At 48.0% G+C, this 272,088-nt stretch overlaps 2 protein-coding genes, 1 long non-coding RNA gene and 1 other non-coding gene across 4 annotated transcripts; 3 read left to right on the forward strand and 1 right to left on the reverse strand.

The window, feature by feature from the left end:
• The first annotated feature begins 11,779 nt into the window (after positions 1-11,779).
• LOC142362677 (uncharacterized) lies at positions 11,780-232,243 on the forward strand. Its single transcript, XM_075432444.1, has 11 exons — positions 11,780-11,863; positions 13,155-13,283; positions 13,594-13,694; positions 13,855-14,047; positions 14,212-14,385; positions 48,226-48,281; positions 184,562-184,764; positions 229,107-229,459; positions 230,144-230,213; positions 231,306-231,629; positions 232,159-232,243. The coding sequence occupies exons 1-8, from the start codon at positions 11,780-11,782 to the stop codon at positions 229,226-229,228; spliced, it is 1,062 nt and encodes a 353-aa protein (XP_075288559.1). The 3' UTR covers positions 229,229-229,459; positions 230,144-230,213; positions 231,306-231,629; positions 232,159-232,243.
• On the reverse strand, positions 100,646-120,723 carry LRRN1 (leucine rich repeat neuronal 1). Its single transcript, XM_075432935.1, has 2 exons — positions 120,555-120,723; positions 100,646-104,243 (listed from the first exon to the last, which is right to left on the reverse strand). Exon 2 carries the CDS (start codon positions 104,009-104,011, stop codon positions 101,861-101,863), a length of 2,151 nt encoding a protein of 716 aa, XP_075289050.1. The 5' UTR covers positions 104,012-104,243; positions 120,555-120,723; the 3' UTR covers positions 100,646-101,860.
• On the forward strand, positions 156,324-156,389 carry LOC142362770 (U7 small nuclear RNA). Its single transcript, XR_012765282.1, has one exon. It is a non-coding gene; the product is annotated as a U7 small nuclear RNA (small nuclear RNA).
• An 8,188-nt stretch (positions 232,244-240,431) lies between the features above and the next one.
• Positions 240,432-243,292, forward strand: LOC142362714 (uncharacterized). The gene is made up of 3 exons (XR_012765243.1): positions 240,432-240,604; positions 241,909-242,065; positions 243,191-243,292. It is a non-coding gene; the product is annotated as an uncharacterized LOC142362714 (long non-coding RNA).
• The last annotated feature ends 28,796 nt before the right edge of the window (positions 243,293-272,088 follow it).

Genomic DNA, 272,088 nt, shown 5'->3' on the forward strand with positions numbered 1-272,088 from the left:
TTTTTGGAGGCTGAGTCCATTAGTGAATATTAAACAAAATCACCTCAGTGCAAGTCTCTGGCTCAGAAGCTCCCCAGCCTGAGGATGATGCCATCTTTGTCGTAGAAGTCTACAGCTGGCTGTTGTCAGACAGGGTGCTCTGCTTGGGCGGCCTTGTCCCTTACCTGCTGTCTCAGTTCTTAGGCGTTCATTTTAAGACTTGGTAATGATACTTGGAAAATGTCTTTGGGCAAGATGATGTTAATTTTGAAGCGTATTTTCTATCAGAATGAGTTGGCAACTTAAAGCTATTTTAAAATTATTTTGATGTTTGTGGGCAGAGGGGAGGGTAAACTGCTTCCCCCCATTTTCAGGGAATGAGCATCTCTGAGTTTCTTGTGTGACTGCTCTTGTCCTGCACTCCTCAGATGTGTGTATTTGTGCCGTAGGCAGACGCGGTCAATGCTGACTGTGGTATCTTTGACCTATGGATATATCTCTGGAAGAGTTTTCTTATTTGAGCAGAGAGTATTTGAAGCAGCCAAACCACTCCAGGTATTTTCACCTGGGCTGGAAGAACCACAAAATGCGAGGTTTGCTTCCGTTACAAGAAATTGTGCACTTTGCATCAGCGAGGCACCTCGCAGCTTCTCCCTGTTCCTCACAGCTTTCTCCTTCGCCGTGAAGTGACACGTCACACGTTGCGCAAGGGGCTCGCTCCTCAGCTCCGTGCCACGCTTCCGCCATCAGGGAAATACCTGGTGGTTCTGGCTGTGCTGAGCACCTCCTGTTCCAGTCCGTGTGCAGGGAGAGGGGGCCGGGCGGCTCCGAGCAGCGCTGGGTGCTGCGGGTCTCCGGGCTGGTGCGCTGCGCCTGCCTGCTGACGGCCTGCTGGTAGCCATGGGTATAAGCTGGCCGCAGCTGAGATCTGAGCACTAAACTTGTTTGCTGGTCCCTCCAAAACGTCGCACAGAAAAGAGACATTTTTATTTGACCTCTGCACGTACAGTGCTGGTGGGATGTAAGCGTAGCAGAGCTTGGCAGTGAAATATGGGAAGTAAAATATGTAAGAGTAGCAGAGCTTGGCAGTAAAATATGGGAAATAGTGCAAAACAGCAGTGCAGGCCTCGTTACAACTCATTAGGCTGGTTTGCTGTCACTAATGACTGGACTGCATAACCATTGCAAAATCAGCAGCGTTGCTGCCTGCTGTAACCTCCTGGCACTAGAAATGGAAATATTGATGACGGACTGTGTGTTAACGTGTGAAAAATGTGGTTTTAGCTTTCCTAGTTAACTCTAGTGGGTTAAATGTTTTCTGACACAGTAATTAACAGCCTTGTTGACAGAAGGATTGCACAGCTACTAACAGCTCTGTGTCTCTGTTTCAGTAAATTTTAGCCACCTTTGTTCTGAGCTGTGGGAATTCATAACGTAGCTGATGTAAGTCATGTGAATGAGGATTGCTGAGATAAGCAACTCATCCTTTCTCACATACGGTTGTATATGCTAGTTTAGATGTTGAAAAGAAACTGTAACCATCGAGACAGAAAATTATGTGAGGGAATCAAAATAGCAAAAGAACAGTTGCTATGTTTTAACAAAAAGACTTTTTCCTTTGACGTTACAAAAACGAGTGGTTGATACCTCTTAGTGATAGCTCTCCTATCTCTCGGGGCTTTAGTCCTCAGCTCCAGGTCGCTAACAGTAACACCACGTCACACTGATGTCTAGGTGCATCTGTCACATGGAAAAAGTGATTTCTCCCTCCTGCCCATGCCCTTCCTTCACCTATAAGTTGTAAGAGCTGAAGAAGTGGACAGCACATCTGACAACTCTGAAGAGATCTCAGAGCTTCGTTTAATTCACGCTGGGTTAAGTTGGCGTGCAGCACTGAAACCCGGGCCTAGCATGCAAAGAGGGAGGCAGATGCGCCGGGCTCTGGGCCCGAGCCGGTGCTGCTGAGCAAGCAGGGGTGCCGCCGGGCTTCGTTCTCGTGACAAGACTCTGCACAAAGCAATTAAGCAGTGTCAGTGTCAGCACCACGCACCGGAGGAGGGTGCAACTACTGCTTCACCATGGGGCTGGCAGGGCACAGTGTACGTGGGGGTATAAAAACCACCACGGTTTCCTTTAAGTAACTCTTGCCCAACTACTGAAGTGTGTCTAAGGTTTATACTTGAAAGTTTAACACTCTTCCCAGAGAAAGGCTTCATTTTAATACACAGGGAAATATTTTCTGCCTTTCAGCGTTTGTCATTGGGTTTTCAACACCAGAGCACAGGAGTGTAAAAGGTCGTGGTTATCAGCGATGTCCATTGGTCCTTATGTCTTCTTTGTATAGTTCTTTCTTCCGACTTTTAACTACCAAAGTACGCTTTGGTTTAGGATGTTTTTTCTTTAAACCTGTTAGCCTTCTTTCCTGACCACTTCAGCTATTGAATCCTTAGAATCCAGTTCTAGTTTATTGCTATAATTTATTTCCATTTCTTTTCTTTTTCACTTTTTTTACACTTAAAATAAATTAGAAAATGGAAAGGATTTATTTTTTAGGTGAAGGCACACGTCCAGTCTTTGAAAGTTATCCAGTCTAGTAGATGCCCAGGAAAAGAAATCCTGAGAATAGGAGAATCTGCTGTGTTGAATTCTGCATAATGTGGCTGCATCGTACTGGAGAATGTGTCCGGTTTCAGTGACAGTGAAATTCTGCAGGACTTTCTCAGGAGAGCAAGAAGTCCCTCTGTGACTCCCTGTTTGCTTGCCAAACTCATCTCGGTTGCTTTTCCTTTTGATCAGCTGGCTGCTTCATTCCATCCTTCTCGTCACGAGGGAGAAGCTAATGAGAGGGAAAATAAACCAGACACAAGGGGTTTCCTGCCTGAAGATGTTTTGGCACATAACTTACATAAAACTACCTTTGAATCTTGATAGTCTGAACCTGCAAGTAGATAACCGACCTTGAAGGGCGATTCATGGTAATGCTCTTGTGGAAATTATTCTCTGTGTTCCAACCCACTTAATTTTTTTTATATTAAAAAAATAGTTGATAGTTAATCTTGTAATATTTTCTGTTTTAATGAACACCTGCTCTGAAGCAGTGTAGCTGTGTACATACATATAATTAAATTTGGAATTGGGGAAACTTGATGTCAGGTGAAGGAGACTTCAATGGTTTAAAAACAAAGAAGGTGTTCTCTGGAGTGACGTATCTTGTATACAATTTCTGTGGATAAGCTGTCTGTCGCATTATGTATTCTAGTTCCTTATTAAAATTGTCTTTCCTGCTTGCTTTTAGGGCTAAATTTGAATATCACTTCTTCATGGTAACACGCTTCCAATACAATCTAAGCAGGAAAGAAAAAAAGGATGGTACATGCTAAAAATTTGATGTTTAATCACGTGACTAATTTTAGTTTTAGAATATTCTTTTTTTTCTTTTGTGCCGTAGGAGGCTTATATTTTACCTGACTTCAGACTTCCCACAGAAAGCTAAGTGAGATTTACCTAGCAGTGTGAAACAGCTTATTTTAAGGTGGAAAAAGTCATTAGCTGTCTCCTGCTGAGACCTTGTATTGAGAAAGCTAAATTATAAGCCACTGAAGTTTAGCATGAAGAAGAGGTAAATTATTGTTTATTATTTTACTGGTTCCTGCTTGGAGTTCTCAGGCTTGTTAGTAGAGCATGTTACATGACCTTTTGGAGGTGGTTGAGGATGGGGCAGCAATTGAACTGAAAGAAGAAACTTGTTAGAACACAAAATAAAACACTGTTTTCTCGTTGCGCAGATGGATAGGGAAACTGTGCACCCCCATCTATTGCATCCTCTTGCTGCCGCTGCCTGCTGCACTGTCTGTAGGAGGAGGCAAAAGCAAAATGTTGGCTTTGCTGCTTTATCTGTGGAAGTTTTTCAGTGATTTCTTTTTTTTTTTTTTTTTAAATTTCCTTGCAGAAACTGAATATCCTAAGCAGAAATATCTTGTAGGCAATTTTAGACTGAGCAATATAAAATGCAAAGTATTTTCGGGTTTCTGAGAGGATCCCGTGCCTGCCTGAGCAAACAAGATGTTCCATGGGACCTGAGGAAATAGATCGGTATTGAGTTTCAAGGATGATATCCCACTGCAATTAGTGGTTCTTTATTGGTTTTTGCAAACCATATCTAGTTAGGAATGTTTCAGGGCTTTTGGGAATATTTAATGGGAGTAGTTTCTGCAGATTTTATTAGGTTAAACATGTCCAGTGCAACAGAAGTAGATGTATAGAAAAGGACGTTTAAAAAAAGGACTCAAGACGCTTGAAAAGTTTTAATCTAAGAAGGAGGATTTTTATTCATAGGAACTGGGGAGCTTGTTGATATTAAGTAGAGTGTATCTTGACAGTTTTGAAAACTTCACATTATTTTTTTTTGTCTTGCAGAGGGCTGTAGGGTGGGTGAGGGCCTGCCGCTCATGTCATGTCCCTTTGCGAGGAGTAGGAGGAATACGGCTGCACTGTTCCATGTGCTTCATCTGTCCTACAAAACCTTTGGTTTACTTCCAAGCCAGCCTCTGGCCTGGGTAAAGATACAGAGCGAGATATAGCCCATTTAAAAAAAATGAAAAGGTGGTAGCTGTGTGCCCTCCGGGATTCAGCACTGTGTGGGGCTTTGAGACTGTAAAGGTTGAGAGAAGAAAATAACTGAAACACTTTTCAGAAGTTAAAAAGACATAGAAGTTCAGTCTCTGTTGGTACGCTGATCGTTTCAAGGTCAGGCTAGCAATCATGAATTGTTCTGCTGTCACTCATTACATTAATAATTCTGTCTTTAAGGGTTCCTCACTCCTTGCATAGCAGAATTCTAAACTCAGTTATTTAACCTCCAGTGCCTGCGCATTTGGTCTCCTGAGGCTTCAAGGGGAGTGTGCAAGTCCTGCACTGCCTTTACAGACACCTCTGTCCGTACTGATGCAAAGGAAGGCGATATGCTTCCCATATAGGACTGGAAAGAGATGGTTAGGAGGGCAGATCTACGGAGAGAAAATGAGACTAAATTTGGGAACCTGTTTCCTGTTGGCAGCTATTGGAAACCAAGGTACAGATACAGATAGACATGTAATTGAAAATCTATTTTTGAAATTATTTTAACTCAACTCAGCGTATGTACTGCTAGGAGAATAGCGCAGAAGTGCTGTTGGTATTCCGTATATGAAGGTAAGACATAGGCATATCAAGTTAGAAAACCAGCACAGCATTAATTTATGTAGAATTACCACTATTTATGTATTAGGAAAACACTAGCTTGTATTCAAAAGGGTTTTTTGCCAAGACTTTGAGCCTTGTACAGTAGTAAGAGACTATAATAAGGAAATCGTAATACACAATAAATGTATTTTCATAAACTAAATTCTTGGCTTAACTGTAACCTTAATATGTACAATATATAATTACAATGCTTTATAAGCATTTCGTAACAAAACATTTTTTTAAGCAGTCACAAAAAGCCATAATCAGTAATAAAAATGAGGGCATTAGCACTCAGACCTCAGTAAAAGCATCATTAAAATGTAAGTTCTAAGGTACACTACTTTAAATTTGCCTCATTACTTGTGCAATTAGGGAGTAAACAATAGAATGACCATAATTTTTCTACAATTTTTTATCCTAATTGCCTTTTTTAAAGTTTAATTAATGTTTAAAAAAATAAGCGGTGGGTTAAGCCAAAGTTTATCAAGCCACACCATCCTTTAGCATGATCGATGATCCCTGCCTGCTCGTGGTCCTGCAGGCTGCTGTTTGCTATGGCAGTGAAAAATGTGTTGCTGCATTCAGATGCTGCGTGTGGTTTCTCCCCCTCTCTTGGAGAAGGAACACGCTTGTGGAGTAACGAGGGAGCGATCCTGCCCTCGCCGAAGTCAGCAGCAGCGTTCTCGCTCCAGCAGCAGCGTTCTCGCTCCTCCGGGAAACGGGAGCAGACCTGCAGAGTTAACTCTGCACATTTTGTTCTACTAAGATAAGATGTTAATTAAGATAGCAGTCACTGAAGGTCTGATTTTAATACATATATCCTGCGATTTGTGTGTAAATTTTGTAATCCATCATTTTGGTTTCATGTTGACAGATACATTAGCTGTGGGTGTGACACTAACAAAAATCGGGAAGAAAATGGGTTATGGAGCCAGAGCTGTGCTAGCAAGAATAGATGGTGAAAGTATCTTTCCTTTCTTTCCTATCTGCTAAACCTCTTCAATATTCATTTGGAGCACCATTGTAGATGTTCCACTGTAGAGATTTTGGTGGTGTTTATTGCTGGTAACTAATGTTTGAAGAGATACTAGGTAGTAAGTAACTTTCTGGCTTGCAGAGCTTGTCTTCCCAAATGAAAGAATTGACCTGTCATCTGACTGGTGAGAGAGCTAGAAGGGGCCTCTTTGGGGAATAGGAGACAAGTCTCCACAAATCTTGACCATCCTTTTGTGTAATAGATGCACTGAGGTTTGATTTCCCGCAGACGCAGTAATTGCAGACTTCAGTGTGATTCCCCACACTGAGTGGAGAGGTCGGTCTCTCTGAATGCTCAGCGATTACAGATTAACCCCACTTCTGGGGTGTCGATTGTGTTCCTGGGGTGCAGACATCTCACTGCTTCATCTACTTTCCTAAGTTTGCTTTGTGCATGAAGATGATGGAGATACCTCATCTGTGAGGTTAAAACAGCCTGTAGCTCGCTTGTGCCCAGACTGTCCAGCACGACGTGGCTGAGGATGGATGACCTGGGGTGATTGCCACTGCAGATGCTCTTTCTGCCTGTGTCCTGCTGTGCTGTGGCTGGGAGTAGCTGAGGAAATCGTATGAACCTGTGCTGAGGTTTGGGGCAGGAAGCAAACAGCACTGTGTTAATTGGAACCACAAAAGTGAATTTAAAGTGGAGAACACAATTGCCAAAGCTAAAATTGGGCCGTAAAATGGTTAACGCTGCTGATAGAAAAGGCCAATGGAAGACTGTATAGTTGGAAATACTGGGAGAAATGTTCTCTGTATAATTAAACAGATGTCCTAGGTACATTATTTTGAAGTGATGGAGAAACTTAGGTGATTTCTTTGCAGATAATGGGGTAAATTTATTTTTCCAGCTAGTCATGTTTCCATGAGATTTTTATCTAGTAATTGTGTTTGTCTGCAGCGTACAGATTGATGGCAAACTGATCCTGCTTAGCTTGTGGTATCTGTCAGGATCCGGGTATTAGAAGGTATGACTGACATGCTGATTTTTCAGATATTAACTTCAGGAATCCCAGCACCCTGAAACAAGGAAGGAAGAGATATTAAACAGATGTGCGAGTTTGCAAATACAGCATAAATGCCAGCTTGGGAGTATCAGGCAGCCATGCAGTGAGGATATCATGAGATATTTTTCTGTAGCTTGGTTAAGTATCCAGATATATCTAAAACTTCACAAACTAATGTATTAAGCCTTCTTTCTTACCTCTAAAGTACAGGATGAGGACAGTGAAGAAGAAACGATTAAAGTAGAGACAAAAATACCTACTTGTCACAGGAAGGGTTCAATAATTTTGTTTCTTTGCTAAAGGGGAGGAAAAAGGGGGATGCAAGCTCAGGTACTAACTTTAAATTAGCTTAACTTGCCAATGCCTTAAGACTGGGGATTAGTGAATTCAATTATGGGAGCCAGGAAGCACATTAAGATAACATTGGGCCTTAAAGTAAAACCCACAAAGCAATGAAATTAAAGTTTGTGGTTTGTGTTCCATCTTTATAAAATGCTATTCTTACTGCACTGCGTCACAGGAGGCCCTTTCTGCTCCGCTTGCCTCTGGGCGTATGATTTCAGGTACTTTGGGGTTTTTTTTTTCCTTATGTTTTTTTCAATGAGTGAGTGACCTTTATGAGCTTTTCATGATGAGGGGAACGGTCTGCTTGATTGTCACAGCTGTACATGGACTAAAACCTGTTTTACCCGGTAATGAGGCAGCTGGCATGGTCCAGTAGGCCAGGTTGTCTTGTTCCACGTCACACTTTTACAGCCCAAGTCACACTTCAGCTTCTCGGGTGTGTTTGCAGAGCACCGACTCGAGTCAGATTGCAAGGGCTCCAGCAAAGAATATTTGGCTTTCTGGTGAAGACAGGTGGTTGTTAGTATAATGCTGACACCGGGTGTGAGGAAAATCTGATTTTATTCCAGCTTTGCTTTTACCTTCCTGTTCAACCTCGTCTGCTGTTAATTATTGGGTTTTGTATCTGGACTTTGTATTTGCTTTTTATTTTTTGAGAGAGACTCAAGATTAAACCCTTTTAAGACCACTTTTATGAAGAGTCCTCATTGTTCATCATTCGTGAATTATGTCATATTGACCTTTCTCCTGCCTACACAGGATGATGATTTTTATCTTTCAGTTGCTGGTATGGAAGTTGCACACCCCTTACCATGCATTTCCAGCTTGAAAATGATACGGGTTTTGGTAGAACGTAAGAGCCTTGAAAAAGGAAACCATTTTTACTTGTCTTGGGTAATGTAATCCTTTCCTGGGCTTTCTGTGTGGTTAGTGTGGTTTTCTGGGGGTATTTACTATTTGTCTTTATCTGGTGAAAATGCAGTAGCTTTTAAAAAAATCTGTTTAGAAGTACTGTGCTCTCCTGCTTCAACCTGAAGGAGCTGGGAACGTTACGTCTGTGAATCTGGAAAGGTTTTGAGGAAAAGAAAAGGTTTGGGTCCCCTTGAAAGACTTAAATCAAAGAGCTTGAGTGTCAGAGACTGCATTTGTCAAGAAGGTAAATGCTTGAGACACATACTAAACAAAAAAGCATGCACAGCCCTGTTAAGCATTGGCACATTACTGAGGAAAGGAGCAAATCTCAGGACTGCTTGTCTGGTTCATTACTGGTTATTAGTCCTTAAGCACTTCCATGAAGCTTTCACAATTCCCATAATTTCACAGTTTCCCAGTATTCTGCAAGAAGTGAGAGATCAAAGAAACCACTGCTCGAATTAGAACCATTGTATTTGAATCATATGGCCCAAACCACGGGGGGGGGGGGGGGGGAGTAAAACTACTCTTTACAGTAATCGGTGCGTTATGGTCATCTGAATTTTTGTAGGGAAGAAGTGTATGGAACTAAGCAAGTGACAAATACAGCTACTTATATCATTACTGAGTCAGCAGTATCAGGAATATAACTTTGAGTTCATTGTGTTAAATAATACTAAAAATGCAGGAAATAACAGACAAACTCAGAAAATATTGCTGCCTCTTGCTGCAGACTTCGTCTGGTTTTGTGGCTCTGCTTAATGAATTTAGCAGCCCTCTTACCCACAGTGTAGTCTCATCTTTATGTCAGTTTATGTATTCTTTGTTTGATGGACCATTGGAAGAGAATTCTGTTATTTTCTATTGAACCATTCGTAAATAAAATGTCAGGATTTTTCTGGTACTGTTAAGTCCAGGATCCGTCTGGTGTATCAGCTTCTGTCAAGTGCCTTGGCCTCTTATTCTTTGATCCAGTGATTGTTTGTTTCCATGTTGGTTGGGTTCATTAGTCCTGACCCTATTTTTCACAAAGTAAAAATAATTGTTTAAAATGTGTACTTAATAGTGTTTTTTCTCAAGTCTTCCATACCCCTTCTTAAAGTGAGATTTAGGAAGAAAACAGACCGACCTCTTGCAGGTGCTCTGAGCTCCGTTTATGTAGTGCGTTTTCTTCAAACCCGTGCAAGCATTTCGAGCCTGGCGTGACAGAACAGCCACGTACTGCAGACACCCAGCAGGCCTTTTCTGGAGAGACAGCTGGATGTTCAGACCCTCTTCCCGTGTTTGACAAATGTGATCTAGCTTGTGGTAACAGATCTTTAGACTGACTTGGGAATTCAAGAGATTTTACCTTTGTTATGTACTGTCCTTCAGTTTTCGGGATCCCACAGCGGTATCTGTACACCTGTTTGTAGCAAGGTGTCTGTTCGCCAGCAGAAGGAAAGAACTTGCTTGTTCCCCAATGAAGTAAACTGACGTATGGCAGTTAGAGGCCTGCAAGTCTTACAAGCCTTCTGGTTGAGTTCTGACTTTCAAAATTAGGGAGTGAAATTGAAACTTGGATCAGTCTCACCTTCTGGTAAGGTGGGAAACGTTACATTATCTTGACATCCGACTGCTGAGTTCTTACGGGAGCTTGCAAAGAGATTCAGAGCCAATGTTGGTCCCCTCAGTCTTCCGAAGATACATTATTTTGGAACCTTCTTTCCCTATGTTGTTTGCTAAAGTATTTTTTGTTCTTTGCTTAGCACCCATCTGTTCTTATATCTGTCTGTTTTTTAAAGAACTTCTTATTCCAGTAAACACTTTATTCGCTTTCTGGTTGGTGTGTTCTTAAGGACCTCGTGGTCACTACATGGTTCGCAACTTTATTCTCTTGGTATGCAAATTTATCCTCTATTTTATCTGGGTATTTCAGGGTCATTCTCTTGGTTTTTGTTTTATTTTGTTCCAGATAATTAAAAAGTGTGGAATAGCTTAGTAGTTAAGGTTGTTGTGACAAAAATGCTTGGGTCATTCAAAAAACTAATTAGGCAGCCTGGCAGGGAGTATGGTATAGTGAATGGGTTGTCCCATGCTGGGCCAAATGGCTTTCATTCTTCCTAGAAGCGCTCCTGATTTTCACTCTGAGTATTAAACAATGCAGTTAGAGACCGAGGTTTCTGTGTTTCAAGCTTGTTTGGAGATGCTGGTATTTCAGGGACAGTGCAATTTGAGAACGAGTAGGTACTTAACACAGTAAAAGTAACTTTTCCTGAAAATAGTGTATACAGCATCTAACCTTATGAAAATATTTCACTCCCTAGTCAAAAATACGATTAAAAAATTAAAAATAAAAATGATCATTCAAAGCTTAATATAGTATGTTCTAAATCACTATATTTTTAACATTCAAACATCTTAGCCACACAGCGAATGACTAATAGAGCAGTTCTGGTGTACCAGGCAGATACCTGGTCTCCATCAACAGTCGCTCGTGCTCTTCCTCACCGTTACATTCATCTCCGGTTGTCTGAGCTGCTGTCAGGATCTTTTTGAGTCTTGAGTGTTGCCATTTCAATGTCTGGATGAGTTGGTGTCTCATTTTGACGCGATAGATATTCCCTTGTCACTGCCGTGATGGCCAGTTCAGGACTTTATAGTTAGCTCTAAGTCTTGGAAGTCTGCTAGTTGAAAGCCTGGAAAAGGAAGTCTATTTTCATGTCATGTAATTGCAGAGAAAATGGAAAACCATTGGAGATTCTTTTTATTCAGCACTTCCTTCAAAAGGAGGCTTGTTGATTGTTCTGGAAATACCAATTCTGATTAATAACAGGAGTTTACTTACTGAATGTGCAACAACATACGTTGCATGTGATCATCCATCCCGTTCCTCTTTCATTGTGAGGCAGCCTGCAATGTCAGGCACATTTTCTCCTGCTTTCTTGTAACTGGAGGTGCAGTGTCACATACAGCAGAGACGTGCCGTCGGTCCAGAGTAGCTCTCAGTGGTGCTGGCTCCTGTTCCTGCCTCCCTGCCCCAGCCAGCCGGTCACTGGTGTCCCCCTGCCCCGAAGCCGTCGGCTCAGGCGAACGCTGAGAGACGTGGATGATCCTGGGCCTGAAGCCGTGCTCCTGACTGCAGCGTCTGGCTGGCAGTGCTGGAAACCGGTGGCTTAGAGGTCTGAACGCTCTCTGGGTGCAGGTGGTAGAGCACCCTGCTTCTGAGTCCAGCATTAAATACTGACTGACCTTGCCAAGCCTGCTGGCTCATTTGTCTGCCTTCATACGGAGTTTGCATGCATACCAAGTACTTTCTTTATGAAAAATCCTTGAATTCCAAAGATACTGCTCACAGTAATTACACTTTAAGAAGAAAAAAGGTATTGCAATTTTTTTTATTTACAGTGCGCTCTGCACAGCGTCTTCTGTAACAAATAAACAAAGCTCAATCACTTGTGTTAATCCTTAGCAATGCTTTTTCCTGTTACTGTTTTTTTTTTAAGATGTTACTGTTGGTCCTTAGTCTCCACAGACTTTTAAATCTGTGAAAAGTTCTGTATAAAGCGATTAAAGGCAAGGATGATGAAAGATAGAAAAAGGTGACATTTTTAACAAGAGGCTTTTTAATCTGAAAAAAAACCCACCCCTGTATAGTAAAACTTTTGAGTAGAGGAGAAGAAAACCACTAATCAATAAATTACTTGTTTCTCTAGCACTTCTCTGTGGGTGAGATGAATTGCCCAACTCTTTCCTGTCCTATTTATTTGAGATCATTGACCTAATGCCTGTTAGACTTTTACGTGATACTATTTTTAAAATAACTGAGGGATGAGCAGTTTCTCTTTTGGGGTCATAAATTGCTGGAAAGAGCAAGTCGCAGAGTGAGGTGAAGCTTTGGCAACAAACAGCGAGACAGCAGACAGCAGAACAGCAAGCAGCGGCTGTTTGGTGTTATAAATAACTTCTGTACTTGACCTTCTATTTATTGTAAAATAATTTAGAAAAACCTGGCTAAATAAAAGAGAACAGTATCGATGATGGAACAGTGCAACAGATAATACAGTCAAGCAAGAGACAAGCTGAAGCTATTTGAAGTGCAGGAAACCTTTTATAGGTTTTTGAGTGGAAAGATTTCTATGGAACAAGTCACAATTTTGTGGTGGTCTTTTGAGCAGGTATGAAAAGTAATGTGGCAGTGATTTAGCCACATGTGTGCCAGCTGTCATATAATTGATTTGCAGTACTTGTTTCATTTATTAAAAATTTACTTACAGTTTATTAAAATAGTACTGCTAGGTGTTTTTTAAAATTCACTATGAATAGCCAAAAATCTGTCGCCATCGGTTGTGGTTAGCAGTTGGTCCTGCATTACTCTTTTGTTTTCACTTTCTCATTTGACTAATCTTGCTTATTAAAAATCCGGTAACGTGTGACTGGTTTGTGAAACCATCTGCAGTAGTTCTTGGCTGTATTTAGTGCTCCAGCCAAACATACCTCCTACTATTTATTCTATAGATATTGAGGAGCCCAGTGTTATAGTCCTCAATATTTTATTGGGGCAAGATAGTAAATATGCCAGAAATACTCTTCATTCTGCGGTGGTTGTAAGTTCTGGTTGTAAGTTTTTCAGCTGTGGAAAAGGTGAAGTGGTAATGTCTTTCCCTTTTCCAGCAGGCTAGAGGCTGTATCGTTTATCCATCATGTGGGCGCTGGGCTCGACCTTTTGCTGTGGCAGAGCGGGTCGGAGCAGTGGGTGCTCGCAGCAGTGAGACCACTGTGCCGCTGGAATTGCTGTACGCGGTGTGTTTTATAAAGCAGTGCAGATGCAAGAGCAGAAGACTTCCCAGTTCTGGTGAAAAGCAGTGGTTCTAGCAGCAGAGGAATATTTTTTTCATACTTCAGATGAATGTCTTGACCATTGGGCTGTTGAATAAGAGACTGATGGTACCATTTACTGTGTATCAAGCTGGATCTCTTCATTCCCTTTCCTTATTTAAAGCAAAACCCAAAAAAACAACTACTCAAAGAAACCTTACCCCACCACTGGGCTCCTCTTTTGTGCTGGCAAGTGGAAAATGGCTTTGAATGCCCCTTGTCTGGTGGTATCCAGACAGCTGTCCTTAACAGTTCCCAGCAGTCCCACTTGGCACTTTCACCTACCCACGCTCAGGGTATTTCCCTGAACTTTTCTCTGGATATTGAAATGCCTGAGTTAGCCAACATTGATAACTGATAGCTAATTTGAAATTACATTGAGAGCAAATTTTAGCTTTTCAATAAAATACAAAGCTTGAAAGAAAGAGTCTAATTGTGACAAGGTAGTGGGTTAAGATGTATTCGACTGGGGCACTCGTACTGTCTCCCATCGCAGATTTCAAGTGAAAGTTCTCTCTTGTGGCAGCAAATTTGGCAGCTTAACCTGGAGTGTGTTTGGTGGATTTGTTAGGGATCATCCTGTGCACCAGAAATCTTTAAAAAACTGCTTCCTTAAATTAGACTTACCATACGTGGCTCTTCTAATATGGCCTGTTCTAGAGCACATCTTCCAACTTTCATTTTTTCCTGTATAAATTCTGTGCTTTCAGGCAGAGGAAGCCGTTGCCATTTTTGCCTCGTAGGTAAGGCTTAAGGTTGACTTCTAACAATTTTTATCCTGTCCTGCTAAATGCACTTCCATGATTTCCTTACTGTTGCAGTGCTCGCTGTCTAATCGTGATGCGGGTGGGAGATCCCCTCTGCCGATGTCAAACCGCAGGATCTCTCCCGCAGTGGTCGGCAGTGGACGCCGAAGGAGTTCGGAACAGGGCAGGCACCTCGGGCTGTTGCCTTGAAGCACCCTCCCAGCCTTCAGCAGCTTGTAGCTTCCCGTCTTCCTGCGACAGGCGCGCTCCCAGGAGGCAAGGTGGGTAGCTGCTTGTCATCTCCACTGGTAGCAAAAGAAACTGCTTACACCCATGTAGAGAAAACCTAGGTTTTGCCACTGCAACAACATCTGCATCGCACACTGTACCTCCCGTGTCCTCTCCTGGATGGCGGGTTACTGATAATACGTTGCTAAGCCTTTTTTCTTTAGTTTAAGATCGTTATTTATTGATCTGCTTTTGGCAGTTGGTAAAATGCCAACTTTTAGTATTAGCTACTGGCCTCGTTTTATTTAAACCTTATAAAATTTTATTGTTTCTCTGCAATGCTGAGAATGTGTGAACGTTTCTCCTAGAATGGTTTAGAACAAGGCTTTTGATATTTTCTGCCTTAAACCTTAAAACTCTCATTGTGCAGATTTCAGAAAGGGCACATGAAAGATTCCCTCACTCATCCTCCTTCCAGCATTTGAAAAGGAAGCCTTTTAAAGCCAGTGACCTGTCTGTAACAGCGCTGGGAAGGGGGGAGGCGGGGGAGAAGAGGCAAGATGACATTCAGAATTCCTGCAGGTATAAATTAATAATGAAGAAGTAACAGCCCAAACAAAATTCTTAGCCAACTCTTGTTTTTTAAAGTATGGCAACAAAACATAATATTGTACCTCCATAGAAAGTAGAACATAAAGGTTTTTTTCTTGTGAATATCTGGATGCTAATTGATCTTCTAGCGAGGAAAAAGATGCAGGAGAACATCTGGTCTGGGGATTGTGCTCCTGACACAGAAGTGTTGGAGAGCACTTCAGGGTTTCTTGTACCAACAGGAGAAAGGGAGACAGATGTGGCGAGGATCCCAGAACCTATTAACAGTCAATCTTCCTGTGTTACTAATACGCACTTGCTACATGCAGGTGTCTGTGTATTGAGAAAGGGAGCATGTGCAGAATGTTTTAATAAATTATGCTGACCCTTATTTCTATAAACACATTTGTTTATAAGGAGTCTCTTGGAAGAATTTCAGGAGTGTCACTTTTCGGGGCTGATACATGACTCCACACTTCTTATAGATCAGAACTTTGAGAATATTTTGCAGTTAGGTCAATACGTTGTCATTTTAAGTTGTCTGGCTATTCTGTATCAGTTTTCCTGGTATCTAGTCCGCTTTATCTTTATCATGAAATTGTCATTTAAATTTTTGTTGTCTCCTTGTTATCCAGTTAGGTTGATTAATCCCTATTCTTGTGTGAGCATTCCTAGCAGGGCTATGTAGAATTTATCCTGTTGTAGCCTAGTCAAATTGCTGCAAAATTCTCCATATTTAGCCTGACCTATTCCTTGAAGAAACAAAACACGTATAATTTTAAGACCAGAGGGAGCAGTCATGATAATGGTATCTGACCTCTTGTGTCACACAATCCACCACCTTTTACAGGGAGAAATAATTGCTTTGCGTGTGTCCTGTTAGAAAGCTGCCATATTGTATGGAGCAAAAATTATTAGTGAGGAAATGGAAAATAAATGGCTTGAAAAAAGTTATTTTGATAATGAAAGCTGTTATTTATTATTTAAACTTTGGTTTTGAGTTTTCTGTAATTACATATGGAATAGTTGACTTTCATAATCCCAGATTGGGTAATAAAAGATTAATCAGTTGGCAGGAACATAAACTATGGGAAACAAAAGTAGGTTGCACGGTGTTGAGAGGAAACAGCATACTCAAATTTCCTGGTATTTCTGGTAGTGATTGATAGTTTTTCATATTCAGTTGCAAGTTTATGGTGTCAGTTTAACTTACAGAGAGGTGGTTTTGTTTAGCTCCATGTAGATAACTGAGGAAGACGTGGCTGCAATATCCAGTGGGTTCAGATATTTAACATAATGTGGGTCCTCCTGAAGAGTTAAAGGAACTCATGGAATGCACTCATCCATATCCTTTCTGCGCTTGTAATAGACATAATATTGATGACTTACATTTTAATAAATTGTCTAGGTAGTATTTGCAGTGAGTTACTTTTGCAATTAAAAGTCCAGTCTAATTCAACTTCTGTGTGTGCAAGATCGTAGTAAACCAGCAGACTCTGTGCCCGTTCCTCTGTCTTGTGATGCTTCATATTTCTTTTGGTGAAGTGTAGACTGCAGTTGGGTTTTACTGCTGAAGAGTGCCGCTGCCTTGATAGCGTGTAACAGCCTTAGACACGGGTTGTGCGAGCAGGGTTTTTTCTGCTTTATTTTTCTTTTAATTTTGCTAGGCATTTCATTGTCTCTAAACCCTGCAGTACTGCAAAACTGGCACTGAAATTCTTTGTGTAGAAAATTCCGGCACCAGATGTAACGTTAGGCTTTTCAGTACTCACCTTTTACAGTAGTAATCAGAGACCTGGAGAAGAGGGGTTGTATAATGGACAGTAGCAGATTTCAACTGGCTCTAAACAGATGTAAGCAGGAAACAAGAAATAGTGACAAACATTACATGCCTTGTCTTCTTTGTAATAAATTCATCTGAATGCAGAGTTGCTGTGTGTATGTGCAAAATCAGTCCTCATCTAATTTTAGGAGCACGATTTGTTTTATGTTTGGCATCTATGTAGCCTTTGGCTTGTCCCCTGTGGCAGCAGGCATATAATATATTTTTTATAGAGCTCTGTTTACTTTTGTGTATTTCTGTGCAGCAATTAAATGTTTTAATTTCTTACTGCCTAAGCATTTGTTTCTGGTTTTAGTTATCTCTTGTCTAATCCATGCTGCTTTGCTGCAAATGTTATCACTGCTATTCATAGGCAAGAGAGGAGTTTCACTGGCACCACGATGGGAAGGGTGAAAGATCAAACTACATCATTCAGTCATGCGCCTTGTCACACCAGCATCAGGTAAAACACAAGTATTATGACCAGTTCTGCAGGGTGTCTAGGAGCCACAGACCTAAAGTTTGGTTTGATTCCCAAGGCTGTAACACAAGGACCCACAAAATCCTTGTGGCTTCCAGAACTACTTGTTAGAAATAAATCAATTGAAATTCAGTAATGCTGATCAAGGTCAAGAGTAAACTACTCTCATGCTGTGTATTACAAGCAGCAAAGTACTAGAATTGGAAAGAAAAGTCATGTCCAAAGAAGAAAACCCAAAATAATATGAATTAAAGGTAGTGGCTGTTGCCAGCTATGCATAATTACTCAAAAGCGGTATTTGTCCAAATAAATCTAATTGGACGAAGCAGCCTGTCTGAGTTACAGCCCACCAGAAGTGGCATGGGTTGTTATTTTAGGCAAATTAAGGAAGTCTGACAAACAGACAGTAAAACCACACAGATCTGAGTGGGATGAAGACAATTCTTGAAAGAAGTTGTGTTAGCTGAGTTTTCTAATGTAGTCCTGAAGGATTTTCACACAAGGCATTTTTCACTCAGTCATCACAGAATCACAGAATGGTTTGGGTTGGGAGGGACCTTAGAGGTGGAACTTGTCCAGTTCCAACCCCCCTGCCATGGGCAGGGACCCCTTCCACCAGCCCAGGCTGCTCCAAGCCCCGTCCAGCCTGGCCTTGAGCACTGCCAGGGAGGGGGCAGCCACAGCTTCTCTGGGAAGCCTGGACCAGGGCCTCACCACCCTCAGCGTAACGAATTTCTTTCTTGTATCTAATCTAAATCTCCCCTCTTTCAGTGTGAAGCCGAGACCCCTTGTCCTATCACTGCAGGCTCTTGTCAAATATTCCTCTCTAGCTTTCTTGTAGGCCCCTCCAGGCACTGGCAGGCTGCTGTAAGGTCTCCCCGCAGCCTTCTCTTCCCCAGGCTGCCCAGCCCCAGCTCTCCCAGCCTTTCCTCCCAGCAGAGGGGTTCCAGCCCTGGGATCATTGCTGGGGCCTCCTCTGGCCCCGCTCCGGCAGCTCCGGGTCTGTCCCGTACTGAGTGCTCCGGAGCTGGATGCAGGACTCCCGGGGGGGTCTCAGCAGAGCAATTATCATTAGTGAGGAACTCCAGCAAACAAGGAGGTCTGGAGACACCGGCCTGCAGGGCTGCTGGTGGAATTGCCCACATGGAGCTTCTCAGCTGCTGCCTCAGCTAAGCAGCTCCAGTAAAGGATGGTGCATACAGTTGGTAGAAGAAAAAGAAATGGCCAAGGCGTACACATGGTATCCCACTGTAATCCCAGGGTGCTTGTACTGCTGGGGCATCTCGACAAATGTACGTTCTCTAACTTCTTTAAAAGACCTCAGGTGAAGTTGGAAAGCCACAAATCTAAACCATGAGTTGAGGCACGTTCAGTGTTCTGGTTCAGGCCTCGCCTTGTGAAGAAGTCAGTGATCTGACGTGACAAAGTCGCTGAGGTATCTCGCATGTCAGAGTGGGTATGCTCTGCTATCTGCAGAGTGCAAGGGTATGGTGTAGCAGGAAATATACGTGATAAAACAGCACAATTTGTTCAGAATCAAGTAATTCTACATTTTGTTGGTACAAAGTGAAGAATATTGAAGAACGGGACGATGTATTCATACAAATAAGACACTAAATTATTTTTCTCCTCATGCCACCTGTTCTAGCAGCTAAAAATAATACAGAATTTTATGTTGTATTAGTACTTGAAAATGGAAACAAATGAAACAAAGCTGCGTAGCAGTCATTTTCATTCTGTGCTATCCGTTCCCATGTCAGGTCTCTATTAGTCGTGATCAGTGGCAGCGCGGGCAGGACTGCTGCTTCTTATGCTTGTGGGCAAACATTTGCATTGTAGCTCATTGATTCTGGGAAATCGTAATAGAAACGAGACTGTGCTTACTCCTCTGACTATTTGCTTACCTTAAGTTTGCAGAGACCGACTGAATCTGAAGATAAACAGCATAGTATTTCCAGTAGAAGTATTGGATTCATAAATCTCCGGTTCATCCCTCTCTTAAAATTTCATGTTCTGTAACCAAAAAAAGATTGTAGATGGGATAACCAGAATGTGGAACAACTTGTTCAGTCATCACAAAACCAGGAGGAGTGGTGGACACACCGGCAGGCTGTGCTGCCATTCAGCGAGACCTGGACAGGCTGGAGAGTTGGGCAGAGAGGAACCTGATGAGGTTCAACAAGGGCAAGGGCAGGGTCCTACACCTGGGGAGGAACAGCCCCAGGCACCAGTACAGGCTGGGGCGGACCTGCTGGAGAGCAGCTCTGCGGAGAGGGACTGGGAGTGCTGGTGGACGACAAGTTGACCATGAGCCAGCAGTGTGCCCTGGCTGCAGGAAGACCAGTGGTATCCTGGGGTGCATCAAGAGGAGTGTGGGCAGCAGGTCTAGGGAGGTTCTCCTTCCCCTCTACTCTGCCCTAGTGATGCCGCATCTGGAGTACTGTGTCCAGTGCTGGGCTCCCCAGTTCAAGAAAGATGAGGAGCTACTGAAGAGACTCCAGTGGAGGGCTACGAGGATGGTGAGGGGACTGGAGCATCTCTCCTATGAGGAAAGGCTGAGGGAGCTGGGCTTGTTCAGCCTGGAGAAGAGAAGGCTGAGAGGGGACCTCAGAAATGCTTATAAGTATCTGCAGGGTGGGTGTCAGGAGGACAGGGCCAGACTCTTTCCAGTGGTGCCCAGCGACAGGACAAGGGGCAACGGGCACAAACTGAAGCAGAGGAAGCTCCAGCTGAAGATGAGGAAGAACTTCTTCCCTCTGAGGGTGACGGAGCCCTGGCCCAGGCTGCCCAGGGAGGTTGTGGAGTCTCCTTCTCTGGAGATATTCAAGACCCGCCTGGATGAGATCCTGTGGAATCTGCTCTGGGTGACCCTTCTTCGGCAGGGGGTTGGACTACATGATCCCCAGAGGGCCCTTCCAACCCCGAACATTCTTTGGTTCTGTGATCCCTTCCATTGATTTTTCTTAGCACTGAATTATCCTTTCTTACAGTAGTGCACATACCTCCATTGTACGTGACTCTCACTTACTAAGTTGGGGATATTAGTGTTAAGGTGCAGAACTACTGTCAGAATAATTTTTGACAGAAATAAGCATATTGGCAGTTGATGCCTGTTTTACTGGGTGCACAGTTATACAAAGGTTTTTAAAGGTGGACGTTAGCATATTGGAAAAAAACCCCAGACTCTGTATAATTGGTGAGTACTGAAGCAGAACGTTTTACAAACCTGTGTGACTGTCTTGTCTGTTAATAGTAGTTGGGTACAACCTTACAAGAAGCTGGATCTTTAGGTGTGAACTTGCCTTACAGGTGGGACTGATGATTGTAAAAGTTAGCAATTAATTCAGGTAGAGTAGAGAACTGCGAGAAGAGAAAGATTAGGAAACAGTTTTGTCTGAGATGCTGAAGTCAGGTCATGCTTTCAGGCAGATGGCTTCTGGTGGAACTCGTAAGAACAGCCAGGCTGGTCTAGGAATCCCAGACTGGTACAGAGGGGGGTTGAATCGCTGTGCTGGGTTTTATGTATAGGAAGAACAAAAAACCTGAAAGATTTAGAGAAGAGTGTGACAAGAAGCTTTATCATTTCGCCTGCTGAAAGGGAACTAGACCAACAGCCTTCAAAAATGCCGACTTTAATAATATATTTAGTTTTGTAGTTACTAATGCTATAATTACCCATGGTGTGAATTATTTTCGTCTAGGTGGGTGCAGGAAGAAGGATGAACTGTGTGTGAATGTTTTGAAATTAGTGCAGTGAGAGTATGTACTGTAACTGAAGATAGGAATGCTTCTTCATTCATCTGACATTCTTCAGTTAATACAACGCAGTGCTAGGGGTGAACCATGCCATTCCTCTATGAAAAATGCGATGTGCTGAGCATCATTTTTGTACCTTCTTAAATCATTGCAATATCTTGGCAGTGTTTGTACTGGATCTGTGTAAAACTAGAGATTTATCAATGCTTTGTGAATACTTAATACTCCTTCTTGTACCTACTTGGTATCTTGGTCTGAGAAGTTCCCTTGCTAAAGACGACAAGTCCAAGCCTAATCTTTCTTAGAAATACTCATGTGTTTGTTCTTTTAGGCTGCGCTTTTATTGCCCCTTGTTAATATGATAAAATGGAAATTTTCTGTTGTCTATTTTGGAGACAAAATCTTGTTCAGAAGACCCGTAGCTGAGAAGTCTTGTGGGTAATTAATAAAGGAACAGATTTGTCTGATGTTCCTCTCAAAGACCATGTGCCTACAAGAGACAGGAGTTTGGAAGGATGAAAATTAAGAGGACTTCTAATCCTCTAAAATTCCTAAAGAAATTGTAGAGCAAAGTTTTAGGTGCAGTGATACAAGCAGCAAAAGGAGCTGAATCAATAGGCAGACTGACATGAGCAGGAGTTGTCTTAGCTTTCCAAGCTCACCAACTTTGAATTAGTACTTGGACATCTCTGACTTGTAGGCCCTTTGCTGCAGCCAGCCCTAGATCTTGTAGTCCTTACTGCTGCAGGTGGGTGGCACGCATCGGTTTCATGTAGTCGTGTAGATAAGGATATTCCATTTACTGTGCCCAATGTGGGACTCGAGCGCTTGACGAACCTTGGCCTGTAGCTCAAGCGAGTAATGAGCGCTGTGTTTCTGCGAGCTGTGGCTCAGGCATGCAAGGGCAAGCTCTCCTCTCTTGGCCGGCTGCCTCCTGCTCCGGATCGGGCTCGGGTGCTGTGCATATTCTGGCAGGACCTGTGGGTCCGTGGCCTGGCAGATGCTCGTTGGCACGTTAGGTTACCCCGTCCTGCAGCCCTTGCTATGACGTGGCCTTGTCATGGGAGGGAGAGGGGTCTCAGGAGATTGTTAATGGTGTAAGGTTTTCCGTCTCACGGTCTGTCCTTCAAATCTAACACCTGTTCTGGTGATTGAGAAGCTGGCAACATTGTGGTGACCTTTTGTACTGCCTGCTCTAGTGCTGCCCGAGCCAGCCGAATGGAAACTTGCTTTGTAGCAGTTCACTAGAGAACAGCAGAGCACACCTCACGCTTTTTTGTCCGCTAAGAAAAATGCAACCCAATAATCCCCTTCATACGATGTTGAAAATGTGGGTCTCTTTCTGTAGTAACATTCTGTGTAGAAACCACATTAAAAACAACGTATTGCTTTAAAATACAGTCCTTCACATCTCTTAGAAGGTATTCAGCACTGCAGCCTTAGTTTATCTCTCATCAGATGATGTTAGATTTTGTGGCATCTGTTGCCTGAGCGTTCAGAGTAATGAATCACTTTCATCTTGTGCTGGGCACACAGCGTGCACATACGTGCTGCCGCTACCTCCTGCATGGCAAATGAGGAAGAAGAAGGTCAGTTTAGGATGTGGAGTTTTTCAGAAGTAAGTGCACGCTTCTGTTGAAAATACTCGACTTAGGTGGAAATACTATTTATTTTTTTCTTTCTTTCTTTTTCCCCTTGTTGAAAAAAGATAGCTCGTCAAAATCCCATGTATGCTATAGGAAGTATCTGGCAAAGTTAATTTCTTAAATCAAAGGCTGATGCATATAAAAATTCTTGAATGTCTTATTTTCACCTGTTTTAACTTTTCAGGTCTGAAAGGGATCTTTTGTTCAAGTTTTAAGCTATCTGTAATATAGCTGTTTTGGAAGTGTATCATGGGAATGAACTGCTTTGACTCTTCTTATCCGTTCTTCTTTGGTTTTAACGTGCTTTTCATTTTGGCTGCTAGTTTGTTAAAAATGAGAAAACGTCTTTCTCAGTTTTCCATTTTTCTGACAGGGATTCCTGTGAATAGTCCTATAAATGACTTAGTAAAGAAAGTCATGTCACTACAAAGAAGTGAAATCTTCCCGTAAGTTCACTGAGTAAAGGTCAGGCTTTGGTGTTGATGTTAATGGAAAAGAGAAGAGAATCATAAACTCCCTTCTGATACTTGTGGCCAGTCTCCAAAAGGAAAGGTTTAAAACACATATCATTTCTAAGAATCTGAAGTGCTGCTTTCCTTCATTTGTCTGCCTCTAGTTCTGTTCTTTTTCTATTTCTTTATCTGCAGTTGAGCATCCACCAAAATAAGGTTTTCATGCCTGGTGTTGAGGGAGGGACAGACTTCCCCCTAACAAAGCTACGATGGCGTGAAAGCCCAGGACAAGAAGGATAGCAATGGAAATAGAGTAACTCTCTGAGACTAAATGGCACACCAAAAATAACTTTTCTCAGTTCGGAGAAAGAAGGCCATGTCAGCACGTCTGTGTGGCACGTGTTAGAGATGACAGTGCAGAAAATGAGAGCAGGACTCTGCATCGTACTTCTGCGCCAGTTCTTCCAGCTACATAGGAGGCAAACGCTAATGCTGCTGCAGTCCTTCTGCCGAGCCAGTGCATCCCGGCAAGCCCGAAATCGGACATTTCGCACTAGGAGCAGAGCTGTGTCAATCACGGCTTGTCGATTGTTAAACGTCCGTGAGCCCTCAGACTCCTGCGAGGTGAGTACTGTGTATCTTGGCAAAAGGACACGCGTTATCTCAGATGCCATCTGTAATAGCTCACAGACCTTTTTATAATGTGCCCAGTTTTTATCTGTCAAAGAAAGCTAAAGGAACAATATTTTTTTAAGTGATAACTGGAAAAATTTGAATTTCAGTAGGCACAGCAGAGCAATCTTGCAAAGAGCATTATGTTCAGAGATGTCCGAGGTCTGGCCTGAAGTCAGCAGGAGTTGATGGGAAGATTCAGATGTCAGTGAGCTACAGAAGAGGCCCTTGGACAGGGGCCGCAGTTGAGAAACTGTCTTAAATCTACTTTCCAGCTGCCCCAAATTTGTAATTTTTTTTCCAAGAGCCTTCCTGCGGTCTGACGTGTTTGTTTGACCATTGGCAGGCTTGATGAAGAAACCTGGCCGCAGAGAGCCGGGAAGGTCTGTGTATTTACAGGTACCAGGGCTGTGCCTGCTCCCGCGTTGAGGCAGCACTGGTGCTGCAGAGCAGCACGTGTTTGCACAGCTTTGCTCCGTGTCTTCTGTTCTAGCACAGTGCTTTAGCCCAAACCCTGGAGGTCATCAGCGTTTGCTAGGTGGTGTTGTAGTATGGAAGCGTAAGGGCAGCGTCTACGCTGTGTCGGCCTCTTCTCCCTTGCTTTAACAATCACATTCACACTGGTTTTAAAAGTTGTGAGTCATGAGCACCTTAGACTGTAGATTCAAACTTGAATTGTAAACATTCCAAATAAAAAAACCAAATTAATCGCATTTAATAAAGTACAAAATATTTTTGTTTTGACCTAAATAACATCTTTCATTTGTTTGGAATCGATTTCCCTCTGTAGTTCACTGCGGGGGAAAAGGTGCTTATTTTTAGGTGTGACACCAGTATTTTTTCTCCTTTCATTCGTTGGCCATGCAGCTGAAAAAATATTCTTTAATTGTTACAGCAAAACTTGTGCAGCCCTTCCTTGCGTCAGTAGTCACAAAGACAGCAGTGGAACCAATTCTGTGTTTGAGCAGAAGTGTAAATCAGAAGCAAATCCTTGATGACTAAATGATTATTCTAGCAGGAATTTAATGTTTATTAAAGACTGAGCACATGGAACTATCAATATCAATTAAATTGGTAGCTAAGACAGAAGTGGATTTTATTTCAGTTCCAAGATAATTTAAAATAAAAATATTGATTTTATTCAGTGGCCAAGACCTGCCAGTTGTGCTCAGAACATTTTTTCCTACTTTGCTGAAATCCTTCACCTTAGCTGGTATTTCCCAGCTACTTTATTTTCAGTATGGGTTTATAGTGCATGTCAAAACGTCGGATGAACTGTTTACATAGAACATCATGATGACATAAAATTTAGTGCTTACTGTCCTGATTATTTCATGATGAATGCTGCATTGAGAAAAATAGGGTAGGAACTAAGCAGAAAAACAGTGGTACGTTCGGTAGTGAGCAGTAAAGTACTACTGCCAGTTGTATTTTAATATGAAAAATGATTAATTTCTAAGAGTAATTTCTTAATGATCTTTGAGAAGAGATACTGGATGGTTACAGTTGATTATTTTTACTGAACAGTAACTGCAAGGTATAAAATCACAGGAATACTGATACCGTTCTACCTGTTCATCAGTCTAAGCAATTTGTTATGCACCAAGTTCAGTATTAGGAGGAGAGAGAAAAAAATTTAGGGTGTGTTTAAGGTATTTTGGGCACTGCATGTTTAATATGAAGAATATACCCAAGGAAATCCTTCAGTTATTAATTTAAACTTTAAAATCCAAGCTAGTAATCCAGCAGAACTACAAATACTGGACTTAGAACTAACGGTTTGCTTAATTAATATTATTGATCGACCTTTTTCTGAGAAAGTAGTCTAATTTTAAGAAAAAACAGACAGTGTCTCATTTCGTTGCCAGTTTTCTTTTGCTGCCTCACTCATAGTCTGCTGTTGCTTTAAAACAGATAATTGTTTTGACAGTGTCAAATACCAGGGTTGGTACTGAAGTTAAATTGGATTTTAATTCTTCGCTCTGCCGAAAGTTAGCAGATCGGTTTGTTCACCAGCCACTTAGCATATGACCTTGTGCAAGACAGCAGCAAGGGCTACATTTTTTTGAAAAGTGGTCTCTAATTAGAAGAATTTCTATTCTCTGCTGTGTGCCTTGCGGGTACTTGAATCAGGATGCTGGAAAAACACCTTTGTTGGGCCTTGCTTCTCCGAGAAGGAAAGCCAAAATCTCATGAATAAAGAAACTCCCTGACCTTGGGCACTCGAAGCACAAGTACAGTTTTCAGCAGGTGCACTTGTGTTTCCCGATTACATCCCAGAGTTTCCATGGAGCTCGCAGAGTGGAGGTGACGTCTGCAGCCGAACTGTGGGGCTGACGGGAAGCTCTCGGCTGAAGCACCAAGGCAGAGGGCTGTAGTGTGCTGGTTTCTGAGTTTTATTAGTGCTTAGCAGCTGCTGGTTTTCTCTTTCCCCACCCAATGCACCTTACAAGTGGTGATCCTGCTCCCGTAGGAACTCAGTAGCACACGTGAGCTAAGGAGGTGGCGTGATTCCCGGTTTAACCAAAGCAGAAGTTGGTGGTAATCGCCAACACTGTCTGTAGCACGTTGGCCAGGCAGTTCTGAGGAAACACTGACGCGAACGAGACGTCGAGCTGAACTCGCCGGTGTTTAATTGCTTTGCGAGGAAAGCTGCACGCTGCAGCCTTGCCTGTGTCGGAACACGCAGGGTCGGTGAAGCGCGCAGGACCTGGCTCTAGGTACCCAGCGTGTCTAACCCATCCAGCATATCTGCACAGAAGCATTTCTTTCTTTCTTTCATCAAGCTAAAGCTTAAGAAACTTGCTGGAGTTTGAAGGAGTGCGGCGGGGTGTGACTTTGCTCACCTCAGGAATAGTTTGAGCTGTGCTGTGCCAGGCCATGGCAGAGATTTGGAGTCCAGGGGTAGGTACTCGCTTCGTGCAGCGGGAGATGCAGGGCGCAGCCCGGTCATCTGTCCTCAATGCAGTTAGCTAGTCTGGATTTATTTACTTCCTTTGCTGGATCAAGGCCAGTATATGCTACTCTCTGGTAAATAAACTCCCCACATTTGTATTCCCCAGAAATACAGTCCCTTCCCAGTAAGGACATGTGCCTGGTTGTTTTACCGTCGCTGGCTACTATAACATTTCCTGCCTGTTCTCTTAAGCACTTGATATGAAAATATAGACCAAAAAATGCTGAAATGTGGAAGAATCCTTGTCTGTTCTTAATTTACATTAACGTGTGTCTCAGTTTGTACGCTTTATAAACAAAGGGCTTTGCCAGCAACTTGCTGGATCCTCTGCAGGCACAAAGCTGAAAGGTGGTTTTATGCAAATTTGTCACACTTTCTGAAAACCAAAGCATAACAGTGGCAAATCCTGATGTGGCAAGAAAACTGTCAGCAAAATAAAACCAAGAAAATACCCCAAATGTTTTTGACTTTTGCCATGACTATGAAAAATTTTTAAAAATAAGACTTGCGTGCATGTTCTGCGGGATGACCTGCGTCTCTAGTATTTAAAGCTTGTAACCAGTGTTTTTGCTGAAGAATGAAAGGAGTTCTCTTCTATTATTGGGGTTTTTTTGCTTGCAGGTTTCTCAAATGTACCAATTCATTCTGGTTCATAATTGCTCAAATAATCTCACCTCATTGGTTTCCAACAAAGCCACCTAGATTGACACTTCACCAAATTGAAAGTTCAGTGTAGAACAGCAGCTGCTGACCAAACGTGACTGCTTTCCACCGAGGAGCGAGATTCATGGTTAAAATTATTCAGCTGCCACGCGCTGCCTCTGTGAAAACCACAGCACAGTGTAATACCGATCTGAGTTTATTTTGCCCCCTCTCACCCCACTTTTAAGTAGTTTTAGTTCATTCTCTTTCTCTTCACTTTCTCTGGCTGTAATTTGCCCCCGCGATGGTGTGTTTGGAGACCCTGTGCCTGAAGCACGCCAATCCCCAGCACCGGGAGCGCGGCCGGCCGGGCTGTCTGGGGTGGACATGGTCTGCTGCTCTCCCGGGCGTGCCGGTTGCGGTAGAGATGTTTCCAGAAGGTGGTTCAGAACAGTGAAACCCTCGGGGCCCACTGATGTGTGCAGCGCGTTGTCTCGGGAGGCATGGTGGGAACGTAGGATTTACTGGTGCAAGGAGACTCTCCTTACAGGCTGTCACTGAATAAAACCACTGCCCTTTTGTCTAGGGTCCTGGATTTACCTGTGGTGATGTTTGTAAGGCTTTAAAGTAGTTCCATGCTGAACTGCAAAAACGTACGTTAATGGAAAAACCACTCACAGAGCTATCTGGCCTGTATAGAGACCTGTCCGCAAGCCTCTGGACGTGGATTCTTCATAACTGCTTTTGTCCTTAAATCCTGAGACTGACAGAGTGACCCCGGATCCTCTCTGCTGTGTCTCTGGGCATCCAGCAGCCTTCCTCCACGGGTGCGTGACCTGCCGATCGCTCAGCTGCCGTTATTTCCCATTGCTCAGGCTTAAAAAACTCTGGTACACGCGCTGATTGCTGCTGTGAACCTGCTGTCTGGTGGGTCTGCTCCTTTTTATGCATGTGGAAGTGGCTATTTCTGAATAACCTTTTGAAAAAGTCTTAGAGAGTTAAATGTGGCTGAAAAATCTATAGCAGGCTATTGTAGGGACATAATGGAATATGGCACAAAAGTAAGACCTTCCTCCAGGGCTTTCTAACCTAATTATGTAGCAAATATGTAACTGTATCAGGGAGTGGTGTTGAGCTTTTAAAAATTCTATAGAAAAGTTAACATTTTCCATTCCATTAATAGCAGATTGGGGTTTGTGTGGGGTTGCCAGTTTTATTGCAGTTTTATTAACTTCCTTGCTACCATAGTTATGGCTTAGAAGTAGACCTCTTTTTCCTCTTTAGAGTGTTTTTTGTTGTTGGAGTTTGTTTTTTTTTTTTTTTAACCAGTTTTACTTGTTTACTTGCAACTGTAATGTCTCCGAATCCCAATCAGGGCCAGCACCCTGTTGCACTAAGTGCTGTATACTAAAGGAATGATCTGTAATGTAGTAAATAAAATTGCTTGAGGCATTGATAAAACTGAAACTTTTTTTTTATTCAGTCTGTTGCATATCTATTCTGAAGTCTCTCTAGTGAAGAAACATTAGAGCTGGTTCATCAAGGTAGTTACAGACAAGCTTTATTCTAAGTTGGTGAAAAATCCCACTGATTTCCTCAGGCTACTTGTTTGTTAGAGATGGACAAATGCTAATATACAATAATGATAAATTGAGTTCATAATGTATACATCTTGCATATGCTGTTTTTTGGGCAAATTTGAAGACTGTCATACACTTATGATAAATAATCTGGAAAAATTCTTAGCTTAATCCCATGAGTTATCCATGCCTCTCCAGACACATTACCAGCAAAATGCCCACTTACCCAGTGATGCCAGCAGCGTGGTTTGGGATTTTCAGTGTACAGTCCAAGAGGTTTCAAGAGTGGGTATACTGTCAGGGGGAAAGCTGACCAGCGATGGGCAAAATAGTTACTTAATTATTAAGGGGAAAAAAAAAAATTACCTGAAATTAAAGGCTGTTGTAGTAGCTAGTACGGAGGTGTTCACAGCGTTATTTGGTACATCTAAAAGCTTAATAATAAAGATGTTACCAGTAGAGCCATTGTGTTCTGAGGAATTGGTTGTGGTTTCACTTAATAGAAGTTTTACCCATTATTAGGTGGTTAAAACAGGTTCAATGCCCCTAAAGTAAGAGAAGAAGAAAGCAGGAGCTGCAAGTCAGGCTTTGTGTCTTCCAGAAAGCTTATAGATAGTTTGCACGGAAGTGCAAAGTGCGTTTTGTGGAGCAGGAGCAGAGGCCTTGCAGTGGGCAGGAGATGAAGGGTAAATGCCAAGAAACAGTTTTCTGCTGCATCTTCCCTGCCAGACCGTGGTGATAATCAGCACTGTGAGAAGCTGTCATCTGCCCGCACTGGAAAGAGGAGCAGAGTAAGTTCGAGGGAATGGTAACAAAGAATTAGTTCCCGTTACCAAGGGAGTGATGCCAAAACCCTCTGAGGTCGTTTCCCTCCTGTAGTTACTCCGACAGCTGGAGATTCAAGGCTTGTTATGCAGGCCCACAACTTGTGACAAATTTCGGACTGTTTTACCAGTGGTGCAGGTTGGAGAAATATTCCCCTCGCCTTGTTCTTGTACACGTGTGGAAGCACGTACACACGCATGTGCTCACATGTGCATTTATGCACACACAGAAAATAGAAATCAGTGGGATTCTGCACCTGCGTCTGAAGTTAATTGACTTGAACTTAATGAATTTCCCATCCTTCCAGAATGAGCTTGCTAAACATTGTGTCTGTAACAGTAAGGAGGGTCAGTTCTCTGTCTCTCTTTTGTCCCTCTCTTTCTAGATCCATAGCCTGTGGACAAAGCGATGTTTGTTACGTTCGGCCAGAGCCCAGCGCCCTTGTTCTGTACCCATCCTGTGGACTGGAAAGGTAGCCAGAGCGGCTTGAAATGTCTGGAGGGCTCATTAGGGCGAGCACTGTAGACCTTGTCGTCACCTGCTGGGAAGAGCTGAGACCAGCTCTCTGTAGCTGGTTGATGACCTGAAAGATGTGTAGGAGTCTGGGGAGGCTTTCTTTGTCTGATTCGGTTTTACTGTATTTTTGGATGAAGAGATAAAGTCTAGGTTAAAAACAGAACCTAGCAGCAGCTGGATTTAATGTCTCTGGTCTGAAAATAAAAGATACTTGGATTGAAAAAACATTGCACAGAGGTTTTTACAAAATTAAGAGAAATTCTTAGTTTAGGTATCCATTTCCATAACACTGAGATGCCAAGGGCGCAGCGTACTGGACCTACGTTCCCTTTCATACCAGGCTGTGTCGTGTTAATCCTCTTGTCAGTGTAATTACTAATTGTGGCCAGGACACAGGATGGTGGTGCAGCATTTTTCTTCCAGCTGTCCTGAAGAGGTGATTATCTCACATGCTTGCCACACTTAAAGGAAATGGAGCATGCAGAAATAATGGAAAGGTGCTGTATTAATTGCTGTGACCATCACATAAATGCTTGATTGAGAAATAATTATCCTGATATTTAGAATAAGGTATTCAAAATGTCCAGATAACCCAAAATGCTGGGGTGACTTCTGCATTCACATTAGTAGGTAAACTTGTGATGACCATTTGCTAGTCACAGCAGCATCGATTGCTGTAAATAAGAACAGTCAAAGAAAATGAAAGCTGACGCTCACAAATGTAAGCACTCAGAGCAGCCACAAGAAAAACCCATCAGCAAGCTTAGGGTAGCTGTTTCTAGTGCCACCTCAGAAATGCTTGGAAACCTAAGTCTTAATGAATAGTAGTGGCCGATAACTTAGAGTTTTCAAAAGATGCTACTTTATGCCTTGTTGCCTTAGAGGCCTTGAATAATGATACGACATTAGTTTAAGTGTTTCTGCAAACTGTTGTTTGTTCCCTGTGTCACGTTGTTGTACCGACAAAGAAGTTCCTTAGGATGGTAAAGGATCTGCTCTTGGGCAGACTATATATGAATCTAATTTTCTTTAGCATCCGGTTCTGAAATGAATAATAATATTGGATACTACGTTCATATTTTTCTGTATTACAATTTACTAATATAAAAATATGGCAAAGGTGTAGATACTAAAAATAGTTATCACGCAGGGTGAGCCATCTCTCTAAAGCTCCTGCTTATCTTAAATCTGCAACGTCTGCCTTGCCAGGTGAGTGCTGTGATGTGCTGCGGCTTACGGTGACCGCGTGATGCAGAACAGGGACGCTGGGATGGAGACCCTGGCTCTGTGACCTTCACTCAGGAGAAGCTCGCTGTGCTTTTTATACCCAGTATCTGCACAAGAGCCACACCACATACCCAATGGGAGAAATTTTTACTTATGTAGACTTCTGCCTTCCACAGGAGTGAGGGTGGTTTTTCTTTTCCCCTTTTGTTCCTTTTAGCTTCTGTAAGAACCTTTGTTCTCCTCTATAGAAAGAGGAGAAAGGGAGCGGCTGTGCAGCAGGAACAGAGAGGAGAGATTCCTGCCTGATGATAAGCAGGACAGTGGGCATTCACAGGGATGCAGCCAGCCAGAATGCCTGCCTGCTGCTTCCCAGCATTTCGAAGCAGAGGGACTATTTGTGTATGCAAGTAGTGCTCAAGTTAGTAATGATTTCTGGGATTAGTAACCACTGGAGTCAGTAGTAACTAATTCTTTCCTCCTCAGAAGCATGTATAAGCTTTTGTTACCAGTATTACGTGATTGGAGCATGGAAATTCATCTTCTGACAAGCATGGCAGAGTTTGTGAATATTGCTTGTATGAGTGTTTGTATTTGTTTTGCATTATTATTACATAGGCTGTTTTCAACAGCTTTTAGTGAATTACTGAGTTTTGGCAACAGTAATCATATTTGCTTGGTATATCTGTCTTTTTAAAAAAAATCCTGCTGTGTCCTTCGGAGTTTTTTGAGTTGTCATCTCTCTTTCAGTGTTGTTATATTTGTGGCTGCTTCTTAAAAATGCTGTTGAGGTATGAACTTCATTCTCTAAATGTAGAGAACAATAGCAAAAGGGTTGTGGGTTGTTTTTTTTTCTGAACTCAAGACAGACTAACAGTGAAATAATTTACGTGCCCTCTAAACTATGTACAGGTGTTAATCTGTACCACATTGCTTGTTAATCTGGCTGCTGGCAAGCATAGGGATTGTCTGGCAGGGATGGAGTCGGTCTCTTGTGCTTCCTCCCTTGGATTGCCCTGTTCCTGCTAACTCTGCTGTTTCCCTCGTGAAACAAAAGGAGACAATTTCAAAGTGATTAATGATCATCTCCTTTTTTTTCTTTCATTAACTGCTAAGTACCGCAGAAAGCAGGCTCCCTGCTGTAACACCTGACCACAGATGGTCAGATGAAATGAAATAGATAAGGAGAGCTGGAGTCCATCAAACCAATTTACCCAGTGGATTGTAAAGAGGAACAAATCGGATGCTTCAAGCAGTAATACTGGGCAGTCAGAGAGTGGTGGTTTTGGTCATTTAGTAATTTATAAGCCAATTGCCTGAACTCTTGTTGGAGTGTACTGAATTGTTATCAAGGATGTAGCTGAAGCTCCTGGACACTGTCGTCAGGGTTCCCATAAAATACTTTGATTAATCTGCAAAACCTAAAGTGTGCTTCTATTGATTGCTTGCTCTCTAACGTCTGGTCAAGAAGTTTTCACCAGTTCATCTCTTATGTGTGCAGCATTGCTTGTGTATCATCCTGCCAAGAAGGATTTGCATTGCACGGGTGGGTGTCTCCACCTCCTGTCTGCGTGTAAGGTGAGACTTTGAAACAGTGGGCTTCATCAGTCTGGGGGATACTCTCATCTCCAGACAGCAATCGGGTCTGTGTGATCAACAAAAAGAAACGCTCCTCTGTAGAGAACAGCTCAGCAGCAACGTGGGCACCTCCAGCTGTGGTCTGAAAGGGGCTACCTCTCCCGGTGCAGTGTTGGGGGACCACCAAAGAACCAGCCTCGTCACTTGAGCACCTAAAAATGCCTCCCCAAAAGTCTGTAGCTAGCGAAGTGATCTTTCAGTAGATCTACGTAGAGATGTTGTCATACTCTGCTGGAAACCCAAAAGACAACTTGCGTTTCACAAGGATGTATCAGGAGCAGGCTGACCTCCTTGATCTTCTGTCTTTGCCTAAATATGGTTTGAGTTTTTGAAACTCCAGAATTCTTTGAAAGAGAATTTCCAGGCTAGGATCTGTTTTCAGATCATCTAGAAAGAAAAAACTTGTAGAGATGTTGTTTCTGTCCAACCAAATCTTATTTACTGTAGTGGCAAAGTAGTAGGGGAGAGTTTAGTGCTGGCCAACTTGAGCGCCTGCCTTCTTTCATCTGGGTAATTAATCTCTTTCTGCTCCTTCACCTTCACAGCTGAAACTTTCCTGTCTCATATGGAAATATCTTTCTAGGGAGCCCAATTACAGGACAGAGTGGGCCACTTTTGCTGCATTTAAGGAACCTTTTCCTTTGGGCCTTCTGTGGAGAGCGCTCTAGGGCCCTGCGTGTGCCGTCCTGCCATCCAAACCTCGTTAACGATTCCACCGGTCTTGCTGATCAATGAGCACATTCTTTATGCGCCTCGTTATCTCCCTCCGGGATGCAATGGAGAGTGGGAAGGGGGAGGGGTGTTAGATAAGCCTTCCCAGAGGGTTCCTAGGAAGATGAGGATAAATGTACTCGTAAAATGAGTCGTTTCATTTTCTCACAATAACTCAAAATTCATACTAAATAAATGATCTGTGCCTTTAGAATGATTTTAATGATAACACATGGCCTAATCAAGACCATCAATAATTAGGCTTTTTGCATAAAGGCAAGATATTTCAAACCTGCCGATGGCTAGGATCGGTCCTGGCAGAATCAGGCCGTGCCTGCCTCGGCTGTTCCTCGCTGCCCCGAGCCCCAGGGCCACGCGCTGGGCTCGCAAGCCCCGTCTGCCTTTCTCAGGGCACTGGCTAAGCTGCAGGGAGCGTGAAGGCTTCCCTTCGCTTCCCCCCCCTTCCCTTGGTGGTGCGGAGCGGCTGAAAGCCGAGTGAATGTCTGAATGTGTCGGAGGGAGCATCCCTGAGCCCGGCGAGGCAGCTGGGCACAGAGGGCTGATTCACGGCAGCGCCAGTCCCGGCGCCGCTTTGTTGAAGTGTCCCTGGCGCCGACGGGGAGGGAGGACAGAGTATTTTCTGTGAGGCAGGAGGGGCTGGCTCGGGCTCCTTCCATTCTCCAGCTGCACCATGTAAAACTTGTTAGCACACTCATAGAGATAGTCTAGCCACATGGCAGAAAAATGGGGGGAAATCCACTTTTAAATATCACTTACAGGCACACCTTGCAGCTTTTTGCAACTTCCCTGCATCTTTCTTTCTTCCCAAGCTCTCCTGTCTCTGTCTAAAGTGTCAGCTTTCCAGCCAGGATTCCTCCTGACCCACCACACAAAAGGCTATGAAGGGAAGCTGGTGGGAGCAGCGCAGTGAGCTCCAGGCGGGCACCGGGGCCTGGTAGCCATCGTTGGAAATGAGTAGAGTCTGTGGGGCTGCAGGTCCACTCGCATGGGCCCGGTGCGGTGTCCATCCCTGCTCTCACTTGTTCTCCCAAATTCCAGCCACCGACAACTGGAGAATGTTACGGATCAGTTCTGGCTCCCCAGTGTTGTTCATATTGCAGGGGTGTGTCGAGGGCTGTTTTATTCCTCGTCTGCCTTGTCCTTGGCGTAAATCTGTGCCTTGCTGCTGCAGCTGCCTCTTCCTGCACGTGGGTCTGGAGATGACTTGCTTTTCTTACCATTACTCGGCGGTGGGGACTGCAGGACGTGTTACCATACAGGTCAGTTATGCCCTGTTGAAGGGAAGGGAAGGTCACTGGTGGTTAGAGGAAATGCTTTTGTATGCTTTTCTGATGCATTTCAATTTTTTTTCTTTTAAGTCTGAAGAAGTCATTGACTTCAAATATCTTGCAGTTTGGAGACTTCCTTTTGGCTGGTTTTGGAAAGTTGTGATAACTTGGTTCCTGCCAAAGCAACGGGATTCTCTTGGCTTCATGGGTCTAATAAGTGCTGAGGTAGTTGACAGATTTCTCCCACTTAGGAGAATTGAAATCCCGTAAGCAAATCAATCTCATTCTGGCCCTCTCTTCAGGGAACTGTTTATTAATTCAGGCAAACCAATTCAGGCAAAATCCTCAAGTAAAACAAAGCAAAGCTCTTCCCTTGCCCAGCCAAAGCCACAAGTGCCTTTTTCTCTGCCTCTCTCTGCCCCAGACACAGGACCCTCTGCTCTGCTCGGCGTGGTGTTCCCCGGCCCGGCTCAGCTCCTGTTTCAGAAAATGTCTGATTCTTTTTTAAAGATCCACTAACTGAACAAGGCTGCTTGGACATCCACTTCAGCCATACCCACGCAAAGCAAAGCTTGTTGCGCTCACGCCTGCTGCACTGGCTTTGCCAGTGGAAGCTTTGATCCTTTCCGTTAGCGTGTATCTTGCGGTAGCTGCAGTGGTTTCTTTACTTGCAAATCTCAGACTTTGGTCCTGGCCAGTTAGATACGTTGTTCACTGTGTTTGTGGAAGAGGTATGACATCGTGTGAGGTGAAATATCCACTGACAGGGAAGTACTTGGAAAGCTTTCACATTTGGGAGGGGGAAAGAACAGCTGCTAATCTGCTGCCGTAAGAAATGGGATGATGATCAAACAAGTATTATTGTGAAAGTTAGGTTCTTTGTTTTTGTGAATTTGTCCTGCAAAGCTTTGCCTTCTGCTTTGTAACTGAGCACAAGCCATTCGCGCTCACTTTCCATAATGAAAGTGCAAAAAACCCCACTCTAAATTGCACTGATAATGGCAGTACGATATAAATTCATGGTTTTCTGGGTGGACATAGATGTGGTCGCAATATCATTACGGATGAGTGTTTTTTGACCTCTGGCCATTATCATCAGGGCCCTTGGACAAAAGTCACTTTAAAAGTATATCTGGAAGTTTTGTTCTTGTATTTTTGTTTCTGTTTTGTTTTGACAGTTGGTAAACATCACAGAAGAAGATCCAGTAAAGAGACAGATGCTGACTTCGTGGGTACACAGTTTGAATGACAAACCAAGATCAACAGATCATTATTTTTCACAGCAAGCAGAGAAGAGCTGAGAGAAATGGCTGATTTTAGTGCCAGCCTGTGCTGACAGTAGCTCTGGTGTTCCAGAATGCTGCGCAACAGGGGAAGCTCTCTCTTGCACTATTTTGAGGTCTTGCTCTGTTTGATTGCAATTGCTTTTTTTCCTTTCAGGCCACTACCAGTTTACTCAAAGTACTGCAATTACAAAAAGGAGACCGATAACCTCATCTGCTCTAACTCAAATCAGAAATAATAAGTTGTTGCACGTTGTCAAATATTTATTTTAATTTTCTGCATTTTTACCAACTGTGGGGCTTTATTCCCAGCTTCATTGAGTTGATGCTTAAAGCAGGTCAGTTAGGCGACGGCAACATGGTCTTCTCTCTCGACATCCCTTATCACTGAACTATCTTAACTCTAGGCTAAATCTTGATGCAAGTCAAAGTACTCTGCTGCAGTTGCACATCACGTCAGCTGATGTCTGCAGAAATCCCACTGTGTCCTCAGCTTCTTAAAGAAAAAAGTGATTCAGGACCAACTCATTCAGTGCTTACGGAGAGCAGCTTTGGGGACTTTTCCCACCGTTCCACCACCATTCCACCATACATGTTCAGGGGTGTAGCAGATGTTTTCTATTTACCATCGTGATATGTATACAGATGCAGTGGTAATATAGTTCAAAATTCTTTGTGCTTGTTTGTTGAACTAAATCAATAGCATGTGGAAATGCTAGATAATATTTATTTTCCATTTCTGTGTTCGACTTCTGAAGTGTGAGTGGTAGTTGGCTGGAGGGAAATACTTATTTCTAAAAATGCAGTTCACTGGTTGTTATCTTTCACATTAATCGTATGTTCATCATCATCAAATGTTCATACGAGTGTTTTTCACTTCTCTTAGTCTGTTTTTCGCTTTGCCTATACCGAGCTGTACAGCTGACAAAATGCACATATTGTCTCACTTTTAAAACCAGTTTTTGACTTAATTCTTCCAGATAGGAGCTGAAGGGTTTGCTCTGATTGCTGCTGCGGAGCAGCTGGTGAGGTGAAAGCTCTTTGAAACCATAGTCACAACCCGCCAGTAACTCACAGCTCCAAGCTTGGTTCTGCCTGTAAATATTTGTAGCTCAGGAACTGCTTTATTGCTCTCTTGGATAGCAAATGGCTTTCCTGTAAATTCTTTTTACCCAGTAAGGGCTGTTTTACCTGACCACACTGGTGTTCTGCTCATAAATACTCCAGCCACTCGGGACTGCTAAAGTTTGGGACATCCTACTAAAGCAAGACTGTGCCATGGACTTCATAAACTCAGCACGTTTTTCTGGAACTGCTGCACATCTACACAGCTGCTGTTGATCCGCCCAGCACCTTCACTGTCCTTATCCTTGCATGTCTGTGAGCGGTGTGACCACGTAACTAAACAGTAGTGTTGTCCATGTCACTGGAGCCAAGCTGGACTGCAGAGACCGTTGGGAATGCAGCACCACACATGCTCACACACTACGAACGGAGCAATCGCTGAAGTCGTTTGCTTATGGTAAGCAAAAGGCTTGAGATTGACGTGTTATTTAGGAGAAAATGTGCAGAGGCCTGGTTTTCAAATACAGGTGATAAATTGTATTGGCAGGTGAGGGATTTGAGCCTGCAGTTTGCCCTGTTGGTCCATCAGGTGATAATTTGGTCACTTAAATGGCAAGGCGGACATCTGAACATTAGCGTGTGAAGGCTCTGTCTCTGCTGAACAGTGCTCCTGCCACCTGTGCAATAAGGCATCTCGCACAGACGTGGCCGCGTCCTGGTGGAGGCTGCATCCATGCGAAGCCAAGTGATGCTTCAAAAGGTCACAGTTTTTCCGCAATCTCTTCTTGCTTTTATTCTTTGTAAGTAAATGACATTTAATTTAAACATCCTTAATATTTGGAAATTAACCAGTAATTACACAGGCTATTTAGGTGTGAATATTTAGCACCAATCCCTTCTGAAGTGCATGAGCAGTCACTCACCCGCTGTCTTCTGACCTTGTGCCATTGGTCCCAGAAGATAATTTCTTCTAATAAATGGCTTTGAGGCAGAAAAATGTGTTTACTGTGGTCTTAATACTGGAAGTGGCCAGGAACGTGCAAGAGGGTGGCCAACCAAGATGATCTCAAATCATTGCTGCTGAATCCCTGCAGTCATTTTCAGAAAGGTCAGTTAAAATCCAGGGAAATGAATTCAAAAGTTAATTTCTTGTTGTAGTTTAGACAACGGGTTGTTGAAGATGTTTTAAAGAAGCCGTAAATCTGGTACTGGTACTTGAATCTTTGAACTGGATGGTTGGCTTACATCAATATAAATCAATGGCCAGCTGGATAAATCATAAGCATCAGAAGCCTCGGAACTGAGTGCCAAAACGTCTGAGCAGTTCAGGAACTGGGTGTGCTTACATCAAAGAACTTCCAGAGTTAGAGACACGAGGTTACAGGCCAGCATGCCGTGCTGTGACTCTAGCAGATGCATGGTTCTCTTTCAGTATTAAAAAAAGTGACTCCCTGCTGCTGCCCTTCCTCCTTCACTGGGATCAGCCATCCCCAGGCTGAGCACTGGGCCACCTCCCTTTGCTCTAGATCTGCTGGTTTTCTCTGTGGTAGCACCTCTGAGCAGAACTGCATTTGCTGAAAATAAGGAATAAACCAGCGTCTTGGATACCGTGGCTCCAGGCAACGACAGGAGAAGGGCGTAAGGAAGGCTGGTTTCCTGGTGCATGTGAGAGGAGAGAAACTCCTGTCTGGTTGGACCTGCTTGTGAACCTCGACGGGGAATTTTCATGATAGATTGACAAGCTGTGAAACCATGACGTTAGTATCAAATCATCCTTGTGACCTTTGTACAGCTTTCCCGCTGCCTGCTGCTCAGATTTCAACATGGACATAGCGAGCAGCATTTCTGTAGGTTGCTAGGGTTGAAAATGACTTTCTGCAAGTAATCACAGTTCAAAAACTGCCTGATGTTTAGAGAGAGCACAGATTTTTTTCAAATAATGAATATTTGTAAGACAATGTAGCATTTAAAAAGAAAAGTTGTTTTGTCACACCTGAAATACTGTAAAAATGATGAAGAAAACTGGCCCTGGCTTTTGGAAGGATTTTTTTTTAATTAAATATTGTAGGTTTCAAGATCAGAGGGGAGTCATAATGCAAAATGAAGAGATGTCTTCAAAATGGTGTAGTAGAAAGGAGGTGTTTTCTAGGCTTTTGATTATGGTGCTGATCTGAATAGAAACACCCAAATGTATTTTGATGTGATGATTGGAAACAAAGCTAACACAGTTTACAGAAATGTCAGTCATACTCAATGAGAATTTATTTCCCTCTGTCAGAAAATTGTACCACCCACTGAAATTGAAACCTTTTTTCCTTTGGTTTGCTGCTAGATCAGATAGAAGCACACATTTAGCTGAATTTCAAGCAATCTTTGTCTCTTTCAGTATTCAGTTTGAATTTCTTTAGTATTAAGATGCGCTGACAGTTTCGCAGTAAATCCTCGTTATAAATATGCATGCTAAAGAGTCTCAGCATGCACAGCTAGAGTCGTTACTCACGTAGCATATTTGTTTTCTGGGTTTTTAACCTACTCGGATTCAAACGTAGCTCTGTTCTTCTCGCTGTTTAACTTGATTTCAAACAGTTTGAACAGTGTAGCCGAAGGCGCTTGTTGTAACGCAGACTTGAAACCATGTCTGGAATTTGTTAGAGGGAAACCCAGCTCAGTGCCGGTCCTTTAGAGGTAAAAAGTAGAGTGCTTTTAGAAAGTTTGCAAAAGTTTGCCGTAATCTTAAGTAGAAGACGAGTAATTGTGAGGGAAGCTGGCAGCCCTAGTGAAGGGTTCTCCTCTGGTAAGGTGATGTACCTGTTGGCGTTCCTCAGCCTTCGAACTCCTGTGGCACTTCGGGCCACGCTGAGCGGCGCTGGTGTGGGAAACGCGGGTAGCGGTGCATTTACACATAGCCGGGTTCTGATTGAAACCGTGGAGCAAAAATAAATGGGGCTTGAGAAGGGCTTTTGTTGAGGAGACGTGATTCTGGTGAAAAGATACAAAATAAAGAGGGCTGGATCTGGTACTGTGCGCCGAAGAGAGGGTTGTGTTGAGGAAACATAGAATCATAGAATGGTTTGGGTTGGAAGGGACCTTAATGATCATCTGGTTCCAACCCCCCTGCCATCAGCAGGGACATCTTCCACCAGCCCAGGGTGCTCAGAGCTCCATCCAGCCTGGCCTTGAACACTGCCAGGGAGGGGGCAGCCACAGCTGCTCTGGGCAACCTGGGCCAGGGCCTCATCACCCTCATGGTGAAGAATTTCTTCCTAATATCTAATCTAGATCTGCCCTCTTTTAGGTTAGAGCCGTTCCCCCTTGGGAAAACAACGCTGATGGCAGAAGGGCAGTCCTGCCTGCCAGAGTATTGCTGAGGAGGTAATGGTAATCTTGGAAGGGTTTCCTGACATTAGCAGCTAGGAAAAGAGTTTTTATGAGAACTGGGACCTCCTGCCATTCCTTAGGAATGATGGAAAAAGTTCCTCATGTGTGAGTAGCACCATGTACAAATCTGTGGTTAGAAATGCTCTGTTTTTGCTGCCAACAAGCTGCACACCTTCTACGTCAATATTCTGCTTTGCTAGATTCGTGCTGGTGGTGGACGCCATGAAATGCATTTTCCTCGTTCCCCAGTAAGAGATTTCTTTCCCTGAGTAGCTTGTGGTTTTCTTTCACCTTTACTGAAGCTACTCTTCAGGTGTTTTGGATTTGTTTATTCCTTAGCATGCATGTCCTCCTCTCAGGACAAGACACATGGCTGGCAGGGACCAGGCAGGTTACTCAATCTGTTTTGCTATAACCAGTGAGGGAAGAGAGAAACCAAAAGAAATCATTCTCCAAGTTTTCTCCATCTTGTGCTGTGAGAGGAGCTCAGGTTTTTTTTCTGTGTAGGAGGGTGATCATAAATATTTTCAGTACTTAAGACTTGAGTAACAATAATAGAAAGCACTGTTTTTCTACCAATTAATTTCCTCATATAGTGCTTATTTGAAAAAGGAAAAAAGTTCTTTTCTCGAGGCAGGATCAAACTATAAACGTAGTAGCTGTGCTTTTGCAGGGGTCAGGTGGATGTCAGATAAGATGGCAATGAAATAACGAAGAGCTTTAAAAGAAATGAGTGCGGCTCCCAGTGAGACAGAGCACGGTGAGGAGGAGAAGTTGTTTCAGGAGCACCTAGAAGAATCTGAACGTACAAAAAATGGGACGCAGTAATGATCCTGAAGAATTGCTTACCAGCTTGGTGAGGTCTGATGTTTTGTTCAGACAAGTTGTAAGTTGGAGAGGGAAATTGGGACATTAGGGAGAAGTAAATGGCCAGTTCCTGTGACTGTCAGGGTAATAGTGGGACAGATGCCCAAACTAATCTCTGAAGTGCTTGAATAGACCCTCTACTGGCCCCGTCTTGGCTCAGAAAAAGCTCGGAGGGGTTCTCTGCTCAGTGTGGGGCAAGAGAAACACAGGTGGGGTTTTTAACGGCACTGATAGAAGACTCCCACTTTGTAATTTCTCATGGCCCTTTATGGCTTTTTGTCCCAGATCAAAATTGCAAGAAAATAAGTCTGATGTCATGAGCCAGATCATGAGTAGCTGCGAGTCAGCAGGGCTTGGCTGAATTCAAGGACTGCAGCAGCTTTTCTGCCAGTTGTGGAGGCAGAGAAACATTGACAAGTTGCCTTTGTCCCCCACGGCGTTTCAAGGGTTAATTATTTTAAAAGTACTACAGTGTTTAATGTTTGCTGACATTCAGTTGAAATAAAGACTATGAAATTAGAATGAAGCAACAGAAGATTTCCTAAACTGGAATGAGCCTAGGCTGGGGAGAACTGAGTTTCTTTGTTGGAAATTGCAGCTTTGACCCTAGAGCTGAGTTAAGGTTTGCTTCTTATTTCTGGTAGAATGAATCAGTTTCTAGTTCTGTGGATTTTATGTCCGATACTTTTCAGGTGAAAGGAGTTTTTTGTTTTTTGTTGTGTGTGTGTGTTTGTTTTGTGGTTTTTAAAGAACAAGGAATTATGGGGGAAATAGCCCACTATAATTTTTTCATGACTTAATTTTGCTTCCCTAATGTTACTTTAAATGTAGTTTCTATGCATTTGTAAATAAACACATTTTCTCCTGCAAGTTGTTCCTATTACTGCTCAAATATTTCAATATAAATTTTGATACATGCTGCACTCAAGTCAAAGCATTGCAAATACTTTTTTCTGCCAGCAATTACCAAAGGTTACTCAAAGAGCAAAGGCATTATTTAATTTAATCTTTTAGAACCATTCAAGAGAAAGTGCACTTGTTGCCATTGAAATTGTCTGATGCTACCTTTGCCTCCAGCTAGAGAAGAAAGGATTTCGTCTTCCTTGCAGAACGGTGCTCTCATCAGCTGTTACCACCTTATTGCTGACATTGTACCTTTGTATTACGCTTAGTTCAGGGATCATAAACTTCGTCAGGTTGATTACTCACCAGTTAATTTCAAATGGATTTCACTGTCTAATCTAGTTACTTGTATTTCTGTTGCACGCTGTTGTATACCTCTCGTAAGACTTCCAGCAGTGCTGGCACTGGCGATGTAAGCCCTTGGCTCCGAGGGAGCTATGCGTGGCATTTTTAAATGTCAGAAATGACACGCGGTTGTTGCAGCTGGGCTGGCTTTGTCTGGTGGCTGGCCCAGTTACGGGCTAGTGCTGGGCTAGGTGGTGGCTCCTCTGAGTTGTTACCTGGTGCTCACACACATTATGGGGCAATAACATGCTGTGCTATCAGTCACTGACTTCGGTTGTTACCAAAAAAAGGAAGGGGTGGAAAAAAAAGCAACCTCTTATCCTAATTAACAGGCTCATGAAATTCTGAAGCATGCCGGGTTGCCTCAGTGGAAGATCCAGGAACTTCTTCCCTCTGAGGGTGATGGAGCCCTGGCCCAGGCTGCCCAGGGAGGCTGTGGAGTCTCCTTCTCTGGAGATATTCAAGACCCGCCTGGACAAGGTCCTGTGCAGCCTGCTGTAGGTGACTCTGCTTTGGCAGGGGGGTTGGACTAGACGACCCACAGAGGTCCCTTCCAACCCCTACTATTCTGTGATTCTGTGATTCTGTGAACTGCAAATATTTATTACTGTGAAGGACAAGAATATTTTCAGTAGAAGTTCAGAGCGAATAGGTGGACAACTGGTATTAGAGTTCAGCAGAAATTAGCCTGGTTTACAGGGTTCTCTGGTTACTGGTACTTCATGCAAGTGGCTCTGGGAAGTTCACTACAGTGGGAGATCAAGGAGAGTTATCCTTTCTGCTTTTTTAATGAAAAATACATTAACTTGTGGTTCCATTTTTGTTTAAGTTCTGCTTCTGCTTGCTAGAGAAAATCTGTAGCTAAGCCATTGGTCAATATTCCTTCAATTAATATCCTTAATTACATTGTAATTTCATCCTTGTCAGTCAGAAGCCTGTCATTAGAGTTGAAGTCTCTTTAACAACCAGTATGTGAAGATTGTTTTTTCTTCGTATGTGACAAGACACTTATACTGGGGGGGGAAAAACCCAACTTACAAAATTGTAACTACCTTCCTGTGTAGGTGTTTAAGCGCAGCGCGGTGGCCGCGTAGGCTGCTGTGCCCGTGCAGTGCCGCGGTTTGCGGGTGAAGTATGAATGGGCCCCTCTTGTTCGACACTTCGCGAAGTCCAGCTGCGCGGTGCAGTTATCTGAGGGTGGATGGGAATACCATGCAGTCATTATTTTCCTTAGGACAAAACCCCTTTGACTGTTTTAAATCAAAGCTTTCTGTAGCTGATAGCTTGCCAGTCTCGTAGGCCAGCGCATGTTGTGGATGGAGTTGCTCCACCGCTGAGCTGAGGTTCGGCACCCTGCTGCGTGCCGGCTGTGTGCCCCCCGTCCCCTCGGACCCTGCCCGCAGCTCCCCGTGCTGACGGCCCTCCGGTTCCCCGCGCCAGCTGGCCCTTTCTGCCGGGCTGTCCGAGGGATCGACAGGGCCAAGGGGAACTTGGGGCCACTGTTGGCGACGGGCTGCTCCACAGAATCACAGAATCACAGAATAGTAGGGGTTGGAAGAGACCTCTGTGGGTCATCTAGTCCAACCCTCCTGCCCAAGCAGGGTCACCTACAGCAGGCTGCACGGGACCTTGTCCAGGCGGGTCTTGAATATCTCCAGAGAAGGAGACTCCACAGCCTCCCTGGGCAGCCTGTTCCAGTGCTCCGTCACCCTCAGAGGGAAGAAGTTCTTCCTCATGTTCAGCTGGAACTTCCTGTGCCTCAGTTTGTGCCCATTGCCCCTTGTCCTGTCACTGGACACCACTGAAAAGAGCTTGGCCCCATCCTCCTGACCCCCACCCTGCAGATATTTGTCGGCATTTATAAGGTCCCCTCGCAGCCTTCTCTTCTTCAGGCTGAACAAGCCCAGCTCCCTCAACCTCTCCTCGTAGGGGAGATGCTCCAGTCCCCTCACCATCCTTGTAGCCCTCCGCTGGACTCTCTCCAGTAGCTCTTCATCTTTCTTGAACTGGGGAGCCCAGAACTGGACACCTTTGGGTGTGAGCGAGGTCGTCGGAGCTCCCGCACTCCTGGCTTTGCCGCCGCAGCGGTGAGCCAGCGGAGGGGACGGGGCTGTCCCGGCCAGCCCGCGGAGCCTCCGGAACCTGCGCTGAGCTGCTTGGAGTCTGATCCCGAGCCTGGCTGGCTGCGGTGGCGAAACGTGCTCTGGCGAGGCTTGCAAGCGGTGAGATCTCAGCTTTTGCGAATCATGTAAAAGGCAGCTCATCTGTTTGTTTAGAGACCCCTCCTACTAGGTTCAGACTTGCTCGTCTCCTTGCTACAGTACTGTTTGGGTGGCTTAATGAATTATTCATGTCACTTTGTGTAGGGTCTTGATTTTCTTTTGAAGGTTATCAATACAAATAGCAGTGCCAAGTGATGCTGCTTAGCTTAGAAGCTGTGATGAGGCAAAAGCCTGAAATACACCTAGAAATTACAAAATCAGATTTTTACATGCTATTGTCATAAAAATACATTCAGAAATAAGTTAAAAAAGAGCATGCTGAGATAGTGATATATTACATAGCAACACATGGTTTCGGAAAGAATTCCAGGAATGACATTATGCAAGTGTGTCACCGCTGTGAGCAGCTGCGTTTCAGCAGTGCATTTATTCTTGTCCCTGAAGACATCAGGCCCTCAGTAAAAACCAAATAAAGCAAAAAGTGCCGTGTGAGTTTTTCCCACCCGCATCTCATGTTATGTGTGCTCCTTTCGTAACCGTTTGGAGTTTTATTTAATATTCAGTGACAGCTAGAGGGTCTAGGGGTGCTGCTCGGGGCAGCTGACGGGAGATGTTCATCTCGGTAGCTGGTGTGGTGGGTCCTGGCAGAGGAGGCCAAGCGCTGGCCGTCAGCCGTGCGGCTGCGCGTGAGGGAGGACTGCCGCCGGCTCCCCGAGGCGCGGAGCCGTGGGAGATACCAGCCGGCTTAGCGCGTCTGCTGCTGCGTGTGGAAGGGAAGGTGGCAGAAAAATAACTGCGTTCTCTTTACTAATAAAAAAGCATTTCGAGTCGGCGATAGTTTTACTGGCTTAATTACTTTGCAATGGCAGCATTCCGTGGCTTTGATTCGAGTTTTGTAACAGCAGTTACAAGGACTTATTAGTTCCTGGGTGAACAAGGCTATTTTTTATTCAATTACATTTCAAATGTATTTAAGTGCGTAAGGAAAAGGACAGAAAGAAGAGGGAGGTGAAGTAATTAGTGAGCGGGATGGGTGTGCTGGGGAGGTCCCAGAGGAGGCCAGAGCTGGGTTTTCAGTTCTGCTTGTTCTTCTCGTGGGTTCAGTCCCGTGGTGGCTTCAGCACCTTCAGGGCTTCTGAAAACATTTTATGCTTATTTATTTAGCATTAAATTTATTTAGCATTAAATATTGTGTAGAAATAAAATCACACTTGGGTTAATGGAAGAAAATCAAAGAAAAAAAAGATAATTTAGCAACACTTTTAAACTTTATTGTTTGGAACCCCTTCTGTATAGGTCGTAAAACGTGGCCATGAAACTCCTGTTCTTGTTTTTGGCTGAATTCTCTGAATTCAAAGCTAAAAACAAAGGTGTATTTTCAGCTTAACAATTAGCTTTGCCTTTGCTAGTTTTACAGTCATAGGTAGGAAAATGAGCTTCAATGAAGAACAAGACTTTACAAAGGCTGTGTATAGTCTCAGTGGTCAGAAGTTTGTTCCAGTGGGCTCAGTGTTGCTGCCTCTCGTTGTCCTTCGGACGTTGTCCCTGCCGCTGGGGAAGAGCGTCGCGAGGAAGACAGCTGTCTTCTCCCCTCGTGGTGCTGCAGACAGCCGCAGTGGAGAAACCTGCTCCTGCGCTGGGGCGGCCTTGGGTTCGCCTGCCTGCGTGGGTCCCGCCAGCGTACAGCTCGGGACAGCCGTGTGGCGGGGCCTGTCACACGTCCCGCACGCCCGGCAGAGGCACGGCTCCCGTCTGCAGAAATGTCGCTCCTCTGGCAGCTTACCGCGGGAAGGAGCGTCTGTCAGGCTCCGCGTTAATGGGCTTTAATCATATTCTGAGTTTGGCTTGATACCACTTGCAATACGAAAGGCGTTTCAGACGTTTGAAGCCATATAAATCTGTGTGTGTGTACATAACACATCTGAAGCTATCAGCTAGGTGATGACATACGCTCTGCCCACAGGGCTGCAGAGCATTAGCTGACATCTTTTTAACTTCATAGTAACGTGAATTTGGATTAACCACTAATTCTGAGGTGACTGAAATACTCCCTTTCTGGTGACAGCACTTTTATTCTTCTTGGAGTGAAACATTTACTCCAGGCAGAAGATGCCGTGACAGACAGCACAGGAAGGAAGGTGCAAGAGTCTGAGCAGTAACGTTGCAGTAAAGCTGTTTTCATGGCTGGTTTTTATTATCATAGCTATGATGGCATATTACTGGCCAGGTACATTATCTGACTTGCATGAAGTATGTATCTATATATGGCTGCATGTAGGTTAGTACAGTATGTGTTCTGTGTTAATGTTTTTCTGGGTTCAGCTATTTGCAAAACGTGAACCATTTTTAGATCTAGCAGGCAATGAAGTGTATAACCCAGAGAGAAGTACGCCAGTGCAATGAAAATATTTGGGCTAGCAAATTTATGGTAAGGACCTGTAGGGTAGACAAAGATTGATGGATGAATTAACCAGCTCACATTTTTGCACGGAAAATGAGCAGAATGTCCTAGGAGACTCTTTCGAAGGCGACAAAAGCATTGTCGTGTTTGTTTTATGGGGAAAGTCAATGTTTTCATGTTGCTGGATTCACCCTCGAGCGTTCTGCGTTGTTTAGAGAGAGAACAGCCATGCTGCATCGTGTGTAAACACATGACTTCAGAAGTAATTGTCATGTGACACTTAAAATTTGTGAAAAAAGGCTAAATTCAAAATTCCCTTAGATTAGTACTTGTTTGTTGAGTCAGGCCCTGTGTTTTTCCCTGATTGTTTCAAAGGCTGGAGTCAATAGAAAAAGAATCCACATTTTGGAGTTCACATATTATTAAGGGCAAGTAGTCATAAATGGCTGTCTGAACAAGAGTGCTGTTGGCACTAAACTTTTGAATACTTAAAATTTGAATGCATCTTCTGTGGCAATGTAAAAGACCACTGCTTTTCAGACGAGTTACTCGCTGACCCGAGATCTTGGTGGAGCGTAGAATTCTGATTTGAAATGTAAGTTGTTTTTTTTTTTCCCCTCCCTTTCAGAGCTGCAAGACGGCGTGGTGCAGAGCAGCTGGGAATGTTGGGGTACCTGCCACGGGGTAAGTCTGTCTGCAGAGAACTGAAATGGTTTGTCTTGTCTGTCTGTCCCGTCGCTCACTGCTGCGCGTGTAGCGGCGCTGGCAGCTGGGGGTGCCGAGGTGGGGGCTCTCGTTGCGGCGGGGTGTGCTGGTGTCTGTCCTGCACACCAGCCACAGCAGCTGGGATGTTCTATGCAGGGCAAAGCCTGGTACTATTTTATTATTGCAAGGTCATGGGTTGCATAGTGTGTCTTACCAGGCTATACCCTTCCGTCTTGTCTGGCTTGTAGTTGCGTACTTGCTCCGACACTGCTTCCCCATAAAGCAGGAAGGCTTTTCTTCAGCTGCGTTTGGTTAAACTGTGTGTAGAACCCAGCTACAACCAGCGTCTGTGCATTTTCTGATGCTTCTCATTTCTTTGAGTGAGTCTCAAGGCCTGTTTGAGAGAACTGTGGTGTGGGATGGTATCGTGCCAGTAATGAAATGCTGGGTTCAAAATGGAAGGCAGTCATTCCAAAACATTTTTATTTTTAGATTCTCCTTTTCTTAGTCTTGGATGCTGTTTCCCTCTGCCCTCCTTCAGCGTGCTTGCTTGCCAAGCTGTGTGAGGCAACTTAAAACTGACATCCAACCACAGCTTGAAATGTGCCTTGAAATCTGTTTTAATTAGATGTGAGCCATAATAATTTAATTACAGATCCACCCACTAAATTGTCTGTTTTGAATTGTAGCAGCCGCATTGTGTACAGAAACAAAAATTGTTTGGAGTAGATACCTCTCTGATTTCTATCAAGGGCATTCAGGCTGGGAATAAAGTACCAGAGTATTGTGATTGTTTAACCTCTGGCTTGCTAATTACCCACATTACTTGTAAAATCTGCCAGCTTCATCTAGATGTAAGTCAGCTCTGGCGTAACTGCTTGTCCTTGGAGGATGGGATGCCTGGTGCATCTTGCAGGGAGTGAGCACCTGAGTGCAGGATCGTGCCTGTGCTGCTGGCAAGGAGCGAGCGGCCAGCAGTGCATGACTGGAGCTTGAGAAATGTCTCCTTGCTTTGTGGACAGACCTTTCAAATAATTAGTTCCCATGAATTTGAATTAAAGAAGTATCGTACATTGCAGGTGGAATTCCGTCCTTCGATGTAGATACGTAAAAGCTGTTGTCCGAGAGGAGTCACGGCTGGGGAATGGTGTCTAGGTAGCTGTGCAGTCACCTGGTAATGAATATGAGTTATTGCTGGTTAGATTTGCAATTGACAGTAAGACTGATAGAGTAATTATTACATCCTCGTCCATATTTAATATGTAGAGTAGGCTAAATCAGTTGGTGTCCTGGGATCACTGAATAATGTCTGTAGTAATACAGCAGGAGGGAGCTCAGGGGGCGAGGGCCCTAATGGAAGAGGAGAGACTGTGCCTGAAGAACCAGCAGCTGCAGAGGTAGGAGGAGACAGGTCAGTCAGTGGAAGCTTCTTGTGCGATTCTGTCGCAAAACACCACTTGCAACCCTCAGATTGATTGAATCAGTCAGTCAGTCAATCTGTCTGTCTGTCTGTCACGGCTACAAACAGTGGTTGTTGGAGTTAGTGTGAGAGCAGGGGAATTGCCATAGGGGAAAACACCTGCAAATACGCCAAAGCTGCTACGTGAACAGGCCTAAAATAAGCACTGCTGGTCGAGCAGGAGATACTAATTTCGTTCATTCTGCCTTAGCTAAAAGAAGTCTTTAAGTACATTCTTGAAGGGCTTTGTATGTTTTAATTAGAATGTCTGAAGAAACACATCTGTAGAAAATATTGTGGTTGATAGCACAAGTTTTCTCAGGTTATTGTGGCTCTTCTCATCAGCATTATGTAGTAGTGTATCACTTTGGGAACGTGCAGATTAAAGGTAATCTTTAGATTTGGAATGCTGCTTTGTATCTTCATATTCACAGATGAATAATGTTCAGTTTGATGATTTCTACTTATGTCTAAATCCTTGAGATGTTTGATGGATATTGTTTCCAAAATTGTTGGACAGTTACTCTGATGAAATCCCGCTAACGGAATTTCTGAGTGGTTAGCAGTTAAAGATGGAAAGCTGTAAAATCTGAATTAATTCTGCTCACGTAAGTGGTATAAATTCACATTTAAATCAGCAAAATGGCATTATGAAACCTGAGGGATGGGAGTATACCTACATGTCGGCGGGTTATTGGACGGCAGCTGGTGTGCTGTGACACAAGCCAGGGTGTGAATGAGAACTTAGTTGTGTGTTCAGAGAATTTAAAAGCAAAACACTGTTGAAGTGAGACTTCTCCGTAGGAGAGGGGCTGTGGGACTTGGAGAGAGCGCCCATCGGTGGGAAATCCATGAGGCTGGGAGGGCCCTTTGCTCTGTGGGGACAGCCGATGCCGGTCCTAGCTCGTTGCCCTCCTCAGGAAGGTTTCTGGTGCGCTTGGGGATAAAAGGCTGCTTTCTGCTGTCCCGGCTCTGCTGGAGACCGCTCCTAAGGAAGGTGGTTTCCATTGTTTCAAATGGTAGCTATCAAGAAGTAATTTGGCATTTTTGTCATTGTTTTTATGAACAGTTCTTCTTACGTTGCCAGTCAGCAGGCACCGTTGTCAGTGAAAGCCTAATGTTGTAAGAATTAATCTGGCCATCACCTGTTGCAGGGTTGGACTGAACTGCTCATAGCGGCTGCTCTGAAGGAGAACGCTGAGGGATGATACTTGTCAGGTCCTTCTCTGTTTCCTTGGCTACGCGATAATTTAAATGCCATCTATTTTATTGGTATTAATGAAAATCTTCTGGGATACACATCTTTGCCTGACGTGCAGTGATTTCATTTGAATCATGGGCTGTGTTAAAACGCTGGCTGGAGGGGTGTAGTGTTTTGGGTGCCGATCTAATCACATGTCCAGAAGGGTGAAAATGGTTTAGGAAGACAGAAATACTAATAATGTGTACTTGTCTCTATGTAATATCCTCAAATGGCATATTTTATTGTCTGCATCTTTGCTTCCATGACACTAATATGGCACCAAGAAATTTTTTTCCTGAAAACTCAAGTATGTGTTTCTTAGCAAGCACCTATAATTAGGTCAGAATTTTAGAGAAGTCTTTCGATTTGCATAAAGCAGCATTAATTTTGCATTCTTCTATCAAGTGAAACACAGAGAAGGAACAAATAATTTATTCATGCAAAACCAACCCGCATGAATCATTTATTTACCTCTTCTGGTAATTTCACAAGCTCACTTTTTATAAGTCAAGCTGCAAATTAATAGAAAATTTCTAGGGATTGATTCTCTCCAGAAAAAAGTAATTATGACAGAAATAGCTTTCCCTGTATGGAAAATCAACATGTGAACTTGGGCAAAAAGTCCATGCAGGGTTTTGGGTTTTTTTTAATTAAGTAACAGTTTGAAAGAGCAGCTATGAGAAAAACAGATTTCACTGTCTTTAGCCTTCAGAAAATGTTATTAACAACGGGTTGAACCCAAAATTCTTCTGTCAAGTTAATCCATGAATTCAGAGCAACTCCCTTGAGTTTGTTAGTTTACATCAGTGTATGTAAAACTAAACCTGATGTAAGGGCTTTAATCTGCAAACGCATGTAGAAGTCAATGAGCAGTGGACTGACTTTCTGAACCGCGGTCCGTTTCCAGCATCAAAATGTGATGGAACAAAGTCTGCTCCCGCTGAGCCCAGTGACAGATGACCTGTGGAGTTCTACAAGTGCAGTGTTTGGTACCATTTAATAGATGCTCTTCTGGGTCAGCATGGTTCTGAATTAGATGCTGTTTACTGAAGCACCTTTGGAGTTCAGGGTTGCTTTTTGTATTTTGCTGCTGACACTGATGTTTTGGTCAGAGCTGAAAGAGGCTGTGGCAGAGCAGGGAGCAAGAGCCGCTTGACACTGTATGATAGCCTGCGTACTCCCTGGCTACCCCGATTCCGATGTTTAGGTAAGAACCACATTTTGACAAATGCTTTACAGAATTTTACATAGTGTCTGATGGCATGTTGAGCTGTGAAATGTTTAAAAACCACAGAATTAAAGAAGTGGTGTACAGCTGACATGCTTTATTAAGGAAATTTGCCATCATTGATTCCCAGCGTGCTTAGAGAGACAAGTATTCTTCGGAAATGTCTTTGGTATAGTGGCAGTTCTTTAAAATCAGCTAAAAACAACTCTGTTACCTTTGCAATTTCCAAAATCATTAAGAGTGCCAGAAAAGCAAGTTATGATTAGGGTTTGGGGGTTTAAAGGATTGCTAACGACCGCTGTACTGGCCGTCTTCTCATTCTCTTGTTTTTTCCTGCATGGCGAGATGGGCAGTTCGATTACGTTGAAGTGTCAATCAGAAACATTACTTTTCCTAATTCAAGAAATAATTTTTGCATGTCAGTGATTGGTTTGCTTTGTAATTACGTGTTAGCTAAAATTCCTCACAGCGTTACTGGTACATGAGAGCAGGCAACCTGCTGCAGAGGTCGCAGGGTGCCAGCCCGGCCGCTTGTCTGGAACAGTCCCTGCCTGAAAGTCTGCGTTTGAAACACAGCACGAGGAGGAGGCACTGTGGAATTCAGGACACTTGGTCTTACATCTGCTCGTTGTTTTGTAAAGCATTTGCTATGAATTAAAGAACATAAGTAGGCAATTAATGAGCTGGCCTTAAAATTCGGCAAATTTGGGTTCAGTTCTAAGCTGTGGCAGGCTTCCTGTGTGAGCAGGGTGGTTCCTGTGGCCCGAGTACCAGATCACGGTTTGTGAAGGCAGGTTTGGAGCTTCTCAGTCTGCTCTCTTCTCTTTAAAGCATAAAGAGAGCTGCTCTTCCAGCGAGGAAGACTTCATCGTGGTGAGAGCCTCCATGTCTGCCAATAATAAACTCAAAACCTGACCGGACGCGATACCGAGCAGCCTCCTGCAGCTGACCCTACTCTGAGCAGGAGAGCTGGGTGAGATGATCTCCAGAAGTCACCCCCCCTCCCCGGCTCAGTGAGTCAGTGATGCTGCAAGTAATGGAGTGGAAGTGCCCGGTGAAACGACAGAAAGATGCTAGGCTGTGTTGTAATTGAGAATTACTCAAGGCTGTCATTTTAGCCTGTGCTAAAAGCTTCACAATTGCAGGAAGATTATCTTAACAAAGATGAAAAGTAATTACTGTGCTGCCTTTTTTTTGCCACTGTAGTCAAGGGCCTGTCAGGATCTCCATTACAACAAACATTGTTATAGAGGCTCATCTAACCTTACGTGACAGATACTCGCTTGGAATTAAAATCTGGCAGAGCAGTACAAAGCTGTTGTGGTTTTGTATTCTGGTTAATTTTTTTATTTTATTCTAGTGAATGGGTAAGATCTGGAGCCTTTCATTGATATTTTTTATATAAACTTAGTTCAGGCCACTTAAGCAAAAGCAACCGCGAATGGTGGAAATCACAGGAGTCAGCGTTGGATGGTGCTGCGGGGTGTTTGGGGAGGGAGCAGCCCTGGTTCTGCTGGAGTGGTGGGACGGCTCCCTGGGTCGGGGACGGGGCCACAGGGTCACAGGCTGGAGGTCAGAGAAATGGGTTCCTGTCTTGGCTTGATGTCTTACCTCGCCGTGGGGCCTGTGGCGAATAACTTCACTGCTTTCTGGTGTGGTTCCACAAGTGGAAAACTGCAGTTGTATGCTTTTGGTGGGATCTGGAGAAACTTGCAGTGTTTTCAGGACTTTTTGCGTTCTGAAATGAGGCGAGTGGGTTGGCATACAGCTCCCTCCTGACATGAGAGCTTCGGAGTTCCAGTGAACGTGGGCATTTTCTCCAAAAAACCTGGGGTGTTTTGGGAACGGCTCTTCCTTCCCTGTGTCGGAGCAGCATGGTCGTGGTCAGCAGGCTGAGCAGAGACGGGGCCGTGGTGTGCTGGGTGCTGCCGGGCCCGCGGGGGACGGTGTCCTCGCTGAAGGGCTTCGCTTTGGGCAGGTGGGGGACGGGGGGAAGGAGCGGAACCGGAAGGTTCTTGAACGTTCTCCACTGGGTTAATCCAAGCTCTCTTCCTTGCTCTGGTGTCTCGACTGTTAGACCCTTGTATGTGGGTAATGCAAACAGTCTGATATTCTTTATGATGGTTAATTTGATTGGTAACAAAAGCACTTTAAAGTTTATTGGATCTTCACAAGGCCTAGTTTCAAGGGTAATTAAACATCTCATTATATCTGGTAATGCTAATTGCATTTTTAATTTTATTTGTACACTGACATTTGCTCTGGCTAAAAATAGTCTTTATAAGTGGGACTGAAAGGGGGAACTAGAGATAGATATGTACAGACTGTGAGTTATAGGTAGGGGAAGAGCATGGAGAAACCTCTCTCTGAAACAAAGCTGCCTATAGCCATGGACCTTTCTGTTAACCTCAAAGTGTTGGTTGTTTGGGGAAAAAAAAGGTCATTTTAAAATGTAATCAAACTGATCTAAGCCACATTATGGTTATTTAGAGTTAAATATGACTATCATCTTGTTTGGGTAGAGGAGCTCAAAACCGGTAAATACACTATATTTAAATCCACTGGTATGCCTTAAGCTGCCATCAGCAGGCTCTTCCTCCTCCTCTAGAAAGGTGTTGTTTGTGGTGTTGAAGCTTTAAAGTTTTAGGTTTTACAAATATGACTAAAATCTTGCAGATCTTACAAGTGAGACAAGGATTTCTGTTCCCGTCTATATACTTCTGTAGAAGGAAAAAGAAGCTGAATTACGAATGCTTGGTAGACTTGATTTTAAAAGGAAAAATTTTTGGAATGCGTTTAAAAGCCACAAGGACAACATGAAACAGAAGAAAACACAAGCTTGAAAACAATTTATTTGCTTTCTAAATAATGAACAAGTCAGTGTGAAGTACGTGATAACGCATGCCAGTCCTCAAGCTTGTTGGCAATGCTAATTTATTCAGTGTATTATAGCTAGCAATTAATGTTCTTCTCCTAACAATATGCCAATTAAAAATTCTTGCATTTTATTAGTCATTTCTCTTAGTCAGTTTTCCTTGCAGATAAACAATGACAGTGCAGTTTTCACAAGTCGACAGGCAATGCACATGCAGTTCGATCTGAACAGAAGCGGTTTGCTCGCTGGGATGGCTGGTGGAAACAGCTTTGGGAAGGTGAATGCTGATGGTTCACAGGGGAGACTGTGTACGGCCTGCTGCATCACCCAGCCTCTTCGTTTGCGAGCGTTTAAATGACATGCCTGTGCAGACACTTGTGGTTTTCCTTTCCACGAACGTTTGCACAGTTGCTGGGTGCCTTCGATTCATCGTCTTGTGTTTTTGCTGGTGAGTCTGTTCTTGCTTTTGGAGAGGTTATCCCATCTTTTATCATAGCCAGACACGAGACATTTTCAGATGACACAGGTGCTTCTTCTAACACGTGTTTTGTAGATCAGCATTAAGCTCTGCAGATATCTAGGGGCAAATTAAAGCCCTGGATAGGTAGGAAAACTTTTGCTCCAAAGTCACCAATTATAACTTGGAAAATGAAAGCTGGAGCAGATTTCTTAATAAGGCAGCCTGTTGAAGTAACAGTAAGGTGATTTTAGTGATAGCTGTTCTGCCTTGACTTGCAAAATGATTCCTCAATTGCCAGAAATATTGCTGAAGCTGTTGCCCTTAGATTAAGAACATGGCTTGAAGCTGTGTCAGCATGCATGCTCTCAGCCTCTCTTGAAAGAAAATAGGACAATTTCAGACTCCTGTCGTCATCAGTGACCTTTGGTCATTGCAGTAGCAGCGCAAGAGGTACGCATGGTTTTGCTTTGGAATAGTTCAACCTTTTGCATATATCAGGCACTCCGTTTAATAGCTTTATCTCAGCACCGTCTTGAAAGCATAATGAAAAATGACTTTTCTCTTGTTGCTGCTTGATAGCTTAGAAGCTTCATTTTGAAGCTGTGTTGAATGTAATAGACTTTTCACTGGATAAATTTTAAGACAGGTCGTTCTTTCTCTGCAAAATAAAATTGTACTGTTTTGTGTTAGTGCTGAGAGGTCCCAGCAGTCAACATCCCCCTCTTCCGAAGTGATGGAGTGAGAGGTGGTTTCATGAGCGCAGGGGAATAATCTTAATCGACATAAATCATTTGAGGTACTGTCAACAGAATATTACTCCTAATCTGCTTGTTCTGTTTCTTTTAGGGATTTCTATTTCTTTCGAAGGATTAATGCAAATCACACATAATTATAGATTTTGTAGGTGGAGGCGAGTCCTTTTGATACATTCAGCAGTGTCAGATTTACTCTTTCACATAATCCTTAGGCTCCTGTTTATGAAACTGTGTGAAACAGACTTAGGGAACACACTCAAAATAAGATTCAAAGTTCTTGCTCAACCAATTTCTGAAACGCAGTGTATTGCCATTGTAGCTGCGAGCATGGTTCTCAATGGTAAGTCTCACTGATCTTCTTAAATCACCTAATACTTAATATTATTGTGTTAAAGAAAACTGGGAAAGTGATCAGCAATTAAACAAGCTGAAATACATGAAATAAGCTTTGTCAATAAAAGTCAATTAAAATGTCACTACGAGAACGAAAAATGCCACACTGGAAGATTTATTATCTTGGCAAATCTAGTATTAGAAATATGAGCAATTGATCTGCTATCGAACATGCCCGAAATGACAGATTAAATGATCAAAACACAGATGAGTTAAATAAGTTTTAGTCTAGTAATTAACTGTAACTTCTTAACACGGAATCCAAGTAATAGAGCTCGTCAAGACCGTGAGTGTCACTGGTAGGAGCAGGCAGGTCTTGGGGGTTTTGTGGGGTCATGACAGATTTTTGGAGAGCGTGTACTAAAAATGGAGTATCTTAGGTGTTCAGAAATTTACAGTCCTGTGTACAGGATGAACTACACCGATGAGCAGCTCCTAGGTATGTCCATCTCGGACACTCATTTTTGTAGCTGTAACTTTGAAGCTGATGTGGACTTTAAGAAAAAATAAATAACCCTCCTTTTTTCTCTGATTCTGAAAACTACATTGGTGTTAAATAGCAATGAAAAATCTTTGTATGCACGCAGAGGAACATCATGAAGACATCTAAAGAGCAAAAAACACCATCAAAAAGAGGATGGTGTACTTTGTATCCACAAGCTTGTTCAGTTAAGGAGTGAGATCTGTTGGCTTGGTGCCAAGGCATACAGCATCATTTATTGCAGTAATTCAACCCAAATCTGGAAAGCTAATTGTGTATCTTGGGCCTTGCGATTCGCAGTACCACTGCTGCTTTTTAACATGTTCTTTTTCTAATGGGAACCGTGCTGTCTGGTAACAAGATCCTTGCACAGCTTGTTCCTTAAACCAACTGATGACGGGGGAAGCACGTCGTACACATTCCTCGAGAAATACTCCCTATACCTTTTAGGGAAATTTAGAATATATGTAAGTACATAAATATGTATGTATGTCTGATAGCGTAGCGTTTAAGGCTTTGATCTCGCAGCTAGTTTATGGGGAAACAGTGGAACGATGTATAGCTAAAGGCCTGATTTGTTTTAATTGCTCTGCGGTGGTGACGCCTCGAGCTAGAGCCAGATAAATTCTGCCTCCCTCCAGTCTGTAAGATCTGGAGCACTACAGCAAGCTGCTTTCTTGCTGTTAGTGCAGCAAATTCTGCTTTTATTTGAGGTTGCAAACAGGTACTTAAGTACGTTACTTACTCAGGGTCTGAAGTTGTATCCAAGCACATGAACTGTGCCTGATACCTGCAGGTATTACCTAACTGTTCAGGCTTTGGTCATCAAATTTTGTTGCACGTGATACCTAAAAAACTAATGTACAACTGCCTTGTATTATTAACTGCAAAACGGTAGTGGTGTTCAGGGAGGGGTTTTCAGGAAATGGAGAAATTACGCTGCTTTGGTACAAATTTGTTGGGGCACAATTTGTAGCATGTTCCTGTGAGGACAAAATTGAGGAAAGAAAGTCTAAGCGCTCTGTAAAACAAGTTGAGACTAATTTCTTACTCTGAATTGGAATAGCGTACTTAATACTATATAAATATTACTAACTAAATGGAAGATTTTATAGAGCATAAAAAATGTGTAGCACATCAACTGCCTTAAAAATGCATTTCCTTTCTTTCTGCTCTCTTGCGTTTAGTCAGCTTGTCATTGCCTGTGCCTGGTTTATTATGGCCCTCTGATTTCTGAGCAGTCATTACAAATGCCCTAAAGTTTAAGTGAATGCATTTGCGGTGGTTGCTGTGTGATGACTGTTTTACTCTGTAAATAGACTATAAATTATGTATGGAGAATTTATGAATTAATCTATAGTATATATCTCATAAATATTGTACAGTACCTTGCAGCCTCTTTATAGCTTGCTGGTGGAGGTCTTTAAGTGCAAGGTTTTTCATGCTGTTCTCTTTTATCAGAAATAAGTAGTGTTGATTTTCTGCGGTACTATTTTCATTCCTCTTTAAGTACTGCACTTTGCGATGTACAGAGCAAAATTGTCAAATATGTGTAATGGAGCAAAGGAGGTGCCTCACTTCCCCTTTGTGTTTGGAAGGGAGATAAATCATAAGTTTCATACCTGTGGAGCTATTTTTTCTTTTACCTGAGTCCTCTGAATAATACACATTTTCTTAGGCAGCTTATTATGGGCTGTGATTAATCTGGTTGCAGGTTGTCACCACAGGCGCCGATCTCAGTAACTGGCTGTGACGACACTCCACGTGTCTGTGGAGAGCAGCGCTGAAACCTTCCGGTGACTGAAAACAAGGCTCAGGTGCAGAGGTCTACGGGAAGGAGAGTTGCAGGTAGATCGGGGATACTCCAGAAAACCCAGCCTGCTCGCTGGTGTTTCGCTAACCTCTGCGTCAGTGAATTTTCTCTTCAGTTCATTGGGCTAGGATAGTTGTAGACTGCAACCTTTTGGGAAGCAATTTAGGAGAAATTAGTGAATAAATTTCAGATTAAATTATTTAATATATAATATTATTAAATTATTTTAGAATAAATTTCCATGCAATATTCAATGCAATATTTGCTGTGATAACACCCCGGTTACGGCTATGTTGTGGTCTATAATCATTGCTGAGGTGCAAGCCAGTAGCTGGACTGGGAACTGCTATTCAAAAGCCCTGAAAGAAAATAGGAAGAAAGTATTTTCCGTGTGACCTTCTCAGGTTTGTGCTGCGTGATGCTGGTCGAGCCGTCTGTTCCGTTGCGGAGCCGAGCCGAGGCTTGGGCAGTGGTACGTGCAGTGATTTGATGATGGGGACCGCGCACTCAGCGCTTGCTGCTCGCGGCGAGTTGAGGCTCAGGTCTGGGGAAAGAGGTGCGATGCCTTCCTTCGCACAGATCGGAAACTGAAGCAGAAAAATTGAGAGAGCTTTGTGAAAATTTGTGGAAGGGCCAAGAGCAGGATTTTAGTTTCTTGACACCTATCCCTGTGCTTTGGCTGAAAGGTGAAGCTTCCACTCCGCACACTGCGATTCCCAAAGTCCATCCTTGAGGTCTTTCCGTAAGACTTGCTTATCACACGCCCTTAGTGAGACATTTCATGCAGAGAAAAATATTGAATAAATATGCTCATAGAAAGACATTGCAGTCAAAACTGAAGGAAACCATTGGAGTAATCCACTTCCTTGTCATTTGTGGTCTTCAGTCTCTTTATGAAACATCTTCTTGTCGTGTCTTGGAAGTACCTCATTAGTCCCTGTCTGTCCTTGTCCTTTTCCATCTGACAGGCATCGATTTTTTTTTTTTTCCCCCCACCCTCTTTTATGTTCTGGATCACAGATTACCTCCGCATCGCGTTCTGTACTTGTGTGTGACTGCAGCCACTGCTGATGGTATCGGTGATCTCGGACCAGGAAAACTGCCCAGCTCTCTGAATGAGGCTGGTGGTGGTTCTCTGTTCTTCTTTCTGCTCCAAATGTTGATTCTGTGAAAGCAGCAGTGAAAAACTACTCAGTTGATGACAAATTTGTGCATTTGTGGTGATGCTTTGTGGTGGTCCTATATTCTGTTGAATTATTGTTAGCAAAATAGTGAGTAGACGTCAGTTCACTGTCTCTGCTGTGAATACAGTAACTCTCTAGGTAGCTTCTGTGACTTCATGCTCATGTCGGAGGGTAAAATCCAAACTATGCTTACAAATATGCAAAGGAAATTAATCCTGTATAAAAGTATTGCATATTGAGGTATGTCAGAAAAAATAGCTAGTTTTGGAAATGTGAAAATGGCAAATATTTGAAATAAAGCTAGAAGGAACACAAGGTACTCTCTGACTTTTCCTGGGTGGGCATGCTTGGTTACGGCTTCTCCATCTGATCTGTCAAGATAGAAACTAGGACCAAAGGTACGCGGTTCTGCAAGAACATTTGACTTCCTTGGTATTTTCTCTTATTTATCTCAGTACTGGTACAAACAATGAGTGATTTGGTGATATTCCCGTGATGGACGGTTGGAGCTCATCGGGTGTGTTTCTCACGCTCCATCTCTTCCTCACAACCTGTGTTTTACTATCTGTTTCTTTTGCTGGCTGTGTAACCTCCAGCTCCGTGGAGCTTTCCTTAATTCTTCGTACTCCAGAGTTGGCCGGGAGCAGGGGCCGCGCGGAGCTCTGCCGGGGGGCTGCCGGGGGCTCTGCCCGCAGGAGACGGGACCAGCACCCCAGCATCCAGCGCGTGCCGGACCTCTCCTGGGTCTCTGCAAGAAATAGGAGGGCATGAAGCGTGCCTCTTGGGAGCCGTATACACGAGAACCTTAACGTGGCTGTCACTGTACTCTTCCCATCGTCCCAGTAACGTACAAAATCCCTCCAGGGATGTGTGTTGGAGTAAGGGTATCAGTGCGTGCGTGGTTATGGACTCATGAGTATCATCGTAAAGGTTCATCGTACCCTTGACTTACACAGAAAAGTTAGTTGTTGAAAAAGGAGCCAGGCAAGTATTGGTAATACCCCCGATTTGTTTTTTTAAATGCATTGTAGTTTTATATGATACGTATTGGAACAGTACATATTGCAACAATAATTAGATTGCAGATGGATTTAGACTTGTCATATTGCTAGGAAAAGGAGATATATTTAATTTCTCAGCAGTACTTGATGGGCACAGAAGCAGCTGCAGAATTAACTTCTAGGTCCAGATTTCCTCAGAAAATGGGGAATCGGAAGGTAATTGCCACAAGGCAGGTGTCAGCACAGGCAAAAAAAAAAAACAAACCAGAAAGGAAGCATATATTGAGCTGGCAGCCAGCATGGTTCCCTGCCTTCACACTTGGGCCCCACTACCCCGTGGTGGTTCTAGTTCGGTGTGTCGTGGGCAGCACTGGCAGCTGAACCTCTCAGAGGGCCGTGGCTGGGCGACGCTGCCAGCAGTGACTATGCATTCCAGTCCGTGTACTTCCAGTACAGAATTTCTTGAACATACAGAATGGTGGGATTTTCTGCTGGTGGATTGTAGCATCTTTTGAATTTGGGACTTCTTTAAGTCAAGCCTCCTCATTCTGCGGTGATGCCTTGAATGGAGTGATTGTTCTTCGTACTTTTTTCAGTTCCAACTGTAAAATTGATCTTTAAGTAGTGCTTTTCTCAGTGTGGTGAATTAACCATTAGTGCATAATGGAGGAAAATGCTTCTTGAAATGCAGGGGGGGGGGTGTTTAATGGCCATTAAGTAAGAAAAGAAAGTGCAAAAGGCAATTTGTGTGCCTTGGAGATGGCTCTTCAGTTCTGTTCTAGAAGATGGCTTTTGGTAGCCCTAAGCCTGTTGTCAGGAGACGCTGTTCTTCTGGCTGGGCCAACGAAACGTGATGTGCCGTTGTGAGATTCGCGCGGGGGCTCAAGGAAGCTTGCATATAAACCTAACTGAGGCAAACGCGTCTGTTTTGCTTTCAGCTTACTAAACAAATCCTGTGGTTGTTTGCAGAAAGCAGTAATTTTGCTTCCAGCATGTCTGCTTACTAAGAAATAATAAACATTTCTGAGTGGGTTGTCTTGCCAGGCAATTCTCCGGGGGCCAGTTTTTTTAATGTGATTGGCATCTTCTTATATCTTTGCTTAATTTCTAAAATCTTTCCATTTATGTATCCTGAAAAATAATTGCCTATCTGAAAGTTCTGCTATCGACGGATTTAATCAGCAGTGCAAAGTGGTGAGAAATGGCAAATCAGTGCTTGTTTGGAGCAGGCCCGGGAGGAGGGGCTGGCTGCGTCTAAGAGAGACCTTCCCGGTAAGTCACGGACTCTGTCGGAGCGGCGCGGTGACCGTGGCCGTGCCAGAGCCGCAGGAGTGCGGTTGGCAGGCGGGCGAGACGCGGCAGTGGGTCTGCGTAGAGCCGCACGATGGGAGCAGCAGGCAGCGGCAGCGGGGAGTCAGGGGCCGTTTGCAGCCCGGCGCCTGCAGGACTTGTTGGACAAGGGTGGGTAGATAAATGCGTAATCTCAAGCTAGTTCCTTCAGTCGAGCTTTAAACTACATTTCCAACCTACAAAATAAAATCCATTTCAGCTTTTTTTAAAACTTTAAATAAATACTCTGAAAAATGAGTGTCTCCTTAGAGACCCATGATGAATAAAAATCAGCAGTTCATTTTCAAATAATGTGTTAGCTTTTAGTTTTAAAATTCTTACTGGTTCTAATTGAACTATAGCTCTTTTCCAGAGTACGAGTCAAAACACAGCCATGAGCTCCATGTATTGATACCAAATGGTAGAGCAGAAGATAGAGATTAGATAGAGAGCATGAGCCTAGATTTCTGTCTCGAGGCTAAGAATTTTCGGAAATTCTTCCTCTGTTAGAAAAAGCCAGGGGATTAAAAGGGTCCATACATACTGCATGAGAATTTGTCCACCGGGCTTAGTGCAAGGAACTTTGGACATCAGCCAATATTGTGTATTTGGAAATCGCTCTGTTTCTGATCTGTGAGAAAAATGACTGCTCAACCCTGAAACAATGTTTGACGAATCTCAAAGCGTGTTGAGTAAAGAAACTAAAAAAAAATTCTTAGTCCAGTAATGAGGAAATACTGCATTTATATTCTGTTTTCTTCCTAAAGCTTACAATACCAGTTTAAAGCTGTGCTGTATACAAAATGGCCTTTCTGGCCAAAAGGTGTGCTGAGCTGTGCTCGGGGGCCGCTGCCGTGTGTGCTCAGAGCCGCCTCGGCGGGGCCGAACGCTTCTGCGTAACAAGCGTTTTAGCTCTGCCGTTCCCGTTGCGATTTTGCTGGCATCTGCAGAAGACAGGCATAGAGGAATAAACCTTTCAAAAAGCTGCAGTCCGAGAAGAGAATAAACAGCTTGCTCTCGCTGCGTGCTTGCTCTTGCCGTCTCCCTGTTGCCCTGCAGCTGGAGAAAGCTTGAAGGTTGGAATTAAGAAACAGGTGCGTGTTGAGGGAATGTGACTTGGGAAAATAGCAAGTAGGATGTTCTCAGGGTCTTTCCTGACCCCAGACTGAAGCAAAAGAAGCAATAAAACACAATTAAATCATGTATTGATTTGTGTATCAGAGAGGTTTTGTCTTCAGCTACAGGCATCATTTCAGACTCATTGCTCTTATAATTCAACGTAGACCGAGAGAGATGTTTTTGTAAAACTGTGGCATTCTGTTTTTAATGCAATCATACTTTTAAAATGTTATTTCATTAAATGGCACTTTCACTTCTGATAATAATAATGTCATGAATAATTTAAAGAGAGAGTATTTCTCATTTTCAGGGAACGTGAAGGAGAGGTTATTCATATCCCGGGCTTCTGTTAAAAGGGAGTGAATTACTGTGGGGATGACAAATTCCAGACAGCCTCGAAAGCTGAAGGGCTCTCTGTATTTATAGAGCAAACGCCTCAACGCAGAGGGGCTCGAGCTTCCCCAAGGTCCCATCAGTGTCCCCAGGGGTGTCGTGGGGGAAAGCGAGTCAGTCTCGAGCGCATCTGCTGAGAGGCCGTGCCGGGGGGTCGGGTGCCTTTGGGGGGTCGGGGGGGGGGATCACCACATGGGTCGGGGCCATCCTTTAATTTCACAGGTGACGAGATTTCAAATTTTCAGTTAGTCGTAATACAAAGCATTACGGTGTTTAAACTATCTCCCTGACCAATTAACCAGCTCTTAGAGCATCCATCACCAAGTGCTTGCTTTTGATAGCAGCGGTAGCTGGTCAGCTGCCAGACAGCTTGGGAAGAAGATGAACTGCCTGAGCTGCAAGAACTGTTTCTGGAGGTGAAACCGAATGCCAAACTCGATGCCAAGTCTGGGGGCGAAATCTGAAATCCAAAGACTTCCGCTGGCCTCGGTGCATTTTGTGTCTGGAGATGTCACAGCAAGGAACAGCAGCAGGGAACGATTCCTGGCCAAGCTCCTGCGCCTGATTAGTGCTGGTGGTGGCTGCAACTGGAAAGCCAGCCTGCAGTGGAGAACAGTGCGTGACCCTTCTGTGAATGGCAGTTACTGCCCAGTCTTACTACACTCTTTGTCCTGGGGTAGTGTCATGTACTGTGGAGTCCACAGGGTCCTGACTCCTGCAGAAACACAGCGGCACCGAAGCTGGCCCTGTGGCGTTGGCAGTGCATCCACCTAATCTGTGCTGTCCAGAGGCAGAGAAGATTGTAAGAGAGCTGGACGTAAGGTAACTCCTCTTTGTTCTGATAAAGCTTCTGAAAAAAATTTTCTTATTGTGGAGAGATTTATACTGTATTGCCGAGAAAGAGGCAGTGCAAAGTTTAATCGTGTTTTCCCAATTGCACAGAAAGTTAAACCAAATGATCTTCCGTTGCCGCAAGACTGCTGTGAAGCTGGTGTTGGTCTGGTGAGTGTCGCTGAGTCATGGTCACCTCTTCTGAAGGCAGCAGGGCGTCACTGGTGCAAGTCAAGTCACTCCGACAGAAGATGAGAGAATTACCCCGTTCAGTATCAGAGCTCTAACAACATTCTGGAGAGATGTAGGGTGCTTGAACGAGGGCCTGGGGCTGGGAGGTAGAAGTCTTTTCATAATCAGAGGATCCAAAGGAATACAGTTTTCCCAGCTTTGCAGTTGTTTTGTCCCGTAGTGGCTTGGCGTGCGTAGTAGGGAGGAATACAGGGGGAGGTGTGGAGAATGTCGGGCTTTCCATTGCTGCAGCTGCAATGCTTCAGAGTTCACGGGAGTTTGGCGACATGAATGCTTTCCTCTTGGTGCATTTCTTAGCCATAGCACGTTCATTTAATGAAGTCTACCCGTCGCTTTTTCTTTTTGAACTGGATAGTTTGGACAAATTCAGCCCGACCCATCTTTGGCATTAGAAGATGAACTCCCAGGCCATACAAGTTTCGCAGAATGAACCCATAGTTCTCTCGGCCTGAATCCAACCAGTAACGCAGCTGGGCGGTGGGTGGCTGCTCCACGAATGAAAGACCCTGATGATGGCCCAGCCAGTGGACCAGGCTGCCCTGCAGCTCGAGGTGCCCCGGGCCACTGCCGCACTGCAGCCTGCCCGCTCCTACCCAGCCCTCCCTGCCACCCACCGGCGTGACCGGGCTGGGCCGGCGTGCCTGCCCCGTGCCGGCGTGGAAGCAGCCCCTCTCGCCCAGCGCAGCCCCCAGACCCCCGGACCCTGCGTTTGGCCCCGCCGCTCGGCAGCGCACACAGCCCTCTGCTTGGCAGCACGGAGAGCAGTGTCAGCAGTGAGTGCATGTTTTTCAGCCTGCGTTTAGACCTCGTTTGCTGTGAAGGACAGCGGTGTAATGAGGCTTAATGTGTTTACCCTATGATGGGAGAGTTTCCTTAGCAATCTTTGAAATGAAGACCCTTTGAGGTATACTTTTAATCCAACGTCACTCCACTCCGGGGAGAGAGATCTAACGTGATTTTATCACCAGACTACTTGCTGTTTAGCATACTATTTTCTGCAGCTCAGAAGTTAAAAGCTGAAGGTGGCAGACAGAGAGGCTGAAGCATATGGTACATGAAATGAAATACCGTTTAAGGTTAGTCTGAAAGAGATAGGACAGACGGTTGTCCTGGGATTCTAGCAATTCTGCGTACTGGAAAATCTATAAAAACCTTCCCTTTTAGAGGAATATAAAATAAAAGTTGATGCCACAGGAATTTCTTTGGGCATATTTTTATATATAATTCACACATGCAGATGACTTCTGTTGAATATAAAATACGGACTGGTAGGATATTTGCGCGTTTTACCCAGCGTTGGCCAAGAAGTACTGGTGGTCTGCACTAGTCCAGAACAGGTATATTGATGGAATGGAAACTCTGGGTCTTACAATATTTTTACTTCTTGTAAACTTTAGTCAGTTTATATTACCACATTAAATTCTATCCATACTTGTGTTTCTCATCATTCTTAATGAAACTTGATAGTAGAAAAGTTCTCCACTGTTGCATTTTTGCAAGTATTAAAACACCCCACATTGTTCCCTCTGACGTAGTGATTTAAAAGTAACTCCTGTGCAGTCCACTGGCTTTGTCTTTGCTAAGTTACATCAGGATATTTTTGCTGCAGGTGCTACTTATTTGGGCTTCTGTGACGACTGCTTCACTCTCGTCCATTTCTTTATAACAATTACTTACTAGTTAATAGTGAAATTGCGTAGTGTCATTGAGAGAAGTAACATGCAAATCACATCCTCTGTCTCTGGGCTGAGCTGCAGTCTGCGTCGTGATGCTGTTGCTACGAATGCCACATCCCCAAGTGTTTAGCTTATCATATGTGATGGGAAATTATTCCACTTGCACAATTGCAGGTGCCTCCAGGGAGTAACAATGATAGGACGAGCGGCTGCTCATACAGATAATACTGAAATTATGAAAAATATTAAACACGTGATAAAATCTGAGTGCCTGCTCTTTGAGATAAAAGCAGCCAGTATAATGTTGAGGCTATTCTTTTTCTTCACAGCCCATTTTTATTGTCAAAAAGGAAATGCAAAAATAAAACTTAGATTCCACTTGTCTTTATTGAGAAATGTTACGTTGTTGTGCTATTTACTGCTAACATTTTCTGTCTGCTTATTCAAGAACTCATTTGCTGTGATCTATAGAGTAACCTAATTAGGTTTCTCAGCTTTATTACCTGTGTTTCACTTAGAGTCTTACCTGGTAAAATTATTCTTTGGTTCTTTATTTCATCTTCTTCCATGTTTTCTTTATACTTTCTATTAACTGTAATTTATTATAAATCTAACATATTTGCAGATTGCTTTATGTGAAAGATGCCATTCAAAATAACTGTTCTTCCTAGCCTGCTTCAGTTGCGCTTTTGTGAGGGTGATGCTGAAGTGAAATTCAAGGCCAGGTTGGACGGGGCTTTGAGCAGCCTGATCGAGTGGAAGGTGGGCTTGGACTGGGTGACCTTTAAGGGTCCCTTCCAGCCCCAGCATTTCTACGATCTGGGGATGTGGCGGCTGGGTTGGGGTGTGTTTCCCTTCCAGCGGCGCAGGAGCCCGGCTCCAGCGGTGCGGCTGCTCGCTGCTCTCTGCACCCGCGTACGCGCGCAGCACAGCTGGGCCTCTTCTGCAAGAACTGGTTTTGCTTCATCTCGTTGGCTTCACCCGTTGCGAGAACATCTGATCTCTGAATAGTCATTGTTGGCTGGAGATGTTAGAATCTTGGATCTATTTTGATTTGCAAGCATCCTTTTGATGCAAAAATTCTTTTTTGACCGCTTTTGAGTAAATATACCTCTTTTCACTTCTTTTTGCTGGTCTGCTGTAAGTTGGAGGAAAATCAAGCTTCCAGTCTCCAACCTGACATTTAACCTTTACTTATCCTAATTCCATGAGCTTTAACAAAATTGTCTTATTTTCCCCCATGCTGATAGACAGTGGAAGCACTTCGAAAAAAAAAAAAAAGGAAAAAATACCCCCTGGTGACCTTCAATTAACTATATTCTTTTAAATTTTACGTTAAAATGATGCATGTATGCTACAGGATTTCATTTGCTATAGATATGGAAATTTGTTGCCATTAAATGTATTTCTACATCATCAAACAAAGCAACTTGAATATATAAAATCGATCTGAGATTGTAGGTAAGACCTAGGGATATTATAATGAAAGTATCTCTTATGTTTCCTGGTTCATTTTCTATGTGTATAAATACATTGAGCGTTTTGTTATAAATATACAAGAGTATCAAAAGGTGAAGTGTTGCTGCTCAGCCCCGCAGAGGAATTGTAAATGAGCGGTTGTTCTGCCTAAGATCAGAGAGAGCTGGAGCAGCAGCAAAGAGCAGAGACCCAGAACTGCTGCGTTTTACTGGTGGAATTGGTTCCTCTGCTGAGACGGGAAGAGAGCACCGGGGAATTCAGTGCAGGGCTCGTCCACGGGACTGGTGTGGAGGATCCACCGGTAATATTGTGCCCCATTAACTTGATGCAAAGAAACAACTGCTGTAAAAACATTGTTTTTTGTTAATTAAGCTGCTTCGCACCCTAGGAATGGGGAATCGTTAGTGGCTCATAGTCCCCCAAGGACACAGAGCTGTTTGTGATCTGGGGGGATGCTGGAGATACAGGGCTGTTGTTTTCCCCAGGGTTAGATTCATCGGATTGTTTCAAGTAAAAGTAAAAAGATTAAAGAATCGTGAACAGGCTCTGAAGTCAAACAGAAAAGTGAAGCAGTTGTGTTGTCTGGAGTATCCTCTCCTCTTAATGAGTGGGATTAAATCTGCACAGATCCTTCTCTGGGCTTTGGTTTTAATGATGGCCAGATGCTCCCGGTGCTACAGGCTGTGCTGTGACCAGCAGAGTCGAACAACTCGCCCTGTGCGTTGCTGGGTGCTACGTACCTAGTTTTGATGATTGACTTTCAGCCATGTCTGTCACTCGTTTGCTTGCAGCTCCAGTCAGCCTTCAGCGTGTTGTAGACAATGCAGAAAACTTCAGAGCAAAACCCATTACAGCTGTAAACATTTAAATGCTTGGTTTCACAGTTCGCTGAGCGCAGGCAGCCAGCTGCTCGTTTTCATCTGCCTGGGTCTTTTGTTCCGTATCTGTTCTGTATTGGGAGTGACTTTTGTATTGATTGCGTCTGATCTGGTAGAATTTTTGCTTTAAATTCTAACTAAAAGTTGAAGATGACTTCACTATTTTTGAATGGGATTCTTGTCAGTTATGCTGGGTTATTTATAGAACAGTTCAGACTGAAAACAGTTTCCTGTGGGAAATTCTAGTGCTTTCAGTAGATTTCCAGTCTGCTGTGTCATTAAGCCACAGTGGACAAACAGAAGGATGTTGCTCCTTGCTTAGGAAGCCACGTGTTTAACGAAGCCCTGCTTTCATTTACTGCAGCCGGTTTTACCGAGGCCCAAACTCGATGCGTCAGTGAGTGAATACGAAGTTCCATTTCTTCTTTTTCTTCTAGACCTTTAGTTGCTGAAAGTCTGTTGATTTGAGCAGAATTCTTACTTGGTCTGAAAACAGAGGTCTCGAAGTCCAGGCCTCCTTCCCAAGAGCCTGACTCTGTACGGCCGTGAGCTGAAGAGACGGTAATGAAATCTTTAATACAAAATACCAAAGTTGTGACACGTCAGCCATGCCTGCGCATCTTGGAGGCTGAACGTGGCAGACTGTCACCACGCTGTCCCCGGCATTGCGAGCCGGCTCTGGGCTCACTGGGATCACACCCAGTCCCAGCTCTTACTGGGAAGGAAGCTCTGGTTCGACCCGAAGCTGCTGTTACCACTCCCGGCAGGGAAGGCATGGAGAAGTGTGAGGAGTACAGCTCTGGAGGAAGGATCCTGCCTTGAGGCCTCAGATTTCTTTCTGCCCATTGGCAGGTCCGTACCTGTAGGGTGCAAGGCGCCTGCGTAGTGATAAGGTAAGAATACACAGCCAGAGACACCGCTCTTGGCAGTGGAGTTACACAGGAGGCTCTGCACCGGGGCTCTGCCTGCGCCAGGGTGGTGGAGAAAGATATTCTCCGTTAAAAGTGCAGCAAGATTATACAAAAAAAAAATCATAATTTTGTGAAAATGACATACTCCTCCTGTTAGATGCACCTAGCTTTAAGCAAAGCTCTTTCTTCTCCCCTCTCCCCGCCATGAGCGCTGTCTTTATTTTCAGACTGTTTTAATACCCATTGGGAGGTAGCGATGTCTCTTAATTGCAGTGATTTTGCACTTGTGAAGAGCTGTGGAGCTCGTGGGTCAGCACAGAGCTCCTGTGAAATGTCAGCACAGCAGAATTACAGAATCGGTCCAGTCAGGCAGTCTGCGTGCCTGGATCTGTCACGTATGATTACCTTGAAGGTGCAAAAGACTGAAGGCTGAAGGACCTGTCAGTATGTGCATCCCTTTAATTAGAAAGTTACCCCAGCATCTGTTGCTGTGACGTGCCCAGCCTGACTCCCACACGTTAAGCAAACAGTGACGTGAGTGTGAGGTGCCTTTGCCCCGCGGATTTCTTGCGTGGAAACAAGTAGCGTGTTGTCCCGATTCACAGCCACAGCAGGGAAGCCTGCCTGCTGTTATATAAACAGAAGATGAATGCCATTATAAATGAAATAGTGATAGCGACGCAAAAATAAATGTTTCTTCTGTTGGATAGTTTCTGATCTTTATGATGCACAAGCTTCCCATCACTGTTGGAAGAGCCAAAATGAGAAGGCACCAGAAATAGGATGCAGATGCGAGACCTTGAAAAATGCCACGTAAACACCCTCCGAGTCTGTTGTCAACAGAGTTTTGATTTTACTTTACAGGTAATAGATCCTGCCTGGTTTTGACCCACTGCATTTTGTCTTTATTATTGGATTGTTATTAATGACAGAGCCAGGTTACTGGTCCTTTAGCTGGCTGGGAAGACACTGGATGGGCACGGCGTAAAGCTGAGTGGGCAGCTCGGGTTGCTTCCGGGGCGAGTGGAAGCACTCTGGTCTGTAACGCGCAGCTGTGCTGTGGTGTGTTTGCAGGACAGAAGTTGTGTTATAATTACTTTCTTCCACGTGGCCAGGCAGCGTATGGCACCTATGCACCACCCTTCCCCGTCACTCGGAGGTCTGTAAGCAGCATCCAGGGAGCTCGCTGTGATGGCTCTGGAATTCAGTGAGCTGTGAAGCGGCTGCCTGCTGTTAACCGCGAGTCTTCAGACCCCTGTGCTGCAACAAGGAGTGGTTTCGTCTGAGGGCTGCCTGAGCCTCTGCCCTCAGTGCCAAGGGCGGGTGACGGGGCAGCATCTGTGTTTGTGTGTTGCACGGGTTGTGTGCGGGGCGTGCGGGCATCCGCGTGCCGCTGCGTTGCACGTCTGTTGTGTGTTTGTGCTATTCGTAATTATTGTACACTTCAGACTATTAATTGTTTCTTCTTCAGAAAAAAAGCTCGATTCTTCATGGATAGGACATGTAAATCCTTAATATGTGAGAAGGTTTATTTGTTTATGTCGCTACAAAAGGCCATGCTTCTTGTCAATCCAGTAGCGGTGCTGCGAAGGGCACGTTTACAGCTAAAAGAGAGGAAATGGGGATTCTCTAAACTTTCAGTTGGGGTTTTTTTCGTGGTTACGTAATGTTGGGGGCTGTGCGAGGCGGTATTCCTGTTATACATCTCTTCTTTCAGACTCTTTTCAGCTCTGCGCCACTTAAATAGAACAGAGAGTGGCCAACTGCCTGCACAGCAGCGAGAGAGATGCGGAATTCAGAAGCACGTGCGAGGTTTTGTTGGGAGCTTGGCAGCTCTCCAGGACAGCAAGTGGGAGTCTCTTGCCCCTTTACATTTGTTGGGAACTAAAAGAGCTTTGGCAGGAAAAGCCGAGCAACAGTAGTTCCAAATCTCCAACTGGTTAACTGTTGTTTTATTGATCGGATAAAAAGTTCCAACAAGTATGCAAGAAAAAAAGCTTACAGAAAAGAGGATGGAAACGAAAACACAACTTACTTGCTGCTGCATCCGTGTAAAGCAATTGAATTTCTGGAGCAATTGAATTTCCAATTGAAAGTGGAGTTTCTCACTCCTTTACCAAATATCACAGAATCACAGAATAGTAGGGGTTGGAAGGGACCTCTGTGGGTCATCTAGTCCAACCCTCCTGCTGAAGCAGGGTCACCTACAGCAGGCTGCACAGGACCTTGTCCAGGCGGGGCTGGAATATCTCCAGAGAAGGAGACTCCCCAGCCTCCCTGGGCAGCCTGGGCCAGGGCTCCGTCACCCTCAGAGGGAAGAAGTTCTTCCTCGGGTTCAGCTGGAGCTTCCTGTGCTTCAGTTTGTGCCCGTTGCCCCTTGTCCTGTCGCTGGGCACCACTGAAAAATATCTGCAGCTTCCATTCTTTTTATGAGAAGGAGTTAATTACCAACCTGTTTCAGATGGAAAAAGGAAAGTTCAGAAGGTGCTGCGCGTACATGTGTATCGGGAACTGCAGCGTGTGAAGGCAGTGGAGTGAGTGACCGTGGCTTCAGGGCAGTGGAATGGGCAAGGGAGGGGAGCGCCAGGGGCTGGTGCTGGGCAACGGGCAGGGCGAGAGGCAGCAGTGGCGTTGGCAGCCTGCCTGGATGGGCGAGAGATCCGGAGATGGTCCCGGCAGCCGCTCAGAGAGGCAGCTCCTGCGCTCGCCAAAGCAGCCGCAATTAAATCATGCTCTGCAGCGTTGCTACGAGAGCGCTCTGAGCGCTGAAGGTTTGCTGTTCAGGACTCCCATTCTGAAAAGACTGTTTTGGTCATTAAACCGGCTCCAGCGTGGATGTATTTCTGAGCTGATATGTCTGCATTAGCGCTGAGGTATGGAGCAGGAGTGTGCTTCTGGAATGAATCTCAGCCCTCGCTGCCGTGCCGGTGCGTATGGACCGAGCTCCTGTTGGATTGAGCTGACCGGGGTCTGTGCTCCAGGAGCACGGCTCGTGCTGTAACCACTCATGGCCATTCAGTCTGCAGGTCAAAGGTAGAACTAGTCTGAAGAAAAATCCCTTTGAAGTGTGTGTGTGACGGCTGGCAGGACCTCAGCACCAGGTACCGCTGTGCGGATCTCCTCCTGGTCTGCGCTGCTGGCTGCTAGAGACGAAAGCCAGCGATGCGCCTGGGTGAGCCGACCGTTTTTCTCTCTGGAGTGTCAAGGCTTTGCAAGGGCAAAGCGTGAAGGCAGATGCTGTTTAAATGATCAGGAGCACTGGAGTTCAAAGCCCGCTCTGCCCGCGTTGTGTGGGGCTGGGGCTGCGGCCCTGCCTCTCGCCTGCTCTCCCCCTGAAGGCTGCCTTGGGGAGAGGAGCTTGGCTGGGACCTCGCTGCACGCTGTTACAGCTGTCATAGTCAGCAGTAAAGAGAAACAGAGCTTCATACTGAGCACCAAGGGAATGATCTTCAAAGAACTTTAATGTCCTATTTGTGTGTCAGTATCTGCAACCTCCTCCTCTTTGCTGAGATGCCCAATTACCTGGGCGGTGCCTTGAAATCTTTTTCATAAAGTACAGTCACACACAAAACCAAGAAAAATATCCTCAGCGTTCGTATGTTGTCACTGTAAGCTAAGAATAGAGCAATGTAACAATCAGACCAAATCAAAAACGTTTGCCTTGGCTTTGGATTTGAGTTAATCAAGCCACTACAAAGGAGATAAATCTTGGTAGCGCTAGCGAAGAGCCGCAGGAGCTGGCTGTCAGTCTGACAGCAAGCCACAGCCAAATAGCGTTACCACGTGGCACGACACTCGTATGAAAACAGCTGATCGCTAGAGCTTGTTTTCACCAGTCCTTTCACATTTACTATCATCAGGATTAAAAATAAACTTGAATATTTTATGACTGATACCATCGTTCTTCTCCTAAACAAGATGAGTTGTTACCTTTCTATTTTGGAAAAAGGGCATTAGGCCGTAGCTGTTTTCTGGAATCCTGAGCTTGGTACAGCAATGCTACTTCAATATTTTTCAATAGGAAACCCATTTAGGTAGGAGTATAGACTGCTATACATTGTGCAGGCCTCCTTTATTTTTATATTTAAATATTTTGAAAATAAATTTAATTTGGAAGTATTGAGTCTATTTAATCAATGCTCTTTCAGGTAGCTGAAGTTGCATGTGTGTAAAATGTGTGTAACTGTTAACTCCTCACTCAAATGTACACTGTTTATTTCCCCTTCCCCCCCCCGGTAAATCTACAAGTAATATTGCTTCCCGTCGTGAAGTTTTAAAATACCCCAAGCTCCTAGTAATTGGTTGAAAGTTAGCAGGAAATTAATGAGGTGGCCATAGACCACTTTCCCCCCATCATTTGTATTGCTGATATGAACAACATATGCTGATATGATGTACCTGCATTTCATAATGCTTTTCCATGTACGTTACTTAATTTCTACATATCTGGGTTGCAGAACTCTGTGTGGAATAATAATATGACAAGGATATGCAAATAGAGTGATGAAAGCGAACAGATGAAGTAAATGATAGCATCATGGTGCAAGGTCACGGCCCTGAGTTGTAAGATGATGTGGAAAGATCTGAAATGCAAAAAAACTTGGATGCTGAAGGAGAGGGAAAGCGTCAGTCCCTGCTAGTGCACAGACTTAGAGGCTGGGAGCAGACAGCTCGTGTGGACGTATTCGTAATCTGAGGATGAGAGGAGGTGGGAGGTGGGAGATGGAAGGTGGGCAAAGAACTACCCTGTGGAGAAAGTGGTGGTGAGCGTGGGCCAGAGCGCACGGGACCCCAGCTGGCCCTTCCCTTCCGCGTCCATGGGACGGCGTGCCCCGGCCGAGGCCCGGAGAGCGCTTTGAGGACAGCGACGCGGCTCTGCGGACGGTGAGGAAAGAGGGGGGAGCCCAAGGGTGCCTTTGGTGAAGGAAATCGAAGCGTTCCTTTTCTGCAGGAGTTTTGGGAGTGGATTTTCCCCCTGGCTCTGGATTCCAGGAGTCCCAGCAGACTTGCTGGCGTCTTTCCAGAGCAAAGCCCAAGTCTTCTGCAGTGCTGTAGTATCAAGGATTTGAGATGAGGGCGACTTGACACCTGGCAGGGCTCCTGCTCAGCCCATCTGAATGAGAATTCTTGGGCATATCGTTATAGCTACCTTTTAATGACTTTCATGAACGTGTAGGCTTAATTTATCTCATACTGGGCTTTTCTGAACTATTACTCCTTATGCAACTTCTATAAATTACTAACGGTATTTTCTTTAGCACAGGAATGACAATGAACTGATTATTCAAAGCAATGTGATTAGGAATAGTTCTTTGTTTTGGGAAAAATATGTATTCTGCAGGGCTACAAGAAATACCATGTCTTAGTTTGATTGGGTCCATGGAACCGATGAATAGTCAGAATTTTTTATAAATTTGGATATTAGATATTGCAGGAATCTGACACAGAGGTGAAGCTGTACATCATCATAATCAAAATGTGGGTGTATGTATTGGGTCTTCTAGAGATTTTTGCTAAAAACGGGGCTAGGTTGTATCTTCAGAATAAACAAGTGAAACCTCGGATGCCTGAGCATTTCGATTTTGTTCTTCCCTTTCCCGTGCTGTAGGCTGTAAAGTACCTGTTGTCACAGCTGCGTCCATGGGTTATGAACTGGAAAACCTTTGTTCTCCTTGCACAACAGGTGAGACGTGGGAAGATTTCCCTCTTGTTGCAGGTTAATTAAAGGACCAAGCTTCAAGCTGCAACACAAGTACGCACGCGCGCTCTGTGTTTGTGAGCTCTCGGGGCTGCACCCCATCCAGGTGGGAAGAGCCGAGGGCGTCGGCGCAGGCTGGCTCCGGAAACCCACGTCCGTGTGCTCGGCTGCGTTCGTCACGGTGTGCCGGGGCCTTTCGGGTGCGGCGCGTCGTGCAGTGGCTCGTTGCAGAGGGTTCGGGGGGTAAAACTAGAGCAAAAGCCTGAAACTTGTGAAGGATAAAGAAATCCGGGTAGGCTCTGCCTGCTCTGGGCTCGCTGAGGGCAAGGGCTGCTCGGCCCCACGTGTGCGCTGGGACCACACACGCCGCGCCGCGAGCCGCTCCCCAGCTTCGGCGTGAGGCTTGGATTCGTGCTGGGCAGAACTTCTGCAGTCAGCAGCTGCTGTGATTGCCCTGCTTTCCCCTCCTGTGCCTGTTTTGCAGTGTTGCTCTTCTTGGCTGTGATTTGGGGAGGATTCTGCGGCAGGTCCCCGGTCAGAGCCCCATCGTGGGGGAAGGTGCTGAGATGAGAGCTCACTGCCAGGCGTTGGGGTCCCTCCTCGCAGCGGCCAGAGCTCGTCGGGAGAGCCTTCGTAATACTCCAACAGTGGTTTGGTTGTGTCAAGGTCTTTTATTGTTTTTCCAGCTCTTGCTAGAGTCCTGTAGGAGATTAAGCTCCTTCAGGAGTGGTATGTAATATTCAGTATTTATGAATATTCGTAAGAGCCCCCTGTTCCAAAGGGTTGTTTTTCTTATGCAGGTGATCTGCTGCTAGGATAGGTCTGGAGGATTTCTGCAATGCTAGTCCTGACTTTAAAATGTCTGGAAAAATTGAGGCCAACGCATGCTGGGATTTGCGCTTTTTTCCTGCTTGGATTATTGCTTCACTAGACTAAGAAAATAGTATCTATAAATCCTTTTCTTTCATGAAGAGCAATGTACAGAATAGCTCCGGGACAGATGGGGAATGAAGGAGGAGGTGAAACACTGATCTCCTGATAGATTTTGCTGTTGTATTTATCTTTTTTATAAAACAATTTAACAAAAACCCTGTTTCTCCAGGATTAATCACCACTGATCCTCAAATGGGGCTTGAAAGGGAGATAATCCTGTTCCAGTCCCAAGGCAATAACACTGCGGACCCGAAAATGCAAAATGTGGTGGGGCTTCCAAAAATATACTCTTAGTGATTGACTTGCCTGAACAAAACGTGCTTTCTTAGTCTGAAAAAGAATTTGTCTTGTCACTGGAAGTGTGTTTGCTTTGTGGTAGGCCATGCTTCTGGTGAGTTTTTATTAGAGAGATTACATTACGTTAGGTGAAAGTGTCCGAGTGACTTGCCAGCACCGTTCCAGTGATTTTTGAATCCTGGGATCTTGAATTGGCTCCAAAAAAAGAATCTGAACAATTACCGAGATACTGAAAATCTTCTTTCAGAGAATGCTGGAAAATAACTCTTCTTGTCATCTCCCTCGTTCCTGTAGCTTTTCACCAAGGCAAATGCCAACATGGAAATTGCGCCTTTCCTCTGCGCTGTGGCTTCGCTGCCTCGGCCGTGGCGTTGCTCCGCTCGCTCCGGTCCTGCCTGAGCTTCCAGAGCGTTGCCAGCATGTTTCTGCAGAAGGGCCTGCTCAGTAATCGAGGCCCATGCCTGCTCTGCTGTTCCGTGTCTTTTACTCCATCGCTGAGATGACTCCCGGCTGTCTGGGATCTCTGTTGGGCTGGCCGAGTCGAAATTAGTTCTTTTACCTGCCTTTCCTATTTTTTTTTCTGGTTTTCTTCTGCATATGCTCACTGCTCACTTTAACTTCTTTTTCTGTCTCATCTTTCCTCTTGCTTTGCTGCATGTCGCTGGTGGGGGAAAAAACTGGGGGAAGAGCACCCTCCGGGAGATCTGTGATCGTCCCAGCGGCGTCTGGCGCCGAGTTTTGCAGCCTGTTCCAGAAGAAGCGGATTTGTGGGCTTACAAGCCTCAGCCTTGAAGTTCACAGCTACGTATTTGTGAGGAGAGGTGTTCTGAAAGCAGGCTGGGCCGTGTAAGGCTGCTGTCTTTAAAAAACAGAAAAAATGTGAGGGAGAGGCTGCTGTGCACGCACAGATGAGCATGCGTTTGCTAGGTAGGTCTAACATCTCTGGGACCTACCCCGTACCATTGCCCGGGCTGCTTTCTGGATGGTTTTCAGCCCTGATGCCACGCTGTCAGAGGTTCTTTGGCTCTGTCCTTCTGCAGAATAAACTTCCAGCTCTTGAATTTCCTGCAGTGTTCTGCAGGAAACCAGTTCAGTGAGTAGAGCACCAAGAGAAGCTTCACTTCTCAGTAACTGGCGGCTTCTTCCCAATAAATTAGAAACTGTACAATATTAAATAGCATCTTCTGCTATGTCAATATTTGCTCGTTGTAAAAAAAAGAGGTTGTATTGAAAGTAAAACTTCATTTATCTGGGCTTAAGTATTGTATACTTCGGTTATCATAACTTCAGTGAATTTTATATATAAGATTCTTACTAAAAGATACTTCTTAAAAAGAATTGGCGCATATAGCCAGCTTAACTTGGGTGAATGGGAATGGGAACCCGCGTTCGAGAGGTGTAAAGTCGTTCCTGGACTTGACTGGCACACCAGAGGGAAGAATTTGCCCTGTGTTCAGAAAGGCTGCCTTGCCAGAGTTAGCAACGCCTGCTTAGTCACTCGAGTAACGCATTTGATCTCCCAGCCGGTTGTTTTAACCCCTTACGTTTTTTACGCCCCGAGGAGCCCTTCTGGCCGTGGCCGCGCCGTGGGACGCCGCAGCCCGCAGCGCCAGCAGCTCCTCCGTGCCCTGCCTGGGCTGCGCCCGCGAGGGCGAGCTCCTGCTGCCCGCTGGGCTCCGTCCCCGCGCGAGCGTTGGCCCCGCGCCTGCGCCGCCGGGTTGTGCTCTCTTAACGCTCCGTTCGTTTCTCTAGCGGTCGTACAGGCTCCGGAATCCTGGGCCAGTGACCAGCGTATCTTGTCCAAAGTCTTGCTACTCTGTTAGGAAGCTTTTTAATATTAAGGTTCTCCTTCCCCTCCACACTGCCCTGGTGAGGCCTCATCTGGAGTACTGTGTCCAGTTCTGGGCTCCCCAGTTCAAGAAGGATGAGGAGCTACTGGAGAGAGTCCAGCGGAGGGCTACGAGGATGGTGAGGGGACTGGAGCATCTCCACTACGAGGAGAGGTTGAGGGAACTGGGCTTGTTCAGCCTGAAGAAGAGAAGGCTGAGAGGGGACCTTATAAATGCCTACAAATATCTGAAGGGTGGGTGTCAGGAGGATGGGGCCAAGCTCTTTTCAGTGGTGCCCAGTGACAGGACAAGGGGCAATGGGCACAAACTGAGGCACAGGAAGTTCCGTCTGAACATGAGGAAGAACTTCTTCCCTCTGAGGGTGACGGAGCCCTGGCCCAGGCTGCCCAGGGAGGCTGTGGAGTCTCCTTCTCTGGAGATATTCCAGCCCCGCCTGGACGCGGTGCTGTGCCCCCTGCTCTGGGTGACCCTGCTTGGGCAGGGGGTTGGACTAGATGACCCACAGAGGTCCCTTCCAACCCCTACTATTCTGTGATTCTGTGATTCTGTGATTTTTCTTTACCTTAATCCTACAAAGACTCATTAAATGCAAAATAACCTTTACAGGCAGCAAGGGAGTATATCAGGCGTCCAAAAACTGTACAGTTATTCATTTGGAGGCTAAATTTTCCAAATGATTACAGCCCACGCTAGTCAGTTTTATTCCCAATTACTGCCAAAAAAATCTATTTATAGGATGGTTGCTCCCAATCAAGGGACGACAGGTAACGTCAGAGAATGTAAAGAGTGGAGGAGAGCAGTCGAGATACACCGATAATTAGTGCCTGAAGGGAAAGCAATTCACTTTGCCTGGTATTCTCATTCAGTCAACTGCATTTCAACAAACCTAGCAGAGATGTGTTCTATGTACTGATTGCAACTGCACAGCAGAAGCACTTCATGTTGCGGTGACTTGGTTTAAAAGCAAGATTGTACAAAGATTGTCCCACATAAGTCCAGGCCGTTATTAAAATATGTCTTGTGAAAATACCGTAAAAGGTTTGGTGTCATAGAGACTGCTCAACTAGTTAGCATAAGCTTGAAGGTATTACTGACTGTGAAAAAGGGAACAGAACAGTGGATTTCTACAGATGAGAGTGCACAAAATAAGGAAATGCAACTGCTCACACACCCAAAGCAGCGTTGACTCGGCGGTGCTGAACACAGCGTGTGTTTATGTTTTATGCACAGCTTACGATGTAAGCTGCAGTGTACTGAGGCGTATTTCATCAGAGAAAAATGGGAACATCATCCTGGTGCCTCCCTCTTTCTGCTTGCTGCCCTTCTGTGGTTTTATCTTGGCATCAGGAAGTTTCCCGACTGTATCTGGTTGTTTGCTTATTTACAAGAAATGGGGAAGGTCCGTGCCATTTTCTTGCACTTCTCCTATCCCAGTTAGGTTCACTCTCTTTTATTTGGAGCTAATTAGTAATTTGAATGGCTTGAAGCCTGGAGGTAGTTTTGCAGCACCTCAGCTTGCAGGAAACTGCCTTATCCATTCGTCTTGTCCTGAAAACACTTGTCCCCTACCAGCCTCCACCCCCAAGATTAAATAAAAATACATATTTGAGCTAAGCAAGTGCTATTTCCCATTTCTATTCAATACAAAGCTTCATTTAGATGTTCAGAAATGATTCAGCAGAGACAGAAAATGTGTCAGCGTGACTGCAGAGAGCAGCAGGATTTTATTGTATTGTCCCAAGAGCGGCTCGGAGAAAGAGCTGTAAATTACACCCTGTTTCGCTTGCTGTGTTCCTTTCTCCGCGTTCAGGGAAACCTCCCAGGCCCCCCCAAACCGCGGTCATTCTTGTCTCCAGAAGCAATTTGTTTCCCTCTCTGCTGCGGTGGACGCGTCGCATGAAGCCCTGACGCGTTCCCCTGCCAGCTGCGGTGAGAGCCACCCGTCCGGCTCCGCGGGGAACCCCCGGCCTCCCAGGGGTGTACGGGGGGGACTTCGGTAACCCGTGGAAAACAGGGCAGATCTTTTTTCAGCTGTGATACCCTCGGCTCCCAAAGCCAGGGCCGGGTGCTGGTGTGGCACCCGTGGGGAAGGCTGCAGCCGTCTCCCAGCACGGAGCGTCTGCTCTGCGTTTGCTGGCGCGTCGGCGTGCCCAGCGGCATTGCACAGGCTTCGTGGGAACAGCAGCATCTGAATGCATTACATCCACATGGGGAGAAAGTAAATATTTTGCTTTTATTCAGATTTGACTGAGGGTCCGGAGCCGGCGAGTGGTGGGCAGTCTGCAGGCCGGCGCGTCAGCAGCTCTGTTTGACGGAGGCTGCAAACCCTGGCAGCAGCTGCCAGGACCCAGGAGGGTGGCAGGACTCCCTCAGGGGTCACTACTGGGCCCATTCTTATCAACTTCTTCATCAATGACCTGGATGAAGAGTTAGAGCGTACCCTCAGCAAGTTTGCTGATGACACCAAACTGGGAGGAGTGGTGGACACACCGGCAGGCTGTGCTGCCATCCAGCGAGACCTGGACAGGATGGAGAGTTGGGCAGAGAGGAACCTGATGAGGTTCAACAAGGGCAAGTGCAGGGTCCTGCACCTGGGGAGGAACAACCCCAGGCACCAGTACAGGCTGGGGCGGACCTGCTGGAGAGCAGCTCTGCGGAGAGGGACCTGGGTGTGCTGGGGGACGACAGGGTGACCATGAGCCAGCAGCGTGCCCTGGGTGCCAAGAAGGCCAATGGGATCCTGGGGTGCATTAGGAGGAGTGTGGGCAGCAGGGCGAGGGAGGTTGTCGTCCCCCACTACCAGTGAGAGAGCCCTGGCCCAGGCTGCCCAGGGAGGCTGTGGAGTCTCCTTCTCCGGAGATATTCCAGCCCCGCCTGGCCGCGGTGCTGTGCAGCCTGCTCTGGGTGACCCTGCTTGGGCAGGGCGTTGGGCTGGGTGACCCACAGAGGTCCCTTCCAACCCCGAACATTCTGTGATTCTGGGTTTTGGAGGAGTTAGCAACACCTTGCTCAGATGCATCCAAGATATGCTTTTCCCCTGATTTTCTTTCTGAAAGCTCATAAACCTGAAAAGAGACTGAATGTTTTTCATAGTGAGAATAGTGGACCAAGTGGCCTTGTCTGTTGCTGGTGTGAGTTTCCACTCAAACCAGTGGACGCTGGTGTGCAGTGTTCTCTGAACTGATGCTGGGCTACGTGCTGTTTGCCGTGGGCTTAGCGTCGCTGCGTATGACTTCAATCAGGTCTGTGTATTTGCAGGACTGAGGCCACGGTGCTGGAGGTCTCCGCAGGGCTCAGCGTGGTGGGAGCGAAGAGGCCGTTGCGCCGCGCCGAGCAGGCGGGCAGGGAGCAGTGCCCTCCTCGTCCCCGGGTGACCCGCGGCTCGCTGCGTCGTGCCGCTCTGTGGAGTCGTGTCTTCTGTCACAAAATAAACCGCACGTTCGCACGTTACGTTGCGGTTACGCCCGGGGAGACCTGGAACCGTACCGCTGAGCGTCGGTTGGTTGTGGCCTGCACTGCACCGCCGTTCTTCATGGAAGAGGCGAAAGCTTTCACCTCGGCCTCTGTGGAGCAGGAATAATGACACCCTGCGGTAAGGCTGGGACCCGAGTGCCGCTGGTAGCTCAGGAAGAGGAGATAAAGGGTGTAAATCCACCCCCCCGTGTTTTGAGAGCAAGTGTTGTTTGCTTTCCTCCCTAACTTTCCTCCTCCTGCGTGTTGGCGTACATGCAGCAACTGTGTTTTTCTAATTAATGCTGAACATCTTTTATATTTTTTTATCGAATTGATATAGATATGGAAAATCAGGGTAGTTTACCATGAAAAAGCGAGAAGTGTTTTGTGGAATTTTTCCTGGCAGGGTGACTGTTCTGGCGCAGTGACGGTTCTAATGACAGCAGGTACATTTTCTCCGAGGCTCTTCCCAGGAGGGGATGCCAGGGGATAGTTAATTGGACATACTGGAACCACTTAGAAACTTTTATATTATCTTATATTTATTGAAAAGATAATGACTGCCCTGAAGTGACTCAAAAACTGTAGAAAGGCGATGTGCAAAAGTACATTAAAGTGGGTCCTGTCCGCCTCCTGTGTGAGCTGATAGACGTTTGTCAGAGTTTTCCGTATAAATTGAAATGTACTCCTAGTTGTATACTAATTTGGGGTGTTGATGCCGATGACAGCCCAGATTGCATGCAGAATAAAAGCTTATTCTTTATGTTCTGAACAGGAGCATTGCATTTCACCAAAAATGGAATTAAAAAAAAAATAAAAATAGAAAAAAAGCTGAGCTCTGGAGTCGCTCAAGAGCGAGCTGGCGCCTTGGTCCCTGGCACGACCCGCTCTCCTGGGCACGAGGACCTGTGGTACAGGACAGGTCGAATTCCTGACTGTCACTGGGCTGCGTCGAAGCGTGCAGTCACCCCCTCGCTCCCAGCTGGGTTGGTTTTAGACTTGTCTCCTCCTTTCTGGTTGCTGTTACTGAATTCGGAGTTACTTGCCACCTGGCACATTTTTAATTCTCTTTTTGGCTGCTAAAACTATTAACACTATGAGAAGCACGATGATTTTTCTTGTGTCAATGAGACGTGAAAGGCAAGAAGAAGAACGTGCTGCAGAAGATGGGGAGGCTGTGGAAGGGAGAGGAGATCCGGGTGGATCTGCTCCGACACGTTTGATACAATTATTTGCTCTGCTTTGTCTGCAGATCTGTGGGCAAATGCCATTTCAGGCAGTGGCTGCTTTGCTGGCATTAACCTAGCCTCTAGTGAGCATTTTTTCTGCATCTCCAAAAATGACATTTTCTTGGAAATGGCAAGGGTTGATTTGTGCAAGACTGCGGCTGGGACAGCGGACAGCTTTGCGAATCACAATTCAGGCTCATTAGGCAGCGGGTGCCCTTCAGTTACGCCCGTTATTTTGGTAGCCAGGCCCCGCAGCGCTTGCGCCTGACGGCAGGGTGAGTTACTGTCCGGCTTCTATGAGTGCAAGAAATCCAGCAGATTGCAAATCTTGTCTGTGAAATTTTCCTTGAAGGTCCATCACAATCGGAACGCGCTGGCTTCATGCCTCGGTCCGCTGAGAAATCCGACCCTCGGGGTGTGTGGATAAACCCCAGTTCAGGCTCTGTTTCCAGAAGCACACAGCTCCGCTCATTCCTTTGTGCAAGTGTTGGATTCCTCAAACTGGTGTCCAGCAGCAATTTTTGTACCATTTTTATTTATGTCTAGGGTTTTTTTTTGACTTATAGCTTTATCGGGATGAAAATATTTTAAATGTATGGTGCAGTTAAATGTAAGTGGTAGAGTGAAACTTTATAACTCCCTTCAGCTGGGGGGTTGCCGATCGTTTCCCTCCAGGAGGTGTTAATTGCTGGTGCGGTTTTCAGTTCAATGCGATCCTGTCTCGTATGTGCCTCCGTCCCAGTGTGGGCTCGTTTTTGTTCCCTATTTTCCTGTGTAATTGTACTGGATTTTTTTCATAAAAAGTCATTTTGTACCTAGGGCACTAAAGCTTAATGATATTTATAAGTTCTAGCTCTTTTTTTAAAATGCCAACCCAATATATAAAGTTTAGTTCTTTTTGTGATTTTTAGATGTTACTTAATAGAAAATCTGATTAAAAATACTGCACAGAAAGCTTGTACAGAAGCAGCAATGTGGTTTTGAATTTTTGTGTGTGTGATCATGCATAGACACACACATATATATATATCTACATATGTGAAGAGGTGTTTGTCTTCTCAGACTGTGGATTTTCTTACACGTTGATCATTAAGCATCTGCGTTTCTGCTAGTGTGTCCCTCTCCTTTGGTGACTGCTTTGTCTTTGCCCAAGCTACCAATTGAATTAGACTTTAGTGATGCATATATTATGATTGGGGCTACAAGGATGGTGAGGGGACTGGAGCATCTCCCCTACGAGGAGAGGTTGAGGGAACTGGGCTTGTTCAGCCTGAAGAAGAGAAGGCTGCGAGGGGACCTTATAAATGCCTACAAATATCTGAAGGGTGGGTGTCAGGAGGATGGGGCCAAGCTCTTTTCAGTGGTGCCCAGTGACAGGACAAGGGGCAACGGGCACAAACTGAGGCACAGGAAGTTCCGTCTGAACATGAGGAAGAACTTCTCCCCTCTGAGGGTGATGGAGCCCTGGCCCAGGCTGCCCAGGGAGGCTGTGGAGTCTCCTTCTCTGGAGATATTCAAGACCCGCCTGGACAAGATCGTGTGCAGCCTGCTGTAGGTGACCCTGCTTCAGCAGGGGGTTTGGACTAGATGACCCACAGAGGTCCCTTCCAACCCCTACTATTCTGTGATTCTGTGATTCTGTGAATGTGTATTCTGTAGCACTGTATGTGTAGTGTAAGGATATAGTGCTATGTGTAGTGTGTGTATATAGTGCGAAGCTGCAGAAATATAAAAAATACACACGATATATCAAATGTGTTACTCTGTTCTGCAGTGTATATTCCATAAACTGCAGGAATGCCCTGTCACTCTGCACACATATGCAAATAATAGTGCACGGAGTAGGGAATCTGCCCGAGCCTCTTCCAAACCCTGCAGCTCTGAGACTGCGGATGGTACTACCAGGTGAAATAAAATGAGGTAATGGACTGACAGCGACGACCAGGAGTGTGTCACAGGGTGTGGAGAGACTTCTGCATAGATAGAGCTGAAAGCAGAGACCTTTGTAGCTGATAAAAAAGGTTGTGACAAAGGTATTTTCCTCTAGAGAGAAATTTAAAAGGAAAGAAATTGCGTGGAAGATCTGTGGGTAACGTCAGTGGGTGTCTTCACAAAATGTTGTGGAGCCCATGTAAATAGTTCTGCCAGGGCTTCACAGAGAAGTGCGGCTCTCGGCAGTTCTTAGAGACGCTACAGATTCTAGGAACACACGACTTTGCTGTGGGAGAACCGGCTCGTGTTCCAGCCAGCACCCTGCCTGTCGCAGTTACAGCGGCTGCTGCAGTGACCTGCGGGTCTGGGCAGCTGCTCACAGGGCCGGGAACTGCGCAGGCAATTGGGAGAGACTGGTGACAGGGAGTTGGGTTCCCCCTGCTTCTCTGATGCCATCTCTGTGTCGTCTTCCTCCTCCTCCGGGTTTGTGTGTTTTCATACACGGAAAGGATCCTGTTAGAAATGAATTCAACTGATCTGTTGTCATTATTTTGGTAATTTTTTTTTGGTGCCTTTGAAAATACCTTTGTCTTGGGATGTTGGTTTCCAGTTTTGTTCCCACCTTGTCTGACTGTGCCCTTATTTCCCTGCTCAGCTGGATCTCAAAGGGGAGTGGGCTCTGCGGGGCATGAACCACTTCTGTCTGTGCCTTGCTTAGCGTATGGCAAATACTGGGCTGTGGCTCCTCGCTTAGGTTTCAGTCGTTATGTGAGTAAAAAGATGGATGAGCAAGTCTACAAACGTGAAGGAATTACTTCTTACTAATTTCTGTGTATCAGCTGGTGGCTAATGCTGTCATTCTCATTTCTGCAAGCGCTGTTTAATGGGCAAACGTGCCAACTTTCTCCGTTTTTCTCTTCCATGCTGTCATAGTGTAAGTGGCACGCAGAAGAGAGGAGAGGAAGAAAAACATGCAAAGTCAAACCAGTATTATTGTACTGAGAGCAGTTTTCCTCCTGCCTCACGACAGGAATACGTGTGTGTGATTTATGGCTATTTTGCATGGAGGAACACCATCTTCCTGTGCAGAACTGCAATTAAAGCAGAAGGAATCTCATCAGTCATCCAGCCATGTTTCCATGACATGTACAACTTGCAAGTCAAACAATGAAATCTTTATTTAAGCAAAATTGTCCTTTGGCACAGTGCGAATTGTGTAGGAGTAAGGAGTTAATTGCACAGTTGCTAATTCTAATGAGTTGCCAGATTAGGGCAGAAGCTGTCACCGTAGGACTGGTATCAGCATGATGTTACATTTTGGTGGGTGTTTGTTTGATTCGTAGCAAACAGGTTGGTATTCTGCACGTACAGGTGTGCAGCCCACTCCACTATGAGTTTGTCACAGTGAATCTGTATTAATACGAGTCTCAACAGTGGGAAAAACTTAAGAAAATTCAAATTACAAACAAGATTTATTGCTCACGGGCATTAAAAAAAATACATCACTGGAGCTGCTGTGCCAAGGACACCAGCATTCATCTATCACACGTACTTTGTAATTCAGGTTTTATGTCTTTCAAAAGTTTCTTCAAGCCTGGCTTAGTTGCACTTATTTGAGCCTAATGCAGGAGGGGGTGGCTGAATTTGATGCCTGCTGCTGTGCGGGCAGACAGACAAGAAGGTCCTGGCCCTGCTGGCCCTAGCTTCCATCAGTGTACGTTAATCTGTTCCGCAGTTTGCTGCTGATGTCCGGGACAGATGATAGCTGTTCCTCCCTTACGCTGTGACTCTTGGGACTGGGCTGTATTTAACACCACTGCTGAATACGTTCCCTTTCCTTAGCCCTTCTCTCCTAATCCTCTGCTCCTTTGCTTGGTTTGATTTCTTTCCTTTACCAGGAAGAGGTTCCAATCGGCTTATGTATTTTTTGCTCGGAGGATCAAAACTGCGGCGGGCTCCAGGTACATGTGCAGGGATAGATAATGGGTTGTGGAAATATAACATCCTCCTGAGAGCTCATGCTGGCTTTTTTCTATTCACTGTCACCCGCAGTTCTTTTTCCATGACTGCTTTTGTCTCTGAAGTTCCTTGTCTCAAATACACGGCATGTTCTAGCAGCCTTTCCCAAATGCTTTAGTATTTTCAAGATGTAGCAGGGATTCCAGGAGTTATACCATATAGAACATTATGTTTTGTTTTATGTTAAACAATACTAATAGAGGAGTGGGATTTGAAAAGCATGTGCGTGTCTTAATTCTGTTGACTATAAATACGAGGGGACAGAAATTAGGCCAGTGGCTTGTGCTGGAGTTTACTCTCGTGAGAGGCCCCGTAATCCTCACATGTGATAAATTCCAGGATCAGTAAGCACAGCTTTGATAACTCCTGAGTTTTTTGGTGTTCCGTTTGTCTTCGTAGCCCTTACTGTGCCGTGCCAAGCCTGCGGTGCAGGTGCTCTTTGTCACGTACCTTGGGCACAGAAATGCGTCTCCCTCCCCGTGTGCTCTGTACAGGCAGGTGTCTACAGGCAAGGGCCAAGGCCCGAGCCAGGGTCTGTGCTGAAGTGTGGTCCCACCTCTAACAGATGTGGCACGTGCTGAATCTGCGAAGAGTTACGCTGTCTAGAGATGTAGTTTCTGCTCATTCAGAATTTAGCTCCAGGAAATGTCTCATCAGTCGTCACACTATTCTTGAACGCTAAATGGCTCGGGCAGAAATACCCTCCTGTTTATGTATTCATCGGTGGCTGAACGAGGATATTCTTTTCCTGGCGTGGTGACCAGTTCGGGTAGCATTACCAATCCCCGGGTCAGTATTAATCGGTTTTGCTGCAGAGCATGCCACGTTGTCTAAACCTTGCCATGAAAAGACAATGTTTTCTCCCCAAACTCTGCATATGTGACACATCCTCAGCAGAAGACGACTGAAATCAGCTTTGTCTTTTTGTTCGTGTGCCAGCTGCTTATCTGGAGAGATTAAGGAAAAGAAAGAGGTGAGTACTGGAGAAGCAAAACTGTTGAAGAACACAATCTGTCTAATGTAACAGAGAGATGAAGATGCGATTCCATTGCAGTATATGACTGTCTGCAGAGGAGAGAGTACTGCATACTAAAGGGCTCTTCGGAAAAGTCTATATCAGTACACAGAGCGGCTGCAGTGAGAGCTGCTGTAGTTTAACCAAGCACAAGTTTTAATAGTGGAATGATTAATAACTGAAACAAATTACCAAGGAATGTGGGAAATTTTCCATTTCTTGATATTTTCTGGTCAAGCCTGGATACTTGCAATGACACGGTTCAAAGAGAAACAAGTCAGAGCTATGGGCAGAGAGGAGGTGAGTGGAAGGTTAAGCATGGTGCGACTGTATGTCAGGTTAGAAGGTCTGAAGGTCTCTTTTTCTTTCCTGCCTGTGGATCAGGGAATCGTCCCATAAGTACTTCTCTGGGATGAAGCCCAGCGAAGCTCTCCGCTCAGCTGAGGCCTCCTCCCAGATGACGTGCCCTTCGTTCAGCAAGCGTTGCCCAGACAGCGGAGTGTCCTCGCAGCCTGAGCCGGGGGCTGTGGGTCGCTGCCGAGGGCACCTGCAGAGAAGGGAGGGAGGGAGGAAGACCGTGAAAGTGCTCATCACGCGCCCTGGTGCTTTATACTTGGTGTGTAAGGTGGAAGAAAGGGGCACGCCAGAGCCTGCTTTGGGATTGCAAGCCCAGGGGAGCAGTGATGTGATCGCTTCGTATCCACAGGGACAGGGATAAAGCCCAGTGTCAGAGCTGCTTAAAGAAAAGCACTGTCATTTTTCCAGGTCACAATGACTCTCCTATATTTAATCCATCTGGTAATCGTCACTAATTTTTCATAAGAAGATGCAACTTTGCTCCCTAATAGCAGCTTGGCTCCTCTCTTTTCATCCATGCTGAATTTGCATGTGTGCTTGGAAGACTCTATTTTTACTAAATGGAGAGGCAGTCATCGTTACAAGACAGCCATGGTTCTTCACCAGCAGAACTTTAGATCATTAATAATATAAGCTCCTGCACCTCATCTATCAATCAGTTAGCTTTTTAAATAAAATGAAAAGAAAACTTTCTAGCTCAATGTAGTTGGAGTAAATCAGCGACTGGTATGAACTTGCTGAAGATTGAGAGGTTGGAGGTTTTCCAGACTTCATCTTCTGAATGAATTGTTGGTGATTTATTTGGCCTTTTATTTCTTGACAGCTATTTCTTTCATTCATGGCAGAGGTTAGAACAATCGCACAGAACTATTTGAAAAATATTAAGAGTAATGATTTTCAGTGTAAACTATTTTTCCCCACTCAGAACATTAAGGGATAAGAAAATGAAGCAGCTCTTCCCTTTGAAGGAAAAGAGACCTTGGAGGTCTTGCCTGTCTCCCTTCGAAAGAAGAATGGAGACGGTTTGCAGAAGAACTGAGGGTCTGAATCAGCTTGTGCTCGGAGAATTGTAAATGGTCATGTTTTAGGAGCTTCAGAAGGACAAGCAGCTCTCATCCTTGCCTCTGGGGTCATGGAAAAGTACATGCAGCAGAAGAAAGTAAAGAAACACTTTGGCTTAAAGGTGTTGGAGAATATTAGGGCTCTTTAGATCAGGAGACCTGAAATACTATTAACCCTTTAATACCATTTGTTCCGTGGCTTCTTCCACCCAGTGCTGATAGTCTCTGTGGAGACTTCAATATGTAGATAAGAAAACTTGATATTAAATACTAGAGTAGTCTTATTTTGCATATGATTTGAGTTATTAAATAGCTTTTTGATGATTTGCTGTAGGCAGAATAGTCAAAAGTATATATTTTATCTGTGCTGATCATTTGACTTGTGCTATTAGGCTTGTGTTTGCTTACTGGATAAATGTGAGCGTAGAATCAAGGGAAAGATTTGCTAAGCTGCTCTGTTTTCGGTGTGTCAGAGGAGAAAAGGGCTCCTTGGCTTTATTGACGTAAGGTCATGTTCTTTATGCTGGGATAACTACAGTGTTTGTCTTGCTGCAGATCTTTAATAGAGACAAGGTACCGGTCGTTTTTACCAGAGCAGAGCGAGGAAGGGCAGAGCTGTGCCCTCAGCCTGGCGCTCACCAAGACTGCGAAGCAGAATTAGGTGCTGGCTTTCACAGGGAATCGGAGTCGGCATGCAGTAGCTGTCCAGTGGTCCAAATGTATTTTGATTAAACACAGGGAATGGGGCAATGAACAGAATTAGGGAATGATGTAAAAAAATTGTTCACACGGCCTTTGTCTGAGACTTCTACAAAAGCATGCGACTTCTATAAAAGCATTCTGAATATAATGTCTTTGATTATGAATTTTTATTGTAATTCCATTAACAAAATAGGCTATCGGCATGAATGAGTTATGGATAATGTTTTCATTTAGCTTTTTGTTTCTACTTTATCGCCAAAGATCAGCTTAGGTCTTGGCAGAACTAAAAATATGCAGTGGTTTATCCCAGGAAAAATAAAATAAATTAAGTTTTGTTAAAATTTTGAAAAGGGGAGAAGGCAACAGGAGAGAAAAACAGGGAAGGACTAGAAAAAAATAACGTGCACTTGCACATGGTTTGTAATGGCTTTTTTTAGTACATTTTCTGCTGCTTTCTTCCTGGTCTCTGTCTATCAAGGCAGTCTCCTGTATAAATTCTCAAAGACAGTTCAAGAAGGCTGTGGAAATGAACTATTACCTGTAAACGCAGTACAGTTCTCATTGACTTTATAAGATAAGGATCTGAGACCTTGTGTAGGTTCAATTCATACAATTACGTGGAGGAGAATGAATCACCTGGGAAAGCAAACTAACTGAAAACTCTTTCAAGATGGGATTTTCAAATTGTTCTGAAGGAAATTAGGTGTCCAGACTCCATTAAAATATCGCTGAAGCTGGAGCATAACTCTCCCAGTCTTTTCTGATAAACTTAGTTCAGAAAAAGTTCGTTGCGGCCGATAACCTTGAACATCCATAGTTCCACTGTCAGCTCCAGCCTTGCCATGAGAGAACTTGGAAGCCACGGAAACCACTTCTTTATCATTAGTCCCATGCGATGTGTGACAGCAAAACTTCACACTAGGGGAGGATGGGGAGCAGTACAATAACTGCTAACGACATCATTTTCCGCAAAACCAATTTTAATCTGCTGTTTAGGGACTTGCAAATGGCCTTAAATAGCTCTTGCCATTGAAGAAGCTCATTGGAAGGGCTGTTCAACAGCGCACTTAAACATCTGCACCTTCGTTTAATTGTTCGCCAAGATATGTTTAGGTCAATCTTGAGAAGCTGCTGTGTCTAATGTTTCTGCTCCCCCCTTCAGCAGTAGCGGAGGAGTAGGGGGAGGCACAGCTGTGTCCTCTCCTGGGCTTCACTCTCAGGCTGAGCGTTGTTCAGTAACTGTACAGATACGAGGCCGTGCAGATGCTCGTACTGAGATTTTCCTCCTTTCTTGTGTCTTTTGATTAGCAGAGTATTAGGCTATGGTTTAGTCTGCAGTTACCTAGATTATGACACAGCCTCCTGGAGCGGAGTTCTGGGGTTCAGCTCTGTTTCCTGCAAAAACTGGCAGAAGTTTGTTAAACTGGTGATAGGAGTCAAACCGGTGATATGATATTGTCAATAATAGATTTATTAATACCTTTTTCTACAAAGCCATGTCGAAACAACCATGTTGGTGCTTCAGCAAAGGGGAGAGACAGGCAGTGGAACTGAAGATGAGCTGCTGTATGTATGTAGTCCATCCCGGGGAGACAGAAGCAGGTAAGGCAGAGTGGAAGTAGGGATACACCCCCACTTGCTTTTTGTTTTTCCTGCCCATGACTACATGGTGGAGGATGTCTCTGTTGCCAGTTCCTTACATTTTTTAGTTTCTGCTTATTTCCATCGGAATGGATTCTTGCCTACAAACATAGAGATACCCTCATGAATCCTAAGGGCTTTGTAAAGTAGCTAGAACCCCGTGTTAAATCTGTGTGTCACAAACAGCTATGATGTACCAGGGTATTGCTGTAGATAACTGGTTTGGGTTAGGACCAGCTCCCGGAATAGAAGTTCATTCTTACCCTTAGCAAACCTTCTGGGAATATCTAGAGTATCTTTCGAGAAACTGGGGAAGACTTCTTCCAGGGAAATTGTCTTCAGGAGCATTTTGTTATTCCATTTATGGAACGTTACACGTTATGTCCACGTTTTGTGACCTCTGTCATCAGCTTGTTCCCCGGCTTGCTAGCGTATTCCTTGCGGTGCAGGAGCTGCATCCTTCTGGCCAGCTCATCAGCAGGGCAATGGTAGCAGTATTCCCATCCCACCCTCCTTTCAACAAGAGAAAGATTTCTGTTGCCGTGGGTCGTCTTGGGGAGCGAGCGCCTCGTGTACTGGAGGGAGGGCAGAGAAGGGGAAACCGCCAATGGTGGTCTGCGACGACTCGGACGAGAAGCGGCGGGCTGGGCGAGGAGACCCGACCTGGCTGCTGGGGCCGGTGGCCTGTGATATGGAGTGTTGGGAGGGAGCAGGAGTGGCTCAGGACGGGCGGCGGTGGGCTGTGGCCAGGGTGGGAGAGCGCGTGAGAGTGGTCCCTGCAGCGCAGCGGTGAAGTCCCGAACCTGGCCGTGCGGCACCTCGCGCTGAGCGGTGTCCCCTCCCTCCGCAGCGCCGGTCGGCTGCTGGCAGGAGCTGCGTCGGCTTGCGGACACGCCTGGGTGGCTCGGGTCTGCTGCGACTCAGAATCACAGAATCACAGAATGGTCGGGGTTGGCAGGGACCTCTGTGGGTCAGCCAGTCCAACCCTCCTGCCGAAGCAGGGTCACCCAGAGCAGGCTGCACAGGACCTTGTCCAGGTGGGTCTTGAATATCTCCAGACTCCGTCAGGACTGATACGGATGGAAAGTCCGTTTTGCAATTTTTTAATGCCGTTATCTGTATATTCTATATAAACTCTGCAGTACACAGAAATCAAACAAAAAAGGAGAATTATTAAATGATCCAGGTTGCACTGGAAGAAGATGCTAGCGGCAGTCTGCGAGCATCGTGTCTCTACCGTTCGCTAAGGCATACGCGTTGGGTGCGATCATCCCATTACAGCACTGCATCGCAGCTTTTTCACGTGGGCTTGTTCCCAGTAGGCCTGCCCGAGGTTTGAATCCAGTCTGCGCAGAAAAGGGGGCTGCTCTCATGTCAGCTGGGCCGCTGCCTGGTGTCTCCGAGCTGAGCGGTGCACAGGCCGTAGGGCTGGGAAGCGTGGGACAAAGGCGTTCTCGAGTTTCAGGCAGGTGAATGCTGCTCTCCAGAAATGAATCCTGGCCTCCCACCAACAGGAGCCCCTCCGGGATGCGAGGCAAGTCAGAAAAAATAAGTCTTTATGTCTGAACAGTATGAATTACGTCTTCCTCATCGGCTGCGCAGAGGGGTCGCGGCAGCTACGTTTGAACATAAAATACTCTGGAAAGGTCAAAGTCCAGAGAAATGGAATCAGGCACCCAGACCTCTCGGCCTTCGTCTGCTCATCCAGTTCTCCTTTCCCTGCAGTAATCTGTCGGAGCTGGATTCAGTTGCGTGTTTGCGGAGCGTTTTGGTAGCGTACGCTGAAGAGCACCAGCCCCCCGAGGGGTGGCTGCTGCGGATGAGGCCCTGGAGAGCTCTGCGGAGCGAGGAGAGAACAAAACACTGAGGAGCTGGCTGCTGAAGCCAGCCGGAGCTCCCCAGCGTGGGGGGAGCGCCTGTCCCCCGGAAAGGGGCCGCTGAGGGCTGTGCCGGCACACGGGTGCCGCGGTACGGCCGGGTTTACGGAAGGCCGGGGAGATGCCACACCGAGGACGTACGTGACCAGAGCCCCCCCCCCCCCCCCCCACTGACACCGTGTCGTATGTGGAGAGAGATCACAGAATCACAGAATAGTAGGGGTTGGCAGGGACCTCTGTGGGTCATCTAGTCCAACCCCCCTGCCGAAGCAGGGTCACCCAGAGCAGGCTGCACAGGACCTTGTCCAGGCGGGTCTTGAATATCTCCAGAGAAGGAGACTCCACAACCTCCCTGGGCAGCCTGGGCCAGGGCTCCGTCACCCTCAGAGGGAAGAAGTTCTTCCTCATGTTCAGACGGAACTTCCTGTGCCTCAGTTTGTGCCCATTGCCCCTTGTCCTGTCGCTGGGCACCACTGAAAAGAGCTTGGCCCCATCCTCCTGACACCCACCCTTCAGACATTTGTAGGCATTTATAAGGTCCCCTCGCAGCCTTCTCTTCTCCAGGCTGAACAAGCCCAGTTCCCTCAACCTCTCCTCGTAGCGGAGATGCTCCAGTCCCCTCACCATCCTCGCAGCCCTCCGCTGGACTCTCTCCAGTAGCTCTTCATCTTTCTTGAACTGGGGAGCCCAGAACTGGACACAGTACTCCAGATGGGGCCTCACCAGGGCAGTGTAGAGGGGAAGGAGAACCTCCCTCGTCCTGCTGGCCACACTCTTCTTGATGCACCCCAGGATCCCATTGGCTTTCTTGGCAGCCAGGGCACACTGCTGGCTCATGGTTAACCTGTCGTCCACCAGCACACCCAGGTCCCTCTCTGCAGAGCTGCTCTCCAGCAGGTCTACCCCAAGCCTGTACTGGTGCATGAGGTTGTTCCTCCCCAGGTGCAGGACCCTGCATTTGCCTTTGTTGAACCTCATCAGGTTCCTCTCTGCCCAGCTTTCCAGCCTATCCAGGTCACGCTGAATGGCAGCACAGCCATTCACAGATGCGGGGCAGCCTTTGCTGTTAGCGGCGTGGCTGCCGCCAGCCCCCTTCCCAGGGGACCGTCTGGCTGTGTTAGCCTGCTCCTGATCCAGCGCAGAGGAAACGGGGCACTTTGGCTGTTTCGGTGGTAGGGCAGCACAGGCAAAGGCTGAGGACGTTCGTCTTGCTCTGTTCGGAGCAAGGTCTCCTCCCTCCCGTGGGAGTGCTCAGCGTCGAGGCACTGCTTTGCACGACTGCCGAATCTTAAGCCACTGTGATTTTTAGCAGTGACCAGAGAATTCGGCATCCAGGCATGGCACGGATCTCTACGAGCCAACCCAACAAAAACTGCTGTACCTTTTCACGGAAATAGCTGACAAAATGTTTATTTTTTTAGCAAAAGGGTAGCGTACATCCACAGCCTGTCACCGGTTATGGGCTGTGGCTTCCAGGGGTGCGTGGCATGGCAGCCTCCTCGTGCAGCCGCGTGAATGACGTTGTCACCACGCGACCCTCAGCCGCGTGCGCTGGGGCTGGCTTTTCCCGGCTCGCTGAAAGCGTGCGTGGCAGGCTGCAGCAGCTGGCGGGGCATCGTCTGTATTCGCTGCGGGTGCTTTGGTTTGCGGTGAAAGGCAAACATGTCATTGAGTAGAGGATGTAGAATCCTTTTTTTAAAATTATTATTATTATAGAGGTCTCTTCAAATGCAATATGAAGGATAAAAGGGTAATTTCGTACCTGAAACCAAAAAAAAATAGTTAAACACTTTCTCTCGTTCGTTTTTCAGAGCAGTGGGTTTGTCGTGACCTGCATCACTGGGGTGCACGCAGTCCTCGAGCACGCTGCGGAGTCTTTGGGGCTGCTCACATCAACTGGTCCTGCTCACAACTGAGCGCGGTCAGTACCCCGGTCACCTTTCGTCTCTGCTCCCCGCCCTGATCTTTTCTGACACATTAATTCTTGCTTGGAAGCAAGTCCAGCAGAAGAGGCCGCAGTAGGAAAAGCTGCTGTTTAAAAATTCTGTCAAGAACTTTTTCACCAGTTGTGAGCAGAAACCTGGAACTGCGGTTTGTAACGACGTAGACCCGATGTAGGTCACTGCCAATCAGTAACTCCACTGAGCGCGCCAGGGTGTAAATCCCATCCCCCCACCCCCATAACGGAGACCAAAATTGGGCTTTCAAGTGTTTTTTTTTTAAAAAGACTCCTGTTGTAAAATTCCACAGAAAATGTTTCACAGCTGCTCAGAATTTAAGGAAAGTTAATATTTCCAGACGCACCCGAGAAAAACCTCATTTACCTGATTTTGCAGCTAACGTACCGCTGGAGTTAATGAGATGTAAGCTCTTAAGTCATTTAGTTGCTTTTGAAAGTTTTACGTAATGATCAATTCCAGCTTTTCCAAAGTATTTATTTTCATGTATTTCAAAAACTGTCGTTACGACTCTTTTATTACGATTCAGCATTCCTTTGGTCTACTCGACACAGACGTACAGTAGTACAAATTGAACGGTAAGTCGCCTTTACCTTACTAGAAAGAAAAATGAGTCTCTTGTTGCTTTTACAGCAGTAGAAAAAATAACGGAGGGTCATGATGTGCTCACAGATTGGGGCGGATGGACAGCGGGAGCGGAGAGCCGCGGGACGACGCACGGGGTTTTTGCTGGGGGGGGCAGGTTCTGCGGGGCAGCAGGGCAGCACCGAGGGGCAGCCGGCGGGACCCCAGCCCCGCGCTGATGCTCAGCAGCACCTGAGGGCTCCAACGGGAGGAAAACCGGGGAAGAGTGAGGTGAGGGGAAAAGGGCTGGCGGAGAAAACGGGTAGCTGCAAGGTTAAGTACAAATGAAAAGTCCTTTAGCGTGATCTGGTGAGATCTCGCGATGACCGAGGCTGCGAAGGTTTTGCTCTCGAACGGCAGGAGGGCGCGGGGCAGGGTGAGACCAGGGCAAGGCTGGCTACAGAGCAAACGTGTGAGAGCGGGTGGAGAAAAGTTCTCAAACGTAAAACACTGGAAAGAGCAGAAAAGAAGATTAAAAGGATGACAGTTTAGCAGAAACAAAACATTCACTTCTGTGTGGCACTGCAAAGAAACGCTATCCAGGGCAGGGACACAGTGCCAGCAGCTTAACAAGGGCGATGGGCAGCAGAGCTGGTAGCTCCAGCTCAGGCACTCCGGGTTTTCCTGAAGAAAGAAGTTCGATGGCAGCACGTTCACCTTGGCCTTCGGTCTGGGGGTTTCGCGGCTGCGGGCGCGGGGGCTGCAGCGGCTGTGCTGTCGGCACGGGGAGCGTGAGAAGGCAGATTCCAGTTGCAGCAGAAATTCATGGCGTTCGTTGCGGTGGGGGGCGGTGGAGCAGGATCACAGTGGGACAAACAGCGGCTCCTGGTGTGTTGGGTGGACTGGGAGGGAGCTCCCCGGCACCGGTCCCAAATTCCTCTGTGCTTTTCCACCGTGACTTGCCCGTTGTGCACATGTCCACTGCGATGCTTTGTGGGATGGTGAGGTGATGCAGAAGAGATGCCCCGAGTGAATTGCCCTGTTCCCATACAAGGTGCGCTGGCTGTGGTGGAGATGTTGCAGAAGCAGCCCCCAGCTGCTTATCCCACTTAATTTCAGGAATGTTATTGCAGTGGTTTGTCCTCAGACTTGATTTCCAGCTTGCCAGCACAAAGCAGCAGGAGCTGCCTGTTTTGAACTCAGAAGGATGCTCCTTTCATCACTTGCGTCCCAGCTTGTCAGTGGCTTTAGGGCAAGTCTGTGCACTTCTCACTGGGCCTCAGGTTGGCTGACCTCTTTCCAGTTTTAACCCATTTATGAAACCAGCGGTCCAAACTGTTGGCCTTTTCTCTTCATAACCTTCTTTTCGTAACTAGATGAGTACACATCCACGAGGCAGGGCGGGAGGGCAGGTTGTAGCTTTAGGAAATTATCGGTGTGTTTGTGCACTTTATTCCAAGACCACGTCCAGTATGAGTCTTGGCTCATGGGTGAAAATGTCCTCTCTCAATCCAATAGCATATTATGATTCAGGTGAGGAAATGAAAAGTGGATTTAGCTGGAATACTGCATACCACACTTGAGTGCGCTATTTACTCTTCAGGGGACTGAAATATTCTATTATTGGGCAACCAAGTGGAAGTAACGCTGCAGAAGTGTAGTTGGGTATGAAATATCCATGCTTACACAGCATTTCTAAACTGTTACCCAAATGAAAGATAACGATGTTTTTAAAGTGGCCAGTCTCAGTCTCTGATTCTGAGCAAACAGCGGGTGTTTTTTCTGTCCTCAGTGAATAGTAGATGCAGATATGTTTTGAAGGCAATTAGGCCGAGTATTTGTATTTTTGCTCACAATAAACTGCAAGCACAAAATTGCTAGCACAAGGTTGAAGGTTATTTACTAAGATTATATGCCACATGTGATTAATCTCTTACCCACTTTTTTATTAGCAAAGTTTTAAATTTCCTGGGGATCTGTACAGAATTCTAAGGGATCAGATTACAAGGCTGAAAAGATTTATCACTGATGGCTGTGTGTGCAGAATACACGGTGGTAACTAGGTGCTTCTTGCTGCTGAGCTGCTCTCCAGTGAGCTGCGTCTCTCTCCCAGAGTCCCAGCACCGTCAGCTGCCCCGAAACACTGCGGGTCAGCACATCCTGGAGACGGGCGGCTGTCGTAAGGCCATTTGCTCCTGCTGTTCTTCAGCAGCATTGCTCTCAAAAGATAACAAATGGCATAAAACGGCCAAGCAGGTCTGCAGGGAGCAAAAGGCCCGTTATTTCCCCAGTGGAAGAGAACACGGCAGCCGTTGTTTTGCTTCCCCTACCCCCCAGCTGCTGCTGGCGATTGCCGATCAAAGCGTCGAGTGCTGCTTCGTCCCGCTCCGTGGCCACATGCCCCTGCCACCTTCCTCTTTGCCGGTCATTCCGTTTCTGGAACTGCCCAAAGTGCAGCAGATAGCCAGGTGGGAACATATCCACCCCCCGCCACGCACAGAGCAGAGCTCTCCGCCTGGTCTGTCTCCACCGCAGGGACCGGTCGATGCGAGCGTCTTCAGAAGGCACGTGGATCTCGGAGTTGTGTGTGATCGGGGATGGGAGGTGGGCACGGGGAGGAGGAAGAGCAGCACCGCTGTTGTGGAGGGCAGCCCCACGCGTGGGTTGGCTCACGGTGACTGATGGGCCAGCACCTTGGACCCAGAGCGACGCGTTCTTCCACAAGATGGGCGGGAGGCTCCGGCGGAGCGTGGTGGGCTTTGCGTGATCTTCGGCACTGTTTATGGGGTAGATGGTCAAGTGCTGCTGGAAACTGAGGAGATGGTGGAGAAGGGGGCTTGCTCTGCACCATCTGACACATGTTCAGTGAATTATTTTCTAAAGACAATTGTATGATGTCATGCAAGTTAGAAGCCATAATTTTGCTGTCAACCTTGTCCTCACTGTGTCATTTTTTCTGGAAAAAGTAGAGCGAATGTTCACGGCAAAAAAGACCTCAGTTTTAATTCATCATGCCTGCTATGATAATAGAGGCAGTTTTAAGGTTAGAATAGCATATAGACAAGATGATAATTATTGCTCTGAAGCTTTTCTGGAGAAGAAGGCAAGAGGAAATTTTCCATTAACATTATAAACAAATACAGGAGAAGGTAACGAATAAATGCTTTCACCGGGCTACTTCTCCATGATCAAAAGAGACTTGCCTAATCCCACCATCTAATTGTCACATCATTAAAAATGTATGAGATCTCATGAACATATAAAAGATTGTGTATAGCAGCATAAGTACTTGATTTAAATGCATAATTAATCACTTCACTCAGCTTTACGTTGAAATGCAAGATCAGCAAGGCATGTATCCAGGAGACCTACTGAAGTTTTTGCACCAAAGCAGCTTATTAGTGAAACTATGCTGATAACTTTTTGTTTTTAGACAGTTGACTCAAGGGGAAAAAGAAGTTTGAAGCTAGTTGTAAATTTTGGGAGGGGTCTTTGATACATTTGAGAACCTAGTGAGTTAAAAAACATCAACCAACCTCACGACCCAGGCACATCCATTATTTTAACAATTAACTTTTACTTACCAAGAACGAATTTGGTATGTAAAAACACGTAAAAAGTCGCACATTGACAGTGGTCATAAAGTGTAGAAAATTCTGTGCTTGCTGATCAGGTGCCTGTTCCCGCTGTAACCGCGTGCTTCCCCAGGAACCCACCCTGCTTGGGACTCCTGGGCAGGCCCCGCGCTCAGAAGAGAGAACGTACAGAGCTTCTGCAGGTTCCACTGTAAATTATGCATTTATGCTATACCCAGTGCACACATGGAGGCACCACTGCTTTCTGAGGTTTTGCACTTCCAGCAATTAATTCAGTAAAATGCTTAAGAGTACCAGTTAATTTTAAGCCTGTAAACAATACTGTTCAGTATTGGACTCATGCGTCTTCTTAGTTTTAGCTACCTTAATTTCTGCTTTTGAAGCAACATTAATCCAATTCACTTTTTATTTAAAGTGTCTGCCAGGATTCAATTGTTTTATTTCAGTTTGGTAGCACTGAGTTCTGGGTTTTTTATGTCCTAACTGATCATAATGACAGCTAAATGTCAGCTTCATTTGTATCTCAGCTCAAAATGTAAACAGAAAAGTATACAAAAAGGACGACGTTTTATTACACACTCGCTGAGTTACTTTTGCTGTGTACCTTACGCCAAACAGTTTTGATTCTGCATGTGACTTACAGTCCAAAGGCTGTACCCATACATTTTTCTGATTAGATGATTTTCAATATTTTGCATCTAGTGCAGAGAAAACACTGCTATTAAAATAAATGCATTTAAAAAAATGGAACTTTGTTGAAACATATTTCCATCGAGAAAAAAGCCACAGTATTTTTATATAACATTTTGGATATATTTTATGTCAAAACATGATCACCAGTCAAACTAGTGACATCTAAGCCCAATACATTATCGTGACTTCTAAAAGAAAAAATCAGAACAAAACTAAATAGCCATGTGTTGGTGATTTAAACACAACAAAACGCTAGTATTCTTCAAAAGTGTCTACTAAATAGAATAAAAAGAATAGGAGAACAATTAACATTTAGTCTGTTACATTAAAAAATTGGATGTACATATTTCTATTGCCTGTTAGCTTTACCTAAGCCCTCTCAACTACTACAAAAATAAAAGGAAAACTCATTGTTCAAAGTCAAAAACATTCAAATCAGTTGATACAACGTTACAGTACAGTCAACTAACATCATTCAGGGTCTCCTTTTCTCGGCGTCCGAGTCCTCCGAGCAGTGTTGCGAACCCAGTTCAACGCAGTTTCCAAACCGTATGTTAGCTGTGCGAGCTCCTGCACCTACTGATGGCTTCAGAAGAACGGCGTTGTGCTACTTTTGAATCGCAGGGTAACCCCAGCCTCCCGGTAATTTTATTCAGCACTGTAGTTAGAACAGCATTGTTTAGCACAATAACTAAAAAAAGGAAAAAAAAAGAAAGAAGAATTGGAAGCTAGGTGAAGCTGCCATTTGTGTCAAACAATTGCGATACGCTATACTAAAAAATTCTGAAATATCCACCTGTCCTCACCGCTCTGCCACAAACTAGCAAAGTCAAAAATACAAAAGTCTTCAACTTCTCATTTTTGCAGAATAAAGCAAAAAAGTCTTTGTGCTCCTTACTACCAGAAGCAAAATATCCTCTGAGTTACCACATGTAATAGCTTCTGGATGTGTCGACTTGGGTCGGCTTGGTCTCTGCTGAACCATCCTTGTCTTTTTCACTGTCACCTTCCCAGAGATTAATAAGTGGAGGATAGAGCTCATTCAGGGGGATTGACGAGGTCTTTTGCATATATTTTTTCAGTGAGTGGTGGTAGTTTTTTCTCTTAAATCTTTTTGCAATATAAACAGAAATGGAGGCGAGGCTAATGACAGCAAACATGGATCCCATTACTGCGGCCAGGGCCGTGCTGGTTTCCTGGTCTGAAATATCTAGCGCAAAAGCGGCATTTTTTGTCGTAACGTTAACGCAGGACTTCTGTGTTTGCTGGTGGATATTTGACACCGTCAGACACACTTCATAATCTGTAGATGGCTGTAAATGCGTGAGGTTGTATTCATGCACATCAACCGGGACCCTCGCAGTGTACGTAATGTGAGGGTTGTCAATCTTCATAGTGGCCGACGACCATTTTAGATTGGAAGTCATGACGTTGGAATTAACTTTCCAAGAAACTAAAATCGAATGCGATTCGGCTTGCTTAACGTAGATTTTCAGAACCTGGGTACCATCCAAAAGCGTCCCATTCACCCGGATAGTAGCGACCCTCGTGTCAGCCCCTTCTATGTTTTGAGCAACACAGGTGTACCTCCCGGAGTCTTCAACCTGGATGTTGGAGATTTCCAAGGTGCCTTCACTACTCAGCTTGTATTTGTCAGAGAGGCTTTCGACAGTGACTTTATTGCCGAGAGGAGTGACCCAGTAGATCTCTGGCTCAGGTTCTGCCATGGCCCGACAATCTAAAAACACTGTCATGCCGATGTCCAGGTTTAAGTGATTTGGAAAGGTCTCGTGAGAGATCATTGGAAGACACTGTTCATTTGAATCCTGTATTAACACTTCCTTCACCTGCTGTCCTCTGTATTCCGGAGGCATAGCGCAAAACATGGACAGAGGTTCCATGAAACGGATGTTGGTTTTGTTTGAGTTGATCCAGTGGATGACACAGTCGCACCTGAGCGGGTTACTGTGGATACTGATCTCGCGCAGGTTCGGAAGGGATTCCACCGTCTTTTGGTAGACTGCATTCAAGGCATTGTTGTTCAGCATCAAGCTCTCCAGGGCAGGAACGTTGCGAAATGCCAAGCGATGTATGTAAGACAGCTTTGGATTGTTGGTGGCTTCAAGCTTTGTGAGTTCAGGCAGGTTGTCCAGTGCATACCTATCAACAGAAACCAGTTCTCCCATATTATTGATTCCAAGCTCTTTCAATCGGAGCATATTTTTAAAATCACCTTCTTGAATTTTATGAATCGGATTTTTGTTGAGATCCAGGAATTTCAAATTTGGAACCTTCTCAAGTGCAAGCTGAGGAACTTTTACCAATTTGTTGTCATAGAAGGAAAGACTTTCAAGACTATCCAGACCTACCAAGGCATTGCCAGGAATGTCTGTGAGATACATACCTGCCAAAACTAGACTCCTTAAATTGGAGAGTGGTTTGAAATTCATGTCTAGTATTCCAATCACTGGATTTTCTCCGATCATGAGAATCTCTAGGTTAGGAGTAGAATCAAACCAACGGCTATCAATAACCTTTAATTTGTTGGAGTTGAGATGTAATCTCAGAAGATTCTTCAGGCCAGAGAACGCATTTGCAGAAATGCTGCTGATCTGGTTGTGATTTATATATAGCTCCTGAAGGTTGCAGAGGTCTTGCAAGCAGTAGTCAGTCATCTCCGTTATCTGGTTTTCCTCCAGGTGCAGAGTAGTAAGTTGAGTGAGATTTGAGAGCCCCACATCTTTGATACTGGTGAAGTTGTTCTGTGAAAAATCCAGTTCTGTTAAATTAAACAGCTGCTGGAGTTCATCTGTGGTCTTTGCAATGTTGTTGCTCTGTAACAGAAGGACTTGAGTGTCACTGGAAAGGTTGCTGGGGATTTTTGTTAATCGAAGGTCATTGCAGTCAACGGTTGTGGCTTCCCTGTAAGTTGACTGCGGTGTAAACCATGGCCTGATTTCACACACACAAAGCTGTGGACATTCGTTACTCTGTATGGAAGACTCAGTTAATGAATTCATTAACAATTCTAGCACCAACTGGCAAACCGTTAAAACGACCCTAACCTTCGCCATGCTGCTCAGCTAGTGAGTTCGGCTCCCCCGCCCCTCAAAACAGCAAGAGATGCAGAGGGCAGTTTGTTAGCAGGCAGAAAATGTAAAGCTTAGAGTTCAAGGGGAAAGGCTTGGACATCCAGAAGGTGCAAGATGATTTTCTGAGTTTAGAGAAGACAAGAAATGGTCTGAAGACTCTCAGCTGCTCCTCTGTGTTCCAGAATCTTCTGCAAATCAGCGTCTGAAGATGTTCCTGAAAACAGATGAGGGTATATGTTATGCTCATCTCGTGAACAGTTCATATATTAGTTAATTACTTCATTCTTTAAAGAAAAAATATCTGAAAACAATGGTTATTTTAACATTCATCCCTCTTACGAAAACCGTGATTCTGGTATAGTTAAGTTAGGTGGGGTCTGGAGCTCTCTGCTGCTTGGGATTTGCATGAGAAAACTCTCTGACAGTTCCAGGCGAGTGGCTGTAACCACGCACGCAATCACCTGAAAATAAAACTTCCCGCTGTCTTCCAGCTTTGCTCTGCGGTGCTGGTTCGCAAGGCTTGAGAGCTGCCGAAGGTGGAGGCTGTGCTTGTGAGCGCAGCCGGGTCTGCGCCAGCCTCAGAGCGTAACCCAGGGGCAGCCGGGGGCCAGAGCTGCCCCCGGGGCCCGGGCTGCCGGCGTGGGGACTTCAGCCTCGGGAAGAGGTTGGTTTCTAAGTCCCACGCTAAATGCGTACGAACTTCGCCAAAACTCACCCGAGTTAATCACATCGGTTCCAGATAACAGATTTAATCCAGCTAAGCACCAAACAATAACAGTAATTTTGATTAAATGAACGTACTATCCTTATTTTAGCTGTCCGTACCGCACTGTGCATCGCACCTGAATCGTTTACCAAAATTCCACATTACTGTGTCAGCCACACAAACTGTATCTTTTAGCCTGAAGTCACTCATGCAGGAGTACATCTGGGTTAACCCAGCAGCGTCCAGCGTGCCTCAGAAGAGCAGCTCTGTCGTGGGTCTTTAAGCACGCGTTCAAGGCCAGTCTAGGCTCTCAGTAAAATCTGTCTCCTTCGCACTGTACTGAAGGAGTGAGCCCCAGGAAACGGCTCGTTATCTGCGGAGCGGTGACCGCGGCCGTGCAGAGCGTGGGTGCAGCGCCGGGAGCTTCGGGGTGTCTCTGAACTGGGCTGCCAGGACCGAAGTGTGTCGCCGCGGCGGGGCTGGCGCTGGCGGGTCCACAAGCCCTGTGTGCTGCCCACGGGGCGCTGAGCCCACAGCACGCTGAGCCCATGGTGTGCTGAGCCCACGGTGCGCTGAGCCCACGGTGTGCTGAGCCCACGGTGCGCTGAGCCCACGGTGCGCTGAGCCCACGGCGCGCTGAGCCCACAGCGTGCTGAGCCCAGGGTGCCCTGAGCCCACAGCGCGCTGAGCCCATGGCACGCTGAGCCCATGGCACGCTGAGCCCACGGTGCGCTGAGCCCACGGTGCGCTGAGCCCACGGTGTGCTGAGCCCACGGCACGCTGAGCCCACGGTGTGCTGAGCCCACGGCGCGCTGAGCCCATGGTGTGCTGAGCCCACGGCACGCTGAGCCCACGGTGCGCTGAGCCCGTGGTGTGCTGAGCCCACGGCGCGCTGAGCCCACGGCGCACTGAGCCCATGGCACACTGAGCCCACGGCGCGCTGAGCCCACGGCGCACTGAGCCCATGGCACACTGAGCCCACGGTGCGCTGAGCCCACGGTGCGCTGAGCCCACGGCGCGCTGAGCCCATGGTGTGCTGAGCCCACGGCGCGCTGAGCCCATGGTGTGCTGAGCCCACGGCACGCTGAGCCCATGGTGCGCTGAGCCCATGGCACGCTGAGCCTGTGGCACGCTGAGCCCGTGGCACGCTGAGCCCATGGCACGCTGAGCCCACGGCGCGCTGAGCCCACGGCGCGCTGAGCCCGCGGCACGCTGAGCCCACAGGGCACCGAGCCCGCGGGCGCCGGCGGTGAGGTGTGCCCCCACAGTGAGCACCCAGGGACAGTGGGTGAGACCGGTTGGTGCCTGCCCTCGGCCAGCTCCGAACGAAGCACAGGGCACGCACGAGCAAGGCACGAGACGAATCCGAGTAAGGATTTACCGAGCAGACCTCTCAAAACTCGAGGCGACGCTGTAGCTCTCGTGCTCTAATGACTGCGGCTGAGACTCCTCAAAGAAAAGTTTGGACTCTTTGTGTAACTGAAACAGGCCGGTTGCGCTGCCTCGGAGACGGAGAACCGACCGGTGATAAACTGTAACCGCAGAAAGCAGAAAACAGCTTCTTTGTCAGCCAGAACGTGGTGAGGCCTCACCCTAGTCAAAGCCCACAAAAGATACTTCTGTATAGAACAGTAAAACTAAATACAGCTTTTAAAAATAGTTTTAAATCAGTGATCGAGGTAGTGACCCGCCTGGACAAGGTCCTGTGCAGCCTGCTCTGGGTGACCCTGCTTCAGCAGGGGGGTTGGACTGGGTGACCCACAGAGGTCCCTTCCAACCCCGACCATGCTGTGATTCTGTGATTCTGTGAATGCTGTTTGTACAAAGCTTTTACTTCAAAGTCTGGTCAGCATATTAAATAACGAAATTCCAGTATTCTGCTTCAGGTTATGATATAATGCTAGAAGGAGAACACACCAAATATCGCTTACATTTTGGCGTACTGCTGTTCGTTCTGTGGCTGTATCTTGGAGGAGGGGAAACAGAACGTTAGCCAGAGTGCATCTGACCCTGCTGAGTGAGATTTTTCTCTCTGGTAGCTGAGACCTGAATGAGAGATGAGAAGACCGTGCTGGAGGGGGGAAAGCCAGATGTAGAACAAACATTCCTTCTCCAATAACTTTCGGTACGTGCTTCCGAGGGGATGAGGAGGAGGAGGTCCACGCCTTACAGAGCTGTGGGCCTTAATGGTGTTCTAGTACTGGTTTAGCTCTGATGTAGTTGCACGAATCATGTAATACTTTAAAAATGAAACTGCCCAAAAAAAGACTTCAAAGGGTCTTTTAAAATATGTCGGAGCACATCTAGATTTTGAAAAAAAACCCCACCTAATTCGATCCTTCCTTTGCTGAATATTTATATCCTCTTACTTGCACATTACAGTTATTGTTCATCCTTGGTGAGAAGGCATTTCTGGTTTTATGGAATAGAGCTCTGGGTTTATGATCACTGTAGACACATGATTTTACAAGTTACTAGTGACACTTTCTCTTCTCTAGCTATTTTCTACTGCAAATGGATTTAATTTTCTTTACCTGGAAAATATTCTTTAGAAATGACCTGCCCATTACTGTCTCCAGTGTCCCCCAGCCCAGGGCAGCTTGGATGAAGCTGTAAATGAAAATCCAGTGTAATCAAAAAGTAAATTCTGATCGGCTCCCCGCAGCCCGGTCCCTTTTAGCGCTGTGCTTGTGCGAACGGCAGCCCAGAGGCCCCAGCGCGAGGGAAGAGCCAAGCCATGGACTTCTGCTTTAGCTGCTGCTTACGCTGTAAAACCCCATCCGACGCTCTGATAAAAACTAGAGGCAGCCAGCTGTTACCAGTGAAAAAGTGCGCTGCGGTTTTTTATAGAGTTAGATAGCAACGGCGGCTTTTGTTCTGCCGGTTTTATCTGTAGATGATGTGCTTGTCCGTGTCGGCTCCCGTGCTGGTAAGCAGCAGCTGCCGGCTCTCCGAGCGGCCGCCAGCTGCCGTCCCTTTGGCCCCCGACGTCTCGGCTTTCCAGTCTCGGCAGCGTTGGCAGGACTGGTCCCAGACACCTCTGCGACATGCAGTGTCCGAAGGAATAAAACAGAACGACGTTTTTCGCCGGGAGACTGCGTTTCTTGGGTGTTAGGCTCTTCTCGGGTTCTGAAGTCCGAGCTAGAATTATAATCCCATCTTTCCAAACAAAAACGAGACAAGGTATGTATGTGGGAAATGTTGCTTTTTTTTTGGCGGATAAGCTGGAGAACAACCAGGTTCTGCACACCAGGTCTGTGACAGTACGGGGCTCCCAGTAGCCACCAGTGCATAATCACCAGGCCCGTTCGGACAAACCGGGGAGGGCTCCTGGCGAAGTTCCCAGCTCTCACTGGAACCAGGGAGACGGAATTGAGAAGAATTTGGGTGTGAGCATTGCCCCTTTCCTGCTGGACACCTCAGCGTTTTGCCCAGCAAGATCCTTCTTGCATTAACTTGTTCTTTTTCATACACAACAAACACAGTACGTCCCTGGTAGCCAAGTGCAGTCCAAGCCAAGGACAAGTCAGGGGATCAACTCCAAAGATTTTGGCTTTTGAAGGCCAGGAAATGTTTCTTAAAGAAACACCAGTTCCAGAGCAGCGGCAGAGCAGTAGCTCCGGGCTTTGTGGATGAAGGGAGAATATCAGTCCTCAAACCCTCCCTTAGGATGGAGTCGTAGCACAAAATCTTTTTTTCTTTCTCAAAATGGCATTTAATATGGGTCACGTGCCTGGTGGCACTTCTTTTAAGTCTGTGTGAGAAATTTCTTTGAAAAATACTGGGCGGGGAAACTTCCCCTAAACATTAAAGGGGTATTAGACCTTTCTTTTGGGAGCTAATGAGCTTGTCAAGGACAGGTTTTAGCATTCTCTGCCTTCCCCCTCATTTATTCAATTCATCTTTTGTAGCGTACTAAACCACTACAACAGTCATAGCAGCCATTAACTTGATATCAGCAGAAATAATGGTTAATTTTATAGGAGAGATATGAAGAGAATTATTTTACTAGAGGCTAAATAAATGCATTTTCCATAGCACCCCTCTGTACCCAGTGCATTAAGAAACCGCATTGCTGTCAGTAAGCAAACCCACGGCGGCTGGCGGGGATGTCAGCTCGCTCATGTTTCTCGTGGGCAGAAAACGTGAGGAGCACCGTTCCTGTGCCTCCCATCCTGGAAACGCAGCGGGGAGGGTTTGTGTAGGGCTTCCCTTTCCGGCTAGCCTGCAAAAACCGCTTCATGGTGAGAATTTGTCTGGCCCCAGAACTCGCAATGGGGGAGTATTTGGTTACGGAGCAGCAGGTCCTTCACTGCAGCACTCGTGTGGGGTGGGAAGAGGTGTGCGCCCGCAGCCGCGGCCTGGCTGATGGCTGTCCGAGTTTGTCCAGCTGTACGTTGAAGAACAGGACACTGAAGTCCACAATGCAGCAAGAGGAGACGATGAAGGGACAATTACCTTGCTAACTAGAAAAAATAGATGTTAAACGTATTTTCATGGTCATAGGAAGACGAGGTGTTGTCATTTCCATGTCATTGTCATTTTAGTAGAGACAACAGTGACAGGACCAGGGGTAATGGTTTTAAACTAAAACAGGGTAGGTTTAGGCTGGATATAAGGAAGAAATTCTTTACAATGAGGGTGGTGAAACACTGGAACGGGTTGCCCAGAGAGGTGGTGGAGGCCCCATCCCTGGAAACATTCCAGACCAGGTTGGACAGGGCTCTGAGCACCCTGATCCAGTTAGCGGTGTCCCTGCTCGCTGCAGGGGGGTTGGACTAGATGGGCTCTGGGGGTCCCTTCCGACCCAAAACTTTCTATGATTCTATAACTATATCAATGGTCATTATTAGAAATTGCTGAAAAAAGAAACAATACAGTTTTGCGCATGAATATTTGGATGTCTGTTTTGAAACAGCGATGCTAGCACAGAAAACCTTCTCTCTCTGCAGTTAAGTGATTCATTCTTGCAAAATCTCTTTTTTATTGCAAGTAGCATCAGCACAGATTTTGGTTGGCAGCCACATGTACTAAATGTGCCCAGGTAAAAGTTTGATCAGACACATGCAGAAAATTACCTCGGGCTAAGACAAGCAATTGATTTTGCACTTGCTGTGAGCCAGAAGCCCGCACTGCACAGAACCGCAGCGCCCACCCCGCTCTCCACAGCACCATTTTCAGAGATGGAGCCGAAGTAATGTAGCTAGTCTTTTGGAAAATTGTCTGTTGTGCTAATGTTCTGCTAATGACTCGTGCAGCTTGCCTGTTCCCCCGTCGTCACCGTTTGTGAAACCGCTGCCATTCAAACACCCTCCGTCGTCGGTCAGTTCGGGAGAACTTCTCCTGCGCTGCTGCAGCCAGGGATGTGGTGGGTCACGAGGAAGACACACACTGGGCAGCCCACCACCCCTGCCCAGGGACTGGGGCGTCGTGTGATGACCGAGTCTCGGTGCCGAGATGTGAGAACTGGTGAAGCTTCAGCTGGAACATAGGAACTTGGGTTGAGTTCATTGTGGTCAGGTTAAGACAGTCTGACAAGTTTAAGGAAAGGATATTGTGTGTATGTTGGAGGTAATGAGGGACATGCTTTGCTTTGAGCTTCAGCGGGGCCTTTGCAGCTCTGAAGCCCCCTTTTCTACAGAGAAAACCCGAGCTATTGGTGCCCAAGCTACGGGTGAGCAGTGACCTCCGATCGTGCTTGAGCAGGGGGAGAGGCATGAAGTACTGCCAAATGAGCGTGTGCATACACCCACGAAATCACACGAGTAAGCACAACACAAAACATGGTCTAAAATGTTGTGTTACTAAAATCAGGTCTTGCTCACAAGCATCAGTGACCTGGTACCTCCTAGAGAAAGAGGCTGGACTTGGACTTCAAGTTTAATAACCAGGATATTTACAGCTAACCTACGAAATGGGCTCCTCTCCCAGGAATCAAAGGTACAAGTGCAATGGACATGGATGTGTTGGAGCGGGTCCAGAGGAGGCCCACAAAGATGATCCGAGGGCTGGAACACCTCTCCCACGAGGACAGGCTGAGTTGAGGCTGTTCAGCCTGGAGAAGAGAAGGTTCCAGGGTGACCTTAGAGCAGCTGCCAGTGCCTGGAGGGGCCTGCAGGAAGGATGGAGAGGGGCTTTTCACAAGGGGGTGTAGTGACAGGACAAGGGGAACAGCTCTAAACTCAAAGAGGGCAGACTTAAACGAGATATTAGGAAGAAATTCTTCCCCATGAGGGTGGTGAGGCCCTGGCCCAGGCTGCCCAGAGAAGCTGTGGCTGCCCCCTCCCTGGCAGGGTTCAAGGCCAGGCTGGATGGAGCTCTGAGCACCCTGGTCTGGTGGAAGATGTCCCTGCTGATGGCAGGGGGGTTGGAACCAGATGATCTTTAAGATCCCTTCCAACTCAAACCATGCTGTGATTCTATGAATCCTGTCTATTTAGAAAAATATTGAGGAATCACGCCTGATAGTAAGCCTTTTATACTGAGGATTTTAAAGTCTCCGATGTCATCGAGAAATAAGCTATTTACAAGCCTGAGTTGTGTGAAATACAGAAAATTCAAGCTGCAAGTGATGCGAGACGGCTGAAACAGCACACCAAAATCTGAAAATGGGAGCTTGTTATTAAAAGTAAAGACAGAAACAAGGGCCTACAGGACACGTAATAATGGTATGAAAGCTTGAAAACACATCCTTGGGGATTTATAATGTTTAAGGTTGGGGTTTTTTCCCTGCAAATAATGCCTGCTTTTTCTTCTTGTCTGTACACGCATTCCATCAAAATAAAATCAGTGCTTAATTTTAGGGAAAGCTCTGGCAAGAAGGCAATTTGCTGTATTTTAAGACAACCTTAGCATGCTTTATCTCTGCTCTTTTGAAAAATACTAGTCTTATCTCCACAGAAGAAATGCAAAGAGCATCCTATTCATAATGCTTGCACTGCAGAAACGGCATATTAAATCTTTAAAATTCATAGTTTATTGGGGTTTATTCTTAAGACTTGCATCTGATACAATGTTTTTCATTAAAATACGGAAGTAAATTTGCAGGAGAGAGAAAAATTCATTTCATTCATACACTGATCTCGACTACAAGGCACTAGATACCATGCAGAGAAAGGCTACTGTATATTGATGGCCCATCAAATCAACCATGGAATTGCAACCCAGCTTCTGTCATCTGTTTGAAAATCTCTTGCAAATTACCACTAACAACTCATATTAGAAACATCAGGAATAGTAAGTGCTTTCCAAACAGTGGGTTGTCAAATTATATAATCTGATTGTTTTTTCTTTCCTGAAGAAAAACCTCATAAAACCATTTAAAAGCCTTGAAAAGCGGAAAGGCCAGATATGTTTGTACAGTAGTAATATTCTTACGTTAGAAACCCAACTTATTATCTGCTTTCTTACTGTGTGTATTTCCATGAAATAGCTTACTCTTGGGACAATATGGGCCCATGACTCGAATTTTCCTGTCCTTCTACACAGGGTCTGTCCCTGTTCAGTATGAAGGTGGTAGTAAAGCTTGTCATTCATTCGATGGAGAAGAACCATATCCGTGATTATTATCCTCATTCCATGTAACTACCAGCTAAAATGATTGGACTAGATCAGCTTTCCCGACAGCCGGCCAAAGAACTTCCACCGCCAGGTGAACAGGGGGTTTCGTGAGGCCGTCCTCGCAGCTCTTCCCTTCGCAGTGGGACACGGGACGCCTGCCCGCAGCTGGCGGAGGACAGACCGCCGGGGAGGCTCTGCCCTTGCCACCTGTACGTGCCGTAACACGTTCGTAGCCTTCTGTATATTTTAAACGCCAGGGAGAATTTAAACCTAATTGGTTTTAGCTTGTATAGTGCCTAAACTTTACAGAGTGTAACTAATTTTGGAAGACCCCTTCCAACTATTTTTTGCCTATAGTCTGCCTGCTGGCTGAAGAATGAAAGAGGAACGAGACTAGAGAAATACTGCTTTGTCTTCTGCTCATATTTGAAGAATAGAAATGGGCTTCAGTCTTGGCATGCTCAGAACCACCTGGAGGGACCTGAGCATCTTGTTGCCCATGGGGGCACCAACCTGATGAGGATTTCATACTGGAACAACTCAGATAGTCTCTGCTTCTTACTATCTATCAAAATCGGTACAGTTCAAATCAACATTTTAAAAAAAGAGAAACAGCTCCAAAAGAGGAACCAGGGCATTAAGACATTGGGTTGAATTTTGGAGTAGAACTTCCTTTTTGGTTTTTCACTGCTCTCAGAGCCAAGGCAGCTTGGCTAGTGGAAATGAAGCATAATGATGACGAAACAAGGAGCACATGAGAAACACTTTTAACCATGAGAAACGTGGATGCCAGAATTCCACAGGATTCTCACGAAGCAACAGAAAATCCTCTTCCTCTCTTTTTTTTTTTGCTGACTGGCTTTCAGGCAGTGTGCTAATTTTGCTTCCTACACAGTTCTAGATCAAACTCCAGTTTTATGAGTCATTCAGGATCCCCCACAGTTGGGAAAGACACCGGCGTGTAAACCATAAAGGATGCCAAAAACCCTGTGCTAGAAATGGTAGCCAATAAAGAACAACTGAACCGAGTCAGGATCTCGGTATGTATTTATAAGGTCAACGTGATAGCGCTGGCTGTAGGAAATGTGTAAGACTTGTTATTAAAAAGATTCTATGTACGCATGTGTGTGTATGTATATGTAATAAGCCAGCTGTCTACAGCTTCAATTGTTTATCTTCAGGCAAGAAAAAAGAGAATTCTTTTTCCGGTCCTTGTTACACTCTACTTTGATAATTCCGTTTCCTGTGGCTGTACTATGTGTTTAGTTTTCAATTATTAGTGATTAAGTATTAAACTGTATTTTACTGTTAGCCTACATCTATATCTACGCAGTTTATACACATAGCCTGCTTACAGAGACTTTAGTCCTTGGAATAAAATAGACTTACATTGATTTTTTTCTAGGAGTTCTATGCTTGCAAGATCAAATTCTCTATTTCTGAGCTATATTTACATAAAAATGTTAGTAAAACTATATATTGAATTGACTGATACGGAGACACCTTACTGTTCACTCAAGACTGTGAACATACCAATAACAAAATAAATGGATTTATCATGGGAGGTGCTGAGATCTCATAGAAAGGCTGTTAGCACCAACACAAAGACTTGGAACTCAACCAAGTTGAGACAGGGTAGAAGTAATTCCATTAAGTGGCCGCAGGTTTGGTTTTGGTACTACTCTGATCTAAGGCTTTACTCTGATCTAAGAAAAAAGTCATTTTCTCTCCAGTTCAATAGCTGTATGACATGACCTTCCCCTACCCCTTTTCACAAGTCTTTCCGTGCTTTTGAATGGGCTTCGACGTGAAGTTTTTTCATTTTTCTGAAGACTCCCTTCTTCCATTCACAGCTGATGCCCCAACGTACCATTACGCTGTACTGAGAAAATACACGTCTGGTGGAGTCTATGTTTTCCATCGTTACTTCATGCCACACTTGTTTAAGTAGTATTGCTTGGAACGGAGAGCAGGTCACCTGCCACGCTGTCAGGAAGGGAAGGCCCATTCAGCTGAGAATGGGGAAAATGTTAATAGCCTATATTTAGCTATTTCTCTTTATCTCAAGTACCACCTAAATTTTGAGACCAACTTTGTTTTACGCGGAAAACAGATTGCAGTCTTGCTTTGAGAAGTTCATGAGGTGAAGAGAGAGAAAAATATGTCGTATTTAATGTATTTGTATGTTTAAGAATAGACCTGCGAATTGTTCTTTTCGCTTTACTCCTCGGTCTTGTCATGGCAAAGTCAGCAGTTTTTCCACGGATGGGTTTATTTCATAAGTGCTTGCAAAATGTAGAGGTACTAAAATTGCTGCCTATTGCAGAAAACATGGAAGTTACTTCTCTCACAATTTGAAGTTATTGATGCTTCATAGATAAAGTCTTTGCCTAATTAAGGTGATTCATTGGGGCACGGTGATGTTTCATTTCTATACACTAGACTCGTTTCACTTGGAGGGGGCAGAAAGATAGAGGAAAACATACTTGCCAGTGAATTTATAAAGAACACTTATCTGGTTTTACTCGGTGCCTTATTCTATGACAAAACCATTTTAAAGACCCGTCTTCAAGTGACTATTTTAAAACTTTTCTTTTTGCAGCTGGCTCACTCACCTGGCTTTCATCTATGGGCAAAATAAATGATTTTTACAACGTGTTTGCCAGTCGCTGCAATGCCTGCTGTGAGTGGTGGATCTCCGTGACTGTCAATATTTACTCTGTTTCTGTTAGAGCGATGGATCATTTGTAATTTACAAATTTAGCAAGGCCAATCAGTAGCTCATCTGCATCCTAGTAATTATATGCAAAATATTAGCAAGGTATGCATTTACTAGGTATTTTTGGACTTAATGAAATAAATCATACGATGCATGAAATAACAGAAAATGTAGGATTCGTTATATCAGTGATAAACACTTTCAAATTACAAAAAGACAATCCAAGCTTTGATTGATATTTTATAAAAAAATGTAAAGTGTTGTTCTACCAAATTTTGGACACGTTCTGTAATTCTCTCTGAATAACTTTTTTACGTGTTTCTTAGAAGTTACTTAGTCTGATTCTTCCCCGTGTTGCTGCCCATCCCCTGGGCTCGGTCCAGGTGGCCCAAGTCTCCTGGACCACACACAGACACGGGAGGGAGCTTGGGCTGCCCAGGGAGCCGAGCTGGCACCGCGGTGCCCGGCCGGGGAGCGGAGGTACCCTCTGCGGTGCTGGTCCTGCCGCTGCAGTCGGGGTTAGCAGGAGCTCAGCGTGAACCCAATCTTCACATAAAGACAGACTCCAAAGATTGCGTTTTGCTCGGCGACTCCAGTTACGCTGACTGTACAAAAGCATTATAAATCACATAGAACCCGGCATTGAGGAGTATATGATATAGCCGACTCCAGGATGGAGTAGAAACCCAGGGAACACTTCCCATGATCTGGAACAGCCCCATGTCTTCTCCAAACCATTAACGTTATCTCTAAAACCTGACTGATAAAATAAGGCCGAGTGACCTCTGGTGAAATACTCCAGGGAAAGGGACGACGACGGCAGTTATGGAGATGGAGATCTGGGCTAACTGCACCGTCACTGGTGGAGTCTCTCCAGTTTTGAAGGGTGTTTACTGAACTCAGGAGAACCCATCTTTGGTCTCAGCCTTAACCTTCTAACATCTTTGGTACCAAATATGCGTTTATGAAACCAGAACGTGGTATTTCTGGAAGATAATAGTCAATACACGCACAAGGAGTGTCAACGTACCAGACGCATCCTTACAAAAGTCCCCTCTGTCCCAGCGTCAGCCATACCGTTTTTCAGTCCTGCACTGGACTTTCACACCTCCTCCCTGTCTACTAAAGCAACTCTCTTGAGACGAAGCCAGTGACTCCCAGCTGACGATGCTGGGACGTGCCTGGCCAGGCCTGGGGGCCCGCTGGGACCTCCCCGCTGGTGGTCCCCAGGGAGACGGGGCAGCGATGGCTCCCACCCGCAGCGGTGGAGAAACGAGGCGGTGGGCAGATCCCGCTCCCGGAGCACCATGGCATGAGGAGCACCAACCCGCCCTGCCCCCAGCCTGGGGCTCTGCTCCTGTCCATGCTCCAGCCCTCTCCGCACCAGCGCTGGAGTCACCAGCGAGAGGCAAACCCTGCCAAGTACCTTCACAGGGGCTCGGCTTCAAAAAGTGGTTGGGACTCATGCTCTGATCAAAGCTGACAGATGCATAAATTGCTGGAATCACCAGGGTGGGTTAAATTAAATACCTGGAAATGAGATGCTGACAATCCCTGAAACTTCTACATAAAACCCATAAGTAATCTCTGCCTCCAGTGTTAAACAGACCGCTCCGGTTTGCGAGGTGGCCAGGGAAAATATTGTCCTGTGCTAGCACGGAGGACCAAAGGGCAGCACCTTCGGAGACAGAGTTACGTAGCGAGACCGCCGTACCAAATGAAATACGGGAAAGAGCTGTTCCTCTATCGCACTTCTGTGAATTCTGGACATTCTCAATACAGCGTCCTGTTAAATATTGCAAGACCGTTACTTACAATTGCTTTGCCCTGTCACTCTTTAAGCTAAAAGGAAAGGAAAAAAGCAAGAGGTATCTACTCCGTCTCAAACCCTTGATCTTTAGAAACTGCGCTCCAGTTCAAAACCAGGTCCCGTTCTTTTGATGCTTCAGCTAACTGGAAAGTCAAGAAAATGCTGGCTTGTATCACCAAATTAAGAGCTTACGAATTACAGAAACATTTTGCAGCAGAATTTAGGAGCAGGGACTAATTCTTTTCCCACTGATGCCAAAGCCTTCTACAGTCTTCAACAGGAGGAGAATTAGGCCAATACAAAATAGGCCAATCCAGTATTTTCCTTCCGTGCCGTATGTAGAAAAATGAAAGACGACATCTAAACAGCGAAACAAAATTTGAATAAAGTTGCAGGGCTTTAAGCAGCAAGGAATAAGGGAATGCGGTTTCGAAGAACTTTAATGTGGGTACCTCTTAAACCTGTACGGAGGCCTGGCTCTGTCCCTGACCTGGTGAAGTCCGTTAGTGGAGGACTTAATTACGCAGCCCCGGGAAAAGAATGAGACTGGGAAAACCACTGGCCAGCTCAAGCCCATCCTCAGCAGGCTGTTCCTTACCGAAGCAGTCCTTTGATTTCTCTGTGCCGAATTTCAGCGCTCCGGGTCTCAGAGAAACACCGTTACTTACTGCTTCATGACATACAGACCTTACCAGTTCCTGAGCCCGCCCCGTGGTTCTCTTCACTCCTGCCCGTCTTCCTTCCCGTAGCGGGTACGCGTTACTTGGAGAGACGGAACTGAGCGCGGGGGTGCTCCCCAGTGCGCTTCCCCGGATTCCCGCAGATGCTCCTGCCGGAGCAGGCATGGTGGGGGCTTCCTTCCCACCCCCCCGGAGCCCCACAGCCCTTGGGAACCTGCCCAGCACAGCCGGGAGAAAAACTATTTCAACTCCAAAGTCCTGTTTTGTGTTTTCCTGTTTCGTGCTGCGAGTCGTGGTTAAGGAAGATGCGCTCTGTACGTGCCATAGCATTTAAGGCCCGATCCTGCTCATTCCTGAACTGCTCTTGACTGGAGCTGACGATTCCTGGGAGCATCCCCCACAGTGGCATTTCCAACGGGGAGAAGACGCGAAAATCAGCTGTTGTGAGGCTGAACTGCAGGTTCCCTGGCGATCAGCGTCAGAGAAACAGACAGGAGGAGAAACGGATTTACGTGCTTCCAAAAACTTTACATAGATTTTCTTCGGTTCTGTGTCTACAAAATGTCTGCCAGGAAAAAAATCTGGCGCTTGGCAGGATGAAGCCTCACACGTGTATTGTTCGGGTAACTATGGTAACCTACAAATGCCACCAGTGTTTCCATTTCATACACAAATGAGGGGACAGCTGTGGAGACCACATGTCTGCCAATGGAATAATATATGTGAACTGGGATGGCTTGGTCAGAAAATTACAACTCATTTATATTAATCAGGGCTTCAGAGAACAGCCACCTCCGTAGTTACAAAGTGCGCCGTAAAAGAAAGTGATTTTTATTGCTGAAAATGTTTGGCTCCCCAGCAAATGTTTTCAGCATCTTGCTACTTTGCTGGTTAAAAAAAAAAAGTAAAATAAACGCTGCTAACAACCAGTGCTCTTCTGTAAACGTCACTTAACTTTATTTTCTTTGGCTTTGTCTTTTTCTGATGCCTGATCCTCGTCTGAGCCAGGGACAAAGCCCGAGCTGGGACCAGGCACGCTCCCAGGCGTTCGCCTGGGGAAGCAGCAGTTCCAAAAGGGGCAGAAATAACGTGGCACAGAGCTCTAACCCACCTACCAAAGTAAAAAAAACCCAAACCTTTTTCACTCATTGATAACAGAAATAAAAGCTTCAGAACAATTCATACAAGAAATGAAAAACAAAATTAAATTGACTTGGAGTTTATATGATCTCTAACACCACCAACAAAAAATCCGTAGACGCAATAATGCAAATAAATCACCTTTTCAGTGAACACTGAGCTACGGCAGCTGCAGTGCCGGGAATACTTGGCTGGGGTTATGACTCACCCGCGGTGCTCGCAGCGTCCCTACCGAAGGCTCACCGGGAGCTGGTCGCTGCCGCCCGCCTCGGCGGCCGCAGCCCGCGGACAGACAGACAGCGGGAATACGGCACGCCGACGAGCAAAAGTTTTCCGTGGCTCCCGCAGTGCCACGGTGCCGTACGGACGCGCGACAAAAGGCTGCGGCGTTCCCTCCGCGCGGGCGGCCACCTCCGCGCCGCGTATGTCCCCAGACACCGAGGAAACGCATTTATGGTACGACGATGAAAGCCTGGACTGGTGCCGATTTAAAGGCTCCCAACTCCTCCACCGCTTGGGATCCAACGCGCATCTGAGCGGTGTTAAACCGGGGCTTCCCACCCCCCGAGCCGGACCCGCGCCTGCACAGTTGCCCGAGCCCTGGTTCATCGGACTCCACAGAAGTTTCCTTCTGCGGCGTAAATTTGGATGCGCTCAGCATTATTCACGTCAATTTAAAAAAAAATAAAAGTCACAGTTAACATTAAAAAGTTTTTATCCTTTTGTAATCTATACAACTCAGTACAAACCCCTGTTTCCTTTAATAATCAGTTAAGATTATTCATATCTGTTGGAGATGAATGGAAAATACTTCATAGTCGTCACACTAACTGGTCTAATAAAGGCCAAAATGCCCACTAAGATACATAATTTTATAGGGACTACGTGAAAATTTTATTCCAGTAACTTTTTAACTGTCAAGGCAAAAGTTACCCTCCAGCCCTCGCAAAGCCCCAGCGTCGCTGTTTTTGGGCCGAAAAGGGCAGGACACGGCGCGGCAGGGACAGGGAGGTGGCCGGGGCAGAGCCCGCGGTCCGGTTGGCCGCACCGGGGCAGCTCCGCGCATCGGGCGGCCGCTCTCCCGCCTCTTAAATTCATTTCAGTTCCAGCCTTTGGGGTGTGCTTCGGCCGGAGCCAGCAGCCGGGACCGATGCCCGGTGCGACCTCGGGCACTCGAAGCGTCGGTGGGATCGCCCTGCGCACGGCCGAGCGACGCTCCACAACAGGTTCAGCGTCCTGCTGGGAGACGCCAAGCGCGCTTCACGGGGATCCTGCCGGGAAGAGGCTCGAAGGCTCACGGACCAGGTGGGACTGAAGGGATGGATGGATGGATGGATGGCTTGGGAACTGTCACGCAGCTCCGGGATGAAGAATACCGGCATCCCGGGTCTGACCACCCGCCCGTGGACCACGCAGCCTTCCACCCCGAGTTCGATGCTGCCGCTTCTCCCGTCGCCTCCCGGGAGAGCGCACCGAGCCAGCGCCGAACAACTTCAGCCGGGCAGCCGCGGGCCGGCACCGGCCGGGCTCTCCCCTCCCCGAGGGGCTCCGGGGACCCCTTCCCCCGAGAAGCGAAGCGGCAGCTCCCGGTGGCGGGGGCCGGGAGCCGCGCCGCCCGCCCCGCCCCGCTCACACTGCGCCTTTATGCCCCTCTCTGAAGGGCTTTTGTTACCCTGAAGGCTCCTTCTCTTCTCGCCCGCCTCCGGCTGAATGGAGCGGGCCAGACATCTGCCGGGACCCGCTCCCATCTGCATGCAAATCGGCACAGCGAACCGGGGGGGGGGGGGGGGGGTGGGTGCCGCATCCCCCCGGAGCGGAGCGGAACTTCCCCGGTTCGAATCCCCCCCCCTCCTCCCCGCAAACTTCCCTCCCTCCCGGCCCCGCCGAACCCCCACCGGGGAGGCTCTTACCGGCTGCCCGCGGCGGCCGCTCATCCGAGCTGCGGGATTGATTCCTAATTAATTGATTCTTAATTGATTCGTCCGTTCGTTCGGGAAAAGGGGGGAGCGGCGGCAGGGGGATGCGGCTCCGGTACCGGCCGCCCGCTCTCTGCCGCCGCCGGAGCACACCTGGGTAGGCGCCGGCGGTCAGCTGATGGGCTGCGCTCCCATTGGACGCCCTGCGGGGGGCGGGGTTGCGGGAGGGCGGGGCGGGGGCGGGGACCCGCCCCCGCCCCGCCCTCCCGCAACCCCACCCCGCCCCCTGTGGGTGAGCCGCGCCTCCCGCCTGCAGGCTCTTGCCTTGCGCAGGTCTTCATTAGGTTTCAGAGTTAACGCAAGTTTCTCTCTCGCCTCCTTCGTCAGCGATCTTAGTTTGGAGTTACCGCCTCCCATCGGGGCGGCAGAGCAACCCCTCGGAGCTGAACGAGGCGTTCCTGGCTGGGCTTGACGCCAAAAGGCAGCTGAATTTTCGGCAGCGGTATAAAATCAGCTTCGCTTCTTACCTTTAAATCTCTATTTCCTGTTCAGTTTGTTATTCCCTTAACCAATGGAAGAGCAAAACGTCCCCAAAACGGCCTGGTTTGGCCGAGCGCCGGGGCCGAGGTGTGTACTGGGTACAGTCACCTCCTCCCCGCACAGCCCAGCTCCGATACTGGGACCGGTGGAGTTTGTCTGGTCGGCGTTCTGGGAGCGCTGCAGAGCTGCGTCGTTTGGTGGGGGTGCTGACTGGCAGTTCGTGTCAGTCTTAAAATTCAAGCTTCTAGAAAGGTACTGCTACGAAAATGCCAGCTTCATTTAAAAAAAACCCAAACTTTTCCTTCCTTCTGATTGCGTAGAAAAGCGTGAAAGGCACAAATCCGATGGACCTGGAGCCCACATGCAACCAAAAAGGAGGCAGAACATAATAAGCGTGAAAATTTTACAGTCTTGAGCTGGTGTCTTCGTTTCTAGGCAGTTTTCACAACACTGAAACATTGGGACATGGAGATTAACAAATCTCTCATTCCTGCAGGCTACAAAGGAATATTTTTGGGCAGTGAAGAGTAGCAGAAGCCGTTTTCCCCCAGCCCGGTATCTGTGGGGCAGCCGCAGCTCCAGGATAGCTGCTGCAGGGCCTCGTGGGCTGGGGGAAGGGTTGCGCTGGAGGGGAAGGGGAGCAGATTTTCCTCTCCGTGTGTCTCCCATGAGCTGCTTGAGGTGCAACCCCTGAAAATGCTTGCCCATCAGCAGTGTTCACGCAGATCTGAGTGCTCTCCCAAACACTCCTGCTCCAGTGGCCTGGAAAAAGAAGGTCCCAGGAAAGTGTGAGATTCGCCACCGTTTGAGCTGAACATTGTCCTTTTTGCCTGCTGTAGGTGACCCTGCTTCGGCAGGGGGGTTGGACTAGATGACCCACAGAGGTCCCTTCCAACCCCTACTATTCTGTGATTCTGAGATTCTGTGGTTGCCTCCTTGTTCTCATCTTCTCTCCTTCCGTGCCCCCAGCTTCGTCCCCTTATTCCTCCGTTCGCGTTGCGTTCCGCTGCTCTCCCGGTTCGTCTCCATCTCCACAAGCCTTGCGGAAGGAGCGTGGTGTCTGCTGCCGTTGCCGTCTTCGCTCCCCCGCTTGCTGCCCCGTGCCTGTTTGACCGGCAGCCCTGGGACAGGGACCCGTCCGCTGGTGCGTACCCCTGCCGTGCCCCGCACCTGGGGGCCGTTACACCTTTAAAAGGGTCTCAATAACTTACGTTGAGTAAGAATACAACAGTGCAGCTGTGGGTGACCTGCCGTGCATGTCACTGCCTCTTTTCTCCGAAGCGGGCGTCCTGCCATTGAGCTGCTGAACATCCCGAGCGTTCGCACAACCCGTTACCCCCAACGGGGCCGCGGGCCTCCAGCGCGCCTCGCTGCGAGGAGCCGTGGGCTGGGAGGTGGTGTCAGGTGGGAACGACAGGTAGAAGGGGCACCACCGAAAAAGGGACCAGGTGAAAGTCTGTTGCCCTGCGTCCCGACAGTAATAGCTCCCAATCCACGTGGGGCTGAAAGAAATCCATAAGCCCAGGCAGCGTTTAGCTGGGAATTTCGGAAGAGAAGCAGGATGACTGCTGAAGACGGATTTGTGAGTGGAGAAAGAGGTGTCACAGTTTGTACGTTGTGCCAACAGGTTTCCGAGCTCGGATGGCGGTTCTGGTTAGCGAGATGAAGCGCTGCGGGGTTGTCTCTTCCCCCGCGTGTCGGATGCTGTGCATTTCTTCTCAAAATTGCCGGCGTGTGCTGGATTTATTCAGAAAGGTACCAGCACTGCACATGCAAATGAGCAGTCAGCAACTGTGTAAGCCAGTGACCAATTACATCAATAACGGGTTATTTGCATAATGCATTCCCAATTATGCATGCAGATAGAGTAATTGCGTGCACAAATGGTGTAAGTGATTGCAGGTGCAAAAGTGTGGATGGGATCACGTGTGGCGGGACTGCAGAAAGCGACTGGGTGCGAGCGGCAGTCGCGCCAGGCACCACGGGGCTGCTGGGCAAAGCCCGAGAAGTAAAGCCTTGGGTTTGACCTCCAAGGATCCTTCTGCCTGCCGGCTGGAATTGCCTTTTTGTTCCTGAGGAACGAACCGGCTCTTCGGTAGCAAGGGTTGTTGTGGTTCCCCCTCCCTCTGACAGTCGTCTGCGTGCGGGCAGAGGAGAACATCTGGATGTCTTTGTGTAGGGAATTCTGTCATAAGGAGCTAAACTGACACCCGGCAGTGTTTTTAAAGCAGGTCAGTCGTTTCACACACGATTCCATCTCACTTCTCTTATGTATTATTAACTGTGAAGCTTTTCCTTGTGGTTGATGTATCGTTTCCCAAATGATCTGTCGTGTGAATGTTTCATGAGGAGGGACTCTAACCTCACCTCAGCCTTTTGCCGGGAGCCCCTCAAAGCTTCTTAGAAAGCCGGAGCACCTTAAAGACGATTGAGGAGTTTCATTTCAACCATAGAATTTGTATTTACTCCAAAAGTGAGAACGTGCAGAGCACGAAACCCCTTTCCACTGGATGAACTTCCATGAAGATGTTTCTCCGCATCCCCTGCTGCAGGAGGTGATGCACTGGATTCGGTCAGTCAAAAACCTGCCGTTCTCAGCCGGCCTGGCATGGAGGGTGTGTACAGACAGGGCAGGTCACAGAGAGGTACGCTTAGCTCGGGTCTTAAAAGTTGAATTTGCAGTTCCTTATGGACAAGACGTGAAGTTTCTGTCCCTGGGAGGAAGGCTGGAGTCTCCTCGTCCAACTCAAGGACCTGAACGGGTTGACATTTTGTTTCAGGCAGTCTCAGGGGTGCTTGAGATACAGTTCCCCTTTACCAGGGTAAGGAAATGCTTACAAAGGACTCGCATAGAATAACCTGTTGTGGCACTCTGCAGAAACACCAAAACGCAGAGCTGCCTCAGATTCCCTGCGGCAGAGGGCGGGTGAGGAAGAGGAGCGCCTGCTCCAAGGGCAGGGGACTCCTTTCTGGAGGGTGGGCGGCGGTGGCGGGGCTTGGGGCAGGAGGCCTGCGGTGCTGCAGTCCCGGACTGGTAGCTGAGGAGCTGAAGGAGCAGTAACACAACCCGTGCTGCATGTACGTGCAGGGCTGGTGTTACTCTTTGACTCCAGTTACTGCTTCTGGTTTACACGCATGAGGAGACGTGCAGCCATTCCAGTGCCCGCTGATGCCACTGACTTGGGTTCTCCAGGGCCGTCTGCGGCAGCTCCGTAGCAGAAATAACGTCGGGGTTGGTTTCAGAGCCACTTGCGGTACCAAATGGTGCAATGAAGTGTTCCTTCCCACCTCGTTCAGCTGCTGCGGCCAACGTGCCCAACTTAAAACCACCGTCTTCCCCCTTCCCCCCGCCCCAGTTCCCTGCTGAGAATATTTTGGCTATGTCAGAGAATTCCATATTTCTTTTTAAGTGTATTTTTTCCCTGTGGCTTGTTTGTTGAAAACCTTCTTAGTGTGAAGTTAACTTTGAAACCCATGAACCTGATGAGGTACTGAGCTGACATCTGTAGATCGAAAGGCCTGCCCTGTCAGAGGGGAGTCCCCAGTGGGATGTTACTCACCCAAAAACTTAAGACCCTTTTTGCTCAGTATTTCTGTGTATTAGCATCTGCATAGAGCATCTCAGTTATGGGTGGGGGGAGGGTGTTCCGATTCTGTGTGAAATAAATGAGAATACTTGGCAGAATGTAAACTGCAGGGGAACCCTCTGGCTTCCCGCTGGGTAGTGGTGTAAAACCTTGGCTCTGTGTTTGCTCTGTAGTGACACAGTTAAACAATAAAAAGAGGAAAATACTCTGTATTGCCCTCCACCTAGCTCTGAGACAAAGGTTTCTGTTCAGCCACCAGCAGTTACTTGTGGCTGGTGCCCCGGGGCAGAGGGTTGTGCTGGTGTGACGGCCGGCGCGCCGGTGCCCGTGGGATGGAGCCGTGCCAGGGAGCTGGGGCTGCGCGGGCTGCGCGGAGGGGAAGGCTGAGGCTGGTGTGGGAGAATCACAGAATCATAGAATGGTTTGGGTTGGAAGGGACCTTAAAGATCATCTGGTTCCAACCCCCCTGCCATCAGCAGGGACATCTTCCACCAGCCCAGGGTGCTCAGAGCTCCATCCAACCTGGCCTTGAGCACTGCCAGGGAGGGGGCAGCCACAGCTTCTCTGGGCAACCTGGGCCAGGGTTTCACCACCCTCATGGGGAAGAATTTCTTCCTAATATCTCATCTAAATCTGCCCTCTTTGAGTTTAGAGCCATTCCCCCTTGTTCTATCACTCCACCCCCTTGTGAAAAGCCCCTCTCCATCCTTCCTGTAGCCCCTCTAGGCACTGGCAGCTGCTCCAAGGTCACCCTGGAACCTTCTCTTCTCCAGGCTGAACAGCCCCAGCTCCCTCAGCCTGTCCTCGTGGGAGAGGTGCTCCAGCCCTCGGATCATCGTCGTGGCCTCCTCTGGACCTGCTCGGTACGGCCCAGCTCTCGGTCTGCTTGGAAAGCGTGGAGGTAAAGCTTTCTGCTTCCCATGTGTGGGGAAGGACACTGCTGGCTGTGGAAGGACACTTCCAGGCTGCTGGAAATTCCAGGCTGTGTTTTGCTTGGTGAGTCGGTGATCCGCGACAGAAATCTTGTACTCGTCATCAGCCGATGCAGTGGGAATTTGGGGACCTGTGCACTGGACTGATGAGTCGTGCTCTTCTGTGTGTGCACTGGGGAGATGGGCAGCATTCTTTCATAGGAGGTACTATAGCTTTTTATATTTTCTATTATATTATTATTATTTCTATTATTCTGGTTATACTTTTTGTAGTTTCTATTTTTAATAGAAATAATCTTAATTTTAAAATCAAATATCATCTGCTGTTAAAGGGCCTGATTGCAAGTGCGGTGTAAGACTAAACGCTTTTTGTGACAAAAGGAGAGGAGAAAGATATCTAGAAATAAAGAGGCTGCGTTGGTGTTGGTCAAGCCTGTGTTGGCTGAGCTAACCAGATCCCGGAGCTTCAGCTTCCCCCAAGCCAGGCTGTGGTCCTGAGGTGCCTGCGGAGAAGGTCACTTAAGTTTGAACCCAGCGTGTCAAAATGACCAGCTTGCTCCTGAGCTGGTGCTGGCAGCAGCACCGCGGTCACATCACCGTGCTGGAAAAGGCATGGAGGTGTGAGGTGGAAAGCATACAAGGTACGAAAAAGGCCAGCGACAGCATTTCACGGGAAACCTGCTGTCCCTGGGTGGTGATGGAGCTCCGTTGCAACCTGCTGTCCCTGGGTGGTGATGGAGCTCCGTGGCAACCTGCTGTCCCTGGGCAGGTGGTGGAGCTCCGTTGCAACCTGCGGTCCCTGGGCAGGTGGTGGAGCTCCGTTGCAACCTGCGGTCCCTGGGCAGGTGATGGAGCTCCGTGGCAACCTGCTGTCCCTGGGCAGGTGATGGAGCTCCGTTGCAACCTGCTGTCCCTCGGCAGTGATGGAGCTCCGTTGCAACCTGCTGTCCCTGGGCAGGTGATGGAGCTCCGTTGCAACCTGCTGTCCCTGGGCAGGTGATGGAGCTCCGTTGCTGGTCTCCAGCTCCGGGAGGGGTTCAGAGGGTTGTCATCAGCAGCGCTGAGTCTAGTTGGAGGCCGGTAACTAGTGGTGTCCCTCAGGGGTCAGTACTGGGCCCAGTCTTGTTTAACTTCTTCATCAACGACCTGGATGAAGAGTTAGAATGTACCCTCAGCAAGTTTGCTGATGACACCGAACTGGGAGGTGTGGTAGATACACCAGAAGGCTGTGCTGCCATTCAGCGTGACCTGGATAGGCTGGAAAGCTGGGCAGAGAGGAACCTGATGAGGTTCAACAAAGGCAAATGCAGGGTCCTGCACCTGGGGAGGAACAACCCCATGCATCAGTACAGGCTGGGGTGGACCTGCTGGAGAGCAGGTCTGTGGAGAGGGACCTGGGTGTGCTGGTGGACGACAGGGTGACCATGAGCCAGCAGTGTGCCCTGGCTGCCAAGAAAGCCAATGGAATCCTGGGGTGCATCAAGAAGAGTGTGGCCAGCAGGAGGAGGGAGGTTCTCCTTCCCCTCTACACTGCCCTGGTGAGGCCCCATCTGCAGTGCTGTGTCCAGTGCTGGGCTCCCCAGTTCAAGAAAGATGAGGAGCTACTGGACAGAGTCTAGCGGAGGACTATGAGGATGAGGAGGGGACTGGAGCATCTCTTCTACGAGGAGAGGCTGAGGGAGCTGGGCTTGTTCAGCCTGGAGAAGAGAAGGCTGCGAGGGGACCTTAGAAATGCTTACAAATATCTGCAGGGTGGGGGTCAGGAGGACGGGGCCAGGCTCTTTCCAGTGGTGCCCAGCGACAGGACAAGGGGCAACGGGCACAAACTGAAGCAGAGGAAGCTCCAGCTGAACATGAGGAAGAACTTCTTCCCTCTGAGGGTGACGGAGCCCTGGCCCAGGCTGCCCAGGGAGGCTGTGGAGTCTCCTTCTCTGGAGATATTCCAGCCCCGCCTGGCCGCGGTGCTGTGCAGCCTGCTCTGGGTGACCCTGCTTCGGCAGGGGGTTGGGCTGGGTGACCCACAGAGGTCCCTGCCAACCCTGAACATTCTGTGATTCTGTGATTCTGTGGGTTGGCAGCGGGGCAGCGATGAAGGTGGAGGAAGCAGGCAGAGGCGTGACCTTGCAGTCTGGCTCCGGAGTTATGGTTCAGGAGGCGTGGGGTCGGTCGCTGCATGGCCTCAGCCGAGCGGTGAAACTGCTCCTCTTCCTCGCACGCTTCAGATTTCCCTCTCTCGTCTGCTGTGGTTGTGGTCCCCGCAGACTGGGAGGAAACACAGCCAGTACTCCGAGAACTGTGTTTTGCGTGGCTTAGCCTGAACTGTAGCTCTATTAATACCAAGATAAATATAATTTAAATTCACTTTGACCTTAAGCGGCAGCGGTGACAAAGCATGGCACGTTTGGGGTCTGGGTACGGTTATTTGGAATTGCTAAACACCGTACTTCAATCACGGCTTTGAGATTGCACCGGAGCCAGAGGAGGTCCCCGATTTTAACTTCTGAACTGCAGATCACCCCGCTGGAAAGAGACTTCAGAAGCTATTGTAATCACAGAGAATATTTTAAAGTGTGTAGAAGCTATAAGCAAAATATTCATTTTACACACTTGTCTGCGTTTAATCCATAGATCTGTCTACCACAATAGTGTTTTACTGCTGTAGATGAGGCAAGTAAGCTGAGATCATAGCAGACATGTCTTATAAGGCTTTACAGAAAATCATTGCTTTTTAATCCCTTTATCCCTGTTATTTCCTACCACTGTGAAAATCCAGAGGCAGGGAAAGCTGGCACGGTGTCAGACAGATGCGGAGTATGTAATGCTAAGCAGGCAAAAAGCCTTCTGTTTGTGGAATGCTCCAAACACATTATAAATGTCAGTGTTAGTGCTGTATGGCTTACATAAATAAAAATAACTTACCAGTACTCAGCCGAGGGCTGTACATCTTCGGGCTAACCTCGCTGCTCGTGCTGTGCTGCTATCAATGACCAGTCTCCTAATTAGAGGTAGCCAGGGAAGTTGAACTGGACTCGTTTAGAAAGAGCAGGTACGACCCGAGCGGCTACCTGGGTAACAAACCGAGCTGCCCCCGAGCTCAAGCCTTTCACTTGATTTTATTGCATTATTTTTTCCCTGCATAAACACTGAAAGCATGCTTAGCTGGTAGAATGGAGCTCCAGTGTCCAGAGGGCACCTGGAGACTTGCAGGTGTGCGATTGCTTCCTTGGTGTTCACAGTAAAGCATCCTCCCACCTGTAGTACAGACGTACTCAGCCGAGCAGCGTCCGCTCACGCCGCGAGGTGCGGGAGCCCTGGGACTGCTTCAGACTGTTTGCTCGGCAGGGGTGGGACAGGGTTTGGAGAGAGAAGCTGTACTGCAGTGTGCCACGTGGCTGGGGAAGGGGGAGGAATTTGTAAGAGTTCCTTATAGGTATCTTGCACGTGCATTTTGAAAGGGAGCATTTAAAGACGGACTTGGCGGTAGGTGCAGTGCTGTCTGTGAAAGATTTGTCTGTGGTGGGACAGCCTGGTCCCCACGCAGTCACCCCAGCATCGCCCGCTCCGTCTGTGGTGGGACAGCCTGGTCCCCACGCAGTCACCCCAGCATCGCCCGCTCCGTCTGTGGTGGGACAGCCTGGTCCCTGCGTAGTCACCCCAGCATCACCCGCTCTGTCTGTGGTGGGACAGCCTGGTCCCTGCGCAGTCACCCCAGCATCGCCCGCTCTGTCTGTGGTGGGACAGCCTGGTCCCCATGCAGTCACCCCAGCATCACCCGCTCTGTCTGTGGTGGGACAGCCTGGTCCCTGCGCAGTCACCCCAGCATCACCCACTCTGTCTGTGGTGGGACAGCCTGGTCCCTGCCCAGTCACCCCAGCATCGCCCGCTCTGTCTGTGGTGGGACAGCCTGGTCCCCGTGCAGTCACCCCAGCATCACAGAATCACAGAATCACAGAATAGTAGGGGTTGGAAGGGACCTCTGTGGGTCATCTAGTCCAACCCTCCTGCTGAAGCAGGGTCACCTACAGCAGGCTGTAGAGGACCTTGTCCAGGCGGGTCTGGAATATCTCCAGAGAAGGAGACTCCACAACCTCCCTGGGCAGCCTGGGCCAGGGCTCCGTCACCCTCAGAGGGAAGAAGTTCTTCCTCATCTTCAGCTGGAACTTCCTCTGCTTCAGTTTGTGCCCGTTGCCCCTTGTCCTGTCACTGGGCACCACTGAAAAGAGCATCACCCGCTCTGTCTGTGGTGGGACAGCCTGGTCCCCGCGCAGTCCCCCCAGCATCGCCCGCTCTGTCCTCTCTCCCACAGGACTCCGGGTCCTCCCGCTCCCCACCGCTCCTCCCGCACAAAGCATGGGTGTTGCTATTTGTTTATGAAATTCAGGGCTGCAAATCATAGCTAATTAGCGCACACACAAGATACTTCCCCGTGTAGCTAACCGCGGAGGAGCAAAGCCTTCGGAGCCTGCTGGTCCCTTGCTCGCCCTGCAGCGTACTGTCGCGGCAGCTCTGCCGGCGCGGCTCGCAGGCCGGTCGCGGGCTGGAGCGTGGGGCTTCCGGAAGGCCGGCTGCAGGGACACAGCCCCGAATGGAGAAATGAGAATGTGGGGGATCTTTTAATCTAGGGCAAGAGAACATATGGGGCATCGAGGCAGAGTCAATTTAAGATTCTGACAACAAAAATATGGGTTCTTTCAGCCATAATAATGTAAAACAATAGTTCATTTTTCTGCTGCTCCTGACATTCAGTGGAAATTGCGGGAGAGTGACAGGTTCTCGGGCTGTTCTCATCCGACTTTTAAAACATCTGCCTTAGGAAATGACTTTGTACCTAACCTGTGAGCAGTTTTCCAATTACTTTACTAAATAAATAGAAGTATTGTGCAAAAACAGCTGCTACTCTTGGAAGGCGTTTTTCCATGAGGTAAAGTCAATCACAGCGAATGTGCTGCTTGTAGATAAGTGTTCCCGGCGTGAACGCAGCGAGCGGAGCTGCAGAGCTGCGGTGCCGCGAGCCGGAGCAGGAGCAGCCCCCGCGCCCCGGCTCCCCCCTGCCCCAGCCCGCTGCGGCTGCTGCAGCGCCCGGGAGCCCCTCCGCCTGCTGCGGGCCTGCACGTTTTATTCAACTTTTTATTTCTTTAGTTAAGGGACAGAGGCAGTTTCCGCTCCGTCCGTGACTTTGCTGTTTGCATTTCAGCGTCGCACTGTGCGCGTTAGAGGCAGAGGCGGTGGTGTGAGCTCTGTTGTGCTGGTGGAGAGCGGACCCCTCCGGGGCAGAGCACGTATCTGGCCAGCTTCAGAGAAGGGGTCTGTGGCAGGGCTGAGAGTTCAACCCAAACTTTTTGAGTTGCCAGTCCAGGACTGGTGAATCACCCAGCCCTGCTAGTCTTCGAAATCACAGAGTCACAGAATCACAGAATGGTCGGGGTGGGAAAGGACCTCTGGGGTCACCCAGCCCAACCCCCTGCCCAAGCAGGGTCACCCAGAGCAGGCTGCACAGCACCGCGTCCAGGCGGGGCTGGAATATCTCCAGAGAAGGAGACTCCACAGCCCCTCTGGGCAGCCTGGGCCAGGGCTCCGTCACCCTCAGAGGGAAGAAGTTCTTCCTCACAGAATCACAGAATCACAGAATCACAGAATCACAGAATCACAGAATGGTGGGTGTTGGAAGGGACCTCTGTGGGTCATCTAGTCCAACCCTCCTGCCGAAGCAGGGTCACCTACAGTAGGCTGTAGAGGACCTTGTCCAGGCAGGTCTTGAATATCTCCAGAACATCTCATGTTCAGACGGAACTTCCTCTGCTTCAGTTTGTGCCCGTTGCCCCTTGTCCTGTCACTGGGCACCACTGGAAAAAGTTTGCTTAGGTCTAAGATGGCGCCGTGGAACCATGCTGATGATGCTGGTGGCGATGGACGAGCAGACCTTCCTCCCTCCAGACCGGCTGTCTGCCCGCGGCTTCCCCACGGCAGCCCCAGCGAGCGGGCTGCTGGCCAGAGCCCACCGCCGCGTTGCTGTGCCGTGCCGCAGGGCTGCGGCTGCGCGTCGCCGCGGGGAGAGGCCCCGGGCACCCGCGCATCGGGCACTCGCGTTCGCCAGCCCCTGGCCACCGCCGCACCCAGACCCTTGGCTCTGCAAGCCCACGCCGGCCCCGGCAGCCTCCCGGAGACCTCCTTGCCCATGAGGAAAGCCAGAGCGCAGGCTGCTGTGAAATCCAGTAAAACAGTAAAATACAAGTGAAAAGGCTGACTTTCCTGGGGATTTTTTAAGCATTTAATAGAACTTAATAAAGCATTATCGCTCTCGCTGAGGGTGATAAGGTGGCTGCGAGAGCGGCTTCTGTAGACCCTGCGCCTATAAAATCTAATTGGTTCCATATCTGTTAAATTCGAAGGGCCTTTCTTTATAGTTGTCGGGATTTTTAAAAAATCAAATAATAGATTTAGTCTTGATGTCTTGGGCACATTATTGCAGTCGCCTCATCCTTGGACCACAACTTTGGCAGAACACACACATCCGTAATGAGGGACTGCGTGTCCTGGGGAGTTTTTATTACGAGAGAAAATGAACCAGGAGATTAGGAAGAAAGGGGGCAAGCAGAGAAGACTACTTTTTTTGGCAGAGCTTTGTGCTGCAGATCTCATTTCTCTGGTTGCATCTGCCTTTAGGCACCCGTGTCAGTGAGCTGCTGTATTATGCTTAACTGTGGATGCCTCCCGGATTTTCTCTTCGGCGAAGCAGGCAGGTGTGCAGGTTCCCCATAAAAATGACTGATTTGGGTTTTACTGAGAACTCTGGCGCTTCTCCGTTATAAGAAAGGATTACATTTTTAGAGAGATTTATCAAAATGTAGTGAAACAAACATTTTCCCTGTCCAGTTTAATCCTCTCTTCCCCCGAACAAGCCTAGATGGGCAGGACTTTTAGCTAACCAGACATGAAAGCTTCCCGAAAGAAATATATTTCCCTGTGGGACTACCCAGCTTTCAGGCCTGCTTCTGTGGGAAGGTAAGAGAGCTCGGTTTTCATTTACTATTTATGAGATGTGCATTCATATTGCCAAGTGACCATAGGATTCTGTGCTCTTAAGAATCTGTAAATGTGATGAGGCTCATTATTTTTTAATGCAAAAAGGATTATTGCGATCTTCGAGCAGGGATGTGTAACCTCAGAAATGTGTCTTGCTGTGGGATGTATATTGAGGTTTCTGCTTCAGGCAGCCAGTGGAGCACCCGCAGTATTTTCCAGGCATTCTGTTCCCCGTATAGAAGTAGTGTTTATTAGAAATAACACGAAAGGGGATGTTTTTTTTTTAATTGCAGACCATGCCTTGCAGGAAATTGCCCTCTTCTTTGTGTGTGCTGTACTTTACAGTGTTGAGAGAAATGCAGGGGCACGTTTTCTAAATCAAGCTTCTCGTTAGTAAGAGAAGATTCATTACCAGCCACTCCGTCTCCACAGGCGAGAGCTGGGCTGATGATCCTACGGGAATGCAAAGTCTGGGCAGCAAGTAATCCCTTGTTAATTTTTCCCGAGCAATTTAGGGTTTGTTTTACAGGATCACGTTGCTGGGTGTCAAGCCGTGGCCCGGCTCTAACAGTGCCGGGCACGTCGGTGTTGCTGCGGATAAAAGCGTCTGTGTGTCTGTCTGGCTGCCTGGGAGTGGGAGGCTCTGGGCCGGGAGATGGAGCGTAGTGTCTTGGGAGGACCCCCAAGCAGTGAGCGCGCTGCAGAAAAGACGTTGAACCTCCTCGGTGCTCCCGCTGGTACAATAGGCAACACTGAAAGGAAGCCCGTTCGCTGGGCCGCTGGTGTTTGCCTGGCACCGAAGCCGTCGGCTGCGCTGGGTCCCCTGGTGCCAGCGGGCCCGGTGCTGGTGCTGTGCTGGCCAGACGCTGTGTCTGCACGCTGCTCTTCCCAGCCGGACACTGGCACGGCCCGTGCGCGTGTCACGTCCTGCCGACGCCATGCTCTCTGATCCTCGTGGGCACCGTGATGCTCTCCAGTCTTCATGGGCACTACCATGCTCTCTGATCCTCATGGGCACTGCGATGCTCTGCAATCCTCATGGGCACCACCGTGCTCTCCGATCCTCATGGGCACCACCATGCTCTGCAATCCTCATGGGCACCACCATGCTCTCCGGTCCTCATGGGCACCACCATGCTCTGCAATCCTTATGGGCACCACCATGCTCTCCGGTCCTCATGGGCACCACCATGCTCTGCAATCCTTATGGGCACCACCATGCTCTGCGATCCTCATGGGCACCACCATGCTCTCCAGTCCTCATGGACACCGCGATGCTCTGCGATCCTCATGGGCACCGCCATGCTCTCCAGTCCTCATAGGCACCACCATGCTCTGCAATCCTTATGGGCACCACCATGCTCTGTGATCCTCGTGGGCACCACCATGCTCTGCAATCCTTATGGGCACCACCATGCTCTCCGATCCTCATGGGCACCACTATGCTCTCCAGTCCTCATGGGCACCACCATGCTCTGCAATCCTTATGGGCACCACCATGCTCTGTGATCCTCGTGGGCACCACCATGCTCTGCAATCCTTATAGGCACCGCCATGCTCTGCGATCCTCATGGGCACCACTATGCTCTCCAGTCCTCATGGGCACCACCATGCTCTGCAATCCTTATGGGCACCACCATGCTCTCCAGTCCTCATGGGCACTACCATGCTCTGCAATCCTTATGGGCACCACCATGCTCTCCAGTCCTCACGGGCACCACCATGCTCTGCGATCCTTATGGGCATCGCGATGCTCTTTGATCCTTATGGGCACCACCATGCTCTGTGATCCTCATGGGCACTGCCATGCTCTGCGATCCTCGTGGGCACCACCATGCTCTCCAGTCCTCATGGGCACCGCGATGCTCTGCGATCCTCGTGGCACTGTGATGCTCTCTGATCCTCAGGGGCACCGCGTGGGTTACTTCGAAGCAGGTTCATCGCGTGGAGTTGTACAAGGAATTGCTGGGTGAGGGCAGCTCAAATGCACCCTTACGTGCCTCTGCTCTTCCGTGCCCCCGACACGTGTTCCCCTTCGGTATTTCGTCCGCTGCATTAAAATTGTGCTGCAAAACACATACAGCAACGAGCAGGAGGGAGGAGGTTTGGGAGGGAAGACAGTTTGAGTGTGTTTATTAACCAGAGAACCTGGATTTTCACTGCTGTTTACTACTATACAGAAACTGTACCTTGCGTTTGCACACTCATATGGCCCTTATTTAAGATAATTGGTTAGTAATTTATGTATTCTGGCAGTGGTTCACAGAGTAACTGGGAAAATGGCACTTGGGTTTTCTGGAGCCCTGGGGACTGAGATCCCTGCTCCCAGCAGCAGCCAGGGCTCTGCAGGGAGGGGGCACAGACCGGCCGAGACCCCCCCCGCTCATCACAGCCACTGCTTGCTCTCCAGGAGAGAAGGGCGTGAAGTGGGGCAGCACCCACCAAAACACCCTCAGGGAACGAGGTGACCGGGGAGCAGAGGCACCCACAGCCCTTGGGAGAGAGCCCAGGCTGATTTCACAGAATCACAGAGTCACAGAATGGTGGGGGTTGGAAGGGACCTCTGTGGGTCACCCAGCCCAACCCCCTGCCCAAGCAGGGTCACCCACAGCAGGCTGCACAGCACCGCGTCCAGGCGGGTCTGGAATATCTCCAGAGAAGGAGACTCCACAGCCTCCCTGGGCAGCCTGGGCCAGGGCTCCGTCACCCTCAGAGGGAAGAAGTTCTTCCTCGGGTTCAGCTGGAGCTTCCTCTGCTTCAGTTTGTGCCCGTTGCCCCTTGTCCTGTTGCTGGGCACCACTGGAAAGAGCCTGGCCCCATCCTCCTGACACCCACCCTGCAGATATTTATAAGCATTTATTAGGTCCCCAATTTCCTTCCTCTCGAGCTCGTGCTCCACAAATGCAGTAATTGCAAGCATTTGTTTTGAACCATACAAGCCTGAGCTCCAGAGCAAGTTTTATTTACTGCAGTTATATCTGGCAGGTAATTTCTGGCAAACTGGGGAAAATGAGAAACCTCTCGCTAAATTCATGAACAGAAAAATAGGGCAAATTGATCAAATAAGCTGTTGCCTACATAATAAAAAAATTATGATGCGCATAACATCCTGGAGCAGAAATAGCCCTGATGAAACCATAAAGACAAGCGGGAACTTGCTCGAGGCGTCCGCGCAGAGCTTTTAAATCCGGGTTCGCTCCCAGCTCAGCGCCGGGGAATCCGCGGAGCTGCAGCCCGGGCATCGCTGCCCGCGGTGGAGCTGCCCGCGCCCGCGCCGTGATCCTGCCCCGTCAGAGGGGTGCTGGGTGGGCTGGAGATGCGGCCGTGGGGCGCTGGGGCCCCGTTCCTGCCCTCCTCACTGCTGGCTGGAGAGCAGTCTGCTTATGGAGCGGGGCGCCTGGCTTCCATGCCAGATTTATTGGCAATGAAACCAGGCCGAGCGCTCAAAACGTGAGAGATTTGTTCCACTTCTCGTTTAACCGAATGTGCGATGCCACCCAATCTAAATTTCACATAGCTGGATTCAGGTATTGGGCTGTTTTAAAATGAGCTTTTAATAATTATTGAGCTTTTTCATCTCTGCTGTGTAGCTTAATTGACATTAAAAATCTGAATTTCATCTTAAATTCTCAATCTAGCCGTGTTAACACCTCTCTAAGTAAATGATTGCTAGAAATTAGGGCTGGGCTTGGATGCCGCAGCTGATTAATATCACATCAGGACAATTAACAGCATTTTTAGGAGCAGATAGGAAGAAATTACCATAGGCAGTTGAAACTATAAAGAGAATTTTAGGGAGGTATGTAATTAGGCAAATTAGGCGAGGGTAGTGGCTTTAACATACCTACCCCGGTTTAAAGTGGTTTTGGGTTCCCTAAGGACCATATAGAATCACAGAATCACAGAATGTTGGGGGTTGGCAGGGCCCTCTGTGGGTCATCCAGCCCAACCCCTCTGCCGAAGCAGGGTCACCCAGAGCAGGGGGCACAGCACCGTGTCCAGGTGGGTCTTGAATATCTCCAGAGAAGGAGACTCCACAGCCTCCCTGGGCAGCCTGGGCCAGGGCTCCATCACCCTCAGAGGGAAGAAGTTCTTCCTCATGGTCAGCTGGAGCTTCCTCTGCTTCAGTTTGTGCCCATTGCCCCTTGTCCTGTCGCTGGGCACCACTGGAAAGAGTCTGGCCCCGTCCTCCTGACCCCCACCCTGCAGATATTTGTAAGCATTTCTAAGGTCCCCTCGCAGCCTTCTCTTCTCCAGGCTGAACAAGCCCAGCTCCCTCAGCCTTTCCTCGTGGGAGAGATGCTCCAGTCCCCTCCTCATCCTCGTAGCCCTCCGCTGGACTCTCTCCAGTAGCTCCTCATCTTTCTTGAACTGGGAAGCTCAGCACTGGACACGGCACTGCAGATGGGGCCTCACCAGGGCAGAGCAGAGCGGGAGGAGAACCTCCCTCGCCCTGCTGCCCACACTCCTCTTGATGCACCCCAGGATCCCATTGGCCTTCTTGGCACCCAGGGCACGCTGCTGGCTCATGGTCACCCTGTCGTCCCCCAGCACTCCCAGTCCCTCTCCGCAGAGCTGCTCTCCAGCAGGTCAGCCCCAGCCTGTACTGGTGCCTGGGGTTGTTCCTCCCCAGGTGCAGGACCCTGCCCTTGCCCTTGTTGAACCTCATCAGGTTCCTCTCTGCCCAACTCTCCAGCCTGTCCAGGTCACGCTGAATGGCAGCACAGCCTGCCAGTGTGTCCACCACTCCTCCCAGTGTGGTGTCATCAGCACATTCTCCTCATTCTCTCATTCTCCTGGCACTCAAAGCAGCTGCCTCCCATCGAAAGAGTAGCTCTTCAGGTTTTTAACTCGCCTCGCTAGAACATCGTGGCCTTGGGTGAGACATATCACACTGAGGAAGCTTCCAGAACCATCACCTTCAATATGTCTTTTGTGATTTTTAGGTTCTTTACATATTTTCCAGTACTTCTGCATCATCCTGGATAGTGCTAGTTAGCATGAAATGGATCTCTTAACAGGTTACTACAAGCTCCGTCCCCTTAAATACTTGGCCAAATTTGAAATAAATCCCATGTATATTGCTAAAGTTTATTCTGCTCTTGAAACATGGTACAGAAATCCTTTATCTGTTCTGAAACTTCAAATAAATCTTGGCTTCTTTTAAAATAGCCTTTGAAATGTTTTTCACCGAAATGTGGGAAATAGCAAGGATAAGAGATGCTGTAGGATTTGTGTCCAGTATCGTTCCCTGCTTCTCCGAACGCGTTTGGAAACGCTGATTGATTTGTAACAAAGCTTGAAATGTCACCAGGAGGAATGAATGAAAAATACACCACTCCAGTGTGTGTTGAAGTTGAAATTGGCTCAAAGTTTTAACCTTCAGAGGTGCTTTTTCCTTTTTTTTTGCTACTTTAACTTTTCACAGCACTTACATAGTTGGAGGGAGAACTGGGAACAAAAAGCGTGTAGAGGAAATTAATAAATTATGCTCTTATTTTTGGCAGCATTACAAGAGAGATGTGTTAGAACTCCAGTTCAGTGACAAAAACATGAGGCCAGACTCTTTCCAGTGGTGCCCAGCGACAGGACAAGGGGCAACGGGCACAAACTGAAGCAGAGGAAGCTCCAGCTGAACCCGAGGAAGAACTTCTTCCCTCTGAGGGTGACGGAGCCCTGGCCCAGGCTGCCCAGGGAGGCTGTGGAGTCTCCTTCTCTGGAGATATTCCAGCCCCGCCTGGACGCGGTGCTGTGCAGCCTGCTGTGGGTGACCCTGCTTGGGCAGGGGGTGTTGGGCTGGGTGACCCACAGAGGTCCCTGGAGGACCTGGAGGGGAAGTGAGAGGCACTGAGCGAAAAACCGCGTCTGCACGTTCACGTGATGGCTTACAGGTAACACCAGGAAAAAAACAAAGCAGGTTCTGAGGTTCCAGTTCATGCCTGTGTTGAAACTTGCTGCCCGTCTGAGGTGGAGTAACCCAACCCCTGACTGCTGTGTGTCTGTGAAGCTGCATCGCAAATGAGTGAAACACCTGCAAATGGTCTGGCTTAATCCTGCGTCTGTAATTATAGGGCACTCTCACCTTGTTGCTAGGAATTTTTTTTAGCAGAAAAAGGCTCAAAATGAAGCCACCTGTCTCATTTCAGCCTCATGATATGTTTGTTCATCATGGAAAAATCAATGTTGAAGTTTGTGGGAAACGAGAAGATCCATGGAGATTATATTTCTATTTCAGTGCAATTTCATCTTTTACTGCTGCATAGACTAGCTAGGTAATAAGGTATCCTTGAATATGAGGTCCGTGTTGTATTTATTGCTGTGCTAGTATGTAAAAATCAATCCCTGTAGTTTTTATTGGTGACCACATGCTATCTTTGGTATCATTATAATTGTGGCTGTCGTTGACTGACAGCAGCCAATAATCAAAAGCTTCTTTGTAATTCTGATCCTTGGTCGAAATACGGAGGGCAGGGAGTGTCCTTGTGCCTGAGGCTCTGCTCTGGCGCCCGGAGGGCTCCTTGGAGCCGCTTCGCTTTGATGAAGTGGGAACAGCACGGGAAGGGCTGCACATCTGTGTCCGAGCCTCCTTCTCCACCCCTAGAACCATCCCTTTGGGTTCAGTGAAACCCCTGCTCCCTGGAATCAGACTGGAGCCCGCTGAAGCACCCGGCAGCAATTCTTCGCCAGCCTGTGCTGGGAGAACGGGCAGTTAATGGTAGTTGTGTGTGTGGCTGGGGGAGGGTGATAAGGAGAGGAAAATAATGCACCCTTTGGAGATGCAGCACATCCGTGTCCTGGGTCTCGGTCTAGGCCTTTGATCTGATCTGGAGAATGAAAAGGAGATGACTTAAATGAAATCTGAGTGTGGTATCTTCTGGAAAATCGGAGTGGGGTGGAAGCAGACTGCTGGAAGGAGATCAGTCCTGGCCTTCCTGGACGCCTTGGCTGAGAGATTTCAGGAAGAGCCAGGAGAGCTCCTCCATAAGCCACCGGACTGCCTGAAGGGCTTGATCCTTCATTTTTTGAAGTATCTATGAGTTAAATCGGTTGTAACTCTTGATGACCTATTTAGCTTTTAACATCTGATTAAAAAGGTTTGATTACTGAATTTCAAGTCAGATTAATTTAGTTAGAGGACCAAAACTAACGGCATTTATATGAATTAGCTTTAGATACCAAGATCTAAGTATGACAAGTAATCTCCACCGTGCCTGAAATAAGAAATACCTACTATATATGACCTTTAGAAACTCAGTTTAGTATGTGGGGCTCGTGGAAAAAAAACGCTTTTAGCTGCACACATTAAATTTCTTTTCCCTTATCTGATAATCCTCTGCATGTTGGTCTCATGACTGCTTTAAAGATTTTTCAATTAATGTTGAAATTATTCATTTGGGTAGTAGAAGCATCTGATTCAGTGTTGTATCCTTGGCTGGTGTTTCGGCATTGTATATGGGGTGATGCACTGGAAGGGCAGTGGAGAAGCAAGTTATAAAAACACCACAAAGGCACGGAAAGCGTTTGCTGGACGGGTGCTCTGCGAAGTCGCATGCGTTTCTTGTAGAACAGATCACACACGCAGATGGGTAATGTTTATGACTGTGAGGAACCGGGAGGAGGTGGGTGCCTCCAGCTCCCGGCGCGGCAGCGGGGCACGGCGAGGGCTGCACCCCGCTGACGACCAGCAGAGCTCTGCTGGAGGGGAGCCCTGCGGTTCAGGGGGGCTGGACCTCTGCTAACAACATCAAACGGCTGGAGATGGAGGGTTTGGGTGGGGGTTCAGCGATGTGGGGTGAGGGCTGATGCCCGCGTGGGCGAGCGGGTTGTGCTGGGCTCTGTGGGGTGGCTGTCTGAGGGACTACGATCATCACAGCTCCGGGCTTAGGGACCAGCTCCTTGGCCAAGCATGGAGAGCCTTCGGTTAAGATTAAATCTTGTGTCCCTAAAGACAAAAGGCTTACACTGAATTTTATGTGAGCTGGAAATTGCTGGGCTATCCTTAGGGCTAAGGTTAGGTTTCGAGTTAGGGTTCAGACTTGGCATCCTCAGGAACCCATTTTACTCTTGAACCTCTAAATCCCTGCCGCGGATAAAAGCCTAATAGTTATCAAATGATAGTTATGGCTCCCTCGGCTGTTTTTAAGCCCAGATTTGGTGCAGATGTTAGATGAATTTTCAGAGGAACAAAGTGCGCAAGAACTTGATTCATGGGTGGATCTTGGCCCACATTTTATAGGTCTTCAAGGAACCACCAGAAAACCATTTTTTCCTGCTCTTTGCTTTGAAGCCTAACGCTATGGTACGTGAACTGTTGGCATAAGCTCGGCTCAGAAGGAAATATGAACCATTTGTCAAGGCAAGTAGCGGCACACATTTTAGCCCTACAACCCTGCAGCCTTTCAGATCTTACCCGATAAAACAAGCTAGTCCACTCCTTCTTTTTGAAACCCCAAACCCACTTTTAAGTCTGTTTTCTCCTTAGAGTTCACTCTATACCTTTTCTCCTTCTGGAAGACATCCTGGCCCCAGGAGCCTTGTCTGGCTGGGCGATAATCCTGCCTGTATTGCCCCTTTCTGCAGAGGAGCCCTAAGCCAAGTTCAAGTCTATGAAGCTCCTCCTGCCCATGGCTCCTCCTGTGCTGCAGCTTCGCTCCTGCTCATCCTCAGTGCCTCAGAGCAATCACGGGCTCTGCAGTTGGGTGCAGGGGATGCAAAAGAGAAGGAGAAAGAGGGAGGAAACAGGAGAAGTGTGAGAATGGAGGCTGGAAGGAATTTCTGGGAGGTTTCTGCTCCACGTCTCCTCGAGGATGCACGCTTCACAGCTGAGAGCCACTGATCTCCACAGCCTGAGGTTCTCTTGGCTTGAAATGCTGATCTGGGCCAAATTCCAAGCATTTACTCATTTACATTAGTAAATCTAAGAGAAATTAAAGATGAAGATGTATTATCAGAGTCTTTATCTTCTGTGTAATACTGGTGCATGCCTATGATTTTGTCATTACATCAGTTCTTGAGAAGTAGAAATTGCTTTCGATAATTTAATTCTTTATTTTATTGCATTCTTGTGTTGCTTCCTTGACCCCGCGTCTCTTCACTGAGTTATAATGGGTTTTTATGAATTTTCCTTGAATATCTCTGTCTTTAGGAATATCAAATAACTGAATGGCATATCCATTCTCTTTCACTGGTAACTGAGCATGAAAACTGGTTTTATATACACAGTTGACAGAGCTGAAGGCTGGACAGGACCGTCTGATCGTCTGCTCTGCCCTCGCCCGTGTCGCAGGCTGTACGTTTCTGCCTCCTGCCCTTGTATCGACTGCAGTAATTGGTATTTGACTAAGACAGATCTTAAATGAAGGCATTTGGCTTTCATCTGGAGTCTGCAAAAGATGGACAACGCTCTGCTTTCCAACGTGATTTGTTAATTACTAGCATTGACAAGTATTTATGCTTTATTTTTGGTTTGACTTTATCCATCTTATAATATATTCAGATATTATTTACTGTTAGTGCCTCATTTGGCGTTCTCTCCAGGAAGACCCGTCCTCTCCACGCAGAGCCGGGCTGCCCGCACCCCAGCTTTGCCGTCCTCCCCCAGAAGATGCTCTCTCCAGGCACAGCGGCACCCCCCAGCCAGATTTCCACGCTTTCTCCAGTTTTCCCGTTTCTTTAGGAATGCGTGGATAGGAGAGCCGTGGGCAGGGGGCCACTGCTGCAGCCGAGGCGACATCGCTGCCCGCGGGTCGGGGCCTCGGGGGAGCGCCTGGGGCAGAGCGTGGGGCAAAGCTCGGGTGGGGGGGCTGGGAGGGTGTCACCCTTTTAAAGCATCTTTTAAAGTACACGGGATTTCTTACCCAGCGAGCACTAACTTTCATTCATTTGGTTTCTCCCAAGCCAGTTTGGTTTGGTCCAAAGCAAAACACTCCCAACAGATTTTTTTTCAGAGTGGAGTTGGTGTTTTAGTGATCTTGGAATCACAGAATCATAGAATCATTCAGGTTGGAAAAGACCTCTAAGACCATCAAGTCCAACCATCACCCCAACACCCCCACGCCTGCTAAACCATGCCCTGAAGTGCCACATCTGCACGGTTTTTGAACCCCTCCCGGGATGGGGACTCCCCCACTGTCGTGGGCAGCCTGGTCCAAGGCCTGACTGCTCTTTCAGTAAAGAAATTTTTCCTAATATCCACTCTAAACCTCCCCTGATGCAACTTGAGGCCATTGCCTCTCGTCCTGTCACTAGTTACTTGGGAGAAGATACCAACTCCCACCTCACTACACCCTCCTTTCAGGTAGTTGTAGAGAGTGAGAAGGTCCCCCCTCAGCCTCCTCTTCTCCAGACTGAACAGCCCCAGCTCCCTCAGCCACTCCTCATAAGATTTGTTCTCCAGACCCCTCACCAGCCTTGTTGCCCTTCTCTGGACATGCTCCAGCCCCTCAATGTCCTGCTTGGTTTCTGCGCCAGGTATGGATGATAAAAAAAGCACCTGGCTCACATGCTGTCCTTAAATAGCCCCTTCTGTTACCACCACCAAAGCCAGAAGAGCGTGCTGGATGGGCCACTGGTCTAACCAGAGCTGTTCTTACATTCTTATTTTAGGATCTAGAACTTGCATTCTAATAACTTTCTGGTGACTCTGCTATGGCTTCCTCCACAACAGCTTGGTCCAGTTTGCCCAAGGACTACGACTTTCATGTAGGCTGGGCTTGCTCAGGGCCTGCTTTGCATACTGCCTTTCGTCGGGCAGAACGTAGAACCACCCTGAATTACATGTGTGCACTCCACTGCCAGTGTTCGAGCAGAGCAGAGTTCGTATCCTGAGTGCCACGTCAAAGGAGCTCCTTGTGGGAAATCGTGTGTTTTGTGTCACTCTCCTTGACATCATGGTTAATACCAGTGGTTACTATAGTGCAGCAAAACATCTCTTACATTCTGTTCTTTAAACAAAAGGATTTAAAGATTACCAGCCCAAATCATCTTCCCTGTTAGTGAGTAGAGGCTCATACCTCTTGCTGGGCAATTCCCATCGGGATGTTTGATGCATCAAAGTTTTTCGAGAAACGATACCATAAGGTGTCATTAAGCACTTCTCCATCATGAAGAAGAGTATTGTCAACCTGAACGTTACCCAGGGCTACCCTGTGTGTGCTCAGGTGTCCCTTTTAGCCTGGGATTAAATCCCAGCTGTTTGCTGTCAGTCTGACCCAGCTCACGCCCTCCTTCGAGCCAGGTGGTGGCCATGTTCCTGCAAAACCAGACCCACCTCCTGCCCCCAAAGTCCCCCTCAGTCTGGGGGTCACGGAGGGTTTCCCTCCGTATGGGGTAGGTGAGATGCCTGCGTCTGCTGGGGAGGCTGATGGGTGGTGACACTCGCTTATTTTCCATTTTTGCACCTGAAGACTACGTGAGCAACATCGTACCTGGCGTTGTGTTGGCTTCTGCAATGTGCCTGGCTCTCTGCGACTCAGCTTGGTGGGGTGAATGCAGGGTTTTTAGACGATGGGTAGCCTAGGTGTGTTTAAATGCTGTTTGTGAAAATGGCCCCGCGGGCATCTACACTGGTGATGTCTGTGAGGTTTCCTCCCAGGTCCTCAGGCTGCAGTCCTGGTCGGGTATTCTTCAGCCTGGAGCCCCAAGTCGGCTGAAGGCTGGGCTGGTTCCTTGACTGCTCGCATCTGGCCCACATTAAGCAAACCCTTAATGCTGCCTAGGCTGAGTCATGGAATCACACAATGGTTTGGGTTGGGAGGGACCTTATAGATCATCTGGTTCTAACCCCCCTGCCATGAGCAGGGACATCTTCCACCAGCCCAGGGTGCTCCAAGCCCCATCTAACCTGGCCTTGAACCCTGCCAGGGAGGGGGCAGCCACAGCTTCTCTGGGCAGCCTGGGCCAGGGCCTCACCACCCTCAGAGTGAAGAATTTCCTCCTGATATCTCGTCTGAATCTCCCATCTTTCAGCTTGAAGCCACACAAGTCACAAGGGCAGCTCCCATCCACAGCTCGGTGGCCTGGCTGAGACGCACATCTGGGCTGAGTTACCACTTTTTCTTCATCCTCAGCTTCAGCTGGGTGTGGGAGGGTGCTTGCCCTTGATATATCTGCTGGTGTCTGGCCAAGTGTTGATGCAGCTGAGAGATGTTGTAGAGCTCCTTTGTCCTTCCTCTGCGTGTGGAGGTGCTGGCTCTTCAAAAGCAGGTAACTGATCAGGTGCTTTAAGAAAGACTTCTGGTGGCTGAAGGTTACTGTAATTTCACTGTGTGATTTTGCTGATAATAAGCAAAATAAGTTTGGGTTTTTTCTGGCAGTGAAAGGGATGCCTAGAAAAGCAGGAGTGTGGCATTAAAAATAGCTACAGGGAATCTGCTGTGCTGCTTGCAGCCTCTGTGTTGTTATGCTATTAATAATGTGCTTCAGACATCTGCAGAGCTTCCACTCGTTCCTCTAGCAGATGCCAAGAAGCGATAGGTAACCCAGCGTCACCAAACTTGTGCTGCTCTGGAAGACTTTCGCAGGGACCCACACATTGGTGTGCCAGCAGAGAAGCATGTTGCTACCAAGCATTTCATGCAGACAAAGGGTTATTCTGCAGTGACGTTGTCAGATCATTACAATTTTCTGTTTTAATAACCCCTTAAAGGGGCGTTAAAATCCTCAGCTGGATTTCAAGTGAAAGCCCTGCGCTGCGGGGGCCTGTAGCTCCTTGTCTGCCTCTGCCCGCCCGGGCAGCGAGCGGCTGGTGGGGGCGGTGGGGCTGTGCCTGCGCGGGCTGCAGCAGCCGCTTTGGAGAGGTCTCGGGGACCTGTCGCCATGTGTGACGTCGCAGTCTGCTCTGTGTGTACATAATCATTTTGGTTAAGTAGAAAAAGTAATATTCTATTCATTTAAATATTGTAACATCTGACATAGCTGCAACGCTCCAATATTAATGGCTCGCTTGAGGCCAATTCTTCTACTTGAAGGGCCTTTTCCATTGCAAATTCATCATGCAGGCATCAGGCAAAGAGTGATCATTCACTTTTTTTTCCCTGAAGGACAGATATTGATATTCTCCCAAGATGGGGAAGTCGATCGCCTTATCAGCGCTGCTTAGCATGCAGCCTGCGTGCCGAGGCTGGCCTCGGCGGCCCCGTGCGATCGGGGGGCCCCGTGCAGCCTCGGAGAGCTCTGCTTCCCCGTGGAGCCGTCCTGGGAACGCTCGGATGTTGCGTCTTCAGACTAAAAAGCTGGGGTTTTGCTGCGGTTCGTGTTGTTCGTTCCCTGTGTCTCGCAGGATCGGTGTTTTGGTCTGGGTGGTGTGAGCTCCCGTGCTTTGAAATCGCTTGAATGTCCAATGGTGACAAGGACAGATGTCTCTGAATAGCCCAAGGCGTTGCTCGTGGGGCGAGGAGGGACCAGAACAAGGGCTGCTCCCGCGTCGCAGAGCTGGGCTGAACTCACAGCTCTTCCCCTGTCCCCCAGCGAGACTTGGAGCAAGTCGCTGAGGCTCGTTGCGCTTCCATTTTTTATCAGTGAAACACAAAAAACAGCATCTTTCTCTCCACATGCAGTTCTCTCGTGTGCTAACAACGGGTGCTGTGGGACAGAAGTCCTTCTCGGCACACGTTTACACGCGCAGCAGGCGCTTCCCCTCGGTTGAGCTCTCGGCTGCGACACGGCCCCGCTGCCGGCCTCCCGGGGGGATGCTGGCGAAACGCAGCGTGAAGCGGTGCCGCTCCCGCTCAGCGCCGTGCGGACGCTGGCTACGGAGCGTGGGCACCTCCTAGGCCGAGAGCTTCTCTGCTGCAGGGCCGGATGGGCAGAGGCGATGCTCTCCTGAAGCCAGCGTCCCAGAACAGGAGAGGCATTAAAAACCCAGGCCTGTGTGTTTTCTGAGAAATCCATGGAAGTTCTTCTATGGTGGTGTCCCAGATTGGCTTAAGAAAGCATCTAGTAAATGCCAGTAAAATTAATGAACTGCTTTTGGCTGGTGGGTCTCCAGTGATGGGCGATTTGGAGTAGCGACGAACACGCGGTCTTGGTGCTGCCAGCTGAGGTCTGAGCGTTATTATGTAGGGCAGAATTGATTCATTTCGTGTCTAAATTATTCGCGAGCTTAGTCATTACTTTTGTAGCTGATAATTTCGCGGGAGCTTGGGGCCTGCCATATTGTGGCTTATAAAAATTTAACCATCAGTGAGCCCTTAGGCAATAAATCACTGTGGTGCTGCATTGCTCTTGGAGCTCCGCTGAAGCGTCGGCGTGGTTTGACCCGCAGCCAAGCACCAGACGGCCGCTCGCTCCTCCCCGCCGCCCCGGTGGGACGGGGAGGAGGATGGATGAAAAGTAAAACCTGTGGTCTGAGATAAAGGCGGTTTAACAAGACAACAAAGGAATGAATAATACTAATAAAGAATATGTAAAACAAGCGATAGGCAATCCAATATTTCTCACCGCCCGGTGACCGATAGTGCAGCCTGTCCTCGAGCAGTGGTCGCAGAACTTGTGGAACTTGCAGATCCCTGCTCCCCCGGCTGACCCCTGTTCTGAAGCTGACCCTGGTGTCCATGGCATGGAGTGTGTCCATTGCCCAGCTTGGCTGGCTGCCTGGCTGTACTCCCACCCAGCTCCTGCTCTGGGTTCCCCAGGTCAAGAAAGATGAGGAGCTACTGGAGAGTCCAGCGGAGGGCTAAGAGGATGAGGAGGGCACAGGAGCATCTCTCCTACGAGGAGAGGCTGTGGGAGCTGGGCTTGTTCAACCTGAAGAAGAGAAGGCTGAGAGGGGACCTATATATGCTTTCAAATATCTGCAGGGTGGGTGTCAGGAGGACGGGGCCAAGCTCTTTTCAGTGGTGCCCAGTGACAGGACAAGGGGCAATGGGCACAAACTGAAGCAGAGGAAGCTCCAGCTGAACCCGAGGAAAAACTTCTTCCCTCTGAGGGTGACGGAGCCCTGGCCCAGGCTGCCCAGGGAGGCTGTGGAGTCTCCTTCTCTGGAGATATTCCAGCCCCGCCTGGCCGCGGTGCTGTGCAGCCTGCTCTGGGTGACCCTGCTTGGGCAGGGGGTTGGGCTGGGTGACCCACAGAGGTCCCTGCCAGCCCCGACCATGCTGGGATTCTCAAAACTACAGGAATCCAAAGCGATCTCATCAGCTGACAGTCACACCAGATGGAAGTTGCTCCAGGTAATTTTAGACTTCAGCACAGCTTGCGTTTAAACACTTGTGTAACCTTACCCACTGCTAGTTAAAGCCTAGCTAAGACACTAAAATCAAAAATCGCACCCCTCCTCTGCCCCTCTTACCCTGGGCAGCAGGTATTTTTGATTAGATTTAGTTGTTGAGAGGAAGGAGCGGAAACAGAATGCGACTACAGCACGATCTGTGGCCTGGTAAATAGTTTCTGTGCTGAGGCCGGGCATTTCTGGCTGCGGCTTTGCAAACCTCCATTGCAGAGGTGCTTACCTACACGGATAGCTCGGGAAAGCATCATTACTTTTAAGAAATCAGGTTTCCTTCTGACAGCTGATCTGGAATCGGTGCCTCGCAGGCCTGCTGGGAGCGAAGAGGGGATGCCATTCATTTCTTCAGAAGTTATTGCAGTGTGGCAGAAAAAAATGCTGTGTTTTCATAGCATGAGGAGTGGAACATGACTTCCTTTATAACATGACCTATATAAAGGCAGTGTCAAAGCTATCATTGTTGCATGCTGGAGGTTCTGCATTTCTGGGCTTATTCAGAAAAAAAAAAAAATCCTTTTTTTTTTTAATAGCGAACTTGCACAAGCGTGGAGTGCAGAATCTGGCCCCATCAGCCTTCCTTGCTCTGTGAGGCTGCGGATCAGCTCCTCTCGGTGATGCCCTGCAAATGAGATTTCACGCCACAACAGTTCTAAAAGCTGGGCTAGTTTTTCTTATAGCAAAATAATAATAATTTTAAAAAGGACCAAGAAAAAGAAAAACAGTAGCTGTTTAAATTCTGGCATTATTGCTCATTTGTCATCACCAAGCTGTCTCCCCTGCCCATCTCTCCTATTTCTCCTTTCTGGTTAGAGCTGTAAGATCCCATTTATTAAACCACAAGTCCATAGTAAACATCTTGATAATCATGTCCTGCCAGCGCCAGCTGAAAGCTGCTAATGGTTCAAAACCTGCTGACTTTATAGAGCAATTTTCCGTATGCAGTACATTCTGCCGGCCCCTTAAGGGGAGCGCAGATTTATGCCGGCGTATGGTCATCTGGAAAGCAGCTTTTTGATCCTACGAGTCTGAAATGGGAAGCTGCTGGTCATGTTTCTGCAAGACCTTCCCCGGCACAGGCGTGGAATTGCCACGGGGCTGGAGCCCGAGCTGTGCTGGAGCTGGATGTGGTGCAGGAGCTCGTTTGGGATCTTGCTTCAGCAAACGCTTCCTGTTCAGCTCTGCCGTGGGTAAGCTGGGTCCCCTCCGAGAGCCAGGACGGGCTGGAGGGACATGGGAATGGTGCTTTGGGTTGGTGACGTAGCTATTGCAGAAGCCACTGCAGGCTGTTATTCAGGTGTGAGGTGTATATATGGGGCAGACCTACTGGAGAGCAGCTCTGTGGAGAGGGACCTGGGTGTGCTGGGGGATGACAGGGTGACCATGAGCCAGCAGTGTGCCCTGGCTGCCCAGAAGGCCAGTGGGATCCTGGGGTGCATTAAGAGGAGTGTGGCCAGCAGGTCGAGGGAGGTTCTCCTCCCCCTCTGCTCTGCCCTAGTGAGGCCCCATCTGCAGTGCTGTGTCCAGTGCTGGGCTCCCCAGCTCAAGAAAGATGAGGAGCTACTGGAGAGAGTCCAGCAGAGGGCTACGAGGATGAGGAGGGGACTGGAGCATCTCTCCAATGAGGAGAGGCTGAGGGAGCTGGGCTTGTTCAGCCTGGAGAAGAGAAGGCTGCGAGGGGACCTAATAAATGCTTACAAATATCTGCAGGGTGGGGGTCAGGAGGATGGGGCCAGACTCTTTCCAGTGGTGCCCAGTGACAGGACAAGGGGCAATGGGCACAAACTGAAGCAGAGGAAGCTCCAGCTGAACCCGAGGAAGAACTTCTTCCCTCTGAGGGTGATGGAGCCCTGGCCCAGGCTGCCCAGGGAGGCTGTGGAGTCTCCTTCTCTGGAGATATTCCAGCCCCGCCTGGACGCGGTGCTGTGCAGCCTGCTCTGGGTGACCCTGCTTGGGCAGGGGGTTGGGCTGGGTGACCCCAGAGGTCCCTGCCAACCCCGACCATTCTGTGATTCTGTGATTAGGTACCACTTCATTTGCAGCATGCAGCCGTGTCTGCCCAGGTGCAGTGTGTTTGTGACCGTAGGGGGTTTCTCCTGACAAGGGAGTTGTGCTGACTCAGCTCTCGGATCTAGAGGAAGCCGGTTTGTTCTCTGTCTGGAGCAGATCCACTCATCGGGATACGGGGAAGAGTTTCGATGGACAAAGGCTGTTTCTGGGCAGGAACTGATTTCCAGAGAGCTTTGCTGGGCCTGCCAAAGCACTGGGAAATGCGCTAGAACTGTAAAGGGTATTTCCTTGCGTTTGCTTCTGTGTGTTCAAAGGGAGGGAATAATCATTAGAAACTTGAAAGTTAGCATGTTTTCTTACCACCCGTGGAATTACTCTTTAATATTAGAGTTTATTGTGTAAATTACCAGCATGAGAGATGACGGGGGAACCTGCAGCTAAACTCCCTCGTGAGGCTTTGCAGCCGTCCGTAAATCTTTTGAATTGTACTCTCCAAGCTTATGATGTGTTTAGAGCCCCTTGAGCAAATTACAGATTTGCATTAATTCCCTATAATTTCCTGTGTAAGCACACAGTTGTTATTCATTCTGTTTTATAATAAAAACTTTTCGATATATACGAGAGAATTAAATGGCGCTAATTAACCTCGGTTCTGGCAGTGGTTCTGGGTGGGTCTGGCTTCCCTTACGCTGAGAAATCCCACCCGTCCGTTCCCACTCCTGGTTCTCGTTCGTACAGCTGTTTAACCCCACGCCTAGGGTTTGCAGCACATCCATCGCCCTGTGTCTGCCTTCCCTCCTCCAGTTCTGTCTCTGTCCCTGTGACAGTTCGTGCATCTTGGTGTTAGCTGGAGTCACCGAGGTGCCTACCGTCCGTCCCGGCACGACGTACCCACGCGGAGCCTCGAAATACTTTTAGCTCTTCCTCTGCTCTTGCTGTTCTGTCTGCATGATTAAAGAAGTTGAGATCTGCAAAGACAGACACCGAATCGTCCCAGAGAAATGAAGATGTCTGCTCATATTTATTTCTCCTGCAAGATATATTATTTATAAATCCTTCATGGCACATTAAAAATTGACTCTTGCTTGTCCCAGTGAACAAAATAATTGTGCATCACCGAATTTCTCCTTCGAAAGCGCAGGATGGATTGCTGTGGCACTTTACTCAATATTTAATTAAATTCCGTTTTTAAAAAAAAAAAAAATTGAGAAAAACTTGTTCTGATGTATGGGGAACTGAGGATCTTCAAACCTGCAGCTGGCTTACCAGCAGCAAGCAGGTGCTTCAGGGATGCTCTGTGACGCGTGGCGAACGCCGGCTCTTAGGAAAAATGGTTAGGAAATGCCTCGATATTTAGAAACCATGACTGAAGAGTCTCATTTTAAAAAAACACTGCCTAGGGACAATAAAGGTGTGTTGTCGAGATGAACAAGTCTGGATCTTGAAGAAAGCATTAACCTTGCTTTGATTGCGAGCGCTCGTTAGCCACGGCGCGGCCCTTGCTTTGTGGGCCGGCACTTAGCGTGCGACGAGTGCTTGGCGCTTCCCTGCGGGAATTCCCTCGGACAGCCGGGAAGCACAGAGCCTCTCGGAAGGAAGGAAAAGGGGATTTTCTAGCCTTGGAAGGAAAATATGAATGCATACCTCGTGCTGTAGCTATGAGTCACCTCAAATTTTCCTTTAATTTTTTTGAGTGCAGGTTGAAAAGTGACAGGTTTAAAGAAAACGCAGAATTCCAGCGGAGCCTCGGCAAGCGTAGTGGATTTAGAGAAAAGCTAAATAACAGCGCCTGTCCTAGTAATAGGAAGTTTGCCACGCTTGCCATCCTCTCCGTTGCGCTGTGTGGGGCGTTTTGCTGGTGTTCACACTGTTTGTGGACGTGCCTGCTTCCCGGTGCCTTCCTGGAAGGCGGTAAGCCGAGGAGAGCCCCACGCTTGGAGCAGAAGAGGTGAGTATTCGCAGTAGTATCTAGCTCTGGAGATGACCATGTCCAGCAGAGCCCGTGTTCTGCAGAGGGACAGGGTCTGGAGGCTTGGGCGGTCGCTTGGTTGTCCTGATGAAGTGCCAGGCAGCTGAAAGGCTGAGGAAGACTCTGCTCATCACCCGAAGCCGCGCAGTACAAGTTCCCTCCCACCGCTCGCTGCGGGTGGGTTGAAGCACGTTGAAGATGGCGTGCTGGCAAAGGAGCCATTTTGTGTGGCTTTGTTACAGACATCTGTTCAGTAGGAAGGTGAAAAAGTCAACCAAGGTGATTTCCCCACAGACCATAAAACAGCATCAAGGTGTAACGTTTGGCGTCTTGCAGCGGGTGATCCAGCCGACGCTTCGGAATGTGAGGGTGTGCTGGGCCTGTGGCGAGAGCCATGGCGGCTGTGAAGTGGTGGGGATGAATTCCTGCTGGCCGAGGCTCAGCTTTCAGCTCGTGTCAGTAAGGTCAGTCTTTTTGTGGTAGATTTAACACAAAATTGAAAAAGAAATGAAATGTGTCAGTTTGATCATATCACCACACATTTCTGGGGGTGTTTAAACAGAGTGAAATAGAAGGTATAATATTGGATGAAAACAGGCTTTTTCTCTCTCTTATTCTTTTTTTCAAGTGAAAGGCTTGAATTAAAATAAAATTAATAAAAAAGGAAGAAATATTACCAGTGTTAAGTCTTTCAAAAATCATGTCTCGGGACCTAACAAAACACAGGATTAACTTCAGTCTCAATATTTTAGAATTTAATTAAATTTTGTCTGAGGAAAAGGTGGGGATCAGCCTCTGGGGCATACCTAGGCAGAGCTTTGAAACTTCTTTCTTCCACTGCAAAAGCTTTAAACGTGTGTATTTATGTGAAGAGAGAGCGAAGATTGTGCAGAAATAAAAATCACCTCGGGGCTGGGACCCGAGGGCTGTCACTGCTGTGCCGAGCTGGGGTGCAGCGGTGTCAGGAGCCTGCTGGGGCCTGTTGAAGCAGAAGTCTCAGACATGGCTGAACGCCATTAATCATTCGGTGGGGTGGTTGGTGTCTCTGGCCGAGGGACCTGGGAGTGCTGGTCGTGACTCTCAGCCTCTGTGCTCGGCAGCGTGCAGGTGTAGATCGAAGAGGTGGCCAAAGGTCCTGAGGAGGAGCAGAACAGCCCTTGTGTTGCGGTTCTGAAGCCTTTTCCTTCTAAATCTCCACATTTACTGCCCAATAGATGTTTCCAAGAAGAGGACTTGGGTGGCCAAATGGTCTCTGGGGGCTTTTCTGCAGCCACCATGTGTCCGGGATGCTTGGCCACTGCAGCCATGCCACCCAGCAAGAAATGCAGAGGTTGGGACAGGGATATTGTCCCAAAATGTGGCATGTTGTGTCTCGCGGTGACATGGTCTGATGTGACGTGAGCCGGCAGTGTGCCCAGGTGGCCAAGAAGGCCAGTGGCATCCTGGCTGGTATCAGGAATAGTGGGGGCAGCAGAAGCAGGGCAGGGATCGTGCCCCTGTACTGGGCACGGGTGAGGCTGCACCTCAAGTGCTGTGTTCAGTTTTGGGCCCCTCAGTACAAGCAGGACTATAAGAAGCTCCAGAGAAGGGCAATGAGGCTGGTGAGGGGTCTGGAGAACAAGTCTTAAGAGGAATGGCTGAGGGAGCTGGGGCTGTTCAGTCTGGAGAAGAGGAGGCTGAGGGGGGACCTTCTTGCTCTCTACAGCTCCCTGAGAGGAGGGTGTAGTGAGGGGGGGATTGGTCTCTTCTGCCAAGTAACGACACGATGAGAGGAAATGGCCGCAAGTTGTGTCACGGGAGGTTTAGATATGTTAGGAAAAATTTCTCTACTGCAAGAGTGGTCAGGCCTTGGACCAGGCTGCCCAGGGCAGTGGGGGAGTCCCCATCCCTGGAGGGGTTCAAAACCCGTGTGGATGTGGCACTTGGGGACATGGTTTAGCAGGCGTGGGGGTGTTGGGGTGACGGTTGGACTTGATGATCTTAGAGGTCTTTTCCAGCCTGAATGATTCTATTCTGTGACGTGGTGCGTGCTGTGGACGGCTCCTGTGAATGCTGAGGATGAAGGCATCAGGGACGCAAAATACTAAATGAATTAGAAAAAAAAAAAAAGATAATTTTGAGAAGGAACTGGGATTTGTTTTGCGAACACTGTTTTGAAATGAGGGAGAATACTTCTGCAGGAGATGCCGTTAGCATTGATACACATTCATCCCCCAAACCTTACAAATCAGTGCTTTTTAAACGAGAGGAACCCACTTTCTTCCAGCACAGATTTTTGCCAGCTCTGGCTTGCCATCCCTGTTCTCCGGGATCTGCAGTACCAACCTGACTGTTGACCCTGCCGGCTCCCGGCGCGGTGGGCAGCTCCGCGACGCGCGGCTGCGGTCCCGCCGGGTTCGGCCCCGTGCAGCCTGGCTGCCAGGCGAGCAGGGCAGCTCTGCGCCGAGACCCGAACCTGCCCCTTCCTCGCCCACGGCCGCACTGCTGCCGGGGAACGCCGCGTGGAATGCCGCTTGGAGCAGGGAATGCCCTTTGTTATAAATAACCGTGCTTCCCTGATGGATTAAACGGTTAAATGAATTAACGGAACTTCCTGCAAAACGTGTTTCAGAACAAATTTTACGCCTGCAGTACTGGCGTATACTGAAATCTGTGGGGAGGAACTCGATAAAATGCTGGAAGCCTGGGGATTTATCATTTATGTAATTTTTGAAGGTTTTCATCTTTCTGGAGCCTGTAAGCTGATGGGCTTATACCATTTGATTTCCCCGGATCCTAATTAAAGCTGGGAACATTGAAGTTAAGGAATTAAGTGACCATTACTTAATTTTTCTCCCATTTTTTTTTTCTTCCTCTTTTTTCACCCTCTCCAAGACTGCACTGCCTTTTCATTTATTCTGATAGCTTTTTGCTATTCGGAGGGAGTCCAAGCAGCGTTTGGATTGCGATGCCATTTCTGGAAACATACCCGTCAAATTGCCTGGCGCAACGTATTCGCCGTGGCCGTGGTGGCTCGGTGTCGGTGGGCGCAGGGGCTGCCGGTGTGACAGCAGCGTTGGGCACTTCCTGAGCATGGGTTCTCCTGTCCCCATCGCTCTTGTGAGGAGGAAGGGGCCATCGCGCCGCTGCGGGTGGGAGGGGTGGAAGGGCAGGGTGGGGGCTCTGAAGGAGGTTCTCAAGGCCTCCGTGCTTCCTCCTGCCGTTGGTGTGTCAGACCTTCGTGTTCAGTACTGTGGCTCAGTGGGTACGTTAGGTGTCTGCCGAAACAATGTTTGCAGCCTGGCAAATGGAAAAACAAAAAAAAGGGGCAACCAGAAACCCAATGAATAAATCCATTGCTTCCACCTGTAGCATGATCTTGGATGTGACACCGAGTTTCAGATCCCACCAGTCCTGCTGATGCAGAGCAACCTGCCCAGCGCGCCGTCCCGTAGCAGATGACAGCCGACAGCCCTCTGGGACGATGTTATTAAGTGAAATTGGGAGCTACAAACATAGCTTGGGTTTTAATGCTTGCTGATAGGTGTAGCTTTACATTTGCATTCATATGACATTGATTTTTGCTGGGTCATCACTACTGAAGTTGGAAACCTGAGTAATTTACAGCATGGCTGTTCCGACATTCTGGGGGCTGCTCCTGCAGGTCTTCTGGAGAAAGGCTTGCAGGTGGGGGCCAGACCCAGCTCCAGCACTGCCTTACGCCACGTTCCTGAAGGCCCAAATCCACGTCTGCGGACAGGCTCTCTAGCAGCACGGCACTCGTGTTGCCATATGTTATGTATTGCATAACCTGACAAACAAGCGTTCTCATGAGCCTGCGAGGAACTCCTGGAGAAGTATTTTTAAAACTAAGTGACAAAAAAGTAATTGTGTTTCCAGCCGTTTTTTCCTAGCGAGGAGTTTTGAAGCGGCACAGAGCATTTTGTGAGTGTTAGGAATGGCCTGGCTTTTCTAACAAGGTGGTTGGGTACGTCTGCTCCCAGCCTGATCCCTCTCGGACACCCAGCCACCTCGCTTAGACATTGCTTCCCTTCTGTTAAATTGCTCTGGGCTTCTCATGGCTGTGGACGTGGTCGTGGGCACAGCTCTGTGCCCCTGAGACTGGAGCAGCACGAGATGGAGATGTGGGCTGTGAGGTAGAGACAGCATTGGAACCTGGGATGAATTAATTGCTAACATTAAGAAAGGGAGTTCTGCAACCACGCTAATGAAGCTCATGGCTCAGGCCACAAGCTGATTGCTTAAGGTCAACAAGAAATGCCTCACCACGAGACTTCATTGCTCAGCTGGCTGTCTGGCCCTGCACTGAGGTGCTCAGATGTGTTGGAATCTTCAGGATGTGGAGATTAGACCAGCACATTGTGTCTGGAGTTGTAAAGCGAGTGGTAGATACAATATGTTGTCTGCTGGGTCTCTGCCACCGCTCTCGCTTTTCCTTTCACCGTGGCTTAACAGCCTGATGTCTCAGCACACTGGTTATGGATTTCAGCTCTTTTAGTATTTGTCCAGCAGGTTATTTTAAATTTTATATATTAGATGACCCACAGAGGTCCCTTCCAACCCCTACCATACTCATTGGCTGATCATGGAATCATTTAGGTTGGGAAAGACCCTCTAAGATCATAAAGTCCCACCATCAACCCATCACCACATGACGAACAGCAGCCACCTCGAACCACGCAGGACTGGGGCTCCTGGGCTGGATCCTGCCACACTGTCAAAACCCAATCAAGGCACGCTGCGGGGGCAATCGTTACTGCCCGTAGCTCAGCAGGTTCTGTCCAGAAACGCGGCAACAGGCGTGAAAGAAAGCTGCTTTTCTCCTTGCTGTGGTGAGTTGGCTGAAGTGAAGGGTGGTCATAAAGGCATAGAGCAAGCCTAGAAATGTGCTGTCACCTGCCCTGGGATGTGGAGTTTGCTTGAGTGCTTCCCCTTGGCCTCGGGAGTGACCTGCTCTTTTTTAAAAAATTTTCAGAAGGTTAGAAACAGAAGAATTTGGGGAATTTTTTTCAAAGGAGAAAATGAACTGCTAAGCATTTAGACGTGAAGAGGGAAAGTGTGAATCTTAAGGAGCTGCAGTAAATTGTATATAGTAATTGAGTAGTCCCACGTGGTTTTATATATATTTTAGTGCTTCAAAATGGCTAACTTCCCAAAGATGAGGAAAATTGCGAGCAAAATTGACCGAGACAATAACTGTAGAGGTAAACATGTGAATGGGAGTTGGAAGTCTCTTACAAAGTGTCTTATTAGATGATTAAAAAGATTGTGATTCCATGGCCCAAAACATGACAGCTTTTGTTAAAAGTCTTTTCTAGCTCAAAGCATGAAAAGGGCAATTATAGATATAAAAATAGTAAGAGGGAAAAAGAGAAAATAGACATTCATGCAAATTCAAAATTTCCAGGTATGGAAAAGGAGGGAAGCGAAACAAATGGGTTTTGGCTCCTCCATGAAGGAACTCTCCAGGAGCTGTGGAGTTTTTCGGCTGGGTGTGCTGCTTTTCAACAAGTTTATTAAAGCCAACAACCCTCCTGAAGGCTCTGCCCCGGGAAACGTGGGCGGGTGGCCCAGCCTGTGACTGCCACTTACACCCCTGTCGGTCCGTTCAGAGCTGAGAAGAGTTTGGCTGATGAAGAAGAATAATTGAATGAACTCCCCTGTGATAGACGATTTCTGTTGCGTTTTGCTGTGTGTCGAGGGGGTTTTGTTATTATTGAGGCCTTGAGCACAGCGTTACGTTTCGGTAATATGGGTGCTGTTATATTAGAGTAGTTCCACGGTGTGATCTGCCCTTCGGCTGTTTGAATTCCCAATATCTTGATCATGTTTTCTATGTTTTTTTCCTGCTTTCTGGCTGCCTCATAACTGCTCAAACACAGCGAGCTGCTGCCAGAGCTTCCAGAGCAGAGCTGATTCCCTTTGATACCAGCTCTCGAAACGAGAGCTAATGTCAATACTCGTGGAGTTCTACATCGCAGGCACCATGAATTCAGCTGAAATATTTAGAGGTGAGGGAAGTGAAGGAAAAAACCCTTTTCCCTGTTCTCAGCCCGGCTGTTTATCTTTGGATGCCCAGTGCACCTCTGCGCGCTGTTTTTCTGGTGGAATGTTGGAGGAGGAAATTCTGCCGTGGGGCATCGTCTGGACAGCCATGGTTTGGAGAGGGCTAAGGGAGCCACCTCTAATTCTAGCCAGGCCGTAGCTGCTTTTTGGTGCGCCCTCCTTTTCGGCCTCGAAGCACCTGGGACCAGCCTGCGGGCAGAGCAGCCGGCTCGTCCTGCGCAGACGGCGTTTCCAGGGGTGCTCGCAGCTTCGGAGCGGGGAACCCGATGGTGCCAGGAGCCTGCTCTGCAGCAGCTTCCTGGGCTCTTTTTCCCCTCAGCAGGGAAGAAAACCGAGATACGTAGCATCTGTGTTAGGCTGCCAAGAAACGGAGCAGATCTGTCATCTCCTGACTCGTCTGTGTTTCTCAGCATGGCACGTGCAGCTCTCTGTAGGTCAAACAACAAATTGCTTCAGTGCTAAGGTGTTTGATGGGAGCAGTGTCCCCCTGCAAGCCTTGCCTACTGAGAAGAACGATTTCTAATGTATCTACCTCTCTGTGAGAGAAGGGGGATAGTTTTTATTTAAACCTCTTAAAATGTGTAAGTCTTTGCAGCACAGAAAGTTCAGTTGTCGATTCCGATAGCCTCGCTCCCTGCTGACAGCGTGAGGCGGAGGCACTGGAAGAGGCTGAGCTGAAGCAGTGGTTGGGGACAGACTGCCAATACTGATCCCCTCTAAAGAAAAAGCGATGTGAATTCGTGCAGCTTTGGGAGATGGCACAGGCTTTTCGCTGTCGTTGAGGGGAGCGGCAAGGGCCAGGCTGCGCTGTCGGGAGCAGGAGGGTTCTGCTTCCTTGTGGCTGAGGATGAACGGTGCCAGAGGAGGTCACAAAGATGATCCGAGGCCTGGAGCACCTCTCCTACGAGGACAGGCTGAGGGAGCTGGGGCTGTTCAGCCTGGAGAAGAGAAGGCTCCGGGGTGACCTTAGAGCAGCTGCCAGTGCCTGGAGGGGCCGACAGGAAGGATGGAGAGGGGCTTTGCACAAGGGTGTGTAGTGATAGGACAAGGGGGAACGGCTCTAAACTCAAAGAGGGCAGATTTAGACGAGATATTAGGAAGAAATTCTTCCCCATGAGGGTGGTGACGCCCTGGCCCAGGTTGCCCAGAGAAGCTGTGGCTGCCCCCTCCCTGGCAGGGTTCAAGGCCAGGTTGGATGAAGCTCTGAGCACCCTGGTCTGGTGGAAGATGTCCCTGCTGATGGCAGGGGGGTTGGAACGAGATGATCTTTAAGGTCCCTTCCAACCCAAACCATTCTATGATTCTATGACTTTGAAGTTTCAGAACGTGCACGTAGAGTTCTCAGCAGTGTGTAGAAAAATGGGAATCCTTTGGTCTGTGCCAGCAGACGGGTCTGGGACCAGCGCGTCTCCGTGGCGTGCATCCCTTTGAGACGCGGGCGCTGGTGCTCCCGCTCCTTCAGCATTTCCAGGTCTGCAGAAGCGCTGAGTCTTGGTGTGGACGTACAGCGCTGCACAGGTCCTTTGCTCCTCGGTGCAGCCCGGCACCAGGCGTGCTGTGCGCGACACGCACTGAGTAGGGAGAGGAGTGGGAAAAGCAGAGCCTGTGTGAACACGGTTCTTTGGGTGTAGGGTCAGCCTGGGCACCCCAGCCGGCTGCTAATGGGGGGCAGGTCATTTACCAGCTTGGAGCTTAATTAGAGCGGTGCTCCAGACCACCATGTGCGTGCCCTGGCACGATGCAGGGGCATCGCCGGCGTCACCTGCATCGGGGAAAGGCTGGTCGTGTGCTGCTGCCGGCCGCCTGGCTGGTGGGACCGCTGAATTGGCGAGCGGATGTATTCCAAATCTCTCGGTGATTTCCGGGGGAAGAGTGGTTGGTAGGGCCTCAAAATCTATTTCTGCGTACCCCTGAAATGGCTTACGGGGGTGCTGCCACGAGGCTGGCCGGGACGCGGCGGTCTGCGAGACCCGCGTGTGCTTCCCACGTGGGGCAGAAGTTCCTCCTCTCCACCTTGCTCTGGTTGAAGTCTCTGCTGGCTTCGTTTGGGGTTTGTTATCTGAAGAACGCTGCCTCTGCACGTTTAAAAACAAACACGCACAGCAAAAGCCCCAGGCCATCCCACCGAGAGCAATGGCGAGCGGACCTGGCGACGGCTCAGCCCGGTCCCTGCAGCGAGGGGAGGGTGCACTGGAGTGGAAAACACTGAATAAAGTTTAATCCGCTAAACACGTACCCAGTCTTGGTTAATTTGCCAACAGCCAGAGGAATGTCAGAGCGAAGAACAGTACCCTAGCAGGTCTATTACTGCTTAAAGTTTTTTTTCTCCCCAGTGCCGGGTTGCTTTGCCAAGCAGCGCAGTGCTGGGGGCTGTTCATGCCCCGTCTCCGGTGCCAGCTCTGCACGCGAGCGCTGGCTGCTGCCAAGGGAGCTTCCCATCAGATCCCACGCCGTGGAGGTGCTGCCGGTACTTCCACGCTGAAGGTCCTGCCCGTGCGTGTGACATCCCGGCCATCTGCAGCAGATTAGCTTCCTCGGGCTTCTCTAAATCTCTCCTTGCTCTGATCCCCCAGTGTCATTTACAGAACCCCAATTTATGCCCTCCAGGCTGACCTTTAAGCCTTTCTTGCCTTGGTTGAACTTGCAGCTTCTGGATCCGTTTGCCGGCTGTGCTTTCACCAGAGCAGGCTGTTGCAGGCTGTATTTTCACCATCTGGCATTCCCTCCACAGCTACGTCTTCAAGAAACCGCTTACAGGTGCAGGGATCGCAGTCTGAGGCGCTTTCCAGCATCGCTGTGACCCCAGTGGACATTTTTATTGACTGTTTTTCTTTTTTCTCTGCAGCTATCAGCTGTTGTGCTGACTTCCACTTTTTTTCTCCCCCTCGCCCCCATGAACTCGGAGCTTACCATTGCAGAAAAATCAAACAGGTTCTGTAGAATAAGAGTGGCTCAGGTCAGAAATATTCCGTTGTATGACCTTTGAAAATCCTCTTTACTCATGGGTTTTATGTGATAAATTAACGCTTTACTGAGAAACAGCCTCAGAGTAGACCTATTAAACAGCACTTGTTCCTGAACTGTGGCATCCTCAAGTCAAGAGTTTTCCAGGTTTTCGTGCACGCATTCCTGGCGGATTGTCGGGTTTGCAGCGGATACGTTTCTGTTCCTCTGGATCTGTTAGGGAATCACAGAATCACAGAATAGTAGGGGTTGGAAGGGACCTCTGTGGGTCATCTAGTCCAACCCCCCTGCCGAAGCAGGGTCACCTACAGCAAGGTGCACAGGACCTTGTCCAGGTGGGTCTTGAATATCTCCAGAGAAGGAGACTCCACAACCTCCCTGGGCAGCCTGGGCCAGGGCTCCGTCACCCTCAGAGGGAAAAAGTTCTTCCTCATGTTCAGACGGAACTTCCTGTGCTTCAGTTTGTGCCCATTGCCCCTTGTCCTGTCACTGGGCACCACTGAAAAGAGCTTGGCCCCATCCTCCTGACACCCACCCTGCAGATATTTGGAAGCATTTCTAAGGTCCGCTTGCAGCCTTCTCTTCTTCAGGCTGAACAAGCCCAGTTCCCTCAGCCTCTCCTTGTAGGGGAGATGTTCCAGTCCCCTCATCATCCTCATAGCCCTCCGCTGGACTCTCTCCAGTAGCTCTTCGTCTTTCTTGAACTGGGGAGCCCAGAACTGGACACAGTACTCCAGATGAGGCCTCACCAGGGCAGTGTAGAGGGGAAGGAGAACCTCCCTCGTCCTGCTGGCCACACTCTTCTTGATGCACCCCAGGATCCCATTGGCTTTCTTGGCAGCCAGGGCACGCTGCTGGCTCATGGTCACCCTGTCGTCCACCAGCACACCCAGGTCCCTCTCCGCAGAGCTGCTCTCCAGCAGGTCTACCCCAAGCCTGTACTGGTGCATGAGGTTGTTCCTTCCCAAAGCAGCTGAAGTGTTCTGGAGCAGGAGATTTAGCCTTCGCTTTCCTTTCCCGCATGCAGGCTCTCTGCGGTCGGCAGGAGCGGGGCCCAGCCCGCGGGATGCGTGGCTGCCTCGCCGCAGCCGTGTCTGCCTCGCCGCTCGGCCCAGCCGGCCGCAGCCTCTGCCGCCGTGGAGGCTGTGGGGTGGGTTCCCCCCCCAGTACTTGATGTCCCGCTGTCTGCGTTCCCTTCCTTCGGCAGAGGTGTGCTGCTGCGGGAATCTGAAAGCCAGGCTGGACGGTCGCTTTGGCGATGCCGGGGGTCGTACTTTGCCCTGTCTGTATCCTTACTCCCGGAGCGGGAATAATCCCGGGCCCTTAGCGAGGGTGGGGACACATGTGAGGGCGATGGCGGCTGCTCGATGGAGGCGAGCACAGAGCGGTGGAAATTCCAATACCCAAGGCAGGGGCAGGGCCTTGAGCGCTTCACTTTATGGGGCCAAGCTCTTTCCAGTGGTGCCCAGGGACAGGACAAGGGGCAATGGGCACAAACTGAAGCAGAGGAAGCTCCAGCTGAACATGAGGAAGAACTTCTTCCCTCTGAGGGTGATGGAGCCCTGGCCCAGGCTGCCCAGGGAGGCTGTGGAGTCTCCTTCTCTGGAGATATTCAAGACCCACCTGGACAAAGTCCTCTACAGATTGCTGTAGGTGACCCTGCTTGGGCAGGGGGTTGGGCTGGGTGACCCACAGAGGTCCCTGCCAACCCCCACCATTCTGTGATTCTGTGATCAGGCAGCCCAGGCAATCCCGGCTGCGCGTTAGTGAGAGGTGTCCCCAGAATCTGAAGTGCAGTTCCAGGGAGCTTTAGTGAATCCACGTCTGCTGGAGGTGCTACCCTGTAACCAGAGAGTTCTTCTGAGAAAGGGAGAAATGAGGGCTTCAGGTGAGCGCTCTGCAAAGTGTTAGGGAGGCTGAAGGAGAGAGGAGCTGTGATCACAGAGACAAACAGACTGGAATACGCTGTTACTGCTATTCCATTGCAATCTGATTTGGTGTCTCTTTCTCTTTTCCCCATCAAAGATTTTTTTTTAGATGATGGTGATGGTGGGATGTGACCTGCCTAGATTTAAGCAGAGCATCAGACGCACAGGAAATTGTTTGTTGAAGTCGATACGACGGCGGTTGATGTTAAGGCTGTAAGGGAGCGAGGGAGCTGGCCGAGGAGAGACACTGCCCGGTGTGTGCCGGGGAGCTGCTGGGCTGGCTGGCCGCAGCGGGGCTGGGGCGCGTGCTCGCGGTGCTCGCGGGAGAGAAACGGGCGGTGCTGAGGAGGTCTGGATGCGATAGGGGGAGAATTAATTGACAATATTGATTAGGGTGACTGAAGTGCGAGGAAACCGGATAGCACGAACCGCAAAATAATGCGTTGATAGCAACACTGCGCTATCACCCGGGGACTTGCCATCTAGGAGGGATGGGGAGGGAAGGAGACCTGGCTTGTAGCGGCGGTTTGTAGGATGAGGGAGGTCGGTGGCCCAGCTGTGAGAAGACGGTGTGGTTTCCTTTTTTAGGATGCATGAAGTAAGGCATCTTTAGCGAAGACTTGGCAAGGTTACCGCAAGGCCTTGGTGTGACCTCATTTGGTCTGTTTAGTGCAGTTCCAGGAATTAGGTTCCAAAAGACAAAATTATTTGGATCAGGGGCAGAAGAGGCCTTCTGGGATGAGTAGAAGAGTGTGGGATCCTGCTTATAACAGCGCGTTGTAGGAGCTTGTTGTGTTCAACCTGGGAACATGGAGGTCGAGAGGGGAGAGGCTGACAGTGAGTGCGTCTAGGAGGAAGAGTCAAGGAGGAAGAGCATGTTCTTAGCTGAAAACAAAACATGGCTGCACTATTAAATGAGCTATAAGTTAAAAATGAGTAAGTTTGGATGGAAAATTAGCAGGTGAGAAAGTGATTGTTAGCCATTCAAGGGGTGAAGTTCTTCAAACTAGTAGTAGGGATGAGGGAGCATAGTGCGTGTCCTGAGCAGCGGAGAGCAGGAGCTTTCTTAGCATCTCGTCCTCATCTTCGGGGTATCTGGGTCTGTGCCTCTCTGCGAGTGCCCGATCGTTTCTCATCTTCCATTCCCACTGGAGTTATTCCTGCAGTCCTTTCTCTGCTCCTTTCCTTTCTGCAAAGCATCATATGCGTGCTACCCTACTCCTGAGCCGGAGCTGTGGAAACCAAGCATTTTGGTAAATGTGGAATTAAAGCAGAATTAATTTATTTTGCCCTAAATGTTATATAAATAAGTGAAATGTTAATATATTATAGCAAATGGACTCAAACTAGAGATTTATGTGTCTGGTGGAAGACTGTTTTGCTACATTTTATTGAAACAAACTGGAAACATTACAGAGATGCCCTTCTTAACTCACGGCCTGAAATTAAATTGAAATGATCAGCGTATTGGCTAATTAAGAGAAGACATTTGTAATTTAAGTTTTAGCATTCAGTATAACTGTAAGTCACAGGGTAATGAGGATAATTAAAACAATATTATGAGAAACTGACATTTTCATTCCGGTGATGAACTTGTGAAATGAATCAACCGATTTAAAGTTTAACGATGTCGTTAGAGTGGCTGAGTGTGCAGGCTCTCCGCTGGCAGCGCAGCGCCGTCCGAATGCAAAGCTGCTTTAAGCAGGACTTGATTTGGACTTTTATTCAGCAATTCAGTCGAAAGGGGCTATTATTTGATACCACTTCAACCTGAAATGAGTGCCAGTTCAAGTAGCAGGGAGTGAATTAAATTTGATTGCAATAATATGCATAAAAAGCCTGTGTAAAACCCAAAGTTAAATGCCCTTTTTATTGGGGTGAGATCTGTTAGTCTTGCGGAAGGAATTGTAAAACCCTGCAGAAGAGCAGAGGGGGAAAAACCTTTTCCGTGCAGCCTGCGTGCACAGCACCGTGGGCTGACGGGCACCCATGGGGTTTCTCTGGGCCAGCGGCTGCGGTTTGGCTCCGGCCGGTCCCCGCGGGTGCCCCTTGGGGTCACCGGCCCCGTCAGCATCGGGCCGAGCTCAGCACCAGCCCCGGGACCGGGGGGCTCCTTCGCGGCGGGGGGAGGCTGCGGCACAGCCCTGGAAGGCTGACGGCACTGCCCATGGAGCCGCGTTCCCAGTGGCTGCGCTGTCGCTGGCGACGTGTCTCCAAGCTGCGGGAGGTTTCCTGGCCAGAAGCCCCCGTGTGTCCTTGCTCCACGGCCCGGCGGGGAGGTGGCTCCAACGCTGGCAGAGCCGGCAGTGGGTACCCAGGGGTGATGGCGGGGATGCTCACATCACCCGCGGCTCTGACGCGGAGTGGGTGGCAGCTGATGCTCTCCTGGGTGCTCCCATCCGAGAGCCTCCCGGGCGCTCCGTGCTGCGTGGAGAGCTGGCCCCGCTGCCCACCCTGCTGTAAAGCTCTACCCCGAGTGCGGCCATTTCCAAGCTTCTTGCTCGCGCTTAAAGCGGGGTCGGGGCCAACGAGAGGATGACCCGCGGGATGGCTGCAGAGCCCGGACGAGCTCTGTCCTCCCCAGGGTGGACATTTCCATTTTCGCATGGAAAGTGGCAAGGAGAGGCCAGAGGTATCCCTGTGTCAGCGGGAGCCCACGTCCATGCTAAATTCCTTCTGCTGTGGGCGATCTCGCTGGGAGAGGCGTTATCTGGGTGATAGCGCGGGGTTTCCCTGGTTAAATTAAACCAAGAACGGTGGTTTCGCTGCAGAATGCTCTCAGTCCGTTGCTGGAGCTGCTGTTTTTGAAAGACTGAAATCATTGAATGAAGTCAAATAACTAAAAGGAAAACAAGGAAATCACGGTTTGTTTCTAAATGACTGGTGAGCATTAAAAAGAGGCGACGCTGGTTGGCCGAATTATTCGTGATCAATTATTTGCTCGGCCCTAGTTAGCAGAAGACTTTCACTGATGCCTGCTCTCTCTTGCGCTGTTGCTCCCTTCAGCCAGAGAGCTGTTTCCTCGCTGGCTGTTAGATTAAAATCTTCATGTGCAGTAAACACCATTTCTTACTGCAGGCATCAATCTTGAAAGCGAAAGAAAGAAAAAAATAAACTCAAAAAAGGAAAGGAAAATGCACCATGAAGGTTGATATATGTTTTTTTAATGTTTTTATTGAGTTAAAGCTTGCAGACTTGAATTGAAAGGGGGTCTCATGTCTCATCAGACTTGGTTGCATCTTTAAATAACCCCCTTTTTATCGAAGTATGCTCACAACATAATTTATGAAAGTAGCAATTTTGGAGATTGAACTATGTTTTTCTGAATTGAATCTCTGTTCTCTCTGATTTAATATTTAATAACGAAAGCATATCTGCGAGTGAACTAGATAGCAATGACAACTCTTCTGTGGGGGCTGATGAGGGGAAGAAAATCCTGCAGGCAGGTAATATCTTAGTTTTCAAAGGATGCTTTTAAGCTATTCAATTCTTTTTCCTCTTTGAAATTTTTATAATAGATTGAGCAACCTTGAATTAACAAATGTAAATTAGTGCTTTAAATCGCACTTCTTAAATACTTACCGAGATGACTTCAGAGGAGTGAGTTCTGGCTTCTTACAAATACATATTTCCAGAGACGATCCACAACTTAATGATCTTTCTAGCATTGCAATATAAATGTATAAACTATTTTTTGTGCCTGCTTGTTGCAGGGGGTTGGACTAGATGACCTTGAAAGGTCCTTCCTGGCCCAAACTATTCTGCGATTCTGTGATTTTGTTTGAAATAAAATATTTGTACTGCAGAAGGAAGGCCCAGGTTTGGCTTGTTTGAATTCAAAGATGTGTCTAACCCTAGATGTGCTTGTACAGCCAGTGGCTTGAATCAGACTGAAGAACTAGATTACTTTAAAAAGGGGGAAAAGTCTCTGTAATGAAGCTCACAAACTTTTTTTTTTTCTTTGAGAAAATACACTCCTTATCTCTTACAGATTTGATGGGATAGGGGACTTGGCCAAAGCCATCCAGAAATGAACCTCAGCAGAGGTTTCATGGAGATTGAATGAATTGATACTTGGTATTGGCGGTTTTGGCGTGTGTCCGTGCTGTCGGGCCCCTGCACGAGAAGCCCTCGGGCGCCGGGGTGATGCTGCACAAATACCGAGGAGCCGCAGAGGGAGCAAACTAGGAGAAGGATTTTCTTGCGCTGTTTCTGGCTGGTTGAACATTCGTAGCCCTGGCTGTAAAAGCACTGCTTGATATGTACAGCTGCCATTACGGCCTTGTGCCTTAAAAAGAATGTTCTGGTTCTGCGGCAGCGCGATCTGACGGGGCGAACCTCTGGCCAGGACCTCGCCCCGTCTCCGCAGCTCCTGGGTGCTCATCGTGTGTCGGCGCGGGGAGATGCGGCTGTGGCCGGGAGCTGCCCGTCCTTCGCACGCCTGTCGATCCGCTTCTCGCCGTCGCCGCCGTGTAAGCGAAGAGAGAAGCCTCACGGGGCTTTCGTCTTCCTCCAGCCGGGGTTTCTGCAGGGCACGGTTCCTCTCGGCCCGCTGGTTTCTGCTGCGGGAGGTCTGGTCTGGGAGCCGGGGCCTGCGGCCGCGCGTGGAGCTGCTGGGGTGGTCTGGACCCGTATCGCTGCCTGCCCTCCGCCACCAGCTGGGGCCCAGTTCAAACTGCGAGACGGAATGTGCTTACTTAGGTAATCACAGAGCTTTTTAAAATACGGCAAGAGTCATAGCACAGGAAGAGTCAGAGCAGCGTTAAAGAGCAAAAAGCCCCTTGGCTTTTCCATTAAGCCGACAAAAAAAACCCCAAACAAATTTCGATTTGCTTGATGGGCGGTTACCACCTGCCCGAGCCTCGCGCCTTCCCGGCTGGGGACATTCTGGTAACACTTAAACAGCTTTTGGCTTTCCTTTCACTGTCAGCCTACTGGCAGCTTGCAGGCTTGGCGTATATATTTGGATGCAATTAGAATAAAGCAATATTGAACTGTTGTAGTGGGAAACCAAAATCCTTCACTTAGGAGAAACCGCTCCCTCCAAGAGCAGCTCCCCTTGCCCTGCTCCGCCAGCGCGACGGCAGGGTATCAGTTGCAGCCTGCCGGGGAACAACTAAGAGCTTTTAAATTCCTTTGGGGATTTTTTTTCCCCTCCCTTTAATTGTGCTTATTCCTGACTTCCTCCAGCACTTAATTGATTTGCGCATCCTTGCGGCGTCTTCTGCCAGGCCTGAAGGGCACCGGGACGGTGTCGTCCCCCTCTCTCTGCTGCCGCAGATCGACTCCCAGCAGGCGAGAGCTGCGTCTCGAAAAATGTGAAGAATAATTAACTGGCACTTTGTGACGTGTTAATAAAGCGTGGTGATCATTTCACACTGCTGCAGTCTGCAGTAATGCACGTGTGCCTTGGCAGGCAGAGCTTTACGGCCGCTGCAGAAGGGGCCGCGGAGCCCTTGCTGGGTGCAGCAGGCTGGGATGGGGCTGGCTTTTGGGGGCGATTGCGAGGTTTTGGCCGGTGAGAAACTCGGTGTGTGTGTGCACGGAGAAGCCCCTCCAGCGCCTGCTGGTTTTTGTGTTAACCCTTTAAAGAGGATGTAGCCCGAGGGGTGCCGAGCTGGCAGCCCTTGGGACGGGTCCATGCGTGCGCTGGCTCCCCGGCACCCACTCCGGGGGGCTCCCGGCGGTGTGCTGGGCTGGCTCCGCGGCACGGCTGCCGGCTGCCCGTTGGTGTCCGCCGCTCTCGGCGGCCGCGAGTCCTCCGTGCTCAGCACGGTGTGTCCTCCTGCCGACGGAAACGAAGAGGTCGTGCTGCTGGCGTTCAAGGAGCTGCGCCGCTCTAAAATTAGTAGAAATAAAGCAAGGACAAGAAGGGAGCAGGTGCAGATACGGAAGATGGGATGGCGTAATCGGGGTGGTCTCCTGCATCTGCAGATCACCGGCGCGGCGCTGGCGGCGGGACGCAGCCTATTTTTGCATCCTCAGGCATGTGCTCTGTCTCCTGAAAAAAACCCCGATAAAATAAGAAATAGCTCTTCCCAAGAATCCCGGGACAGGTGAAAAACATAATCCCCAGACCGAACGGCCAACAAAGATGTCTGCTGGAGGGAAGCTTAAAATAAAACTGTTGCTGGGGAGAAATGAAGGCTTAGGGTTGGGAGGTGTAGCAAGACCTGTAATACGTAATTAAAATAAAATTTGTCAAGACTAGCGCTCATTACATGGGGTTTGGAGTTTTGTCAAGCTGAGGAACTATGAAGTTCTTTGAGAACTTCAGTGATCAATAACCCATTACAGCAGTGACACAAACTCTGAACCTACTTGCCAGCAACAGCGCAGTAGAGCTTACCCCATGAGTTATAAGAATTATTGGAATGGGAAAAAGTGGGGGGGTTAATATAGTCTTTTTATATATTTTTCTCTGTATTATAATTATTATAAGAATATAATTGTTATATTACATTATAATAGTCTTTTTTCTTCTCCTTAAAGTGGTTCTGTGTATAGGTGTTTTTTTCTTCTCATGCATTAAAATGAATCTGTGCCACCGGAATGTGAAAATTCCAGCATTAAAAACTGCGGACACCCCATTCTACAGAAATCATGGGACCTGCTGCCTGCTGGGGGCTTTGGATCAGGCTGAACATCCATCCAAATCAAGTGCTGGATGTCAGAATGGCCCGGCCTCCGGATCCTTAGGGTGAATGGCCTGTCCCCTGCGCAGTCTCAGGCGGATGCGTGTGTCTGTAGGGCAGAAGGGTGCTCTAACGTTAATGCAGCTGGTAGGTCACGTCCTGGGAACTTTGTCATTTCATGAGTATTAGGTGGTTTTATTTCTTTTTAGAAATATTTTACTTATGGATCTGTTGTCTTTCTTAGTATCCTTCAGTGTATTTAAGTCACATATTTGTTTGGGGAGAACAGTGAACACAAGTCTGGGCTTACTGTGACTTAGTGGTCAAAAACCAGATACCATAAATACCCGGCTGCTGGCAGCTTGCTTGTAATTTGCTGGCTGGTGCACACCGGGGTCTTGCGCTCTGAGGTTTTCTCTGCGCTCATCAACTCAGTGGCCAGTTGGTTATGTGTGGGCAGAGGATGGAAAGGCGGTGTTCGGGGTGAAGCAGTTTTACTCTTTTTACCTACAGTTCTCCCCGGGGCTGAATGGCCCGCTGGAAAAGAGGGGAGTGCGAGGTGCCCCGGGAGAGCATCTCCCGTTGCGGCTGTCGGAGGCGGCACAGGGACCGCTCGGCTTAGTCCTGTTCTTGCCTGTGAATGCAGGAGTCATCAACGCTTTCTTTCCTCATTTTCCTGTATATTAAATGCCTGTACATGTAAATACATTGCTTCCTGAGAGGCACCCGGTCTTGCATCCAAAGCACGTGGTGGTGGTGGATGCACTGCTTCTCAGCTTGGTGTTATCCGCGCTGATTAAGCTCATCTGGACATTCTCATTTGAATTTTTCGGCATCCAGTCGTTTATTCCTCTCGCACCTTTCAGTGCGAGACTGAAGAACCCTCCAGTGCTGTTTTTTTCCTGAAAATAATCACAGGGATATACTGTAATCAAGCCATCTCTCAGTCGTCTTCTCGCTAAACTAAACTGAACTTTTTTCAGCGTCTCTCTGCCTGGCCTCGCACTCCTTTTCGGTGTTTTCAGGTGGTCAGGTTTTTCTTAAACCACGAGGAAGAGGAACGACGGCTGCACCGTGCTGGCGTTGGTGCCCTCGGCGCCACGTGCGGGTCCCCGTCCCTGCTCCCCGCGGTGCCTGTCCCCGCTCCAGCGCACAGCCGGTGGCCTCGCCGCAGGGGTGCCCTGCCCGGAGACGGGCCATGCACGGGAATGTGCTTACAGATCCCTCTGTGCACGGTGGTACGTGGAGATCCATCCGTAAGTTGTCCAGGTACCTCCTAGACGTGGTGGAGTCCATTGGAATGAACACGTCGCTGACTTCCCCCAAACGCTAACCCAGGAAAACGCCTTGAATTCAGCTCTTTGTACCAGGAAGCTGCGAGCTTTGTATTTGTAAAAAGGCAAAAAATTCCACTCAATTTTAGCTATCAAAGCTGAATTTGCCTTCTAAGGTTCATTTAATCACCACAATGGCTTAGTTAGAGAGAACGCTGCGGAAGGGCAATTTATCTTTATTTGTCAGCTCCCCAGGGCTGAGTTCTTTTGAAGGGCAAAAGTGAATAGGAGGTAGGAATAAATGGCAAGCTGTCGAATTTTTGACCTGTGATTTCTTTCAGACGTTGTGTTTAGGGAGTTTTCGACCCGAGGCGTCGGGAGGCCCGCGGTGAGCCCCGTGAGGTGTGCCAGCGCTGGCTTGGCTCAGCCGGTGCAATGCCGTGGCGGTTTGCGCGTTTTAGCCGAGGAAAATGTGTACACGATTTAAGGGGGACGGGGACGCGTAGAGCTCTCTGCAGATCTTCGTAGTTGCCGTGGGGTAACTGAGCCACACTGTAACACTGAGCCAGCAGTGTGCCCTGGCTGCCAAGAAAGCCAATGGGATCCTGGGGTGCATCAAGAAGAGTGTGGCCAGCAGGACGAGGGAGGTTCTCCTTCCCCTCTACACTGTCCTGGTGAGGCCCCATCTGCAGTGCTGTGTCCAGTTCTGGGCTCCCCAGTTCAAGAAAGATGAAGAGCTACTGGAGAGAGTCTAGCGGAGGACTATGAGGATGATGAGGGGACTGAAACATCTCCCCTCCGAGGAGAGGCTGAGGGAGCTGGGCTTGTTCAGCCTGGAGAAGTGAAGGCTGCGAGGGGACCTAATAAATGCTTCTAAGTATCTGCAGGGTGGGTGTCAGGAGGATGGGGCTAAGCTCTTTCCAGTGGTGCCCAGCAACAGGACAAGGGGCAATGGGCACAAACTGAAGCAGAGGAAGTTCCGTCTGAACCCGAGGAAGAACTTCTTCCCTCTGAGGGTGACGGAGCCCTGGCCCAGGCTGCCCAGGGAGGCTGTGGAGTCTCCTTCTCTGGAGATATTCCAACCCCGCCTGGACGCGGTGCTGTGCCCCCTGCTCTGGGTGACCCTGCTTGGGCAGGGGGTTGGGCTGGGTGACCCACAGAGGTCCCTTCCAACCCCTACTATTCTGTGATTCTGTGATTCTGTGGGGCAAATTAATTTAAGCAACATGAATTGATTTGATGAAACTACGTTTCTCAGTTTCCGTGTGCCAGCAGCAGCACGAGCCTCATCCAGCGCCCACCAAAGTCAACAGAAAGACCCCTGTTGATTCCACAGGGGCTTGGATCTTACTGCAGGAAAACTTCACTGAGCACAACTCGCACGTGTCCTGACTGGTGCTGTCGTGAGGGAAACCGCTTCCTGCGGTGCACTGGAAAATGGGTCACTTCTGCGATGAGCGCTGGCTCCTAGGAAAGCGATCCTTGCGCGAGGCCGTCTGTACGCGTGGGCAGAGCGCTTCGTCTCAAAGGGTCGCAAAATCACCTGCCAATTATTGACGTGTGGAATCCCACTAATAAAATTATACGATTGCAAAAATAAAATGGCATTTGGGAGTGGACTCGTTCACGTTTCTAACAGTAACTTTGCTCACTTGTGTTGTGCTCCGGGTTTGGTTTGGTGCTGCATTGCCCTGCTCTGGTGTCCCGTGTTCTGGTGTCTCTTGCCAGATTGTGGTCCAAGCACTGAACTCAGAACCATTTTCCCTGCTTCGGCAGGGGTTGGACTGGCTGACCCACAGAGGTCCCTTCCAACCCCTACCATTCTGTGGTTCCCATTTGGCTTTAAGTTGAAGCTATTTGAAGCTTAAAAAGTGTGTTTCCCAGTCCCACTGTAGCCAAAGCTAAAACCTTGACAGGCCCATGGTGGAGATCTTCTAGAATGGTCCTTCTCCGTGGGGCGAGGTCTTGGCTGCCGGAGAGACACAGCTAACGAACATCAGCGGTTTGGCTAGAAGCTGGTGTGGTGGAGGTGGAAATCAGGCAGGTTTTGCCGCTCTGTTGGCTGATGAAATCATGCTCGTTCACAGGGTACGTTGTTGGCGTGCTTTAGCCACTGTCAAAGCTGCTGGGCTTAATGTTGCAGTAGGATTTACAGAATCACAGAATAGTAGGGGTTGGAAGGGACCTCTGTGGGTCACCCAGTCCAACCCTCCCGCTGAAACAGGGTCACCTACAGCAGGCTGCACAGGACCTTGTCCAGGCGGGTCTTGAATATCTCCAGAGAAGGAGACTCCACAACCTCCCTGGGCAGCCTGTTCCAGCGAGACAGTTACCGTGCTCCAGCTGTCCCACCCTAAATCTTTCTGCCTTTTTTCACCGTGAAGCCAGACAATTCCAAATTTCTCATGTGGAGTCAAATGCCACCTGTATCCTGTCTGCTGCAGGAAACAGAAGTCATCGTAGAGAGGTAACTGGACTCGGGTGTAAGGCACAGAAATTGATGTCAGAGCTCTCGGTGGTTTGGGTAGCTGATAGCTGACACTGTTTCGTTATAAAATGAGTCCAACAATAAATTTGGTGTTCCCCATGAAGTGTTTCTAGATATATGTGTGGGAAAACTTGATCTTAAACTTCACCTTTATTGTGACTTGACCAAAATGCAGTGAACGAATGCTTACTGGTGAAATTGTTTTAAATAAAAACTCCTAAACTTAGGCTTATTTTTGATAACTAGTATTGATCAAATATGGAATATAGTGGACTGCCCTTAGCAGAAATTGTTAAAGATGCACAAAAAAATTGTTTTTCCAAAACAGCAGGAGAAACTTGGCTGTAATAATTGTAATACTTCGAGTTAGAATATTGGGCTTGATCAGAGGCAGTGCCTCGCAGTTAGGGTTCGCATGTTTTTCTCTGTCACATTTTGGCATTTATTTTACATTCTCTCACTGCTTTTTGAGCAGTTCAGGTTGGTTAATGGGACTGAAGAGGTAAAAGTCATCTTGAATCTGTTTCCTTGAAGAAGAATATTCAGAAGGTAAATCTGACCTTTAACTATTAGAGTTGCTGTGGATTCTTTAGCTCCCTTTTTCATTTTTCTCTTTGTATTTCATACTCTCCTGCCCATGTTAATTTTTTACCAAGGTATCTTGATTTACCAGGAACACAGCTAAACGAGTTGACCTCGTGTGTATGGTGACAAGAGGATACGAGCAGAAAAGGGCAAGGATTGCGCAGCAGCATTTGTTTCTAGCACATGATCAACGACAAATTTATGGTGGATGCTTGGTTTTATATTGCCCATTAAAGCAGTATTCATCCACGGTGATGAGCAGACAGCACACACAAATTTCCAGTTTAACGAGGTTCAACTTCTTTCACTTTTATGTGAATTCTCTGTTCTTTCTGCTGCAGCCTGGAGGTGTCGGGGAGCTTCTGCAGCCACCACCACGCACGGCAGAGACGCAATGAACTGGTGGGGATGAGAAGTGAAAACCGAGATAGGTTGAAAGCCCTTTGGGAAGCTGGGACAGTAATTAAAGCTGGCAGTAATTAAGCATGTCCTAGCTCAGGCGAGAGGAAGATGCAGCGCAGAGGCTCTTGGCTCTCTCACCTGCTGGGTGAGGCAGGACGGGACCCGGAGGGAGCCAGGGTTCTTGTGTGGATGCCAGGTCTCCCTGCTTCTGCTGGAGGAAGATGCTGGAGCAGAGCTGGGCACAGCTCGAGGCGCACAGCAGCCATCCTTTTGTTTGGTTTTGTCTTGGGCATTTTCAGCTTTCCCCTCGAAGTTTGGATCATGGATGGGGAAGCCTGATGGAACAGGAGGTACCAGCAAAGCTGGGCAGCCTTCACGCCGTGCTTCAGGCTCCTCCACCTGCAAACGCTCTGCGGGGTTTTCGGCTCTGTGCTTGGGCATTGCCCCAACGTAGGGACCTGAAGAGACTCCAGGATGTTCCGTAAGAGGACAAATAGCTGATGGGATCTGTATGTGTTAGGTGTAAAGTGAGCTGATCTCTGCTTTTACCACTCTCGTTGCTTTAAGCAGATGATAGTAAATTAGCTACCACAGTCAAAAAATAATGCCAGCTGGCTGTCTTTTTAAGAACATCTTCTTTCTGTCCTTCCTGCTCTTTACCATGAAGTTGAGGAGTTTTACGTGAGGATAGAAAGCTGCAGGCACCGAGGCAGCCCGGTGTACAGCCCCGGGGAGGACCAGCAGCAGGAGGGGCTGGGGCTTGCGCCGTCCCCGAACACCTCGGCCCTCGTCAGCCTCCGCTGCTGAGTGGTTCCAGAAGTAAAGATCTTTGTTCCAAAACCCATTTTAGGTTGCTAAGTGACAGCAGCGTGCTTGCCTTTCGCATTGCTTACTAAACCCAGCTTCTCAAAGCAAGGAAGCGAACAGTTAAAGGCGTGACGAGATTCGGAGTGCCAGGTATTAAATACATCATTCTCGCTGGGGCACAAGGAGTGAGCGCTTCGGCTGGCGTCAAGGCCAGGCCTCCAGCCGAGGGCGGCTGGCGAGGAAGGGGGGTGAGCCCTCCGCGCTGCCCGTGCTCACCGTGCCCCTTCCCGGGAGGGGATGCTCCGGCGGGGAGGGCTGCGGAGGTCAGGCTGTTGTCGGGTCGGGCACTCGACTTTTACTTCTGAAAAGATACAGGCTGTGGTGGAAGTGTGGCCAGCAGGACGAGGAAGGTTCTCCTTCCCCTCTACACTGTCCTGGTGAGGCCCCATCTGCAGTGCTGTGTCCAGTGCTGGGCTCCCCAGCTCAAGAAAGATGAGGAGCTACTGGAGAGAGTCCAGCAGAGGGCTACGAGGATGAGGAGCATCTCTCCTACGAGGAGAGGCTGAGGGAGCTGGGCTTGTTCAGCCTGAAGAAGAGAAGGCTGCGAGGGGACCTTATAAATGCTTATAAATATCTGCAGGGTGGGTGTCAGGAGGATGGGGCCAAGCTCTTTCCAGTGGTGCCCAGCGACAGGACAAGGGACAATGGGCACAAACTGAAGCAGAGGAAGTTCCGTCTGAACATGAGGAAGAACTTCTTCCCTCTGAGGGTGACGGAGCCCTGGCCCAGGCTGCCCAGGGAGGCTGTGGAGTCTCCTTCTCTGGAGATATTCCAGCCCCGCCTGGCCGCGGTGCTGTGCAGCCTGCTCTGGGTGACCCTGCTTGGGCAGGGGGTTGGGCTGGGTGACCCACAGAGGGCCCTGCCAACCCCTACTATTCTGTGATTCTGTGAAGTGGCTCACCAGTGTTTTTCAGTGGCCTGCTGCTGGTTTGCACTTTTGCTTCGCTCCTGGAAACCCAGGTATCCCTTTAAACGATGGTATTTCTAAATGGTGCACCTATTTCTCTCTCAAAAGTGCCTCTTAAGCACCAAAATCTGGGTAGGTTTAATTTTCTCACGCAAGTATGATTTTCTTTAGAGGTGGAAAGAGAGCAATGCACATTTTAAAGGTACAATAATAACAGTAAAAAAAAACAAAATCCCAAAGCAGCTTTCAAATTAGGCCTGTGTTAAAACAGTGTGGCATCGTTCCTGTGGCCCTTAGCGAACAGAGGAGGCGTTCAGGGCTGAATTATTTTGTTTTGGGGAACGTCCTGGTTGTAGCACGGTCCTTAGGTCTGCAGAGAGAAAATCAAGTGGGTGATGCTTCAGCTCTTGTCTTGAATTTGGCAGAGTGATTTAATTATCTTAGTGTGTAGGGGAGAATAAGCGGTGCCGGATAAGCATCGAGAGCCACGGGCTGCCTCCCTCGAGGAAGGGACTAGAGTTGAGAGGGACTAAAATAGGATTTCTTAATAAAAGCTCATTAACGGTGCCTGCGTCGCTGGTCCTAGCGTTAACTATGACAAATATGTATATTTCGTGATCACAGGAAAGTGCTATTCAAATATAAATAATTCCTTCTGTACAGCATACTCAAAAAAAAAATTGTCAGATATTTTCAGTCAACAGCAGTTGGCTTTGCAAAGCTGCTCATCAGCTGTGATAAGCTATTAGGGGAATGTTTATGGACACATCGAAAATAAACTCCAAAAAGCATCCATCATCTTTATTGCCCCTTTCCAAAGTGAAGGGGTTGATTTTGTCGCAGGAAGAGATTGCAGAGAACTGCATGAAACTGGGGAAGACAGAGAATTGACACAGTTTAGTGTTTTTCCAGACATGACACTGGGGTTTGATACAAGAAGTGAGAGATAATTCATGTTCCTGTAGTACTGGAAACGCTCTGCAAAGTCTCCAAACAACAGAATTCTCCGAATTGCAGGAATAATCTGATGCTTTGTGTTACTTTGATATACTATAGGTCTTAACACCCCACTCCTTCCCCCCAAAAATCAACTGTAGCTCGCTTAAGGTCAATGCTCCTCGGAGCCATTTGCAAAGGGACAGGGCTGTGTCCGTTCAGCGACGGTTGGGATGCTCTGGGTTGGCTTCCAGAAGTTTCCTTGTGTCTGAGGGCAGAGATGCTCAGCGGTGTGGGAGGGCTGGGAGGGACCTTGGCGTCACAGCTCTCCCTCGACGCGGTCCGGAGCGGTCGTAGCTGCTGCCAGCGCCAAGGTGTGCCCCGATGGGTTTGCAGCTGATCACTTTATTGTAACTAATTCTCTTCAAAAAACCTGTATTTTATAAAAACACCGTCGATCTGTTCTCTGCCGTTCGTTGTTGGGTGCTCTGGAGTGTGGGAACAGGAAAGGTAAGGAAAATACCAATATACTCAGCGAAGGTGCTCGGGCTGTGCTGTTGCACCTCGTACCGCTTAAAAAATTCATGCTCCACGGGTGGGAGGAAGTTGCTTAAAGCCTGCAAAAGCTACAAAAAGTGAAATGAAAGTTTTAAATAACAGTGATATTGTAGGTATGCGCTGCCATCCATTGTGCCCTACCTGATGTGGTAATTACTGCCGTTACAGAACATTTTAATTACAACAGTGAGTCAAACTCCTGCATCTCGTGAAAGCTCCTGACTGCAGAAACTGTATTATGTATGCACAGATACAGTTTTTCTACTAATATTTTCCTTCCTCTGCACTTAGCTGTTAACAAAGACCAATTGCTGCTCTTACATCTCCTACTTGTTCAAAAGTTCCAAGGCTTTTCCAGCGTTGCGTGGAAAACAGGAACATTTTCTTTATGGACTTACTAGATTGTCAGTGGACCCTGGTTTTATAAAGTTGCTTTTCTGGGGTGCATCACGAGGAGTGTGGGCAGCAGGTCGAGGGAGGTTCTCCTCCCCCTCTGCTCTGCCCTAGTGAGGCCCCATCTGCAGTGCTGTGTCCAGTGCTGGGCTCCCCACTTCAAGAAAGATGAGGAGCTACTGGAGAGAGTCCGGAGGAGGGCTATGAGGATGATGAGGGGACTGGAGCATCTGTCCTATGAGGAGAGGCTGAGGGAGCTGGGCTTGTTCAGCCTGGAGAAGAGAAGGCTGAGAGGGGACCTTAGAAATGCCTCTAAATATCTGCAGGGTAGGGGTCAGGAGGACGGGGCCAGACTCTTTCCAGTGGTGCCCAGCGACAGGACAAGGGGCAACGGGCACAAACTGAAGCAGAGGAAGCTCCAGCTGAACGTGAGGAAGAACTTCTTCCCTCTGAGGGTGACGGAGCCCTGGCCCAGGCTGCCCAGGGAGGCTGTGGAGTCTCCTTCTCTGGAGATATTCCAGCCCCGCCTGGCCGCGGTGCTGTGCAGCCTGCTCTGGGTGACCCTGCTTGGGCAGGGGGTTGGGCTGGGTGACCCCAGAGGTCCCTGCCAACCCCTGCCATGCTGTGATTCTGTGAAAACATAGCTGGGCAGAGAAGCTCTTTGATACAGTGATCTGCAAGCTGAGAGCGAGAAGACTGCAAATTCCAGTTTGAGTCATTTAGCAGATTTACAAACGTTTTCTCGGGGTGAGATTAGAAATAATGCAGGTCTTCAAAGGCGAACTTGGAAAACATAACTGTAAACAGCTTTTCAGAGCCACTGGGTCCTAGCCTGAAACAGTGCATTTTTAAATGAAATTATGCACCCCCCCTCTGTTCTTCAGTCGCTTCTAGAAGCAACAGTGTAGAAGATAAATCAAAATTAATTTTGCACACTGTGGGAAATTCTTAATGGGAAGCTTGTGTAAAGTGTCGTGCATTCAAGATTCACTCTTTCAGGTTTTCTTTTTTTGCTGCACATTTTGCGGAGAAATGAAGCCATAACAGCCATTTTCAATAACTGTCCTTCTGATTTCACCCGGGGCTACTGACAGTCTTTGCTGCAAGTACCTTGCTCTTGCTCACGGCCTCAGCCTCCCTCTGCCTCCCACACCCGGCGCTGCCGTGAGAAACCCGTCACCTATCACCGTGATTCCACCGCCGAGTCTTAGCTCGAAGCTGCAGGTCATGATGGGAAGATGCCACCGGAGGAGACACGACCTGGAGCCGTTCGCTGAGCGTCAGCTTCATCCCGGCATCTCGGGAAGCCCGAGGTCCGATGGCAGCGAGCGTCTGTGGGGCTGCGAGGTGAGAAGAGCCAGGATGTGGTGGACTGTTAGCGTAGCCTGCAAGGAGATGGTACCATCTTCTGGAGAAGAGGAGGCTGAGGGGAGACCTTCTCGCTCTCCAGAGCTACCTGAAAGGTGGCTGCACGGAGGCGGGGGTTGGTCTCTTCTCCCAGCGATAGGATGAGGGGCAGTGGCCTCAAGTTGCGTCAGGGGAGGTTTAGATTGGACATTAGGAAAACTTTCTTTACTAAAAAGGTACTCGGGCCTTGGTCCAGGCTGCCCAGGGCAGTGGTGGAGTCCCCATCCCTGGAGGGGTTCAACAACCATGTAGATGTGGCACTTCAGGACATGGTTTAGCAGGCATGGTGGTGTTGGGTGGATGGTTGGACTTGATGGTCTTAGAGGTCTTTTCCAACCTGAATGATTCTATGATTCTATTCTATGAGATTTGTACTGAGTATTTTTAAACTGGTATTCATGAGCCCATGCTTGTTCCAAGAGCGCTAGCATATACCCACAGGTATTTCCCTTTGATGTTTCTTTAGTGTTCAAGATCAAAATCAGCCTCATTGCTAAAAACATTCTTTGCAAAAAGCTCTCGGCCATCTGTGAGAAGCCGTTGGATTTCTCTAATCTGCATTGCGGGCGCCCAGCCAGCCCCAGGCCCGGCCTCCTGTGTGACCACCTTGCCCTATGGAAAACACTGCCCAGCAAGGAGGTGATGGATACCGGGTCTGCATTTTAAAAAGCAATTTTTCTGCCTGAAAACCAAGGAGCTGTTTCTCCATTTGCCTCGCTGGTGTGTGGTGTTTGGGTAGGTCTGCAGAGATGATGAGGGAGTCAGCACCAGAGCGTGCAGCCAACGGGGCCACCGATGGTGATCATGGCGTGATGGTACCTGGGTGGAGGACACCACTTTCAGGAAGCAAGGAAAAGGAGATGACAGGGTGTGTGTGGGAAGGAATTAAGCCCAAGGGTTATGCCCTCGCATCCGGCCAGGACAATCATTCCAGCAGATTGCTGAAAAGCAGGGACACTGCTGGCTGTGGCACGTTGGGGTTGATTTATGACTTGCTACTGTATTGACATGGAAAACAGTGTCGGAGAGCAGCTGATACAGGTTTTGCAATTTAATTTTTAGCTGCATGGGGTTGGTGTGTGATGAGAATCTCACCTGATGGGCTGTAGAAGACCCCTTTATTATTCTGTTTTTTGTTATCTCTCTGGAAGGTTCAAATTGTGCTTGGGAAAATGAAAAATAAAAATATGCGCAATGACTAGATTAAAAACTTGGCAATTACACTACAGCTCTTTTCAGAATTGCCAAGGCACAATGAATACCTGAAAACGTGCCTCAAACCCAGAAGTTTCTTTACTAAGAAATGAATGAAATGGTTGACAAGAAAGAATGGTTAAATCCGTCCTCTTATTAAACCGATGGAAGGAAGATTTATAGTCATGTAGCTTATATTGTGGGAAGCAGATTCCGTGCTTTCATGGCTTTATTAGAGGAAGCTTTGTGTTCGAACTCCAGAGCAGAAGGGGACCCATAGTGGACCTGTTTTCTGTGAAAATTCGGTGCAGCACATGAGTGTTTGTTTGAAAGCAGACCATTTGCACTAAATGTTATTGTCTACTTTAATGAAAAAGCAGCAAATAATCCGTTGTTTTGTGGGCTGGTGGCTTGTTTTTACATTTCTGTTCTTTGTACCAGTACAAAGTAAAGGTTTGGGGGTTGGGGTCTTGTAAATGAGAACTGACTGTTGCAAGCTGTGTCTCATTTGTTCGTTGTATTCTTGCAGTTGCTTTTGGAAGTCAGAAAGATCTGGGGGATGAGCCTAAGGAACAGATACCAGCTGAGCTCCCGGTGGGTGTGGGTCACAGAATCACAGAATGTTTGGGGTTGGCAGGGCCCTCTGTGGGTCACCCAGCCCAACCCCCTGCCCAAGCAGGGTCACCCAGAGCAGGCTGCACAGCACCGCGGCCAGGGGGGGCTGGAATATCTCCAGAGAAGGAGACTCCACAGCCTCCCTGGGCAGCCTGGGCCAGGGCTCCGTCACCCTCAGAGGGAAGAAGTTCTTCCTCGGGTTCAGCTGGAGCTTCCTCTGCTTCAGTTTGTGCCCGTTGCCCCTTGTCCTGTCGCTGGGCACCACTGGAAAGAGTCTGGCCCCGTCCTCCTGACACCCAGGTCACCGACTTTTCCTTTCCGCCTCCTGATGCAGAGCGGCAGAGCCTGGTTCTTCCCTTTCTCAGAGCAAACCTGGCTGGGGTCCTGCCCACCCCAGCACAAACCAGCCCCGAGCCGGGGCATTCCCCAGTTGCTGCTCCCGCAGCATCCTTCCAGCCCGCTCCAGGGCGTTCCTGAGGGTGGGAATTCTGTACCGAAGCGCTGGGCACTGCCAGCGGCACGAGGGGCAACAAAGTCTGGCTTGAATTCCTGTCTTTGGCTGGAAGTTTCCAAGGAATTTGTCCAGTTCTCCCTGAGCATCCACATAGCTTTGGCAATTACATTAATAAACATGAAGGAGGGTGTCTCCGGAGCGCAGGAAAAAATAGGAAATGACTCTATGTTTTAGAAGCTGTGTTATTGTAGTCTTTTCCCAGAGTGAAAACCTCACTTAAAGGTTCATGGGAACATCTTTTTCTTGAACGCAAGTTCTTGCTTTAGGTTTTAGTGGAGGTATTAAAAATTTGTGTAGGAACAATAACACTTTGTAGTTGTAGCTATTAAGCAGAAAAATCTTGATTTGAGTGTATAACGTTTGCAGATACTGAAATTGTACCACCTGCTGCTGAAAAAAAAATGAAGCATCAATGAATATTATGGGAACTGCTCTCTGACAGCCTCTGGTAGGGGAAGGCTTTTCAGCAGACACTTGCTAAGCAACCGGGGTACTGAGAATACCATCAAGTCCCCTAAGATCCCCAGGAGACAGGACCTGAGTTTTGCACCTTGATAGAAATGTGTCCAGAAGTGTGGGGCCTTGAGGTGCGTCAGGGGAGGTTCGGGTTGGATGTGAGGAACAATTTCTTTGCTGAAAGAGCGGTCAGGCATTGGACCAGGCTGCCCAGGGCAGTGGGGGAGTCCCCATCCCTGGAGAGGTTCACAAACCGTATGGATCACCGAATCACAGAATGGTTGGGGTTGGAAGGGACCTTTCTGGGTCACCCAGCCCAACCTCCTGCCCAAGCAGGGTCACCCACAGCAGGCTGCACAGCACCGCGTCCAGGCGGGGCTGGAATATCTCCAGAGAAGGAGACTCCACAGCCTCCCTGGGCAGCCTGGGCCAGGGCTCCGTCACCCTCAGAGGGAAGAAGTTCTTCCTCGGCTTCAGCTGGAGCTTCCTCTGCTTCAGTTTGTGCCCATTGCCCCTTGTCCTGTCGCTGGGCACCGCTGGAAAGAGTCTGGCCCCGTCCTCCTGACCCCCACCCTGCAGATATTTATAAGCATTTCTAAGGTCCCCTCTCAGCCTTCTCTTCTCCAGGCTGAACAAGCCCAGCTCCCTCAGCCTCTCCTCGTAGGAGAGATGCTCCAGTCCCCTCATCATCCTTGTAACCCTCCGCTGGACTCTCTCCAGTAGCTCCTCATCTTTCTTGAACTGGGGAGCCCAGCACTGGACACAGCACTGCAGATGGGGCCTCACCAGGGCAGTGTAGAGGGGAAGGAGAACCTCCCTCGACCTGCTGGCCACATGGATGTGGCACTTCAGGACATGGTGTAGCAGGCATGGGGGTGTTGGGTTGATGGTTGGACTTGGTGATCTTAGAGGTCTTTCCCAACCTTAATGATTCTACAGTGCGATTCTATGTTGAAAAATGCAGAAAACAGAACTTGCTGCCGATTCTCCCCACACAGGGCGCTTGCCGAGCTTGTGTGCACACGGCTGCTGTCGTGCTCTTTGGGGGCTGTTTGTAAGCCGTTACCTTTATCTTACTCAGCCTCAAACTGTTGGTTTAAATGACCTCTGGACAGGTTTCTGCAGCTGGGCAGTGCCCGCACAGCGTCTGCCGAGCAGAAATGCCCGGGATGGCGGCTCCCTCTGTGCCCCCGTCGCTCGCCGGCCGCTCTCAGAGCTGCTGCTTCTCTTCTGCGTCGGCGCTGGCCTGCAGCATCCCGCGAAACGCTCAGCGCCCGGCCAGCGAGCTGCTCCTCAGAGCGCTTTAAGGCGTCTTCAAAGGAACACGCGGCTAATTAACGCGTAAACTTGCCACTATTAATAAGATAAATCGGTGTTTTCTTGATTCTTATGCACAGTTTATGGTAATTTTAAGCCCTACAGAAAGTGGCTGTTCCCATGAACAAATGTGGATAATTAGTTGTAGATAGTTATTATGCAAATGTAATAATCTGCACCTTTGAGTGGAAGTGGCTGAGCAGGTTGAGCGCGATGCCCGAATTTTGGATGCAAACGGAAAAGCCGTTTACGGTCCCACCTGCCCAGGTTGCCCACGCTTCAGATCGGCTGCAGAAATTAATTTAGGAGATCGGCCCCCAAAGTCAGCCCAAGGTTTTCCCCCTCTCCAGGTGAGCGTGGCTGGGGTGCAGAGGCCGGCGAGCCAGCCCGGCCGCTTCCCCGCTCGCCGTGGCGAGTGAGCAAGCCGCGCGTCCAGAGGGGAGATGCCGATGGTAGGAGGGTTAATGTGCTGTGTAATTACGCTGACGAGCTCTCTAACTAGCTGCACGGCACAGCTCTCGCAGCTGCAGGCTCTGCCGCAGAGCTCGACTCCTGCTTTTGAATTTAAGAGCATGGATGGGGCGATAAACGGATCCAACCTGCCACGGGGCTGCGATGGCAGCTCGCGGGGTCTGCGTGCTCGTTACGGGCGGCCCGGCTAATTAGTGACTGCAGCCGAGGGGCTGTGAAATCGTGGGGGCTCTCATGCCCTGATTCTGGGGGCCTGTCTCGGGTTTGTCAGAGTCCCTTTGTCCTCAGAGAGCAATTCTTTAGGCCGAGCACCGCGAGTGGCGTGGCCGGGCTGGAGGAAGAGTTTGCGGCCGGCGGAGCGGCTGTGTCCGAAATCACCGGGTTGCGTTTCCACGCACGTGCTCTGGCATCGCTGCCTGCTCTCACTGCCTAGCAAGGGCGCGTGGCAAAGTCCTGGTCTGGCATTTTTGTCACCAAAACCTCACTTCAGTGACATTGAAAGGTTTGCGCAAGCATTGACGTTTTGAGGTTTGTTTTGAAAAATCCTGACTGTTTAGGTGATGTTACATTTTAATGCCTTTACTACCACATCTTTTCCTTTGGGTTTGTTTTAAAATATATTTCTAAAAGCAGAAACATACATACTTTCAGCAGGCTGAAATGCAAAGGAATGGTTTGGGTTACGAGACTGAAACAGCCAAACAAACCCCCCAGTTTTTATTTTATTTTTCTTTTTGCAGAGTTCAGCACAAGACACCTCACGTCCATCTGCTGCATTTTGAAACTAAACTTCCCATCAAACGTGAGATCCCGTTCCTGAACGTCATCTCGGTGCTGTCGGGACTTGCAGCCGCCGCTGTGAAGCGGTTGAGGGGTGCGGAGGAGCCCCCCGTGCTGCCGGAGCCCGCTGGGCTGGAAGCCGGCGGGGACCTTGGCCAGGCTGGTGAGTCCCTCCAGGAGAGCTCTGTGCCAGTGCCGTCCGGCGTAAGTATGTTCTTACAGACTAATTTCTTTGGTATCAGCTGGAGTTTTGTTCATGTGGTCTGTCTGGGCTTCATCATTGCTCTGAGTAATGAAGAGCTGACTTAATTAACACCGAACGGGGCAACAGATAGCAAAGTGCTTTAGATACGTTCTTCCTACAAGAGACTTCAGCTCTGCTCCTCTTGCCACACAGCCTGTGATTTACAGTGGTTTGGTTTTCCATTCCCCTGTCTCAGCTTGTGCTGCTCCAAAGCCCTCTCGGGGTGCAGCGGCGGTCGCCAGTCGGCCCCAAAACCCGCGCTGCTTCTGCGGCCGTGGCCCTGCCACTGATGTGCTGGTGCTCGCTCGCTCCGCTGCCGGTCGCCTCGGAGCCTGCGGGCTTCCGGAGGGCTCTGGTGTGACGGGAAGGCTTTCTACATGTAACTCTGCAGTGGACATCCCTTGTTCTTCCTTTGGTGTTCAGAGAAATCCTTCATATCCCCAGAAAACCAGAGGTCTGGCTAGCGAGGGAGTGTCAGCGGTCACTGAGGGCTGACCAGAGTCACCCCGCGCCCCGTGGCTCCCCGCCGTGCTGTGCTGGGGCGCTGGCAGCCCTTGCACCAGCCCCAGCGCCGGGCTCTGAGACGTGCTGGGGTTATAAACCACGCACACGTGCTCTTTGTACACGGGGAAGGGTTGTTGCCTTGTCCACAAGAACAAATAAAATAAATGGAAGTGTTTGACGTGAAGGGAAAGCGGGCTTTGCCCGTGAGAGCCGCGCTCAGGCTTGGCTTCCCCGTGGTGTGGTACTGGGAGATGGAGCAGGACCTGCGAGCGCAGGGAAGCGTGGCCCAGGGTCCGCTCGGCTTTCCCGGGAAAACTCCGGGGCATCCCACGGCGCGGGCGAGCGCCCGGATCGCTCCCAGCTCTGCCCAGGGCCCGGGGGAGAGCGGCTCCTCCGCTCCTGCCCCGCTCCTGCCCCGCTCCCCCCGATGCACAGCAGCGTCCGCGCCGGCTGCGTGAATACTGAATACAAATGCCTTACGATGTTTTCTCTCGAAACGAAAGGGAAATCAGATGGATGCAGGATACAAATGAGGGCAGCGCATCACGGGCTCTCGTTTCTCTGAAGGAGGACAGAGCAAGTTATATTTACATTATGTGCTGCGTGCCCTGATTACCAATATTTGGAAGCTTCTACGCAGAAGCGCTCAAATCTCCACCTGAGCTATGTAAAAACTTTATTATCACTCAATCTTTTGATGGTCATTGGGGAAAAAAAACACATTTCCATAACAATAGCACTTAATGACCAGAGATGGTGAAAACTGAAGGTCTAATTTTATACATGGAAATAAAGATACGACTTCTCTGCCGAAATATTTGAAACTTGTTTGAAGAAAAGATGTTGGTGGAGAACAGATGGCCGCCTCCTGCCATACATATTCATGAGTGCATTTATTTCATTATGTCTTCCCCTAGGAAACTCAGCGCTTCAGCTTTTATAAATCCGCCTGGCCATCAAATTGAGCAGTCAGAAGCCCTCTGTCAAAGCTCCGTTGCTGTAGAAATTGGAGAAAGTATGTGAAAGGCTTTAGCACTTTTGTCTTGACTTTTCTCCCCGAGCACCTGTTGTTTGGGGATGGGAAGCAGCGATTTTTATCAGGTGTGATGTGTGTTGTCTTTGGGTGGATAAACTGCCATGTTCGTTTTAATGGGATTACTTTTACCTTGCTGTTGTGACATCCTTGGGCAGTGCTGCTGAATAACTTTTGGAGGGCTGGGACCCGCGGGCTCGGCGTGTGGCAGCAGCTCCCGCTGCAGCCCAGAGCTGCCAAAACCTCTTTTGGCGAAAGAAGTGCCGTGATTCTCTGCTTGATCTATTAATTGCCCGGGATAAATTTTACAAAGCAGCAATCGCTTAGACCACAAAGGGAAATACAACATACAGATAGAACTACAAATACAACTTGAAGGGTCTTTTCGCAGAGGAGAACGTCTTGTTAAGCAGTAGTGAAAGCTAAAAATGTTTCGAGGGTTGTTTTTAATGTACTTCTGAAGCTTACATGTGAAATTTTGGATTTTTATAAGTTTTACCCAAAGAGAAAACTTCTCCCCCACCCTGTTTTGTCCCAGTAACATCTAACTTCACAGCAGAGGACACCCGCTGCTTTCTCTAAGCCCTGTCGGCGTTCAGGCTCGGTGTGTGCAGCCCCGACGTGTCCACGGGCCGTCGGTCGCACCCTGCGGTGGCTCTGCGGGGTCCAAGCTGCCCCGAGCTGCCTCTGCCCCGACGGCCAAGCGTCCTCTGGAAGGGCCCAGCTGCTTCATGGGGGTGAAGACCACGCGGTCTGGCCGCAGGCTCAGCCTCCGGTCACTGATCCACCCCGGGAGACCCTCGGTGGGCGTCGGAGCTCCTGGTCGCTCCCGGGACGCCGAGGCTCTTGGTCGGAGCGAGAGGACACGAGGGACTGATTGATAGCCGGGCGGCATCCCTTGGGCTTGCCCAGCCTACCCCTTTTTTAGAGACAAGTTTAGCAGCTGGTCCTTTGATTTGCAAAACGAGGCTTAGTCGGAAAGAATAGGCCAAGACGGAGGGGATTCTGTAGGTTTGGGACTGGAAATTGCTTTTATCTTCCTCTTTTTGTAACTGCATTCCTTTCTTTGGGCCAGAAGTATTTCTGTGTGCTCTTCAAAAGCAGGGCTGCTGTTGTTCCCCGGGCTCCAAAGAGACTGGAAAGCGAGGGCCTGAAATGTGCCATTTAAATTCAGATCTTTTGCACCGCTTAAAGGGAGGAAAGGTTTTTAAAAGTTTCCTGCTTGGCCATAATCGATCATTAGCTGGGTAAAATGTGGAAGCGTTCTTTCGGGGGACCTTTGCGGACGCCGGGTGAAATCACAGCTGGCGCAGTGTGACGGTTCAAGCTGTCAGCTGTTTGAATGCAGACAGAATTTGACCGTGACAACAAAAAGCCTCCAGTAGCGTTCTGTTTTACTCGTTTTCCAGAAGTAAAAAGCATGGTTAGTATTCCCCCGTTTGGTTTATGTGATAAAGACTACAGTTTAATTAAATAACATGAGTGCAACTGCAATTTTTTTGCATTATGGAAATGTCAGTTTGGCGCACGGTTCCCGACGGGTACTTGAAGGTTCATTTAATTTTAAAATGATTGTAGCCTTCAAATAACTTAAAAGGCAACTAATATAAGGCAACTAATATATTTAATCAAAGGAGGTGACTGGACAGAGAAAGAAATCATTCACACATATAAATAGCAGGGCTCCAGGGAGTGTGTAAAGCCAACAGGGAAAATATTTAGGACTAAATTGTTTCCTCTGGCCCCCTTCTGCCCCTGTCAGCGGAGCTGAAGGACCTGAGCTGTTCTGTTGAAGGCCAGATTTGGCCTGTATATGTATATATACAGTATATGAAGATGTGTTGCCAAGTACCTAGACGCCTGTCCTCGTGCATAGTTCGTGCATGTATTATCCACCCAGATTACGTATGAAGTGTTTCCTGATCTGAGAAGTTCACAGTCTCGAAACGTCAGAATTCAGGTTGCCTGAACAGCCTTCATTTTACCCTTTCATCTTGCTCACTGGATGAGAAATAACGAAGAAGAAAAACTCCTCTGTGGTCGTGCAATGCAAGTGCCTTTGCTGAGACTGAGCGGAAGTCATTTTATTTCTGGTATTGCTTGATTCAGGAGCTGACCTGACTTTGCTGTGTAAATGTAAGTTTAGCAGTGCCTTGGGTGTGTGCAATTTGATTTTTTTTCTAAAGCCTTGGAAAGCCCGTTACAAATGCAGTCGGAGGAACGTGCCGGGTTCATACCCCGGCTGCTGCGGGCAGGGGCCGTGGTGCTGCTGTGCCCCAGCCATGGCACCGCGCCGCGTCCCGCAGTGGGACTCGGCAAAACCCATCTCCACTGACTTCTAGTTGTTTCAGAAATCCATATTTCGCTCAGTTCTTTTAAATTGTTGTTTTATTTTCTAATATGAACATACAGCAGGCTTTTCCCCAGCAGCCTGTGGCGAACAGTTGGCGCTTGTGCTGTGCTCCCATCGAGGGCACTCCGCGTGCACTTCAACACCTGAAACACTCAAAACCTGTAAACCTTTTGACAAAGCACCCACCACAAACTTGTGTTTTTTGCGCTCTGGAGTATTATATTTTCATCTGTCATTTACAAAACCTCTTGGGGCGCGGCAGCCTATATCTGTTTTTTTCTTCATGCTCGTGGTTATAAGCTATCTGCAGCGATTCAGCACGTGAAAGGAGGCAGTGGGGCGATGCCCCCCGCAGAAGGAAGCAGAGACGAGGAAAACTGATTCCACAAAAAGCGGCAATGCCGCATCTGCCTTGGGTGTTTTTCCCCCGCTCGTTGGCTGTTGTCCGTTATCCGGAGGGTCAGTTTGCTGATCGGTTGAGCACAGATGGTCAACCCTGTCGGCGTTTTCTTAGAAACTGCCTGTTCTAGGTGATCCTTCCTCCTTGAATGAGGTTATGAAGTTAATTCAAAGATTTTCAAAGTGATTTAATGAAAAATTAATTTCTGGGAAAAAAAAAAAAGATGGCAGGTCATAAATATAAGATACTTCCCATCTGTTCGTGGTTCATGACTCGGCGCTACTTGCATACACCTGGATAAAAGATGAATGACCTGAGAATCGTGCCAGAAGAGCTTTTTGGCTGGTTGGGGTCAGGCAGGCGGGCCAAGGTCATTTAGGATTCCTGTACAATATCAGCTTGTTGGAAATGGCATTTCAGTAGTGGAACTGTGTGCATTAATAAGTTCCAGCTGGACACGAGGAAGAACTTCTTCCCTCTGAGGGTGACGGAGCCCTGGCCCAGGCTGCCCAGGGAGGCTGTGGAGTCTCCTTCTCTGGAGATATTCCAGCCCCGCCTGGCCGCGGTGCTGTGCAGCCTGCTCTGGGTGACCCTGCTTGGGCAGGGGGTTGGGCTGGGTGACCCACAGAGGTCCCTGCCAACCCCAACATTCTGTGATTCTGTAAGACTGAGGAACAAGCTCCAGTGGCCTGAAATATTTACTCATCAAATGCACGGGAAATGAAAAATGTTGATGTTCTGTTGGTGCTGGAATCTGGGTCTCGTGTGCTTGGGGTGCGTGCTGGGGCTTCCCCTCCTCGCTGGAGCCAGGCACCCGCCCAACCCCATCCTGGCAAGCCGGCACCAGCATTTCTCTGCTAGAAAAGGCGTTTTCATCGCTCAGCGTATTTTTTTCCGCCCCATAGATGATCCCGTTTGGCTTCACACAAGGATGTTTCTGTGGCGCTGGTGTTTGCTCTGAGCACAGGTTTGATTTGGGCGGTCGGGTGGTGTGAGGAACCCGGTGTTCTCCGGGTGCTGCCGACATAGGTGCTGCAGCGAGGCAGGAAAGCGAAAAAGCTGGCTCGTGGGGAAGGAGCACTTGCTGCTGGGACCCAGCGAGGTGCGGTTCTGCATTTCATTGCTTTGGAAAGCAGAAGGCATGTTGGTGATGATATTATTAGATAGAGAAAGATTTTGGGCAAGTGCCACTAAGACATTTTAGGGAAAAAGCAAAGAATTAAGTAACGACTGATGCTATAGAGTGCAGCTTTATTTTACTGCCTTGTGTGACACACAAGTAATATTCAGTAAGAGGCTATAAAAACCTTGCCTTAGGCTTAAAAAGAAGTTTTTAACTAATAATTTTGCAAGAAGTTTATCACCAATTTCAGCGGGGCTAAGACTGGATGTCAATAAAAATTAAAAAAGCCATCAGCTTTAAAATTCATGACTTCATTTATTTTAGTTTTCCTTCATTTCCGCGGGTTGTTAGGGAGCCGGTGCTGGCGTGCACCTGAGACTGCATTTTGCCATCTCTGTGGGTCGCTTCAGGTCGCCGTTACGGCTGTCGTCGGTTCGGCTCTCAGCCACGTTTCGGTTTGCATCCCCTGGCTGAGCTGTGCCGGGGAGGACTGCGGGGAAAGCGGTCAGGGGGAGAGGTGCTAACGTGTGAAAAGGCCGTAAAAACCCCCAGCCCCGTGTCAGCTGAGAGGCAGCGAGTTCCGCAGGAGAGTCCTGTTGAAAAGCTCCTGGCACTTTCCTGGCACTCTCTTATGGAGAGGAAAATCCTTCTGTCTGTCCCTCAGCTGGGAAGGGAAATTACCTTGAGAAATGCAGATTTCAGTGGCTGTAAGGAATAATAATTATAATAGGGATGAGGATAATAATAATAATGATGATAGCAATGGGAATTGTGGGCACAGTAATTATAAAGGTACGCAAGACACGTCCGCGACACAGGCTGCGCGTGCCATGGAAGGAGCTGGCGTTCAGCTTCCGCGTCGCTGCGAAAGCTCTGCAAGATCTCCGCGGGGTTTTCATCTGTGGTGGCACTGCTTTAGAGAGAAGGTACGATTCCATATTCTCTTCTTCTCCTACTGTTAAATACACAGCGGTTGGTTTAATGAGAGAGCGATTTCGTAGGCAGGAATCAGGTAATTCCGTGAGAGAGCTGGAGAGAGTTGGTCCCTGCGTACCCATCACATTCCTTACCGCGGCGTTCCCAGATCTGGGGGTGCTGTGACCGAATCTCCCAGCTGTGGACGCCGCTGCACCCCGGTCTCGGCGACCAGCCCGTTTTCCAGGCTCCCCAGTACGCGAATCCTGTTTACAAACAAAGCCAACGCCAAGCTGTCTCGCAGCCCTGCTGCCAGATGCTCGCTGTGTTGGAGGAGGAGCACGTCGCGGGTCCTGGGCTGTGTCCCTCCCTGCCGTGGGGAGATGTTGTTCTTGCTGACGTACTGCGTGTGGGAGAGCGGGGGCAAAGAACAGCAGAAAAGCTGAAATGGTATTTCAAGCTAACGGATCTTTCAAATGGCATCGATGATTAAACAGATGTGGTTGAAGTCATTTAAATTCACTGCGTCCCTCAACATAGAAATGGTGAAGTACCATCAGTTTTCCAAAAGTCTGGAAGAAAGATGCTTTAAGGTGACTTTGGTTTGGTGTAACAACAGCGATGGTGCTGGCTGCTCCTGCCAAGGGCTGCTCTGGAACGCGGGGACGGGGGTGTGTTGGCAGCCGCCAGGAAAAAGCTCTGCCATGGACATTGCAAGAGTTTTTCAGTTGGTTCGTTGGTTTGCCACTGCTGTTCCTCTCTCTGGAGACAAAAAGGAAAACCGCATGGAGGGAAGAGACCCTTCCCGAGGGGGGGGATTTGATTGAGAGAGGTTTTGTTCATTTTCCAGATGCCGTAGTGTTACGTTAACACTTCCTGCAAGGGGAAAGACCATAAAATCCGGTGGGCCCTGGAACGCAACAGCCTGGGCACTCCCGAGATGGCCTTCACGTCTCTGTGGGCTCAGGAGGAGATCTGGATGTCACACGGATGGTCCTCACCGCTGCGAGAAAAAATGGGGGGTGCGCGTTGTCATGGCTGAGAACTCAATGGGTGCTTGTTTGGTGTTGCGTTCCGAGGAGCCTGACCAGCAGCAGTGTTCGCTGCTAAGCGTTCTTGCTGCTCCCTCAGCAACCTGTCAGGGCCACCTGGTTCAACCCGCCAGCGCTCACAGTGCAAGGTCCGGCTGCTTAAACTGGCCCTGCTCGTAGCCTCAGCCCTGGGAGCCAATGCCAGGCAGCAGAGGGTTCCAAGACCTGGCTGTAGGCTGCGTGGGCAGGGCTGGGAAACAAGCAGTGGTGGCACCCGGAGTCTTTCTGTGACTGTCCCGTTCGGCCCGTCTGGGTGCGCGGTCCCCACGGCTCTCCAGGCAGCGGGCACGGGTTACTGGGATTTCCCCAGTTCCCCGGCCCTTGCCCAGCGCAGGCAGTGCCATCGGTTACAGCGCGGAGCTGGGCGGGCGGTGATTTCCCCATCGCCTGGGGAACGGCCTCTGCAGAATTCCCGTTTCTCGTTCCCAGAAATTAGTAAATCAAATCATCTGATCAGTGAAGTTTTTGGTGAGGAAAGCTTTTAAAGAGGCACTGTGAAGTGTTTCTCTGTGGAAAATGAGAAAGGGCGAGTGCCTCGCTGTTGGCTTTGTCACCACTGCCGTTTCAGCTCTGTCACAGTGAAAAGGAAAGCAGGCTTTTGGCGTTGGATCCTCCTTTACAGAGCTATAAAATTTCAGGGGAAAGTAGCAGAGCTTGGTAAAAGTATCAACAAAGTGAATACCTTTCTCTGGGTATGTCCAGCAGTCGGAGATTATTTGAAAGGTGGTAAGGAGGAGTGCGGGGTGGTTACTTTCCAACTGGTAAAACAAAAATCAATGGATGTGAAATGAGTTAATGTAGGTGGAAATTTTTCAGTCATGGCACTGCAGAAGGTTTTCAGTGCAGATTTTCTGAAGAAACTTTTCGTCTGACTCTGTTGGTGGTTTTTCTCTTATTAATTTAGCTTTGGGTGATGTCAGCGTTTAACTGTACCCACATTTGTTCATTAGACAGCTAATGGGAACTTTTTGCGGAGCACTATCAAACACTTTTTATGTCGGTTCTTCCTCATGTTCAGCTGGAGCTTCCTCTGCTTCAGTTTTTGCCCGTTGCCCCTTGTCCTGTCGCTGGGCACCACTGGAAAGAGTCTGGCCCCATCCTCCTGACCCCCACCCTGCAGATATTTGTAAGCATTTCTAAGGTCCCCTCTCAGCCTTCTCTTCTCCAGGCTGAACAAGCCCAGCTCCCTCAGCCTCTCCTTGTAGGACAGATGCTCCAGTCCCCTCCTCATCCTCGCAGCCCTGCGCTGGACACTGTCCAGGAGCTCCTCATCTTTCTTGAACTGGGGAGCCCAGCACTGGACAGAGTACTGCAGATGGGAACAGGCTGCCCAGGGAGGCTGTGGAGTCTCCTTCTCTGGAGATGTTCCAGACCCACCTGGCTGTAGGTGACCCTGCTTTGGCAGGAAGGTTGGACTAGATGACCCACAGAGGTCCCTTCCAACCCCGACCATTCTCTGTGTGTGTGATTCTGTGTGTGCGGTTCAGGCTGCGCTCTTCGGCAGAGAGCAGCAGCGGCTGAGCTGGGGCGGAGACACAGCCTTGTCCAAGCAGTCCTGCAGCCCAGCCCGGGGGAGAAACGGAGGGGCTGCTGCCGGCGGACGCATCTCCTGCCAGCGCTGCTGCTGCTGTGGCTTCGTGGAGGATGGAGAGGCTCCGCCGGCGGATGGTGCAGGCGAGACGCAGGGATAAAACACGCCAGTGCTGCTCAGAGGGGTGGGACCCGCGCGTTTCCCGTGCGCTGGGGCTCGCTAACGGCGATTCCCGTTGGATAACCCGGCCACGGCAGGGCCAGGTTTTGCAGCCGAAGAATTTGGGCCTTAGGAACGGTGTCTTGCCCTGCGCGGTGACGCACGGCGGAGCTGCGGTCCCTCCGGAGCAGGCAGCATGTGGGATGGGTGTTCCCCGTTGGGTGTGGGTTGCTGTTTCTGACCGCGGATCTTGTGGGATGCAGCAGGTGGGATTTTGCAAGTCCTTTGGGATCCCAGATAATTTCTGGTTTTTCTAAGCAATACGATAGTAAAAGATCAAGTAAAAAAAAAAATCAATGTATAATATTACCTACCAGTGTAGTATGGATTTGCTTTGCAGGAGCACAAATGAAGGAAAAAACCAGCATAAAATCATTTCAGTATACACAAATACAGACTTTAGTATGTCGATGATGTGGCATCCATGAAAGAAACAATCCTAAAGTGTAGGTGCTCGCAGAACCCACCAGTCAGCTCCCCACAAAGCCTCAGAGTTTTATCGTGATACTTCTCCCGTCACACGGGAGGGTTTTGGGGAAAGCCGCGTTAGCCGTTCCGTTCTGCTCCAGCCAGGCAAGGCTTTTCCTCAGCTTTACTGCCAACTTCTTATCGATAATAAAATCAAGCAAGAAATGTTTACATGTACTAGGCTGTATTTTGTCTGGTATTCCTTTGATCTTTAGATTAAAACCTCTTCTCAAAAATGGCAGCAGTGAAGGTGTTTGAAGGAGAAACAGAAAGAGGGGCTCGTGCCCTAATTCTCCGGGACTTGGGCCTCTTCTCCCTGTTCCTCCTGGGGATTAATCCTGCAGCACTCGCTGCTGGTGGAGCCAGATGGGGTGCTTGTGTGAGAGACTGAGCGTTTCCTTGCTCAAACTGCCCCGGGCAATCACAGGTTCGTGACACCATTTTGCATACCCAGCTTTGAAATTAGTTTTCTGTTCATTAAATCTGCACAAGAGGATAAAGGTCGCATGCTAACAACACATGCTCCCTACAGATTGTCTATTTTAAGGCAAAAAAATAATCTGGTGGCAAAATTGCCTCTCCATCACCATCGCACGGTCACCAGATCTTGCCAGGTGACCGCAGGTGACCAGACCCGTGTGGCATGTCGAACGTCCCGTGGCCACGCGGAGTCCTGCACGTCCCGTAGTGCCATCGGGCGGTGGCTGGTGACAGCCTGGGTCAGTTTGGGCTGTCACTTGGCTGTTTGGGGTGGGCTGTAGCTCCAAGCCCCGCTGGACCATGCCGAGGGCCGTGCCTGGCACCTCTGATGCCGCGGGTACTGCCGGGCCGAGCCGGAGCCGAGACCAGCCGGGACGGGAGCCGGCGCGGGCTGGCGATGGGAATGTGGTTTCCGTTAGCCGGATAAACCCCCGGCCGCATTCATCCACCCAATTCATTGAGTGTTCTCAGCAAGATTAGACCACGGTGGAGGGTTTTGTATGAGAGCGATTCTTCCAGCACACGCTCGTATTCATCAGGGGAGCGTTTGCAAATGATTGAACCTTTTAATCTTTTTCTTCCATTTTGTCCCGTGTGTTCTGGTAACGTGCATACGGTAACAGCGAGTGGACTATGACCCAAATGGGATTTATGGGTTGTGGAACAGGCTGCCCAGGGAGGTTGTGGAGTCTCCTTCTCTGGAGATATTCAAGACCCGCCTGGACAAGGTCCTGTGCAGCCTGCTGTAGGTGACCCTGCTTCGGCAGGGGGGTTGGACTAGATGACCCACAGAGGTCCCTTCCAACCCCTACTATTCTGTGATTCTGTGATTCTGTGATTCATCTTCTCCTGCTGCATCCTCGTCTAACTTCATACTGGGGGATTCTGAACCATCATTCACAGCAGCACTGCTGCTGGAGGCTCCGTCCCTGCCCGAGCCCAGCCGTGTGCTTCAGCAGGAGCTTCACAAGAGGCGCCGCGATTAACACAAGTGGAAATCCTGCTCCGTGGGTCGTCGGCGTGTCTCTGAGCAGCTTGTGGGCATGCTGTGTGTGATGCTGTTTGCTCTGTGTGTGTAAATGCAAAGGAAATGGTGCCTCAGTACCAATGCAACATTCCCTTCCCAGCCACGCTTCAGACAGAGTTTCCCCAGCTGGGTGGCTTTGTGCGAAGCGAGCATGCAGCTGTGGGAGAAATCCCAGCCGGTAACGAGTGACTCTCTTTGGGAGGCTGGTAGAACATCTGAATGTAATTTGAGTTTCCCTTCAGTGCTCACCGAGCCCTGACCCCTGCGACAAACCTTGCGCTGCTCTGACCCGCTCTCCGCGGTCTCATCCCAGCCTGGGGACTCCGTGCTGGTCCTCGCCACCAGAAACGCGGACCCGGGGCCGTGCTGCTTTGACCAAAGGCTCCTGCTTGTAAAGGCTGAGTTTGTGGGTGGTGGTAGTGAATCGTTCCTGAATTGTTCCTCGCTGGGCAGGGAGCTGTCAGCCGCGCAGACCTTGGCGGAGCTGCGGCGGAGCTGCTTGGGTCCTGCTGGCAGCGAAAGGGCCGGGTCCTGTCTGCTCCGGCGGCAGGGTCGGACCGCGCTGCCCGGCGCAGGAGAGGCAATCAGCTGCCGTGTTCTGTGAGCCACACGTTTCCCACTCTAAATCAATTTTCTCAGCAGGTTTTCTTTCCCAGTGGTAATAATTTCACCTCTGTATCGTCTTTTACTGCAGACATCAATCCTAAGGCACCTTCCTGCAAGCGTGTGTCTCTAGAAAATGCATTTCACCATTGCAGTGGTTACAGAATCACAGAATGACAGAATGGTCGGGGTTGGCAGGGCCCTCTGTGAGTCACCCAGCCCAACGCCCTGCCCAAGCAGGGTCACCCAGAGCAGGCTGCACAGCACCACGTCCAGCCAGTGTCAGCACCCAGCTTTGGATTCCTCTGCTGAACGCAGGACCAGAGCCTGCCTGGATCCAGTTTGGGTGGTTTCTGGGTGCTTGTTCTCCTTCTGGTGCCTCGTTCCCCAAAGACCGCAAAGGCAGATTGCCTGCTCGCAGAGGCTGAGACTGCTGCCTCTCAAGGGGTTTTCTTTTATTTTGTTTTTTTGAGGCAGTCAGCAAGAACAGCTGGTTCTGCACTTAATTCAGTGGCTAAAAGGATCTACTTCATAAACCTGTGAATAATACCCGCTGGCTCCGTCCTCACGGCATCGGTGTGCGCCGTGCAAGCTGTGAAGGCAGCCGGAGCGTGCGGCTCATCCCTGGGGCCGTTCCTGCCCGGTGACCTGCTGGCGCTTGCTACGGGAACACGGCTGGGTCTGTGCTTGTTCCCGACTTGATTTGCAGAGATGATGGTAATAACCCGTGGCTCCCTCCCTGCAAAATGACACGTGGAGAAAAGGATAGACAGTAACTTGCTTTAAAATTCAAACCAGCAATCGTTCTCCAGTCCAACAAAATGATGAACTATCTGGGCTCACATTGAATAATTGCAGGCTTTCCTTCACGCTCCCATCTTTTTATTGTTCTACTGAATATCAGCCGATACATCTTGACTATCACGACACTTTTTCTTGATGCACAATTAGAATTATAACACCTTTTAGGTTATCCTCCGAAAAGCACGCAATGTAATTAAAAAGTCAGAGTTCCTTTGAAATAATAACAAAGTTCTGGCTCTTCATCATGGCAAGTGATAATGTTACGGAATGAATTGTTTTTCGGGCAGGTTGTGCTGGCAGGTGGGGCTGTACATCAGGCTGCAGAAGTAGGACACATTCCTGATTTGTTTTCAGTTTTCCTTTCGTGCCTGATGCAGATTCGTCTTGCGTTTCCAGCACCGCCGAGGGAAACCTTGATTTAGGAAACTGTGCTTCAGTAAAATGAGAACTCTTCGTGAGCCGCTGGTGTAGCGCTGTCACCTTTCTCCTGGAGTCGCTCCGTTGCCTTTGATATGATTTCTGGCAGAGAAATGGATTAATTATTGGTGAGGGTGACAAATGCAGGCCGTGCGATCCTGCACCGCTGCCACGGAGGCCGCTGGCTCCTGCTGGGACGCTGGGCTGGTGAGAAGTGACATCAGCCAGGTCCCAAAGCCCAGCGTTATTCCTAACCTGTCAGAGCTGGAAGATTTTTGTCACAGTCCTGTGAAATGTGGGGTTATGCAGGTGTTTCGGCTTCTGCTTAAAGAGCAAATCAAGTTTCTGTTCCTTGCAGTTGTTGAGAGGGGGGAAAAAAAGGTGGCTTAGAATCCCAAAGACAGGTGAAGATGATGTAACTAATTAAGAAAGAGGAATAGGTCTCCTGGTGATGAGAGCAATCTTAGGATTGGGAGGGAAGCAAGCTGGTGCCTGGTTTTGGCTGCCTAGGGTGGGCAGCTGGTGCTGGGGCATGCGTCGGGCACCGTGTTACAGCTTCTGTCTGCGTGTCTGAGGCTTAGTGGAAGGAGTTTTAGGTCCAATTTTAAGTCCCGGAAGTCTTTATCATTAATAAGGCACCATTTATTAGGTGGTTCCACACTAAGTGGGAGTTTCATGTTTCTGCCCTGTTTTTACAGCCCTGAAAAGTCTTCCTTTATTCTTAAAACTGGAATGTGAGATCACCATTAATGCAAAATACCAGTGAGAAGATGCAGTATGCTTCTCCTGGTGACCCATAGAACATTGCTTACAAGGTGCAGACTCAGAAAACGTGAAAATCTCCCTAGAAGGAGATGCCTGAAGCTCCCCCAGGCCGCAGAGCCGACGCGTGCCCTGCGTGCAGCCGGGGCGAGCAGCCGCCCAGCCCCCTGCGCTCGCCGCCGGCGTCGGGTGCTGCCGGGCGGCTCACGGGACGCCCTCGGAGCTGTCGACCTTCGGGCCCCGTGGGAGGCTGGCGCGGGCCCTTTGCTGGTGTTGCACTGGAGCGTCGCAAGCGTTGGCAGAGGTGGGTGGATAGATGTGAGTATTTTTTTGTTCTTCCCCGGAGCCCTACTGTTCGGGTGTTGAGGGGCGGCGTGCGCTGGGCGGGAGGTGGGCACTGCTGTGGTTGGAGTTTGTCCCTGGAATCCATTCAGGATGATCAGGCGTCCTTATATTCATCTGTTCCAGGAATCAAAACAAATGAAGAGAGAACTGAGGCACCATTCAGCTGCTGGATTTTTTTTATTTTTTCTGTTCATACAAAGAACCAAATGCTATCACACTGTTCTGGCATAATGGATATAAATAAGTCTCAGTGTGTTTGTGCTCAGAAATCTGGCCTTGGTATCTTTTGTCTGATACAGACGCTTAGGTTTCCTCCTTATTTTCAATTACGTGATAAAGGAGAAGCCAACCTCGTGTCTGCCTTCCAACACGCTTTTCATTCACGCTGTTTGTTAGAGCTTGCAAGGGGGAAGTTTTGGGTGGAGCTGATGAAATACATTTTGCTGCAGTATTAGCTGGCTGATAATTTAACATTTCTTATTACATTACGCTGCTAAGCAACATTTCAATGGATTGTAAGTTTCCTTTTTTGTAAGGGTGCCTGGAGAGCGTGTACAGTCTTTATAATATGCTTTAAATCTAAATAAAAATTTAAGTATATCGCACTCTAAGTCTTCATAGCACTTTAATAGATTTATTTAATCATCCTTTATGAGCTAGGCAAGCAGTTACTGCCTCCCTGTTACCGAAGGGGGAAACCGTATATCAGGAGACTGAGTGACTTGTGGTGGTCAGGAGGAACGTCCCTGAGGCAGGAGAGCTCCCACCCACGCTGTTCTCGGGTGGAAGAATCCCCAGAGCTTTAACCACTCCGGTTTTTGTAGAATCATAGAATTTGGCGTTAGTGCTGACCGCCGGTTCGGTGCGAGCGTTGGCTGCCCCGGGGCTCGGCCCGCGAGCGCCTGACGGAGGGAGCATCTCGCTGCAGCCGGGTTTGCAGGAGGTGAGAACTGCTGTCGCAGCTCAGCGCTGATTTTCCTCCCCACGGGATCTGAGTCATGCTTTGCAAGCTCTGTCAGAATAAATTAACTGCTAATTTATCATCTAGTCAGGTGGGTCCCCAATAGGTTTGGAAATCCAGTTCACGTCACGCATATTTCCTGTCCGATTCATACGAAATCCTTAGCGGTCCTGCGTAGCAATGACCGCAGTTACCTGGGCAGGATTATTTAATAACCTCGTAAGAAAAAAGGAAAAGGATACTGCATGCATCAAAATTAAATGATCAGAAATTCCTAGTTAATCACCAGAAAGGAAACTAATTAAATTACTATTCAGCTTTATGGGGGCCTTGGGACAGTGAGCTGAAAGAAGTCCCTTCAATCACTTTTTTCATTAGATGGGCCAGGCATATTCGAGGTTAGTGAAGATGAATGCAGTATTCTTTGCTTGCTCTTGAAATTACAGTATTTAAATAGTGTTTTATGCTTCATCTCCTAATGCTAAACCCGATGTATACTGGTAAGAAGAAGCCACGGCAGAGAAGACTTAACAGACAGGCGCATAGAAGAAGGCGACAATTGTGGAATACAAGAATCTAGATCTACTGTCATTTAATTATTATTTAAATTTCTAATTGGATTTTGCCTTCCGGGACAAGGTAGGTAGGCGATACTGGGAAGGGAGACACTCCTTCCCGTGTCGGCTCCGGTCCTTCGGAAGCGCGGTGCATGGCCGTGCTCCACAAGCCGCGTGTGATGGAGCGTGGATGGCCGGCTGGCTCCGAAGGCCATCGAACACTCCCATAGCCAAAGGGGAGCAAAATTGTCATTGCGTATTTTGTTGAAAGTATAGGCTATTAGCAGCAAAGGAGCAAATTTTTTCTCTGGCGGCTCTGTGTCCGTAGAAGACGTCCGCGTGGCTTTGTGGTGGCAGAGCTTCAGCGAGAAGGTCAGGTCCTCGCGCGCGGGAAGTGCCTCCGCTCCCCGCCGAGGCTGTCAGCGTTCCGGCTGTCACCCCGCAGGTACTGCCCGCCTTCCGCCTCTGGCCTTTTCAATTTTTTTATCCCCGTCAGTTATTTTAATATTGAAGGCAATGTTATGTCAGGGGTTTTAAATTTTATATATTGGGTGTCGGTGGCAGCAGCTCCTGCTGAGTCGGGGGAAGGCAGAGGAGATGCTGCGTCGCCCCTGCCCCCCTGTACCCCCACCCGTCCCCGGGGCGAGGGGCGATGCCGGACGGGCCCCTCGGCTGGTTCGCTGGTGCCGTTCCGCTGGCAGCGCAGAGGCGTTTTCCCTTACGGAGAGCAGCAGCTCCTCGTCACCGTGGCATCGCTGAGCGGCAGCGCTGCTGTCTCGCGGGGGGAGACGCAGGCACTGTGAGCCCAGGAGGTGCTTGCAGAACGGAAGGGAAATCCCGCCGTGCCTCAAAGCCAGAAGTAAATATAATTCTGAAATACATAACAACCCCTGTAGGGAAGAGAGAGTAATAAATCTTAGTTTAAGCATGGGTCTAAATATTTTGGCGTTACTTTTTTAATAAAAAAAGCAAAAGCAAACCTTTACGGGCTCACAAAAGCAACAAAAGATCCCAGTGATATCCCTTCGGGTCGCTGAAAGGGAGGATTTTCGGAAGAAAATGATATCAGTTAAATCCTTTCATTTTCTTTCATAGCTTTCTAACATCCATACCCCAGGTTTCTGAAACCCAGAACTTGCTTGAAAAACTGAGAAAACACAGCTGCAGGATTTCAAAGCAGGTCGCAATCAAGTCCAAAGACTCGAGCTGTAAAGCCTGGGGTCTCCTCGCCCGCGTGGGGGTTTTCCCCGGCACAGCTCATGGAGATGCTGGAGAGGCACGAGGTCGTTGAGGTTGCTTGTTAAATTGGTGCAGCTTTGCTTGCAAGAAGAGCAAGTAGCCTTTGGTGAGGAATGATCAACTGTAACAATGTTCGCTAACTAAAGCCCACAGAGCCTTGAAGTGTTGCTGATTTGGTTTTCTAGTAAGATTGGTAATTATTTTTACTTCACCAATTGGGATCTTATCATCATTCGACTATCTTCTCTTCCATTGAAATAATTACTACATTCCAGATACTTTTTTGATAAATCTAAAATATTTCTCTAAAAGCCCGAGAATACCAACATAGGAGACAAGAAAGGAGCATAATTGTAGTATTTTTCAATTTAAATACTTTTAGATCAGCATCAACATTCGGGGGGAGGGTGGCCCATGGTTTTGAAGTAGAGCAGAATAGACCAGCGGGGTTACGGAGGAAAAGACCGTCTCGTTTTCTTCAAGCAGGGAGAAAAGATCCAGAGGGAAGCTCTGGGGTGGGATTGTCCGCTGGAGCCTTCCTCGCCTCCAAGACCTCCTTCCCAGCTTGCACCTCCTCCTAGGTGTGGGTGCACAGGGGTGGCCCCAGATGCCCCACCAGCTGCTGGCTCTGCCTTCTGGCAGGGAGGTTGCTGTCGTGTAGGGAGGGTGCCCAGGAGCTACAGCTTGGCTCACCGTTAGGCGGGCAATTTCTCTTTTTGTCTGCCTGGCAGGGGTTTTGGAGGTTTTTCCTGATATGTTTCTTTGCTTTGTTACCTGAGTGAATTAATTACCAAACTCTGCCCGTGGGGTTTGTGTGAGCCCAGCGGTTTCATTTTGGTGACCAAGAACTGAAGAGGGTTTTGGGGGGTGAGGGGATGTCCGTGATAACCCATTAGGCAAACTTCCCCCTCACTTCTAGCGGTGGGGAGAAACTCTCTTTGGACACACTTTCAAATATCTGATTATAAAACAGGATTTGTGTAGCCTGGCTTCCAAAACTGCTTGCTTTAATGATGCCTTTTATGTTTACATAGTTTCCAGCCATCTTCAGTGGTAACGAGCAGGGAGCAATCAGCAATTAGCTAGCTCAGCAGTTTCTGGGAGGAGGACCTGCTGCCTCCCCGGGGGGATGCTGCACCCTTTCCTTGCAGAAACGGGCGGATTCTGCCGTGAAGCTTCCCAGGCACGGCGTGGCATGTGGGCTTTTTGGCGAGGCCACCATGCCCGGGGCTGCAGACCACATGGTCCCGCAGCCACGCCGGATGCTCGGCTGCGGTCCCTCCAGGGAGGCTCGGGGACAACGACTGTCCCTGCTGATCGGCCAAAGCTGTGGGCGTGTAGGGCTGATGGAGATGGTCAGAACCTTGCCTGGGGTACCAGGCACGGCCGGGAAGCAGTGATAACCTCAAATACTGTATTTGGCTTTGGGCCCCTCACTAGAAGAAGAACATGGAGGGGCTGGAGCGTGTCCAGGGAAGGGCAGCGAGGCTGGTGAGGGGTCTGGAGAACAAGTCTTATGAGGAGCGGCTGAGGGAGCTGGGGCTGTTCAGTCTGGAGAAGAGGAGGCTGAGGGGAGACCTTCTCGCTCTCTACAACTGCCTGACAGGAGGGTGTAGTGAGGCAGGTGCTGGTCTCTTCTCCCAACTAACTAGCGATAGGATGAGAGGCAATGGCCTCAAGCTGTGTCAGGGAAGGTTTAGATTGGATATTAGGAAAAATTTCTTTACTGCAAGAGTGGTCAGGCATTGGACCAGGCTGCCCAGGGCAGTGGTGGAGTCCCCATCCCTGGAGGGGTTCAACAGCTGTGTGGATGTGACACTTGGGGACATGGTTTAGTAGGCACGGTGGTGTTAGGGTGACGGTTGGACTTGATGATCTTAGAGGTCTTTTCCAACCTGAATGATTCAATGATTCTGTTGTTCTAACCCCTTCGTGGGCTGCCTGTGGTGCGGGGGTCCATGGCCGCTCGCCTGAGCCCCAGCTCCCGAGCTGTCGTCTGTCCCGGGCTGCAGGTGGTGTGCCCATCCCATTAAAGGCTCTAGAAGAGTTCCTTGCTGAAAGGCACCAAAATGTAGCATTTCCTTCGTGTGCTAAAGAAGTGGATTCCTGCATCCCTTTGGATACTGAGATTATACCACGGGGCCATGTGCACGGGCAGAATAAAACCTCATCGAAGCATCAGAAAGGAGGAGAGGTGTTCCAGCTGCCCAGCCCTCCGTGGTCGTGCCAGCCCTGGGCCTGTCTGAGGACACAGAATCTCATTCGTTACTCGTGGCTCGTTGAAGCAGAATCTTGCTTTACGATCTAATTTCTCACATGATTGGTGTTTGCCCTGTATTGCCGAGGTCTGGCTTTGCTTAATTTTAGTGGAAAATGGTAGCAATAGACGTTAAAGCAGCCATGGTGAGCAGAATGGCTTTTTGCTGGTTTGAGATGTTCTTCATTTCACAGTAGTAGCAGTTCATCATGGCAGTTCATAGAGGCCTAAAAATGATGATTTCTGTATTACTGGTATTGTGGTGGTGCCGAAAACATAATCGTGGTGCAGGAACACACTGTTAAAATCATGAAATTAAAATGTGTTGTTACAGGTTTAAAAAAATAACTTGGATCTTAGTCTGGTGGGGTTTCTGTAATGGAAAATTAAAAACAACAACCAACACCCAGGAACAAACCCAAAGGGGTGAAGGTAACAGATCTACATCCCAGCAGGCCCTAAACCTGACTTCTTCAAATTAACCTTCTAATCTGCATGGCAGCTTTCATGTTAAATATTCACCGAGGCCAAGGGGGCACAGCAGCCTCGACTTCTAATCCACAATAATCTCTTTCATGTTCAGCCTGATCTTACTCCCAGTTGCTGGCTTCAGAGCTGGGTCTGAGATGAATTAATTGCGGGATGGCTAAATGTCTGGTGATTTTTGTAGTTGCCTTCCACTGTAGCTCGAGGCTATGGCTTGCGTTTTAGGCTTTTGATCACGTACTGATTATTTTGTCATTATTTTGTGAATCTTCCAGTGTCCTACAATCAAGCCTGATTAGTCTAATTAAGATATGTGGAATGAAGAGTGTGCATGTACCAGCAGTGTCCAAAGGAATGAGACTGTAAGCTAGCGATGATGAGAGTGCTGCGCTTAAGAGTCACCGCTCATCATTTTCATTTCAGGGCACCAAGTCAGGGAGAAACAAGCACTGCAAAGCTGCGGTATTAGCAAATGGCCTGTAGATGAGTTTTTCAAAGAGATAGTGCCATATTAAGTCATGTTATTGATAATTATACAGATGTAGGTGAGAACATTTGTATATTTTATGCAGACGTTTTTGAAGACAACTTATAGAATCATAGAATCATAGCATGGTTTGGGTTGGAAGGGACCTTAAAGATCATCTGGTTCCAACCCCTCTGCCATCAGCAGGGACATCTTCCACCAGCCCAGGGTGCTCAGAGCTCCATCCAACCTGGCCTTGAGCACTGCCAGAGAGGGGGCAGCCACAGCTTCTCTGGGCAGCCTGGGCCAGTGTTTCACCACCCTCATGGGGAAGAATTTCTTCCTAATATCTCCTCTAAATCTGCCCTCTTTGAGTTTAGAGCCGTTCCCCCTTGTCCTATCACTACACCCCCTTGTGAAAAGCCCCTCTCATCCTTCCTGTCGGCCCTTCCAGGCACTGGCAGCTGCTCTGAGGTCACCCCGGAGCCTTCTCTTCTCCAGGCTGAACAACCCCAACTCCCTCAGCCTGTCCTCATGGGAGAGGTGCTCCAGCCCTCGGATCATCTTCATGGCCTCCTCTGGACCCGCTCCAACACATCCATGTCCTTCTTATGCTGGGGGCTCCAGAGCTGGACGCAGGACTCCAGGTGAGGTCTCACGAGAGCGGAGTCAAGGGGCAGAATCCCCTCCCTCGCCCTGCTGGCCACGCTGCTGGGGATGCAGCCCAGGACACGGTTGGCTTTCTGGGCTGCAAGCGCACATTGCCGGCTTGTGTTGAGCTTCTCATCCACCAGCACCCCCAAGTCCTTCTCCTCAGGGCTGCTCTCGAGCCACTCTCCACCCAGCCTGTACTTGTGTTTGGGATTACCCCGACCCACGTGCAGGACCTTGCACTTGGCCTTGTTGAACTTCATGCGGTTCATGCAGGCCCACGTCTCCAGCCTGTCAGGGTCCTTCTGGAATGCATCCCTTCCCTCCAGCATGTCAACCACACCACACAGCTTGGTGTCGTCAGCAAACTTGCTGAGGGTGCACTCAGTCCCACTGTCCATGTCGCTGACAAAGATATTGAACAGCACTGGCCCCAGTACCGACCACTCCCATCTTATCCTCGTTGTGTTCTTGTAACATAAATATTGCTGTGTATGCTTCTCTGCAGAATGCAGGAGAACTCTGTCCAGTGAAGCTCTCAGGCTGGTATAAAGGCTAAACTAAAGCTTGACGTTGCATATTCAAGAGGAGAGGTGGTATGGTGAGGAGCCAAGGCGAGACAGATCTGCCCCTGGAATGGGGATAAACGATCGTCCTGAACCTTCTCCAGGTGAGATGGAAATGTTTGTGCTGGGAGGGCAGATGGCTGTTGGCATCTCACCTACGTGTGGGTGACTCGCGTTGCGTTGGCGCTGTGGGAACAAACCTAGAGGTGGTCAGTGCCCAAAGAGCGGTAGCCTAAACCGACAAGGAAGACCTTGTAGAGAGGAAAAAGAGAGATGAAGCCTTCGATCCTCCAACGGTTTCCAGAGGTGCTGTGTGCAGTGCTGAATTCGTGAGTCCTGTTCCCAGGCTCCAAGGGGAAGCGTAAGGAAAAGCCTTCGCTGGGCCAGGCTAATCTATGAGTGAGCTCTACCAAGACCACAGAGACCCCAGAAATGAATGTAAATGTTCTGAGATCTCGTGCAGCGCCTTCATGAAACCTTCAAACCCGGCTGCCGCTTGCCTGCAGGTAGCTGGTAGAGGTGATTGTGTGGGAGCTTTGTCTGTAAAGGACAAGAAATAGCGTGGGGACGTGTTGTCAGATGGATTTCAATCTGTATGAATGATTTTGTATTAAAGTGATACAGGTATTAGGAAACTAGATTCAGAATTGTAGCAGCAGTCCTCCAGTACACTCATATTTTTAGATTTTTAGTGACTTCAAAGTAATTCCCAGAAAGGTGTTAGACAGAGAGCAAGGTCTTCTAAAGCCTTTGGCAAGCTGAGAATTTCAAAAAATAAAGGAAATGTAGGTTTTGAGAGCTGTCAGAAGATTGATGATTTTCCCTGCGCCTGAATCCCTCATTGCACTTGCCAGTTTACCTCAGGTTATTGCGGGGAGGCAATATTGATGCAAACCATCACTGGTGACTCCTCATGACAAGCGAGGGCTTTGCCGTTGCTTTGTCTTTGGCAGCTGTGAAAGCAGGGGGGGAGCTCTGAACGCGAGGGTCCTGTCGCTTCTCCCTCCTGCTCAGCAACTGAAGTTTAAGGCAAGACAAGAAATAAGAGATGGGGAGAAGGCTTATAAATCATGTAAAAATTATTCCTGGGGAACTCTGCTGCAAAACAGATGCTGCCCTTGGAAAGATCAATGAGATCATTGAGAAAGGGGAGCAAAACAGGGGAGCAAAACAGGGCTTTTGTGTTAACTGACTCTGACAAGAGGTTTTGGGTGGGCAACGGGAAGAAAAGCCTCACAAGAGGCATCAAAATGGGAGTGTTCTGAGGAATTTTTACATGCCTGGTCAGTACTGAGTGATCAGAGGGGCTGGAGAGTGCCTGACCATGGGCATGCGCCGGTGGCCAGCAGAGCCCTGCCAAGGTTCTGAAGAAAGGCTGAGGAGGACGTTAGGTGATGTACCACCAAGCTGCCCTGCTCTCCGGAGCCCAGCCAGCTCCTCGGCCCATCCATCTGATTGTGGGGAAAATCATCCAGCACGGCAGCCCTGTAATTTTGCTAATGTACCCCCAGTTTAAAGAACAGGAGCTCCCAATGGCACTGGTGCTCTAACAACTACTGAGGTTTCATCCCCTGAGCTTCATGGGCCTCCAGGGAAACCCACCGGCACCAGCCATGGAGACGGTTGGGCTGATCACATAGACCTTGTCTCTTCGGTTTCTAGTAATCAAACAAAAAAGGCTTTCAAGTATTTTCCTGTCCCAAACACTTCCCCCATGCCCCCACCTCCAACCGCAAGGGAAATTTTCTTCCAGGTCTTTTGCTTCCTTCCATTTTTGCAAGGAAAGAAGCAGCAGAAAAAAAAAAAAAAAGGGGCAGAAATTCAAACACTCCTTAAGTAAATTTCAATAGCAAGACATTTTTAAGAAATAAAATGTAAGAGCAGGTTTACAAGGGATCGCGTTATCGTCTGCTCGGTGCAGTATTGCGCGTGCTGAGCACTGTGCTTGGAAACGCCGATTCTGATCCCATTTTTAAGAAATAAAAGTGTTCCTCTTTAAAACCTGGAGACTGGGAGTTATCTAGAAACACACATTTTGAGCAGAAATGCCTTGGGTTTCTTGCCCCCCACCTGCTCTCGGAGGAGCTGGAGAGGCGGGATGCTCTGGGCAGCGAAGGGCTGCAGGACGCGCGTGGGAGACACAGGGTTTTCCCTTGGGTTGCTGCTGCCAGCGCCTGCAGTGCTGAGAACAAGAAGGAAAGCAGACGATCTTAAACAGTTGGGTGCTAGAAGGGCCTTGTTTTATTTTATTTCCCATTCAGAAAAGATATTTGCAGGGGCATAAAACCATTTAGCAGTCAAATTCTCCATGGCAGAAGCCAGCTGAAATCTTTCTGTTTGTTTAACTGGGAGGAATGGGAGCAACAAGGAGGGTCCCTTGCGTCCTGTGCTGCTACTGCTGTCACTTCTACACTGGGGAAAAAAATCAGCAAACTGAAATTTCCGTTGAATTTCCAAAATACTCCTGCAGCAGATCACTTCTGCGTGAAGGACACCTGGAAATGATTCTGCTGGCAATGGATTTGCAGTCGGACCCCAGCTGAGATGAAGAGGGAGATGCCCGAGAGGGAGTTTTAATGGTTCTTATAGATTATGGAAGCAGAAGAATGAAGTGTGCTCTAGGACCCGTGCAGAGGGTGTTTTATGAGGAGATCCTGGTGTGAGGACCCACTGAATAGTTCCCATACAGGCACAGTCCCGAGGTGGCTCAAAGCCGAGTTGCCCCGGGGATGTCGATCGGCATCGCTGGGGAGTTCGGTCCCCGCCGTGAGGCAGCATCGTCTGCGCCGGGGCTGGTGTGCCACAGGGCCTGTAAATCACGGAGAGTCCCGGGCCACGAGTAAACCCCACGATAGTTCTGATGTCCATTCAAAAGGCTCGCCTGGAAGAAAGCTTTGTATTTCAACAAATTGGGCACTTGAATCCAGTTCCTGAAACGCACACGCTTCTTACTTTGCTGTCTGGGGCAGCGTTTGAAGAAAGGTGAAAATGTCAGCTTTTCTAAGGTTAAGGCAGGTTTGAAAAAAGCCGTATAGAATGTTAAATTGTCTGCAGACCTGGTGCAAAGTGGCTGGTTTGTGTTTGGTGGGTTTTTTTTATTAAAAAGACCCTTTATGTAGGTTTGGGTTCTGGCTGATGTAACTCTTAGCAGGAGGACTTTTTTGTTTCGCTGAAAAATTTCCTATAACACCGAACCCTTTCCTGTAAGAAATGTTTGGAGTATGCCAGCCATGTCTCAAATGCACTTAAAAAGCAGGGTCCTTGGCTGCCCGGTGGCGCTCGGGCAGTGTCCCCTCCCGGGCCGGTGGCCCTGGCTGCGCTGGCTGCTCCCTGGTCGTGTCGGCAGGGCTCTGCTCGCGTGCCAGCGTCTGGCCGGCGTCCCCGGAGCGCGGCCCCGCGCCGTGGGTAGCAGCGGGCAGCTCGGGGAGAGCGGGAGCTCCCTGCCACGGCTGAGGCTCAGACGGCTTCGCCACGTGCATCCGTCTCCGCAGGGCGAGAGCTAATTCCTACGTGGTTTAATGATGTTTAAATGACTCGAGTGGTTTCAGCAAATGAATACGTTACAGAGATCGTGGCTGAGAAATTGCAGTAAAGCATAATGGAGTTAACAGTTTATTAGTTTCATAAATGTCACCTCGTTATTAACAACACAGGTAAGAGCAGGTTTACAAGGGATGGCGTTATCGTCTGCTCGGTGCAGTATTGCACGTGCTGAGCACTGTGTTTGGAAACGCCGATTCTGATGCCGTGCGCCGTTACCTTACCGTGCCGCGCTGCCCGAGCCGGTGCAGAGCAGCTGGTTTCCCAGCTGTGGGCTGTGCGGAGCGTGCCTGGCGCTGTCCCGTCGCACAGCTGGCTGCCGCTCCGCCGTGCCGCCTGTCCTCGTACCCCGCGGTGCCGTGAGTAGTACGCGGAGGTGATGCCATCGCTCCCTGGAGAGGACGCCGGGCCCATTGAAACCGCGACGGCTCGGGGAGGGGAGGCTGTAGCTTCTCACGCCTTCAGCTGTTCTGTCTGCAGAATTTGGACATGAGTGTATTGGCACGTAGGAGTCTCCGGCACGACTGTTGTCAGGAGAAGTAAATCTCGGGCTGTTGAATCGCTTCTAGAGAACCCGGCGTGCAATGCGGCGTTGGCTCGGGAGGCAGCCGTGTCCGGGGCTGGCTGCCTACCTGCCGGTTGAGCTGGCCTCCGCTGGCACCTAGGGCAAAACTCGCGTTGCAGATATCGGGGAGAGAGCTGGGCCGTTAAGGAGGTGCAGCCCTCGGTGGAGAACAGCTCTCTGATGGCTTTGCTGGGCTTTCTAACTCTGGAGCTCTGCCCAAGCGTGTTCCTGAAGCGGGAGATCCTGCGGCAGCCATGTCTCAAGGAGGTGAAGGTTGCAAGTGGTTGCGCCGTACTCGGAGCAAAGCGTTTACTTCACTCTGCTGCACCAGAAAGACATTTGGGGACCAAAAAGAGATGGCCCTGGCTTCCCCCTTGCTCCTCTGGAGAGGCTGGCGGTGCTGGAGGTATTGACCTGCCTTTGAGAGGCCACCGTTGTGCAAAAAAACAGCTGCAAACGCTCTTTTCCTTGCTCGGAGTGAAGCCCTTTCCTCAGCTTTGCCTAGGAGAAGCACACTTGAAATATCACAAGTCGTTAAATTAATGAGCTAATGTCTAAAAAGTGCTTTGAAGAGGAAAAGCACTAAATAGAGAGTAAGTAGTGTTAATATTATTTTTAATAAACATGAGAGCACGATCTATAATGAAGACTCGTGTGATGAAGTGCGTGTCGCTGTGTATGATTTTCCCGTGCCCCTGAATGACAGAAGAATTACCAGTCTTTCTTACGATTTCAGGATTACTCTTCAGGCACTGTAGAAAGCTCAGGCTTTTATTTCCCTCAAAAAGAGGCTAAAAACTGTATTCAGGCATTTTTATATTTTATACTTCAGGAAAGTGAGGGAGTGCAACGTGACAATAATCTCCACCACGTACCCTCCCCTCAGCTGCACAATGGGGCTGGAGAAGCATTTCTGAAGGACCACTCGAGCTCTGCAGTGAAATTCTGTCAGACTCCCTTGGAATAAGATACAAAGGTGGGTAAAGAAATCTGGATCACAGTGATAAGCTCCTGAAGTGAAGACCGGGCACAACAGAGTGAAAAGCAGGAACGTTATGCAAGTACATTATTTTAATTGAAAAGCAAAATGTCCTTATGTTTCTTGGGAACAGACTGTGTCACGGACTGTAAGGGAATACAAAGAGTGAGGGCTTGCCATCATCTCCGTGTAGAAACTATCTTCACAGAATCCCAGCATGGCGGGGGTCGGCAGGGACCTCTGTGGGTCACCCAGCCCAACCCCCTGCCCAAGCAGGGTCACCCACAGCAGGCTGCACAGCACCGCGTCCAGGCGGGGCTGGAATATCTCCAGAGAAGGAGACTCCACAGCCTCCCTGGGCAGCCTGGGCTAGGGCTCCGACACCCTCAGAGGGAAGAAGTTCTTCCTCATGTTCAGCTGGAGCTTCCTCTGCTTCAGTTTGTGCCCGTTGCCCCTTGTCCTGTCACTGGGCACCAGTGGAAAGAGTCTGGCCCCGTCCTCTTGACACCCACCCTTGAGGGCAATCTTGTCCTTGAGGCAATCTTGCCTCATTGAAGTCAACAGGTTTTTCTCACTTACTTCAATTAGGCTTTGGGTTTCACTCCTCAATTTTCAGCGCTTTGATGTAAGTGAGGGCCACTGTTTCTTCATTGGCCATCTTTGACTCAAAAGACGGTCGCGAGATGCACTTGTTGACTTCTCAGCATGTTGTGGAAGAGAAGTTGCAGACAGTAGATAGCTCAGTCTTTGGAGAGATCTGCTTGAATTGGAGATCTTCCAAAAAGCTCTTTTGCCTGTGCTAAGTGGCCTCTGTCAGCCCTGGCTTGGGCACAGCTGTTGTTCCCCCTCCTCCTCCTCCTCGTTGCACGGTGGTCGCACCTGCATCTGCGCCGGTGCGGTGCTGGAGCAGAGCATCTCCTGTCCAGCACTCATGAACGTCACCATGTCCTGGGTCTTGCAGCACTGAGAAAACTCCCTTGGTGGGTTAAAGCAGTTTTTCACAGCAGCATCATTTCTGAAGCCGGACAGGCACAGGAAGGTCACCAGGGCTTTCTCAGTGCTCGTGTCCCTCGTGGCTGCTGCTGGAAGGAGGAACCGCTCTCCTTGCCCAAGGCATGGGAGACAACACAGCCTGGTCTGATTCACTGTACAAATCTCTCCTGTGTGTTTAGTGTTCTCCTGGATGCATGGGGTTATTTTGTTCAGTGAAACATGTTACGAGAAGATCCACCGTGTGAGTGTATGTAAATAAGGCAACAAGTGAGAAGAGGGTTGGAGTTTGATTTTTAATCACTGGAATAGTTTTCCCATGGCAGCTATCAAGAAAACATGTGCTTTTTTGCTTAATACTTTCTGAAAAATATCAGGTTTATTTTTTCTCGTTGTTTTTTTTCTCTCTCCTCTGTTTTTTCCTCTTTATTCCATTTACTATAAAACATCAAAAAAAAAAAAAATCTGCTTTTCACATGCTGACTTGAAATTTTGAAGAAATATTTTTCCCTCCAAAATTTTGCCTTTCAGGAGAGGAATGTCGACATCTTTGTGGGAGGTTGAGGAGGACGGGGGAGTTCTCGTGAGCTCTCGTGGAAGGGTGGGCATGGTTGGGTGTCAGTCTCTTTGTGGACCTGACTGGCACGCCAGGCGTTTCATCATGCCGTTCATTCTCGTCACCGTCTTTGTCCTTGCACTCTAGGCTTGTCGCTGAATTCATCTCTTTACAGAAAGAGCAATCGCATACGAAATGCTGTGAGGATGAAGAAGGCTGCTTGGGGAGGTTCAGGGCTGGGGTCGCCCATCCTGCCCGCCCTGGCCAGGCCCTGCTCTGCTGGCACGCAGCGGCCGGTCAGCTCCGTTATTGCTGAATATACATCCCTGAGTCGAGATGTACCTTCGTGATTTGTTTGTCATCCGCTGTGAGCACTCAAATATCCTGGCACGGGGCTTTCCAGAGAGCCAAAGCTCACCCTGAGGTCGTCCTTCCAAAAGTCAGGCACCTCGAGGGTCAGCGTGTAGGTACGTAGGCATGGCCTGAAAAATCAAACTGGTGCTTCGAAGTAGTACACGCAGCACCAGAGACTACAGTGGTTTCAAATACTGCGCTATTATGCCCCATAAATTCAGTAAGGTGACCCAAGAGTGTTCATTAGAATTTATTTTAGCTGCACTTATTGTCACTTAACAGACTAAACAAGAACCGATGGCTCTTCAAGCAGTAATAGTAAATTATAGTTATGGCGAACACAAATGCCTCATTACATCTAGTCAAGGTCTATTTCCCCTTTACAGCGGTAACTGTAGGAAAGCATTGTTTTTAATTTATGAATAAGGATGCACAGGAATCTTTACTTTCCTATTTACATAAACACGATAGACAATTAATCTTCTGTAAAGTAACCGGAGTGGTGTTTAAGATGTACAGACTCCTTCCGAAACGCATTCCAAAATGCCTACGGGGTATCCGTATCGTAGGGTGTTTTAATGATATCTGTTACATAGCTGAGTACCAACAGCAGGGAAACAGGCAATTTATTTCTTTTTTCTTAAGCCGAATTTTATGCTCTATGATCCTTTCAGTGAAAACTGACGCGTGGATTTTTATGTGCTGAAGTATTGGGGTGAAAGTTGTGTCAGAGCAACAGGAATAGCTAAGGTAGAAAAGTATGATGAATTTTTGTTGCGGTATTACTAGTCCTGTCTCCTCTGTGTGAAATGTGATTTTCAAAAAAATCTTTTATACTAATGTTGCAGTGTAAATAACGGAGTGACGGAGAGAAATTGCACTTCTGCAGGTGTCAAGATTAGTCCTGCTTGATAAGCATCTTTGGGGTTTAATAGGTTCCTGTGTTCTTGATCTATTACCTACCGATGTTCTGCTTAGCAGCCAGACGACCTACACAGATTATTTTTTTTTTATGCGTTATAGACAAAGCAGAGGGAAATGCAGCCTGAAGGCGGAGGGGCAGAGGCCAATAACCCTGCGAAGGCTGAGACACAAGGCCCTTTTTTTGGTTTTCGTTCTTCTCAAGAAGGCTCATTGTGTTCTATAGCTATTTAATTAATTTTAACAAGTTGAGAAGCAAGCAGGTCAGCATAGAAAAGGAACAAATTAAAGAATATTCAGGTTCTGTAAATAGTCTGAGATCAGTAACTGTTCTGTAAATTTTTGCAGAAATGGGCAACTTTGGCCAAAAATCTTCTTTCTCAAGCTGTTGCAGGAGCCAGAAAGAAAATGGTTTTCAGGGCTCGTGGCAAGGCTGCTGTGCTCCTGAGGAGGCAGGGAGGAGAGAGCTGCCTGTACACCGAACGCATTTCACCTGAACGTCCTTGAGCAATAACAGAAACAAACCCAGGTGTTAAAACAAAAATCATATTTGCTCATCCTGACTGGGGTTCAAGGAGAAACTAATTTTTTGCAATCATTTCATTTTTCTGCCTACTTTCCTCCAAAGGTTTGTATTTTTCAGATCAGACCTTTAGCCTGATTCCATCCATATTTCAACTTCTTTTATTGTTGCTGCAAGCAATAAATTTTGGATACTGCCCACAAGAACTGTCTGCTACTATTTTTTGATTCCTTGGACGTGGCACAGTTGTTCTTTGCCCTCTGTAGGACTTTGAAGATCTGTAGCTCAGTGTATCTTTCAGGGCATAGCTATTTTTGTGAGATGAATTAACTTCCAAACGTTGCACTGAACTGAGCTTTTCACATCGAGACTCTAGCCTGTATCTCTTCCAACAGAAAGCAATAAAATATGGAGAACATAATAAATAAAATGTAAAAAGCATAGGCAAAATGTAAATTATATATGCGCTACATTCAGCGGGGCTTGGCAACTTGCTGCCAGTCAGTGGACTTGGTCCTATTCTTATAAAAGATTTTGGTACTAAAAAGTGAGGAGTTCTTGTCACCTCTTTGGGTAGTCAGGTAAAAATTTACTTTTGGATTTTTGTGGTTCCAATTTTAACGCGTCGTTTTACAACTTCACGTTGTGTGTGCCAAAAGCAATGAAGTCAATGACAGGTAGCCTGTGGATTCCGTCTGGAAGTCAAAATGAAAGGAGCCATTCGTATTTTTTTATCTCAAGCGTTCTCCAAATTATTGTTATTTTAGAACCCAGTTATTTGTCAGAATTTTATAAATTTGCTGTCTTTATTCTGGACACCGATCTCGTCATTTAGAGTGGGGCCACTGATGTGACAATTTTCTGGTGATTTCTTTTGGAAACTGAAAAGTTTAGAAAAGTTACCGTGTCCAGAGGAACAGTGTTGTAAAAAATCTCTTGCAGCTTGTCCAGCCCCTTTCTGGAGGCGCCCGGGAGAAGCCTTCCCCGCTGCCCGCACCCCGTGCCAGCTCGGGCAGTGCCAGCTCCGCTCCGCACACCACAGCCGAGCAGTTTGTCAGGATTTCGTAAGTTTTATGAAAAAAAGGGTGAAACGGAGTTAACAAAATGTGCTATCAATTAAAGCAAGCAATCAATAGCGGGGAAAAAAAAAGAGAAAATAGGTGGAAATGCTTTAATTGACTTGTTCTGCTTGCCAGTTGCATTAGTGTTCTGTGCAGTCATGCACGGTACAAAATTAATGTGCAAATGTCACTTTGACCTGAAAATAATGCCCTGGAAATGAAATGTTTCCCGGCCAGGAAATATTCTGTGCGCCAGCATTTAAGTTTTTGAGGGAAGGTTCACAAAACACTTTTCTGAATACCAAAAAAAATCCTCAAAACTTTTGGTACTTTTTGTTTTTTATGAGTCTGACTGAGTTGCTATCTTTGTATCCTGGAATTAAATCAGTGCAAATGATTATTTTGCTTTTCTTAATAACGGCAAATAATTCCAATTAGTTCAGACGATCGTAATTCACCCTGCGCCACGCAGAAGCCTCCTGACGCTGCAGGATGCGTTACACGCCAGAGCTTTCAGCCCGGTATTGACTGATTCTTTGCAGCGGACCTTAAAAATCCATTAAGGAAGGAGGTAGAAGATGAGAATTAATTCAAAATCCTTTGTTGGGATGTGTAGCTGAAGAAAGCCTTTTCAAAACCATTAATCATAACTCAAAATAGACTGCTAACTTTGAAATAAACTTTACAGTAAACTGGAGGACAAATCCAAGCGAGGTATTTAAACTCCCTGTCCCTCTCCCCACTGCTTGCTAAGACTTTTCTCAAGTGTTTTACTGAGTGTACTTTCAATATTTTTCAATTGTTTACATTGTTCTGATGAAAATATGTTGACATGCAGCCATCTGGGCCAAAAATGAAGATGATGATTGCTATTTAATAGATATGTCACCAGTTTGGAGGAATCTGCAAAGCAAAACCAATAAAGCTTGCCATCTCCTCCCAGGTAACACCATTAATCAGGCAGAACTTCATTTAGAGCAGAAAAAAACCCTCCTTCTGAAATCCTTGCCTGTTATTAATTATTAAAATTAATTTTGTATCGAATAGTTGTACACCCACTGCTCCCAAGAACATCTCAATCTTAGAAATGAAGTTACGAAAAATTTGAATGTAGACTGAAACACGGTGGGAATGGTGCCTGAAGAGCTAGGCGGTACTGAATAGAAACAGAGGAACCTTGGCTGAAGGAAGAGCTGCAGATTTATTCGAATTGAGCTCTGCTTACATACTTTGTATTTACTAAATTACGTAAAGCGACCTGCCTGCTGCCTGAGCCCTCCGAAAGCCCCGTCTGCTGTCGGTCTGTCCTGACGTCGCGGGCGCTATGGCAGCGTTGTGCGGTCGAGGCGCGAGGGAGCTGTACTGAAACACCACGGTTCCCGTTGAGTTTGGGCTTCGTGGCATCCCTGCTCCTCCTTTCTCTGTCATTTAGTGGCTGAGAGTTTGCCAATGCTTAAAACACAGAGTTTTGGTAAAAAAAAAAAAAAACGGCAAGATTCCCTTTGACTCCTAATGGCCTGTCCTGCTTAGGCTGGGCTTGGCTTTGCCACCGCGGTTTTTATTCAAGGTTTATCCCAAGGACATTTTGGGAAAAGGGAGGTCCAGCACTGGTGGCAGAGTTGCAGCATCTCTGAAATGAAGTGGTTAAATGTGGTTATTTGGCTGAATTTCTCGTTCCCCTACTTTGAGAGTGTGATCAGCCCTGGAGAACAGGCCAGCCAGGAAGATCGCCCTGGGGCACAGGAATGTTCCTCCTAAAATTGGAAATTCTCTCCCAGTGAGGAAAATCAGGAAATGCGTTTGCTAAAACCTGAAGGTGAACTTGAAAAAGCATCAAAAATATTTTCGTCGTTCCCCAAAGGCCCCATATACAGTAGTAAATTGCTGAAGTAATTGAAATGAAACTGGTGAGCTGTGTAATAAAGATTAATCCTTCCCCGCTCCGAGAACACGCAGTACCTGAGACAACTGCTCTCGTTTGAGACGTGTAGCATTGAAGCACCACAGTTAATTTCCAGGTGGTTACTAAATTCATTAATGCTTTATGTCAGTTTGAGAATAAATTTGCATGTTGATTATGTATATTAAAAAAACGCGAAGAAGTTTGAAGCGCAGCCGGACAACGTGGGCTGGTCTGGGGGTTGCTGCTGAGGCCTTTGCTGATAAATGGTGTGTTCTTATAAAAAGGTATTATGAAAGTTTTAATAATGTCTTAATGCGTGTTTGGAAGCCATTATTAAGATGTGCCATTGGCGAGTTAAGAGAAGTTGCTCTGAAGAATTTTAGAGCAAATGTGGTGTTGGAAAGAGGAGAATGGATTTCTTGTCCCGTTATACCGATGCTCGTTGCCATCTCATTACCCTGGAGCAACCTGACGGGTTGTCCTGGCCTCGCCGTGGGCAAGGACAACCCGGAACAGCTCCAAACGCGCTGCGAAGCTGCGGCAGTCAGCGCCGCACGCTGAGGCAAACAGGACAGCTCAGAAATGCGAGGGGCAGAAATGCAGTGTTTGTCTAGTACCGAGACACCCTCGTAGCTTCCGACCCTGCAGATGTCCCCAAATATGCGTCTAAATCACAGGAAAGTGTCAGATGAACACGCATGCACGCCCATATCCCAGCGCGTCTCTGGTATCGCCAGTCAAAACTCGGGTGTGTTTGGCCAGAAATATTTGTGCTGATCAGACTGAAGAAAGGGACCTGCTTTAATACTTTGGGTCAAGCTTGCTCAGGCTGTGCTCGGTGTTGTGGACCTTACCCAAGGGCTGCTGTTGATTGCAGGAGCGGTTGGATCAGGACATGCGCTGGATGCAGGTTAGCGTGACCAACAGAGCCCCTAAAATTTGCTGTACTTTGGTTGATAGGAGTCCACAGTTTCAATTTCCCAACCAAGCGTTTCACATTGATCATTAGACACACATATATATAAATAATAGTAAATAATTTGAAATGTCATTCTGTGAAATGTCTCAAAAGCTAAACTTTCTCTTAGTGATTCCTTTTCTGTCTTTTTTTGTTTGGTTGTTTTTTAGGGTTTTGTGGTTTGTTTTTTTTAAGTTCTTGCTTTGGAAAACATACGTGACAAGCTTTAAAAGACAGCATATAGCGCCAGTTATAACACGGCATCAATAGTACCTGTAGAGTAAAAATGGTAGGACTGTTAAGCCAGACATTGTTATTTCTTTAGGGATTTGCTTTCCTTAATTTGCATAGAACTCTCTTTGGTTAAAAATTGCCAGTCACAGAAATACCTGTAGCAGTCATCGTTTCAGCTAATGAGAATGTGTTTTATGCAAAGGTATCTTTTTAGTTATTCCAAGTGCACTCTTTATTTTATTGATTGGTTGTATCTTAGAGTATTCAATTAGAAAACTGAATATTCTGTGTTATAGCTGTTGGTAATTTAGCTGCTGTGCTATGTTCCTGTTGGTGCAGGTCTAGTTAGGGAATCAAGATGTGTGGGTTTTTCTATCTGGAACAATTCTGTGCAGCTGGACTAAGCTCTGCTCCAGAGAAGCTCAAGTTTCAAATCTTAGAGGTCTCGTAACCAGAGGACAACATTGCTGTGCAACAGGCAGAGCTGAGTGCAGAGATTTTTTACAGTGTTTGGGTGTGCTCTAACCTTTTCCTAGCAATTTTTGTCAATAGCATTCATTTATAACAACAATTAAATGGACAAAAATGAATAAATGTAAGGGATGCTCTGTGAGAAGTCAACCAGAACTAAGCAGAACACCCTGAAATTCAGGAGGTCTTACTCTGCTCGTTTCCTAGCCCACTGTTCTTTTCTAATTCTCTTAGTAAATAGATGAGAAATTAAATAGTTATATCAAAGGTCACCTTTACTCACAGTTGTCTTTTAGCCTCCAAACTAACTGCCTGAAGTCAAAACTCGTCTGCACTGCTTGTCTTTGGGTATGACACTGCGCACCTCAAGCAGTGAGAAATCGCACCGGCTTTTTTTAGCCACACTGAAAAAAATCGTGGGCACTTTCCACATGATTGATGTTGCATTATCGCTGATGTGTGCCAAGGTAAAGTCCAAATATATTGCTGAGTGGCAGGAACAGACCCAAAAAACGTCCCCATCTGTCCTTCCCGCCGCCCTGCTGAGCGCGGTGGGAGCTTGCAGCCGCCTCTAGGCAGGGCCGTCGTTGACGCGCTGAGGTCAGGAAGCGATGGCTCCAACGCCACTGAAATTCTTGAGGGAAGTGAGCGAGGAGGTGATTTGTAGAGCATAATTAATTTGACGAATGCCACCTTTCTTTCTTTTCTTGCCGATTGTCTTTCAATAAATGGCTGGTTTCTCCTACGCGGTTGACATCTGCAACTTCTGCTGCCCAGCAGGTTCTCTGGGAGTGGGAGCCGTAGCTGCACGCACCGTACCAGCCACGTGGGCCAGCGCGGGGACCAGCCCTGAGTCTGTGCTGCTCTTCAGAACATTTATTTTACTGCTAGTATTAGAGATTTTTATGTAGTGTTTGGCCGGCCAAAGGCCAGACGGCGATAACTGTTTCAGCCTTGCAGCAAATGCCCCCTTCATCAGCCAGGGCAGGTCACCGCGTCCTGCCGCCCGGTGGCACGTGGCCCCGTTCCTCTCCAAGAAGGGCGGAACATCTCCGTTTCAGAGGACTGCTCGTTTTACCGAGGCGGGGGAGCGTGTGCTGCGGGCATTCCCTTCCCACCCACGGGTCTCCCTCCCGGCGCGCCGCGCCGTGTCCTGCCAGCCAGGAGAGCTGCTGCAGGAACGCGGCGCCGGGGGTGGTTACACAAGAGCTGCATTGCAGCACGCTGCACCAGCTCAGCCGGGAGCGGCTGCCAGCAGCACCTCGTGTCGCAGCACTCCGGGCTCCCAACAGTCCGTTTCCAGGAGCAGGAGCTCTCCGGAAAGGTGTTGCCCGATATAACCATTTGCAACAGGTTGTTAACACCCATGGGGGTTTTTGTGTTGTTTGGTTGGGTTTTTTTTAACTTGGCTATAAATACCCTGATGAATTTTTAATGCAAATGCAGAATTCTGATTTAAAGCAGCAGGGACTGGATTTGTTCTCCAAGTTTTGTGAATCCTCTGATGGGTTTCTTAGCACACCCACCACTAACGATTTTTTAAAATTCTTTTTATGGTGCATGTGGTCTGTTTTTCTGGCTGGTAATGAGTATTGACTACTTCCTTCACTTTTTTGTTTATTAGCTTCCAGTCATAAAATTTGTCCAGACAGTAGCTGATGGCGCGACCTTTACAAGCACATCCCGGTAGTCTGCCCGTTGTCCTGGAAAACTGTCTCCTGTGAAGCTCTGTAGCTGTTATTTAAACTGAGCTTTTTATAGACTTGGAAAGTAATCTGCATTTCCCAATACCGACTGCATTGAGAAAACGCCTTGCTGAGAGCACGGCGCCTTTGGTTTCGGAGCGCGGGGACCTGCTTCCTCGCGCCTGGCGAAGCCAAGCAAGTGGCTGTGGTCCGTGTTCCCGGCAGCGCTCAGCAGGTCAGCCCCTTCCTGGGCAGCCGGCTGGTGAGTCTACTTCCAGGGCTGGGTGTCGTTCTCCCGTCAGCCTGAACACCTTCTAACCCAGATTGCTCCTCGCTGACGGCTGACTGCCTTACGAGCTGCTCTCCTGACTCGTAAAACCAGTGAGCACCTTGTTCAGGGAACCCAGAGCTCTGGCGTTCGGTGTTTTTCCCTTAAAAGCTGTTTTTTTTCCAAAGGCTAAAACTGAAGTTTATGGGGTTATCGTGCTTGATGATTAAAAAAAAATACTCTCCTTTTTTAGTGTAACTGTTCCCACTAAAATCTAAAATTTGTTACAAAAGAGGGAAAAAAAAAAGTGGAATTGAGCAGAGCAGCTTGACTGTCGACATTCCGAGGCATGCCAGCTGAAAGCCTTGTTCAGACCGATTCTCTGGGTAATCCTCCAAGTGCAGTCGCACCGGTGTTTCTTCAATGTCCAGAAATACAAACAGGGGAACAAAGTGCAATAAAAACCTGTGGCGGGTTTTAATCCCTCAGCTCCACCTTTCTTTGGAGAAATACGGGAAACACAAATGAAAATGTTTAGAACGATGTTGGCAAAGTATAATAATCACGAGATACACAGAGAGCCAAAAGAAATAATTTGCATGATTTTCTGTCAAGTTTTGAAGGTTATTGTGACAAATTTGAAGTGTTCTTTGGACACTTGCGTTGACTGGTAGGAGATTTTGTACTGTAATGCAGATGGCACTCTGAATATATGATGTTATTTCATATTGCTGCTCTGACAGCTGAAGTAAAATAGTGAAGTCGGAAAAAAAAATGTGATGAATACTTTTAGGGCCAAATTTCCACTTAGTTGAGCTTGGATCGTTGCTTCGATGGTTTCATTATCCCGCACACGGGGCGAGAGGTTCATCATTTCCCTGCTTTTCCACCAATCATTAAACAATTAAGAGATGAAAGTAGCGTTTGGTCATTAAACAATTAAGAGATGAAAACAGCATTCAGCGTTACGTGATGGTGAACTGGGGACACCGGCGAAGGAGAATCGCTGGGTTTGAGGCGTGGGTTGTTGATGCCGCGTTTGCTGGGCTGCGTTCTCACTGGCTTGGGTGTCTCTCTCCGAGTCAGACACACGAACCAGAACACCCCAGCTTGGAGAAGGTGCTTAGTGGCAAAGGTGCCCCTGCCCACCCACCTCCCGTTTTCAGAATGAGAAACTTCTATAGTTTGGTCTGCGAAGTATTTCTGAACCTAAATTATGCTTTCCCCCCCCCGAGCCCCTCATGGCCCCTCAGCAGAAGTTTCCTTTGTTTTTCCATAATGCTCTGTCTGTGCCTCAAGTGAAAGAGAAGATAACAGGTTCCTCTGCCCACGGTGAAGATGTTCTGCTGGAGGCTTATTACAAACCTTCTGAGCAGAGCTTTCTTCTCCCGTTACTGCTTCCCTGGTTACAAAGCTTTGCTCTGAATTAGTTAAACCTCTGAGTCAGAGGAATAATGAGTGGTTCTCAGTAGCATTAAAAGCCAGCGAGTACCCAGGGCAGCTCGCTTTACACTAAAGCGCTGGATGTGTCTTTTCCAAGATGGTCTATCACTTCCCAGGCTGTTGTCTTCAAAATGGAAGGGATTTTCGCTCGGAAGTGCTCGCACCTCGTAAGTCTGTAATTGCCTCCTGCATTAAAGCGGTGCTTCAGCGGCCCGGCTGTTGTAGTCCAACCGCTTTTCACACATGGTTGTCTTGAAAGGGCAGCAGAGCTTCAGCTCTTTGACACCATCGGACCGGCAATCCTCGTCTTGCCATCTGAAGGGACTCCAGCTGAGATTATTGCGTTCATGTTCTCTGGCCAGCACTGGACTCGTTTCAAAATCCCTCTGTGATGTTTTATAGCTCACAGGCAAAAGGCAGTGCTTGCTGGAAGGGTGACGTCTTCTTATTTGCTCTTAGAAGGAGGTTATTCGAGTAATTTGCACAAAATCCCCCAAACGACGGCGTGGGTATTTATGCCAGTCTTTGTCAACTGGAAGCTAAGGACGGCTTAATTTTTATGTTTAATATATAATGAGGTATGGATCTAATGGCAAGAGTTGCTCCCTGGGTGCTGTCCCCCAAAGTTTTTATTTCTTTACAGACAACAATCAGGTACAAAACATTTCACATATGCTAAAACCCCAGATTGTCTCCAGGAAGGTAATGGGCTTGAGATTAAGGACATAGAGATTTAACAAAAAACACTGCAGTAAAATCAACTTAGATTTTTTGTGTTGCTTCTGGAAAAGTAAGCACAGATGATATTTAAATGATCTTTAAAATAGGATTACTTCTATAAAAAAATTAAAAAGCAGGAAAAAAATGAGCTGCCTTGCCTCTGAAGGCTCTGTCAGCCAAGGTCCCTAGAGCTGTGCTAGCCAACGGGTGCTGAAGGCTTACGGTTAACTTCAGCTGTTTATAATGGAGAAATTATGACCAGACCCTTGCTGAATAAACCCTGAGCGTTAGGATTGGGATATTTTGTGGGCTGGCGGAAGGTTTTTCTTCAGGGTGCGCAAAGCCCGTCGCAGCAGCTCTCCTCAGGGCATCGCACCACGTCCCTCCTCTCTTCGGCGTCGACAGAGCGGCTCCGACACGTCGCTGGAGCTGGCTCTGCCCCACCAACACACCACGGTAACCCCAGAGGCCATCCTTGCCTCTCTGAGGCTGAATTTCAGATTTTCCTGGAATGCAGCGTGTGCCCGCGTTGTCCACTCCTATGGGCTGTGCCTTAATAAGCCTGAAAAATTTGGAACCAAGTGTGTGGTTCTTTATTTCTTTGCTTTTAATAAAAAGTCTGCAGCGCTGCTTGGGAAGGTCAAGTCTGTTTGACACTGCCAGGTTGCTGGTATTCTTGGAACAACCATCTGTTCAGAGCACAGTGAAAAATTAGTTTGTGACTGCCCAAAGTCACTTTAGCTCATGAGTAAAATAAAAAAAAAAAACCAGAAACTACATCAGTATTTTATCACTAATGACAAAGAAATTACCATTTGGAAAAATTAGTGTTTATATCCATGACTTGATGAGCAATGGCTTATTAGTGATCTGATTTAGGTATTACTGGCCTAAAGGAAGACATGGAAATTAATCTCCTGGGACTGTTGCTGTGTGGCTAAATAGATCTTGGTCAACAGATGAGCAGTGAGGAGCTGCGCAAGGGCACGCGGGAGGGAGGTCAGGGACTCGCCGAGGCGAACCGCGCTGACTGGCAGAACTTGAAATAAGAAAACAGATAACCTGTATACTCCACTCCTATCCAAGGCAGAAACCAGTTTATAGATTATTTTCCCTTTCTTCCTGCTACATTAATACATTATAAGAAATTGTGAAAACTTTGGCAGACAGAGTCTTTTTTCCATTTCTTTGTACCTTTCTTGTTTTGTCGCAGCGATTTCATTATTTCCTCTTCTCTCTGCTTTTCAAGCCTATCCTTCTTTATGATTTTTCATGTTCTTACCAGCTGCTGCGTTTTCGTCTCTGTTACTCCTCTTCTCCCCTTAAGGCATGATCCAAAAATATGATCCAATGCCTTCTGCGCATTTTATAGTTTGCTGGTTGGCCCCCAAATGTGCCATGTTTTCATCGTTAAGTTTTACAAGCCAAATACAGACCAGCTTCTCTGCTTTGCTAGTCTGAGGCTGTATTGCTGCTTAAATCAGTGACAATACTTTCCCTTGAATATGGTGTTGATTAGTGTGCGTGTTCTCCGGGTGCCCCGTGGCTCACCCGGTGCCGCAGTGCTCGTCGGCAAATCGCCGGTGTTTCCGTACGGAGGGCTGCGCTGCGGCCGAGCGAAGGGCTGGCGGAGGGGGAAGTTCTTATGGGTTCACGTGAAATGGGAGTCCATTGCAGTAACGTGAAAATCAGAAGCTTTGGTAAGATACTGCGCGTGGCAGGCTGCTGGAAATGACCGAAATTACAAACAGGCTATCTGGTGTGAAGAGTTATAGTAAAAGTTGCATCTCTGAGTTCAATCAATTTAATAAGAGATAGCGTGTCCAGCTTCTTAAAATTTAATTTGATCGTTTAGGAAGGAAATAATTAAAACATCTTGTGGCATCTGTCACTTTTTATTTCATAGAAAGTCTGTATAAAAATGTACCACTTGTACAGCAGCAAGAGTTTATACTGGCCTGCAAATTTCATTTGTCTGTCTTGACACAGCATCCACTAGTCCAAAGTAAATGGGAATGGAATGGTTGACTTTTTTTTTTTTTTAATAAAGGGTAAGCTTGACCTTGAGTGTACATAACGTGAAAGCTGGTGGGAAGTTTGGAGAAGTTGCAGCTCTGTGGGGAAAGAGGATGTTTCTAGGACTTACTAGCAAATTGATGCTACATGTCTCTGGGAGATAAAGAGATAAACCAAGAGTTTCTGGGTCCTTTCCTTCTGCCAAGTAGCGTGTTAGTGCACTGACAGAGTCACTGTGTGTGTGAATAGTACTGAATAATACCACTGTGCTCGTGGTTTCTGTGCCGTGGTCAGTAATTAATGTCTTCTCTTAGTCATCACTCACTTGAGGGCAGGTAGAGAAATCCAACCCACCAGCTGTTCTGCAGTCACCTCAGCCCTGAATCCTGGTGATGAAAAGGTGAGCACTGGGGAGGTCATCCCCCCTCAGCAGACTCCCATTGCTGCTCTGCACTGGCTTTCCTAGCACGGTTTTGCTTTGGGGGTAAGCAGGAGAGGAAATGCATCGTTTTGTCGCTTACTTTCCTGGGAATCCAAAGCTGGAGCACCTTTTATTTGGCATAAATCTTCTCGTGGCTCTTCCCAGGTCTCTGTCTCCTATTGTTACCAGAAAATGTTCAAAAGCGCTTCATCTGCAGGCCATAACAATAGGTTTCAGAGAGTGTTTTGAAGATTTGATTTGCCTCTGGGATGGTTTTAATCAAACTATTTTTTTATATCACTTTTTGGACACTTTGCAGTCCTCAGTAACTGCTTTGAATCGGGTCCACAAGTATGTCTAACATGCCCAAAATAGATTCATCTCGAGCCTCTATTACAATTACCACTTTGGAGTTCTGCATCACTGCCCACTTAAGTGGTTTACAGGCAATTACAGACTAAGTCTTCCAGAGCCTCTTGGAGGGAGCATTTCCTACCACGCTTTACAGAGAGAAACGGAGCATCGGGGAGGTTCAGATCCTGCTCTGCAACGTGCTGGACCCCAGCAGCCACCTCCATGGAGTGCGGAAGGGAGGTTGCTCCGCTGGTAACCCGCCTTCGGCAGACTTGCCCAAGGTAACGTGGCAGCAGAGGCAGAAAAGGAGAACCCAGATTTCCTGCGTTAGGTCCTGCCCTCGAGTGCAGGTTATAGTCAGGTTGAGGCACTGCTGCTAACAAGCTTGCTTCTGTTCTTGAATGATGCTGGTGAGGGTTAGAAGCCCTTAAGTCAGGTAGATGGAAAAGCAGATAGATAGATGCTCAAGTCATTGCTCATGGAAAACCGGTGTCTGATGAGAAAGATTAACTACGTGGTTGGCAAGCTGCTTGCATAAGTCACAGCTAATCCCTTTCGCATGGCTGCTTAGAACTGAGCAGATCCGCTGTGAGCAACGGAACCTGGTGCCGTTATATCTGTGCTCTTTCCTCTGTTATTACCTTGAGGAACTGAGAATTCAAACAGGAAATGAAGAATTACCTGAGGATTGTGTTCAATAAAGCAGCTGGGAGTCTCCCAGCCATCAGAAATAGATGTGAGGGTCTTTATGTTACATGTTTTCATAACCGTTTTTTTGGACTTTAGTTATTTGGTTTAGATAAATGGAAATTCCTTCTGTGAACAGTTGCAGCCTCCCGTCGCGTTAGGAATCCATCAGGCCACGATCGTCGCGGGTTTGATGCGAGTGTCGGGTCTGCACTGGTTATTCTGGCAGGAGGCAGGGCGTGCAGCGGTGTGGCCGTGCCCTGTCCCCGCGATGCCGTGTGTGCCGTGGCACCGGGGGCTGAGCCGCAGAGCCAGGCTTTGGGCTCCCTAAGCTGGGCTTTGGATGAGGAGAGCGCTGGCCTTGTAGGTGAGGTAGTGAGCTCGGTGTAGCTGGAGAAGCAAAACCAGGCAGAGGAGCCTGTGGACGTAGATGGAGTGGAAATGGGAGTGTGTGCAGTAAATAGCACAGCGTTAGTCCTCGTTACGGGTGGAGAGCTGGACATACATGTGGCTGCTGTACAAAAATTGGTCAGTATTCACTGAAATGCGATTGAACAGTGATTTTTTTAAAAAATTGATTTTTTTAGTCTGAGAAGAGTAAACTGACACACGGCGTTGCCATCTCTGCTCTCAAGCCTTAACGTCCAAAGGCAGGCAGAACGTCGGGAGGACCCCAAAACCTCGGTGCCTCCCGCGGGGGAGGGGTTTCGGTGGCGATTTGCTGGGCTGTGCCGAGCCATGCCCGCCACGCGGGGTCCTGCAGCGAGGACCAAGGACAAGAACTGACTTTACCAACAGTGATATTCAAACTGTGATGTTTCGTAGTCGTGCAGAGGTCCAGCGTTATTCTGCCTTTTCTGCTCAGACAATTACAATATGCAGCACTGTAAGGCTGAATAATCCAAGTACTGTTGAAAAGACATCTTATTTTTCCTCCAAGGTTGCGTAATTAATTTCTTTCAAATTTTTTATACTGTTTAATGCATGTTATTTCAAACTACTGTCAAGGGGAACGTGAGGAGGGAAGAATGAGCCACCTACATACTGCTTCTAATACAATCGTATCTCCCTTGAAAAACAGAGACTAAAAATAGGTGTTAGCCCATATGCTTGGCAGAGAGCATTTAGAATAGTCAGGCATATTGCTAGTCTAGTTACCCTTGTCGGGCCATTTTCTAAACCAGACAGTTCTGTGAGTTAAATAAAAGGCAAATACAGGATATTTGAAGCTCCTCTTTCAAAGCAGCAAACGCACCCTCTGTGCGTGGTTACCTCCTATCCATAGAGCACTTGTGCCATATTCCCGTGAAAAGAAGAATGAACAGATCTGGTAATCGTATGAATTTGGTTTGTGTGAAGGTTATGAGACGTCTCCGTGAGGAAATCTGACAAAACTGGAGAATTGTACAGTGTTTTGCATGTAGAAGAAAGCCTCCAGGTGGAATCACATGGACAGGTTTTCATGCCCCTTTATTATCATGATTAAACTGAAAGGCTAAATATTTGTTGCTGCTAATGCTTTAGATACTCTTCGGGTTCGGAGGCGTCTTACAGACACCAGACTGTCGTAAAACCGGTATCCTCTGAAGTGCTCACGGTGCGAGCAGCGACGAAAGGCAAAGGGAGGATTCTGTCGATTTTAAAGCTGAAAACCACGGCTGCCGTAGCTGCAAGAATGGGACGGGGGCAGCCGGAGTCGGTGGCCGCGGGGTTTTGTGCGCGGAAACCCACCGCCCTGACACGCCACTGTGCGTCGAGGTGCAACATCAGGCTGTCAGAATTTACTCTAATTAGGAAGATTCTCGGGCGGGGGGCACCCGTATGGAGCTTTCAGGAAAGTCAGTGTGCACGAGTTACTCGGCTGCTGGTTGCACACAGTTCATGCACCCAACGGGCGCGGGGCTGCTGCTTCCAGCTTGGCTCGCCGTGGCATTGCCACAATGCGGAGTGAATATTTTATGGATGAAGTTTGTCTTTTTCTCACATTTAGATATGCCATTTCAAAAAAATCTTTGCTGAATTATTTATCAAAATAAGCCTTTTTCTTTCGTTCTTTTCTGAGGAGGCCATAGGAGAAGTTTCTGCTGCCTAATTGGAGGTTCCCAGAATCAGCTTTCTCCTGTGAACACACACCAATTTAAAGCATCTGGTTTGTGAATATTTGCTGTAACTTGAGTGAGTTACTTCTCAAAAACTTTCCGTGAATGTTTCTCCCAGGAAAGTTCTCTTTTCAGTATCTGTGGAAAACACACAAAGGACAAGGACATAGTTGAAGTCTCTTAATTTGCAAATGCATTTAAATATTCATGTTGCCTATGTTAATATTCACCCATTTTCTACTCCTGTGAATGCAGCGTGCCTGTTTGGAGGTGGAATACATCTGTGGCGATTTGGTTTGTCACCAGAAACAGTAACGTTGGGAAAAACTAGCGCGAGATGTGGCCAGCAGAAATGCTGCTGCATGGCTGACGCCTGATCTGAACCCACCAGTCCCGGCGGCTGGCCGTCTCCGCCAGCTCTGCGGCACCGAGAATGACCAGTGCGGTCAGACACGCGCGGCGAGTCAGTGTCGGAACGGCCGCCGCGGCCGCCGCAGGAGGAGAGCCGGGGCTGGACAGGATGCGTGTGCAAACGTCCCTCCTTCGCCGAATCACTGCTCATCACACACGGCAGGCTCGTGTCCCGAGGTGTCCAAAGGCAGCCGAGGGTGAGAGCACTTCAGACCCCGTCAGAAAGAAATTAATTTTCCGTTTTAAACCAGTGCTGCTGAAAATCGTTCCCTCTCTTCCCTGCTCGGTGTGCAGCTTCCAGCACTTCGTTCAGCTGGTGCCTGTCGACAGCGCTTCAGATTGTCTTGTGGGGAAACTTCCTCCTACCTGTTATCTGCACTTTTTTTTCCCTATCCTGATAAATGATGTTGCCAGCAACGATTCCTTCTTTTCATGGCTGGTAAACAACTATTTCTTACCTGACAGCTTCTTGGGAATATAATTGCAAAAAACCATGATAACATTTCTAAAACAGCATGATGGAATAAAGGCAGAAGAGAGGTTTCTATCTCCCACCTGGCAGCTGCAAACAGAGGAGGTTCCTACCCTGGTTATGTCCGGCGCGTGCGATTTTTCTTGGAGGACCTGGTGACTCGGCCACGGGCGCTGCCTTCGCGAGGTCGCTGTGCTGGCGCGTGGAGGAAGGTCCCCGCCGTGCTCCTCAGCCGTGCGGGCTGTCCCCTCCAGCAGAGCGGTGGGGGGACGATGTCTGCCCGCCTGACCTGCATGCCGTCTGCTTAGGGCTGAGCTGGCTTGGAGGCTAATTTGTTTGAAAATAACGAGAATTGCGTTGGTCAAACAATCTGAGTGTTTGTAATCTCTATTAAATACCTTCCTCGCAGGTGCTGTTGCTCTGCAAGATCTTCATCCACCGTTCAGCAAAGCCAACGGCAGGAAGGGACCCCACTGCACGTAAGTTCAAACCCAAGTGGGAATACCCGCAGCAAAGGCGATTTTGCTCAAACCAGCAGAAACTTTTAAAATAAACTCAGTTTATTCCAACTCTTCTGTTTTTGTGGGAGAGGAGGGAGGATACAGTGAGCTTGTTTTTACTGGTAGATATGTCATATACACCCTCCAAAATAGCCTGTTTTCAGCAGCAGATAATTCAGCAGCTGTTTCAAAGTACAATCTCAAAATCTCAATCCCTTGTTTTATTTCTTACTCAGTTATGCCAATAATCCCTTAATCTACTGCTATACTTGCTTATTCAGGTATTCATTGAACTGTACTGGGAAATACCTCGTGGAAAAGAGACGTTATCACCAGTTGTTGTATTACTCAGTAGAACTGCAGGGTAGTACCTGTATACAGGGAGATGGAGAAGGAGAAATTGTCAAGCTTATTGAAACTCACCGTGAAACACCCAAAAAGATCCGGTTTCCCAAACCAGGCGAGCGCCTCTGCCCCGGCACCTGCCTCGCTGGAGGAGTCACCGGCCCCGCTGACGGCTGGGCACCGCGGCCCGCGGATCGGCGCGAGGTGACGGCGACCGGAGCCTGTGCCTCTTCCTGCGTCGGGCGGCACGGGAGAGGAGACGCACGGTGCTGTAGCTCCGTGTGAGTAATGCAGACATCCAAAGGCTTGCTGGCTTTCACGGCGGACGCTTAGCGGGGAGGAGGAGGAGGGCAGCTGCCCAGCCCGGCGCTGAGCTGGCTTCTGACGAATCAGCGCGTGCAGCTCGGACACCATCCCGACCTCCAGGATTTCAGGGAGAGCAAGGAGTCCTGGCAAGAGGTCTCCGTAGGACTTTCAGATTGTGTTTATTCTCCCTCTCTCTTATTTCCATTACCCAACTGTTTATGCCATTCAAAAATTGAATTCAGCACAGCTATAGACCAGATACTGTATTTTCTTTGCTATGTAGCCCATAACTAACACAGCCACAATTCCTTCATTATAGGATGAAAGCACATCTGGGAAACGTGGTGTCAGTGGTGTGAAGAGGAGTGTGGCACGCCACACTATTGCTGAGCATTAATGCTTCCATTTCTTTTCAAATAGTTTGCAGAGCAGCCGACACCTGGCATGTAGAGTGTGCACCATTAAATCAAACTGAACCAATGGCTGAGAGAGTTTTTGGAGTTCCTGTACCATTCAAACCCTCTACGGTCACCGTGAGGCAAACGAAGGAACGTATGCTGTTAGAATGCTTCTTACAGGAGGCAGTTCCCTCGCCCACGCGCTGTTTGCATGGAGCTGGCTCTGGTAAATGTAAGATGCACGCTCTCTGCGTAGCAGTGAAGCGTAGCCTTAATTCTCACTGAAATATAGAAGACGACAGGGATTACAAGTCCTTCCCGAGGAGCCGGAACAGAACCCGTTAAGGTATTGCAAGTCGTGCAGTTCAATGGCCCTCGAAGTATAATTTGATTGTAATTCAGGAGGTTACTAAAAGGAAATCCATACTAGGCTGTAAGATAAGCAAAAGCGAGCGGTGTATTTACTACGAGTGGTTAAATGTGAGGTGTGTGAGTCCTTTATCTCTTTTGTCTGCAGTTTGTCACCACTGAAGGCAAGTAAAAGGGAAATAAGATCTAATTCACGAGAGAAGATTGGATTAAGCTTTCCCAGAGGTCTTATGGGAGTTATTTCCATTTCACTCTCTTCTGGATTAGCCCAGCTCCTTCAGGCTATTTCCAAATCTGTAAAGGAGAGGTCTTGGCGCATGAGAGGGAGGGGAGGATGGCCAGCGAGTTCTTTCTTCATGGAGGAATTTGCATTTGACTTCTCTGAAGGGATTAGGAGACCTGCGAGGTCCTACCTGAGTGCAGGACTTCTCTTATTGAGGAGCTTTCTTTTGCAGATTCCTTTTTGCTGTGCAAGCTTATTGCTTTGTGATGGGTGTCTCTTACAGGGGTTCATTATAACCGTTACTTATTAGAAGAAACCTGGGTGCTCCCATATCTTGCTGTGGTTATGCTCACTGCCCTTGTCTGCAGCTCCGGTTACTTCAGCTCAGTTCGTGCATGCGAAACAGCTAATGAAATGTTGGAGCAGCTTGAGGTGGGTGACTGGTTGTGCTGTGATGCTGAGGGTCTTTTATGTTCTCTCGTTGTTACTGCGTACAACCTTGGAATAAGCTCTTTCTAAAATGCACCTAAATGAAAGGTGGATGCCAGGAGTGTAACACAGAGCCACGCTCCCTTGGCTGCAGATCCGTGTGAGGATGCTGAACATGCTGAAAGCGCGGGCTGTGAAAGCTCAGGCAGCGGCAGCGGGACAGACAGCGCCGACACCTGCCGTGTACCTGCAGGGGCCTGACACCGCTGAGTAAAAATTACTCAGACAGAGAGATAATGCAGAGCACCATGTGTTGCCGTTTCCAGTTAACTTAGCTTTCGTTGTATGGATCCTTAGCTTTTCCCTGAACTTTCCTTGTAGGAATCGAGAGGAACAAGGCAGGCAGTCTCCCTCTGCAGATCCCGCCCGGCTCGCTGTGTGACTCGGGAACAGCCCCACGTTTTCTGCAGTTTGTTTCTGCGTGAGAAGGGATTCTGCCGCAGGGTGCGTGTGGTCCGGCTCCGGCGCAGGGAGAAGATGCCGCTGCTCCTGGTAACGGTGAGATCCAGCCTGTGTCAGTGCCTCCTTTCCACCTGCACGGTGTCAGTTCTAGTAGGAATGATGCAGCCTGGCTGCAAGGTGCTGCTCCATCACAAGTAGTAGTTCAGGCAGGGTGGGTTATCCAAGTGAAGGCTGGTTACACAGAGATGATTCTGGGCTTCATAAGTATTGACTGTCCAGATATTCCATTTTTTTCTTAACCTTTCTCAAATATATCATAATTTGCTTTACATGCGAGCGAAAAAGAGGATGCACTTACGGAATATTATGTTTTCCTGTTCCAGTGATACCTGAATTTAGAAGAAGCGATTGCAAATGGACACTCCTCACTTTCCAGCTAAGACTGTGCTGTTCGCAAATGGAACAGGAGAAAACCTCTGCGTCTCGGAGGCTCTGACAGGTACCTGCGAGGAAGTTTATAACAGCCCTTGGAGCCGAAATGCAGGGCAGCTTTCCCTGCTTGGTGATTTTGAGGAGGCGGACAGTGACTCTTGCCCACTAATGGACAGTGCTGATCAGCACAGCATCTTCCCATTCGTGTCGGACCTTTGATTTTCAGGGGCATGGTGGTTCTTTTTCTAAGACTTTCCTTCTTTCTCTCTGGGTACTGTTGGATCAGCTGCATCTTCTTTGAGCTTTTGGGCACTATGAGACATCTCCTAGATGTTGAATCTTGTCATTTTTGATAAAGCTCTGTGAACTGCAGAGCTCAGCTGAAACTGCAGCTCAGCATCCGAAGTGCCAGTTTAATCTATTTCTAGCATTGGAAAAAAAGGGGGGGAAAGCGAAAAAACTGGCAGCTTTATACCAGTAATAACGATGGGAACGAATTGGCTTTCAGAAAATAATTTCATCCCTGGAGTACTGGAGATGGCTTTTGAGTGTCATGTTTAACAGAGCCTAAGGTAGGGAAAGTGTCCTGTTGTCGTGGCTTGTACTAAAAAAAGCTAACCCTTTTTCGTCTAAAAGTCCATTAATGTGCAGTTTTATTTTACCATTTTCTAGACTGAAACTGCAAGTGGAACAGCCTTCGCTTGGAAATCTTGGGGGTTGTTTTTACCTTAGCATCGTCGGATCACTTCTTGTCTACGTGCCCTTCATACTGTTTTACCTGAGCTTGTGATCTGGAGGGATCTGAGCATTAATCACGGCGACGCAGAGGCCAGTGGCAGTTCTTTTTAAGAGATGATCGATTGCTCAACAGGAGAGCTAGGGGAAGCTATTTAAGACAAAAATGGGTGCTGGATACCTATTTGCCATTGGAAAGCCAGCGAAATTAGGTCTCTGAGTCTTAGGCTTTGTAATTTCCCTCTGGTTTCACCAGGGTAAGAGGACAAATTTCACTACTGTTTTCATATTTCCATCTGGGCGAAGACAGTCCTGAGCACAGCAGTTGCCATCAAATTAAATGTCAGATGAATACCACAGAAGATGAGAATTAAAATTCGGGTGCCGTGTCCACCCGGTGCTCGGGATCAGGCAGAGCTCGTTTCCCCACAGGTGCTCATCAGCAGCTTCGCTGCCTCCAGGCTCGCTCCAGCTCTGCAAGAGGCCGTGGACGGGGCTTCTGGACGTCGCTGCGGGCTGACGGTGGACAGGTCTGTGGTCATGTGTCTGCAGGGAAGCGGCAAAACCCATCCTTCCCTTTTAGCCTGCTCTCTTTCTCAGGCCAGCAGTTTTCATACTTACAGGCTGCTGAGGGTGTTCTAAGACGGGTCCCTTCTTCTCGCGTATTTTCACTTGTGGATTCTCTCTGTGCCTGGACATCTCTTTTTTTGTGTGTGTTTGGGGAGTCACTGGTTCAAATTAAAACTATTCAGTATGATGTCAAGATTCACACCCTTCGAAAGAGCAGCCCTGGTTTAATGTTCGGGTTGCTTTAGGTTTCTCTCTAAATACCATTAACTATCTAGAAAATCTGCAAGTATGTCTAGAAGTATATAGTATATAAGTATATAAGTATATATACATATATATAGTGTATAGTATGTAAATATATGAGAGGTACACATAAATGTATCCATATGTGCATTTGGGCCAGGCATTAGGAATGCACAGGATGGCCACCTGTTCAGCATTCAAGTTCATCTAGCTAAACTACCATTTTCGTTTGTACTGTGGTTGTGACATATAAATCAATGCCCACAAAATGAAATTGCGTTGTCTAATAATGCTTTGTGCCAGGGTTATCAATAGTTCATTAGTCTTGCTTTGCATCTGTCAATAAAAGGTGCAACTGAGAAAGAGAGAGCTCGAGGAAAGAAGTAGGTTCTATATGGGAAGGAGATGTCTTCCACTTTGCCCACCCCTTCTCTCCTTTTGATTGTAGGTTGCATGGTGTGGTTGCAACGTACGCTCAGCTTTTTTTCTCCAGAAACAGCTTAGAGGATGGTATATGGTTTCTTTTATTCCTGAAGAGCCCCAAAGCACTCTCAAGTCTCTGAGCTATATTCACACCATGAAAACGGGTGTGTGAGAAACTGCCACAACAGGACCAGTAATTATTTTAGCTGTCCTTTGGGTTTTGTCGCTTATCCAGCAGGCAGTCGTGCAACGGTAAGTTGTCCCTTCCTGGCTAGAAATCAGCGTGCCTCTGACCAAGATGACAGCGTGCTACATGCTGACTAATGAGTGCCCCTGCCTGGGCCATCTAGGTGCTCCTCACTCATTACCCCGGTTTATGTAGCTTGACATGAGAGATTGGATGTTATCCCAGCAAGGTGGCATGGCTTCAGGTGATGATATTTTACTCACATAATCTTGCCAAGTTCATCTTAGCAGCATTTGGTGATCTGGTTCCTCTTGATCTGAGTCACTGAACTCTACACAACGTGCTGGAGATAATGTGTGTCGCACTTCTGTGGCAAAGCTGACCAAACAAAACTTCAGCTTCTTATCAATTAATTAGAACTCCGCATGGTTTGACTTGGAGGTCAACAAATAAATTGTGTCATTAATTAGATACCAAATAATTACTTGATGGCTCCTGGGATGCCACTTGATTTCTTTCACCACGGTCATTATACAGTTACAGCAAGTTCTACTAATCATCAGCATGCAACGGTTTCAGAATTCAACAAACCAGTAGATGTTGAGTGGTGGAATAAAACGTCTGCACCAGCAAGGTGTTTGGAAGTCCTGGTCTTCTGCAGTAGTGGTGTAGAGGACAGGAGCCTTGGCTGGGTACAAATGGGATTTCTGGTCACGGAGGGACGTCTCGTGGTTACTTGGAGGCTGAGCTAGGAGGTGCAGTAGCGCGGTTGTGCCCATCGTCCTGCAGCCGAGAAGGCTCTGCAGGCCAGAGGCTGGGCTGGATAGCTGCAGACTGGAGCTCCACCATGACCCCACGGTCAGGGTACAAGTCCGTTCAGCACATCTGAGAGAAGCAGAGAGTTTATGTAGCCCCGTAAAGCAATTGCAGAGATCTCAAGGGTTGTGTAGAGTTTATTCTGAAAAAAGCAGCTGAAAGTGAGCTGAAACCCTCTGGCTTTCTGGTACACAAGAAACAAGGTCTTTGAACGTACATGTACCATGTGTAGTAGACCAAGTGAAATGTTTTGGCTGAAGAACTATTTTGTCAGCATATTGTTTCAATGAATGTTTCATGAAAACCTTTTAATTTCTTCAAATTTTCCTGTTAGAAAAACATCAGTCATGGTTTTGGGTAATTCTGGTGCAAGAAAATTCTTCTTCCAATTTATTTTATTTCCTTTTCCTTTTTGCCCAAGGAAAAAGAACAGAAGATTGAAAAGTTATAATGTCTTCAGAATATAAAAACAATTTCTCATACCCTTTGTTTCACAATGTACTGCTGAAAATGACAAATGGGAAAATAAAAATTTGCAGACTGAGAAAACTAAGTTATTTTGAAATTTCTTGCAAGATGTGTTTGGGTTTTTTGAAAAGTCAGTCTTATGTAAGTTGGAAAAGCTGTCTGGTAGCACCAGGCTACAGTTGAACAAAAAAGATTTGTATATAAAGGACTGAGTGATTTTAAACTTGTTCTTGTGTTATAGTATTTTCTATCAGTATTTCATCATGAGAAGTCGGTGCAGAGACTTTGAGTCTCTCTTTGCTGGCGCAAGGAAGCTGTCTCTCTGTTCCCGTGTCATTCTTCGGTCGTTTTCTCTGATGATAAAAGTTAGCAAGGGGAACGAGAAGGGACAAATGCTCGTAGCTCTCCAGAAAAACAAGGAGAGAATGGAAGAATTTTAGTTCCTTTTGAAACGACGTCTCTTCCCTCCTGGCTGCAGGAGCCCCTGCAGGCCCTAAGCACGTCCCGTGATTTGCTCACCCACCGACTCCAGGATGCCCTGATGCACTGCCATGGGCAAAGGTTGCCATTGCCAGCTTTGAGTGTGGCAGTGGGAAGCAGCTCCATTAGCAAGTGATGCTCTGGGCTTGCGAGGAGTGCTTGAATATCTGTATTCATGAGAATTAATGATTGGAAATTTTGAACCTTTCCTCTGCCTGAAGCCAAACGCAGATGTTATTCAGAAAGATTATCCAGTAGAGTCAGCTTAAAGCGAGCTTTCCTCAACTATTCTAGATTTTTTTGAATAAAAACTCCGCAGTGCCCTCACCCCACCAAAATAACCAGTGTTGTCTCCGGAGCTGCAGCGCAGTGCCATGTGGCCGGCTGACAGCAACTGCAGCGACGGGCAAGACTAAGCCATGGGAAAAGGCACGGTTCGAAGGCGAGAGGATATCTGGCACACTCCTCCGCTGTCAGCTCCTCGTGAAGCTCCTGCAAAACCTGACTGCAGCGCTGACTGTCACGCTGTGTTTGAAGGCCAGATCCAAGAAATGACTCAGGGCCCATCTGCGTTGCCAGATAACTTCACTCCGTTGTTTGCTCCTGGTCTTCACCGTCTGGCTGGCCGTGCTGGAAGCTGTTTCGAGGTGAGCCAGCTAGTTCCCTCCAAGAGGCAGCTCTGCGGGGCTGCTGTCACAGATGCAATGTGCATTCTCACCATCATGCTGTCTCATAGCTCCAATGAGCTGTGGAACATTGCTGGTATCATCTCAGCTATGTTGGCCCAACGTCGCCATGCTGCTGTGGGATTGCCTGGCAGGTCCCAGCAGGTCTGCAGTGCGGATGAGGCCATCTCACTTGAGAGGGAACTGGTCCCGAGCCATGACCTCAAATCTCCCAAGCCAAAGAGAGAAGACGTTCGAGGTTGGACGGGGTGGTTTGCTCTGACGGTGCGGCATGGCTGTGCCCATTGCGGGGAGCTGCCTTCGCCGTGGGTAACACACAGTTTTAGTAACAGTTTAAAATCTGCAGCAAACTGTGAAGGTATTGGTATGAGAATCCACAGCTATATTAATTTTTTCTAGTTTCATCAACAAATACAGACTTTCTTAACAGCTTTTCTACCCTTTTGCCTCGCAGTGTATTTCTGAATGTGTTATAAATAGCCAGTGCTCTAGATCGGGTCAGTTCCCTAGGGAAATAAGTGTATGCCAATTATATATTAGAGATTAAATTCTTCCTTGCTTTATACTCACCGAGTAGAGCATTATGGGAGGTGTAAGGCAGGCAGGAGAGAACTTGATACTCTGTACAGAAAGTAATTTAAAGAATTACAGCAATTGGATTTTTAGAAACCTTATTATAAGGTCAATTAATTTTGTCAAATGACCAGTAATTAATTTTGCAGAAGACATTAAAGAGAGTAAACTCTCAACTCTCTGCTCTGACTTGGACCTTGATGTTTGAAGTACAAGACCTGAGCGGCCTGGGCTTTCAAAGATGTGCTCAGCGTTGGCTGCGTGATGTGTGGTGGTGAAGGAGATGGCAGGGCAGGGGGGAGAGGGCTGAGCCCCCCTCAAACCAGCCAGCGACGGAGCCGGCAGCCGTCCAGCCCCGCTGTCACCCAGCACAAGCTGGTTCTTCTCGCCAGAAGCTGGCCGGTGCTCCTGGCTGCTGTGGTGCCTCTCTTTCTGTGCCTCTGGTCCTCCAGAGGTTACGAGGAGGGACTCTCAGTGCAGGGCGAAAGACACCGTATGAGGGATGGATGTAATTATATGGAAAATTATTTTTTTTTTCCAGAAATGCTAACTGACAGCTCGTCATCCAGCACAACCCACTGTATGTTCCTTCTTCGCTGCCATCTGCCGTGGCTGCCCTCTTCCCTGCCTACTCCTGGTGGAAGATTTGTCGTCTTCTCCATCCTTCCAAGCTTCCTGGACAGCTGAACCCCTTGGGCCACTGCCGGGCCAGTGTCACAAGGCTGCTGAGAAGACATGACCTGGAGGAGACGGGTATAAACGCTGACCTCCCTGCAAGCTACGCATCACCCACTGGCGCTTCGGCTTAGCTCCTCACTCAGAAATCTCTCTTGATTCTAACAAAGAAACCAAAACAAAGCGAGGTTTGAAGAAACTGTAGTCTGTCTTACGCGCTGGCGAGGCAAAATCCCTCTCCTCACCGGCTGTGGGAATTGTACTCCAGAATTCACAGCAGCAGACTCTTTCATACTGCTGATGTCTGTAATGTAATTTACTCCTTTCCCGGAATGAAAAATGTTTAGATACAGGTGAAAAAACCTTCAACCTGTTTTGACCCTGTGGAAGGTCGAATGAAAAGCCTAACTGATTTAGCACTGCAGATATTTTTTGGAAGGATGCTCTTCATACTTTGGTTTAACAATCCAGCATAGAGGAAAACAGCACGACTCGAGCCAAGGAGAAGAGCAGAGGGAGTGAATAACGGCAGCACAAATCAGCAGTAAAGGAGCAGTCTGCTGCAGCACCTGTACAGACAGCCCGAGGCCAGCGAGGGAAGTGGCAGAAAGATTGCAGCGGGAGATGGCGTGGGGAGCACCATATGCACCGAGCACCGAAAGGCTGAGAGCAGCATTTTAAGCTGTCCTAAAGATGGGGGGAATGTCTCTGTCCTTGAGAAAGGGCAAAGAGAGAGAGGAATTTTTGCAGATGGACAGTTCAAGGCCATACTTTTAATCTTGGGCAAGTGCAGCTTTGCTTTTATTTGAACTAGAGTGTGTTGATGCTAATGAGGCACTGTCAACGTTCGCAGGGATGCAGTGTGCAGGCAGGAATCTAGCACGGCTGTTGGGCATTTCTTTAGATGAGAAATGAATATTGATATGGTTTCATGAACTTTACAATAAAAAGCAATCCATTAGTCAACCCAGCAAATTAACTGCTTTGAGTGCAAATTAGGGAGAGCTGCTGTTTTGCTTTGTTCACTGTGTTCTTGTTTTAGATAGGGTTTGATGCAGAAATTGTTTAAAGCAGGAATATAGTTGAATAGCATGCTCAAAATAGCCTCTGCTACTACTCTTAGAATGTTTTCAATCTATGTAATCCTAGATTTTTCTACTAAACGTATTTTCTTCCCAGTTTTGAATTTCCCTACTCTGCTGAGTCTGTTCCGCTTGGGATAAACCAGAAGAAAATGTGCTGTGTGAAATCAAAACAGGTCGTTAAAGCCGTCCCACAGGATGCAGGGTTAAGGTCCCTCACCAAAGCAGGCAGACAGTAAGTTATTGTCTTTTCTGTGGATTTTTTCCATATTTTTTGTTTTAAAGGTATACTACTGGAAGGTGAAGGATGGGCCACTTACTTGACTTGCTTTGGTACCTAAGTCATGGAGGGAATTTACAATAGAGGGTCCCGGAGATGTTGGACGGATAACCTCCTGCTCAGAGATGGCAGCTCCCCAGGATTTCGGTCTGGGTGAACTTACGTCCTCCTTCAGGTCTCTTCCTTTGGTAAGAGTGTAAAATGAGGTCTTTTGCATGACCTAGGTGTTTGGCTTCTGTCTTCGCTCGGTCAATGCACTACGTTGTGAGCTTAGAGTTGAAAGTGAGCGTGAGTTTGCAGTTGGCATCCGTGGGGTGGGAAGCAGCCAGGCATCCCTGACGTGAGGGGATCGACACCCCGGGGCCGGCTGGGACGCGAGGGCTCAGCTGGAAAAGCTCTACCAGCGTCCCACGGCTTTACAATCCATTGACTGGTGACAGCAAGGTGTTTTGCATAGATCTCCTTTTCTTCTTACTTAAATGGGAGCACCTACAGATCAATCAACGGAGCTTGAAAATCCTCCTGGTTCTTTTATGAACGTTCTGCTTCATTATTCCTTTCACGTGTTTTGAACAGAACAAGCCAACACCAAGAAAGTAACTTGCTGTGGGTGATCAGAAACACCTTTTTTTTTCCTTTTTTTTCCTTTTTTTTTCAAAAGGCAGTACACATAAACTGAATGTTGTCTTTACACACAGAGTTGCCATTTTCCATATATAACCAAGGTGTTGTACAGCTCATTATTTCATAATGTTTAGGGAAAAAAAATCAGTGTCAACAGCCAAGCCTTGTGACTGTCATTGGTTTTATTAAAAGCAAAAACGTTTGATCTTTTGAAGAAATTAAAAAGAAATCAGCTCCTGTATTTTTTAAAATACTTTGCACTTGGTCTTATCTAAAAGCATCAAAAAGTGAAAAATCGAACGTGACATTATACATTCTAGTGGCCCCTAATAGCCAGTCACTCCACCAGTTTTTCGAAGTTTATCTTTAATCTGCTGCTTCCAAACTAATTAGGGTCTGAATGCCTTTGGACTGATTTTCATTTTGTCTTGAGTTATTATGACATCCTTACTACAAATTCTTTTTCAGTCTAATTAAATTCCTGCAGCATAAATGTCATTACTAATATCATCACCTTTGGTAGACTAACTTTGCCTTGGTCTCCTGATAACTGTGCATTGTAGACTAACTCCCTTTCTTCCTGGTTAATATTCAAAAAGTTGGCTTGAAGTAAGAACATATCGAGGCTTAGCATAGACAGAGAATCCATTAATATAAATATATTAATTCAGATTGCTGGGGTTTTATTAAAAAAAATCCAATAGTTATGCTATTATATTAGTTTTCAGAAGAATATTTCAAAACTCATTTAAAACTTTTCTTTTTATCTTCAAAAATCACTCCTGGATGCTACGAATTCTAATAATTTGAGGATTAGAAGTAATTCCCACTTACATGCCAAAAATTTCCAATCATATCATTAATACAGGTGGAAGGGAGACTCACTAAAAGAGTGTGTGTGGGAAAGCAGCGGACTACCAAAAATGAGTATTTGTTCCTCAACCAACCCAAAAGAAGCTTTTCTATGGGCACTCTGCAGAGGATGGACACCATCCCGGGAATGGACGGAGCTCAGCACAGGACTGGTAGGTGAGCCCTTTTTTCCTTAGCCAGTAAATACAAGAAAGAACTACCATGAAAAAAAGAACTGATGTGAAGATTTCATAATCTGTCCATTAGTTGGGCCAACATTATCATGATAACTTTTTATTAATCGGGAATTTAACAATGATTTTTTTAGCTCTAAATCCATCAGTCAGTAATGCAGAGATTTTCTGAAGGGCACAGGTAACAGCGAATTACCTTTTGTGGGAGGTGTATTAGAAGCAAATCAGCAAATTGATTCCTAGTCTAAAAACCTGATTGATTTATTAAGGTGAAGATTTGATCTTTGATCTCTCAAAGTTTTGATGAACATTAGTGGTATTAGAATTGCAGGTCCAGACATCCAGATCAATCTATTAAGTTAATAAGCAGTGAGAGTTTGAGATTGATTGCTATAATCACAGCATGAAAGCTGGAACTTCGTGTAGGTATAGGTAACTGGGCCAGATTCTGGCGCAGCTGCAGGGATGTTTGTTATTACAAAAATTGTCTGCTTAAATCCTGATTAAATAAAGAGGAGGATAAAATGCTATTCAGAAAGGGTGAGACTCTTATAATTTGACTGTAATAAAATAGTCCTAAACTCTTCTTCACAAGCCCATATGAGTTTAGGCAAGCCTGAATAAGTAGAGGAGGGCTGTTACCTTTGTACTGGCTCTACAGCGCAGCCTGCATCGGCCCCTTGAGAAGCCACCGTGCACGGTAGCGTCGTGGTCTGTGTTGGGATGATATAATGAATCAAGTCTCTGGAATCTTCACATCGAAGCAGAGAGAAGTAGCAAGCTTCCTCTTGCTGTGAAATCGTCCTTCCCACCCTGTATCCACCGCAGCAAATCCCTGCCCACGCGAGGGATGCTCAGGGTGGGGTTGGCTGGTGTTGCACCGACCTGCGGGCAGAGGCTGTGCCTGCTGGAGCAGCCTGTGACGGATGGCCAGAAGCTCTCCAAAGGCTGATTAAATTGCCAAGTGAACGTGTTGAAGAAAGTGCACTTCAATAATTAAATTGCTCCAACGCAATTGCTACCTTCTGTGTTTTTTTCTTGCTCTCTTGTCCCTGCAGAAGGCCACACTTCCAGGGCTTCATTGGTGCTCCCTGAATTTTGCAGGTGAGCCCTCGACGCCGTTCCCTTCTCTGTGCCCATCGTCAGGAGACTCAAAGGGAGAGGGGTTCCTCACGTGCATTCGAACGCCTGGTCCTGAGCTGTCAAGGGAGGCAGACGGTCCCAACACACCCCCTCAGCTCAGAAATCCTCCGGTCTGATTTTAAACATGGTGCGGTGGCTTATCTGTTAAATAAAATCTAAATGAGAAATGTTGATACTTAATGAAATATAAGTTTGGGGATTTCACATAAGAAAGCTGCTGTCACTGCTGTAATTTATTAGGGGAGAGTTAGGTGCAGATGGTATATACAGAGTTATTTCCTGACTGTACTCCCAAGTAAGTTGATTTGTGGTTTAATGACTTTTATCAAAATGAAATAAGCATTTGATCTTTGGATTTGATCTGGCTATATCTGCAGCTGCTACACCACTACAGCAATTACTTCCAAACTGGGCTTTTTGCCCAGGCAAATGGAGTTCGTCCTTGTTTCATGTCTCATTGACTGTCCTGATAATGCACACAGTGGTACTGTAGGTTTTTTTCTTCCTCTAAATTTGATAGGTGTGAAAGTAGTAAGAGAGTAATTCCCTTTTTTTAGTATCAGTGTTGTTTTATTAGAGTACATTTGCTACTACTATTTAATTTTATCTTGAAGCTGCTTCTAACTAAAATTTAATATAAGAATGTGTAATTTTCTCTGTGTAATCCTGCTATGCCCTTTTTTAGAGAAACACGAAATTCATTTGTGAACTCTAAAGCAGGGAACCCTCATAGTAATCTTCACATCTGTCTGTGTGGTTTAGGGATGAAGTTGTAGCGATGCGTTCTACACCCACGCTGGACTAAATCCACTCCTAATGTATTTCCACGGAAGGCAATAGGGGTATACTAGGAATAAATTTACCCCGTCGTATCCATCTCTGGAAGAGTGCTCTTTTTCACGACTGGCTAATTAATTACTTGCAGAACAAAATTGTCATGTGTTATGATTATCAATTCTTTTTCCAGGACAGTTCTTCTTTGTTTACTGCTCAGGACAAGATTTCCCCAAGTTCAGCCCCAAAAGCTCCTAGTGAGAGAGCGTCGCTGAGATTCGCAGTCCTGAGGGCTGGCTGTGCCTCCGGCGAGCAGCCCCGGCTGCGGCGGTGAGCAGAGCGCAGCAGACAGCGGCTAGTTGGATGGCTCGCAGCCGGCTCGCCTGCGCGAGGGCCGGCGGAACGAAGCTGCCGGTTGGCGGTACGCCGTGCCTTCCCTGGGGAAGGCGATGCTGGGGGACGATTCTCTGCAAACACCCAAGGTGTGCAGCTGGCAGATCTCAAGGCTGCAGGTTCGCGACGGCAAGGAGAGGCAGTCGCAAAGATTTACAAAACAAATTCAAGACTTTTGTTCTCCCCTTGTTCACATTGAGAGAAAGCACACTGCGCTTTGTGTGGTCACAGAATCACAGAATCACAGAATAGTAAGGGTTGGAAGGGACCTCTGTGGGTCATCTAGTCCAACCCCCCTGCCGAAGCAGGGTCACCTACAGTAGGCTGCACAGGATCTTGTCCAGGCGGGTCTTGAATATCTCCAGAGAAGGAGACTCCACAACCTCCCTGGGCAGCCTGGTCGGAAGCTAGATTTTAAATTGCCTTTTTTCGGCAGGGTATTTCTTAGAGTTGCACGATAATCCCAAACACAAGTATGGGCTTGGTGGAGAGTGGCTCAAAAGCAGCCCTGAGGAGAAGGACTTGGGGGTGCTGGTGGATGAGAAGCTCAACACGAGCCGGCAATGTGCGCTGGCAGCCCAGAAAGCCAACCGTGTCCTGGGCTGCATCAAGAGCAGCGTGGCCAGCAGGGCGAGGGAGGGGATTCTGCCCCTTGACTCTGTTCTCGTGAGACCCCACCTGGAGTCCTGCGTCCAGCTCTGGAGCCCCCAACATAGGAAGGACATGGATGTGTTGGAGCGGGTCCAGAGGAGGCCACGAAGATGATCCGAGGGCTGGAGCACCTCTCCTACGAGGACAGGCTGAGGGAGCTGGGGCTGTTCAGCCTGGAGAAGAGAAGGCTCCGGGGTGACCTTAGAGCAGCTGCCAGTGCCTGGAGGGGCCGACAGGAAGGATGGAGAGGGGCTTTGCACAAGGGGGTGTAGTGATAGGACAAGGGGGAATGGCTCTAAACTCAAAGAGGGCAGATTTAGAGGAGATATTAGGAAGAAATTCTTCCCCATGAGGGTGGTGAGGCCCTGGCCCAGGCTGCCCAGAGAAGCTGTGGCTGCCCCCTCCCTGGCAGGGTTCAAGGCCAGGTTGGATGGAGCTCTGAGCACCCTGGGCTGGTGGAAGATGTCCCTGCTGATGGCAGGGGGGTTGGAACCAGATGATCTTTAAGGTCCCTTCCAACCAAACCATTCTATGATTCTAGGATTCTATGATAAAAATGGCAGTAACTGGGCAGCGACTGGTGAACGAGTTGTCTGTAAATTTGCAGTCCGACCAGAAACTGTGCGAGAAGACAGTTCATTGTGGGAGCTCTGGAAGGATTTCCTGTGCCAGGGTTGCTGCTGTGTCTTTAGCGAATCAAACCACTTGCATAGCACTTGCTCCTTAATCCAGGAAAATTAAACCCACCAGTGATAGCTGCATTGTCTAGCCATCTGCTCTCCCAGGTGCTCCCATGCCTGATCAGAGACAAAGTGATGTGACCTAGAATCCCACTGCAAGTCTGGGATCATTCCCAGCACAGTCCCCAGCTTCAATCTTCTGCGTGACACCAGATAAAGCAAGCGTCAAGATTTGATGCGAGAGCATATGTCCATTGCATAATTCATTAGAGTTCTTCTCTGGAACTATTTTTAGATATTTTTCAGTCCAAATTAGAGGGTGAGGATTATTCCAGAAAAAAAGAGATGAAAATTATGGGGGGTGTTCAGAAACGTGTCTGGGTATGTCTCCTGCGACTGAATCAAATTTGGCCATTGAGCTATGTGTATGTTTGGTTTTTAAATAATTATTTTTTCTTGGACAGTTCCGCAGTCCTTCGCCACAGCTCGGCTGTGAGACGGTGTAAATCCGATAGCGGCTCCGTTTTTACTTACCACTGCTGCTAGAACCCCTGCCAGGTCAGACAGCATAATTCTTCCCTCCCACCAGTTCCAGAGCTGCATCACTCCCCTGCCTTGAGAGCGGTTGTTCCCAAGCACGAGACACATTCAAAACGATTTGCCTTCTGTTTTGCAGCGGATCCACGAGGCGCTGGTGCGACGTAGCAGGCGGAGCGGGTGGTGGGTAGCCTGCCCAGGCTGTGCACGGCGCCTCGTAACTGCAGATCGTTGCGGCGCTTACAGCTTCTTCCCTCGTGTCAGCAGGAAAGTGGGAAACGCATTCAGCCTGGCTGGGACACCTGGGATGAGCGTGTGTTCGTAAGTGAAGGTGATGCAGGCGCCCTGTTCCTTGCCTCATTTCACCTGACACACACACACGCAGAGGATGAGTGGTTTTGCTGTAAGAAAGTGGGAAAAAAACCACCCAAATCTAAAAAACCGTATTGTACAGTGTGAGTCGCTGAAAAGAGATGGAAGGAGGAGCTGTTTTGAGGGCTTTTACATCTTCCTTATTGCTAGGAGACTGCTTCCCGTGCGCGCGGGGCTCTTCAGGCTCTCAGCAGCTGCCTCATTTGCACAGCGGCGTTGAGGGCAATTTATGGAGCAGTTTTGTACGAGAGGAGGAGAAGCAAACTTGCGTGGGAGCTTATTTTCATTTTTCAGGCTTTCTGAGACAAATGGAAGAGTCTATGGGAGGCAACTGCAGGTGCCAAGGAGAGCGTTGTGCCTGAACCGTCAGGGATCTTGGGCTGACCTCGGTACGTCGCTCAGGTTTCAGGACAGCCATGACCTGCTGTCTGCCAAGAGTGGCGTGATTATGGAATTATACCAGATCCTGGTTAAATTTGTAGTGCTGGGGAGTGCACTAGCGCAAAAAAAGTAGTATTGCTGACCACAAAGCTGAGTTTTGGCTTGCTCTTGATGGGCAGTCCATGAGCTGTGTGGAGAGCTTACACCACCAACTACCAGCGCTCGGAGTCACACCAAGGGCAGATGCTCAGAGCAGCCCTCAAGAGAAAGCGTGGACAGAAGCCAGACCCACCGCTCTGGACTCCAGCATATAAAATTCTCAATTCTGAGTAAAAATTACTCTCTGGGAACCACGGTTTTAATAAGGCACCTGAAGTAAGCTGATTGAGGTTGGGATTGTAAATGGACAAATCTCCTAGGGTTGTAGTCATGTGTGAGTAAAGCCTAGAAAAAAAAGCAAAAGCAGGATCACGAGAACGTGTGATTTTATCATCTAGAAGGGAGTTACTGAGACAACTGTATATCCCCTACCGTATTTTTCACACTAATACCAGATGGCCAGGATTGGGATCCCCCACGTTCTCCCTCTAGTCTGAGAAGACAAGAAAGTAAACAAGGAAAATGTCTGTGATGGTATTAATTGGCTGCCTGGTAAGGTGAGTCATTGCTTTTGATTGCTGAAATAATTAGGGCTGCTTTGTAATGTGATTACCGTGTTAACCCTTCCTGCTCCGCCCAGTCCAGCCCCACAGATCTCAATTATCCTTTTAGTTCCTGCTCCTCCCTCGTGCTCTCTGCTTGTGACCCCTGCCAAGTTTGGGGACAGTAGCCAAATGTCGGGCGCCTTCAGCACCGCACTGTATCGATGGACTAACAGACTCCAGCAGAAGTAAACAACATGTCAGAGAAGCTTTGTTCAACAAAAATTAATACTTAGAGGAGCCATCTCCAGCAGCAGGTCCCAAAGGCAGGCCAGATGGTCACCATTGGCACGGGCTGCCAGCTCGCGGCCGGCCGGCAACCTCGCCCCGCGGATTCCCACTTGGTGCCTTCACACCAGTGTGGTGATGTGGGCTGTGATTTCGGAGGTTTCCCTTTTTAATTGCAACTGTGAGAAGCCAGGAGCTGTTTGCAAGTGCTGACTGCCGTGAGTAGCCATGGCACACGTGGCTGTGCCTTCTCCTCCTCCACCACGTCCAGGAGTAGTCCCTTGTGAGGCTTTCGTCTCTTGCCATGACAACAAAGCTGTCACACGATGAAGCTCGGATGAGAGGTTTCCAGCAAACCGCACGTGTTTGCCCCCACGCTTTTGATCAGGGACTGGTCCTGTCACTGCCTTGTGGCTGTCTGGACTTTGAAAGCGCCTTTGATCCAGCTGTGCCAATGAAACGGAGCTGTTTGAAGTCTTTGATCCTTTCTGTGGGCAAACTGTGCCCAGGAAATTTGATGGGCTTGGGATGTTTCTGAGGATTTCTTCCAATTTTAAGAAGTCACGAAAAGTGAGATTTGGCAGCTCTTCCCGTTGGCTTGTTTGTGTTGTCTGAGTAGACCCAGGCAGTTTACAGCAGTGATACTGGTGTAGAAACCCATCCCGCTGGTGCTCCCACCATCTACGGGACCAGCCTGTGAGTTACCAAGGCTCAGTTGCCCTCCGGCTACAGGACGAGACTGTAAGGAATTACAGGAGAAGAAACACAGGGCAGAAATTTTCAGGTGTGCTCTTCAGGAATTTGGAAATTTCATCAGAAAAAGGCAGACACGTTAAAAAATATCCCTGCGGGTTCTTTGACAGGCGCAGACTGCTTGCACAAGGCAAGAACCCGTGGGGTCTGCCCATGCAGGTGTGGGGTGCCCTGCGCTCAGGTTTTATTTTGGAGGTGCTTGGCACACGGTGTGATCCCGTGCTCCCCGAAATCCCTGGGCTCATGCCATGTGCGTGTTCTGTGCACATACATTTATATTTAAACTATAATGTGCTGCGTTTCCTACCTAGCTGGTGTACCAAAGCAATTTTGTTCCTTAGCAGATAAAGGAAATAGCTGGGTAAGTATAAACGTGTTTCTTAACAGCCTTGTTTGCGACAGAATTGCCAACTACATCTTCACACGACATAGGGCTGCAAGTATCTGAGTCACATTCGGACAGCACAGCCCACTGCACGCAGCTTTAATTACAATATTTCTCTCAAACAAGGTCTTTCTCTCATGTCTTTCTGAGCATTGTTTAAAGAACTGATGAAAGGGCTGAGAACATTTCAAACTTTCCTTTTCTGAGGGTCTCTTCAGCTCAGTCTTTCATCACGCAGTCAATAAACAGTTGGAAAGAACTCTTCTGAACTGCAGCAGGAGGGAGGGGGAAGAGGGGAAATTAATGATATCACCAAACTGAAACGCTTTCAAGTTCCCTTTAATTGCAGAGGGCACAGGGAGCTCATTCAGTTTTTAATTCTCTGATCTCGTGCTCTCCCCAAAGGGACTGGTCTTCCCCTCCTCCCACGTTGCACGCGATTTTCCCGGAGCAGGACGGACGCCAGGCTCCCTGCTCGGGGCTCCTCCGTTCCTCCTTTCCTTATGCAAAGGAAGACCTCGGGGATCTTTATAGGTGCAGCGCCCACCATGCAGGGATGCTTCCTACTCGTTTAGGCACCTGGCAAACTGTTCTCCCTATTTTACATCTTTCAGACAAAAAGACAAAGCTTTTAGAGCAGAACGGAGAGGATGTGGGAGAGTACGTCACGTTTAGCTTTATTGTGTTTAAGCTGGGTGACAAAGATCGGTGTGCATACAGAAGCATTCAGGCATTATTTTAGGAGTATCTTCTGAATAGTTTTGCTTCCTGAGGAAGAAATCATGACACTTGTTGGAACCTTGTGAAATATCATATTTGTTAGAAATGTCCTGACGCGATACCGCTCCATCTTGTCGGTCCCAGTTAAACCCAGCCTGCAGCTGGCAGGTACTGCCGGCTCGGTGCAGCCCATCTGTGAGACCATTCAGCATGACCTGGATAGGCTGAAAGCTGGGCAGAGAGGAACCTGATGAGGTTCAACAAAGGCAAATGCAGGGTCCTGCACCTGGGGAGGAACAACCCCAGGCACCAGTACAGGCTTGGGGTGGACCTGCTGGAGAGCAGCTCTGCGGAGAGGGACCTGGGTGTCCTGGTGGACGACAGGTTAACCATGAGCCAGCAGTGTGCCCTGGCTGCCAAGAAGGCCAATGGGATCCTGGGGTGCATCAAGAAGAGCGTGGCCAGAAGGACGAGGGAGGTTCTCCTTCCCCTCTACACTGCCCTGGTGAGGCCTCATCTGGAGTACTGTGTCCAGTTTTGGGCTCCCCAGTTCAAGAAAGATGAGGAGCTACTGGAGAGAGTCCAGCGGAGGGCTACGAGGATGATGAGGGGGCTGGAGCATCTCTCCTACGAGGAGAGGCTGAGGGAGCTGGGCTTGTTCAGCCTGGAGAAGAGAAGGCTGAGAGGGGACCTTATAAATGCCTATAAATATCTGCAGGGTGGGTGTCAGGAGGATGGGGCCAAGCTCTTTTCAGTGGTGCCCAGCGACAGGACAAGGGGCAGTGGGCACAAACTGAGGCACAGGAAGCTCCAGCTGAACATGAGGAAGAACTTCTTCCCTCTGAGGGTGACGGAGCCCTGACCCAGGCTGCCCAGGGAGGTTGTGGAGTCTCCTTCTCTGGAGATATTCCAGCCCCACCTGGACAAGGTCCTGTGCAGCCTGCTGTAGGTGACCCTGCTTCGGCAGGAGGGTTGGACTAGATGACCCACAGAGGTCACTTCCAACCCCTACTATTCTGTGATTCTGTGATTCTGTGAGATGGGGAGAGTTACGTGTCCAAGTAGACCGAGGTTAAAAGAGAAGACAATAAAAACCCCCAGACTGCCAGAATGTTGCCACTGCCCACCGAGGAGCTGCACAACCAGACGCACCAAGCGTGCCCTGGCCATCTCTGTCTTCCGTGAAGCATCAGTGCCATGGGCTGACAACTGCGCAAAGAGCCGTTCCCACCATCGAAAAGAGCGAGGGTTATAATTGCAACAGGTCCACGGGCAGAAACACGCAGTATAAAGCTTTAAATTCAAGTCACACTGATAAGTATAACAAATAAAGAGACCAAATTCCCTTAAAAAATGGGATTACAGAGGCTGTGGGGAAGAAATATTTCGAAGGAAGTTAAAGAGAAGTTAATCTGCTTTTATGTAATTTGTTTCCCTATTCTTCCTGAACTGGCTTGCTTTGGAGACAGCTGCTTTCAGGGTTTACAGCCGTGCATATGGCTAGGGGGGCTGGAACTGGCAGCCGGTCGCCTGACAGAATAATGGCTAACTGGAAAAATAGCTGCGTGTATAATTTACAGATGATACGGCCACATCAAAATCAGTGAAACACAAACTATTCATTTTTACAGTCTCCAGATTGCGGTCTGTTGCGATCCGCTCCTCCTGATTGCTCCCCGTCACCTCCCCTCCCACCGGCACCCGTGGTGGGGTCGGTGCTGAGCTGCGGCGCCGCGGGGCAGGGCGACGTGGGGGTCTCGGCTGCGGAGAGTTGTACGATTCATCTCTGGACGGGGGGTGAAGTATCGCTACCACCGGGTCCATGGGTCAGCACGGTGGGTGCCCCAAGGTCTGCAACCCGGAGCTCGGTCCTCGCCCAACCAGCGCCCGGGCGTCCAGCTCCGCGGGACCTCCTGGCGCCCAGACAGCCCAGCCGGTCTCGGACCTGCGGCTCTCAGCACTGTCCTTGCTCTGAACGGAGCCAAACGGCCCTCGCGTGGTACATTTCCAAGTGCTGGAACTGTCTGGGTTTGAACCCAAAGTGGCTATGGTGAAGCAGTCACAAAACCAGCCATAAAACTGGTGGAGACACGGAGCTTGGTCACACCACGAGTATTGAACCTTCTGCTGGTATCCCTGTCATTCCTGCTGGAAAACTGTCTGAAAAAAAGTTGCCCTTCGAAAAATGAATGCTTTTCTGAATGTGCTGTTATTTTAAATCTGGGCAGAATTTCTTCTTCACGCTTTTTTTCATCCTTCAGTTTTCTCAGTGAGGGAAATGACAGCAAAAAGGGTGAGAGTGTGGCAACCACGAAATGCAGGCCCGGAATCTGGAGAAGAGGGCTTTTTCTAAAAACTGGAAATATTCAAGGGTGGGTGTCAGGAGGATGGGGCCAGACTCCTTCCAGTGGTGCCCAGCGACAGGACAAGGGGCAACGGGCACAAACTGAAGCAGAGGAAGCTCCAGCTGAACCCGAGGAAGAACTTCTTCCCTCTGAGGGTGACGGAGCCCTGGCCCAGGCTGCCCAGGGAGGCTGTGGAGTCTCCTTCTCTGGAGATTATTCCAGCCCCGCCTGGACGCGGTGCTGTGCAGCCTGCTCTGGGTGACCCTGCTTGGGCAGGGGGTTGGGCTGGGTGACCCACAGAGGTCCCTGCCAACCCCCACCATGCTGTGATTCTGTGAAATGGCTTTCCGTACAAATATCCATTTATTCTGAACTAACCCGTTCTTATTTTCTCATTGGAAAAAAAACCCAGAAGTGTTTTGTTAAGCCTTGTGTTCCTCTCCCAGAAAACAGAGATGTGGCAGAACCCAAGGACACTGGGAGGTGACGCGTGCGGTGGCACGCAGGGACTGCATCCCTTCGTTCCTGGGGCTGCAAACGGAGGAGGCTGCGTTCCTCGCAAATGCCCCTGTTCCCCTTGAGGTGATTTGTGCAATCCACCCTACGCCGCGTGTTGAAGAATGTCCATGTTTGAGAGACAAATGCCAGCCTCGCGGAGGCATCACTCTCCGCTGCGTTCTGCCCCAAGGCTGAGGAGTTTATCAGGCTCAGCTCTTCGCAGCTCCTCCTGATTTTCTGGCTCTGTTTGCCATCCCTCACCAGCATGAACTGCCCTGCTGTTTTCTTGTCACAAACACATGGCTTCACCAGGTAAGCAGCGCGTTACGCCTGAAAGATGCTCTGCACGGGTTGGAGAGGGTCACGCCGCCGCTAAACCTCTCCAAAGAGCCCAAGCAGCACGCGGGCCGGCGAGGAGCACTGAGAATATTGATTTCTCCGGCTGCGTTGTGCTACGGAACGTGGCCTTGCAAAGAAGGAAATTACTCCGGCGGTCGCAGCAAGCGTGAAAACCGCCGTGTCGTTTCGCAGACGTGGTGCCAGGGCTTTGTGGAGTGTAATCCAACTCTTTTGAAATCCTGCTGAAGGATGCTTGAGCTAACAAGGCCCTGCGCTCTCTGATGAAGCAAGCCATGTACATTAGCTTTATTGTCAAGACGTGGCGCGGAGCGTTTATTGCTTTTGGCTCACGTACAGTGTGGGATTATTCTCGGAGTTTACACAAGACTGCCTGTTTGTAGTTGAAAGTGAATTATTTGCTCGTTAGTGGTTCAGAAAGGTCTGCCTGCTCGCACAGTGCGAGGCAGCTTGGGCTCCTCTGTGTGATGAAACGTGATTGCTTTAGCTCGTGCTTGGAGCGCCTTCACGTTGGTCCAGAGGACAAGGGGTTAGGAAAATCTGCAACTGTTGTAAGATAAAGACTCCTCTCTTTCTTTCCTGTTGCTCTTTCTTGCGGCACCGCCATCCCACTCTGAGGCCTGTGCGTGCCGGAGGAGGGAGGTGGGGGCAGAGGAGAGCGATGCTCTGGCCGGCCTCAGCCCCTCCTGCCGCGTGGTCTCCCTCAGCGCGTCGGTTCTGGTGAGCCCAGCCCAGCTCCCAGTGCCCTGCCGTGGCCTCGGATTTTAGACTGGCTTTGCACCTCTTAGAAGGCGTTCTCTGAGTTGGGAAATACGGCAGATGGCAGCTTGTGAGAAGAAAACGGCTCTTCGGTGCCAGATTTAAGCAAGTGCAGAAGTTTTCAGTATATATATTAAAAAAAAAAGCCCAACCTGCTATTTCAAAGGGAAATCGGAATGTGCTTAGTACTTCCCTGTGTTGGCCCCGGGTGTTGGAACCCCACTCGATTCACGTTCCCCAGGTCTGATCGGGGCAGCGCGGCACATCGTGGCCCAACCATGGCTCACGTCCCTCGGCTGCAGCGCAGGCGGATGCAGTGGGAGTGGGCTTCGCAGCTCTGCCAGGGGCACGGGCAGCCCCCCGCCAGGCCAGGAGCCGGTGAGCTTGAGGGGGGGCCGTCAGCTGAGAACTGCACCCTGTCTCTGCTGCTCTGGAGTACTGTGTCCAGTTCTGGGCTCCCCGGTTCAAGACAGATGAGGAGCTACTGGAGAGAGTCCAGCGGAGGGCTACGAGGATGGTTAGGGGACTGGAGCATCTCCCCTACGAGGAGAGGCTGAGGGAGCTGGGCTTGTTCAGCCTGGAGAAGAGAAGGCTGAGAGGGGACCTTAGAAATGCCTACAAATATCTGCAGGGTGGGGGTCAGGAGGATGGGGCCAAGTTCTTTTCAGTGGTGCCCAGCGACAGGACAAGGGGCAACGGGCACAAACTGGAGCAGAGGAAGCTCCAGCTGAACCCGAGGAAGAACTTCTTCCCTCTGAGGGTGACGGAGCCCTGGCCCAGGCTGCCCAGGGAGGTGGTGGAGTCTCCTTCTCTGGAGATATTCCAGCCCTGCCTGGCCACGGTGCTGTGCAGCCTGCTGTGGGTGACCCTGCTTCGGCAGGGGTTGGACTGGGTGACCCCAGAGGTCCCTTCCAACCCCCAACATTCTGTGATTCTGTGATTCTGCTCATCCCCTGGGACACCACGCGAGCTCCGTCCGATCACAAAGCTGATTTTGTGAGTATTTCGCAGGAACTTGGTCAAGTGTTTGGAACAGGGCATGAATTTTCCACTGACCCATATTTGTTTGTTTCATGAAACCGCTGGAACGCAACATGAAGTCTTTTGTCCCACTTGTTTTCTGAAGGAAAATACTCATTAGGCTTTGAAGAGAAATTTCACAGAAACTGGTGCTGTACAGCAGCCGTAGCGTATTTTGCCTCTCCTGGAGCACTTGCCATCCGCTTCTTTCCTAAAGAATCGTTTCTTCTGATCACTGCCGACCTCCACGTGTTCACAGAGAAGCAGGGCCAGACTGCTCTGCCTCAACACGGGCAAATGTCTGATTTTCAGTTTGCTTTTTCTGATATGATTTCTGCCATACAAGGGTGGAATATTTAGGAATATGGAAACAGTATTGTTAGAATGAGCCGCAGCAATCCTCTGCTGCCAGCCCCATCCGCTGAGACGAACGCAGGACGCCGTTGCCCAGATGCTGGCAGCTGTGTGGGCATGGAAGTCGATGGCTACTCGAGGCGTGGATTACCACAGGGGCGGCTTATTGGTGTGTAGGCAGGTGCAATGCTGAGTATAGACTTGAGAGAAGTTTTGCACTGCTCTGACTTCAGTGGAAGGAAACTATTTTACAGCAGAGACTGCAAACTCTGGTGGGAAAAGCTGTGGATGATGACCCTAGAACCTGGTGTCCACTCACTGTGCCACTGATGTGTAGGACCATGCTTCGGTGTTCCCCTTCCTCTCTGTTTGGTCTGTTTAAACCACTGGGAACAAGGATTAGTCTTTACTTCGAGATTTTAATATTCAAGGATGGATTAAGACAACAGTGTCCTGATGTTAGATGACCATTAAATAATAAATTCTATCAAATCCTCCAGCAGCATTAGTCAATTCAAGCCCTAAGTCCTAAAAGCTTTATACTTTCTCCAAAATAATTACACCACAGCATCACCTTTGAAGCCACGTTGTTCTTTGTTAATCAAAAAATGAGGAAGTCCTGGATACATCAGCTGGAGAAGTTCTAGCCGGGTTAGTCGTGGCCCTCGCTTGGCCAAGCCATATGTGAAAAACTGAGTTACAAAAACCGTTAAACAAAATGGAAATGTTGATGTTCGTTATTGATTTCATTCATTGATGCCATGGAATGGTGCTAGTGGGAGCTGTTGTAATCAGATTACTTTGAAACGTACTTACAGAAGGAAGTGCTTAATTTATCCCCCCTTTTTCCTTCCCCAGGGTGATACGATGTGAAGGTATCAGCTGTGTTTACTGTAGAACAGCCCTTCTCTTTTTGGTTTTCTCACTGTGTTTGTGTAATTCATTTCTTATCACTTCCTCCGAGCTTTTTTTAAACAAATTTGCATGTGTTTTATCTCCTGAAGTGATCGCTCGTATTCATTATGGAATAGAATAGACAATGGCTGTTGAAGATATAACCCAAAAACGTTTCTGATTTCTGGATATATCTGTCGAAAACCACACTTACTGAACGTTCCTCTCACCCCCCCGTGCTGTCAAGTCACAGACACGCGCGTGTACAGCCCGTATGTCTTTGGGATTCAGAGTCAGCCAGGCTGATACCAGTTTAACGAGAACCTGGGAAATGCTGCATTTTGAGTGATGCAGCCTCTCATAATCGGAGAGGTTAAATGGTTTTTCTGATTTGATTCTTTGCTGCCTTCCCCATTTTGCATCAGATCAAATCGGGTGTGAAATGATAGGAAATCCAAATGGCAGGTTGTCTGCCCACCCTCCGCTCCTTCTAGAGGTGTGAGTGATTGCAGGGAGCGCGACAGAGACAGAGTAATTAGGCCTTAATTGCCCTTGATCGGTCGCATGTAATGTACCAATACTAGTGGCAGTTTTGATGGGCAAAGTGTCTGGGGAAGCCCTCCCCCATCGTTAATCAGAGGTGTTTGTGGGGCGGGAGGTGAGTCACCAAGCTGCCAGCGCGACAGCAAGCCCGGCTCTGCCCCACTGCTCAGAGCCGCCTCGCGTGGAAGCTGTGTGGTGCTTCGTGGGCAGCGCTGGGGACGTGGTCCTGCATTTCCCCGGCTGCTGCCTTCTTGTGCTTAGCTCAAACACCCGTGTCCAGATTCATGTTCAAGCTGGCTCTCCATCCTCTTGAGCCTACGGTGGAAACCTGAGCCTGAGGAAAGCAGCTGGACCAGGATGAGCAAGGTCCAGGCTCAGCCCCAGCACCATCGCTTCCCTGCAGAGAGCACACCAGCTCCTTGTCATAGAATCATTCAGGTTGGAAAAGACCTCTAAGATCATCAAGTCCAACCGTCAACCCATCACCACCATACCTGCTAAACCATGCCCTAAAGAACATGGAGAAGTTCTGAGGAACATGGAGAAGTTTCTCAGCTTCTCCTTGCGAAAACATATCCTGCCATGGTCTGCTCCAAGCGGCCACTTGGTGTGGGGAACACCTGCCTGTTCAGATGAACGAGATTTTTAACCTCTGGAGCCCAGTTAAACCCTCTCCTTGCTGCATTCCGTGCCAGTGCTCGGCAGCGAGCGGCTCTGACCCCAGCGACTCCTCTCATCGTGCCCCAGACCACCACGAGCCACCTCAGAAAGGAGCAGTGGAGCTTTGCTGACTTAGCTGGATAGCAGCAACTCTCGATAGCTGCCTCTCATCACCTGGCTCGTGGGTTTATAATGATGCATTTACTCTAGCACCTGGAGTAAATGAATTACATTAAGCCTCTGCAAATGGCCATAAATATGATCGTCTGTGTGAACTGAGGTAATTGCCTGCTTTATATATGTGTTTATCTTCACTGCGTCGCATACACAATGTGCACTATGTCAAAAAGATGATAAAGGGCAGCTATAATGCTCCCAAACTGCATAAGTCTTCGTAGTTTATAACCGCGGCTCGGAGTTATCTTATGCAAAGTTAGCTGCAGTAGGTGAACGTAAATTAACATACTTACAAAATGTCAAGGAGCATTAATTGATAATTTCTGAGGCCTACCTCGCTAAATACCGATTCGGTTCTGAAGCCTGTCTCTGCGAGTTTAATGTATGGAAAATAATGCTTATTCATGAATGGCTTGCATAACTCGGAATTAATTACACGGCAGCTAGAGCTAGCTGTTACAGATGGTCTCTTTATAAAACGAGGTGCCAAAAATAAAGTTCCAAGCCCCACAAGGCAACTTCTGGGTATTCAGCACTTCAGAAAACCAGGGCACATCATCTTGTGTGGAAATATCGACTTACTAACCTAATTCTGGACCCATTTTTGGAAAAGCTCTGGCCTCTAGAAAGGCGTTTAACGTCAGCAGCTCCTCCTGCGTTGTGAATGAGCGCGGCAGACGGGGTCTGCGGCAGAGACCCAGCATGCCCCCCCCGAAAATGGAGAAGACACTGAATATACGTGAAAGAGGTGAAAAAGGTGAAGCAAATTAACATTTATTTATTTCACCAGTTAGGAAAGTGTTGGTGGGTTCCTTTGCCTGCCCTGCAGCGTGACAGCTGGCAGTAGTCAGTGTAATGGGCCAGTTCCCAGGTGCCCAGATGAATGCTAATTGTTGATTAATGTAGCCCTCGGGTATAAAAAACCCCAGCCTCTCTCCTCAGAGCTGTTTGCCAGGCACCAGGAAGATGCTGATGTCTCTGTGAGAAGGTTATCTGCTCCCCTCTCCAGCTTGTGCCACTTCTAGCAGTAAGTGTGATCAGCTCTGTGCCGCAGCATGCCTGCTTTCAGAGCTCCTGGGAGCTTTATTGCCTGCCGAAACAAAGTTAAGTAAGGCTGAAGGATGAGATTTTAAAGTGTGTATTGATTTTCCTTTAATATTTTGTTATTTCTTTTCTATCAATACAATGTTTGCTTCATGTAGTGCACTGCAGTAGAAGTATATTCCCAGAAAATGATGCACATAATGTCATTTTCATAGATGGGCATACAGGCATAAAGTGAAAGATTGCCTGTAACCCCTTAAAATAAGTAGCGCTGGAGCATCTCTTCTATAAGAAAAGGCTGAGGGAGCTGGGCTTGTTCAGCCTGGAGAAGAGAAGGCTGAGAGGGGACCTTAGAAATGCCTCTAAATATCTGCAGGGTGGGGGTCAGGAGGATGGGGCCAGACTCTTTCCAGTGGTGCCCAGTGACAGGACAAGGGGCAATGGGCACAAACTGAAGCAGAGGAAGCTCCAGCTGAAGATGAGGAAGAACTTCTTCCCTCTGAGGGTGATGGAGCCCTGGCCCAGGCTGCCCAGGGAGGCTGTGGAGTCTCCTTCTCTGGAGATATTCCAGCCCCGCCTGGACGCGGTGCTGTGCAGCCTGCTGTGGGTGACCCTGCTTGGGCAGGGGGTTGGGCTGGGTGACCCACAGAGGTCCCTGCCAACCCCACCATGCTGTGATTCTGAGGTCTTAATGCATGGAAAGAATTGGGCTCAGCTACTGGGAGTTGAGCAAAGCATGTACAGATCTGTGCTCTTGGAGATTCGGCTGAAAGTGTCTCGTACAGAGATGCTCCCATGCTCGCTGCAGATATGAATATTGCAGAGCGCGCAGCCTGTCTCCAGCGGGTTGCTTGACCATGAAATTGCCCGTGAAATGGGAATCTATTGTTTATCATGCTAATTGGTAACCCGAGAAGTTTACTTAAAGGTCACTAGAGAGCAGTGAGGAACATCATAGTGTGTTAATGGAAGAAAAATTGAAGAAGCCATAGGCGTTTTGGATTATTTAGTAGAATGTTATTCCTAATATTTAAGATACTTTGAGATGTGCATTAAATTAATAAGGGAGATGAAGGAATGTTTTAATGTAACTTAGTGTGAAAATAGCCTTCAGAGTTTATTTTATTCATAGAGTTTTTGCATCAAAGGTCTTATGATGATTAATTTTCAAATTTACAGTTTTTAATAGCAAAATAAGAAATAATAGCTCCAAAGTTCCTTTGAAATACTTAATAAAATACTGTTCTTTAAAGCACTAGATGGCTTTCAAATGCCACTAGTACTTCAAAGAACAGTATTCTTTACAATATTTCTATACAGTATTTCTATTTAGTTTTCTCCACTGTGCACAGCTGACTCATTTTAAGTAGTGCAGAAATATTTCCAAGTGGGCAAAGTCAAGGTGTTGTTATATTCCAACAAAATGCTGGGGTGAAAACTGTACTGAGTACTTGATAGGGTAGAAATTTAAATGTGAGTTAATTTGATGTTATGGCAGGTTCTTTGGCCTTCTGGATTCTAGGAGAAACTTTAAAAAAAAAAAATAATCTCTAGCTAAGGGATGTAATTATTCTAGCTGTTGGTTGCTTTGTAGCCCAGGCCTCTGGAGGAGGAGCAGCATGGCAGGTTGGGGGGGTTACAAGCAAGAGAGGAAGACCCTCGTCAGTGGGGTCCAGTACGGAGCGAAGAAGGTAAAGCTGGTTTTGTCCCTTGAGCAGAAAAACTGGCAATGGAGGTAGGGTAGCTGAAGCAGCCACCACCCCAGGGGGAGGAGGAGGAGAGGCTTCTCCCACAAGCGCAGTCCAGCGGGCTGCAGGGCACGGGGCTGGTGCAGATGTGCAGGAGGACTGACACAGACCCCCCCCATCCAAATGGGTGGGTGCAGGAAAAGGTCAATCTTTCCCCCACAGCCCAGAGGCATGTTCATCTCAAACCAAAGGTGTGTGAAAACAGGGCTTCCAACCTGGTGTGTGCCAAAGTGCCCCCATCACGGGTGCTGGGGGGAGGGAAGCTCCTCCTTGGGTGCTGTGAAAGAAGAGAGCAGGATCTGGCCCCTTCCAGCAGCATGGGGAGGCGGAGGGCAGCACCGAATGGCAGCTGGGATCGCCTGCCTGAATCCTGTTACAGGAGGGCTGCTAATTGCAAATTCAAGCATGTAAAGGATTAATTGCCAGCAGGTGTCAAAGATAAGAAATTTCTCTCTGATCTGGGCAGGGGGTAACTCTGTGTATTGTCCTGCGTTGTTCTCTGCTTACCATTGTTCCTGAAATTCCTAAAATGAACCTCTCCGTGAGGAAATGGGATAAATAATTCTGCTGCTGTCAGAAAAAGACTTCAAAGAGGAGAAATAGTTAATTAGGCAATTACTACATGAAAAAAACATAGTTGTGGAGGCCAGGCAGTTGTTAAAAGCTAGCCTGTAGTTTTACAACCTGCCTGCAGCAAAGGGTTACACAGAAGCTGCCCCAGCAATTTACTCGGGTTCCTCACCTACTTGCATTCTAGGAAAATGAGTGAATTTAGGCAATTAGTAGTGCTGGGGATTGCTGGGGCCCTCCTGATCATGGCCTCATCTGCTCGTGGCTGCCCTTTCTCCCTGTCCCCGGGTGCAGGTCTCAGCCTGGGAGGTCCTCATGCATTAGCTGGAGCAGGAGGTCCTGCCACCATCACTGCTCCTTGCTGCCCTGTGGGAGGTGATGCAGAGCCCAACTAAATGCTTTAATTAGGGGGCTGGTCCATGTGGAGATCAGAGAAGGATACTCTTCAGAAGGTGATTCCCCCCACTGTCTCCAAGGTCTAGGTTGCCTTTTTTCTGTTGTCTTTGCAGAGACCGAGGGTTTCTGTAAGGGATTGACGCAGGCAGGGTGTTCTCTCCACTTGCAAAGGGAGCGAGCTCGCTTTCGGTGTGGTGCACTGGCAGCATCCACGGAGGGAATTCCTGCTGAGGAACAGAGGTAAATTCATGCTGTAGTTTGCTCTCCGTCCGAACAGACGAATCCTAATAAAACCACTAATGAGCTAGCCCTAGGGATGAAGAAACTACTCCAATTGGTCTGGTACTGGTTTGCACCGTCAAACCCAGCATCACAGCAGCCAGGTTAGAGAGGAGCAGTTTAAAATTTGGCAACTTTTACGGATCCTTAGGACGTGTATGAAATAGATGATTTCAGTCATCACTTCATCATGCCAGTCTGTGAAAGAAAAGTCATGACACCACGGTAAGAACGGCGAAGCAAATGGAGCAGTCAGAGACACTTCACTACGTGGCAAGCACCAAAGCTGGCTGATGAGGCTGTTCTGGTAGATGTGGCTTCTTTGGGGGCATTTCTAATGCAATAGATGATGCCACTAGATGTAGTTTCTTGATGTGGGGGGTGGAGAAAGTTGGATACTTGAAGTCATGAAATAATGTGGCTTTCAGAGTTTTGCCATCACCTTCAACAGGAGCTGAGGCGCAATCACTCATTGGGAACTGCCACGCAGCATTTACATTGATGAAAATGGAGAATGGACCTTTGGGGTTTATTTAGAAGTTTAAGAAAAAAGCAAAGAAGAAAAAGCATTGCCTGTAGCCTTGCATGCCTTTGCAAGCAGAAGGCTGCCAGCCCACACACCCCATAAAAAAGCCAACGCTTTGTTTTAAATTAACACCCATCTTCTTGCCAAAGGAAACAGAAGCAGCAACCCAGCCATTTGAGCGTCTCTGATCTCCCAACAGGCCACTTGGGCTGAGCACCAAAAGCAAACGCCTGTAAGGAAGGACATTTCTACAGTGCAGAAGAGACACACTTGCATGCATCTGCTGAGCAGTGAGTCTTGAGTAACCATCCAAGAAATGAGAGATCCGTGTGCTTTTTGCATGCCTTCTGTTAAAGAAAGGCTGTACATCTGTGACTGATAGATTTAGAAAATAGAAACAATGCTCAAATGCTGTTTCATAGCATTCTCCAGTTTTCCTTTTTTCCCTAAATATCATTGTTAGCACTTGTGAAAAGTCATTAGCAATCAGTCCGCTGAGTCCCAAGACATTAAGGACAGGTTTTAATTATCTTCCCTATAGTAAAACAGTTTCTTAGTGGTATTATGGAAATCTTTTCATTCTGATTTCAATCCTAAAGTAATTAAGGACAAATTAAAGATGGATGCAGTGATGTTTTTCTTTACTTGTTTGTTCATTCTCTGAAAGAATGGTGCTTAGAGGAGCCACTCCCTTGAACAGGCATGCTGTTATTCTTATTGGCCTTGGTCTCCTGAAATGGGAAAAACTTGGGTTTGGTCTTTGCTCCATTTTGGACCATGTGCGTGCACATCAATAAAGTGAAGTAAAAGCAAATGTGATTGACTGAAGTGTAGAAGCAGCTATAATGGGCATGTCTCATTTTGACAGCTGTCCTCGACATTGTGCTTGTCAGTCTTCTCCAAGCTAACCAAGTGATTCCTCTAGTGGAAAGCCCGTAGAGTCCATTTTTCCTGAGCGGCAGAAGAGGTGGCTTTCCATCGATACGGGTTTATTTTCTTTTATTGCAGTAAAAGGAACATGCACTCAAGCGGAATTTGAAGTCACTGGTGGAAAAGGCGGCAGCAAGAACACATGAAGACAACTGGAGGAACTGTAAAGGTGTGAGCAGTGGATGGAATAGTAATGAGAGAGTTAGATAACAGACAGGGAATATGTAGCACTTTGAAGAGTAAAAGATAAGCAAAGCAAAGCGTCCAGAGATGTCCTGGTGACAGTATCCCAGCAACAATAAATTCTGCTTGTGATAGGGCAGGCTGAGAAAAAGCCAGGAACTGACGGGTTTCTAATCTCCTGCCAAAAATCCTGGTCACTGGTGCCACTGCATAATGTGGAGTGTAATGTGTAAAACTTGTGTAGGTATGTATGACTTTCATGCAGCAGCTACTGCCAAGAAAATTATTCGGAGCGATGGAAGCTGACAGACAGTACTGATGGTCTGCGTTAGAGCTCTCTGAAGAGGTATCTGTCGGCTGTGAGGATTAATTTGACTTCCAGTTCAGGTGGAAGATAATGACAAAGAAGTCTTCTTGCTGGATGGGCAATTCTGGGTGATGTTTTGTGCACAGAAGTGATGTTGGCCTCTTAGCTTATCTGCTACCAAGGAAAGGGAATGGGGTGGCTGGTTGTCACAAGGACCAGTTTATCAACATAACAGGGCCTTACGGACTAAAATAAATGGGAGTTTCCTGTGGATGAGCATCTGTGTGGCAGTGAAGGGTATCAAACAGAAGATGACTAGCGCATTTTTTGAGGAAGGGGAGAAATGAGGCTCATGCAGGTGTATTTGGGTGTTCTGCCAGTGTAAAGAAAGTAAGTGGTAAATAGTCAGATGTCTCGGAAAAGCCTGAATGAAGGAATAATAGCCATTAGTAGTGTAAGACATTGAATTAGATGGATTCCCCCTTCTGGAAACTTCCTATGTTTATTACTGATGGCACTGAAAGTGTTATTTCTTTCCTTTTTGTACTTCTCCAGTGATCTAGTCAGTATTTCAACATGCAAAGGCAGGTGATGGAAGGATTCTGGAAGGAAAGTGAAAAATGACATAAACTGGCTAGAATAACAGCTGTGCACAGACAAGGAGCACAAAGAAAAATAAGAAGAACTGGAGATAATCCTGAATGACGAAGACTTTATTTTCCTAGTTATCACTAAAGCATGTTGGAAAGTCTCAGGAAATGGCAAGTCACTATTTCCACAGGCTTTCTGAATCTCTCAGCCTTTTTTCCTTCATCTAATGTCCTAGACCTGAACACCAAGAGGTTCTGATTTGCACAGAGAAAAATCACTGCTCCCCTATTCAAACTCTTGCACATCTATTGAATTGGACAATTCTGCCCCGTATCCTCTGCCGAGGGGTGCTGAGTTGGGTGCAGTGGCTCTCCCAGGGCGAGGGAGGCAATGCGCAGGTGAGTATTTCGGAGATTGCTCCGTTGTGAAATTGTCTCAGGCAATGAATCATTTCTGGACTTTCTGAAGGTCACTTCAAGTTCCCCTAACTTTTAAAGTTAGCTATTTAATAAAAGAAAAAGAAAGAAATATTAATATGGATAACTGTCACTCAGGTGAGAGACCCTGAGAAACGCTCTGGCAGGTCATGCCACTTCGGTGACAGCGTTTGGGGGGGAGAGAGCAGCCGGCAGCGCTGCCTGCCCTGAGGACAGGCTGCAGTTGAGATACCGTCTGTCCCTCTTGCAGCAGATTGAAGTGGAAGTTCATTGCCCTTCTGGGCACCTGGATTGTATAACTGGCCTGTGAGGAATGACTAAGCAAATCTTCTGTCTCCAGGTCTATAAATTAAAGCCCAAAGACCAGCTGAAGGCAGCTACCTTTGGAGTGGAAGAGACCAGGCTGAGAGCTGCCCCTTTTTTTGAGGGGAACCTCTTCAGGGACAGTTCTGGATGGTTTTTGGGTGGTTTGCGGGGCTGGTGAGGTGCTGATCATCGCTGTGCTTGGGTGTTTGGTTCTCTGCAGGTACCAGGTCTCCAGCCCTCAACTGTACTGCAGGAGGAGCAGGCAGAGGCTGCGCTGGTGGGTCAAGAAATGGAGGTTCCCGTGATGGAGAAGGCTGCAGGCTTGTGGCCAGGAGGAAAGGTCCTGCTCTGCCTGTGGATTTGCAGCTCAGGAACAGAGTCAGTGCCCCAGCAGCGCTGAGCACCCAAGCTGGCAGAGCCCAAGCCCACGGCAGCCCTGGGAGGGTCAGGGTCAGACCGACACGGGCACCGCAGCGCATGGAAAGGTGCATACAAGTACAATGCTGTGCATTTCAAAAATCTGCAATTTAAAACAGCAGAATGATGTTTTCTTTTGTTGTTAAAGTAATTTCAGTTGCAGGTATGTAGATTTTTTTTTTTTCTTTGTCTCCAAATCTGCAATCAGTGTTTGCCAGAAATGAGAAATGGATTGGTTTTTCAAAGGTGCTGTGCTCCAGGTCAGCTTGATAACATGGGAAATGGCAGGCTAATGATGGTTTAACACCAATTAACAGACCACTTTATCATAGATTAGCATTCTGAGTCTGTTCAATTGATAATTACAATAATTAACTCCTCTGAGCTTGCGTGCACTTCTGAACAGAAATTTGGTACCTTTGTTTAGGCGGAAGGAGGAAAGACACAGAGCAGGCATGGATCATTTGAAGTGTTACAGTCAGTCAGGCTTGGAAGTGCACTAAATTTGGGCTTGCTCTTGGAATGTGCTTGCAGGTGACATCCTCCCAGGTGGAGGTGACTATATAAATGACTATTTCAGCTGTAGCTGAGCACAGCTGCAAGCAGAGACTGAGATTTAATGTGTTGCTGTGGTTCAGATAAGCTGTGAAAGGCATTTGTGCTGCGGAACAGCTCTGTTTGTCCTTGCTTCAGGATCCCTGGTCTCAAACTGATGGATTTCCCACCTGCTTAGGCCACTTATTTTCAACATTTAGCACTCGTAGCTTGAAGTCAGACTCTCAAATGTGCCCTTTCCTGTTGGGAAAACTAATGGTGAGAAGTGTTTGCTAAGAGGCAGCTCCATACTGATGCTTATAGTGAGCTGCTGAAGAGCTCAACGCCCAGCATGACTGAGTCCTGAATTCTTTGGGAAAGCTCCACTTGGTCTTGAATCCATCAGGAAATGCAAGTGCTGCTGCCAGAGTGAATCCTGTAAACGGTTTATGGAGGGCTGCTGACACGCACGCGTGACGGTGGTTATATCTCTGGGACTGGAGGCAGAGCGCGGAGAAGCCATAGGACAGACCTGCTGGCTTTGGGGACGTGTAGCCAGGTCTCTGGTCACGTTGTCTTGGTGGGTTAATGGTTGCAAGATCTCCTTTGTAATCCCAGGGTTCCTGTTGACTTTGTGTCTCATTCAATTTTGTTGACCTCCTCTCTGAAATACTGTGAAATCTCTTTATGAGGAATGCACAAGGTGAGCGCTATTTATAGTTGTTTTTTTAAATATTCAGGCAGTGGTCAGAGCTAACACAGCAGGCAGCTTTGCAAAAGTAGCCTGTTTGGGTATTTCTTCAGTCCTGCACAGATTAATAAAATCAGCCATTTGATGCATGCAGCACCGATCCCGGAGAGCAGCGACCCAAATCCCAGTTCCTCTGGAGGATGGATTTCCGTATCGTTAAGGAGCCAGGATCTGTCCTGGCAACGGGGGAAAGGAGGTTTAAAAGAACCCTGGATTTTTAAACTAAAAGTGTATTGTTTGGGCTGAATGGCTGGATTGGTTTTGTCATGCCATGCTGTACCAGAATAATTGGATGTGTGCACGGTGCAGCAAAGAGCCTGGGTGACAGTGGGTTTGTCAGGGAGCTCAACAAGACGCCTGCAAGCAGAGACTGCAGTTAAAAATATTCATCATATCCCTTCAGCCCAGCAGAGCTCACCTCCCTGGTTCTTGACATCCCATAAAATCGTACACGCAGTGACCATCACTGATCTTGCCTTGTCTGAAAACAATCTAACAGAACAATAAAGAGGTGAAATCGTAAAGATAAGTAGAATTAATGATGCTACAATTGTAAATAAAAAAGCCTTGACCTTTCGCAGTCATGGCTCACTGGGATTTAAGTATTATGAGCGACAACGCTGCGATCTGCGCTGTCGCAGAGGGATATCCCTGCCTGGAGAAATCCTGGCAGCAGAGCTGGTCAGGTGGATCACCCAGAGGAGCATCCCTGTGGGATAAAGTCCTTGGGTGTGTCCGGGTACCGCACTGCCCGAGCGCTGCGAGTCCTCTGGGAGCAGGCTGGGGCGAGGCAGAGATGCTGAACCAGCTTTAGCTGCGGCCTCTTGCTTGAGCTGAGGGGGGGTTTGGGGGTGCAGCTGGGGCCCCATAAGAACATTACAGCTCCCTGGAGAGCGGCAGGGCTGGCTGTGAAGCAGGAGCAGCTGCTTTATCACAGGGGACTTCGAATAGATGGCTTACACTTCTGCTGCTGAAAGGTGCTCTGACCTTCTTAAACCTAAAGATGAGATTCTTAAATTCATGAGTCCCTTTGGAAAAATCATGTTTGTTAATCTTGACAGAAAAAGAGGGAGTTAACATACAATGCAACTTGGTCACTAAGGGATTAAAGTACAAAAAAAATCAGTGATATTTATACAGGGTGCCTTAAAAGAGCCCATTTTATAAGGCTAAAAGCAGTTCAGCGGGGAAAAAGAATTTGGCAGGAAAATGGGAGTAATTAGGAAAGTTGACTAGGAGTCCGAAATTCCTCGGTCAAGGAGGATGGCTGCTGCTCTGAGAAGCCTCTACCTTGTTTAGAAAATTAGAAATTTATTTCTCTTCAACATTAGCAAAGAAGAACTTGTTTTTTCTTCTCCTGCCTGTTACGGGGCATTCGGCTTCATCGCTTGCTGCTCAACAGAAGGTAAACACTCTGCTGATCCACTTCAAATATAAATAAGCCGTGCAGCGCGCTCCGTGGGGCGCGGAGCAGATGTTGGAGAGCACAGCTGCTAGGCGTCCTTATTGTTAGTCACTTGTAGCTTTTGAGAGTCTAATATCTCTCTGTGGTTATATTAAAGAACATTTTCTATCGGCAGTGAGCCTTGGGTGAGCTCTTCAGCTCGGGGTGCCTCCCCCTTGCCTGGCCGGGACCTCCTGCTCCTGGCGTCGCTGCCTCTCACGGGGAGAAACCTGCTCCCATGGGCTCTCGCCGACGGAGGAGTCACGTTGCTGGGCTGTAAAAGGCGCTGCTTTCAGTTCTTGGCAGCAAAAAGACTGATAAAACAGTTAACGAAACAACGGGATCTTCAAAGGGGCAGCAGCTATTCCCTCCCCAAGGGAGCTGCTGGGCCAGGTCCTCGGCTCAGGTGAGCAAAGATGGCAGAGCGGCCATGGATCAGGCCTACAAGATGTTAACGCTTTCAAGTAATGCCATATTTTCTGCTTTCTATGCCATATATCCAATATCACAATAATTTTGTGTTTGTGTTTCAGGTGAGTGTAAAAGCAGGGCAGGTGCTGGACCTCTCGGAGAGTCCTTGTCTGTGATTGAAAGCCTGCAGACAAGACCGTGTTTCTAGCAAACGTCTTCATAATACTTAACATTCAATAGAGTAAAAGGAGAATAATGAGCACTGCAGCTATCCCAGGTTAGTAATTACCACTGTCATTATTAATTTTCCAGAGCAATCCTGTCAAATGAGTCATTATTATCTCAATTCCTTAGCCAGGACTGATTGATTCTTGTGCTAATGTCATATAATATCTGAGTACAATATAGAACTATAGGGCTGGTGTAATTCTAGTGCAGAATAATTCTAAATAACCAAATCCCTTGCCTACAGCTCTGTTTAGATCTGATGCTTTATACTACTTAATTGAAATAAATACCCCCATTCAAAAAAAGTCACATTATTTTTAAGATGGTTTTTTGTCAGAGGAAGAAAAATTATATCAGAAGTGATTTATTTTAATGTACGTTCCACAAACATAGCTGTCACTGTCCTTCTTTCAGACCTTCCAAATAATTGCGTTGCCTCTCCACAACGCAACATAAGCTGCGTTGAATTAGCCCCAAGAGCTGTGCTGTTTCTGCAGCCGAGTCATTCTGTGCAAACAGACGTGTTTCTGCCCATTCTGGGTGCGACACGGTACCCTGCCCCAGCTCGGAGCTGTGTCCATCCCGGGAAGCACCAAGAAGCGCTGGTGAAACCCTCGGCTGGTGAAGCGATGCGCTGTTGCCTGGTGAGCTTCAGCGCAGCGTGGAGAAATGAGAGGACGGGGGTTAAAGGCTCTGCTAACGCAGCCCACGGATTCAAATCCTGTCGCAGTCACCGGGATGCTGCTGGGGACGGGGGTTTGTGTCAGCCCGGGGTCTGGCCTGCGTGTCTCACCGTTGGCACCAACTGGGAGCTTCACAGCACCTCGCAGAGCAGCATGGCGTAGCCTGAAGTAAGTCTCAGTAATCTTCAGCGCTTCATAATGTGCATTTAAACCATTTTCAAGGAAGGAATGTCTTGGTTAGCCTTTGGCTGTGTAGGGGTTTTTTTGGAGGAGAAGGTAAATGCAATGTTTTTCCGGCTCTGTTTCATTAGCTCGCCGTCTGCAGTCGCTGTCAGCAGTCCTGAGTATGAAGAAGTTCGCTGCAGGACCAGGAGAAGGATCTCTGCGGGGATGGTAAGAAGTTTCTTGCTTCTACAGAAATGAAGTGGAAGAGACGGAGATTACCTTTCCTTTAAAAAAACTGCAAACCCACTTCTTGCATTTGTCTTGGGCTGGAGGGAAGGAAAAGAGAAGGAGACAGCAGTGATTTTACAACTTTGACCTGTTTGTCTCCCAGACTTCAAACACGATCAGACTGGAGAGATAATGAGCAGATTCTAAAGCAGGACCAGCAAGCGGTGGGGCTTTAGGTGATACCCTTGGGGTTGGACTTACTTTTTTTGAGACTAGGAAGAAGTGATGGCTTAATCCTGAACCGACAGCCTAGAAATCTTGGTCTGCCTTGGTAGGGACGGCTCACGTGCCGCTTGGTCAGCGCAAACAGCATGAGCAAAGTGCATCGGTTACAGGTGTTGGAGCCCCTTAGGGCTGCAGACCAGCCCAGGGTGCGAGGAGGCTGCTTTGTGCTGCACCTCACCCCGCCAGGACAGCCGGGCTCCGCGGGCTTGGCTCGGGCTCTGCAGGCACCTCCCATGCTGAGTTTCACACCAGTTCGGTGAGCGGGAATGGGACCAGCAGGCTGGGGTTTCACACCTGAGCGCTGCTACGTGCAAAGCGGCAGAGAGGACCTTGGCTTCTTCCCGGTGACCTTTATTCCTGGCCCTGCTCGCAGGGGAGGGATGGGATGCTCCGTGTCACTGCTCTCAATGTGTCTCGGCTTTGCGTTCCTAAAGCCAGCTCCTGCCCCAGCAGCAGGCGCGTCCTGGTGCCAGGCTGGCTTCTGGCTGCACGGGCATTTAGGAATAGGGCTGGAGCATCTCTCCCACGAGGACAGGCTGAGGGAGCTGGGGCTGTTCAACCTGGAGAAGAGAAGGCTCTGGGGTGACCTTAGAGCAGCTGCCAGTGCCTGGAGGGGCCTGCAGGAAGGATGGAGAGGGGCTTTTCACAAGGGGGTGTAGTGATAGCACAAGGGGGAACGGCTCTAAACTAAAAGAGGGCAGATTTAGATGAGATATTAGGAAGAAATTCTTCCCCATGAGGGTGGTGAAACACTGGCCCAGGCTGCCCAGAGAAGCTGTGGCTGCCCCCTCCCTGGCAGTGCTCAAGGCCAGGCTGGATGGAGCTCTGAGCAACCTGGTCTGGTGGAAGATGCCCCTGCTGATGGCAGGGGGGTTGGAACCGGATGATCTTTAAGGTCCCTTCCAACCCTTACCATGCTGTGATTCTATATTGGCGTAGGTTGCTCTGGACTGGGGGATTTAAAGCTATTGAATCAGACAGTAAATAAATGAGGAGAGGTCTTGTGACTCTTCTGTACCTTGGCCATCCAGCACTCATTTATTTCTGCTGGTTATTTACTGAGGCAGTTCCACTTCACTCTGTTACTGCCGAATTAAAAAATATACTTTCATAGCCTGTGCAAGCAGAACTTGGTTGTGCCCCCTGAACTCCACTGATGTATTAAAATCCATTGGGAGTGTGTGTTGCCCCAGGGATTGATTTGGTCCACAGGGTTCAACCAGGGGAACCGGCCTGTCTCGGCGTTCATGAACAGCCTTTGCTGCTTGAGGAGACTGGGCAGAGGAACTGGTACTGGGTGCCTTGCCGACACCTTCCCCTGGAGCCAGGCTGGGTTGGGCCACGCCGTCCCGGGGCTTGCATGGTTCTGGAGACCTCGTGTCCTGCTCCTGACCCCAGCTCCATCCTTGTTCTAGCCCCTGGTACAGCCAGCCCCGTGTCGTCTGCTCGCCTGTCCTGGTCCTCATGGTGTATCGCGTAACAGTTGTAAAGTGTATGTTAGGATTTCATGATTTCCAGAGTTTAATAGGAATACTTCGTAATACTTCTGCTGCCTTCTTGGAGACATGTGTCTACTGTGAATTTCTGCTTTTTCTGCTGTTTCTCTCTGCCATACGGACTCAGTCAGTAAGTAGAAACTAAGGTGATAGTTTTACATGCTATTTTTGCTTATTTACCGTAAATAATAATACCCTCTCTATAGTAATTATCACTCAAGATGTTTACTGCGTTTGAGATGCTGAAACTAAAGCAAAGCAAGGAAATTAATTAGAGGGTCCTTACGGGCCGGTGGAGTCTGCGGCTGGAGCCAGCGGTGGTACCTTGTGTGCCTGCAGACGACGAGCAGAGCGCGTTGCCTGCGAGCAGGAGCTGACTGGCATCCCAGCCTCCCCTGCAGCCGGGCGTACGCACGGCTCGGCTGAGATCGCTGAGACGTGTGCTTAAAGGAGGTGTTCGGAGGCACAGCAGGCTGGGGCTTGTAGTAACCCGACTGGGTTGGGGAGAAAACAAACCAACAAAGCCCCAACCAGTTGTGGTATTACGAGAATCTGAATATAAGTTAAAGTAGATGCAACTTCTTGCGTACAATCAAGCTTGGAGATAAATTTCCATGTTTTTATAATAAATGTTACTTTATAGCAATCACCATATGCTACCTCTAGTCCTGTTTTGAGTATAAATCATAACAAGCGTGTATCCTAAAATGCTTTATTG

The sequence above is a fragment of the Opisthocomus hoazin genome, chromosome 11, assembly GCF_030867145.1.
Source record: "Opisthocomus hoazin isolate bOpiHoa1 chromosome 11, bOpiHoa1.hap1, whole genome shotgun sequence".
Classification (NCBI taxonomy): domain Eukaryota; kingdom Metazoa; phylum Chordata; class Aves; order Opisthocomiformes; family Opisthocomidae; genus Opisthocomus; species Opisthocomus hoazin.

Excerpts from the sequence above, each read along its gene's own strand:
- LOC142362677 (XM_075432444.1), top strand. The coding sequence starts at position 11,780 with ATGCATACCAAGTACTTTCTTTATGAAAAATCCTTGAATTCCAAAGAT. Across the intron at positions 14,048-14,211 it reads TCCAACTTTCATTTTTTCCT|ATCCCCTCTGCCGATGTCAA; the intron begins GTATAAATTCTG and ends TGCGGGTGGGAG. Across the intron at positions 48,282-184,561 it reads GTTGGGGTACCTGCCACGGG|AGTTCAGCACAAGACACCTC; the intron begins GTAAGTCTGTCT and ends TTCTTTTTGCAG.
- LRRN1 (XM_075432935.1), bottom strand. The coding sequence starts at position 104,011 with ATGGCGAAGGTTAGGGTCGTTTTAACGGTTTGCCAGTTGGTGCTAGAA.